General features: G+C 38.8%; 5 protein-coding genes across 17 annotated transcripts in view; 2 read left to right on the forward strand and 3 right to left on the reverse strand.

Annotated features, from left to right (window-relative positions):
• The first annotated feature begins 93,930 nt into the window (after positions 1-93,930).
• ADA (adenosine deaminase) lies at positions 93,931-123,957 on the forward strand. The gene is made up of 12 exons (XM_074288514.1): positions 93,931-94,084; positions 105,245-105,306; positions 111,427-111,549; positions 114,491-114,634; positions 115,758-115,873; positions 119,669-119,796; positions 120,587-120,658; positions 120,742-120,843; positions 121,351-121,415; positions 122,018-122,147; positions 123,054-123,148; positions 123,744-123,957. Exons 1-11 carry the CDS (start codon positions 94,052-94,054, stop codon positions 123,144-123,146), a joined length of 1,068 nt encoding a protein of 355 aa, XP_074144615.1. The 5' UTR covers positions 93,931-94,051; the 3' UTR covers positions 123,147-123,148; positions 123,744-123,957.
• A 1,216-nt stretch (positions 123,958-125,173) lies between these two features.
• On the reverse strand, positions 125,174-214,039 carry PKIG (cAMP-dependent protein kinase inhibitor gamma). Of its 4 annotated transcripts, XM_074288517.1 has the most exons (5): positions 213,763-214,039; positions 186,983-187,013; positions 154,042-154,107; positions 126,695-126,868; positions 125,174-126,275 (listed from the first exon to the last, which is right to left on the reverse strand). In XM_074288517.1, the coding sequence occupies exons 4-5, from the start codon at positions 126,843-126,845 to the stop codon at positions 126,196-126,198; spliced, it is 231 nt and encodes a 76-aa protein (XP_074144618.1). In that variant the 5' UTR covers positions 126,846-126,868; positions 154,042-154,107; positions 186,983-187,013; positions 213,763-214,039; the 3' UTR covers positions 125,174-126,195. The 4 variants fall into 4 exon arrangements, with proteins under 4 accessions (XP_074144618.1, XP_074144616.1, XP_074144619.1 ...); XM_074288515.1 differs by lacking the exon at positions 186,983-187,013 and having other exon boundaries at positions 213,763-214,038; XM_074288518.1 differs by lacking the exons at positions 186,983-187,013; positions 213,763-214,039 and adding an exon at positions 178,853-178,954.
• Positions 214,040-221,758: 7,719 nt separating this feature from the next.
• Positions 221,759-242,111, forward strand: SERINC3 (serine incorporator 3). Its single transcript, XM_074288519.1, has 10 exons — positions 221,759-222,435; positions 228,288-228,449; positions 229,558-229,748; positions 232,886-232,965; positions 233,392-233,529; positions 234,517-234,686; positions 237,567-237,657; positions 237,832-238,015; positions 238,807-239,034; positions 241,141-242,111. Exons 1-10 carry the CDS (start codon positions 222,397-222,399, stop codon positions 241,274-241,276), a joined length of 1,419 nt encoding a protein of 472 aa, XP_074144620.1. The 5' UTR covers positions 221,759-222,396; the 3' UTR covers positions 241,277-242,111.
• An 11,194-nt stretch (positions 242,112-253,305) lies between these two features.
• TTPAL (alpha tocopherol transfer protein like) lies at positions 253,306-268,026 on the reverse strand. Of its 8 annotated transcripts, none has more exons than XM_074288520.1 (6): positions 267,858-268,026; positions 262,309-262,350; positions 261,356-261,809; positions 258,074-258,267; positions 255,467-255,577; positions 253,306-253,761 (listed from the first exon to the last, which is right to left on the reverse strand). In XM_074288520.1, the coding sequence occupies exons 1-6, from the start codon at positions 267,951-267,953 to the stop codon at positions 253,483-253,485; spliced, it is 1,176 nt and encodes a 391-aa protein (XP_074144621.1). In that variant the 5' UTR covers positions 267,954-268,026; the 3' UTR covers positions 253,306-253,482. The 8 variants fall into 8 exon arrangements, with proteins under 8 accessions (XP_074144621.1, XP_074144625.1, XP_074144626.1 ...); XM_074288524.1 differs by lacking the exon at positions 267,858-268,026 and adding an exon at positions 264,080-264,220; XM_074288525.1 differs by lacking the exon at positions 267,858-268,026 and adding an exon at positions 264,080-264,220 and having other exon boundaries at positions 262,248-262,350.
• Positions 268,027-272,448: 4,422 nt separating this feature from the next.
• The window catches only part of HNF4A (hepatocyte nuclear factor 4 alpha), an 80,709-nt gene continuing 64,950 nt past the window's right edge, over positions 272,449-288,207 (reverse strand). For 2 of the 3 annotated variants that reach the window (XM_074288530.1, XM_074288528.1), the window contains exons 5-10: positions 286,650-286,805; positions 283,618-283,705; positions 282,558-282,713; positions 281,223-281,459; positions 279,955-280,107; positions 272,449-279,221 (exon numbers count right to left, since the gene is read on the reverse strand). In XM_074288530.1, coding sequence (XP_074144631.1) covers positions 279,079-279,221; positions 279,955-280,107; positions 281,223-281,459; positions 282,558-282,713; positions 283,618-283,705; positions 286,650-286,805 — 933 coding nt within the window. In that variant the 3' untranslated portion in view covers positions 272,449-279,078. The remainder of the gene's footprint in view (positions 279,222-279,954; positions 280,108-281,222; positions 281,460-282,557; positions 282,714-283,617; positions 283,706-286,649; positions 286,806-288,207) is intronic. The other variant, XM_074288529.1, reaches the window with a different exon arrangement.

The following is a 288,207-nucleotide window of genomic DNA, read 5'->3' on the forward strand; positions in this document are numbered from 1 at the left end:
CATTCACAAAACCATAATCATAGAACTTCAGAGCTTTAGAAGTGGGTCATCTAATTGCAACTCCTTATTTTATAGGGAAGAAAGACTAATAATCAAAAAAATCAGGGGAATGTCCTGAATGTTATACAGTGGAAGAACTAAATCCCTTAAATACAAGAAACAAAACCCTTTGTTCTCCAGGAGTTAATGTTACAAATAAGAATCACATCTTTAACTGTCCCAGAGAGTGCAGTAAAATGATAAAATCATGCAGGAAACTTTTGGGGAAGATAAGACATAAGAAAACTGGGCTAGAAATTATTGGACTGACAAAGGAAGAAAGTGGTGAAGCAGAAGGCCAGTCTCGTCTCTGACAGCTTGAAATGGGAGAACAGCAGGTCAGGCAGCAGGAGACAAAGGGATGACTTCTGTTCATGCCCAGGCTACACAGATTAAGCTGGAAAAGATAAATGTAAATTATACCAGGAATTTGATGAGTGAGTCCAGCCCAGGATTGTGCTCATGCCCAACTCCCCACCTTGGTCACCACCTGGTCACAACCTTCTTGTCCTGGGGAAAGTGGGGCACCATCCTTCCTATTCCTAGAAAAGGGACAGAACAACAACTTGGGGCAAGAGTTTCTCTGAGATGGAAGTCTGGAGAAGCAGACAGGACCTTTGGGGAGAAAGGCAAGAATAAGGAATTTGTGCCCAGATGGGCACTGAGAGCAGCTGTTGGAGGAGCCACATTGTTTGCCCAAAGGCTCAAAGACTCTCTTAGGGAAACAATAGTTTTCTAATAATTTGTACAGTTTTTATAAATAAAGATGAGACATGCTCACATGAAGTTCTATATTTAACAAAATCCCCAAGTTCCTAAAATCAGGCACCAACTTGTCTCTCTCCCTCCTATACCTTCCACTTTTGTTCCTATAACCAAAGGGAGACTTTTCGGATTGGGCTACATTGAAATCGTGGACTTTGCAGGCAGCTCCCAGAAGTAAGTCTAGATATGGGAAGGGACAGTTGTAGAGAAATACAAGCAAATAAAGACAGCCTCATTTGTTCACATTTTTAACTTTCATGATCATTTGCATCTGGGGGTAAGACTATAGTCCCCATCTAATAGTAGTTACACTTGTATCCTGTAATTACTATTAGATGGGGACTGTAGTTTTCTGTCCCTACAACAGAGAGTACATAGTTTCCACAATGGCCTAAGTTACAATGAACAAATTGCAAATTATCTTGGGAAAATCAGTGATCTCAGTACAGATCTGGCATATTAAATTCCAATCTCTCAGCATAACTAAGAAAGGAGTTTTCTTTCTGGTATCAAAGTCAATGGTGATTCCAAACATGACCCCAATCTTATCTGGAATGGCATAGCACTTCCCAAGGGAGTTGGAAGAGTCATCTACTTTGTGGCCTGCCCCATTCCTAGTCAAGGCTTCAAATAACTCCTTGACAAATGGCACAAACTCAATGGGAGGACAATATTGGAATGGAGTGACTATGACATCTCTCTCTCTCTCTCAAACACAAGATGTGTGCTGAAATCCCATTCAGACCAAAGGAGGATTCAGTGACATTTGGAACAACTTCTTCAACATGAAATGTCTTCTGGAATCTTTACATGCTGACTCTGTCCTTTGTCAACTGGAATGTTTTCTTTTCAGTTTCAACTGTGAATTTCTGATTCTCAATGAGCAGATTCTCTATCTTTCCAATAGCACCCATCACAGGCATCTGAGTAATCTATAGAAAATTGGATCAATTCGCTTTTCATCTCAGTTTTTTTTTCCACAATCATTTCTTATCAGACATTAATTTCTGCAAGTAAATTGTCAAGAGATACTCAGCATGAAAACATTCTTCACTTCTCACATTTTCACCATAAAGTCAGTAAATTTGTCAATATCACCAGATATCTGCACTCAGAGAAAGGACAGTGGGAATTGAATGTGGACCACAACATAGTATTTTTACTCTTTTTGTTGTTTGCTTGCATTTTGTTTTCTTTCTCTTTTTTTCCCTTTTTGATCTGATTTTTCTTAGGTAGCATGATATTTGTGGAAATATGTATAGAAGAATTGCACATGGGGCAGCTAGAGCACCAGTATATAGAGCACCAGCCCTGAAATCAGGAGGACCTGAGTTCAAATTTGGCCTCAGACACTTAACACTTCCTAGCTGTGTGACCCTGGCAAGTCACTTAACTCCAACTGCACATGCTTAACATATATTAGATCATTTGCCATCTAAGGGAAGGGGTGGGAGGAAAAAAATTAGAACACAAGGTTTTGTAAAGATGAATGTTGAAAATTATCCATGTATATATTTTGAAAGTAAAAAGCTTTAATTTAAAAAAATTCAACAGATGGCCTTGAAAACAGGTTCTGAGATGAGTATAATATAGTAAATCTGCAAGATCTGCTCTTGAATAAAGTACTACTTTCAAAGCTAAATGACATTATTCTTTAGGACATATCCCACAGGCCTCTGGTCATACAAACTCTACCATAAATTGCAAAGACTTGGCCATAAAAGAATCTCCATTCAAAGATGTCTTCCATTTTAACTCAGTCAACAATGTCATCTTTGGGCTTCAGGGACAATTTCTTGGCCTCCAAAATCTTCTGTGCCTTGACTTCATCTACAGCAGATAACTTTATCTTCTTTCACTTTCTCTCTAGAACCCCTATTGATGCATGGCCAGGTGGAGAGGGCTCAGTTTTACCTCAACCTGGGCCTGGGTTCCATCCATGCTGCATTCAGCATCAAAAGGCTGAGGAGGAGCAGGAGGAGCAAAGGCTGATGGGAGCAGATCCTGCAATTCAGGGACTGGGGGACAAGTCAGGGGATGTACCTGCATGTAAGTATGAAGCCAAAGGTCCATTGGGGTTCATAGAGTGGTGTAAGAAAGCATGTGTCAGCAGGTCTGGATGATTAATTAGGTATAGCATGTATGAACCTGCCTTGCCCCACCCCTGGATGCCTCATAGGTTATCTCTTAATGTCCATTCTAACCCTTAAGTCTTATGCACTTTTATATTGGTACATCTGAAAGTACCTATTCTGAACTGTTATACATATCCTGAAGATAAGAGTAAAGGACCTAATCCTTCACAAATGAGGAATTCCAGGAAACAGCCTCTCCCTTTCCCCAGCCCTTGGCAGGATAGAGTGGGCACTGAGTCACACTTCTCATCAGTGTGGGCCTGGTGCTCATGTGAACATCTTGTCTGGCCATTGGGAGAGAGTTAATTATAACCAGCTTCTTTGGTGGGGGGAATTGATTAGTGGGGCCGGCCCCTATGAGGCCCAAGGCATGCAATGGCAGGATGTGTTGTATGGAGCTGGGCCTTGGTAAACTGTTGGGTGGGTGTGAGGGGATGAATCACCAGACAGTCATCCACTGGTCCTGGGAGTCCCCATGGTCTGGAGAGAATGTATCTGGAGTAGTTCTCTTCAGGCAAAGCAAGGAATTGGGGAGGGGCAACATGGAGAGTGAGGATTGCCAAATTCACTGAAAGAAGCCTACTGTGGACCCACATTTCCTCCTTGCCTGCTGCCCAAAGCAGCTTCTCCCAGACTATTAATCTGTCTACCCTTTGGGATCTTTCCTAACCTTTAAATTGAGTTTAGTGTCTAAGAGATAGCAGAAAATGTAATACTTATTCTCCCCTACCAATGCATGCTGTAATAGAGGGATCACTGGATTAGGAGTCAAAAAGATTTTGATCTTTGTCCCAGTTTTTGTCACTAATTTTGTATGGCTTTGGAGGAATCACCTCTCTGCACCTTAGCTTATTTTACAAAATGGAGAGATTGGCCTGATATCTAAAGTTCCTTCACTATTTCCATTCTATGTTCTACTTCTTTAAGTCCCTTCCCTCTCTTGACATTCTATGTTCTAATTCCTCTCAGACTTTCACAGTCCATATTCTATAGATGGCTCCTATTCTAAAATTCAGCACCAGTCTCTGGAGAGAGATCTAGATGATTGACTTGACTCAACCTCCCTTTTCCCTGACTCCATAATACCCTCCAACCCAGCCAAAGCAAACCAGCTCCTTGGATGCCTGTCAGGAAGCTCACAACATTGCTGCTTTCCCCCTGGCTTCCATACCAGGATAAGAGGAAAGCCCTTAATCTTTTCTCCTTCCTTCTACTACCCCACCCATCGGATTGGGGTGGGTGCTGCCTAACTGGAGACTGAGGCATTCTCCCACAGCTTTCTGTTTGGTTTCAGGTCCCTTTTTTATTTTTGTAAAGGCCAGGGAGAGGGGAGGTCAGAGTCACTTTTAAGCCACTTTCACCGTGGGGTGAGTGGGTCTGGCTGTACATCCTGAGTGAACTGGAGAAAACACACCATTATTGGGAAGCCATCTGAGCCAGGGAAGGCATCAGGAAGCGGCTGTGTTAAAGCAAACAGCCCCAAGCACTGGGGCCAAAACCACAAGGCCACGTTCCACTAGCTACCCAGAGCTCAGCTTTTACTGGAGATGTTTACAAAAACCTATGCTAGGAAACCTAGCCAGCTACTCCTGGGACTTGGGATCAGAAGGGTCTACAGCTGCGGGGGCCCCTCCCCTCCTTCTCCACAGCCCTGAAGCCTCTGGAGGCCACTACTTTCAGGCTAATTTAGGACAGTTGGCAGTAATGGCAGCAGCAGCGAAATCTTTCATTCCCTCTCCTTGGCCACTGAGAACAGGTGGCTGGCATGTTTTAAGGAGACAGGGAGCTTAAGGCCAAGGGGCAAGTCCTATAGGGTCTCTGCAGCTATATGGGCCTGGGTTGGCTCCCAGATTCCTGCAGCAACTGACTGAATTTTGAAAGAGCCCAGGCTGAGCTCTATCTCAGTGTTCCCAGAATAAGCCAGGAACAAGGGTTCAAATTCACTTTCAACTGACAAAATTAAGACAAAGTCTGGTTGGCTTTTTGGGGAGATTGTTGGTTTTTTTAAGAGGGGGCAGGGATTTCATGTTTCTATGTTCCTTACTCCCTGAGGCAATGTAGTATAATGAGAATTCTGCAAAGACTAATATTTTAATTCCGGTTCTACCACAAGTTTGCTTTATGACTTTGACCAAGTTATTTCTCTTAACGTATTCTTCCAACTAAATAATAGTGTTGGATTAGCTTAGAGGTAATTAATCTAGTTTGTTTCGGGACTCCTTTTGTAATCTGGCATACTATTTTATGCATTACATGCATAAAATAAAATACACAGGATTACAAAGAAAACTAACTATATCAAAATATTTTTAAAAATAAGCTCATGTGATTCAGGCCAGTTCCAATGGTCTTGTGATAGAACCATCTGCCACAAAGAGACTATGGGGATTAGTATTTTCACTTCTTTTTGGTTTTTTTTCCCTTGCATTTTGTTTTCTTTCTCATTTTTTCCTTTTTGATCTGATTTTTCTTGTATAGCATGATAATTGTAGAAATATGTATAGAAGAATTGCACATGTCTAGGATATTAGATTACTTGTTGTCCAGGGGAGTGGTGGGAGAAAGTAAGAGAAAAAATTGGAACACAAATTTTGTAAGGTGAATGTTGAAAATTATCCATTCAGATGTTTTGAAAATAAAAAGCTTTAATAATAAAAAAAATAAAATAACCTCATGGACTCCAGATTAAGAAACCCTGGACTAGGTGGTCTCCATGCTTTAACAATATTTATCCTAAAGTGTTAAATTACTTTCTAGCTCTGACATTCTACATTCTTAGTTCCCTTTCAGCTCCAATGTTCTAAGTTCCAGATTTCCTTTCTGCTCAGACATTCTGTTTAAAGGTCCCTCCCAGCTCTGACATTCTGTATTCTAAGGTCGTTTTCTAACCACAATGTTCTGATTCTGATACTTATATTTTAAACAACTTATGCTCTAAATAATCTTCTTGTTCTAATATTTTGTGATAAAAATGTTTACTAGCTCCTCAAATTTTCCTAGAGCACTTTATCTTGGTGCAACTTTCCCTTCATCACATTCCCCTTTGTATTATTATACTTAGATAATACACCATTCAGTGCCCTCCCCTATACCTAGTAAAATATAAAATCTTGAGTGTCAAACACCATCAGTTTTCACTTTTTTTATTTCAAGAATCCAGTGCAGTATGTGAATAGCAGATACAAAATAAGAAACTATAAAATTTCTAATCCTAATGTTCTGTGATACAAATTTATGCTGATATATACATTATTACTATCCAATACTCAAGAGCAACATTTTGTTGCTCTTGTGTCTACAGCTAAAAAAACTGACCAATCACAGAGCAGTTATTAAATCCTTATTTAGAATGTGTCAGGCGCTGCGTTAAGTGCTGAGATTACAAAAACAAAAGTGAAACAAATTGATAGTACTGCTTTCATTTTAACATCATTGTATACATATTCTTAAGGCATATATACAGTAAGCATTCAGTATAGCTGTGCCTATTCTGTGTCCTTCCCTGGGCTCAGTGTTTTGACAGGAGCAAGAGGAAACAGTCCTGGCCTCCAGGATTTCAGTCTAGTTGTGGAAAAAATACTTGAAACTGCAAGAGTGCTACAAAGTGTTTAATAACTGTCTCTCAAAAAGAAATGTTGTCATGACACATTTTTACCATTATTATTTTCTCCATCATTTTCTTTAGTCTAGACCATCAACCAAACAATAAATTAAATCCTTATTTGTAGCATTGGCCAATTGCTGAATTATAAATGCTGACACTGAACATTTAACAACTGACTCTCCAGCTAGTTAGTTAGCCCAAACAGAGTCATGTTAAAAACAGTAAGAGAATGACACAAAATGAAATATAGTGCCAAATTATCTGCTGCTGACTCTTTTAGCTATGGAATTTTAAAGAAAGTGAGGAGCAAAGTAAACTGGGGAGGTTCTAATATTGGCTCAGTCACTGTCTAACTGAGTGATCTTCATCAGATCACATCCCTAACCTAACACTCAATTTCTTCCTTTGTAAAGTGGAGATTGGACCAGATCATCATTCAAGTCTCTCCCACCTATAGCATCCTGTGTCCTGTGTTCTAAGGCCCTTCCAGCTCTGATATTCTGTGTTCTATGCTTGAAGCTCTGACAGTCTGTGTTGAATAAGTTCTCCCAGAGTTGATTTTCTGTGTTTTATGTTCTAAAGCCTCAGCTAACAGCTTGAAGAGCAGTGACAGAATCTCTAGAGTCAGAAAGACAGGTTCGACCCAGGAGAACATTGTACACATTGATATAACAGCAAGATCATGTGATGATCAACTATGATAGACTTAGCTTTTATCAGCAATGCAGTAATCCAAGATAATTCCAGTAGACTAAGAGTACAAAATGCCAAGAAAAATTATGGAGATTGAATGTGGATTGAAGCATACTATTTTCACCTCTTTTGTTTGTTTTTCTTTCTTGTGTTTTTTTTTCCTTTTATTATGATTCTTCTTTCACAACATGACTCATATGGAAATGTTTAAAATTATATGCTCTGAGATACCACTTCACACCTCTCATATTGGTTAAAATGACAGGAAAATGTAATGAAAAATTTTGGAGGGGATGTGGGAAAACTGGGGCACAAATGCATTGTTGATAGAGTTGTGAAGTGATCCAACTTTCTGAAAACTAATTTGGAACTATGCCCAAAGGACTATAAAATTGTATATATCCTTCAATCCATCAATCTCACTATATTGTCTGTATTCCAAAGAAATCATAAAAGAGGGAAATGTTTGCAAAATGTATGCAAAAATGTTTGTAGTAGCTCTTTTTGTAGAGGTCAAGAACTGAAAATCTAGTGGATGCCCATCAATTGGGGAATGGCTGAATAAGTTATTAGTATATGAATGTAATGGAATATTGTTGTTCTATAAGAACTAATGAGCAAGCTGATTTCAGAAAAACCTGGAAAGGCTTACATGAACTGATACTGGGTGACATGAGCAGAACCAGGGGAACATTGTATATAGTAATAGAAAGATTAGGTGATGATCAGCAATGATAGGCTTAATTAACTCTTCTCAGCAATTCATTGATCTCCAACATAATTCCAATAGACTTGGGATGGAAAATGCCATCCACATTCAGAGAGAGAACTATGGAGACTGAATGTGGATAGAAACATAGTATTTTTACTCTTTTTTGTTTGTTTGTATGCTTTTTCTTTCTCAGGCTTTTTTCCCTTTTTGGTCTGATTTTTCTTACCCAACATAACAAACATGAAAATATGCTTAAAATAATTGCACATATTTAACCTATATTGGATTGCTTGTCTTGGGAAAAAAGAGAGAAAATTTTTGAACACAAGCACTAGAGATAGCATTTGAACACAGATCCTTTGTTCTTTCCACCACATTATACTACCTGCAAGACAGTGAAGAAACTTTCTAAGATTATAAATTGCAAAGAAGGTGTTGATATATCCATTTGTGGAGGCACTTTCCTCCCTAGAAGTTACCTTTACAATGAAATAATAATTCAGATCCAAAAATTAGTCATTTTAAATTTCTTTCCTCTAGAATATTCTGGAGTAAAAGGTCCTTTCCACAACTCTTGCATGCTATGTCTCTCAATTCCTTGGCCCTCTCAGATTCACTATTAGGTCAAGCCAGGACTTGCTTGTGTTCTTACTCTGACCAAATAGCATTGTGAGCACAGTGTACCTCTGATCCAGGATGTTCTGGGCATAAAACATAGTAGGCTCCTGGGAAATAGACCAGGATCTGAACCTGGACAGCGGTCTTTCCAGCAGCCAGAAGGAATGATTCATCTTCCCCTTGATCCTATGTCTTACTGCCTCTGATCCCACTGCCTCCCCTAACAGCTGTACCTGCCAAAGAATTAAGCTAAAGTGGGGAAATCAAGAGTGGTCATATCTAAGAATAAATGGATTGGAGTCAGAAGATGTGGATTTGAATCCTGACATGACTACTTATTATTCTATCTTTGTGACCTTAAGCAAATCATATAAGTTCTTTAAAATGGAAGCTCCTCATTTATAAAATAAGGGAAGTTACATTGAGTGATCTTGAAGGTCCTTTCCTGCTCTAAATTCAATGATTCAATAACTTGTGTATAGTATGGTATGATGGAAAGAGCACTGACTGGTTCTGGAGTCAAAAGACCTGGATTCAAATGATACTTTTGATCCTTGCTAACTGTGTGACCTAATGCATGTCATTTATGTCATTATGCATAAAATGAGATAGACAATATGGCTTCCAAAGTCCTTTCTAACTTTAAATCTATGACCTTCTAACCCACCATAATTTGAATCTTTTTTGTTTGTTTTTGCTTAGGCAATTGGGATTAGGTGACTTGCCCACGGTCACACAGCTAGTAAGTGTTAAGTGTCTGAGGTCAGATTTGAACTCAGGTCCTCCTGACTTCAGGGCTGGTGCTTTATCCATTGTACCACATAGCTGCCCCCATACTTTGAATCTTACCCCTGCAAGACAGATAAAACCTTCAATAAGGGAGTTCAATGAGGAATGTAGACAAAACTCCTCTTCCTGGTTCAATGACGGACAAAGAACTCATCTTGGGTAGTGAAGAATGATACTGTCCCATTGCCTTAGCTACTCCACTGTAGCAGCCTAATGATTGGCTTTTCTGCCTCAAGTCTCTCCCCACTTCAATCCATCTTCTACTTAGTTGTTAGTAACCTTTTTTTTTTTTTTTCTTAAGACAATCTGGGTTAAGTGACTTGCCCAGAGTTACTCAGCTAATAAATGTCTGAGGCCAGATCTGAACTCAGATCTTCCTGACTCCAAGGCAAGAATTCACTGTACCATAGCCGTCCCTCAAAGTGATCTTCTTAAAGCTCATCTGTCCATATCAACTCCTCTTCCCACTATATACACTCAATAAACTCTAATGGCTCCTATCACCTCCAAGATCAACTACAAAAACCAGCTGTTTGACATGCAAATCTCTTCATAACTTGTTCCTCCCTCCAGCCCCCACATATACTTTTCTAGTCTCCTTATACCTTATACCTTTTCACAGGGACTTTGTAATTCAATACTGACCTCCTGACTGCTCCTCTCACAGAACAATCCATCTCCTTTCTCCTGATGTTTTCCCTGGCTGTCCCCTGTGCCTGGAATGCTCTCTTTTCTCATCTCCACCTCCTGGCTTCCTTAATGTCCCAGCTACAATCCCATCTTCTACAGGAAGACTTTCCAGCCTCCCCCCCCCCCCCATTAGCTTTTGTGCTTTCCTTCTGGTAATTATTTCCAAATTATCCTATATTATTTGTCTGTATACAACTCTTCTCATATTGTCTCCCCCATTAAATTGTGAGCTTCTTAAAAGCAGAAACTGTTTTTTAGCTTTCTTTGTACCTCCAACACAAAACACAGTGCTTGGCACTTAGATGTTTAATAATGTAAATGCTTAATAAATGCTTATTGACTGACTGACTAGACACTAAATCCGTGACATATGATTTTTGGGGGCCATTCTCAGCCTACTTTAGAAAAGCTCCTGACTGGATCCCCCATAATCCTTTGTCTTCTGATGGAAAAGTTTTCTGGAAAAAAAGCTATGAGAGCTGCCTGGAATAACACTGTGATGGCAGGAATGCCCCTAGGGAGGGAGAGCCTGGGAACTCCTGCCTCAGGAGAAGGGGGGAACAGGGTGTGAGGGAGGAACAAGGCTAAAGCCTGAAGATTCCTCTCTACATTCCTGTGAGTTAAGGCCTGGAACCCAAGCTCCTAGCATCCAGCATCACGTCCCCCAGAAAGAATCTCTTCTCATAACAAATGAAGAAGGTCATCCCGTCTGGGAAAGTGTTCTGTCTCTTTGCATGGAACTGGAATGAGACAGAGGTTCATGGCCTTTGTTTAAAACCCCTTGGGCCATTATGTCCGGAGGTAACATACTTCTGCCATAACCTTGGGACCCCCTACCAGGTTCCAAAGAGGACAGTGCTCTGGAGCTAAGACTGGCTGGTTTCTAAACCTTTATCATAGGGATGAGTAGGTGAATTCTTGGTTCTACTTTCCAGCCTGCCTTGCACTCTGATGAATAATCTTCTGAAAAGAAGAAAGACTGAGGATGCAAAGGGTTCATAGAATGACAAAAAAATTTTTAAATGCATCATTATTATGTAAAAAGGTAAGACTTATTATGTGCTGGGCATTATGCTAAGTGTCGGGGATAGAAATACAAAAATGAGACAATCCCTGTCCTCAGGAAACTTATATTCCAGGGAATGGGGAGAGGAAACACAGATGGGGGAAGTGGTAGTTAGGAAAGAGTGCATCCCATGCATCCAATAGGATGATGAGTCAAGCTGTAGAATCATGAACTGATTTTCTCTTTTCAGGTAAATGGATTGATTTGATTACTATTGGTGGAAAACTCGTGCTGGGCATAAGGATAGTTTGGGTGGTTGGGATGGGTTAGATATACTACTAATAAAAACAACACATTTCTAACAGACTTTGATTTATAAAACACTTTCCTTACAATACTGAGGAAGATAAGGCAATTACTATCTCTCATTTTATGTAAAAGGAAAATAAGTATCAAAGACAAGTGAGTTGCCCAATATCATACAGCAATAACCTCAGATACTAGCTGTGTGACTCAGCTATCAGATTCAGTTTACTCAACTGCAAAATGAATTATCTCATAGAATTGTGAGGAGCAAATGAAATGATCTATATAATGGGCTTTGAAAACCTTGAAGTATCTTATAAATATGATTTTTATTATAACTATCAACTTAAGACCCCCAATTCAAGATCATTACATTAGAGTACATCATTCTGTAGCTACAATTTTCTCCAAGATCAGCCCTGTTATCACTCCTGAATCCCAGACTCTTAGGGAGTGAATCCTCTGTTCTCTAAGGCCAACAAAAGGCCCAACAAAGGTCAGTCTGTCTGGTACCCTGTCCTCAACTCCTCCTTAGTAAGATCCATGAGGAAACAATCAAAGTATTGTAATAGATGACTGAAAACACTCCAATTTTCTTGGGCCAGATTGAATGGACACTTGAAGCTGCCTGTGTCACCCAGAGCAGTTCCTGGTGAGGCAGCTCTGTGACTTCTCATCTACTTCAAGATTTAGCTTTCCTCATCCCAATCCCAATTAGGCCACTCTAAGTTGAAGCTTGGGTAGTTACAACTTCAAGCATTTTCCTTCAGCTCCCACTGTGGCCTGTACTTCCCCATCCTTTGAGCATCCAGTGTATGCAGAGGGTCTCATGCATACATACACTCCATTCCTGCACAAGAAATGAGGGATATATCTGTCATGTCAGGGAGGTAGTGAGGGTACTGACAAATGACTTCAATTAAGATGGATGGTTCAGTGCTTTCAGATATAGAGAGCTGTGTTTAACTGGTGTGGATGAATAGAAAAGACTATTGAACATCTAGTGGGTATAGAATCCTATACACACAATTCTTAGAGAAATAAAAAGTTTAGATAATATGTTCTATTGACTCAATGAAATCAAGTAGAGATGCTATGAAATGAAGAAATGAATTAAGCAGATGGTGTGTGCAAAACACTGAGAATACAAATAGGAAAAATAAGGGAATCTTTCCTCTCAAGGAGCTCATATTTGGGTGAGAAAGATAACAAACATAGAAGGTTTTAGTTGCAAATCAATTGAAAAAGTTCCTTGATTCTTAGAGTGTAGCATCAAAGCAGATAGTGTTGTACCTCCTTTAGCATCCTTTCCACATATAAATGATATCAGTTTTTGATGGTGAATCATCTGACAGAATCTAGAACTTTGATCAAGAATCAAGAACTTCATTTTCTAGGTCTGATGGCATTGTTATTCAGTCAGATCTGAGTCTATGTGATCCCACTGACTTCTGCCTATGGGTTTTTCTTGGCCCAAGATATTGGAATGGTTTGCCATTTCCTTAATACTGTATCCCCATATTATAGATGAGAGATTAAGACAAATAGTAAAGAGATGTGCCCAGGATCACACAGCCAGTAAGTGTCTCAAGTCAGATTTAACTCAGATCTTCTTCATTCCACAACTAGTGTTCTAATCCTGAGCCCCTTCGATGCCCTTGAATCTTCAGTAGGTCTGATTATGTCACCTTCTGGAGCAATTGCCATTTTACTTCTCCACAGGGTTGCTTTCTAGATTGATGGGCTGCAGTCATTGGCTGTAAGCACTATTTCTAAGCTTCTGGTTTCAGGGTCCTGGGCTATATCTATTAGGATCTGTGGAGAAATAGTGATCAAGGTACAGGTGGTGTGACTTGGCTGGCACATGCTGCCTCCTATCTCTGCAGGATACCTTGCTGATTCAACTAAGCTGAATTGCTTGCCCTGTGGGTGGCAGTTGGCTGACATTTGGTGGATTGAGTGCTGGGCTTATAGTAAGGAAGATCTAAATTAGAATTTGACTTCCTACACTTGCCACCAGCTGTATGGCCATGGTCAAGTAACTTGGCCTCTCTGAATCTCAGTTTCTTCTTCTGTAAAATGGGATGAAAATGATAGGAATTATACTTTAGGTAACTAAGGGAATCAAATAAGATCATGTATATAAAATGATTTACAAAACTTAAACATACTACACAAATGTCAATGATCAAAAGAGGAGCAGTAACAACACAAAGGACAAGCATAATCAAGAATATACAATGCACTTAAGTGAGCAGGTGTAGAAAAAAGTGGTTTGTGAAGTCTGAGAGAACAAGCAATCAAGAATCTATCTTTTAATAAATTATATGAATTTTAAAAGTTAAACTCTTGCAAATTTTCTTTCTTTGTTGAACTTTTACTATGAGCCAGGATCAGGGATAGAGGGCTTTCTGGAGGAGGGGACCTGTGAGTTGGGATTTAAAATATAAATAGGCCAAGAAGAGAAAGGAAGTGGGGGAGGAGGGTGGAGAAAGATTTTAAGTATGGGAAAGGTAGTGAGTAAAAATCATAGCATCACAGATTTAGAGCTATAAGGGATCCTTGGGGCCATCAATACCTTCATTTTATGGCTAAGGAAGCTTAGGCCCAGCAAAGTGACTGGGTCAGTCATTAAGTGAGAAAAGCAGTGCCTCTAATGCTGAAGCCAGTATTTTTTCCTGTACCACACTGCTTTCAAACATGGAGCCTGAAGACCACAGGATATACTCAGAGGGGCATAGAGAGGTGCTAGAGAATAAAATAATTAGGAGGTAAAAACATGATTGAGATTAGAAAGACCTGAGTTCAGGCCTAACTTTGCAACTAACTTTACAAGTACTTCCACCTTTGTAAAGGGCAACTAGGTGGCACAGTGAATAAAGTACTGACTCTATAGTCAAGAGGAACTATGTCCAAATCTGGCTTCAGGCACTTACTGGTTGTGAGTCCCTGGGCAAATTACCTAATCCTGCCTCAGTTTTCTCATCTGTAAATGAGCTAGAAAAGGAATGGCAAACCACTCCAGCATCTTTGCCAAGAAAATCCCAAATGACACCATGGAAAGATGGATATGAATAATTGACCACAAAAAAAAGACCTTAGTTTTTCCATCTGTCCAGTGGAGATAACAAGCACATCTATTGTAAGGATCAAAGGAAATTAAGCATATTGAAGGAAAAATATGGAGTTCTTCTGAACGATGGAAGCCTAGATTTCTTATAAGGGGGAAGAGGGCAAGACTACCATTACCTAATTGCTGTTGCTGATAAGTTTAAGCTATTGGGGTTTTCTCCATTGCATTTCCACTCATCTTGATCTACATGCAGAAGATTCCTCCAGGGGGCAAAAGACAGGAGGAGATAGAATGGGTGAAAGTACTCCCACCTAAAAATAATTATTCCCAGTGATGCATGACATTCCATCATTAATATTGAATTCCTGAAGTTAAGCATTGCCTTCTCTTTTAAACAGAAAATCCTCCATGAAGGAAAGGCATTCAGTCCCAAAATGTCAGAGCTAAGCTAGAAGAGACTTTGAACATAAGCTTTCAGAGCCAGAGGAGACTTTAGGAACTATCAAATCCAAACCTTGATTTCATAATTAAAAAAATTAAAACCCAGTATAGAAAACAAATTACACAAGAAGAAATGGCAAAACCAATACTAGGGGTTAGCTCATACCTCTTCCTACTGTACCTTACTGCCTTCTCTTTCAAAGTCCTATGATCTTGCAATGCTTGCCTTTTAGAAAAGGAAGATGAACTACATGGAAATTCTGGTACTGGAGAGAATGAAGGAAGGGAAAAGAGCTGAAACTAGAGATTTTCTGTCTCCCAAAGGCTGATTCTGGGAGCTGTAGGAGTATTGCTTTGGAATCTCTTTTCTCTGGGTGGATATTGAGGGATGTATGGAAATGGTTGGAAGGGTGAGTAAAGTTAATTATTGTTTATTCTTCATTCTCAAAGGAGAACATGACATCAGGGAGATGACATGACATGCAAGTGAACTGAATTTGAATGAGAGAAGGCTGTACAAGGTCACCAAATTCACTTTCTCTTCTGGAGCTATCTGGGTCCAGTGGCAAGATGTAAATCGGGATGACTAGAGATGGCCCTGGATGCAATGGGAAACCTTGGCCTTTTTTGACTGAGGCAACCACCCATTCAGTGATTAAAGATAGATAAGAAATGAAGCCAAGAATGGCCTTTCTTACTTAGTCAACTCAACCAATCAATCAAGGAATCAATCTGGGAGGGGGAGCTCCTCAGAATTTCTGACCAATACAACTATGGCTCCAAGGTGATCACTCGAAGGTAATCAGGACCAAAACAACTAGCAAATGGGTTTGACCTGGGACTTTTTGTTAGCCAGTCAATGAGAGCCAGAGTACTAGTAGAGGTCTACGACTCCAGGCAGTCTTCTCGACAACCTTTTCCAAGCCCTGTCTGATCTGCTTTGCTAGGAAGAAGTACTTCCCACTGGAAGTCAAGTATTGACAAGTCCCAAGTCAGGCCAAATTTATGCAAGAAGGGATATTGGAATGGCATAGAGAAACAAGTTCTGGTTTTTCAGGCAGAAGAACTGGTCAAATTCAAATCCCAGTTCTATTATTGTCCTGGACTTCAATTTTCTTATCTACCAAACAAGAAGGCTGCACTAGCTGATAATCCCAGTTCAGACATGTTGCAGTTTTGTATAACCTAGGCCTTCCTGGGTGGATTCTCAAAGACAGCCTTACCCTGCTATCATTAGGCACCTGACTGCCTCAGGAGCCTTCCTGCTCCACCCCCCTTCTCCCACAGGGAAAAGATTTTGCTGGCCAGTCTTGCGTCAGGCTTGGGGAATGGGTGGGAGTGGAGCCAATGGCAGCAGAGACAGTTGTCTCGAAACAGAAATAGTTTTCTTCCCAATAATCTGTTTTCAATCTCTCTGTCTTTTAAATCCCTTCTTGCCAAGGAACTAAGCACACACACACACACACACACACCAGCTTCTCTTCCTAGGCCAAGCTCCACAATCATGGGTTCATAGGATTTAAAACTGGAAGGGACCTTGAAGAACAGTTAGTTTAATTCCCTTGTTTTATAAAGGAAGAAACTGAGGTAGGGGAATGAACTTGCCTGAACATCACTGGCTGGGAATGTCTAGTCCTTGGGGCTTTTCTCTATTAAGCAATGAAAGCCTAAAGCAAATGCAATACTATAAAACAACAAATGTTTGCTAAATACCTACTATGTGCTGAGATCTTCGGGATGCTGAGACAGACACAACATTTATGATCTGTCAACTCTTCACAGAGTTCACAATCTAACAATGGGATGAGACACAGACACATAACAGCCATCATGAATGAATGCATGAAAGAAGGAATAAATGAACAAATTAATGAATGAAAAATATCAAGTACTTATTATGTGTGATACTGCTTACAAAAAGCTAACCTGCAAGAAACTTAGATTTTAATAGGGAAATGGTAGACAGAAAGGAGCATTTTGGTATGGAGAATTACAGGGATGGTGAATGGAATCAAATGAGAATTAATTAGCATGACTCTTTGAAAGACTGTATTTTCTGACTAAGAGAAGAAAAGGTCATGGGAAGGACAGGTATTTGCTAGAACATATGGTGGCAAGATAACCAGAGTGTAGTGAAGCTAGGGGGTCTGAGTCCAGTAACTCAGCAGTCACAAAACTGAAAGTGAAGTGTCCAGTGTTCTTATTTGACATGTGAGAAAACAGAGGCATGGAAAGTTGAAATTAATGTTCTATATCACAAAAATAGTGATAAATGATATCGGAATTCAACCCCTGGTCTTCTAACTTCAAATCTTCTGCTCTTAGGTCATACATAGGACCAAAGTTTGGGGACAGGAAAGAAACTTAGACTCATCTAATCCAGTCCCCTCATTTCATAGATGAAAAAAGTAAGACCCATTCAAGTTTCTTTTTCTTTTTTTTTTTTTTTTTAGCAGAATGAACTCTGAACTTTATTTTTTTTAAATAACATTATTCCTTGTATTCATTTTTCCAAATTTTCCCCTCCCTCCCTCTACTCCCTCCCCTAGATGACAGGCAATCCCATACATATTAAATGTGTTACAGTATAACCTAGATACAATATATGTGTGTAAATCCAATTTTCTTGTTGCACGTTAAGAATTGGATTACAATTATTGCTCTGTAAGAAATGACCAACAAGATGAATTCAGAAAGGCTTGGAGAGACTTACATCAACTGATGCTGAGTGAAATGAGCAGAACCAGGAGATCACTATACACTTCAACAACAATACTGTATGAAGATGTATTCTGATGGAAGTGGATATCTTCAACATAAAGAAGATCCAACTCACTTCCAGCTGAGAATGATGGACAGAAACAACTACACCCAGAGAAAGAACACTGGGAATTGAATGTAAAATATTAGCACTACTGTCTATCTACCCAGGTTACTTATACCTTCGGAATCCAATACTTAACTTGCAACAAGAAAATTGGATTTACACACATATATTATATCTAGGTTATATTGTAACACATGTAAAATGTATGGGATTGCCTGTCATCTAGGGGAGGGAGTAGAGGGAGGGAGGGGAAAATCTGGAAAAATGAATACAAGGGATAATGTTATTAAAAAATTACTCATGCATATATAGTCAAAAAAAACTTATAATTATAAAATTAAAAAAAAAAAAAGAATTGGACTCCGAAAGTATAAGTAACCTGGGTAGAAAGACAGTAGTGCAAACAGTTTACATTCAATTTCCAGGGTTCCTTCTCTAGGTGTAGCTGTTTCTATCCATCATTGACCAACTGGAAGTGAGTTGGATCTTCTTTATGCTGAAGATATCCACTTCCATCAGAATACATCTTCATACAACATTGAAATGTACAGCGATCTTCTGGTTCTGCTAATTTCACTCAGCATCAGTTCATGTAAGTCTCTCCAAACCTCTCTGTATTCATCCTGCTGGTCATTTATTACAGAGCAATAATATTCCATAACATTCATATACCATAATTTACCCAACCATTCTCCAACTGATGGACATCCATTCATTTCTCAGTTTCTAGCCACTACAAAAAGAGCTGCCACAAACATTTTGGCACATATAGGTCCCTTTCTGCTCTTTAGTATTTCTTTGGGATATAAGCCCAGAAGTAGCACTGCTGAATCAAAAGGTATGCACAGTTTGATAACTTTTGGGGCATAGTTCCAAATTGCTCTTCAGAATGGCTGGATTCTTTCACAACTCCACCAACAATGCATCAGTGTCCCAGTTTTCCCACATCCCCTCCAACATTCATCATTATTTGTTCCTGTCATCTTAGCCAATCTGACAGGTGTATAGTGGTATCTCAGAGTTGTCTTTAATTTGCATTTCTCTGATCAGTAGTGATCTGGAACACTCTTTCATATGAGTGGATATAATTTCAATTTCATCATCTGAGATTTGTCTATTCATATCCTTTGACCATTTATCAATTGGAGAATGGTTTGATTTCTTATAAATTAGGGTCAGTTCTTTATATATTTGGGAAATAAGGCCTTTATCAAAATCTTTAACTATAAAAAATTTTCCCAATTTGTTACTTCCCTTCTAATCTTGTTTGCATTAGTTTTGTTTGTACAAAAGCTTTTTACTTGATGTAATCAAAATCTTCTATTTTGTGATCAATAATGATCTCTAGTTCTCCTTTGGTTATAAATTCCTTCCTCCTCCACAGGTCTGAGAGGTAGACTATTCTCTGTTCCTCTCATCTATTTATGATCTCATTCTTTATGCCTAAATCATGGACCCATTTTGATCTTATCTTGGTATATGGTGTTAAGTGTGGGTCCATATTCAATTTCTTCCATACTAATTTCCAGTTTTCCTAACAGTTTTTTTTCAAATAATGAATTTTTATCCCAAATGTTGGTATCTTTGGGTTTGTCAAACACTAGATTGCTATAGTTGTACCCTATTTTGTCCTGTGTGCCTAATCTGTTCCACTGATCAACTAGTCTATTTCTTAGCCAATACCAAATGATTTTGGTGACTGCTGGTTTATAATATAGCTTTAGATCAGGTACAGCTAGACCACGTCATCTGACTTTTTTTTTTTTCATTAATTCCCTTGAAATTCTCGACCTTTTATTCTGCCATATGAATTTTGTTGTTATTTTTTCTAGGTCATTAAAATAGTTTCTTGGAGTCTGATTGGTATAGCACTAAATAAATAGATTAGTTTGGGGAGTATTGTCATCTTTATTATATTTGCTTGGCCTATCCATGAGCACTGAATGTCTTTCCAATTATTTAAATCTGACTTTATTTTTGTGGCAAGTGTTTTGTAATTTTGCTCATATAATTTCTGACTTTTCTTTGGTAGATGGATTCCCAAATATTTTATACTCTCAACATTTGTTTTGAATGGAATTTCTCTTTGTATCTCTTGCTGTTGTATTTTGTTGGTGATGTATAAAAATGCTGAGGATTTATGTGGATTTATTTTGTATCCAGCAACTTTGCTAAAGTTCTGAATTATTTCTAATAACTTTTTATTAGAATCTCTGGGGTTCTCTAAATATGTCATCATATCATCTGCAAAGAGTGCCATTCAAGTTTCAGTGACTTACTCAACATCACTCAGATACCAGGACTCAAATTTAGGTCTTCTCATACCAAACCTATTACTACTAGGTATTTTCACACTGCGTCCTACCAGGGAAGAAGATTGGTGATACCTTCAGCATCTCCATCCACCATGATCCAGCTACAACACCAAAGGAAAAAAATGGGAGAGCAACTAAAAGTAGTGGAGCAGAGTGACAATACTGGTTTTGGTTCACTATGTGTCTCATCTGAAGTTGCTTGTAGAGCTTTGAGCCCAGTCTGCCCCTCAGAAATCTGCCATACGCTATGGGCAAAACATCTAGGATGAACGCTAGAAAGAATCTTAGAATACAGAGCATAGAATGTCAAGCTGGAAAATAATAATCATTTAGTCCAACCATCTTATTTTTTTTTAATGTATTGAAGCCATCATAGTCATTTCTCAATATGCCTCTCTTCTAGGTTTACCTTCCAATAAATTTTCCCTTGTATCAAAGGAAAACAGTAGAAGAAAATTGATCAACACAGTAACATTTGCCAGTGTTTGCAACATTCTGCAATGTTTTTCCCAAAGTGAAAGGAGGAAGATCCATGTCCTCATTTCTTCTTCCCAGCCAAGATTGGTTATTAGAATGACAATGTTCAGGGTTGTCTTATTTTATTGTAATGATCATGTAGATTGTTTCCTGATTCACTTACTTCTTTCTGCAGCCATTCATACAAATATTCTTCATATTTATTGTTTCTTATGTTTGTTGTTCAGTAATTTTTCAGTCATGTCTGATCCAATTTGGTATTTGCTTGGCAAAGATATTAAAGTGTTTTCCCATTTCCTTCTCCAGTCCACTTGACAGATAAGGATACTGAGGCAAACTAGGTTGAGTGACTTGCCAGGAACATACAACTAGTAAGTGTCTGAGGTTAGACTTGAATTCAAAAAGATAAATCTTCCTGATTCCAGGCCCCGTACTCTATTCATCATGGTATTACCTCATTGCTCTAATGTTTTTTATAGCACAATAGTGTTCCAAGGCACATACATATATCAGTTTGTTCAGACTGCACCTGTTTTTGCTATTGTACAAAGTATTGCTCTGACAATTTTTGTATGATTAAGATCATTTTAAGAGTGTTTTTAGTCTTTGACTTCCTTGAAGTATATACATATAGCAATGCAATCCACTCTTTTTTAAAGAAAAGTGAAATTCAGGGAAGGAATATATGGATATATGGAGTAGTAGACTAGATGGAGGAAATTATTTCTAGTCATATGAAAAGGTGCTCTAAATCATTATTGATCAGAGAAATGCAAATTACTGAGATACCAGTGTACACCTCTCATATTAGCTAAGATGACAGGAAAAGATAATGACAAATGTTGGAGGGGATGTGGGAAAACTGGAACACTGATACATTGTTGGTGGAACTGTGAATGAATCCAACCATTCTGGAGAGCAATTTGGAACTATGCTCAAAAAGTTCTCAACCTGTCCATATCCTTTGACCCAGCAGTGCTACTACTGGGATTATACCCCAAAGAGATCTTAAAGGAGGGAACGGGACCCACATATGCAAAAATGTTTGTGGCAGCCCTCTTTGTAGTGGCAAGAAACTGGAAACTGAATGGATGGCCATCAATTGAAGAGTGGCTGAATAAATTGTGGTATACGAATGTTATGGAATACTATTGTTCTGTAAGAAACAACCAGCAGGATGATTTCAGAGAGACCTGGAGAGACTTACATGACCTGATGCTAAGTGAAATGAGCAGAACCAGGAGATCATTATACATGGCAACAAAACTATACTATGATCAATTCTGATGTACACGGCCCTCTTCAATGAGATGATTCAAACCAGTTCCAATTGTGATGAATCAGTGATGAAGAGAGCCATCCACACTCAGAGAGAGGACTGTGGGAACTGAGTGTGGACACAATATAGCATTTTCACTCTTTCTGTTGTTGTTTCCTTGCATTTTGTTTTCTTTCTCCAATTTTTTCCTTCTTGATCTGATTTTTCTAGTGCAGCAAGATAACCATATAGATATGTATACATATATCGGATTTAACATATATTTTAACATATTTAATATGTATTTGATTACCTGCCATCTAGGGTAGGGGATAGAAGAAGGAGGGGAAAATTTGGAACAGAAGGTTTTTATCATCCATGCACATGTTTTGTAAATAAAAACCTTTAATAAAATTTAAAAACAAAAAACAACAACAACAAAAAGGAAATCTGAATTTGAATCTTGCCTCAGATTAATTGTGTGACTCTTCTCAGTCTTGGTTTCTTCATCTGTAAAATGGAAACAATAATTTCACCTACAAATGAAATAATATATGTAAAGTGCTTTGCAAACCTAAAAATGCTATATGAATTCCAGTTATTAGCTGAGAATTAGAGAGGTACAAATAAACTTCTCTGTTAAATGATCATAAAGGATCATAGATTTAAAGTTAGAAAGGCTTTTGACATCATCTAGCCTAAAGAGGTAAGTCATTACTGACAGGAAGAATCATGGAAGTATGAGGCACTAATCTCCTACCATTGATTTATGGTAACACTGTTTAAGCCAGATAGGTTTCCTCATTCATTCTCACCCCAACATACAAGAACATTCTCACCTCTAGACTTTGTTCTCCTCCTTCTTCCACCTCCAATCTCCCATCTTTTTCCATTTAGTCAATCAGGCAGCAAGCGTTTATTAAGCATCTACTGCAAGCTTGACATAGTATTAAATGCTAGAGATATAAAGAAAGGAGAAAATGCTTCTGCCCTCAAGAAGTAGTCATTCCAATAAGGGCAATAATATTCAAACAACTGTGTTCAGGAAAGAGAACTACAGTCTAAATGGAAGATGATCTCAAAGGAAAGATAGGAAGGAAAGGTCTCTTGCTAAAAGTGAGATTTGTCCTGAATGTTAAAAAGGAAACCAAGGAATCTAAGAGGAGTATTCCAGATATAAGAGACAGTCAGTACAAAGATGCAGAGCTGGGAGTTGGAGAATTCTGCTTAAGGAATAGCAAGAAAGTCAATGGATTGAAGAACATGTGAAGAAAAGTAAAGTGTTGAAAAGACTTGAAAGATAGGAAAGGGTCACATTATAAAGGGTTCTAAAATCCAGAGGATTCTATATTTTAACTTGGAGGCAATATAAAGTCCCTAGAATTTCTTGAGTATGTGAGGTGACCTTGTCAGATTTTGAATCACTTTGGCAGCTGGGTAAAGGATGAATTGCAGTGGGGAGGGAACCGAGGAAGCTATTTCAATAGTCCATGTTTGAAGTGATGAGGGTCTGTGCCAGGTTGGCAGCAGTGTGACTGGAGAGAAAGGAATGTAGACAAGAGCTGAGAATCTGTAAAGATAGAAATGACAAGACTTGGCAAGAGATTGGATATATTGTTGTGTGCATGCAAGTATGGAATCAAAGATGCTGCTGAGATTGTGGTCCTGGGTAACTGGGACGATGATGCTACATATAGTAATAATAGGGAAGTTGAACAGAGGGGAGGCTTTGGGGGAATATGTAATGAGTTTATTTTTGGACATATTGAGTTTGAGATGTCTAAGAGGCAGTTGATGATATGAGACTGGAGATCAGGAGAGTATTTAGAACTGAATAAAAAAAAAAAAATCTAAGTATCATCCTCATAAAGATGATACTGATTCCATGGGAAGCATTGCTGTGACTAAGTAAAACTTTACGTAAAAGGAAAGAGTCAAGGAGGCCCTTGAGAGAAATCCATAATTAATGGACTGACCTGGAAGAAGGTTCCTCCAGGGGACAGTCAGATGGGTTGGGGAACTGAGAGAAAGTAGTGCTAGGAAAACCTAGAGAGAAGGAAATATCCAGGGAAAGAGGGTGAATGGCAGTGTTGAAGGCTGCAGAGATCAAGAAGTTTGAACTGAGGAAAGATGATTAGATGTAGTAGGTAAGCAATCAATGATAACTTTGGAGGGAACAGTTTCAGTTGAATGATGAAATCAAAAGCCAGACTCCAGAGGATTTAGACTAGATTGAGAAAGGAAATGGAGGTGCTAGTTGTAGGAAGCTTTTTCAGGGAGTTAAGGTTTTAAAGGGGGGGAGACATAGAACAATAGTTAGGGAGAATGAATAGATAGAATAGGACTTTATAAGAATGGAAGAGGCACAAGTATGTTTGTGGACAGCAGGGAAGCTGCCAGTAGACAGGAGGAGACTGAAAATCAGAGAATAAGGCTGTTAGAGGGAGATGACTGCTGGGTTTTTCTCAGCAGGGAAAGATATCTAAATGGTGTCAGATGGGAGGAGAAGAAAGACCTCTTACTGAATGACCTCAATTTTGGAGGGTGAAGTATAAGAAAAGATCTTCTGCTAAGAGAATAGAATGAAGGGAGTGTCACAAGAGGCTTGAGAAGGAACAAAAAGATTTGTAATAGCTGCTCCCTTAAGTGGAGATAGTGAATCAATTAAGGGGGTATAAAATGATTGCCTTATTGCTGTGAGAGCCCGGTTGAGATCAAGTAACAAATTTGGAATAGATCCAATCAGCAATTGTGCATTTTTCTATTGCTTCTTTCAACACCTTATGAATAAGAATGAAAGCCAGGAGAGCAGTAATTGAAGCCTGGGAATTGGCATGATAAGAGGCAAGAGACTCACAAGTGGATGATAGTGCAGAGTTGAACTAATTTTCCAACGGGTAGGAGAGGAGAATATAATGGATACCAAGGTGGGAAATGAAGCATGGAAGGGTTTGAGGTCACAATGAAAACAAAGAAAAGGTTAGGCAGAGGGAAAGATGGAATGATATAAGATTATGATTAGATAAAGGAATTTCATAGTTCATGAACATGGTAATAAGCAGGAACATTTGTGGGAAATAACAAAATCAAGATATGATCGTGCCTGTGTACAGCTGAGGAGGAGTGGAGGAATAAGCAAGTCATGGAAATTAAGTAGAATGAGAATTTGGAAAGTCAGGATGATTGAGGAAGTAGCAATATGTCTATTAAAATGCTCTCATATTGACTAGGAAAGACTGAGTCATCATGACTTCTCATAGAGATCATAGTCTAGAGTTGAATGTGACCATAGGCAAGGAAACTGAAGCACATCAAGAGAAAGTGACTTGTCCAAAATCACACAGGTAATATACAGCAAAGGTAGGCTATAAACCTAATTGTCCTACTTAGCCTCACTCAGGGCTCTTCCAGCTATACTGTGCTTCTAGCTCTTCCTCTCTGAGGTTCAACTCAAGTCCCATCTCCCTTCAAAAAAAGATTCTCTGAGCACTAGTCACTTCTCCTTCCCTAACCTGGTCTTTGGCAAAGACTGAACTTTTTCATGTACTTCTGATTTCTCTTCCCAACTAGACTCTGAACTCTGTCAGGACAAGGACCAAATCTGTCCTTCCTGTTTCCCTCACTATATCAAGGCTTGTATTTGCCCCAGTTAACACCCAGATTCAATTAATTTGAATTCAATGAAAAACACTTGACTACTATGTTCAGAGAGGCATTATAGACAAGGAAAAAAAATAAGAAGTTTATATAAATGAATTTATTTACTAATTTATTAATCACTTACTATGTTCTAGGCATCAGTTAAACAAGGATAACAACAAAAATCTTGGTTCTAAAGGAGTTTTTATTCTATAGGGTGAAATAATATGTGCACATATGCAAAGATTCAAAATATATACAGAGTAAGTACATATTAATGAGGGAAGGTACTATTACTACTACTGCTACTAATATATTTATATGTGTGTAATATATACTAATATATTTATATAATACCTACTATGTTCCAGGTGTTGTGCTAAGAACTTTATAAATACAATCTCATTTGGTCCTCATAACAACCCTGAGAGGTAGGTGCTATTATTATTCCTTTTGGTGCTATTATTTATACGTGAGGAAACTGAGGCAGAGAACAGTGGAGTGACTTATGTAGGATCACACAACTAGTGTCTGGAACTAGATTTAAATTCAATATCTATTCCTGACTCCAAGCCTAAGATTCTATCCTTTGGTCAATAACAGCAGAGAGAGGGGCACAGAAAAAGTTTCATGTGGGAAGTGGCATTTGAACTGAGCCCTAATAAACCTAGAGATCCCAAAAGGTGAGAAGGAAGAAAATTCCAGGTTCAGAGTACAGCCTTTGAAAAGGCAAAATGAGAGAAATTGAACTCCATGTGTGAAGAATAGCAGGAAGTCTAGTTTGGATAGCCTAGAAAGTGGGAAGAAGAGTACTGTGTAATAAATCTGCAAAGCTTGTGGAACCAGAATGCAGTGAATAGGCTTCTCTTGGCCCCTTGGAAGGGAGGGGATGAGGGCAGAAACATGAGTATAAGGTATCATAGGAAGAAGAAAGCTTCTTAGAGTCCAAAGACAGAGCTCTGAACATTGACAACACTGAGAAGCCCATGCCATTGACCAGCTTGAAGAATGAGAGCCAGCCTTAGGCACTGAATATACTATTTTCAATCTTTGAGAAGCAAGGGAGCTGGCCTGGGAAATCAGCAATATTGCTGAGAAAAAAATAGAGTCACAATCCCCTCAGGCAGCAAAAAAACTTGAGTGTTATCACCTTTAAAGAGAAACAGGCAAGAAGAAGACATGGTCCCTTCCATGGAGGCCTTAACTTTAGGGCTAAGTAGCATTTATCAGGACTGAACTATAGGGACTGGATCTTAAGGTTGGACACTTTCAATGGAAGGAAAGGCCCTCCTCCTGCTCCTGCTCCTGCTCCTGCTCCTTCCCCTCCTCCTCCTCTTTCTCTACTTCTCTTCCTCCTCTTCCTCCTCTTCTTCCTTCTCCTTCTTTTTCTTTTTAATAGCAAGCATTACTTATTATGTGCCAAGTACTATTCAAAGTGCTAGGGATATAATGAAAAAGCAAAAGCAATAGTTTTAGGAGGGAAGGCCCTAGCAACAGAAGGATCCTCTTGCAGGAAGTGGTACTTGAATGGAGTCTGAATAAATATATTTTTGTCAATGTTTTATTAACCAGCCTCATTGATAATAAGCAGAGAATGAACCAAGGGATAAAGTCCTTCAGAGAAATGCAGACCCCCATTCCTGATATTCCTCCTGGGTAGAGAGATAAACTATAAGGATTATGATGGGTTGCTATTGTTCAGTTAGTTGTTCACTCATTATCTGACTCTTTGTGACCCCATTTGGGGCTTTCTTGGCAAAGAAAGTGGTTGTCATTTCCTTCTCTAGCTCACTTATTTTTTTCAGATGAGAAAATTGAGACAAACAGTTAAATACCTTGCCATGCAACTGGTTAAGTGTCTGAACTTCAGATTGGAACTCAGGAAAATGTGTCTTTCTGACTCCAGATCTGGTGCTCTATTCATTATGATGCCACCCAGAGGCCATATTGGTGAGAGAAGCTCCTAAATTTAAGTTCAACCACGAGAGCTAAGGTCCTGAGCCACAGGTTAAATCTAAACAAATACAGACTTTGTTCACTGGAAATTCAGTAAGAGAAAAACACAAATGCAAACATTACAATACAGAATAATACCTGCGTCCAGTGGAAAAGTGCAACCAAAATTCCGTGTGAGCTCTGAGGGGGAAAGGTCCCTACTGACTTAAGTGGCTAAAAGAGGATAAGGAAAACCTCCTAGTGGCAACTGATTTGGAATTTAAATAAAGTCTTAAGAACACAGATTAAGGGATTTTAGATGTCCCCTAGTCCAATCCCCTCATTTTACAGATCAGTGGAATGATACCAAGAGAAGTCACAAAGTCAGAATCTGCATCTGGGTCCTCAGCCTCCAGTCACGCTCTTCTTTTCACATCCCGTAGAGTAACTGAGTGAAGGAGAGGCTTCAGCCTGTTGGCTCAGGACAGGAAACAGGTTAAGCCAATGCTGATTGCTTGATTGCATTGCTGAGAGACTAGTCAGAGGCCTTAATTAAAAGGAAGAAGGAAGCCTTAAGTAGGCTTTAATGGAGCACACCAGAAGAAGGATCAATTACCAATATCCTCAGCACTCTCTCCCCAACAATACTAAGTGTTGGGAGAAAGCCAAGCCAGCTTCAGTAACCTTTGAGCAAAGAGCGCCACCTACTGATTCATAATTCACCAACAATTCCTTTGTCTGACATGGTATTTTCAGCTTCCTCTTGCTTCTGGGCTTAAAGAGATCACAACAATAAATTATTTCCAAGTTTCTGACTCAAATATTCATAATTTAATTTATCGAATATTAAGCAACTGCAAATTGCAAAATTCTTTACTCGGTGCCAGGACATTCACATTAACCATCATTTGTGTTAAACCCCAACAGGATGACAGGCCCCGCTACTGCCAAGGATTTTGCAATCAAATGGAAGAGGGAGGATGACAAGTGTACTTATAGAAGTATAATGCAAGGGAAGGGAAATGAGTTCAAAGGAATGGTTTGGGCAAAATGGTGTAAGAAATCTGAGAAGGAATTGATCATTTACAAATGGGAAGGGGATGGGCAAAGACTTCATGGAGGCAGAAGCATCCCATTTGACCTTGAAGGACAGAAAAGACATCCACAAATGGAGATGGAGAAAGGCAACAACATGGAGATGTTAGAATCCTATGAGAAGGGCAAGAGAGTAGTTCTTTACCTTATCTGAGCTTCAAAATAATTATGTAAGGTAGGTATAGTGATGTTATTGTTGTTGTCATACTGATAGGTTATTTCATCAGTTTAGGGAGCTTCCAGTGAGGAATTCCTTTTACCAATGCAGATTGTCACTTTTTTCCCAATTTAGAGAATTGGAGTATTAGGGGCACTGAGAAATTAAGGGACTTGACTAGGGTCACTTAGTGAGGATGAGTCAGATATAAATCCAGCTCTTCTTGTTTCTGAGTTCAGCTTGCTGGCCAATGTATCACAATCAATTTTATTATAAATGGTGTGACCAGAGACCTTATGGGGAATATGGAATTGGGGGCACAATATTCAGAAATTTCATCAAGATAGAAACCTAATCAAAATGGTAGCCCAGTTTTATAAATGTTTCATTGTTAAGACCTACTGTACATAAATAAAATAAAAATGGTAACAGTATCTGAGGTCTTGGGTTATTACTCAGTCTTTGCCTCAGTTCCTACGATCCAGGATGTCAAAATCTTTCTGTTGGTAAGTAGACTGTGCAGCATTTGGGCCCTTCTACTTCTAACCACATCTCCTTTTATAGCAGAAAATATATAATATGATGCTTTACTTTGGAAAAGACCTGAAGTTTGCTTGTAGAAGTGGCAATTGGAAGAATTATAGTTTCTGAGGTATTATAAAAGGATGCAATTTTCTGTGTTCTCTTGTGGTTTCTGAAAGTGGAGGAAATCGAGCATTAGCAAACTTGAAATTTGGGCTATGCTCCAGCTGTTCTCTAATACATCAGTAGCCTTGGAACAAATTCCAGTTTTCAAAATAAACATTAGAGCAGAACTGTAGTATGAGATAAAGCTGGACAAATAATAATATTTCCTCCTATTTAGAGTTTTCAAAGTATTTGACATTTATTCTCACAAATCAGTGAGCTAGAAATCCTCACCTATTTTACAAATGAGGAAGCTCAGGCTAAGACTTATTAAGTGACATTTTTAAGTTCACACAAAAAGCAAGTTTCAGATCCATAATTCAAACTAAGGTCCTAATTAAGACTCTTAATTAAAGGCTTTGTGTTCATTCTCCTTAGGAAGGCAGGTAAGAAACTAACATTTGTGAAGAACTTAAAATGTGCCAGTGTACTAAACACTAGAGATACAAATACAAGCAGAAAAAGTAAAGTCCCTGTCTCAGGAAACTTACTTTCAAATAATGGAAGTCAACAAAAGGGAGTTGAGAAGATAGGAGGAAGTTACCTGTATGGGGTTACCTGTATGGTGGGGAGTTGGGGGGGGTTAAATCCAAAAAGTCAGAAGCAAAGGCAGGAGTGATATGAATATGGATGGCTTAGGCTGTCCTTTAGAGGGGACCAAAAGGAAGAAGGATGCCAATGTGGCAGAAATATATTCCAGGGTAAGAAGGCCCCAGATTCTGGGAGAAATCCCAGGATGAAAAAGTTAACTGATTCATGTTCAAATGAATTCTAGTGAGTCATAACTGATATTGGTACCTGGTTACCCAGGATTGTACTGAGCTCTGCAACTTAAAAAACCTTTCTTCTCTGAATAAGGGGACTGAATACAAAAGAGGATTCTTGAACTAAAGTGGAAATATTTCCCTGTCTATATGGATGCAGTTGGTGACTGTTCTTAGTACTTAGATAACTAATCCCATTTAGAAGCTATAACTCAATTTCAGAAACTTAAGATGTTACTTACAGTTTTGTTTTTTTTTTCCTGAAACACAATTGGGGCTAAGTGATTTGTCCAGGATCACATAGCTAGTAAGTAATAAGTGTCTGAGGCTAGATTTGAACTCTGATCCTCCTGACTCCAGGACCACTGCATCATCTAGCTGTTCCTTATATATTCCTACAAATTAATTGAGGAAAACTAGTTGGAACATTAGACTTAGACTCAAGAATATCTGGGATTAAGTCCTGCCTTAGATTATCATTACTAGCTGTGTTGGACTTTGCCTCAGCTTCCTCATCTGTAAAATAAGGAGATAAACAGTCAATGACCTCTAAGATTCCTTCTAACCCTAAATCCAAATGAAGGAGTATTTGGTTTTGAGGGAGAGAGTGACTTATATCAAAAGAATGAATTTTATGGTAACAATATTAGCCACTGAATGCAGAAATCCCTGTGAAGAGAGGAATACTTTCTTTATCACAAGCATTACCAATGATCATGGATGGATGGGTATATCCAAGAGCTCTAGAGATGTTGATACTCCCTAGATCAATGGTCCTGCTTCCAGCTCATCCTCTGAAATTCTTGGAAGTAGTCCCTATGTAGGTGTTTTACAAATGTATCTATAGGTGCTACATTAATAACTACTTAAAGACCCAGGAAAGTTCTCACCACCAAAGTTCTTGACAGACGAAACATTAGAGATGACAAATAGAATCTGCTTTGCCAATGTACCACGGGACTTTTCCACTTAACTTTCAACTGAAATTTTGAATGGTGTTCTCCTCCACTAGGATGTGAGCTTTATGAGACCAAGGATTGCCTTATTTTCCTATTTCTATCTTGAGACTTATATGAACTGATGCTAAGTTGAATGAACAGAACCAGGAGATCATTGCACATGACAACATCAATATTATATGACAATTAATTCTGATGAATGTGACTCTTTTCAACAATCAAATGCTTGATGCCAGTTCCAATGATCTCATGATGAAGAGAGCCATCTACACCCAGAGAGAGGACTGTGGTAACTGTGTGTGGATCACAACATAGCATTCTCACTCTTCTTGTTATTGTTCACTTGCATTTTGTTTTCTTACTCATTTAATTTCTTATTTTTGATCTGATTTCCCTTGTACAGCAAGAGAATTGTATAAATATATTTGTACATATTGGATTTAACATATATCTTAATATGTTTAACATATATTAAATTGCTTGCCATCTAGGGAGGAAGGAGGAGAAAATCTGGAACACAAGGCTATATAAGGGTCAATGTTGTCATTATCCATGCATATGTTTTGAAAATAAAAAGCTTTATAATTTTTTAAAATTTCATCAGTTCATGTAAGTTAAATGAGTGAATTTTTTTTGAAGCCTACTGAGTTCTCTGCAAGAGGTGACAAAGGGATGGGCCAAAAGGGGGATCTTCCCTGTGCCCCAGAGCAACAACTTTTATCTCTGCTAGGCAACTTCTCCTTCTTGCTACTAGCCTGCTCTATCATCTGGTACATCTGGAACCTCCAGGACAAGAAGAAGATCCTATCCTCTGAACCCAGACCTATGTTGTGCTACACTTGTGCCCTATGTCAAAAGGATGAAAAAAGTTGGTGGGGAATGAGACTTTTTTCTCCTGCTGTGAAAATTCAACTTCCATCTCCTTTATCTTTTCCTGCCTTTTTTCCAGCCTTCACAAGGCAAAATAGTTGTGAACCAAGATCTCTCAGCTAACTATTTGATTGTGTGCCTCATGCTGTATTTTTCTCCAGCCAGACCTCCATTGTCTGTTAGAAAGAGTGGTGCCCTCTACCAAGTGATTAAGATTCTCACACCTGACCATTTTACTTTTACATCCAAGTGATTTTGAACCCCTGTAAATCATCTTACAAAACCAATACCATGCTCTACCATCACATGATTCCTTATCTCCATCCCTTTTAACCACCTCCCCACTCCAAAGTTTCAACTAAACATGGCCCAGTCATTCCACTCTGTGTTCTGTATCCTGTTCCATAAAACAAACTTCCCTGCATCTTAAATCATTTCCTTTTCCACCTATTAGCTCTTTACTGACACCTGGTTCCTTCCTGATGACACAGCCTTCTCAGCCACCTTTTCCAGTATTGGCTGTAGCGTCACTCATTCTCTATGGTTAGTTGAAGTGGCGAAGTTGAAATACTCTTTGTTCTCCATTGACACTTCCAGGTTCTCCCACTACCTCCATCATTATCTTTTTTTTCCTTTGATTTTCATACTATTCCTAAGTATCACTCAATCAAAATTCTAGTAACTGTCACCTATAGATCCCCCAGGTCTATTCCCCTTTTTTCCTCAATATTTTCCATACCTAGTTAACAAATTTTGTCTCCTCCCCAATACCTACCCTTATACATATTGACTCTCCCTCCTATACCCTAACTAGTCAGTTCCTCCACCTACTCAAATCCCATGAACTATTCCTCCCCATCATCTTAACCACATACAAAGATGGCCATACCATTATTCTTGCCATAACTCATGAATATAACACCTCTATATTCAAGAATTCTGAAATCCTCCTATATGACCATTATCTATTGGCTTTTCATATCTCCCTCTGCCTTTCCTTACAAAACCTTACTCTTCATCTGCACCATGACCTGATTCAATTTGTTGAGCCTTCAATTCTTTCCCAAGTAATCTCCCCTGTACTAGCCATTCTTCCTTTTCTCTCTAGCTTGATTCCTTGATGAATCAATTCAACTCTACACTATTCTCCTCTCTTGAATCCCTTGCTCCCTTATCATGTCTTCAATTATTTCCAGGCAAGACTCAACCTTGGATGGCTCCCACGGTTTGACTACTTTGCTTCTGCACCTGTACTGGTGAACACACAGAAAAATCACAAAAATTATTCTAAATATATCCCCTACAAATTTATATTACACAACCTCAACTGAACCCTCACCAATATTAGAAAATTCTTTTATACCTCCCTTTTTAAGTCATTTTCCATTGCTCCACAGCATCTCTTCTTTTTTTTCCCTCCTCAAAATTCTCATGACTCCTTCTCCCCCACATTCTCTTGGCTGAAAATTTTGTTTCACTTTTAACAGGAAAAAAATGAGGCCATTTGAAATGAACTTTCTCTTCTTCCCTCTTCCTTGTGTCCTATCTACTCAGATGCCTTCTGTCACTATCTCCTCCTTCACCTGTTTGTTACATGATAAAGTAGCCCTACTCCTTACCAAGGCTGATCCCTCTACTTGTTGTGACCATCCCATTTCATTCCTTCTCCTCCAACAGATTGTCCATTCTATCACTTATTTTCCATCTTTCCCTGTCTATTGGCTGATTCAACTGTCTACACACGTCTATGCAAAAACTGCTCACTTACAATTTCTATATTAAAGGGTCAGAAGGCTTGCAATATGATATTCTGAAAGGCAAAGGAGCTAAAATTATAACCAATAATCACCTACCCCACAAAACTCAATATAATCTTTTGGGGGTGAGGGATGGGGAAGGTATATTTAATAAAATACAGTTCTGTCGAACATTCCTGATGTTTCAAATGTAAGACTCAAGAGAAGCATAAAAAGATACATGGGAAAGGTAAATTATAAGGGATTCAATAAAGTTACACTGTTGATATTTTTACATAGGAACATAATTTGAGCATTCCTAACAACTTTATCATTATTAAGCAATTAGGAGTACAAAGAGACAAAAGACTTGGTATGAGTTGTCTCAGATAGGATGATATCCAAAAAGAAAAAATAATTAAGAGAAAAAAAAGAGAAAAACACTGGGAAAAGGGGGAAGGAAGAGGTAGAATGGGATAAAAGTGAGGTGAAAGAGATTTTACAGTATCTGAGAGAGATAAGGAAGAAGGTTATGCTTGAACCTTACTTTTATTTAAATTGGTTGAAAAAAAAAGAAATAACATACTCAGGTATAGAAATCTATTGTACCATATAGGGAAGTAGAAGGGAGAGAAATAAGAGGATGGTAGAGCTAATAGAGGGAAGGGTGGATTGGAGGAAGCAGTAGTCAGAAGCAAAACACTTTTGAGGAAGGACAGCATAAAAGAAAGAAGAGAGAAGGATAAACTGGAAAAAACAGGTGGAGAGAAATATACAGTAATCAAAACTAGATATTTTTAATAAGTTTTTCCAAATAAGACTTCATTTCTCAAATATATAGAGAATTGAGTCAAATTTATAAGAATATAATTGATAAATGGCCAAAGAATATGAACCAGTAGTTTCCAGAAGAAATTAAAGTTATATAACATTAAAAAAAATTGTTCTTGTTCACTATTGATTCTAGAAATTCAAATTAAAACAGCTCTGTTAGCTTAGCTTATATGACAGGAAGGAAAAGTGACAAATGTTGGAGGAGATATGGGAAAACTTGAGCATTGAAGTACCATTCATTGGTGGAGTTGTAAACTGATTCAACCATTCTGGAGAGCAATTTGGAACTATACTTGAATGATGATAAAACCTTTGACCCAACAATACTGTTACTAGATCTGTATTTCAAAGAATTTTTTTTTTAAATAAGGAAAGGAAGGAAGGAAAGAAGGAAGGAAAGAAAGAAGAAACGAATGAATGGATGGGAGGGAGAGAGGGAGGAAAGGAAGGAAGAAGGGAAGAAGAGAGGCAGCATGAGAGGGAGGGAAGAAAAGGATATCTATGTACCAAAATATTTATAGCAATTATTTTTGTGATGACAAAAAAATCAGAAATTGAGGGAATGCCCTTCAATTGGAGAATGACTGAACAAGTGGTACATGATTGTGATGAAATACTATTGTGCTATAAAAAATAATGAGCAGGATGCTCTCAGAAAAAATGTGGAAAGAATTATATGAACTGATGCAAAATGAAGTGAACAGAATCAGGAGAAGAACATATACAATCTCAGCAATACTGTACAATGATCAGCTTTGAATGACTTAGCTAATCTCAGCAATATGGTGATTTAAGACAATTCCAAAGGACTGATGATGAAATATGTTATCCATATGCAGAAAAAGGACTAATTGAATCTAAATATAGATTGAAGCAATCTTTTTTTTAATTTATTTTTCTTGGTTTTTTTTTTATCTGTTTTCTTTTACAATATGACTAATATGAAAATATATTTTGCTTGATTCCAAGTGTATAACTTATATCAAATAGCTTGTCCCCTCAATGATGGGAAAGAAAGTAAGAAGGAAGAGAATTTGGAACCCCAAAAATTTTTTTTTATTATATATATATATATATTTTATAATATTATCCCTTGTATTCATTTTTCCAAATTACCCCCCCTCCCTCTATTCCCTCCCCCCGACAACAGGCAATACCATACATTTTACATGTGTTACAATATAGTCTAGGTACAACACATGTGTGCGAATATCATTTTCTTGCTGCACAACAAACATTAGAATCCGAAGGTACATGCAACCTGGGCAGACAGATATTAGTGCTAACAATTTTCATTCCCCTCCCAGTGTTTCTTCTCTGGGTGTAGCTACCTCTGTCCATCATTTATCAACTGGAAGTGAGTTGGATCTTCTTTATGTTGAAGATTTCCACTTCCATCAGAATACATCCTCATACAGTATTGTTGTTGAAGTGTACAGTGATCTTCTGGTTCTGCTCATTTCACTCAGCATCAGTTGATTTAAGTCTCTCCAGGCCTCTCTATATTCCTCCTGCTGGTCATTTCTTACCGAGCAATAATATTCCATAACCTTCATATACCACAATTTACCCAACCATTCTCCAACTGATGGACATCCATTCATCTTCCAGTTTCTAGCTACAACAAAAAGAGCTGCCACAAACATTTTGGCACATATATGTCTCTTTCCGCTCTTTAGTATTTCTTTGGGATATATTCCCAGTAGTAGCGCTGCTGGGTCAAAGGGTATGCACAGTTTGATAACTTTTTGGGCATAATTCCAGATTGCTCTCCAGAATGGCTGGATTCTTTCACAACTCCACCAGCAATGTATTAGTGTCCCAATTTCCCCACATCCCCTCCAACATTTGTCATTATTTGTTCCTGTCATCTTAGCCAATCTGACAGGTGTGTAGTGGTATCTCAGAGTGGTCTTAATTTGCATTTCTCTGATCAGTAGTGATTTGGAACACTCTTTCATGTGATTGGATATAGTTTCAATTTCTTCCTCTGAGAATTGTCTGTTCATATCCTTTGACCATTTATCAATTGGAGAATGGTTCGGTTTCTTATAAATTATGGTCAGTTCTCTATATATTTTGGAAATGAGACCTTTGTCAGAACCTTTGTTTTTAAAAATATTTTCCCAATTTGTTACTTCCCTTCTAATCTTGTTTGCATTAGTATTATTTGTACAGAAACTTTTTAGTTTGATGTAATCAAAATCTTCTATTTTGTGATCAATAATGATCTCTAGTTCTCCTCTGGTCATAAATTCCTTCCTCCTCCACAAGTCTGAGAGGTAGATTATCCTCTGTTCCTCTAATCTATTTATTATCTCCCTCTTTATGCCTAAATCATGGACCCATTTTGATCTTATCTTGGTATATGGTGTTAAGTGTGGATCCATATCTAATTTCTGCCATACTAATTTCCAGTTTTCCCAACAGTTTTTTCCGAATAATGAATTTTTATCCCTAATGTTGGAATCTTTGGGTTTGTCAAAGATTAGATTGCTATAGATGTACCCTTTTTTGTCCTTTGTATCTAATCTGTTCCACTGATCTACCGGTCTATTTCGTAGCCAATACCAAATGGTTTTGGTGACTGCTGCTATATAATATAGCTTTAGATCAGGTACACTTAGACCACCTTCCTCTGAGTTTTTTTTTCATTAGTTCCCTTGCAATTCTTGACCTTTTATTCTTCCATATGAATTTTGTTGTTATTTTTTCTAGGTCATTAAAATAGTTTCTTGGGAGTCTGATTGGTATAGCACTAAATAAATAGATTAGTTTGGGGAGTATTGTCATCTTTATTATATTCGCTCGGCCTATCCAAGAGCACTGAATGTCTTTCCAATTATTTAAATCTGATTTTATTTTTGTGGCAAGTGTTTTGTAATTTTTCTCATATAATTCCTGACTTTTCTTTGGTAGATGGATTCCCAAATATTTTATACTCTCAACATTTGTTTGGAATGGAATTTCTCTTTGTATCTCTTGCTGTTGCATTTTGTTAGTGATATATAAAAATGCCGAGGATTTATGTGGATTTATTTTGTATCCTGCCACTTTGCTGAAATTTTGAATTATTTCTAGTAGCTTTTTAGCAGAGTCTTTGGGGTTCTCTAAGTATACCATCATGTCATCTGCAAAAAGTGATAGTTTAATTTCCTCATTTCCTACTCTAATTCCTTGAATCTCTTTCTCGGCTCTTATTGCCGAGGCTAGCGTTTCTAGTACTATATTGAATAGTAATGGTGATAGTGGGCAACCTTGTTTCACTCCTGATCTTACAGGGAAAGGTTGCAGTTTATTTCTATTGCATATTATGCTTACTGACGGTCTTAAATATATACTCCTGATTATTCTAAGGAATAATCCATTTATTCCTATACTCTCAAGAGTTTTTAGTAGGAATGGATGTTGGATTTTGTCAAATGCTTTTTCTGCATCTATTGAGATGATCATATGGTTCTTATTAATTTGATTATTAATATGGTCAATTATATTAATAGTTTTCCTAATATTAAACCAGCCCTGCATTCCTGGAATAAATCCTACTTGATCATAGTGTATTATCTTGGAGATGATTTTCTGAAGTCTTTTTGCTAATATCTTATTTAAGATTTTAGCATCAATATTCATTAAGGAGATTGGTCTATAATTTTCTTTCTCAGTTTTCGATCTACCAGGTTTAGGTATCAGTACCATGTCTGTGTCATAAAAGGAGTTTGGTAGGACTCCTTCATCCCCTATTTTTTCAAATAATTTATATAACATTGGGGCTAATTGTTCTTTAAATGTTTGGTAGAATTCACATGTGAATCCATCTGGCCCTGGGGATTTTTTCCTGGGGAGTTGATTAATAGCTTGTTCTATTTCTTTTTATGAAATGGGACTATTTAAGCAATTTATCTCCTCCTCTGTTAATCTAGGGAGCCTATATTTTTGGAGAAAGTCATCCATTTCACTTAAGTTATCAAATTTATTGGCATAAAGTTGGGCAAAGTAACTCCTTATTATTTCTCTAATTTCCTCTTCATTGGTGGAAAGATCCCCCTTTTCATTTGTAAGACTATCAATTTGATTTTCCTCTTTCTTTTTTTTGATCAAATTTACCAAAGGTTTATCTATTTTATTGGCTTTTTCATAAAACCAACTCTTGGTTTTATTTATTAATTCAATAGTTTTTTTACTTTAATTTTATTGATTTCTCCTTTTAATTTTTGTATTTCGAGTTTAATTTTTGGTTGGGGGTTTATAATTTGGTCTTTTTCTAGCCTTTTAAGTTGTAAGCCCAATTCGTTAATCTTCTCTTTCTCAATTTTCTTCAAATAAGCCTCTAAAGATATAAAATTTCCCCTTATTACTGCTTTAGCTGCATCCCAAAGATTTTGATATGATGTCTCATCATTATCATTATCTTGGGTGAAATTGTTAATTGTTTCTATAATTTGCTCTTTCACCCAGTCATTCTTTAAGATGAGATTATTCAGTTTCCAATTACTTTTTGGTCTATTTACCCCTAACTTTTTACTGAATGTAGCTTTTATTGCATTGTGATCTGAGAAGAAGGCATTTATTATTTTTGCCTTCCTACATTTAATTTTGAGATCTTTATGTCCTAATATATGGTCAATTTTTGTATAGGATCCATGAACTGCTGAGAAGAAAGTATATTCCTTCCTATTGCCATTCAGTTTTCTCCAAAGGTCTATCATACCTAGTTTTTCTAATGTTCTATTTACTTTTTTAATTTCTTTCTTGTTTGTTTTGTGGTTTGATTTGTCTAAATCTGAGAGTGCAAGGTTGAGATCTCCCACTATTATAGTTTTACTGTCTATTTCTTCTTGCAGTTCTCTTAACTTTTCCTTTAGAAAGTTAGATGCTATACCACTTGGTGCATATATGTTTAGTATTGATATGGCTTCATTATTTATGCTACCTTTCAGCAGGATATAGTTTCCTTCCTTATCTTTTTTAACGAGATCTACTTCTGCTTTTGCTTGATCTGAGATAAGGATAGCTACCCCTGCTTTTTTGGCTTTACCTGAAGCATAATAGGCTCTGTTCCAACCTTTTACCTTTACTCTGTATGTATCTCCCTGCTTTAAGTGTGTTTCCTGTAGGCAACATATTGTAGGGTTCTGCTTTTTGATCCAATCTGCTATCCGTCTCCGTTTGATGGGATCGTTCATCCCATTTACATTTACAGTTAAAATTACTAATTCTGTATTTCCTGCCATCGTATTATCCCCAGATTATACTTTTTTCCCTTGACCCCCCTAATCCCCCTCCCCGATATTTAATTTACAGACCCCCCCTTGTGACGCGCAACCCTCCCTCTTTTTTTTTTTTTTTTAGGATCCCTCCCCCCTCCCTCCAAGTCCCTTCACTTATTCTCCTTTTCCTTTCCCCTTTTCCTCTCCCCCCTTTTAATGAGGTGAGAGAAAATTCTCTGAAAAACAAATATGTTAATTATTTACTCTTTGAGCCTCTTCTGATGAGAGTAAGATTCACACAATGATTCTCCCCCTCACTAAGTTCCCTCAGATATGGTGTATTTTCTATGTCTCTTCCTGGGATGTAGTTTCCCTCTTTTTATCACTCCTTCCCCTTTTTCTGAACCGAACTCCTTCCCTTTACTACACCCCCCTTTTTTTCTTTTATATCAGTAAAATCAAATTATCCTTGAGTATTTTTTATATACCCACAACAGAGTTACAGTTCTCAAGGGTTCTGTGTACCTTTTTCTGTTTCTCTTCAGTCTTGTGGATGTAGATCAAATTTTTTGTTTAAGTCTGGTTTTTTTCTTAGAAACATATAGAATTCCTCTGTTTCATTGAATGACCATCTTCTTCCATGGAAAAAGATGCTAAACTTAGCTGGGTAGTTCATTCTTGGTTGCAGTCCTTGATCTTTTGCCTTTCGGAATATCAGGTTCCAGGCCCTTCTATCTTTTAATGTGGAGGCAGCCAGATCTTGGGTGACCCTTATTGTGGCACCTTGGTATTTAAATTGTTTTTTTCTAGCTGCTTGCAGGATTTTCTCCTTTGTGTGGTAATTCTGCAGCTTAGCCACAATATTCCGTGGTGTTCTTTTTTTAGGGTCTATTTCAGAAGGAGTTCGATGAATTCTTTCCACATCTACTTTCCCTTCTGTTTCTATTATCTCTGGACAGTTCTCTTTGATAATTTCCTGTAAAATAGAATCTAGGCTCTTTTTTTGGTCATAGTTTTCGGGAAGTCCAATAATCCGCAGATTATCTCTCCTAGATCTATTTTCCAGGTCTATAGATTTTCCCAGTAAGTATTTGACGTTGTTCTCCAGCTTCTCATTTTTTTTGTTTTGTTTGACTGATTCTTGGGTTCTCTGTGAATCATTCATTTCTATTTGTTCCATCCTGACTTTTAAGGAGTTATTTTCTTCTTTCACAGTTTTTAGTTCTTTTTGTAAATGCCCAATTTCGTTTTTAAATGAATTATTTTGCTCTATTGAATTTTTTTCCATTTCCCTAATTTTTTTTTTTTGAGAATTATTTTCTTTTTCCAATTCAGAAATTCTATTTTCTTGAGACTTTTTTATCTTTTCCAATTCAGAAATCCTACTTTCCTGTGTTTTTTTAACCTTTTCTAATTCACTAATTTTGTTTCCCTGCATCTCCTGTGAATTCTTTATTTTTTCCAACTCCAATTTCAGGACGTTGTTATTCTCTATCATAACTTCCCTTTCCTTTCCCCATTTTTCTTCGATCTCCCTCAATTTTTTAAGAGCTTCTTCTAGGAGAGAGTTATGTGATGGGGGGCAGGAATCGTTCCCCTTTAGGTTGTTGTCTGCTGATTCTCTGCTGTCAACTTCCTCGGGGTTGGATACCCGCTCTTTCTCTGTATAGAAGGAATCTATGGTTTTTCTAGCTTTTTTGCTCATACTTAAAAAAATCTTTTGGGGTCTGTCCCTGGGGTAGGAAATTATTTACTTCTTTACCAGCTTCCTCCCAGACCGGATGGATGCAGCGGCCCCTGCGCCTGAGCTAAGAGAAAGCTCTGGGAGAGAGTTCCCCACCCCCTCCCTGGAAGTGCCTCAGAGGTGATTAGCACTACTGTGCTTCGAGGGCGTAGAATAGTGAAGACAGCACGAAGCCCAGCCTATGTGTCCGGGTGGGGAGTGGATGTCTGCAGCAGGTGACGTGAGAAGCCCCTGCGCTCAAACTGGAAGTGTCTGCCAGAAACCGCGGTCCCTAGTTCAAAGGTTCCGCTTCTCTGGGACTTCCTGGAGCTGAGTTCCACTCCCTCCAGCTAAGCTAGGCAGTGTGTGTTGCCTTGGGCCGTATCCACCCACTTGTCAGTCTCTTAACTATTCTCAGGTGGTAGCTGAGGCCACACCCCCTGGTGCCAAGAGTTCTGCTGAGTCACCCCCCGGATCGGGGAAAACCTAATTTGAGTTTTTAAAGTATTTTAGCTTTCTCTTCTGAACTGCTAAATAATTAGCAGAGAAGAGCTAACAGCCTGTGCCAGATTCCTTTACCTCAGTGGCTTCTCTGATCCCAGAGCCCTTCCCAGCGCAATGGGCGCAGTGTGCCCCTACCCCACTGTCTGTGCTGGTCTTTCTTATTCCTCCCCTGAGAACTGACCTTTCCTGTTGAAACTCCAGATTCTCTTCAGCTGGTAAGTCGTGCTTCCAGTCCTTGTGGTATCTATCAGTCCTGAGCTAATTTTGAGACTTAATTTATCTAATTGGTTGTGAGGGAGTGAGGACGTTCACTGAGTCGTGTGTTTCTTCTCCGCCATCTTGGCTCCGCCCCCTGAACCCCAAAATTTTTTAAAAATGAATGTTAAAAATTGTTTTACATATAATTTAAAAAACAAAATATGCTTTAAAATATGGGGTATGTTGTCAATAAAGAGGTATAATCTGGGGTGAAGATAATACATTGACATTTCTTTCATTGTAATTCTTTTAAACAGACATTGAAGTATATATGTAAATTTGAAACTGAAAGTAAATATTTTGCTGGTTAAAATCCAGTATTTGAATAAACCTTAATTTTAATCATGACACTAAGTAAATTTATTATTTTCCCACAAATCATAGACTGAAGATGTTTTTATTATAGTTTAAGGTCTTAAAAAGTTAAAAGAAACTTTGGTCACACTTTCCAATCTCCTGAGGTATCAAATTTGGTATTAGAAAATAAGCTCAATTTTAAAAGTTTGCAGTCTTTAATAATTTAAATCAGCTGCTGTAGACGAATCAGTATGCTGGCACTTTGTGGGACTTCTCATGACTTCAGAAATGATAAATGATGGGCTGAGCATTAAATGTCATTCATAAAAGCACTCTTATCTTCACAGCAAAAATGGAAAAGATGCTTTCCCCCCTTTCCTTTATGTGAATGATGTATTTTTTCCAGTCTTTTCCCTCTCCAAATTACACCATTAAAATGCATAATTTTTTTCCTTTGATCTCTCTTTAGACAGATGAAAAGAATATTCACAAACATGTTGGACTGTTCCTGGCTCCAAATAAAGATAAAAAAGGACAAATATTTTTGCAGACAATGTTACTTAAATTTAGTATAATCCAAAATAAATTAAATGAAAAAAAAATTTTTTTTTAAAAAGCAACAAACTCAGAGAAAAACCTCTACAAGAATTGTACACTGAGTCATGGGATAGGTTGCTGTTTATATTGGCTGATGACACATCTACACCTGAAAAATCATGAATCTCAGTTAAACTCTCTTCTTGGGAAGAAATGAGAAAGGAAATAGTTCCCATTCTCAAGCACCTACTCCTTTATGGATTTGTTCAGTTTAGGTCTGTGTAAGCTCAAAGAATTCTAAAAGAGACAAATGATCTGACCCTTACTAATGCTTATCATTCTCTGGCCACTTCTGTTGTCTTTCTTCCTAATGATGTTTTATCTCTTCTAAACTAATGTCTGTTTGTCTCTACGTGTTAAATGTTGCTTTGAAAATGACTTTACTTGATTTGGTTAGGAACTGTTTCCTGGTCTCTTTAAGACTGAGCTTTCATTCCATCTTTTTGATGAAAAACAGACTTAGGTTGAACCACAGATGGTCTCTGTGGAGATGAAGCATGAAGTGTTGTCTCCACAAATATGTGAAGTCTCATTTGCAATGAATCAGCTATAAAGGTTTAGTTCTTTTTATTTTAATTGCTTTTATGAGCCTTGAATAACCACTAAGTCTTGCATGACTAGAATTTCTATATGCTTGATAAGATCTCTACCTAAAGTTGCAGCTTTGGGAAAGAAGAGTCCTTGGATCTCCATATTTTCTAGAAGGATAGATCAAAATGCTCATATCCCTTCCCCAGATTATGTAGCGTTTCTTCTATTATTCATTATTTGTCTCAGCAGTAGAGTAGAAAATATACAAGATGTTGGTCCTGTTTTGATTACTTTCCACATTTCTCCCTCTCTCGTTAAAAATAAAAAGAGGCCTTCAAATTAAACTATTAAAAGGACCTTTGTGTACAAAAATATTCATAGAAGCTTTTTTTGTGGTGGCACAATTGGGAATTGAGGAGATGCCCATCAACTGAGGAATGACTAAACAAGTTGTGGTATATGATTGATAGGGAATTCTATTGTGCTACAAGAAATGACAAGCAGCATGCTTTCAGAAAAACCAGGAAAGACTTACCTAAACTGATACAAAGTGAAGTGAGCAGAACCAGAAGAACACTGTGCAAAATAACATCGATATTGTAAGGGTGATCAATTGTGAATGACTTAATTATTATCAGCAATACAATGATATGAAATAACTCTCAAGGACATACAATGAAAAATGCTACCCAAATCCACAGGGGAAAAAAAAAAAAAACTGATGGAATCTGAATGTATATTGAAACATAATTTTTTAAACTTTATTTTTAAGGGGGATTTTTTTGGATTGAGCTTTCTTTCAAATATAACTAATATGGAAATATATTTTGCATGACTTCAACATGTATAACCATTATCAAATTGCTTGCCTTTTTGTGAAGGCAGAAAAGGAAGAAAAGAAATAGGGAAAGAATTTAGAACTCAAAATTTTAAGAAATTATAGTTTAAAATGTTTTTAACTGTAATTGAGGGAAATAAAATATTAATTTTTTTAAAAGAAAAGAGATTAAATGGTTGAGTTGTAGCAGCTGTAACAGCTGTTTTCTGCAGTCCTTATTTAGAGAGTTATCTGAAAGAAAGAAAATGACATTAAACTGTTCAGTTCAGTAGGTAAAAGAGGCAGCTAGTCACCAAGATTGATTGGTAATCAATACTGAGAAGCAGGATTGAGTGAAATTATTTTTGGAGTCTTCGTAGTGTCATTGACCCATTTGTTCTACTTTATTAGAACTTGAGCACAGTATTAGTACCTGGAGTTCTTAATGAGAGTTTCTGATTGCCAAAACCCTCCTTTTCTGGGGCAGCCTAGATGGCTCAGTGGATAGAGCACTACCCCTGAAGTCAGGAGGACCTGAGTTCAAATTTGACCTCAGACACTTAACACTGCCTAGCTGTGTGACCCTGGGCAAGTCACTTAACCCCATTGCCTCAACAAAACACAACAACAATAAACCTTTCCCTTTTTAAAAAATAAAAGAATTTAGGAAAAATATGTCTTTATCTTGTCAATATTGATAATTCACATTTGTAAACCAAAAACACAATGCAGAAAATTTAGAATCAGATGAGCTGGCTTCCTACTCTGACCTTGTCATTGTTTCTTATTTTAGATAAATTACTTCCCTTCTGTGAACCTGTTTTTTCATCTATAAAATGAGGGAGTAGGATTAGATTGTCTCTAAGGTCCCTTGCATCCCGAAAGAACTTTCCCTAGGACAACCCAGTGAAGTAGGATAGATTTTGCAATCTCCATTTTCTATGATGAAGACATTCCTATGTCTGATCTCTGAACCAGTTTTGTATCAATAAAAGGATCCCATGTAAAATACTGTTACAACTCCATTGTGGCATCACAAAATCTACTATAGCCAATTGTCCTTGGCCAATCTACTATTTAAAATGTTCTTGGGGAATGCCTGCTCCTCCATTACAAAATTGTGCTCAAATAGTATGTTTTCTCAGAACTGATCATTAAGTGGGAATGTCCCATACTAGACAGTTGTAAGTTATAAGTTATATAAGACAGTTATAAGTAGACAGCCATTACCAGATTGGGTATCCACACATCTTAAAAGGATATTGTTAAGATTGACTTTCTGTGCCTTTTTAAGGCTTCTAGAACAAAATTCCTTTATCTATATATAAAACTCTTCTCAGCAAGGTTTTTAAAATATTGAAATTATTAAAAAAAAAAAAAAAACTTCCTAAGAGAATGTGACCAAATATACTAAAATATTTACATTTCTTAGTAACTCCCTTAGAAATAGTCATAGTATTTAATTGTCCACATATGATTGTAGTTGAATTGTTTTCAGTTGTCCCCAACTCATCAAGATCCCATTTGGGGTATTGTAAAAGGCTGAAACAGAGATGTACTTGAATAGCCAAGCACTTGAAGCTAATTGCCAACTGGACAATACTCTATTAACATATGCTTGGAGAATGACCCTGCCCAACTATTCTGTGCTGGCTGGATCTGTGGGTGTAGACTGAGAAGTGTAAGAGAGATCAGAGGGTAGAGTAGGACAAGGGGGATCATTCTTTGGTGGTGGAGAGAGAGAAAGGAGGTGTGGAGATCTCTATCTATTCCCCTGATGGTGACCCCAAAAGACTAAGAATAAAGAATTTTGCTTATCCTGACTCCAGCTGATTCTAATGTTCCAGGGTACTAACACAGTCATTACATTTGGCACCCAAGGTATGGGCCAAGGACCCTACTTTCACTGAAGAAGTCCTCAGTGACCAGGAAATTAGGTGAGTATTTTAATAGACAAACAGGGAACTTTGTTAAGAGCTAAACTAGTAACCTTTTCTAGCTGAAATGGGGCAGATGTTAGGAAAAGATTTCTCCCCCCCCCTCCCCGTTCCCAGCCCCACTCCCACTCTCCATCCCCTCCCAGAAGGGGCAGTATAGAAAGCATGCTTAAATTGATTGAGGGCCAAGGTTTAATTATAACCTCGGAACAGATTGCTAGACTCTTAGGAACATTAGAACACACATCCCCTTGGTTCTTAGAGGAAGAAGAAATAGGGCTAGATAATTAGAAGCTGGTAGGAGATCAACTGTGTGAATACTGCAATGATAAAGGTCCTCATTCAATTTCCACAGAAGCATTCTATATATACAACACAATACAATTAGCCTGAAAGAATCTTTCAAGTTATTGAAAAAGGAAAAGTTGTAGAAACAGTCAAAAGAGGAAGGGTGAGGGAAAAGAGTAAGACAAAGAACAGTTTAATGACCATATCGCCAGAGGGCATGGGGATTTAAATGAGGTTCAAGGTTATGGTGATTCTGGCTCTCCTGAGGCAGCTTCAACCCCACCTAGGGAGCAGATTATTGACCTGCCCCCATCAACTCCACCAACTTTCTCCATGGCATTGACATACCTCCATCTACTTCCAGGATGAAGGGAGGAGGAGGGGAGGGGCAGTGATACCACTAGCACCTCCCCCCCAGCAATCACCCCCTCCTAAGACTAGATTGCAAAAGGCAGTACTTAAAGCCATAGAAGAAGGCCAGGATTTAGCAGATTTGGAAAATCAATATGTATCTAGTGATTCAACAGTTTAACTCTTCAGGTCAAGAAAGTAGAAGATACACTCCTTTTGATATAGAAATCCTCAAAGACCTGAAAAAGGCTTGCTTTCTTTATGGGGCTACATCAGCTTATGTTAAGATGTTATTACAGAATTTAGCTTATGAAGTCTTTTTTTTATTATTAATTTTATAATTATAACATTTTTTTGACAGTACATATGCATGGGTAATTTTTTACAACATTATCCCTTGCATTCCCTTCTGTTCTGAATTTTCCCCTCCTTCCCTCTACTTCCTCCCCTAGATGGCAGGCATTCTCTTATATGTTAAATATGTTATAGTATATCCTAGATACAATATATGTGTGCAGAACCAAAAATTTTCCCCCCCACAGGAAGAATTGGATTCAGAAGTAAAAATAGCCTGGGAAGAAAAACAAAAATGCAAACAATTTACACTCGTTTCCCAATGTTCCTTCTCTGGGTGTAGCTGATTCTGTCCATCATTGATCAATTTGGATCTGAATTACATCTTCTCTTTGTTGAAGATAGCCACTTCCATCAGAATACATCCTCTACAGTATTGCTGTTGAAGTAAGTGTATAATGATTTCCTGGTTCTGCTCATTTCACTCAGCATCAGTTCATGTAAGCCTCTCTGTATTCATCCTGCTGATCATTTCTTACAGAACAATAATATTCCATAACATTCATATACCATAGTTTATCCAACCATTTTCTAATTGGTGGGCATCCATTCATTTTCCAGTTTCTAGACACTACAAAAAGGGCTGCCACAAACATTTTGGCATATATAGGTCCCTTTCTCAACTTTAGTATTTCCTTGGGATATAAGCCCAGTATTAGCATGCTGGATCAAAGAGTATGCACAGTTTGATAACTTTTTGGACATAATTCCAGATTGCTCTCCAGAATGGTTGGATTCTTTCACAACTCCACCAACAATGCATCAGTGTCCCAGTTTTCCCTCATCCCCTTCAACAGTCATCATTATTTGTTCCTGTCATCTTAGCCAATCTGACAGGTGTGTAGTGGTATCTCAGAGTTGTCTTAATTTGCATTTCTCTGATCAATAGTGATTTAGAACACTCATATAAATGGAAATAGTTTCAATTTCATCATCTGAAAATTGTCTGTTCATATCCTTTGACCATTTATCAATTGGCGAATGGCTTCATTTCTTATAGAGTCAGTTCTCTATATATTTTAGAGATGAGGCCTTTATCAGAACCTTTAACTGTAAAAATGTTTCCCCGGTTTGTTACTTCCCTTTTAATCTTGTTTGCATTAGTTTTGTTTGTACAAAAGCTTTTTAATTTGATGTAATCAAAATTTTCTATTTTGTGATCAATAATGATCTCTAGTTCTCCTTTGGTCACAAATTCCTTCCTTCTCCACAAGTCTGAGAGGCAAACTATCCTATGTTCCTCTAATTTATTTATGATCTCATTCTTTATGCCTAAATCATGGACCCATTTTGACTTTATCTTGGTATGTGGTATTAAGTGTCAGTCCATGCCTAGTTTCTGCCATACTAATTTCCAGTTTTCCCAGCAGTTTTTGTCCAATAATGAATTCTTATCCCAAAAGTTGGGATCTTTGGGTTTGTCAAACACTAGATTGCTATTTTTATTCGTCTTACCCTGTGAACCTAATCTATTCCACTGATCAACTAGTCTATTTCTTAGCCAATACCAAATGGTTTTGGTGACTGCTGCTTTATAATATAGTTTTAGATCAGGTACAACTAGGCCACCTTCATTTGATTTTTTTTTTCATTAATTCCCTTGAAATTCTCGACCCTTTGTTCTCCCATATGAATTTTGTTGTTATTTTTTCTAGGTCATTAAAATAGTTTCTTGGGAGTCTGATTGGTATATTACTAAATAAATAGATTAGTTTAGGGAGTATTGTCATCTTTATTATATTCCCTCATCCTATCCAAGAGCACTTAATATTTTTTCAATTATTTAAATCTGACTTTATTTTTGTGGCAAGTGTTTTGTAGTTTTGCTAATATAATTCCTAACTTTCCTTTGGTAGATAGATTCCCAAATATTTTATACTATTGACAGTTATTTTGAATGGAATTTCTCTTTGTATCTCTTGCTCTTGGATTGTGTTGGTAATGTATAAAAATGCTGAGGATTTATGTGGATTTATTTTATGTCCTGCAACTTTGCTAAAGTTATGAATTATTTCTAATAGCTTTTTAGCAGAATCTTTGGGGTTCTCTAAGTATACCATCATATCATCTTCAAAGAGTGATAGTTTGGTTTCTTCATTACCTCCTCTAATTCCTTTAATCTCGACTCTTTCTCAACTCTTATTGCCGAGTCTAGCATTTCTAGTACAATGGTGACAGTGGGCAACCTTGTTTCACTCCTGATCTTACAGGGAAAGGTTCCAGTTTATTGCTATTACATATAATGTTTACTGATGGTTTTAAATATACACTCCTGATTATTTTAAGGAATAATCCATTTATTCCTATACTCTCAATTGTTTTTAGTAGGAATGGATGTTGGATTTTGTCAAATGCTTTTTCTGCATCTATTGAGATGATCATATGGTTTTTGTTAATTTGGTTATTGATATAGTCGATTATGCTAATAGTTTTCCTAATATTGAACCAGCCCTGCATTCCTGATATAAATCCCACTTGGTCATAATGTATTATCCTGGGGATGATTTTCTGTGGTCTTTTTGCTAATATTTTATTTAAGATTTTAGCATCAATATTCATTAGGGAGGCTTATGAAGTCTTAACCCCTAGGGACTGGAAATCTATACCAAGGACATGTTTAGAACTGGACAAAACTTGTTGTGGCTTTCTGAATATAGTGAGCTCTGTAGGATACAAGCCCAATAAAATAATCATAGTGGAGTTAATCCTCCAATCACCTATGACCAACTGACTGCTATAGGTTCTTATGCAGACATTTCAGTACAGATTAATTACCCCTTAGCAGCATATGAGCAAATTGCTGCTGCTGCTATCAAAGCATGGGCTTTTCTCCCCAGTAAAAATGACAAAATTCACAAAAATTGCACAAGGGCCAAATGAACCCTTTGCTGACAACTGTTTCCAGACAACTGTCCTATGAACTAATGGTGAAAATGTAGTAACAGACATTATGATAAGGCAACTTACTAAAGAAAATGTTAATGAGGTTTGTAAAAGGATTATACTAGGACTACGCAAGGATGCTCCTTTAGAGCAGACCATAAGATGCTGTGCCACAGTAGGCACAAATACCTTTTATAGCCAGGCTATGATACAGACTTCCCAAGATCCCAACATGGGAAGACAGGGTCCCTTTTGGCAAAGGACTTCTAGAGAGACTCGTCAATGCTTTCAATGTGGTAAAGTAGGGCATCTGAAAGCTCAATGTTGGCATAGAGACAGAGTGAGAAAACAGGGTAGGAGAACAAGACCCAATACCCCATGTCCAAAATGCAACAGAGGCTTCCATTGGGCATCAGAATGTAGACTGATTCAGGAAAATGGGATGAGGGGCCCAGCCCCAGGGCCCAAGGCAGAAAATACTTGGGGCATGATGGCAGCTGATGCTACACCCCAGAGAATTCCTAGAAGTTCAGTACCCAGACATGATCAATCAGCCAGGAAGCAACCTGATAGGAGAAAGGGATTACAATTGGGGAGAATAGAGTTGTATACAGCTGGGATAACTGAGATACACCCTGGAGAGGTGAAATCTGTTCTTCTTCAGCCTATGGATCCCTTGCCTCCAGGCATAGTAGGCTTGACCATTTCACCTCCTGAGTGTACTTATAAAACACTATATACTGATGTGGGAAACTGAGGAATGTGTAGATAATATCCCAGTCACTAATACAGGTAAACAATGTGTGACTTATCAACCAGGAGAAGTAGTAGCATCAGGTGTATTGATACAGACTCCTAATAAGCAATCTGGTGATAATTGCCCAGATTCTGACTTCAAGCAACAAAATCCAGGAATATACTGGACAGTAGACATGACAGCTGACAGACCTATGCTCACTATCTATATAAATGGCATACCATTAGAAGGCCTAGTAGACACTGGTGCAGATCGCATAGTCATTAGAGGTGCCAACTGGCCCAGTCACTGGCCAAAGATTAAGACAGACACCTACATGTCTGGTGTAGGAAGATCAATAGCAGCTGTAGTTAGTGCTACCCCTTTGAGATGGATATTTGAAAGTGAAACAGGAGTTTTTACTCCTTTTATAGTTGAAAAAAATCCCCATCAATCTGCAGGGAAGAGACATTTTACAATAATTAGGATTTAAAATTAGTACTTCGGGTTTTTAGGCAAGGCTGCTGTTGAAGGCTTGCCAACACTTTCACATCTTCCTATCTAATGGAAAACTGATACACTAGTGTATAGAACAGTGGCCCTTAGGTAGTGATAAAATTCAGGCCTTATTAGATATAGTACAGGAGCAACTTGACCAAGGACACTTACAACCTTCCCTAAATCCTTGGAATTCCCCAGTATTTATTGTAAGAAAGAAATCTGGAAAATGGAGAATGTTGACTGCTTTTAAAAAGGTAAATGAACAGATGGAAACTATGGGAACTCTTCAACCTGGACTTCCATCTCCTACTCACTTGCCTAGAGAATGGCCTCTTTGGGTTATAGACATTAAGGATTGCTTCTATTCTATCCCTCTAGACAAGGAGAATATGAAAAGATTTGCCTTTTCAATGCCCACTGTTAACTTAGCTGAACCTTATAAAAGATATGAATGGACAATTTTATCACAGGGAATGAAAAACAGCCCTACTATGTGCCAAATGTATGTTGCTGCTGCTCTTACTCCAGTAAGAAAAGCATTTCCAAAAGTAATGTTATTACATTACATGGATGATACGTTGGGGTATGCACCTGAGGAGAAAATGTTAGAAGCATGTCTACAAAAGACCATGGAAACACTAAGGAATTATAAATTGCACATAACTCCAGAAAAAAAATTCAAAGACATGCTCCTTTTCAATATTTAGGATATGAAGAATACCCTAAGGTACTTATAGTACAAAAACTTTCCTTAAGAACAGAGAAGCTAAATTCCTTAAATGACTTTCAGAAATTGATAGGAGATATCCAACAGATGTGTCCAGTGTTAGGCTTGACTACCTATCAATTGCAACCATTATATGACATTTTAAGGGGAGACAGTGCTTTAAACTCACCATGTCAGCTTACAAAAGAAGCTTAAGAGGCTTTGAGAGAAGTTGAACTGTCTTTATCCAATGTGGTTCAAAGGTCACTCAAAAACTCTTGGAAATATCAGTTTTTGCTACACAAGAGGCACCCATAGAAGTCCTTCATCAAGGAAACAGTGTGATAGAGTGGGTGAACATCCCAACACAAAGCCTTACTCCTTAACCAGTGCTTGTGGCTAGAATTTTATTAAAGGCCACTAAGCAAGCAGTACAATCATCTGGGATAAGACCTGACAAGATATACACCTTTTATACTAATGCACAAGTTAATGTGTGCTGTGAAACCATCCCAGAGTGGGAAATTTTATTAGCCATGGCTCCAAATTTTACATTAAAGATAACCAGACTATTATATAATTGGCTATGGATTCTTGAAGAAAAGGTTTCTAAAGTTCCTCTTAAAGGACAATTATCTTTACAGATGCATCCAAACATAATATTTGTCTTGTGACTTAACTAATAAGAGAGTAGTCAGAACTCCTTTTCAGTCTACTCAGCAGAATGAATTGTATACAATCATTCTAGCTCTTACTTATTATCCAGGAGATATAATTATAATATCTGATTCTTCCTATTCAGTAGGTGTGGTACAAAGAATTTCCACAGCCCAAATAAAATTTGTAGCCTTTAATATATATCAGCTCTTTAAGGAACTTCAAGAGCAAGTGAGAAAGCATCCAGGTAAGATTAATATCTTGCATGTCCACTTTCATAGTGGACTTCTAGGTCCTATTTTTGATGGTAATTCAAAGGCAGATAGCCTTCTAACCATGTTGGCCAATATTCCTTTGTTTCAAGAAGCCCAAGAATCTCATTTTAAATATCATCAGGCTGCTGGAGCTTTACATTTACAATTTGGAATAACAAGAGAGGAAGCTAGAAGCATAGTAAAAGCCTGTCCAGCATGCCTTCCTTTCCATGCTCCTACACTCCCTCCAGAGAAGACCTCTCGTGGTTTGAGACCTACTGAAATTTGGCAAATGGATGTGACCCATTATACAACTTTTGGTTGTCTGACTTTTAGCCATCTTGTGGTAGACAACTTTTTCAGGATTCACTTTTGCAATACCAACAGCAAAAGAGACAGCCTGAGTGGTCACTGAATTGCATTTGCAATTTGTGTGCCACAAGCAATAAAAACAGAAAATTGACCTGCATATACTTCTAAACATTTTGCTCGCTTCTGTGCACAGTATAAGATTTTACACACTACTGGCATACCCTTTCATCCTCAAGGACAGGCAATAGTAGAGAGGAGAAACAGAGACACTAAGATGCTCCTCTAAAAACAAACGAAAGGGGGAGCCACAAGTAACCCTAGAGAACTTTATACTATAGAGAACTAGCCCTTTATACTATTAACTTCTTAATCTTTGATAAAGATGTACTGGCTCTGGCAGACAGGTTTTATAACTCACCAGAAGGGCAGTGTCCAGTGCCAGCAGCTCCACTCTCTTTAGATAATTGCCAGGTGATGTGGAGAGCCCCAGAAAGTGGTGAATGGAAGGTACCAGATAGGTTAACTGCTTGGGGGAGAGGGTTTGCTTGTATCTCCACAGATGGAGAAGGAATCAGATGGGTGCCAGAGAGCCATATTCACCTTCTTCATTGGAGAAAGATGGAGCAAACCCTTGAAATGCAGGAGAAGACCCAAGAAACATTGGGTGGTTCCATTGCTAACTGTGCCTACCACTGAAAGAGCATTGCAATTACAGCGTTTGACTCATGGACATCAAAAATTGTTGGACTTCAAAACCCACAGGAATCATTGGATTCTCTGAGACATGATAAACCTGTTTCAGGACTTCTAAATCCTCAGGTATCATTGGATTTTCTGAGAAATGATAAAACTGTTGCAAGACTTGAAAATCTGCGGGAATCATTGGATTCCCTAACACATAAAAAGACTGTTACAGGACTTCAAAAACTTATGGGATCATTGGATTCCTTGACATGTGAAGCAACAGACAATAGACTGGTTTTGGACAATCTCTTGGCTGCTGAAGAAGGTGTATGTGTGACTGTTGTTTACATACCTTCCTTCTAGAACTTCTGGAAATCTTTTACAACACCATGTTGATTTATATTGTTTGTTATATCACTACTTGCATCTACAATTCATGTTTGTTACACCACATTGAGCCTGCCCTGACTGGGGGCGAGTTATCACTAATAGCCTGTGCACTATTGCAATGTGCTTGTATAATACCTCCCATGCTGATGGGTTTGTGAATACTTGTTTCTAATAAGACCCTTCAGCCTAGAAACTCGCTAGCAATTCCTACTTTCCTTTGGTGCTTTTCATCTCCCTTCTTGAGATGTCAGGGAGAGCATGATCATCTCCTTTTTAGTGCTTTCCCCTCCTTTCCTGAGAAGTCAGGGGGGACATGATCACCTCCTTTTTGGTGTTTTCACCTCCTTTCCTGAGAAGTCAAGGAGGGCATGATCACCTTCATTTTGGGGTTCTCACCTCCCTGAGAAGTCAGGGATGGCGTGACCACCTGTGTTCTAAAACAAAAGAAAGTGGGAGATGTAAAGGGCTGAAACAGAGATGCACTTGAATAGCCATGCACTTGAGGTTAATTACCAATTGGACAATACTCTATCAACATATGCTTGGAGAATGACCCTGCCCAACTATTCTGTGCTGGCTGGATCTGTGGGTGTAGACAGAGAAGTGTGCGAGAGATCAGAAAGTGGAGTAGGGCAAGGGGAATCATTCTTTGGTGGTGGAGAGAGAGAAAGGAGGTGTGGAGATCCCTTTATCTATTCCCCTGACAGTGACCCCAAAAGACCAAGAATAAAGACTTTTGCTTATCTTGATTCTGGTTGATTCTAAGGTATCCAGGGTACTAATGTGGTCATTACAGGGTATTCTTGGCAAAGATATTAGAGAAGCATTTCCAGCTTATTTAATAGATGAAGAACTGAGGCAAGCAGAATGAAGTGACTTGCCTAATGTTACACAACTAGTAGGTGTCTGAGGTTGGCTTTGAACTCAAGAAGATGAGTCTTCCTGACTCTAAGCCCAGTACTCTGTCCATACTGAATAATAAAATTTGCAAAACTATGAGCCCTGCCCTCATATTTTAAATCTAGGAGTTTAGACAACAAATTAATTTGCTTAAATGATTTAGCAAGATTGCATAGTAAAGAAATATACCCTATTTAATTCTTTGTATTACTAGCTTTATTTCCATTTTTTTGTGTGTAGGGAGAACAACTGAAGAATTATTTTTCCCCCTTTTCTGAACCAATGGGTAGCTGTATATGATAAAATTTAATTTATACAAATTCTGGGTTGTATATGGATTTTATGATGGTATTTTTATTAAAGCTTTTCATTTTCAAAACATACATGGATAATTCTATGATCCTTGCAAAACCTTGGACTTCTGGCCAAGATGGCGGCGTGGAGGCAGACAGCTGCTTGAGCTCCACGTTTTCTCTCAGGACTTACTTCATGACAAGCCTCGGAGTTAATGCTTGACCATAAAAGAAACCCACAAATAATCACCAACAGAAGACATCCTTGAAATTCACCAGAAAAAGTTTGTGTTTGCTCGGGGGAGGGTGGAACACACTGGGCACAGACTAAGGGCAGGCAGCAAGAGCAAGACAGGCAGCTTACACAGTTCGGACCAGAGTGGGGAGGGGTGCCATCTCTGCCTTTTCTGCAAAAAGATTTTTACCGAAGTGTGGATGTTCCGTCTTGGCAGCAAGCCAGGAGTAGCAGAGAGAGTGTAAACACTGGAGGTGAAGAATAAAAGCCCGGAAAGCTAGCTTCTCTCCTCTCTCGGGACCAACCACCCCCACCCCCACCTGGAGTGACTCAGTGCATTCTCAGAGCCTCAGAGCGCAGATGCAGCGCAGCCATCGCTGTCCTGTTAGTGCCCCGCTGCTGTCTCCCTCAGTCTGTAGAATAAGCCCAGTAAAACCATCCAGCCCCATCCCCCCCAGAAACAGACCAATTGTCAATTTGTTTTCTTTGATTCCCGATCTGACAAAATGATTCAAAAGGGCTCTAACCATTGACAACTTCTGTATGGAGAGAGAGCAGACTTCAAAACCTGAGGAGACTAAAAGCAGATTATCTCCAGAGGAATGCCCTAAGGGGGATATGAGCTGCTCCTCAATACAAAAGAATCTCATAGAGAAAATCAAAAAGGCTCTCACAAGAGAGCTAGAAGAGAAATGGGAAACTTGGCAAGAGAGCCTGGAGAAGTCATTCCACACATTTAAAGACAGAGTGGATAAAGAAAACAAATCATTGAGAAATAAAATTAGTGAATTATAAAAGGTAAACAACTCCAAGGAAAACAGGATTAGTGAGCTGGAAAAAGAAAACAGCTCTCTAAAAAATAAAATGGATGAAATGGAAAAAAAATCCATAGAAGAAAAAAACTCACTTAAAAACTCAATTGGACAATTACAAAAAGATATAAAAAAAGTGAGTGAAGAAAATACATCATTGAAAATTAGACTCGAACAAGTAGAAATGAATGACTCAAGGAGTCAAGCAAAACCAGAAAAATGAAACAATTGAAAAGAATGTCAAGTACCTTATTGAAAAGACAACAGACTTGGAAAACAGATCCAGGAGAGACAATTTGAGAATAATCAGACTCCCTGAAAAATGTGAGGGGAAAAAAAGAGCCTGGACACTATTTTTCAGGAAATTATCAGAGAACTGCCCAGACGTTTTGGAAACAGAGGATAAAATAGACATTGAAAAAAATTCATCGATCACCTACTGAAAGGGACCCTAAAATCAAAACACCAAGAAATATAGTGGCCAAGTTCAAGAACCATCAGATGAAGGAAAAAATACTGGAAGCTACTAGAAAAAAGCAATTCAGATATGGAGGAGCCACAATAAGGATAACCCAGTATCTAGCAGCATCCACATTAAAAGAACAAAGGGCCTGGAACATGATATTCTGAAAGGCTAAGGAACTTGGTATGCAGCCAAGAATAACTTACCCAGCAAAAATGAGGATCATTTTCCAGGGAAGAAGATGTACATTTAACAAAATAAATGAATTTCATCTATTTTTGATGAAAAAACCAGGCCTACACAAAATATTTGATCTTCAAATACAGAATTCAAGAGATTTCTAAAAAGGTAAAAAGAAATCTTGAGAACTATATTTCTGCCATGAAGATATGTAAAGAACATATGTATAATTTGTCCTAGAAACTAGAGGTGGAAAGGAAATTATATCATTAAAAAAGGGTAAAGTGGTGATACTACATCTCATGAAGAGACAAAGGTAACCTATTATATCTGAGAGAAAGAAAGGAGGGAGATGAGCATAGTGTGTATCAATAGACATATTCGATTTATGGTGAAACTTCTTCCACTTCATTAAAAAGTGAGAGGGAAGGAGTAAGCTAAGGGGAAGGCAATACAGAAATTGTGAGAAAAAGGGGTAAAATAGGAAGAGGAATTTTAAGGTGGGGAAGGGATACTAAAAAGGGAGGCTGTGAAAAGCAAGTGGTGTTTACAAGTTTAATACTGGATAGGGGGGTAAGAGGGAAGGAAAGGAGAAAAGCATAAGCAGGGGTTGACAGGATGGCAAGCAATATAGAATTAGTCATTCTAACCATAAATGTGAAAGGGGTAAACTCCCTCATAAAGAGGAAGCAGTTAGCAGACTGGATTAAAAGTCCGAATCCTACTATATGTTGTTTACAGGAAACACACCTGAAACAAGGTGATACATTCAAACTAAAAGTAAAAGGGTGGAGCAGAATCTACTATGCTTCAGGTGAAGCCAAAAAAGCAGGGGTAGCCATCCTCATCTCAGATCAAGCAAAAACAAAAATTGATCTAATTAAAAGAGAAGGGCATTATATCCTGCTAAAGGGTAGCATAGATAATGAAGCAGGATCAATATTAAACATATACGCACCAAGTGGTGTACCATCTAAATTCTTAAAAGAGAAATTAAGAGAGCTGCAAAAAGAAATAGATAGCAAAACTATAATAGTAGGAAATCTCAACCTTGCACTCTCAGAATTAGATAAATCAAACTACAAGATAAATAAGAAAGAAGTCAAAGAGGTAAATAGAATACTAGAAAAGTTTGAGATGATAGATCTTTGGCGAAAGCTAAGTGGAGACAGAAAGGAGTATACTTTCTTCTCAGCAGTTCATAGAACCTATACAAAAATTGATCATATTCTAGGACGTAAAAACCTCAAAATCAAATGCAATAAGGCAGAAATAGTAAATGCATCCTTTTCAGACCATAATGCAATTTAAATTACATTAAATAAAATTGGAAGTAAAAAAACTATTGAATTAATAAAACTAAGAGGTGATTCTATGAAAAAAACCAACAAAATAGATAAACCCTTAGTAAATCTGATTAAAAGGAAAGAGAAAAAGCAAATTGTTAGTCTTGAAAATGAAAAGGGAGAACTCACCACTAATGAAGAGGAAATTAGAACAATAGTTAGGAGCTATTTTGCTCAACTTTATGCCAATAAATTCGATAACTTAAATGAAATGGAAGAATACCTTCAAAAATATAGCTTGCCCAGATTAACAGAGGAAGAAGTAAGTAGTCTAAATAGTCCCATTTCAGAAAAAGAAATAGAACAAGCTATTAACCAACTCCCTAAGAAAAAATCCCCAGGACCAGATGGATTTACATGTGAATTCTACCAAACATTTAAAGAACAACTAACTCCAATGCTATATAAACTATTTGGAAAAAACAGGGATTGAAGGAGTCCTACCAAATTCCTTTTATGACACAGACATGGTACTGATACCTAAACCAGGTAGATTGAAAACTGAGAAAGAAAACTATAGACCAATCTCCTTAATGAATATTGATGCTAAAATTTTAAATAAAATATTAGCAAAATGACTTCAGAAAATCATCCCCAGGATAATACACTATGATCAAGTAGGATTTATACCAGGAATGCAGTGCTGGTTTAATATTAGGAAAACTATTAGTATAGTTGACCATATTAATAATCAAATTAATAAAAACCATATGATCATCTCAATAGATGCAGAAAAAGCATTTGATAAAATCCAATATCCATTCCTACTAAAAACAATTGAGTATAGGAATAAATGGACTATTACTTAAAATAATCAGGAGCATATATTTAAAACCGTTAGTAAACATCATATGTAATGGCAATAAACTGGAACCTTTCCTAGTAAGATCAGGAGTGAAACAAGTTTGCCCACTATCCCAATTACTATTCAGTATAGTACTAGAAACGCTAGCCTCGGCAATCAGCCAAGAAAGAGATTCAAGGAATTAGAGTAGGAAATGAGGAAATCAAACTATCATTCTTTGCAGATGATATGATGGTATACTTAGAGAATCCCAAAGACTCTGCTAAAAAGCTATTAGAAATAATTCATAACTTTAGCAAAGTTGCAGGACACAAAATAAATCCACATAAATCCTCAGCATTTTTATACATTACCAACACAATCCAAGAGCAAGAGATGCAAAGAGAAATTCCATTCAAAATAACTGTCGATAGTCTAAAATATTTGGGAATCTGTCTACCAAAGGAAAGTCAGGAATTATATTAGCAAAACTACAAAACACTTGCCACAAAAATAAAGTCAGATTTAAATAATTGAAAAAATATTAAGTGCTCTTGTATAGGATGAGGGAATATAATAAAAATGACAATACTCCCTAAACTAATCTATTTATTTAGTGGTATACCAATCAGACTCCCAAGAAACTATTTTAATGACCTAGAAAAAATAACAACAAAATTCATATGGGAGAACAAAGGGTCGAGAATTTCAAGGGAATTAATGAAAAAAAAAAAATCAAATGAAGGTGGCCTAGCTGTACCTGATCTAGAACTATATTATAAAGCAGCAGTTACCAAAACCATTTGGTATTGGCCAAGAAATAGACTAGTTGATCAGTGGAATAGATTAGGTTCACAGGGCAAGACAGTGAATAAAAATAGCAATCTAGTATTTGACAAACCCAAAGATTCCAACTTTTGGGATAAGAATTCATTATTGGACAAAAACTGCTGGGAAAACTGGAAATTAGTATGGCAGAAAGTATGGACGCACATTTAACACCACATACTAAGATAAGATCAAAATGGGTCCAAGATTTAGGCATAAAGAACGAGATCATAAATAAATTAGAGAAACATAGGATAGTTTACCTCTCAGACTTGTGGAAGAGGAAGGAATTTGTGACCAAAGGAGAACTAGAGATCATTATTGATCACAAAATAGAAAATTTTGATTACATCAAATTAAAAAGTTTTTGCACAAACAAAACTAATGCAAACAAGATTAGAAGGGAAGTAGCAAATTGGGAAAACATTTTTACAGTTAAAGGTTCTGATAAAGGCCTTATTTCCAAAATATACAGAGAATTGACTTTAATTTATAAGAAATCAAGCCATTCTCCAAATGATAAATGGTCAAAGGATATGAACAGACAATTTTCAGATGATGAAATTAAAAACTATTTCCACTCATATGAAAGAGTGTTCCAGATCACTACTGATCAGAGAAACGCAAATTAAAGACAACTCTGAGATACCACTACACACCTGTCAGATTGGCTAAGATGACAGGAACAAATAATGATGAATGTTGAAGGGGATGTGGGAAAACTGGGACACTGATGCATTGTTGGTGGAGTTGTGAAAGAATCCAACCATTCTGGAGAGCAATCTGGAATTATGCCCAAAAAGTTATCAAAATGTGCATACCCTTTGACCCAGCAGTGCTACTACTGGGCTTATATCCCAAGGAAATACTAAAGAAGGGAAAGGGACCTTTATGTGCCAAAATATTTGTGGCAGCCCTTTTTGTAGTGGCTAGAAACTGGAAAATGAATGGATGTCCATCAATTGGAGAATCATGGTATATGAATGTTATGGAATATTATTGTTCTGTAAGAAATGATCAGCAGGATGAATACAGAGAGGCTTGGAGAGACATATCAACTGATGCTGAGTGAAACAAGCAGAACTAGGAGATCATTATACACTTCAACAATGATACTGTATGAGGATGTATTCTGATGGAAGTGGCTATCTTCAACAAAGAGAAGATGTAATTCAGATCCAAATGATCAATGATGGACAGAATCAGCTTCACCCAGAAAAGGAACACTGGGAAATGAGTGTAAACTGTGAGCATTTTTTTTTCTTCCCAGATTATTTTTACCTTCCGAATACAATTCTTCCTTTGCAACAACAGCAACAAAATTCAGTTCTGCACATATATATATTGTACTTAGGATATACTATAAGATATTTAATATGTATGGGAATGCTTGCCATCTAAGGGAGGGAGTGGAGGGAAGAAGGGGAAAAATTCGGAACAGAAGGGAGTACAAGGGATAATGTTGTAAAAAAAAAAAAATTACCTATGCGTATGTACTGTCAAAAAAATATTATAATTATAAAATTAATTTAAAAAAAAAAATTTGTATTCCGAATTTCCTCCCTCTTGCAATACAGGAGCTATCTGTCTGTCGCTGCTGGAGTCTAACTCAGACCTGTAGAATGGATTTTTTCATGTGACAGGATAATGATGATACAAGGAAACTGGCTTCAATCATCTCATTGTTGAAAAGAGCCACATCCATTAGAAATTATTTTCATATAATCTTGCTGTTGCCATATCCAATGATCTCCTGGTTCTGCTCATTTCACTTAGCATCAGTCCATGTAAATCTCTCCAGGACTCTCTGAAATCATCCTGCTGATGTTTTTTTAATAGAATAATAATATTCCATAACATTCATATACCATAATATATTCAGTCAGCCATTCTCCAATGGATGGGCATCCACTCAGTCTCCAGTTTCTTGCCACTACAAAAAAGGTCTGCCACAAACATTTTTGTACATGTGGGTCCCTTTCCCTCCTTTATAATCTCTTTGGTATATAAGCCCAGTAGAAATACTGCTGGATCAAAGGGGATGCACAATTTGATAGCCCTTTGGGCATAATTCCAAATTGTTCTCCAGAATAGTTGAATCAAGACTCCACCAACAATGTATTAGTGTTCCATTTTCCCCACATCCCCTCCAACATTCATCATTATTTTTTCCTGTCATGTTAGCCAATCTGAGAGGTATGTAGTGGTACCTCATAGTTGTCTTAATTTGCATTTCTCTGATCAAAAGTGATTTAGAACACTTTTTCATATGACTAGAAATGGTTTCCATTTCATCAGCTTGATGGTATTTTTTCTCAATAGTACTTTTTTATTTTTCCATGTATATGTAAAGATAGTTTTTAACATTTTTTTTATTATAGCTTAATTTTTAGCAGTAACCCATTGAATCCTTCTGTTCCAACTGTTCCCCTCCTTCCCCCCACCCCCTTCCCTAGATGGCAGATAGATCCATACATGTTAAATATGTTAAAGTATATTTAACATTTATTTTTATAACATTTTGAGTTCCAAATTTTTTTCTCCCTCCCTTTCCCATCTCCTCCTCCCAAGGCAGCAAACAATCTGATATGTTATATATGTACAATCATGTTAGACATTTCTATATTAGTCATGTTGTGAAAGAAATATCAAAACAGAAAATAAAAACCATGAGAAAGATAAAATAAGCAAAAAGGTGAAAATAGTATGCTTCTATCTGTATTTGGTCTTCATAGTTCTCTTTCTAGATGTGGAAGGCATTTTCCATATGATTATTGTTTTGATTATTTTAATTATTATTGATATTATGTTATTATATATACTGATATATATTATTGATAGGAAATATATCTTATTTTCACATCATTTGCTGGCTCAATATTCACTGTTGGTACATGTATAAATTGTCCATGAGTTATATATAAGGGAGTCTTGAAATATAGGTATAATCACTCTGTTGTCTAGATGCTGACAAAAGAAAACAATGGGTTATCAGAAATGCTAAAATCCTTATGATTAAGAATTTGTCTAAAGCTAGAGGATCTAATTTTTATTTGTGCAAACTCTTTTTAATTTAATACAATCAAAATTATCCATTTTACATCTTGTAATGCTCTGATTCATTTGGTTATAAATTCTTCCTTTTTCCAAATATTCTACAGGCAAACTATTCAATGCTCTCTTAATTTACTCATGATATCACCCTTTATATCTAAATCATAAACTCATTTTGACTCTATCTTGGTATAAGATATAAGATGTTAGTTTCTGTCATAATGTTTTCTAGTATTGAGAGTCTAGTTTTTAATAGCAATATGTGTTTGTATATTTTGGAACTGGAGCTGGTTACCAAATTATCTCCTGATAATCTCATTTAAAATATGAAAGGGTAAAAGAACATGAATTTTTTTTGGAGATAGGGGAAGGAGGATTTTCTTAATCTAGAAATATCAAAATCTGAGTAGTTTTGAGGTAGAAGAAATAAATCATAGATAGGGTTCCTCTTATCTTAAAAAATCCCCAATGAAATGGTACTCTAATTCTATTGGCAGAAGCAGGAAGCTCAAATTAGGGGGAAGAAGAGATACTTTAATCCTAGTATCTGTGTAAAGAACTATTTCTCTGTTTTCTTCATCTTTCTGCTTTGATTTTGCCTCCTTTACCTTTGCATAAATTTATTCCAAAAGTGACATCGTTCCGTTTTGCAGACATGACAAAAACAAATGATCAGTGCTTGAAAATGATATCCAGGCAATCCAAAGCCAATGGTGATGACCATGCTTTGCAGGGGGAAGGAGAAGACTTGTGGCAGCCTTTTCCAATGTAGGCCACAATCCAAGTTGAATGTGGACAAGTTACTATTGCTTTGTAACCTTTTACTACTTCCAAAAAGACAGTTCTCTTGTTTCAGACAGTGACCCATTTTGTAATGCATTTTCAAATGCTCCCTTTTGTTGAAAACAAATGTCTTTGTATACCATGTAGGGAATCAAGCTTGTTATCATCTAGATTATGTCCAGTTGGGCCCAAGTTTCCTCTGATTAAAGTAGTAGGAAGTGAAACTATTTGTATATACTGAGATTTATAAGGATTAAAGAACCCATGAAAAAAATAATAAATTACTATTTGTTATAATTTGATTTTAAAATTTTGTCCTTTCATATTTTTTAAACAAATATAAAGTATTTCACCCTTTGGTGCCTTCCAGGATGTTGCCTAAGTATTTGTTAATCATGAAGATGAAAAAGATGTAAATCTAAACACTATATTTATAGCATTATCTACCAAGATCCTATGATTTTGACTTTTTCATATTGCTTCTAGTGATGCTAATTGTAATATTTAACCATTTTTTATGTGAACTTGTTAATTAATTTGCTCCTCTTTTCCCCCTTCCTTTGATTCCTTTGATGACCCTTTTCCCTGCTTCCTCTCAATCCCCTTTCCTCCTTTTATTAAAACAAGAATGAGAGTAAGAACATTTTTTATGTGGGATAATTGATTATCATTCTGAACGAGATAAGGTGAGATCTCTCAAGACAGTTGTGAAAATCGAATAAGGCTTCATCTTCTTCAGAGTTGGAGTAGGGCTGAAGGTCCTTGAGCATTGACTCATTGACTTCCTGCTATCCTCCCATGACATCATTTTCTCCCTACTTCAGTCAAATATGGGCAACCATGTACTTATTGTCCAAGTTCAATTTCTTGGGTACTCCAGTGTTTAGAATGTAAGGCCTTCAACCAATGAGCATGATGGTCAGTGGTGGGAGGGGTGTTTGCATTAGGGACTATTTAAAAGTATAAAGCCTGTCCCAAACAGTGCCTCCTTTTGATTGCTTGGGAACGCCAGATCTAGAGAGAACATACAATAAACTTTTGTTTTGCTCCTAGAGATCTCTCCAGCCTTTTTTTTTTTTTTAAATGGTGACCTCTCACCATTTGAGAGCCACACACTACTTGGTGAGTAGGTGAACTCTTGGGTGCTAGCGGGGTGGTGCCCTGCCCTGATTTAGACAGCCCACCAGTATCCAGGGGTTTCTCCTTGTTCCTCAAGTTAAAGTGGGCCCAAAGTAGAGAAACTCAGGGCAAAGCAAAAGGGATAAACTCCATGGTAAAAATTCTGACCAGCTTGGTGTGAGGACAGATCAGTCAAGCAATTTGCTGTACAGTAACCAAGAGGTAAGCCTCCTGTGAGCCCCTTGAGTCGAGTTATAGACTCTAAAGAGGTACACGGGACAGGATAGGATAGGCTTGAATGAGATGAGGTGAGATCTTTCAAGACAGTTGTGAAAATCGAGTAAGGCTTCATCTACTTCAGAGTTTGAGTAGGCCTGAAGGACTGTGAACATTGATGGAGTCAAGGGCATAATTGCATTCCCCTCCCATGATATCATCTCCCTATTTCAGCCAAATATGGGCAACTATGTACTTATTGGTCAAGTTCAATTTCATGGACAGATCTCGCATTTAGAATGTAAGACTTTCAGCCAATGAGGATGAGAGTCAGTGGTGGGAGGGGGTGTTTTGCGTTAGGGATTAAAGGGGCTGTCCTGCCCACAGGAGATGCTTCCTCTCTTGGATTGTCTACTCGAAGGGTAGGACGCCCTTCTCACCAGAATGTACAATAAACTTTGCTTTTCTCTAGAGCTCTCTCCAACTTTTTTATTAAATGGTGACCCCTCACCATTTCCATACCACACAGGCTTTCTTGGATGATTGAAGGCAATTGGCAACAATTGACATGTTTGGGCATTTGGGGACTTAAATTCCATCCAAATTTAATGGGTGTGGCCCAGTCCCAACCATCTGTCATGGAGAAAAATGAGAAAAAAAATTGTCAGAAAATACTGGTAGATAGTCCCTTGGGAAATAAGTAATTGAAACAAACTGCCAAAAATATAAAGGAAAAAACATGAAAAAGATAAGGTATTATTGTTTTGTCTGGAGGCAGTCTTAGTTTCAGTTCAATTCAATAATCACCTCAAATTCAGCCAAGAGTTAAAGTCCAGATCCTTTATTGTCTCCTTCAAAACAGCCCAGTTAGCTTTTTTAGAGGTCTCTTTCTCTCCTTGGTTCTGAGAGCTCTTGCCGCTAGTCCTTTGTCTCTATCAGCTTCAGCCTCTAGCTGCTAGAATGTCTCCAGCCAGCACAAAGGTGGAAAATGGAATGAATCTGACTCTGCCTTTGAAAGTAGGATTGTGGGTTTCTGTGGGCTGGTGGTTGCTCCTCCTTATATATGCTCTCTGAAAGGTGTGAACTCTAATAAGTACTAAATACATAATCATTGTCTCTATCAATTCCAGTGACTTAGCACCTTGTAAGAATCATGACAAATAATGATATTGGTGGAGGCACTATTTGGCCTAAGTATGGCTCCCTAGAAGACTGGGTGTGCCAAAAACTAAATTTGTATATTAATAATAAAGAATCTGTTAATCCAGAGGAGGCTGTATATGCCAGAGTATGGCCTTCTAGTCCCATAATGTTGAATAAGAATCAAAGTGAAAAGGGTGTAAAGGAGGAGACTTTAAAGACACATCAATGGTATCCATTGTTATCTCTCCCTCCTCCATATTTAGCTCCGACTCTGGAAGCCGTGGCCTCCGGACCTGGAGGGAAGGAGAGGACTTACTTCAATCTGCCCCTCCCAGGGCCCTGAGGGCACAGGAGGATTTAATTCAATTAACCCCACTCTGGCCCAGCAAAGGACTTTTTGCTTCACTAAGGAAAGAATTAGAGCAAATTCAAAGGGTTATCCAAAATTACCTCTTCCAGAGTCCCAAACCTCAAGTCCTAAATTGTATCCCTTAAGAGAAGTTCCCTTGGCTCAGGGATATGTGAATGCTCCCCTGGGTGCCACAGAAGTCAGGACTTTTAAGAAAGAAGTGAGACCCTTAATAGAAAATCCCACTGGGCTAGCAGAACAATTTGATGAATTGCTGGGTTCTAATCTTTTTACTTGAGGAGAACATGTCTATTTTGAATTCTTTCTTCTCACAAGTGGAAAGGGGGCTAATTAGAGGAACAGCTATTAAGGAGTGGGACAGGAGACACCCTCCAGCAACAGGACTAGTCCCAAATGACCAGAAATACCCTTTAGTAGATCCGAATTGGAATCACAATAATCCCATACATTGGAGAAGTATGAGGGATCTTAGAGAACTGATAATTACAGGAATTCGAAATGTAATGCCAAAGGCATCAAAAACATCAAAAGGCCTTTGGAGTGATTCCAGGGAGGACAATTCACCAGCTGAATATCTGAATAGACTAAAAGATAGCATGAGGAAGTACTCTGGGTTTGACCCTGATGACCGAGGAGTAGAAGATACCTTGAAACTGTGCTTTGTGACCATGAATGGCCAGATATCAGTAGAAAATTACAGAAAGTAGAAAGATAGAATAATAAGAGCCTTTCCAATCTATTGGAGGAGGCCACCAAGGTGTGTATGTTAGGAGGGATGATGAGAAACAAAAGCACAAAGCCAAAATCTTAGTCCAGATGGTACAAGGAATTGCAAAGAATGCAGAAAAAAACCAACAAGACAAAGCCCCAAGAAAAGGAAACAGAAATATTCTGAAACTGGAGGCTTACATTTCCTGACAGTAGAAAGCCTTTGAGATGTTGTGGATATCAAAAAGTAGGGCATATACAAAAAGACTGCCCCTAGCAGAGGTTGGAACTGCAGACATGTTCCCTTGTTAAGCTTGATGAAGATTAGGGGAGTCAGGGGTTCTTGAAAGATTCCCTCCGGGAACCCTTGGTAAATTTAAAAGTGGGATCCCACCAGGAGACTCTTACACTCTTAGTAGACACCAGGGCATGGAGATCTTCAATGACCTGTTTGCTTGAGGATGTTAAATTATGTAAAGAGACCCTGGTGATTTCTGGGGTTAAAGGAGAAATTTTTCTTGTATGTGGGAAAAAGGGAAACATTGGGCATGTGTGGTACGGAAATGGTGAGGGGTCATCATTTAATAAAAAAAAAGCTGGAGAGAGCTCTAGAGAAAAGCAAAGTTTATTGTACATTCTGGTGAGAAGGCCGTCCCATCCTTAGAGCAGACAATCGAAGAGAGGAAGCACCTCCTGTGGGCAAGACAGCACCTTTAATCCCTAACGCAAAACGCCCCCTCCCACCACTGACCCTCATCCTCATTGGCTGAGAGTCTTACATTCTAAACGGTGATCTGCCCATGAAATTGAACTTGACCAATAAGTACATAGTTGCCCATATTTGGCTGAAATAGGGAGGAGATATCATGGGAGGGGAATGCAATTATGCCCTTGACTCGATGTTTAGAGTCCTTCAGGCCTACTCGAACTCTGAAGTAGATGAAGCCTTACTCAATTTTCACAACTGTCTTGAAAGATCTCACCTCATCTCATTCAGGCAGATTTCTGTTCATCTCAGAAACAGGAGTAAATTTGCTGGGGAGAGATTTAATAACTAAAGTAGAAATTGTGTTGATTCCACATGGACCCAGCATATACCCCAGTAGAATGGCACTAATGAATGAAGAGCAGATTAGGACAAACTTTGAGGTTTGGGCAGGACTTGACAATCCAGACGGAGCAGATATAGTCCCAATAAAAATATAAAAATCACATTGAAAGACCCTAGGGAGGTGGTAAAGTCAAACAATACCCAATTTTCATTAAAAGGAAGGAGAGGTTTATGAAACAAGGCTTGTTGAGAAATGGACTAATAGAATCCTGTATTTCACCCTTCAACACACCTACACCTCCTGTCAAGAAGAAGGATGGGAAATACAGGTTAATTCAGGATTTAAGGGAGATTATCAAAATTGTGTTAGCTTCCCACCCTGTGGTTCTGGACCCATATACCATTCTGGCCTGGATTCCTAGCTGAGCTAAGTATTTCAGTGTATAGGAACTGAAGGATGCATTGTGGAGCTGCCTTTTAGAGGAGAGTAGTAAAAATCTCTTTGCCTTCCAAGGGGAAGATTCAGAGACTGGAAGGAAGCAGCAAATGAGGTGATGCCTTTTGCCTCAACGCTATACTGAGTCCTGAATTTGGCTGAATACTTGAAAATTGTATGGGAGATTTTCAACCAGTAATGGGAACTTGAGTATTATAGTATGTATATGATCTACAAGTAATGGGGGATACAAGGGAACACACCAGTAGTTGTACCATAGATCTATTAAATTTTCTGGGAGGATTAGAGTTTAGGGTATCAAGAGAAATTGCAGTTTGTGGAAAGGGCATTGGTCAGCTCAAACTTATGAACTGTATGCCTTAAATCAAGCATTGAAGTTATTGAGAGACCAAGATGGGAATATATACACCAATTTAAAATATGTTTGAGGTGTGGTGCATGTATTTGGAAAATTGGGGAGGAAAGAGGGTTTGTAAATAGTAAGGGTAAATAAAGAACTGGTCCACCATACATTAGTCAGAGAGGTACTAGAAAACATTCTGGCTCCTAGCAATGTAGCAGTAATATACATAAAGGGACATGACATCAGATGGGAAATTATTTTGCAGCAAGGGAAAATAGATTAGCAGATGAGGAGGCCAAGAGAGCTGAAGACCAGGAGATTACGCCTATAATGGCCTCGATACCTGTACTTCCCCTAGTCTGTCCTCTCCCAGTTTTACTCAGAAGGAAAAAGAGAAGGCCTCAAATCTTGGAGCAGTTGAGAATTTGGAAGGACAATGGCTCTTACCTGATGGCAGAGAGGTACTGACCAAAGCAAGTATGAGGCTGGTCCTTCATCAACTGCACCAGGGCAGTCACTGGGATGTCCAAAACCTGTGTGATGCTGTACTGACAAAGTATGTTTCCCCTGGCCTATATAGTATGGGCCGACACCTGGTGGACAGCTGTCTCCTTTGTTGAAGGACTAACAAGGCTGCTCAAGGCCAGGTCCCAAAAGGGGGATGATTCCAGGTATCAGACCATTCCAAAGCATCCAGGTGGATTTCATTGACCTGCCACCAGGGAGTCACCTCAAATAGTTACTGGTCAGAGTGGACCATCTGACCTCATGGGTGGAGGCATTCCGCTCAGCCCAAGCAACTGCCTCGAAGTAAGGAAGGTCTTATTAGAACAAATTATTCCCAGATATGGAGTGGTGGAGAGGTTAGACTCAGATCAGGGAACACATTTTTCTGCCCAAGTATTGCAGAATTTGATTAGGGCCTTCAAAACACTTGGGATCTTTCTACCTCTTGGCATCCTCCCTCTTCTGGGAAAGTAAAAAGGATGGATCAAGAAATAAAACAGAATCAAAACCAAGCCACATAGAGATATTGGGCTTTCACCTTATGAATTATTGCACTATCATCCTTTCCAGGTTATCATATGGGAAACTGAGACTTTAATTTAGGGACAAAGAATTTATTGCTTAAGAGATATGTTAAATCATTGGCATAACATTTACAAGAACTACAACAAAAGGGTTAATAGCTCAGATCCTCCTCTAAATTTCCCTGTTCATAGAATTCAGGTTGGAAATTGAGTTTTGATCTGATCCTGAAAGGATGAGAAGTTGACTCTATGCTGGAATGGACCCTACCAGGTGATACTTTGCAATTTGGACCCAAGAACAAGGCTGGACACACCATTCTGGAACAAAAGGACCTGTATTCTTTATCAGAGTGACAGTGGAAGATAAAGAAGACCTCAAATTATATTTGAGGAGGGGCCTCCACTGGATGGGAATACAATCTCTGAACCCAGTACACTGTAATTGTCTAGTATCACTCTTATTACTTTTTAAAATTACCTTGGGCCTCTTTGCCTGTTTGGGAGCTGATATATTTTCCCCTAGGAATTTCACCTTGACTTTACTGTGTACTCATCTACCTCTTAATTGGACCGTGATCTGTATATTGGATTAATAAGACCAAATTTTTTTCTTTCTTCCTGAACAGGCAGACAAATCTTTAGGATTCAGTTGCAGGATGATTTGGGAAGAGAGATATAAAGTTTAGATACCTCCATTACTCAGACTGAAGATGCAATCATTGGGGTGACACCTGGCCCCCAGAAAGAATAATTAAAGAGTATGGGCCAGCCATCTGGGCTCCAGATGGAAGTTGGGGATATAGAACCTCAATATTTATGTTGAATAGAATAATTAGACTTCAAGAAGTTGTAGAGATATCGCCAATCAGACAGGTAAGGCACTAGATTTGTTTGATAACTAGAATAGTTATCAAAACTCATTATCCAGAATGATTAGGTTGGAAGGAAAAGTTGAAGGGTCTATTAGATTGATGTTAAAAGCATGGGAGCCAGTGCCCCAAGAAAACAGACAGGAGCCAGAAGGGGATGGGGAATTACATAGGGAATGTGAAGTTATGTTATAAAATTTGAAGAAATCTTAGTGTACAAGTAAGAGGGGAGACTGAATGAGATGAGGTGAACTCTTTCAAGACAGTTATGAAAATCGAGTAAGGCTTCATCTACTTCAGAGTTGGAGTAGGCTTGAAGGTCCTTGAGCATTGACTCAGAGAATGGACTTCCTGCTATCCTCCCATGACATTATTTTCTCCCTACTTCAATCAAATATGAGCAATTATGTACCTATTGGCCAAATTAAATTTCTTGGGTAGTTCCTGCTTTTAGAATGTAAGACCCTCAGCTAATGAGATTGATGGTCAGTGGTAGGAGGGGTATTTGTGTTAGGGACTATTTAAAAGTGTAAAATCTGTCCCAAAAGGTACTGCCTCCTTTTAATTGTTTGCTCAATTGTTCTCACAAGCAAGAGAACATACAAAAAACTTTTGCTTTGCTCCTAGAGATCTCTCCAGCTTTTTATTAAATGGTGACCACTCACCAATTTGAGCCACACAAATCTAATTCCATTAATTTTTTGGAACAATTTTAAAAACAGCACATAGTTATTCTCCCTAAATATGTGTTTATAAAAGGATAAAAGTTGATTTCAAAATCTAATCAAATCATCATATCTGTATTTTCTTGGGGATTAGAGCTCTCACCTAAGTCAAGTTAGAAAATATTGTTTGAACTACTTATTTTCCAGAGTCACTGACCCTTTTCATCTTCCAGTTCAGACATTTTCAGTTGTATCTGACTCTTTGTGACTCTGTTTGGGTTTTTTTTTTTGGCAAAGATGCTGGAGTTGTTTGCCACTTCCTTCTCTAGCTCATTTTACAGATGAGGAATTTGAGGTAAACAGGATTAAGGGACTTATCCAGAGTGGTTGCTATCCATCTTTCATTGTGAGACAACTCCATTGCATTTGGAAAGGATGGAGTTAAAAGTCTTTCATTACATAATTGCAGAGGTGGACATTCTATAAAATAAGAACACTTGGAAGCAATACTTGACCATTTTAATACCTGAAATGCAAGTCCCTCCCTGATTCTCTATTGACTGAGTACCAGAGGTCATAACCTAAATGGAGTGCCTAACCACCCCACACCTGATTATTTTTGATTATTGATTGTAATGTTTATCACTACTTCTCCCTTGGCATTTTCCTTATTTGGACTTAATTCAATCCTTTCCCTTATTCCCTATTGGCTAAATACTACAAAGGTTTTTGCCTATCTGGATCCTAACACCACCCCTTATTACATCATTACGTCTACACACACACACACACACACACACACACACACACACACACCCCTGAGTGTATGTCCTTAGTTACATTTCTCTTCCACATATAAGTCCAATGCAGATTATAGTTTACAATCTTTTTTTTTTATTCCAAATACCCATCTTTGATTACATTTTATTAGTTTTAGTTCCTTGTTCTATGTCCTAGCCTCTACAAGGATGAAGTTTTAACTGGAAAGTGACTTGGTCTTACTCTGTCCAAAGTCATCAAAGTCCAGTGGCTAGACAAAGGTCAAGACCCAGGATGCAGTGGGTGTGACTTTAGCCTTTCTAAAGTAAGTTCTTTCCAGATCTGTTTGTTTGAGGCCACACCTATTCCATAACTGGTCTGGGGAAGAGCTGAGACAAAAGGCGACTCAATTTACCATCACAAAGATATCAATCTTCTAAGAAAACATTTGGTGTTTATACTCTTTCTAAACCATCAAAACCTAAATAAAGAGCCACAGCCTCAGAGATTTCAGGTGTCTGGAAGGTGAGTCTTCCTAATTCTGGATCAGTATTGTATATACTGTACCACCCAGTTGGGCTATCTTCACTGCCTATATGAAGTGGCAAAATCATAGAATGTTAGATTTGAAGAATTATAGAGTCATCTAGTTTTTACTCCCTAATTTTACAAGGGAGAGAAACCAAGTCCTAGAGGACTGCTTTATGAGGTAAGGGAAAGAACAAGGCCTTCCTCATCTTGGAAGTAAATTCCCTATCCCTGGAAAGGGAAGATGAATGAGTACTTGTCAGGTGTATTTCAGTATAGGGATGTTTGCTTCAAGAAAGAATTGGTTCAGATGACCTTGAGGTCTCTTCCAAAACTCATGATTCAGTGAATCATGAATCTTGAAGTGAACTGCCCAATGTTACACAGCAAATTTGTAGCAAAATTGGAACTAAATCTAAGCTTCCTCCCTCCAAGTCTAACCCATTTTCTACTTTATCATAGTAGTTTTTTAAAAATTTCCAAAAAAACCACCAAAATACAATGTATGAATGACAGACATACTTTTATGTTGAACCTGCATAACTTTCTTAAACCTACAATCAATAAAACAACAAATCAAGGAAGAATTTGTGGTGTTTGCCAATTTCTGATGTGTAAATGCTCACAGTGAAAATTTAACAATCAGCTCTCTCTAAAAGTTAGAGCTTCTTTTTTTTTTAAATTTCTTTATAAAAGCTTTTATTTTTCAAAGCTATTTTCAAAATTATTTTCCAAAACATATGCATGGACAATTCTTTGACATTAGCCCCTGTAAAATCTTGTATTCCAATTTTCCCTACTTTCCACCATATCCTCTCCTAGATGGCAAGTATTCCAATATATGTTAAACATGGTAGAAATATATGTTAAATCCAATATATGCATACATATTTATACAATTATTATGCTGCACAAGAAAAATCAAGTCAAATCAGTAAAAAAAAAAAAAAAGCAGCAGAATAAAATGCAAGTAAGCAACAACAAAAATGCTATGTGGTGAACCACATTCAGTTCCCAGGGTCCTCTCTGGGTGTAGATGGCTTTCTTTATCACTGAACAAATGGAACTGGTTTGAATCTTTTGATTGTTGAAGAAAGAATCATCAGAATTGATCATCATATAATCTTGCTGTAAGTTAGATTTTCTAATACACTATTTGGTTTTCAAGATTTTTATATTGTTCTTTTTTTCACAAGCTGTTATTCAGAATTATATATGAACTGAACTACATACACATACTCACACATACATATACATACATACATGTATATATATATATATATATATATATATATGTATATGTATTGCATTGTATAAGAACTAGTCTATATTGGGTAATAACTGACAAAATTTTGCATATCGGTTTTTTCTTTGAAATTCACTGATTGAACAATAGTTGTCCAAAATAATAAACAAAAAATGATGCTACAGAGAAAACTATAAATATAAAATATGTAAGCAGATGCTAGGTTTTCTTCTAGACTCTCAGGAAGGGTGAGGGGGGAAAGGAGAGTATTCACTGCAGCTAGTTCTAATCAGAGTTGATTGTTAAATTTTCATTGTGAGCATTTACATATAAGAAATTGTTTTTTTTTTAATTTTTCAAAGAAACAGTAATTAAATATTTGCCAACACAACATTACACAGACCCCAATAATTTATGTTCTTTCCTTATTCCTCTCATTGGCCCAGTTGAAAATAGAATGGAACAAAGTGAGGGTCAATGGCCTTCAAGACCAAAAGGTGCCATTTGACCAATTCATCGTGGATGATGCATAAAGTCTCTTCTATTCTTTGTTTTCTGTTTTTACTACAATTATCAATCCCTCTGATGAGGTCCTGGGTAACTTGATGCCTGAAGTACTGATAAATTTATAACACTCCTTTAGTCAAGCACGGAAGAATGCTGATGGGGATGAGCTTAGCCTTATAGTCCCATCCTAGTGGAGGTCTTGAGAAACTTACTAAATCTAATGAGAAAGCCAAGTTATGATGTCAAACCATTGAGGTTTAAATTTCCCTTAGAAATTTGTCCATGGGCTACACCATCTTTGCTGAATCTCTTTTGGGGTTAACCCAAGTTCTGCCTCACAGTGTCTTTCTCCTTGTTATCATAACTAGCTCTTTTAGGGTGCTAAACTCCTGTATGGATTTAGCCTGCCAGTCAATGGTGTATCTTCACCTCTTGGTGTATTCCCTTTCTCCTGATTGTGAGTTCCACTAGGGACTTGTTTTTTCCCTTTTAATTGTGAAAAACCTCTTTCCTTGCTAACTATGTGCTCTCCCAAATTCAGTTTATATTATGAGAATAACTCCAATGGACTGGAAGAAGTGAGTTAAAAGTCTTTTGTTTTTTCTTTCTTTCTTTCTTTTTTCTTTTTTTTTCCTGAGGCAATTGGGGTTAAGTGACTTGCCTAGGGTCACACATCTAGGAAGTAGAAATTTTAAGTGTCTGATGTCAAATTTGAATTCAGGTCCTCCTAACTTCAGCTGATGCTCTATCCACTGCACCACCTAGCTGCCCTAGTTAAAAGTCTTTCACTGCACAACTGCAGAGGTGGGTATCCTATAGAATAGGAACACTTGGGATCAATACTTGTCCTTTATTATATCTGAAATACAAATCTCTCCCTTAATGTCCCATTGGCTGAATGCAGGAAGTTACAACCTATCAAAAGTGTAATGGGTATTACTTTCCTTGGCATTCACCTTATTTGGAGATAGTTCAATCTTTCCCCTAATTGGTGAGTACTATCATATCAAGTCCTCTATAGGTCCACAGTAATATTTTGAAGTATCTGAAAGAGAAGTAACAGAAGCAGCATTTTTAATCTTAGAAATATGAGTCCAGCTGGGGGACCCTTCCAGTTTGATTGACATTGGAGTAGTCAGAATGACCTTATATGGTCCTTTCCACTTTATGCCTTAGCACCTTGAGGCTTCCAAGATTTCAAATATATCATGTCCCTTAGATTTATAGGGGAGATTTATAGGTCTGAGTATGATCATTTTGTAGGTTTAGGGAGATGCTCATTTATGTATTTAGAAAGGGCTTTCTGGACTGTACTAAGCTGTGTGGCAAACTGAGTGAACGAATGCTGTTCTGGATCCACAGAATGTCAGTGGTTAGGAAAGATGGAAAGATCTTCCATACAGAAATTCAAAAGGGCTCAGCTTAATGTTTTCCCAAGGTGCAATGCGGGTTCTAAGAAGCCCTAATAGGAGATTCTTGACCCAATCCTTTCAATTCTCTAAGCACAATTTAATAAGGACTCACTTAAGAGTGTGATTCATTTTCTCCACCTTCCCAGAAGCCTGAGGATGCCAGACAGAATGGAGGTGGTAGGTAATTTTGAGTGCTTTGGCTACATTTTGGGTTACCTGAGAAGTGAAGGCTGGGTCATTGTTGCTCTGTAAGGAGCTAGGCAGGCCAAAGGGAGGTAAGCAAGCACTTTGATCTCTTTTAGCAAGCACTTTGATACCTCCTGAGCTTTTTCAGTCCAGCAGGGAAAGGTTTCTACCCAATTAGTAAAGAAATCAACAAAGACCAAAAGCAACTTGTAACCTCTGCAGTGGGGCACAGGTATAAAGTCTATTTGCCAATCTTCCCCTGGGTATGTGCCCCTTCTCTGAACAGGCTTCAGAAGAGGGGGAAGTCTAACAGCTCCTTCAAGATTCACTTGGGCACAAATTGGGCAGACCTGGCAGATCTGTCTGATTGTTTCTCCAAGCTTGTGACCAGTGCAAATGTGTTTCACAATGGATTGAAGAGCAGTTCTTCCCAGTTGCATGGCTTGGTGAAGACAAAAAATAAGCTTCCACTGACTCTGGGATTAAGCGTTGGTTTGAGGGTGTTTGAAACCATCCAGAAGGAGAAAGGGTATATCCTCTTTCTTCTGCAAGGGTTTTTTCCTTTGAGCTATAAGAAGGAGTAGCACCTCAACAATTACATTTTACAACAGTATTTCTTATTCTAAATCCCCCTTACATTCTACTTTTCTTTTCAAGTTTGAATCTCCTACCCCATTACATTTTCCTTTTTTATTTTTATTTTTATTTCCTTGTTCCACATTCTAACTTCCATTTTTTAGGTTTCAATTTCCTAATTTAAGTTTCATTTATCTGTATTTCTATAATTTAATTTTCATAACTCTGGGGAAACTAAGTCTAGTTTCCTGGTCTAATTCTCATAATATTTACTACTCTCAGTGTCTATTTTACCTCTTCATTTTTGTCCTTTTGGCAAAGAGAATTCCCTTGTGAATTCATCACATGTGCTTTGCATCTTGGGCCTTGTATTTCAAACTAGGAATTGCTATCCTCATGCCATCATTTGGTGCCCAATCTCATCACCTCCACTTCACAGAATGTGCCTTTCTCTGGCTCCATTCTTCTCCTTTCTCATTCTCAATCATTTGTTAAACTAATTCAAATCAACACAGTTCTTTGCTCTTAAATCTCTTGTTCAAAACACACCACACCAAATCCCCAAATTTGGATTAGTCTTACCATTTACCTGGGACGTGTGTGTGTGTGTGTGTGTGTGTGTATTATTCAGTCATTTCAGTGGTATCCAACTCTTCTAGATTTAATTTGAGATTTTCTTGAAAAAAATACTGAAGTGATTTGCCATTTTCTTGACAAAGATACAAAAGCATTTCCTTCTTCCCTTTAACAGATAAGGAAACTGAGGTAAATAGTATTAAGTAACTTGCCTAGGATCACATAGCTGGTAAGTATCTGAGTCTGGATTTGAACTCATAAAAATAAGTCTTCCTGATTCTCAGGCCCCTTATTGTGCCAATAGCTACCTCTTTTACTACTAGTCATATGCTGTTGAATGCAGCTCAAGGAAACTACAAAATAATACTGACTGGATTCACTATAAATTCATGTTATTTAAATCTCAACTGGACCCTCACTGGCAATCTTTCACTTCCTTAATTAAATCTCTATTGCACTTACCATAGTAGCTAAGATTTTCTAAGCCTCTCATAGTACTCCTCCCCTATCCACTTTGCTAAGAACATTTGCTAAGAGTTCCCCACTTTCTTCTTATTTCACATCCTTCTTTTCTCTTTTATTCTAGTCCATGGTGAAGAGAAACCCATTCTCCTTGTCAAGACCAATCCTTCTACATGCACCTTTGAGCTCATTCTCTTTTGCCTTCTCCAGAATAGTCTTTTCCTAATCTTCATTCACTCCCTACCTATTTAGTCATTCCTTCCTTTCTACAAATGCTCTTATGCCTCCACCATTTTTTAAAAACCATCTTTACTAGATCTTAGAATCTTTTCAACCTACCTTCCTACATCTCTTCTTCAGCTAAAACTCTTTTTAAAAAAATCTATCACTATTGGGCATCTTTAGCTCCTCTTCTCTGCATTCACATTCATCTAACCACTCAGTAATTTGACTTCTGATCTTTTCATTCATTTGCATTCTCCAAAGTTACCAATAATCTCTTAATTGCCAATTCTGGGGACCTTTTCTCTGCCCTCATATTTCTTGACCTTTCTGTTGCATTTGGCACTGCCAAAAACCTTCTTGTAAATACTGTTGGCTCTCTGGGTTTTTATAACAGTTCTTAATTGTTCCTTTCTATCTGACCAAACTTTTTGATTCTCCTTTGCTGGATTTTTATTCATGTCACAGCCACTAATTTTGGATGATTCCCCATGGACTTTTTTGCCTTTTTTCTTTATATTTTGTCCTTTGATGACCACATCAGTTCTCATGGGCTTAATAATCATCTCTATGGTGATGGTTCCCAGATCTATTCATTCCTTTCCAGACTGTACTCCTGACTTCCTATCCCATTATGTTCTAGAAACCTCTTTATCCTGTAAGTTTCATTCTACCATTAGACTTCTCACATTAGAAATATTTCTGCCTCTTTGACCTCTCCTTCTGATTTGCTGGTTCCTTCCAGAACCTTCATTTTAAAGAGGATCCTCAAACCAACCATGTCTAAATTTTTCTCTAGACTGTTCTGACTCTCCAGTCTTTCTCTATCACTCTCTTTCACTGAATGCCTTCATCTTCTAGACCCCACTCATTGCTTTTCAGCTTCCTATTATGGGTTAAATTCTTCTTATAATGTAAACTGCTTGAAGGGAGGAATTGTCTGTTTACATTTATATTTTTAGCACCTAACATAGTGCTTAATATTGAATTATCAATTTAACTCTATATATTCAGTTCTCATCTCTCTCCTGAGTTCCAGTTTTTCGAGTGAAACAAGGTTGCCCACTTTCACCATTACTTTTCAGTATAGTACTAGAAACTCTAGCCTCGGCAATCAGAGCCAAGAAAGAGATTCAAGGAATTAGAGTAGGAAATGAGGAAATCAAATTATCACTTTTCGCAGATGACATGATGGTATACTTAGAGAATCCCAAAGACTCTGCTAAAAAGCTATTAGAAATAACTCATAACTTTAGCAAAATTGCAGGATACAAAATAAATCCACATAAATCCTCAGCATTTTTATACATTACCAACACAATCCAATAGCAAGAGATACAAAGAGAAATTCCATTCAAAATAACTGTCGATAGTATAAAATATTTGGGAATATATCTACCAAAGGAAAGTCAGGAGTTATATGAGCAAAATTACAAAACACTTGCCACAAAAATAAAGTCAGATTTAAATAATGGGAAAGACATTGAATGCTGTTGGATAGGCAGAGCGAATATAATTAAGATGACAATATTCCCTAAACTAATCTATTTATTCAGTGCTATGCCAATCAAACTCCCAAAAAACTATTTTAATGACCTAGAAAAAATAACAACAAAATTCATATGGGAGAACAAAGGGTCGAGAATTTCAAGGGAAGTAATGAAAAAAAAATTAAGTGAAGGTGGTCTAGCTGTACCTGATCTAGAACTATATTATAAAGCAACAGTCACCAAAACCATTTGGTATTGGCTGAGTTCCAGTTTTTCACATCACTACTGGATTGTTTGAATAAGATATCCTTTTTGCATCTCAAACTCAACTTGTCCAAAACTGAATTCATTGCCTTCATTATCCCTAACTCCCCTCTCTTGACAGTCTCTATTTCTTTTGGGGGCACTATCCATGCTCCAATCATCCAGGCTCTTAATTAACATTTTCCTAGTCCTGATTCTCATTCCCAATAGCCAACCAATTGTCAGATCGTGTTTCTTTTTTCTCCACAGATATCTCCTCTTCTCCATTTATACAGTCATTACTCTAGTTGGCCCTCATCTTTTCTAGTCTGAACTATTGCAATAGATTCCTAAATGATCTTCCTTCTATATACCTCTCCCAACTCCAGTTTATCTTCCATTGATCTTCAAAAAAGATTTTCCTGAAGTTTGGGTCTTACCTCCCATCTATCCTTAAACTTCATTGGCTCCCTATTTCCTCCAAGATCAAATATAAAAATTCAAATTTGATGTTTAAAACACTTTACAACCTAGCTCTTTCCAGTGTCCTTATTCATTACTCCTCTGCACAGACTCCACAATCTACTTGGTATTGCTGTACATAGCACACTGTATCTTCCTTCTCCATGCTTTTTGCATAGGCTGTTGTCCATGCCTGGATTACTCTCCTTTCTCACTTTTTTACAGTCACTTCAGACTCAATTTAAATATTCATTTTTCTGGGAAACCTTTCTCTCTTATCATGCCTACTAGTGTCTTCCCTCTAAAGCTACCCTCTATATTCTTGGTATTTATTGAACACACTCTTTTTCTTGTAAGTTGTCTCCCCCAATAAAATATAAGCTCTTCTGAGATAGGAACACTTAATTTTTTTGGTTTGTATTCCCAGTGCCTAGCTCATAGTATTTAAAAAATGCTTACTGATTGATTCTAGCTCTGTGTTCTAAAATCTCTCTGACATTCTATGAACCTCTGAGATACTCATGGACCTATTAGGACTCCTACACCATAAGTAGTTACCTATCCATGGGATATCTAATTTGCTTTAGACTAATACCCAGGTCTGCTTCAGCTCTTTGTTATTTGGGATACAAGGAAGGGTATTCTGGTAAAATGTTTAACAACCAGCTCTCTGAAAAACACTCTTAATTTAAGAGTGCATTAATTTAATCTGCATTATTAATAGTTTTGTCTATTACTTTCTTTAGCATAGGCAGCCAAGAACAACAAATCAAGCTTTAACTTATGGTGTTTCTCTTTATGAGGTATAAATGTTCAGAATAAAAATTTAACAAATTAGCAAGATCTCAAAGGAGCTGACTATATACCAGGATACAAGCCTTATTATTTAATAATACTTCTTCAAGGCTGTAATTGCTAGTCCTTGTTGGTCTGAGGAACCCACAAGTTCTACTCTTTTTAGTCATTGGATGATGGCTCTTGCTCAGGAAAACAGATCTGAGACTATTCCTCTTAGTAATTTTGAAAACCATGGGACAGGTGTGTGGTGTGTATTTGTATGTATGTATGTATGTGTATGTGTGTATGTATGTGTGTGTGTGTGTTGGAGGGAAGGAGTACCTCTGAACAAGGAATCATGTCCCTGTTGCCACTTGGCTGCCATTCTGTTAGTGGTGACAAATTACTCCAGGTAGGCAGCTGGGCAGTAGCTAAGCTTTTTGAAGCTAAGAATTGTGGGATTTAGAGAAGGAAGAGAAAGTGACTTATATGTCCTCTTTAAGTCACAATGAGTAATCACCTGAGGTACTAAAATCAAGATCCTCTGACAATGCATGACATTGTTATTAAAGACTAAATGTTTGAAGTTGGAAGGATCAGCTCTATGTTCTAATAAGGAAAGCTTTGAAGCAAAGTGGTGCAGTGCATAGGACACCTTGTCTGGAGTCAGGAAGACCTGATCACAAATCTGATCACAGATACTTATTGTCTGTGACTCTTAGCAAGTCACCTAAGGCTATTTGCTTCAGTTCCCTCATCTGCAAAATGAGCTAGAGAAAGAAATGGCTAGCCATTCTGTTATCTTTGCCAAAAAGAAAAAAAAAAAAGAAAAAAGAAAAAAAGAAAATTAAAAAAACCCCAAAAAACAAAAAACAAAATCCCAAATGGGGTCAATGAAGAGTCAGACAGTTCTGAAAAGAGCTGAACAGCAATAGCAAAAGGAAATCAAATCCTATTAAGAAGTAAAAGACATTAAGTTGGTTCTCCCTGTGAACCTAAAAAGTACTCTGCTAAGCATTAGCTAGAGTAAAGAGAAGGCAACTAGAGACATTATACACCTTTCTGGGTCAGATGAGGCTTTCCCTAAAGAGGGACTCTTTCTAGGCCATTATAGATATATAACTATATAACTAATTTCTTGACCTCCTTGCCTCAGATTCCAAACCTCTGTTCTTAGAGTCTGCTGCTATTTGCCTTGAGAAATCCTCGTGCCCAAATTCCTATATATAGTATTCCCCACTCTAGAAATAATCCCTTCTTAATTCTAACCTTTCACGGACCTGACCTAGTCACTGAATGAGCAGAGATTCAGTGATGATCTGGTCCTTTGGTAGTGATGTGGAAAAAATATAATCTGATGTAACAAAGGCCATCTTCAGTGTTAAAAGAAAAAACAAAACACCTACCTTTAGACCCCTGCCTCTCCTCCTAGAACACCTTCCCCACTGATTTCTAGACTAGTCCCAAAACTCATTTCTTCCCCCAAAATTACAGTCAAAAAACCTTAGAAATCATCTAGACCACTCTCCTAATTTCATCAAAGAAGCAGCTAAGTGGGAGGGAAGTAACCTATCCCAAATCACAGTGTATTGATGGCAGAGTTAGGTCTAGACCATGGATCTCTTGAGTTTCTGCCTAAGATTCTTTATATTATGCTACTGGCAAGAGGTTTCATAAAGAAGGAGCTTAGACTGAAAGTCAAAATCCTGGAATCTGAGAAAAATTAGAAAAAAAATTAAAGCACATCATTTTAAAACAATGAGGAACCTTAGAACATAGGTTATCAGAGAAGAACTTTAGAATGCAGAACATTAGAGCTAGAAGGGAACTTGAGAACACAGAATATTAGAAAAGGACCTTAGAACATGGAATATTAAACTTCACAGAAACCTTAAAGAATGTGATAATAGCACCGAAAGGGACCTTAAAACATAGGATGTCAGAATTACAAGGGTCACTGGAAATTATATAACCCAAGGGCCCCTTTCTCCTTCCACCATTTTCAAGATAAGAAAATTGAATCCAGAATCTGTATCTCAACTCCCAACACAGTGCTTTCTACAATACTGATACAAATGTGATAGAAGGGAGGAGCAGGGCAGATGACTGAATGAAATGGGATCTTTTCCCTTGCATTCATTCTCTAGTGTGACCTGACAGTTTGTAGTTATGCCAGCAGAAAATATTTAGATGACTTATTAAGCTCAGTACAATATCCCCAGAGACTTTATAACCTTACCTGGAAGTTCTAGGTACTCTCATGGACAGTGTCCAAAGAATGACATTTAGACCTCAGGGGGCATTATGGAGAACCTCAAGGAAGAAACGGTGACAAGGCTAGCCAGCTCAGCTTGAAGGATGAGAGGCCCTCCTTTTTCTATCCCACAGCCTCCTTATCAGTCAGGGAGGTCCAGTTTGGTTCAGGTGGTTTGAGCTGATTGCCCTGGCCCTTATCTCTTCCTTCAGCTTTCTTTTGTCTTCTTACTGTCATCAAGAATCCAGGGGCCTCTTCTCCTAAAAAAGTCAAAGGGGCCTCAAGAGGACCCAGGACCTAGTCTGGACTCATGCTGACCAACTAATGAACAAGGACAAATGGGACTTTTATACTTCTTCAAGGTGGCATCTTATGTCTAGGCTATCTCAGAGATCTCCTGGTTCTTCTCTAGACCCCAGCCAGTGCCCACAGCACTGAGAAGTTAAACGATTTGCCCAGAATCACACACTCATGTATTAAAGCCTAGACTTGAATCCACATCTTTCTGATTCCAAGGTCATCTTTGTATACAATATTTTGATAATGCAGCCTTCAAATGAGATAATGTTTGTAAATTATTTCCCAGACTTTAAAGTGTCATATAAATGCCGTCTATTATTACTAGTAGAAAAGACTATATATTTGATATATAATTTATAATTTATTTGATATATAATGTTCCTGAGAGCCCATCTGTCCAATAACCTAATTTTACAAATAAGAACCATTGTCCAAGATCACACAGCTAATAAAGTGAAAGATAACAAGGGTGGGTGATAGGTGGTGGGTAGGTAGAGACCTTAACTACCAATTTTATCTTTATCTCTCTTTAGTTATTATACTATATCGTACTATATTATCAATGGGGTTCTAGTGGCAGTCAGAGATTTGTGGAAATTCCCTTTCGGTCAGAGGTGCAGGTTCTTCATGAAAGAATTCACAAACTTGAAAATTTTTTAGGTGGCAAAAATGGAAGGTTATTGTTGGATGAGAAGTCAGCTTTGCTAGAAAAACTGACTTCTTCAGTGGCAAAGTCCTATTAGGGAAATGGAGGTGGCACTGAGAAGAGAATGTCTGCTCAGTGGGCAGGGTCCTGACAGCAGCTTTACCAAGGGACAAGGCATAGTCTTACTTTGGATATTCTGCAAAGAAATGAGTAAACAGAAACCTATGATATGAGCAGATCTTGGGGAAGCTGGGGCAGTTTAAGCTGACCAGACCTGGATCTCCCAAATGAAACTGCTCTGAAGGCTTTTTTCTGCCTGAATTTGAATAGAGATCGGCTATCTGTGGAAGTGATTTGCCTTTGAAATGGCCCAGTGAGATGGCCACTTAAACACTTAATTGTTTGGGGAGATATGCTTCCCGGAGGGCCTGAGATTCAAATCTCCCTTCTTTACAGATCAAAGGTACACAATTTTAGAGTGTTAATTTTACAGATTAAAGGGAACACAATTTCACACTCCCACCATTCTTATGTTATGTTAAATCATATTTTATATTATGTTGTTACATTATATTGGGTTATATGTTACATTGTTATATCATATTATATTATATTATATATTATATCTTTACCTGAATTTAGATTTGAGCACAGATTATCTGGTGGTATTAATTTGTGGGATAAACATTCTGCCTCCCAACCTAGACTGTGTGACCTTAGAGAGAGCCAGCCTCCTCTCATATAGTTCTTTGTATCTCCATAAGTTGCTCAGTTTGTGAATGGCTAGAACTGGGTTAAGGCATTAGGTAGAACAAAGAAGAGATAGTCCAAATGCTACATATTGTTATTTCCAAGGTACAGAGAAGCAACAATTAGAGTGTAGCAGATGCAGAAAGGCATTAGTATCTATATGCCCTGTATTGGGAGCCAAGAAAGTTCTGAATTCAAATTCTTGCTCTGCTCCTAACTTCATGAATAACTTTGGGCAGAAATCCCCTAACTTCTGAGCCTTGGTTTCTGTCTCTTCCTCCTCCTTTCCCCACCCCTCAAGTTTTAACCTAGATTTGTTCACTTGGAATTTGTTTCCAAGAGTACTTGATATGAAGATAAGATCACCAGATGACTTTAGGAGATTCAATTGGCCATTGAGACAATGGTTTCCTTATTGGTAAAATAACTAGATGTAAATATAAATAGGTAAAAATCAACTAGATGGTTTTTAACCTTCTGTGGTTCTGTAATTAGGTAAAGACTCTCTTTACAACTTGTCTCCTGGGGATGGTCTAGCCTGGTGTGGAGAGGGTCTCCTAGTTTTTAAGTAGACCCTCAGAAAAACTGGGAAGGAAGAATGATGTTTTTAACTCTTACACTTTCCCCTACTCAAGTTTATTCCCCTACCGATGCATTCTGTTCTCCTGCCCAGTCTTAATACTTAAAGCCTAATCTCAGGTCCAGGGTCAGAAAGATTTTGAGAAATGCTGAATGGATAGATGGTCATGAGACCTGGGGTCAAGTGCCTGTTTTGCCACTTACTGTGTGGGCCACTAAGTGCTGGACCTGGGCCTTTCTGAAGAAGGAAATGGCAAATCATTCCAGTATCTCTGCAAAGAAAACTACAAATGGGGTCAGGGAGAGTTGAACACAATCATATAACAAGAATAACAACAACAGTATGGCATTGGGAAAATCACTTCCCTTCTCTGACTCAATTTCCTCATCTTTAAAATGAAAGGGGTTTGACTAGGGTTTCTTAACACTTTTCCCCATGTTATGGCCCCCTATGGCAGTCTGGCCAAATCTATGAACTCTTCTCAAAATAATAGTTTTAATAATCGAAAGAAATGCTAAATTTCAGTTAGAGATTAGGGAAAATAAAATTGGCTTTTTTTTTTTCCATATCTAAGTTCATGAACTCAATGAAATCTCTTCATAGGCCCTTTCCATATGCAGAATATTATATTCCCATATTCCTTCAAGTGCATGTTGGAATGTGATTTCTTGAGTTCAGATCAGGAAGGTCACAGGGTTCCCTAATGGAGGAAACTCATGAACTCCATTAATCTTGATTGCAGGTCAAGCCCACAGGTCCAACCTTGATGTGTCATTCTAAGAAATATGAACAAACAAAATTAGCAAAACCCAGGATCATTAATTTAATCCTATGAGGTAAAGGCTGTCAGTGAAGGCTTATATAGGTCTAATAGCAGAACAAAGGAAGGAATGGATAGAGCAGGTACAGTCATGGTAATTGGAAGGTGAGGATCTCTCTTCTCTGCAGTTCACAGAAGTGAAGAGAGCCCTTAGGAGATGTCTGTTGATGAAGGGATCTACCATGAGTATCTCTTGTGTTCATTCACAATATCGAATTAATGGTATGTGTCATCCAGTCTCTGCATCATCATCATCATCATCATCATCATCATCATCATCATCATCATCATCATCTAGGTAGTGCTTTAAGCCATTGCTTCCCTAAGAAATAGATCTCTTATTATCCTCATTTAATAGATTGAAACCGAGGCAGATAGAATCTCTGAGGCCACATGAATTCAGGTCTTCCTGATTCCAAGTCCAGTACAACTATACACCACATTACACCACCTGACTACTTGAACACTTTTGTGTTTTCATGAACTTACCACCTATCAGAGTGATCAAACAGCTCTGATTATGGGTAGGGTCTAAGGATTTTCTCTGTGGTTAGCAGGATCTCAATCACAAACTTTAGGTCATATAAATTTCTAACCAAATAAAGTCATTAAGATTAGGATTAATAAAATTTTAATATTATTTTCCCCACATACTCTAGTCCCCAGGATCTGTGCTGAAAGATGGGGGCCAACAAGCCCTCTAAAAATCACTCTTATGGAAGGCTTGCCTGGAGTATAGTAGAAATGGATCCTAGATCATAGCTAGAAGACATGTTAAAGACATTCTAGTCTAAACTCTTCATCTTACAATTGAGGAAATAGGCCCTGAGAAGTCTAGTCCAAGGGATCATCCAGTATGATGTGGCAGAACTGGGATCTGCTCATTAGAGAAGCAAAACAGTATAGTAGAAATATCTGTGAACTTAGAGACACAAGGGCCAAATTCAAATCCCAACTTTGTCAAGACTGACTGTGGAGGTAACATTGGCCAAGCTGCTTAGCCTTCTCTGGACCACATTTTCCAGCTCAAATCCCACCTTCTTCAAAAAGCAGATTCTTTTTCTATCTCTGTCTTTCTGCCTTTGTTTCTCTCTTATCCTTTCTGCCCCCCTCATCTCCCATGTCTCTGTTTCTGCCTCTCCCTTCTTCCCTTTTCTTCTTCTTCTTCTTTCTCTCTGTCTCTCTGTCTCTATATCTCTTTATGTCTTTGTGTGTCTCTTTGTCTCTGCCTGTCTCTCGCTCTCTTTCTACTCATTCCCCCCCCCCCCCAAGAATCTTTCTTTCCTCTGGGATCATCTTTTAACAGAGTTCTTTATATATTGTCTTTCCTGTTAGACTGTGAATTCCTTAAAAGCAAAGATGGAATTTACTTGTATCAATAGTTAGCACAGTGCCAGGCCCATAGAAGGTGCCAAATAAATGCTTATTGACTTGTGTTAATTGATTAGATTATTTCTGGGGTTCCTTCCAGCCCTGGATCTGTGTTTCTGTGATGCTATTTATGCCCATATAACTTCAAATCTAGCACTTATATTTAGACAGTGATGGAGTTAGTGTTCAATCCCAGCATCTTCCCATCCTCCCTTATTTCCCATTATCATTTTTCCTTTTGCATTCCTATTTATCCTTGAAAGCCTCATTCCAGTCCTGGAAATCACACATTGGATGTGTCCTCTGTCCTTTGAGCTACTCCCTCCGATTGGATGCCTTAGAACCTCCTTTTAAAGAGGGTTCCCAGGTTGAAGTCCTGAGTTCCTCTACTATACATACCTGGAGCTGAGACGAGTACCTTTTTTTTCTTCTCTCCTTGTTTTTAGGTTCCTTTTACAGCTAAGTCCTGAAAAAAATCTGTGAAATATTTGTATATTTTCAGATTTGCACTATTATGTAAAAATGATCATTGGTTTCAACCTAATGGAAACATGCAGAATGAATTAGAATAATACCACCATTTCATCTTCTGCTCTCTCCTACTGGAATAGAAGCTCTTTAAGGACTTGAACAGTCTTCCTGCTGCATCCCCAGCAATTAGCATAGTCTGCTGGTTGACTGTATTAAAAGCCATACTGAAATGCTAAAATCTCTATCTAGCAGTCCTTCATCTTAGTGACACTTGTTCCAAAGTCAGAGGACCAGGGCTCTCAAATCCTCCCTCTGACACTTTCAGGGGTAAAGATTTCAAGATGAAACTTGCAAGCACCAATCAGTCAGAGTCAGTCCTCCTTCAGAGGTAAGATCTGGGAGGCTTTGGGGCAGGAAGCTCTGGAATCTTTGTGGACTAAAAGTTGAAAAATAATAGATGAGTCACCTAATCTCCCTGGGCCTCAGTTTCCCTTCTGTGAAGGGATGGGGTTGGCCTAAATGGCCTCCAAGAGGGGTAAGAATAGATGGTCTCTGGGGTCCTTTACAACTCCCACTTTAGAGTTAGGACTCTTTGGAACTCAAGCTAGGACTTTAGATTCTTTCTTTCATTTATACTTTAATGTTGTGTATGACAGTAATGGGGTTTCTGCCTTATTCATTGATTTGCCTATGAGGTCCAGGAGGACAAAGGCCATGGCTTATGTGAACCTTATCTTTCTCCTACTGCGTAGTGCAACAGTCTTAAAACTGCTTAACAGCTGGCTTAATCAATGACTGTGGAATAAAAGAATGCTATTTCTACTACACCCTACTTCTTCCTCTTAGGGTTCTTTCCCCATATGATTGATATGACACTCTCAGCTGCCACTTGAGAGGAGAAAGAAACTTGTTCCTCCTCTAATTCATCAAAGCCTGTACTACCAACTGTCAAACCCAGCTAGACTGGGGAAGGGAGTGATGCAGAACAATGGCAATGAACCCCTCAGAACAGGGTGTGGGGTAGTCACTCATGTTAATATCAGGAAGAATTGGGGGAAATCCTCATTTCCTCTGCCTTCCTTTCCTCTGAACACTTGGCTCCCAGATTGCCCAAGGCCTATGCTAGTGAACTTCTCCCACCCTACCAAACTGGGGAAGTTGTTGGAAATTCTTGCTCAGCAGTGTTTCTACCAGGCCTATATCCTAAAGAGATCTTGAAGGAGGGAAAGGAACCCACATGTACAAAAATGTTTGTGGCAGCCCTTTTTGTAGTGGCTAGAAATTGGAAATTGAATGGATACCCATCAGTTGGAGAATGACTGAATAAATTATGATATATGAATGTTATGGAATATTATTGTTCTGTAAGAAACGACCAGCAGGATGATTTCAGAATGGCCTGGAGAGGCCTGGAGAGATTTACATGAACTGATGCTGAGTGAAATGAGCAGAATCAGAAGATCATTATATATGGCAACAACAAGACTATATAGTGATCAATTCTGATGGATGTGACTCTTTTGAATAATGAGGTGATTGAGGCCAGTTCCAATGAACTTTTGATGAAGAGAGACATCTGCACCCATAGAGAGGACTGTGGGGACTGAGTGTGGATCACAACATGAACATTCTCACTCTTTTTGTTGTTATTCATTTGCATTTTGTTTTCTTACTCATTTTCTTTCTTTTTTGATCCAATTTTTCTTGTGCATCAAGAAAACTGTATAAATATATTTACAAATATTAGATTTGACATATATTTTAACATGTATAACATATATTGGATTGCTTGTCTTCTAGGGGAGGAGTTAGGGGAAAGAGGAGGAAATTTGGAATATAAGGCTATGCAAGGGTCAATGTTGAAAAATTATCCATGCATATGTTTTGAAAATAAAAAGCTTTAATAAAAAAAAATTTTTTTTTTTGCTCAGTTTCTCAATGGTTGCTGTGGAAATATTTTGGCTGCCATAAAAGAGGGGAAAGAAACTGCAAAGCTACTCCTTTTCTTCTTAGGTTCTAGCTTTCTTCTATTTACAGCCAGACAAGCAGGACCTCAGGAGTGCAGAGGCCCTTCTTCTTCCAAAGTTACATCAATCCACCATACCTTGATCCAGAATGAGAAAAGCCCTGATGAATCCCTTGTCTAGAGAGGCAGTTAGTTAGGGTGCAGCATCCTAGGGCCAAGAATTTGGAGGTGTGAGTTCTAATGCAGCCTCTACTTATCAGCTGTGTGAACTTTGGGCAGAGAGCATGGGGGGGCTTAGAAATAATGAAGTCCAATCCCCCTCATTTTACAAAGGAAGACACTAATCCCTAGAGGGGTATTTATTTGCTCACTTTCCTTATTTCTGAAATGAAGAAAATAGAAGTTCTACTTTGGTCACAGGATTATTGAATGATTAGCTAACACCCAGAATTTGGAGTGAGAAGGGGCCTCAGCACTCATCTAGTCCATTCTATACCAATAGAGAAATCCCCATTATAACACATCTGACAAGTGGTCATTTAGCCTGTGCTTCAAGGTCTTGGTGATAGAACCCACCACATCTCAAGGTAGTCCATTCCACTTGGGGGAAATTCTCATTGTTAAGAAGAGAAGCAGCCTGGAATGTCCCACAGAGACAGGAAGATCCCAGCTCAAGTGCTGCCTCAGATACTTAGGGGTTGTATGACCCCGGGCAAATCCCTTAATCTTTCATGACCTCTCAGTGACTTCTAAGGATTTAATTTTCTTTTTTTCTTCCAATGGTATCTTGTTTTTCAAATACATGTAAATATGGTTTTCAATATTAATTTTTTTTTTATTTTGTGTTCTAAATTTTTCTCCCTCCTCCCCTTTCTCCCTTACCTCCTGCTTCCCTAAGACAGAAAGCAATCTGATATAGGTTAAATATATGCAATCTTTTTAAACATATTCTAGGATTTAATTTTCTTCAAGCAAGAATTGATCTCCATTGATAGAAATTCTCTCCACAGGGAATTTCTTCATTGTATGGAACAAGTCTATTTCTTTTTTTTTTTTTTTGAGGCTGGGGTTAAGTGACTTGCCCAGGGTCACACAGCTAGGAAGTGTTAAGTGTCTGAGATCAAATTTGAACTCGGGTCTTTCTGAATTCAAGGCTGGTGCTCTATCCACTGTGCCACCTAGCTGCCCCAGAACAAGTCTATTTCAAAAATAGTGTTAGTTATTTTTTTCTGACCTCAATCCTCAATTTGCCTTTTTGTATTTCCACTTATTGCTCCTGGTCTTGTCCTCTGGAGCCAAGTAAAAAACTCAAATCCTTCTTTCATATACCAGTCCTGCAAATATTTGAAGACAGCTATCAGGTCTTTAAATCTTGTCTTTGGGGTCATCTCTGGTTATCCTGATCTGTATTTTGTCACTGAACCCAAATGGTTCCAGAAGAATGAGTTTGACTTTACACAGACCTCTCTCCCTTAAATCCAATTCATTTGCATATCATGGCACCCTCCCTGATGTCTTGGTCCTCTTCAAGAATGAAGGACAAACTTTGAATAGGGTTATATACCTCCCTGGTTTTTTAACTGTGCTTGATGTGACTAGATCAAGGATCTTCTCCATCCTAATTGTGTCAGCTTCACCCACCCCTTTTCTTCCTCTCTCCAGCCCCTATTCCAAATTCCAACTTCTCAGAGTTCTAGAATTATGAAGCCATTAAGTGCTTTGCAATGATTTTCTAACTTTTAAAGCTACTGATAATGTGAATATTATCAAAATTGTGAATATCAAATCAATAATAATCAGGTCCAATGCTCTTTCCACCACCCATCTCTGTATTTGAATCAGATTTCAAAAAATACTGGAACGTCAGTCTAGAAAAGAGGACAGCCTTTGCAAAGGTCCAAAGATGAGGTTTGAATATTGCCAAGGTTCAGTCAAGTCTGTTTTAGGATCCCTAATCTTCTGAATCCCTGAGCAAAGGGTTATGCAAATTAATGCTCATAGAGCCTGGCTTTGACTGAACCTTGTCTGTAAAGGTAGGACTTTTGCCAACATTTTCTGTGTCTCAGTCACTAAATATGTTTTGTGGAGAACATTGTACACAGCAACAACATGATCAGTTCTGATGGGTGTGGCTCTTTTCAACAATTAGGTTATTCAAGCCAATAGACTTGTGATGGAGAGAGCCATCTGCATCCAGAAAAAGGATTGTGGGGATTTAATGTAAATCACAACATGTGTATTTTCACCTTTTTTGTTGTTGTTTGCTTGATTTCTTTCTTTCTCATTTTTTTCCTTTTTGATTTGATTTTTCTTATGCACCAGGATAAATGTAGAAATATGTATATAAGAATTGCTCATGTTTAACCTATATTGGATTACTTGCTCTCTAGGGGAGGAGGTGGAGGGAAGGGAGAAAAAATTTGGATCACAAGGGTTTGCAAGAAGGTATGTTGAAAACTATCTTTGCATATATTTTGAAAATAAAAAGCTATTATTTAAAAATATAAATAAAATAAATGTTTTGTGCCCACTATGGGCCAGCACAAACAAAACCAAGTAGAGAGCAAAGAGCATTAACTTTGGTGACAGAAGACCTGGGTTCGAATGTAATCCATATCTTAGTAAAACTAAGATGACTCAGTTTTACTCTGGTCATCCTGGGTAAGTCATGTTCCCAATATCTTCAACTGTAAAATTAGAGGACTTGGGGACCTTCTTAAACGTCTGATAATCGGTGGTTCTAATAATAGGATCTGGAACCAAAAAGGGCCTTTAGAGATGGTATTATTCAGCCACCTCATTTTAAAGAGGAAATAAGCGCAAGGATTTGTCAAAACATATCAATGGCAGGTCCAGGACCCGAACCCTAGTCTCCTAGCCTGCAGTCCGGCGCTTTTCAGTCTCACTGTCTTACTCTGTAAGTAGGGATGCCACTGTTTCCGTATAGGGGACCTCTTCTTCAGGAGTTTCTTCCGGAGACCCACGTGGCCCTAGCCCTGGCCTTGGTCCCGGGGCGCCTAACCAGAAGCTGGGTACATTTGGGTATCAATCAGACTGAGAGTCTCTAACTTCTTCCTCCAGACCCGAGATCCGGGAGGCTGCAGAGTAGGAACCCAGACTCACAGCTGGCTACCGCGGCTAGCTAGGGAAGGGGCAACTTGGGTTCTGGGCTGAGGCGGAGGAAGAGAGAGGGGGAAGGGAAAAGGGAGGGAGGAGCGGACGTATAGAGGGCGTGGAGAAGGAGGGGCCCAGGATGAACCGGGGGCGGGCCTGGAACCAAGAGCCCAGTTAAAACTGGGGTGGCGGCTTACTAGGCTGAGACTGGAAACCCCCGGCAGAGAGCGGGCCGAACCGAAGGACTGACGGACCGAAAGCAGACTGTCACCATGAGCCAGTCGCCAGTGTTTGACAAACCTAAAGTGAGCGCGGGAAGCCGGCCCCGGGTGGCTGGGTGAATGGGAGAGGGAAGGGAGCCGGGTCCCCACTGCCGGCCCCTGGAGCCGGGTAGATGCCACTGCTGGGGCTCCCTAGCTGCCACGATCTGAGGAAGAGACTGAGGAGGAACCTTCCACGGTCCCCTTCCCCTAGTCATGGCCCCCCATTTGCATCCAGGGCTAGGATGTAGCTGTTGTTTAACACACTGCTGGGGTGGAGAATAGGCACTCTGGCGGAGACCATTCAGAACCGTAAACATTAGTTCTGGACTCATTCCCTAGGATCCCCCAGAGACTTGCAGCGGGGAGAAATTTGGAACTGAGAACGTTAGAGCTGAGAGGGATTTAGCGAAGATACTGTCAGGGCTGGAGAAGGTTAGAACAGAGAACAATATGAGTGTTAACACTGGAAGGGACTTTAGAGCAGAAACTGTCCCAGTCAGAAGGCTAGAACAAAGAGCGTTGCATGTTAGAACCCGGTGGGACTTTAGAACAGAGAACGCAGCGGAGAGTGGAACAAGCATGGGTTTAGAGTTAGATTTAAAGACTTGGTGTGAATCCCGACTCTGCTTTTTTTTTGCCAATCATAGGGTGTATAAATCGCAACTTAATGAATGTATTTAGGCTGAAAGGAAACCTTTAGAAGCAGATAGTGCTATGAAGGATAGAGTATTAGGCCTAGAATTAGCAAGATCTGAATTCAAGTCTTTCAGACACTTATTAGCTGTGTGATCCTAGCCCCTTAATCACTGTCTCAATTGTAAAATGGGGCCATTAACAGTACTTATCTCTCAGAATCATTGTCAGGATCAAATGTCATGATATTTGTAAGAATGCTGAGTATAGTGCCTGAAGTAAGTGCTGTTTAAATGCTTATTTCCTTCCTTTTACCTTATAAGAATAAGGAGGCACAGACCTGTGCTTGTGTGCACCTTTCCCTATCCAGTCTGGAATGAGAATGAAAAGTAGCTGACTGAGTACAGAAGATCTCAGAGGTCCCCAATTTCAGCATTTCTCAGCAGTCAGTCCACTTTGTAGTAGAATTAGGAGATCTGAGTTTTAATTCTAGTGGCCTTAGGCAGGGATATTTCCCTCTCTGGGTCTCAGTTTCCTCAGCTGTAAAGTGAAAGGGTTGGACTAATTGGTCTAGAGTCTTCCCTTCATCTCCAGTTTTCTATATCTCCCTATGTAAAGTGTTGTATTGGGGAGTCCAAAGCTCTAGCTTTCTTTTCAAGGCCTAAACCTGCCATTGATTAACTTCATAACCTTGGTCAAATTATCTTATTTTCTGGGCCCCAGGTTCTTCAATGGTAAAATGAGGTATTGATCTTTATCCTTCCTATGCATTTCATAGGGTGGTTGTGATGGGAATCTGACAAGGGAAACAGGCTGGAAACCCCAAAAAGAGTCATTTCCCTCGTTATCTTGACCTAGAAGCCAGCCCAACCCCACCTCTGCTAAGTACCCCTACTTAACTATCAATAGAACTGAATTCACGTTAAGTACCTCCACTTAAGTTCTGTGCAATTTGAACTATCACTAATCTAACTTTCTATATCCTTACTGAAGCCTATTCAAACCCAATAGCTCTGTATTGTCTCAAATCTTATATACGAGGTGGGAAGAATGGGCTCATGAGCAGAATGGACAGAACTCTAATTCCATCAAAGAGTTCTGCTCCATTTGAGATGATTTATAATAAACTTAAACTTCTAATTTTACTTAAAATTTAGTAAATTCTTTTACTTCACCCGCGCCTTGTCTCATCAAAAGCCTGCACATCCCCAACAGTTGCAAAAAGAGCACTTTGAGTTATGGAATATCATCTATTATAATTGTTACTTGGCTTCTAAAATGGGGATAAAAATACCCAAAGATCATAGTTTTAGAGCCAGAAGGGATTATAAAGACTGTTTAGTACATTTTACAAATGAGGAAACTGAAGCCTAAGGAGATGATTTGGCAAAGGTCACACAAATTGACTAGTTAAGATGTGCTTTTTTCTTTGTATTATTCTGTCTTGAGAAAATCAAAACCAGATTGTGTTGGCGAAGAAAGTACTTGGAACAGTCAAATGTAGAATTAGAATAGCACGATCCAATAAATAAGGAAAATAGAGGTTATCTGGAGGGTGGAGCTTCCTAGTGGCGCTGGGCAGGGAGGGAGGAAGGGGTATTCTGTCCAGAGCAACTTGTACATTGCCTAAGCCCCGATCATAACAGGAAAGGTTTATATTTCCAAATTGTGTTCAGCATTTTCTGCCAAGGGTTGTGGCCTGCCTGGCCAGGGATTCTAGTATCTGGAGAAATGCTCTATATCATGGGCCAGATGTAGTGGAGTTAGTATGAGCCCAGGAAATTCTCAGCTCCAAATATGGAGGGAATCCAGATTTTAGCCAGATGGAGCCTGATTGACATAGTTACTGCCCTTGGGAAAATCTGGGTTGAGACTAAACTGGGCTAGTTCATCACCTTCCCAGGGTTGAGCAAGGAAAGATCCCGAGTATCCAAAGGATACCCAAACCTTTTTATCACTGGTATCAGTCACCTTTATGTAGTGAGAAGGAGTAGTCAGTATGAACAGCTAGCTGCTTATGGGGCATGATGGGGCGTGATGTGACTTGCCTTAACCTAATTGTCTGCCTTGGTGCTTATCTCATTTTCAACTCTTAAAAATTCACTTTTTTAGTTCCTGAATGCCTTTTAAACTTCAGGAGATCTTCTAAAAAGAATGCAATTATCTATTGAGCAATGAAGGTGATAGAAAAGTAAGATATCAATAAACATTTCCAAAAACATTTACCTCTGGGAGGGGCAATTTTTTTTTCACCAGCTTGTGAATCCCAGATTCCAAAAGGTGGCATTTATTAATTTCCTACTGTATTGTATATAGAGCTCTTTGCTTTCAGTGTAGTAGAAAGATAAGAGAAATACTGATATATAATAATGTGTATTAAAGCTAAGTGCATTAGAAAAGTACGAGCAAAACACTAAGTGAGGTCCTAGGGAGAAGTCATTATAGGAAGATCAAGGCAGGTTTCCTGAAGTAGGAGGAGTTATTTGTGCTGGTTTGGAAAGAATGGGAAAGAATTCTACAGGCAAAAAAGGAGAAGAATATTCCAGGAGAACTAGCTCCAGATCTAGAGACCAATTGGGAAAACAGAATGCAGGATATATGCAAAGAATAGAAAGTTATATACAATTTGGTTGGATTATAGAGCAAATTAAGGGGAATGTGAGATGAAACTGAGAAAGAAGCTTGGCACTGGATTGTGAATTCCAACTCTCAACTTTACTCATGAGCAACAGGGAGCCACTGATGATTTTTTTTTTTATTATAGTTACATTAACCCTTGCAAAACCTTGTCTTCCAATTTTCCCTTCTTTCCCCCACACCCTCCTATATGGCAAGTTTTCCAGTATATGTTAAACGTGGTAGAAATATATGTTAAATCCAATATATGCTTACATATTTTCAGCATTGACAATTAATTGCAAAACCTTTTGTTCCAATTTTTCCCCTTCTTCCCTCCACCCCCTCCCCAGATGGCAGGTTGACCAATGCATGTTAAAGTATAAGTTAAATACAATATATGTAATATATATATATATATGTGTGTGTGTGTGTGTGTGTGTGTGTGTGTGTGTGTTCATACAGTTATTTTGCTGCACAAAAAGAATTGGACTTTGAAATGTCACTAATGATTTTTGAGCAGAGTAATGACATGACAAGATCTATACATATTGTTAGTGGTTCAAAGGATATGAGGGTGAGGTTGGGTGTGCTTGTGAGTATGAGAGTATAAGTAAAAGAATAGCTTGGAGGCTATTGTGTTTCTGAATGTGTGTGTGTGTGTGTGTATATGTGATCATGATACCATAACAGTGAAGTGTGGATCATATTTGATGTTATTAGGCAGACCTGGTATATGTCATCAGCTTCCCTCCCAATGAGAGACAAAAGTACAGAAAGAGAAACTTGACTGCAGGAAAGGATAAAAAGGGTACAACCTTTGGCGAAGTTGTCCTGAATCACTTTGGTGGAAACCCTGTGTGTGTATGTTTTCAGGGTGAGTGGGGAGGGTGGTAACTGAATACTATCCAAGGCAATCAGAATGGGGGACTTTTAGTTTAGTTGATTATTGTGGTTATTATTACTATCCTGGTACTTGGCTATACTTTGCAGGATCTCTATAAATAGAAGACCAAGTCCCTGCCTTCAGGGAACAACCAGTGTAGTTGGAAGGACAAGACTGTAAAACGAGAAGGTTGGAGTAGATGTCTTTTCCAGCTCTGATCACTTTCTATATGCAATGGTTCTAATGTCCATTCCAGCTCTGACATTCTCTATTCCAAGGTTTTCCTAGCTTTGAAGCCTATTGAGGCAGCTAAGTGTCTCAGAAATAGAACATTGGGTCTGGAGTCAGGAAGACCTGAGTTCAAACCTAGTCCCCAAAACTTCCTAGTTGTGCAACCCTAGGCAAGTCATTTAACCTCTATTTTCCTCAATTTCCTCAACTATAGAATGAGGATCATACAGTAGGTACTACGTAAATTCTTATTCCCTTTCCTTTCTTCCCTATGACAACAAATGCAGTGATCAAGTGTAAAAGGACTATGAAGAAGTGTGACATAGTGTATCCTCAAAGCCAGGAAGAAATGGCTTTAATACTGACTGTAATCCTGGGCAGATATCTTAACTTCTCAAGGCCCAGACAGCTCCTAAGACAAACTTATTCTGATAAAGTTTCTTCATCCAGAAATTATCTGTATCAGTGAAATTGCATGTCCAACTCCTATGTCAGTGTCAATGTTGGCAGTGATGATCATGAAACTACTAGATGAGGAAATCTTATCAATGCAGATCAGCATGTCTTGTTTTTAGACAGTCACCCAGATCAATAACTTGCAAAAGATCATACAACCATTGTTAGCAATAGGATTTAAATCTAGATCTCAAGTTCGAGTCAAGTTCTCTATCCATTTTGTCACACTGCTTTGCTTTAAGATTTGTAAAGCCGTTAGCCACATTGTTATTTCATCATAGTCTACATATTGTAGTCTCCCAGTAGATCATAAGTTTCTTGAAAGCAAAAACTGATCATCTGAGCACATTAAATACATAGGTGAGCCTTAGTAAATATTTGGTGAGTTGAATTGGTCTTTTGAGAATAGAATTATGTGTGCTGCAGTAACTAGAGAAGACTTTTCCCAGGAGGTGGCCCTGAAGGTGGGCTCCTCCACAGCAATCATTCTTCCCTCTTAATTGTCTATACTCTCCTGCCTCATGCCCAGCTACTGAACCCTCAAGGGACCACCTGAGAGACCCTTAGTAAGCTCTGAACATCTTCCAGTTCTTGGCTCTAGTCCAATGTATTGTTTGCAGAAAATGAGATCAGGAAGACAAGCAGATATCCGGTCTGTGCAGAACAACTTCTTGGCATATTGGCAGTGATCCTGGACTTAGAGGTGATCTTAGAGGAAGGTTCATGAATCTTCAGGATTTATTTACCTTGTGACCTCCATTAGATATGTCTTAGTAGATAGTAGATAGACTTCCTGGCCCTAAGATTTGAAGCTGAGAGGGACTCTTGATTAACTGGAGTCCAGAGAAAGGGAGTGACATGGGCAGTGAGTGGTAGAACTGATATTTGAATCCCAGATTCCAAATCTCTTTTCCCCACAGGCTGCTACTTCTTGTGGTTTTATTTGCTGGTTTGGACTAATGGAGTTCTCATGATGAACCATTAAACACATCTTTTTTTTCAAACCCTAGGGTAGCAGATCAGTCTTCAGAAGAAATTTATTCCTCTTCCTAGGCTTAATGAGGTCTGACCAAAGAAAGATAGAGATAGAGAGACATAGAGACAGATGGAGATATACACACAGAGAGACACACACATACAGAGACAGAGAAAGGAAGGCACACAGGGAAAACGAGAGATACAGAGAGACACAGAGAGAAAGAGTCAAACAGAGATAGAGACAGACAGAAAGACACACACATAGAAATATAGAGACAGAGACCCACACAAAGAGAGAGTCAGACAGATAGAGACAGATATACATAATATACACACAGACAGAAAAAGATACAGACATACAGACACACACACAGAGAGACACAGAGACAAAAAGACAGAGGCAGATAGAGAGACACACAGAGACAGAGAGATACAAAGTCAGAGTCAAACAGACTCGCCTGCACACACACACACACACACACACACACACACACACACACACACCTGGAGATGAGTAGGGAGTTTAGTTCAGTGGAAAAAGCACTGGTCCAGAATTCAGAAACTTAGTTTCTTGGGTAAGACCTTTCCACTTTCTGAATCTGTTTTCTTTGAAAAAATGAGGGATAGAACTAGATAATTTATAAGATTCTTCCAGCTCTGTCTACAGCTCTATAAGGTTAGGGAAAACTTCATCTGCAATTGAGATTCAAAGAGAATAAGCTAAAAAGGAAAGAGAAAGAGATTCCCCTCCACATCCTAAGCACTTAAAACCATTCCCAGATCAGAGTATCTAGGAGTCCAAAGCTCTTCTGATTCTTCTTCTGGGTAAATGACTGATCTATTGCCTTTCCACCACCTCTGCTCTTCAGACACATCACATTGCCTTCTGTGATGCATCACCGAAGCACGGAAAGAACTTAGGATTTCGCATCTGAAAAGTCAGATTCTTGCCATATTGGACAATTCTTCCTACCTATGTGGTCTTGGTCAGATTACTCTCTTTCCTTATCTGTAAAAAGAGGGGGCTTGCCTAAGATCAAATTTCAAAATGGCATGTTGGAGGACCAACCAGCCAAACATGAATCTGAAATGATAGGATGTGTGAAAGGAAAGGCTTCAGGGAGGAGCAGGTGGCAGAAGAGGACCCCCATCTACCCCTGCCCTGTTGCTCCCTCCCTTGGAATTTCAGCTCCATAAAGGTCCAGAAGACCTTCCTGCAGATGGTGGCTGGAAGTGAACCAGGCCAGCTGCTCCTGAGTCCCTGCCAACTCAGATGCAACTGTACTACTAGCCTAGTTAAACAGTGCCCAGACTGAGAAGCCACGGAGATGGGGATCCCCAGCTCTAGCTGGGCATACACTCAATTGACTAGCTTTCCTACCAGCACATTCTCCCATCTCCTCTAGGGTCCAGCTTCTCTCTGATTATCTTTAAGGCTCTCAATGCCTTCAGACTTCCTTCCTCCTTTACATTCCCTGTCCTGGGACAGTGCCCAGTGGGCAGGGTGCCCCTTCTTTACTGAGGGAGCTTCTGTATTCAAGGTTCTCTGTAATCGTGTTTCCTGTCAGTCTCTGTCTGGCTCCTTGCCCTATCAAGGGCAGTGGGTTCTTTTGCCTTGATTCCTGGGGGAGGGGGGAGGGAAATCTTTTCTAAATAGTTATCACCTGCTCCTGGGGGTGATCTCATGAGAGCTCTCATAGGAGGCTGACTTGATGATGAAAGGTTTCCTCCTGTGACTGTAGTCACTGAATATCCTGACCCATTTTTCAGGCCCTATCAGGAAAAAAAAACAAATAGGTACAGTTATTCTCAACCTCCATTTTAGGTTTGGATAAAACCTTACTTTAGAACTCTATCCCTGAAATCGTTTATATTACTCAATTTTTGTAAATGGAGTTTTAAATAGAGTTATCTAGCTGGAAGGGACCTCAGAGATCATTTCTGACATATTTGACTAAAAAGAGAAATAAACCAAGAGGAAGGAAATAGTCATATAGCATTAGTGGCAGAGCTAGAATTTTGACACAGGCCTCCTGACTACCAACCACACACTAGAATCTTGCTATTAGAGGGATCATTTTGATGCAGCCCCTACCTTATTCTACCTTGGAGCTCTGTTTTTGCTTAGACCAGCCCCTGCTCTGAGATCTCAGTGGCTATTAGAGTCCAGGAAGTAGCTTGATTAAATTGTTCTATAAGGTGCTATTAACCACCTGCAGCTGTACTGCACTTCTTGCCCCAGTGAGGCTGCATTGTGAGAGAGGCAGTCTCTTAGGTGCATGAGGTGGGGGCAGGGGACAAAGATGGCAGGAAGGAGTTATGTCTTCCTTTTCCTGCTCCAAAAGGCTAGGAAGTATCTTTAAGAGCTACAATAGCTATTGTGTCATGGAACAGGTCTAACCAGCCACAGTCAAGCTGATGCTTCTTTAGTCCCAGTGATGAGGTTGGCTTTGTACTAGGCCATCTTTTCTCTTACATCCCATGGACCTTTGAAGTGGCTAGATTGAATTAGAGATTGGGAGAGAGGTGAGGCTCAGCCTGAGGGAAGGAGGTAATTGTAATTAACTCAGTTGGAGACTGACCCTGAAATACTGACCTTGAATTCAGAGAACCCACTGGGCCATATCAAAGTGAGAAATAATTAGGAAGTTCTATGGGTGTCTTTAAGTACATACATCTCAGTTAATTCAGAAACCTTTTAAGTCTTTTTAAGCCAAAATAAACTTGTTTCAACTTCCCTTCACCTAATATGGGGACTCAGATGACATTATAGAGAATCTGGCGAATTCATTGTTCTAATGCACTTTTGAGTCAAGGCTATTGGAAGGAACTCTCCAGGGTCCTTCTCATTCCTTGAGTATTCCACTGTTGGATCCTTCAACCCTCCTTTTCCCCTTCAGTTGCAACCATTCATTCATTTAACAAGCATTTATTAAGTACCCTTATATTCCAGGCAAAGTAAGCAACTATTTATTAAGTGCACCTCATATTCCAGGCACTGAAGAAATTAGAAAGACAGATAAAAATGAAACAATCTTTCCTTCCCCTCAAAGAGTTTATTGTGAAACAACACATTCATACAATTCTGTAAGTTAAAAATAAATTTCCTTGAACCATTATTTTAAGAAGGGTCAATATTATTTTGATAAGGCTTTACCAGAGGACTCCAAGACACAAAAGAGGTTAGGAACTGCTGGGGTAGCTAAATGAGCTCTAATTCCTTCTTATGGCGACCGCTTTAGAACCCTGGTTACCTTAGAATCAGCCGGAGTCAGGATAAGCAAAAGTCTTTATTCTTGGTCTTTAGTGGTGGAAGTGAAGGGGAAGATCTCTATGACCTCACCTCCTCCTCTCACCCCCAGAGTCCGTCTGTCTAGTCTCATTGTACCTTCTAGTACCTCCCACAATTCTCTGTATACACCAAATGACTGGGCCACCACAGGATAGTGGGAAGGGTCATTTTCCAAGCATGTTCTTATGGAGTATTGTCCAAACGTTCATTAGCCTCAAGTGCTCTATTGTCCAACCTCAGTGCATTGACTCAAAAGTCTCAGCCCCTCACACCTTCTAATCATTATTCTCCCATTCTGGAAAGGTTTCCCTGAGTCCTCTCCACCTGAAGTCTTGTCTCCTCAAATACTCCTAATACTTTGTTTGGACCTCTTCATTGTCCCCAAGTAATACAAAGTAGAGTAAATATTTATATTGTATTTCAAGATAGAGACTGAACCTGTGATTTCATTGGAATGAGAAACATCGGAGTATAAAAACTTTCTTTTCCAATGCAAGTCAACGCCTTCTAGACTTGAAATGTTGCACTATGAGTGTTAGGGATTTGGCCTGGGTAAACTAGTTAGTGCTATGTCTCTATTGGCTGGACTGCAGGGCTGGCTCTCTATTCATTATGGCACACAAATAAGTTAATGCAGAGTAATGAGGGAAGTGGGGGTGGAAAGTAAAGACTCTTGTAGGAAGTAATTCTTGACCTATGCTTTGAAGGAAATTAGGGATTCTTTTGTCATTATTCACAACAGTTGATGCATGTAAAGCAGTGTAATATTTATGGAACATTTCCCTCTGATATATCTTGACTGTGTGATCCTGGGCAAGTCACTTTATTTCCTCCAAGTTCATGGCAACTCTAATTCTTAAGTTAAAGATAATATGTCATACCCTTTGATCCAGCAGTATTACTACTGGGCTTATATCCCAAAGAGATCTTAACGAAGGGAAAGGGACCCACATGTGCAAAAATGTTTGTGGCAGCCCTTTTTGTAGTGGTTGGAAACTGGAAATTTAATGGATGCCCATCAATTGAAGAATGGTTGAATAAGTTATGATATATGAATGTTATGGAATACTATTGTTATATACGAAATGACCAGCAGGATGATTTCAGAGAGACCTGGAGAGACTTACATGAACTGATGCTGAGTGAAATGAGCAGAACCAGGAGATCATTATACAGAATATGCTAGATTGTATTAATAAAGGGAATTTCCTCACTCTGGTGTCCATATTAGTGAAATCAAATTCTCAGTCCCTATCCCAATGGTATTTTATTTTTTCAAATACATGTGAAGATAGTTTTCAACATTCATTTTTGTAAGATTTCGTGTTCCAAAATTTTTCCCCTTCTCTCCCTTCCCTCCTTCCTCCCCAAGACAGCAAGCAATCTGATAAAGGTCATACTTATACAGTTCTTTTAAATATATTTCCATATTTGTCATGTTGTACAAGCAACCTGATATAAATTATGCTTATTTGTCATGTCGGGCAAGAAAAATTAGACCAAAAGGGAAAAAAAAACACAAGAAAGAAAAATCAATCAAACAAACAAAAAAGGTGAAAATACTATTTGACCCCTATACTCAATCCTTTTTTTTTTTTTTTTTTTCCCCCACAAAAAATTCTGTAAGGTATGTAACATTAGTGTTTTCAACCCTATTTTCTAGTTAAGAAAATAACTTGGGGAGTGGGGCAGCTAGGTGGCGCAGTGGATAGAGCACCAGCCCTGAATTCAGGAGGACCCGAGTTCAAATCTGGTCTTAGACACTTAACACTTCCTAGCTGTGTAACCCTGGGCAAGTCACTTAACCCCAGCCTCACAAAAAAAGAAAAAAAGGAAAAAGAAAATAACTTGAAAGAAGTTGTGATTCCATTTACCCTACCTCTTATGCCTCAAGCTTTCAGGCTGACAGACTTTTCTCAGAACTAGAGTCAAATCCAGATATTGCTTTTTTTATAGAGATGATGAAAGAGACCAGGGATTCTTGCAGCCTTTTTTTTTTTCTAACTCTTAGTTTTGCCCTCTTAATATTCCTAGAAGGCCCCCTAGTATTGTGGGCTTCTAGACTTTTCATTATCATGGTTGCTTATATGTAGTTCTTTCTCTCTTGTAGGTAGAACTTCATGTCCATCTGGATGGAGCCATCAAGCCTGAGACCATCTTGTTCTATGGCAAGTGAGTATGCAAAGGGGATAGAAGAATAATTGTCTCTGTTGATGAGAGAGACTAAGATTAGAATTCATGCCTTGTCACCTCTGCTCCTCTGCTGGTTGTCTAGGGGCTGATGTTTTGATAATTAGTGTCTCCTCCCTGAAATTGCCTTGTATTTATCTCAGAAACGGATTGGTGATTCCATTGATTACAGGGAACTTGACAGATGTGGAAACATGCTGTTTAGCACTTTCCTTCAAAATTAAAACTCTCAGAGAGCTACCTAAAGGACTGTAAGTTAAGTGACCTTCCAAAGAATGAATAGCCAATGTCTCAGAGGTGAGACTTGAGCCTCTGACACATGATGTGATGCCACTTGGAATGAAGGATGAAAGTAAAAAATGTAAAATATAAGAAAAAATGTTAAAAATTGACTTTTATGGAAGAGTTTTGCATAACTGCACATATGGTTTCTTAATTTGGGTAGGGATAAAGGAGAGAACCTAAAACTAAAAAAAAAAAGGTTAACGTAAAATTTTGTTTTAAATGTAACTGGGGAAAACATTAAATACATCAAATATTAAAAATGTTAAAATTAATTTTTAAAAAGTCAATTTGGAGTGAGTTACAGGATATCTTGGGAGTGACTGCTGAAGTCTAAGAAATTAAAAGAAGTTGGGGAATGTGTTGCCTGGAATGTGTTAGACTGGGAGATGATACAAGGTATCCCAGGTTGCTACTGACTTTCTCTCCAGAGTCTCTGTTCCTTTGGGTCAGCTTTGATATTGACCCTTTACTCCCATGTGAATCTGGTCAAGGACTGACCATCAGGCACCTGAACCCATGGGACTCTATGACTTGTTAAGATAGCCTGGTAGAAAAGATTCAGGTATAGCTTTGGAACACTTCTCCATGCCAAGGTCACTGTATCAATGAATGAAGTGGGAACTGTCCAAAGTCCATCAGTAACTAGACCAGAGCCACCGAACCATGGCAATAATCCACCTTTCTTTGTAGTAGTATCTCTATTTTACAGCTAAAACATAGCAAATTAGTGGCTCAACTCAGACTACCATAAGGTTGTTGTGTTTGCTGTTCCTCAAAGGGGTGATGGGCTGTGACTTCAAGTGTCCTAAAAGTAGCCTAAAACCAGAGGAGTTTCAAAAGGCAGTGACTGGTAGCCGGCTGATTTACCCACCCAACTCAGATAGGAAAGTTGGGGGGGGTGGGGAACATGGGGGAAGGAAGGGCTGGGTTGTCATTGTTTGTCCTTAACTCATTTAGTCCAAGCAGCAACGTGGATTGGTCCTAATCAGGTCGTTAGCTGCTACTAAACAGAGTTGGGATCAAAAAGGACGGACTGCCTTTAAGAGGATAAGGAAGATGGAGAATTCTCAATAATAGGATTAAAAAAAAAAAAGCCTAGAATACTCTTTATGGAGATAAGAAAAGCTTGGAGACCTTGGGTCTGGAGGAAGGAAAGGGAGCTGTCTTAGAGTTTCCCTTAGAATAACTTAATTGATTGATTTCTTTTATAGCTTCCCTCCTCTGGTGGGGTGGAGAATCATCTGAGTTCTAAGCCATCCAGCCCTGGGCTAAAGAGTGATTGGTTATGTTGTTTTTCTGATTTCCCAAGAAGACAGGCAAAGCTAGAGAGCATTATCTCTTTTCTAAGGTCAAATATAGAGGAAATTTGGCCTCTAGGGAGCCAGGTGAGATTTGGAGAAGTCTTTGGCAGTCTGAAAGGCTAGAAACCAGGTAAGTCAGTGAGCTTTGAGAAAGCATTCAGGACATTGTTCAGATACCAAGAGAAAGAAAAATTCCTTACGTGTCAAAATATTCATAACAGCACTTTTTGTATATTCAATCGAGTGTGATATAGATTCTCTCCTATGGGTTTGGAATAGTCAAGCTACTTCTGCAATCTTTAAGAAGAAAAAATATTGGATAGTAGAAAGAATTCTGTACTTAGACTTTAGAAAAATCTGGATTTTAATATTACTTGTTGTACTGAGTGCTTACCCCGTGTGATCTTGGATTAGTGACTGTGTGTTTCTTTATCTGATAACTTGCATCAAGGTACCAGTAAGATATAGAAGGATATGTCTTTTCCTCTTATGGATAAGACTTCCATATCCTTTCCAAGGTTAGGATATGAGTCAAATCTTGGAGTTAAGGAAACTTAAATTTACATCCCTTCTCAAAAACTTTCTAGCTCTTTGACTATGAACAAATCCTTTAATCTGTCTGTGAAATAATGCCTACTAACTTCAAGTGCTGTATCCTATAATATGTAGCATATGCTTATGGGGGAGTTTTCTCTCTCAACAAACTACCCCTAGTCTATTTTTAAAGTTTTTCCACTAAAAAAGTACAACTTTACTAACTTTCCTTATTTGCTTAAAAAAAAAAAAAAAAAAAACAAACCACTATCAATTCTGATGGAAGTGACAATCTTCAGCAATGAGAATCCAAATCAGTTCCAATTGATCAGTAATGAACAGAACCAGCTACACCCAGCGAAAGTACACTGGGAAATGAATGTGGACTATAACATAGCATTTACACTATTTCTGTTATTGTTTACTTGCATTTTTGTTTTTCTTCCCAGGTTATTTTTACCTTTCTAAATCTGATTTTTCTGGTGTAGCAAAGCAACAATATAAATATGGATACATATATTGTATTTAAGATATGCTTTAACATATTTAACATGTATGGGACTACCTGTCATCTAGGGGAGGGGGTAAAGGGAAGGAGGGGAAAAGTTGGAACAGAAGTTTTTGCAAAGGTCAGTGTTGAAAAATTACCCATGCATATATTTTGTCAATAAAAAGTTATAATTAAAAAAAAAATCCACTATTTTAAAAAAATGACTTAATTATGCATAGGATGTGACCAGATTATCTTGAAAATATTCCTCTACTAGTAAGAAGGCTTTGTTTTTAATTCCTGGAATGATCAAAATTGAATATTAGTGCATTTAAACATGCTTTTGTGTTTTTGTAGTCATTATGGCATTTTTTGATATTTATGGTGCCATCCTATTTAAAGGATCATAATAATTTCCAAAAGTAAATATATTAGAGATTTCTTCAGTAAGATCATATATGGATGAACTTGAGGATCTCTGGGGTCCCTTTCATCTTTAGATTTGAGATCTGATAAATGCAGGCAGAGAAGGAACAGGTCATAGAATGGGAAAAGTGTTAAATTTTTGGTTAGAGCTTGGGTCTTGGTCTTGTTTCTTTATAATATGGGATAATTCTGTTACTGGGCCAAATAAGGGACTACATAAATCATCTCTCTGGTTCCTTCTAGTTCTGCTTCTTTTGAATCTACATCATTAAAGTTAAATATGAGTCCAAAAAGAGAAAGGGGAACATAGTACAAAAGGAGAAGAGGGGAAGAAAGATGCCAGTCTGGAGCTGGACTCAGAAAAATTGATTCTATACAGATGTTACCAGTGAGGAAGGGCAGTTGATGTTAAAGCAACTTGGAAAAGGAAAGTGAAAAGGACTCTTTTTCCCCTTGACTCTTTTTCCATCTTCAAGTAGGTGGTGGTGAAAGCCTAAGAGGGAGGCTGAGAAACTTTGTGGTACCTGCTCAGACCCCAGGAATCACTGAGCCAGCATCTAGTATCCTGATCTGGCTCTTCCTGGGATGAAACTAGAGGCAGAACCATGTTCTTTCCCAGAAGTTACATCCTTTTATACTGAGAAGGAAACTTGTAGACAGGATAAGTGCTTCATTGAGCCCTTGGAGAAAAAGTCCTAATCAGCAATGATTTAGTTCTGGTGGATGATAAATTCTCTTTCCATCAGGAGCCCCTTCCTTATAAGGGTTCCATGGGAGAAGTTTTGATGATCTCCCTCTCCCCCTCTCCTTCCTCACTGCCTCCCCTTCTTTCTATTTCTGTCTGTCTGTCTGTCTGTCTCTTTCTCTCTCTCTCTCTCTCTCTCTGTCTGTCTCTGTCTCTGTCTCTCTCTCTCTCTCTCTCTCACACACACACACCACACACACACACACACACACACACCCACACACACACACACACACACACACACACACACGTCCATTTCTGTCCTTTCCTTTTCCTGGCCAGCCCAAGCTTCTAATACAAACTAATATAAACATTTATAAAGAGTCTAGAAAATTGGCACAGTGACAAAAGATGGAAATAAGCATCATTGGAAACACATACATATTCACTTGATGTTCCAATTATATGGTAAAGCAATTTGAGGTTGTAGTAAGAAAGTGATTAAAATGTCTATTTCCTTTGCTCCAAATTTCTCATGTCTCAAGATAGCCAATAAAACACATGGACCCAAATAATTTTGTTTGTAGGAAAAAAAACCTATCACCGCAAAATGGAATTAGGAGGAGCTTATAAACTAGGGAACAACTGAACAAATGATACTACATGAATGTAGTGAAATATTACTATGCTATAAGAAACAACAAATATGAAGAAGTCAGAGAAGTATTAGAAGACATATGAATGGACACAGGCAAAAGCAAGCAGATCAGGAAAGCAGTATAATTGATGGCTACAATAAGGTCGATGGAAAGAACAACAACAAAACCCCCAAATCCACATGGAATTATAATGGCCAAGCTTGGCCTACAAAAGAGTTGAAAATCTATATCTCCCTTCCTTGCTGGAAGATAGAGGTGGACCATGGATGTGGAATGTTGTATATGCTCATTAGGCATGGCTGCCATATTGTCTAGTTTTGCTGAACTGCCTTTTTTCTGATTTTTTAAAAATCTTTGGCTGATTAAAGGAGGGAGATATTCAGAAATGCATCTGATGTGAAAACAGAAAGTGTCTGTAAAAATAAGAAAATTTAAAATTAATTTTTAAGGAGCCCTTTATGAAATGCAAAAATCTGATGAAGATGTTGTCCTTGTCCTCATGATCCATGACACACAGAGAATTAATTATAACATCGAGGGCCATCTCCAGTTGCCCTGATCTTGCCACTGGACCCGGGTGACTCCAGAGGAAAGAGTGAGGCTGGTCATTTTACACAACCATCTCTCTTTAAATTCAACTCACTTGCAATTCTAGACGTCACTTTCCCAATGTCATGGTTTTCTTTGAGAATAAAGGACAAACAATAATAATTGTGTAAGTGCTTTAAAAGATCAAATCATGTGTTCTGGAAAAACCAAGTGTGAAATGAAGAAAAGGATTAGAAAAAGCTTCCTAAAAGAAGTAGCAAGATTTCACAAAGTGGGAATAGAAAGAAGGGAGGGAACAAGCATTTTATTAAATGCTACATGTGCTGAGCACTTGACAAATATGATCTCATTTGATCCTTGCAACAACCCTGAGGAGATAGGTGCTGTTATTATCACCATTTTACAGATGAGAAAATTGAGGCAGCCAGAGGTTCCAGTGATTTGCCTCAGTCAGTTAAGTGTCTTGATTGAGGTCTCCTTTCTCCAGGCCCTGCATTCTATCTACTGTACCACCTACCTGCCCTCAAAGAAAGACCATTCTGGGCATAGTAGATATGCAAGTGCACCTGAATAGAGTCAGGAAGAAGCGGGCGTGAGGCTTAGTTCTATTGGCACTTAGTTTTTGAAGGAAAATCGTGTGAGAATGAAACTAAGAAGGTAGAATGGTGCCAGGCTGTGGAGGCCCTCAGATTTACAGCTTGAAAGTTTGTTCTTTTCTCATTAGAAAGTAGGGAGCCTTGGACAGTTATTGAGCAGAATAGGAAAATTATAGCCAGGACGGATTTATGGTGGGATGGAGGAAACAAAAGGGTAGCTGGAGTAATAGAACAGAAGGGGTGGATCTGGATCTGGATCTGGGAGAGACCTCAGACTACCTAATTCAACCCCTTTTCTTTACAGGTTTAAGACACTGTTGAAGGTGTGTTTTTTCCCAACAGGTAAAATAACTTGCCTTAAATCACACAATTAATAAATAGCTGAGACAGAATTTGAACCCAGGTCTTCTAACTCAATCTGGTCTCTTCCCATAGTACCACACTTGCCTCCATGGATTAAGGAGCATGTGCCTAGAAGGAAGGCAAGGATCCCAGCATTAGGCCCCATCCTCTATGCTTTGTGGTCCCAGGTCATCTGTGGCTGTTGGATGACCGTGTGCTTTGCTTTTGCTTCCAGGAAAAGAGGAATCCCACTTCCTGCTGACACAGTGGAGGAACTCCGAAACATCATTGGCATGGACCATCCCCTAAGCCTCCCTGAGTTCTTGAAGAAGTTTGAGTACTACATGCCAGCCATTGCGTGAGTTGCCTGGGCCCCCAGTCCCCCATGAGAATGAGGGGCTCATAAAATGCAGGAGGTGGCCAACAGTCTAATCTTGTCTTATGGCCAAGAAGAGTCCAATTTACAGTTTGGATTCATGCACGTCTTTAAAACTCACAAAATATTTTCAGAGTCATGCATTTAGGTCATCTTCTCAGCATTCCTGAGGGAGGGAGAATCAATGTAAGTATTCAGATTTTGTGGAAGATCAGAAAAGTCAGATGATTTGCCCAAACACTCAGTCACAGATTATTTCTACTTTATCTGTTGCCATCTTAATTAATTAATTGTTCATTAAAGCCTGCTATGTTGCAGGGCTTGTAAGGAGCACTTTGGGGGATAGAAAATGGGAAAAAACCCAATCCTCTGCAAACACATAGGAAATGAGTGACACAAGAATTAAGTAAATTGTGGGGGAAATATTCTAATTTAGAGAAAGGTTCTGTTGTTTTGGAGTAGCCAGGGAAGACATAAGGATTATTGAGCCCAATTATGGGGCTGTTTTGGGTTTGGAAAGGGAATGAGGTACAGAGGCCTCTAGGACTATCATTGGAGTCCAGCTCCTCATTTTATAGGTAGGGAAAGTGAGGTCCACTTGGAGGAAGTGACTTATCCACAATTGTACAAATGTACAAATCCAGAATTTGAACGTAGGTTCTTTGATTAAACCAAGGTTCTTTGTACCACACCAGTAAGAAAAGCAGAGTGGAGGAGCCTTGAATCCCACTGCCCAACAGCCACATCTACAGGCACCTTTTATTTTCTGGACAATTTAATCATTTTATTAACAAGTTCAGCAGGTCATTAATGAAAGTAGGGTCCTTTGTCCATCTCACTTAGGCCTAGAGCTCCCATGGTGGTGGGTTCATAGTTTGTATGCCCTTCAAAGAGGAGGTGTTCCTGAGAGATGCTTAATCACCTCTGATTGGTTAGTATATTGGGAGGTGGGCTACCTTGGGGTATGGGACTTAGATCACTCAAATCTTGGTCAAAGATATATTAATTTCCATATCAATGGTCTTGATAATAGAATCAACATTTCCCCCAGATCTGTCAGAGCAAACACAACAGCAGGAGGAATACATCCATTAGCCCAAACTTAGAATTTTTTTTTACTGATTAGATCTTGGCCTGGATAAATCTTAAAGATTTATCTTACAGAGATAAATGGTTTATTTCTGGATGGCCTGGACTTTATCCTTCCTGGAAACCTCTCAAGCTCTGTGTCCCCTCTGGTCTGTCCCTCTCCCTGTCCCTTCCTCTACCTTCACATAGGGGAATAAATAGGTTCCTGGTTTGCTTCAATTGTTGTCTGCCCCTGAGAGTTTTTCAGGAAGAAGATTGTGGGGTGTGTCCATGAAACTGCTGTCTGTCTCTCTCTGTCTCTTTCTGAATTTTTCTGTCTGTTTCTCCATCTTTGTTTCTCTCTGTCTCTGTTTCTCTGTGTCTGTCCTTTTCTGTCTGTCTGTCTCTTTGTCTCTCGTTTCTCTCTATTTCTGTGTCTCTGTCTCTAGCTCTCTGTCTTTTTGTTTTTCTATGTCTCTCTCTGTCTCTGTCTTTGTCTCTGCCTTTGGCTGTCTCCGTCTATATCTTTCTGTCTGTTTCTCCATCTTTGTTTCTCTGCCTCTGTTTCTGTGTCTGTGTCTGTCCTTTTCTGTCTCTGTCTCTTTGTCTTTCTTATTTCTCTCTGTTTCTGTGTCTCTGTCTCTCTCTTGCTGTCTCTCTGTGTCTTTTTGTCTCTGTGTGTGTCTCTGTGTCTCTGTCTCTCTCTTGCTGTCTCTCTGTGTCTTTTTGTCTCTGTGTGTGTCTCTGTGTCTCTGTCTCTCATCTCTGTATCTCTCTTTCTCTGTCTCTCTATCTGTGTCTCTCTGTCTCTATATCTTTCAGTCTGTATCTCCGTCATTGTTTCTCTCTGTGTCTGTCTGTCCTTTTCTGTCTCTCTGTCTGTTTTTTTGTCTGTCTTTCTCTGTGTCTCTCTCTTTGTATCTTTGTCTTTCTCTCTGTCTCTCTCTGTCTCTCTGTCTCTCTCTGTCTCTCTCTGTCTCTCTGTTTCTCTCTCTCTCTCTCTCTCTGTCTGTCTGTTTCTCTGTCTCTCTCTCTCTGTCTCTTTCTGTTTCTCTGTTTCTGTCTCTCTGCCTCTTTCTCTCTCTCTGTGTCTCTCTCTTTCTTTGTCTCTCTGCCTTTCTCTCTATCTCTCTCTCTCTCTCTCTCTCTCTCTCTCTCTCTCTCTCTCACACACACACACACACACACACACACACACACACACAAGGACACAAATATGTGCTCTCATATTCTTTTGCTTACTTATATACATGTGGGCAGTCAGAAGGCAGCACAGTGGATAGAATGCTGAACCTGGAATCAAGAAGATCATCTTCCTGTGTTTATATCTAGCATCAGACAATTACTAAGCTGTGTCCTGGGCAAGGCACTTAAGCCCTGTTTTCTTCAGTTTCCTGGTAATGTCCTGGAGTATCTCTGGACGAGCCTTGATCTTAGTGGAGAAGTGATGAAGGCAGGAGAGCCACCAGGAGGATCTCTGTTTCTGTCTCTTTCTGTGTCTCCTTTGAGTCAGAGTCTGAGATCAGGCTTGAGCTTGAGCTCTCAGCCCTTAAATACATCATTACATCACACTAAGTATATGTGAACTAGAGAACCATTATCTCATCAATCACACTGAGTAAATACCCTGCTGTAAGTATCCTTGCTTCAAGTATAACTTTCATAGAATTCCCCCATTATCTGTCCTCCTCTGCATTCCTCATCTGTAAAATAATCTGGAGAAGAACGAGCAAACTGCTTCAGTATCTTTACCAAGAAAACCCCGTGACTTCCTTCCCTGCCCTCTCCTCCCCTTCTTGCCTCCAGGGATGGAGTTGTTTTGAACCCTGCCTTTCTCTCATCTTCAACCTTACAGGGGTGACCGGGAGGCCATCAAACGCGTGGCCTATGAGTTTGTGGAGATGAAAGCCAAGGAAGGTGTTGTGTACGTGGAGGTGAGGTATAGCCCCCACCTGCTGGCCAACTCCAAGGTGGAACCCATTCCCTGGAATCAGGCTGAGTAAGTGCATGGGGAGGGACCAGGGTTATGTGTGGGGCCTGAGGCCTGGGCCTGGTCAAGCTAGAGTTCTGAATGATCTGGAAGATAAACTCTTAGAGTGGGGAAAGAACTCAGATATGATCTAGTTTGGGCCCCTGACTTTACAGAGGAGAAAACTGAGAAAGTGACTTATCTAAAGGTCACATTGGTTGGTGGTCTCCCTCCGTTCTCAAAGAGGACCAGAAAGGACCAGACTTTAACCATGTAGTTAAAGTCAAGCTACAATCTGATTGTGGCTGATGAGTGCTCTGCCACAGGTTGGACACCAATAGTCCATAAAAACGTTTTGGGTAGCCTCTTTAATTTTGCACATCTTACATTTCTTCTGAGCTATTCTGTTTTGCTCATAGAGCACAGCACCTTCTCTGATGAGGGCACTCCATGCTGGCTGGTCCTATGCTAGGATCTCCCATGTCTTATAACCGATTCTAAAGTTCTTAGGAGAGACCTTGAGAGAATCCTTATATTGCTTTTTCTGACTACCTTGTGTGCCTTGTCCTGTGTGAGTTTTCCATAAAATCATTCTTTTGGAAAGCATACATTTGGTATTTGAACAATGTGGCCAACTCAATGGAGTTTTGAGGTCACAGTGAGCAGAGTCAGGACTTGAACTTGGGCTTCCTGATCCTAGGCTGGGACTCTTTCCCCAAACCAGCGTCACCTGCCCTGATCTACTAATATTATTTTTTAAAACGAATTTTCGTTCATATCTTTTGTTGTTCTTATACCATCTAAATTTCTCCCTGTCCCATTCCCTCCCCAGAAATATCTCAAGTCCCTTAGTTTCCCATGTGGTATCAATTTAGCTACTTTTCTCCAAAAACAAGAGATGGGAGGAGGGGATATAGACCCAGTTGGAGGCAGAAATCTTGTTCCTTAATCTCTGTCTTCTAATGCCAAGAAAAATACCAGTGACCCCCATTAGCCTAGCAAAAACCAAACAAACTCCCTCTCTCCTGTGCTTAGCTTTGGCCCAGCCATTAGCTGGATTTTCTATCTTAGTGGGACCTCCAGGCTGAGGGGCTGGCTTCTTTTCCTGCCTGGTAAACTCACTTCCATTTTTGGAATCTCTCTTTCCATATAGGGGCGACCTCACCCCTGATGAAGTCGTGTCTCTCGTCAACCAGGGCTTGCAGGAGGGCGAGCGAGACTTTCACGTCAAAGTCAGGTCTATTCTATGCTGCATGCGCCACATGCCAAGTAATGTATTATGGTCCCTCTCTTTACCTCCTCTGGCTTGCCCCTATCTAATTCATCCCTTCCTCCTTCCCTCCCTTCCTTCCTTCCTCTCTCCCTTCTTATCCCCTCTAACTCATTTACCTCTTCTTCCCTTCTTTCTTCTCCATCCTTTTTTCTCTCTAAGGACCACTGGACCTTTGCAGCTGAGACTGCCAACAAGTGTTGTCTCCCGTATAAGAACATGAGTAACTTGAGAACACATCCACCTTTTCTATTTGTATCCTTAGCATTTAGCACAGTTCTTGGCACAGAGTATGTGTTGAGAAAATACTTTTTAATTCGTCCATCCCCTCCATCTATCTACCCTGCTCATTTCTCCCTCCCTCACTTCCTTCCATTCTTCATCCCTCTGCTTCCCTTCCCACTTGTGTTCTCACTCCCTCTTCCTCTCTTTCTCCCCCTTTTGGTAGTTCCCATTCTATTCACCTTTCCTTACTTCCTAGGAGCACTAGCCTTAACACAGGGAACAGGGACTAGGAAGAGAGTTTGTGCCTGTGCTCTTTTCTGCACTGGCTTGTCTCCTTCACTTATACACCTATCCTTGTGCTGTTAGCTAGTGCCTTTCATCTTCTGTGCCTTACCTCTGTCTCCCTCAAACCAGGAAGGGCTTCTCACATTTGGAAGAAGAGCAGGAGATGGGAAACTGGCTGGGTGGTTCCCTCCTTTGTCTTTTTAGGGTCTAAGGTTGCCAGCGCTAGAGTTAAGCTGGGTGGCAGCTTGCAGGCTTGACATAGATGAGCCAGGAAAAGGAAGGGAGGGGGCTTCTGCCAATCTCACCATCTGTCAGAAAGATTTTCAAATTCTAATCTTTTTTTTTCATATTAAAATGTTTTTCTTTAACTAGTTCTTTTTCTTCTCCAAAAAAGCCTCTTCTGGAGCTGCCACAAAGGGCAGATGTCTATTTGGATTATAAGTTAAAGAGAGATTTAGGAAAATCCAGGAATCCATATGGCTTAGTGAGGACGCAACATGATATAGGGAATAACATATCTTTGGTATCAAAAGACCCAAGTTCAGATCCCTAGCTTTGCTGTAGACTTTATATATATATATATGTGTGTGTGTGTGTGTGTATGTATGTATGTATCTGTGAGCACATCTCTAAGCACATCTCTACCTGAATGTCACATGGTCTCTAAAGGTCTTGGGGTTCAGCCGGAGAGGGGGTGTTGCTTCACCCTAAGGTAGCTACCCGTCTGGGGTAATTCTCATTTATAATAGCTCAGCTGCCAGTCCTGCCAACTGCTGATGGCCAGCAGAGATAGCAGCACTTAGGGATGTCGTGACAGCGAAGCTTGATGCCTTCTGAGACTAGTCTATTGAGCCCCAAGTCTCCTTGAAAAAAGGGTTCAGGGCTTTTCCTGGCTGCCCCTTTCAGAGAGGATGGGTCTATTGCAAAGAGTCAGGAAGTTCTTGCTGCCTTGCTCTGAGCAGTGTTGGATGTGGATATAGGTTTCCAAAGCCCTCAAGCTCCCTGGCCAGAAGCTTCCAAGTATGGTGGGGATTCCTTGTTCTAGGTCTTACTAGCACTGCTTTACTGAAGTTAAGGTCAGGGCCCCTCTCAGGAATCTCTGATACTCTGGTTTTGGGCTACATGCTCCAACAGGGTTTAATTTGTCCGGCCTCGTGGTCATAATTACTATTTTTTTTTTTTTTTTTGGAGAGTAGGAGAACGGTTGTGAGGCAATCAGGATTAAGTGACTTGCCCAAGATTTTATAAATAGTAAGATTCCGAGACTGGATTCAAACTTGGTCCTCATGACTCCAGAACAGGTGCTCTACCCACTGTACCACCTAGCTGCCCCTCAGAATCAGATTATGAGTTATATATAAATTAGAAGGGACCTTAGAGATCATCCAGTCCTGCTCCCATTTTATAGATGAGGAGACTGAGTCTCAGTCTCAGTGAGAAAATGACCCACTCAGGTCTTTGAGTTCCAACCATGAACTATTGTTTTCTACCATCCCACAAACTGGTAATGGGCTTTTGTTTCCTCAATTCTGCTGAAAGCAAAAAATGTACCCACAGATTACAGAGCTGTCCTGGTTCTTTAAATGTAAATTCATAGACCTCTGAATTTGGTGCTGTCAGCACCATGTAGGATCAAGCTGGGGTGAATTAGAGGAAGTGGGCACATTTGACCTAGAGAAAACCTAGGGAACTAATTGATAGTCATCTCCAAAATGGGTGAGGGACTGGAAGGGAGATCAGACTTGTTTTGCTTAGGTCAAAAAAGCAGAATAAAGAGAAGTAACTGCAAGTTGCAGAAAGGCATGTTTTCACTCAATATAAGGGGGAAAAAACCCCAATAATGAAATCTGTTCCAAAGTGGAATGGGATATCCTGGAAGGAAGTGAATTCTCTTTTCTTTTTTTTTTTTTTTTTTTTTTTTTTAAATTTTTTTTTATTATATATATATATATATATATATATATATATATATATATATATATATATATATATATATATATATTTATAATATTATCCCTTGTATTCATTTTTCCAAATTACCCCCCCTCCCTCTATTCCCTCCCCCCGACGACAGGCAATACCATACATTTTACATGTGTTACAATATAGTCTAGGTACAATACATGTGTGCGAATATCATTTTCTTGTTGCACAATAAACATTAGAATCCGAAGGTACATGCAACCTGGGCAGACAGATATTAGTGCTAACAATTTTCATTCCCCTCCCAGTGTTCCTTCTCTGGGTGTAGTTGTTTCTGTCCATCATTGATCAACTGGAAGTGAGTTGGATCTTCTTTATGTTGAAGATTTCCACTTCCATCAGAATACATCCTCATACAGTATTGTTGTTGAAGTGTACAGTGATCTTCTGGTTCTGCTCATTTCACTCAGCATCAGTTGATTTAAGTCTCTCCAACCCTCTCTGTATTCCTCCTGCTGGTCATTTCTTACCGAGCAATAATATTCCATAACCTTCATATACCACAATTTACCCAAGTGAATTCTCTTTTCTTTTTGGGGTGGGGGGAGGCAATCAAGGGTTAAATAACTTGACCAGATATAAGTGACTAAGGCAAGATTTGAACTCGGGTTCTTCTGACTCTCCACTGTGCCTCTGGCTGCCTCTGGGTTCTCTATTGCAGACAGTTGAGGAGAGGCCAGATGGGTACATTCCTGTGACCTCAGAGATCCTGCAGTGCTAAGAGGGTGTGGTTTGGGGATATTCTTTCCTGCTCTGTGCTGCTTATGGACAGAAATGGGAGTGGGCAGCATGAAATGTCTGATTACAGGCCTATCATGATTGTTTTATGTCCTGTGGTTGGGACTAATTTTATACTCCACTGACCACTACATTCTGGTACTCTGCAGACAGAGACCTCATTAACCTTGGAAGATGTGTTTCTCAGACCCTGAGGTATGTCTCTAATCAAGCCGATGGGAGATGGACACAAACGGTGGTTTCTTCTTATATACTAGTATTATATCAGTATAATATGTAATATTATACTACTATATATACTATTAATATTATAATTAATTATTATCAATAATTAATATATTTATTAATGGTTACATATATAATTAATTACAATATGTAATTAATATAATAATATATATTATAGTAGTATGTATACTAGTATACTATAGTATATAGTATTGTATACTATATACTATATATAAGTATGCACGTATATACTAGTGTTAACTGCCTGTCTTGCCTACAGCCCAATTCCTTTCAAGTTCACCGGCCCCCATGACACATGGTTTGGGTCTTGCCTACAGATTGGTCCCCTGAGGTGGTAGAGCTCTGTAAGAAGTATCGCCATCAGACCGTGGTGGCCATGGACCTGGCTGGAGATGAGACCATCGAGGACAGTAGCCTCTTTCCTGGGCATGTTGAAGCCTACAAAGTAAGTGCTGATGGGTAGTGGGGGAGGATGGCAATGGTTTACACATAATGAACCAGTCTTGCTTCTCAGCCAAGAGACACCTAAGCAGTTAAGAGCTTAGCTTCTTAGGAGCCATTTACTCCTAGCTTCTTAAACTGTGGCTTGCAACCCCATATGGGATCGTGTAACTGAATATAGGAGTCATGAAATTAGAATATATTATCAGCAAATGTTTAATGTGCATACCTGTTTTATATACCTGTAAAAGTTTCTCAGGCAAAAACGGGTCACCAGTGGAAAAAGTTAAAGCAGCCTTGATTTAGAGAATATGAATATATGTAGGTTGGGAAGGTGGGATTTAATGTTATGGTAGAATAAATCCTGCTCCCTCTTGAGAGACCCTGGGGTGCCATCCTGGCTCTACCAGTGAATTACTTTGTGACCTGGAAGTCAATTTTGCTTGCTGGACTTCAGATCACTCCTCTTGAGAGTGAAGGTGGCCTCTAAGGTCCCTTCCATCTCTCCTGTTCTATCCTAATTTCTCCATTCCCTCATTTTCCCAAGGATTCTGGCTCTCCACGTTCTCTCTTCCTCACTCCAAGCAGATCAGTTCCTCCTGTATTAGGAATTATTGCAGGAGAAAGAATCTGCTGTCATGCAGTGGAAGACTGGTTACAGGTCATTGTGGCTCTCTGGAGGTCTCCATCACATGTAACTCCTTGGAGCTGAGAGGCCCTTGGAGAAGGGTACGATAGTTTCTCTTAGTCCCTTACAGACTGAACTCTCTCCTTCTCTTGCTGTGCCTTTACAGGAGGCTGTGAAAAGTGGCATTCATCGGACTGTTCATGCTGGAGAAGTGGGGCCTCCCAGCGTTGTTCAGCAGGTGAGGCTAGGAGTCGGGCAGAGAGGCTGGGGGTGTGTCCGTGTCTGGGCCCTGCTCTCACTGCTGCCCTCCCTCCCCTGCAGGCAGTGGATGTTCTCCATGCTGAGAGGATAGGCCATGGCTACCACACTTTGGAAGATGCCACCCTGTATAATAATCTGCTGGGAAAGAACATGCACTTTGAGGTGAGTCGGTTGGCTAGGTGAAGCCTTCTAGTATACATTTGGGGATGCTCTTGGTGCACTGCATCCTCATTTCTCCCATCATGGGGCAAAGGAAACCTAAGGAGGGCTCCCCCCCGCCAGTCCTGGGACAAATGACAAGCTGTGGAGCATCCACAGAAAAAGACACCAGATTTGGAGACAGAAACTGTGTTTGAATTCTGACTTTGCTACTTCCTCACTGGCTGAGGAAGTCATTTTATTGGTTCTAGATATTTAGAACTAAAAGACGTTAAGAGATCATTTGGGCTAACTATCTCCTTTTACAGATGGGCAAATATTAGTTCTATGTTGTACTCATACAAAAAGCAGAGGAATCAGGATTTGAACTCACGCCTTTGGGCTCTGAAGTCCATTTTATTCTACTACACTGTCTCCTTGGACTTCATTTCCTTTGCCTGTAAAATGAAGGGGTTGGATTAAATGACGTCTTGTTCTCTCTCACTCTTCAAGTTATCTTTTCCCACCCAGGTATGCCCCTGGTCGAGCTATCTCACAGGAGCCTGGAAAGAAGGCACTGAGCACGCAGTCATACGGTGAGCTGGCCTTCTTCCCGCCCTGCCGGGACCCTTGGGGAAGCATGGAATGTCTGGTCTAGGACGGCTACGCTGAGGTCGGGACCAGCTTAGCCCCTAGCTGACGCTTACCTGCTGGCAGTCTGCAGGCCAGTGGCACCTCACCAGCCGTGGAAGGCTCACCTCTCAATCCATGGGGTCAATAGGATATGTCTGCCTTGCCTATAGCCTGATTCCTCTCAGGTTCGATGGGTTCCATTGACACGTGCAGCCTCCTTCCCACACCATGTGTCCATCAACCATCCTGGAGGCGCCCTAAGAACTGGGCGTGGCAGGGGACACTGACCCGCTCACTTGTAATACACATTATATGGTAGCTCGGGATTTGCTCGGCACTAGATGTCATATTCTACAGAATATATGTTTGGGACATGTTTGTAGTCATGCATGGGATGGCCTCAGAAATGCCTTCAGGTGCCAGGGTGGAAGTGGCAGGTGGATGGGTGAGTGCTACGTCCCTCAGGGCATGTTCCTCAGGGCTAGGGAAGAGGTAGCCATTGCAAAGGCCCGTTTTCTAGCAGGGATTCACCCGGGGTGTCCTTTTCCTCATCTCTCCTCTCCAGGTTTAAAAATGATAAGGCTAACTATTCGCTCAACACAGATGACCCCCTCATCTTCAAGTCTACCATTGACACAGATTACCGCATGGTAAAAATGCAAATGAACTTCACTGAGGAGGAGTTTATAAGACTGGTGAGTATGGGGAGAATCACTGAGAAAGGTGGTGAACCAGGTCCTCCCTCAACCCCAGGAGGTCTAAGGGCCGCTATTTGCTTCTTCACATTAGAAAAGGGTCTTTCTTACCCAGTTCTCTCTTAGGGAAAGCCCACCTCTGTAGAGAGCCAGAAGTCTGGAGAAGAATACTTGAAGCAAGGTGTTAACTCAGTGGAATTGATGAGATGATGGTTCTCTAGTTCACATATATACTTAGTACTTAGTATGGTGATGTAATGGTTCTCTAATTCACACAAACTCACTATGCTGTAATGATGTAATTGTAATAAAGTATGTAAGGCCTGAGAAGGCCTGGAAACGATTCATTCCATTTTTGACCATCCTCCTGGTGGCTCTCCTGCCTCCGGCATTCCTCCACTAAGATCAAGGCTGGGCCAGAATAAAGACTCTAGGCTCTATTCCTGACCTGACCATCCTCGTGGTGTCTATCTTGCTGAGACCACGGCCCATCCAAAGGACCTCCAGACCCAGTAGCCCAGATCTCCAATAGCCCAAACATTACACACCTCGAGCAACTCCTCTAGGTTGGACTAGTGTCCCATCTATAGATAACATTTGGTATACCAAAGACAGAGGGATTCAGAGACCCTGCCATCATCAACCTATCTGATATACAAGCCCCTTACCCTCTTCTTGGCTCGCACCAAGCTTCTCTATATATTTCTGGAGCAGAACGTGATGAAAATACCCTGGACCAGGAAGTGACATGCAAGCTAGTTCCCCATTGATATTGCTAACTGTGCAACTTTATACTCATCACTCTGCTACTTAGTTAGCCCTTCCCTACATAAAATGAGGGCACTTGGACTGTTTGGTGTTTAAAAGTGTTAATTCTGACCCTATTGGCCACATTGGTTCTTCCAGAATATCAATGCAGCCAAGTCCAGTTTCCTTCCAAACAATGAGAAAGAGGAACTCCTTGCCCAACTGCGCGAGGCCTATCAGATAGAAGTCTAAAGGTAGGTGTGTTCCCTGGCTTTCAGGCCACTGTGTCTGCTTTGAGAATACTCAGAAACTCCCCTAGAGTCCCATGTTCTTTCCCTAAGAAAAGCTCTGTCAGGGAAAACCATGTGTTCTGTGAGCATGATTCCCTCCCCTGGGAAAGTACAGTATCTCTAGGTGAGCTAAAGTGAATACTCTAGGTGAAGCTAAAGAAATTCAGAAATAGATTCAGGGCCTCATAACCTTAGCGTGTCCCCTAAAGGGGAAAGAGAGTCTGCTCTGAGCCCAATATAGGTCCGGGATTCCAGCGTATGTGGGGGTATAATTGGGACTCAAAGAGCATGGTTATCTCTGTTAAATTTGGGAGAAAATTTGAGATGTAATTCAAGTTCCCCCCCTCCCAGTTTTATAGATGAGGAAGCCAAGGCCTAAAGAGAAATGGCTTTTAACCAAGCAATACCCATTGAAGTGCCTATCACGTGCCAGGCTCTGTGCCAAGCACTAGTCTGTGTAAGACCACCTAGGTGGTATGCAGCAGGTATAGGCTACAAATCCAGGTCCTGGGTTAGTGACAAAGACTCCTAATTCTGGCTTCTTTGGATCCATTCACAGCGCTGGAGCGATGATGCATCCAACAGGACAGAACAAGAAAAACCCCAGAAGGCCTCAGTAATCACCATGTACTCAGGAACCAGATTCAAACTCCTTAGGGTGGGGGCACTACACCTTTTCTGTTTTCTTTCATAGAACAATCAAATTAACATGATCAACTCTTTTCCTGCTGTACACACAGCCAGCTGTACATTAAAATACCTCAATGCAGAAACACCGATCTCAATGACTGCTCACTATCTGTTAGACTCAGGGATTCTGCACATATATCATTTTAAAATCACTTTGCTCACATGACCAACTGTCAGAGGCCACTTCTGAGGCACCTCTGAAGGAGAGATCCTGTAGGGCTGCTGGGCACCGTGGGGGGGGGGGGATGACACAGAGGGAGGTGCTCCATCAATAAATTAACAAATTCATTTTTTGTACTGCAAAGTTCACCCCAGATTGAAATGCGTCAATAGTTACTTTGGGGAGGGAGGACACGGCTGTGCTGACACAACCTGGATTATCCCCTGAAAGGCCTCAGGGGAGGCTGGTGCTGGCCCAATGGGCCTCAACTCCACCAACCTGGGCCACACCATCAGCTAGTCTTCAGTGGGCGGCTGCGGTGCTGGGGGCCAGCAGCATCACCCTCCCTCAGTGACCCCTTGGCTTTCTGAGGGGTTGAGGAGTGTGGGAGGGGTGAGGGAGGAGAGTCTGGGTCTGGGTTTCCTTTGCTTGGAAGCAGGCAAGGAAAGGAGGGCAAGGAAGAAGTCTGCCCAATCTCGTGTTTGACAGTGGCCAAGCACTTTCCCATCTGCTGTCTATAAGACAGCTCTGATTTGTGAGAGAGGGAGAAAAGGGAGGGAATAAGCATTTATATAGCGCTTCCTAAGTGCCAGGTACTAGGCCAAGAGCTTCCCAAATAATTATTCCATCCTCACAACTCTGGGAGATGGTGATTTATGATCCCCCTTTTACAGATGATCTAATTGAAACAGGCGGAGGTCACACAGCTAGCTAAATGTCTGAGGCCAGATTTCAACTCAAGAATTCTTAACTTCAGGCCTAGCACTCCATCTGCTGGGCCACCAGCTGCCACCTGTGCTGTGAGAAAGGGCTCAACTGGGAATCAAGTGACCTGGGCTTGAACTAACCTCTGAGTGGCACATCAGGACTGAAACCCAGAGCTCTTCGGATCCAGGACTCTGCAAGCTCAATGTCCCTCCCACTATTCCAAGCTCATTGTCCCTCCCGCTACTCCAAGCTTAGTGTCCTTCCCACTAAGGGGGGACTTCTAACAATGGGACTTTTCACATATTCTCAGCCATTCTAAATTCCACTGGAGTTCAAGGGGTCAGAGCTAAAGATTCTGTGAGGAATGGATCTCAGGGCAATTCAACATAGAAGTAATATTTAATATTTCAGGAAAAAAAAGAAAAATCAACCACACAAAAGGTATGAATTTATTTTCCAAGTGGTAAGCATCAAGTATCTTTATAGAAAGGAGACACAATTTAGTAAAATTGGGAAACAAAATGATTCCCTTAAGAATGGGTTTGGAAGAGTTTGGGAATCATTGTCTCTGAGCAACACAGGTCAAAGAGTTAAAAAATTAAAATATTCCCCTGTTTCCTTACCCCTCCCCCCCATGGGAAAAAAGGCAGATCTCCACTGGTTTTTTTCCCCCTTCTTAGTTGTTCCCACCTCCCCTCCCCTCCAAAAAACAAAAACAAAACGTGGATAATATTTAAAGTCAAAGTTTAAAAAGAATAAAAAGGAACTAATCCAGATGGGTTGGGAAGAATCTCTCCCTTGATCCTGAGGGTCAGAGATGAAGCAATCAACAGCCCTGAGGACAGGGTACTCCTTAAGGTCAGTAACCAGGTTTCATTCATCTTTTTGCTTCCTTCAGAGCCCTGCACAGAGTAGGCACTCAGGAAATTTAATGAAGTGAATTGAGAGGTTCAATGTAAGGGTTGATGATGTTTCCTCTAAGAGGAACTAGGAAGACACCTGGCTTCTAGCTGTCCTCAGAGGAAGGGAGCAGGTGGTACCCTCCCCAATCCTACCCCACAGGTATAAACCAAATAAATAATGTTTGTAATTGACAAAGACAATAAGACAAATGGGCTTGGAAGAAGTAAAGGTTCATGGTAAGCAAAACCACAAGGTTTCCCTAGGCTGGGGTAGAGCTCTTAAGGCACCTCTGGAGGCTAGCCTCAGTCTGAGGTCCCCATAGAAGGGCAAACCTGCCTTGAGCACAGACTTCCTCTGGGGAAGGGAGAGAGGATGAGAGAAAAAGTAGTGTTTGGGGAGGTCCACATGGCTTCATTGTGCTCAGAAGGGTTACTGTAGGGGAGGGAAGTGGTCCTCAGGGAGGATGCTGTCAAGTTTGTCTCTTGGGAAGCATGGGCTGGTTGCTTCTTCCTTCATCCACTGAACAAAGGGAATGGGATGGGAGTAGCTCTCAGGATGTGGTAGTCCCCTCATTCCCCTCAGGCGTGTTACCAGCTTCCTTGTCTGATGTGTTTCTCTCTTCCTGCCCTTCTGAAAAAAAGAGAAAGAAAAGGATGCACAATATTCCTAAGTTAATCCAATCAGCAAGTCATTTCCCCCCTTTACAAACCTCCATTTCCTACTCTAAAATGAGAAGGCTGGTCTAGAATAGGACTCCTTTCACTTTTTCCACTTGCTATTTTTCATGGGAGAAACTTAAGAAGTTAGGGTCTAGATAACTTCTTAAGATTTCTTCTCCTATCAATACTATGTGCTATAAAGTGACATTTACGGTCTAAAGTTAGCTTCCAGTTCTAGTGTTTATATTCTTTATTCAAAGGTTCCACGTAAATCTAGCCTTCTATGTTTTGAGGCGCCTTCCAGTTCTAATGCACTGTGTTCTAAGGTCGCTTCTGGGTGTCCAATTTAATGCCTCAAAGGTTCTCTTCTGTCATCCAGATAGTACTTGCCTGCTCCTTCAAGTGCCAGCTCCCCCATGTTCCCTGTCAGTTTCCTCACACTCACTGCCGCAGAATCATCCTGGATGTCAGGGACAGCATTCCTACGACCCGTTCTGTCACAGGAGATGAAGTCTGTATATGAGGACTCAACCTCCATCATGCCTCTTGCATTGCTGAGCAAGGCTGTGAAGAGGGGAAAGTAGGCAAGAAGCATTCTTAGTCTGCTGATGACAACTCTTCAGGGGAGCACACAAGTTAGTTTTCTTGAGTTTAGGTCCTTTGGACTATGAACAATTATTCAAATAGCATGTAATAAAATAACCACTGCTTGGTTTCAGAAGGAATAATTAGAACTATTAGGAAGGAAGTTAAAAGGAGAGATATTTCAGCTGAATATCATGACCTTCCCAATAGCTAAAGCTTTTGGAGTGAAGTGCCGAGTTGTCAGGAGATAAGAAGTCCACCATAATATGCAAAAGCTTGAAGGGAGTGTCATGGAGATAGATTCATAATTCAGGTGGATGTTGGCACTGCAGCCCATAGAAGTCCCAGCTCTGCAGATCCTATGGTTTGACTGTATATAAGTGCTATATATGAAAAAAAAAACTTTAAATTAAAGATGCAGTCTGTTCACACCCATTAAATGGATGTTCCCCAACAGCCTATTCTCAACCTTTTTCTCCATGTGCTGTTAGCACACAGTTTCAACTATTACCTCTAGAAAGCTATATCTCTACCCCTGATTTATTTTCTAAAATGAATAATCAAGGAGAGTGATCTCATTCCTTACCCAGGCAAATGCCTCCACCTGCACAAAGGAGTATATTTGAGAAACGTTGAATGGGTAAAATCAACAGACCTTGGCAACACCTCGGATAGGGAGTATGAGAAGGTGAGAGCTAGTGAGGAGTCCAGGAAGATTCCTAGATTGTGAGCCCGAGGTATTGGAGGATGGTGTTGTCCCTGCCAGTACTACAGAAGGCAGGAGAAAATTTGAAGGAAAAAAGACTAAGTTTACTTTGGGATGTACATCTATAGGACATCTGATTTGAGATGTCTAAAATGTAGATCAGCAGAGACGTTAAGTCAGAACAGGTAGATTTGGGAATCATTAGCACAGAGATAATTAAATCCCTGGGGCTGATGATATATCATATAGAGGGCCAAACAGAAGCCTGCCTATGAGACACAGTTAAGAGAGCCCAGTTAAGAGACTGAGGAGTGATCCGACAGATAAGAGGAAAACCAGGAGAGAGTGGTGACAGGAAAACCGAGAGAAAAGAGAGTATCACAGAGGAATGTGATCACTAATGTCAAAGGCTGCAGAAAGGTCAAGAAGGACGAAGACTCAGAAAAGACCATTAGATTTGACAATCAAGAGAATATTAATACAATTGAAGAGAGCCTTTTCAGTTGAATGATGAGTCTAGATGTTAGGTTAAGAAGACAATGTAATATCTACCTATGGTAGATGGCCTGAAGCACCATCTTCCCTCCATAACACTCCCTAGTTCACTATGTTGGAAAGCTCAGCTCTCCACTAAATTAATGTGGATTCCACCTCCACAGCATCTGTTGCCTCTGTCCTGTCTCGTGCTACCACTCCAGTGCTTCCTCAGCTACTCACCTAAGCTATTGGAATATCCCATCCATCTCCTCAACTCATCCCTTTTTCATGCTCAATAAATTTGTGATGAATATCTGTTGAATTGAGAAATTGCTAAATATTCTTCCCACAGATCTTGTCAACAGATGTAATGGGAAGAAGACTGGACTTTGAGTCAAGAGACCTGAATTTGAGTCCTGGCTCAAATCTGAGGCAAGCCACTTTAGTTTTCTCATTTATGAAATGAGAACAGTAATTGTGTTCTCTGTCAATCTCTGTCAATCCATTATTAAACATTTGTTGAGCATCTAATATGTTTCAGTAATTGTGCTAAATGTTGGCAATACAAAGAAAGGCAAAATGCCCCTGCTCTCAAATGAACTCACAGTGTATGCAGAAGATATAAACAACTATGAACCAACAGCTCAGACAGGATAAACTGAAAATAACCAATAGGAAAGGTCCTAGAATTAAAAGGAGCTGGAAAAGGGTTTCTATAGAAGGTGGGGATTTTAGCTGAGACCTAAAGGGAGCCAGGAGTGAGAACATCCCAGGCCAGGGGAGATAGCCATTAACAAATAGAAGAGATGGAACAAATAGGGAGATGGAAGGTCTTGTTTGAGGACCAGCAAGGAAGCCAGGGAGAAGAGTAAGAATATTGAAAAGGGAGGAGGAGCCAGGCTCTATAGAGCTTTTTATATCAAACTGAGGATTTTGTGTTTGAATTCTAGAGTTATAAGTAGCCACTAGATTTTACTGCATAGAGAGTGACATGGTCAGATCTGTATTTTGAGAAGATTGCTGTAACAGTTGAGTAGATGAAAGACTGTAGTGAGGAAAGACAGACATGGAGATCACCAGCTGCTGCTAGTCCAGCTAGTGGGGCTGGTCCAGGCTGGTGGCATTGTCAGAGAAGGGAAGATATACTTGCGATGTTATGAGGCTAGAAATAATAGGACTTAGCAATTGATAAGGGAGGGGAGGAAGAGTGAGGGATCAAGGATGACCCCTAGGTTGGGAGCCTAGAGAATGGTGGTAAGAAAAGGTAAGATAGCTAGAAAAAACATGAATTCTATTTTGAACATGCTGAGTTTAAGATGTCCTACATCTTAATGTTCTATAGAATATCCAGTTCAAGATGTCCAATAGGCTTGGTCAAACTTGGCTTTAGAGAGATCAATATGAGGAGCAGCTGGGTGGTGCAGTGGATAAAGAACTGGCTCTGCAGTCAGGAGATCCTGAGTTCACTTGAATTCAGACGCTTGATGCTAACCCTAACCTCTACTGTCATGCCAACCCCCCCCAAAAAAAAAACAAAGAAACAAAAAACCTAACATTTCACTTTTGATTGTATGTGTATAATCTATATCAGATTGCTTGCTCTCTTGGGAAAGGAAAGGGGAGAAAGAAAAGGAGAGGGAAAAAAATTAGGAACTCATTTTCTAAAAATGAATGTTTAAAACTATATATGTAATCGAAAAAAACATACTGCTCCATTAGATTTGGTAATTAAGAGATTAATGGTAACCTTGGAGTTTCAGGTGAATGATAAACTCAGAAGTCAGGCTGTAGAAAGTTAAGAGAGGAGTAGAAATGAAGGAGAGGTATCAATTGTAGACAGTCTTTTCAAGGAATTTATTTACTAAAGGGAGAAGATATATGGAATTATAGCTGGGGAGAGAAAATGGATACATCAAGTGAGGAGCTTTTGAGGATGAGGAAATCCTGGACATATTTGTATTCAATAGAGATTAAAAATAAGTGAGAAAGTGGGAATGATTTGAGATTGAAATCTACTAAAGAATATGAAATGGGATGTGATCACTATATAGATTTGTGTTTATCTTGGCAAGGAAAAGGGCTGTCTCTTTGCAGGAGTGGAGGTGGAAAAAGTGGCAAATGGAATCTGGAAGATTTGAGCATGAGGTAGAGGGGAGAAAAGATTACTCTTGGCAAATAAGTCTTTTTTTTTTTTTCCAGTAAAATATGAGGCAAGATTCTCAGCTGAGAGGGTGGGGGAAAGGGATAGTTTTGGAAGGTTTGAAGAGGAATGAAAAGGTTTGGAATAGCCACTCTGAAATGTAAGACTTCAGTTTGGGAAGTAGAAAAAGATTGCTTTGTTGCACTGAAGACCCAGTTGGGATTATATAACATAAATCCAATAGACTAAATTAGCATGGTTTCATGATTTACTCCAGCTTTGTTAAGCAACATGTATAGGAGCAAAGGCAGCAGACTGGTGGGAGGGATCCAAAGCTGAATCTTGGCAGAACAAAATCAATGATATAAAGGATCAAGGAACTCAAGAGAAGAAGAAGAGGTAGAATTGAACTGGTTCATCAAGGGGATCAAGATATGAAAGGGAAGAAGAGTGCAGCCAGCATAGGAGTGATTGCCTGTGAAAGAAAGAAATAAGAGGCTGAGTGACTGGACGTTATAATGAGGAAGAACAACAGAATTTGAAGTTAAAAGACCAAAGGTAGAATGAACAGATTGTAAAATTTCTGAGTTCATGACCATAGAGGCTCATGTGGGCAATGACAACTTCAGGGATATGATGATTTTGGTTAATAGCTGCAGTGAGGTGAAGTAGGTCATGAAGAAATAAATAAATGAATTAGAAGGATAGAGTGCCTGAGGAGCATCAATATATACAAAGCCCCCTAGTATAAAGACAAGATTTGGAGAAGAATTCTGTCTGTGATTCAGACATTGAACTCATTAAGACAATAGCTACAAGAATTTTGATTTAGGGCAGATACAGTGAGTGAAGGGAGAGCAGTTGCTGAATGGCAGTGGTAGAAGGTGAGCCTGGAAGCAGCAACAAAGATCCTACTTCTTTTACCTGGCTCATGTCTGTGAATAAGCTTGTTATTATAAAGCAAATGTACAAAAATATAATGTTAGCTATTTATTCGGTCCTCAATTTGTGGTTCAGACAGCAAGGAAATTCCTATAGGAACGTGGAAGAAGGAGAGCCTGGACAATTAGCTGAACAATTCAAGGAAAGCTCATAAAGGGAAAACAATTTGCCGAAGATCACTAAGATGAAAACTCAAAATTTTCAGGCTCGTTCCTGCTTCATTGTCTAAAGATTTGCTCCTAGTTGTAGCAATGTCATTAGGAGTTTTTCTGGAGGACCTAAAACTCCATCAGAGGCAATGCTCACAATGTACCAGCAGATGGTGCTCTTTATATAATTTCCCATACAATTAAGATGCCACAACCCGTTTCACTGTCAGTTTCACTGATATATTTTAAATATAAAATAATTTTTATTATATATATTATTAAATATATATTTATATAAATAAAATATATTAAATATTTTTTAAACAAACAAATAAAAAAATAAATCACAAAACAAGGACAAATGAGCTGCAGCTTTAGGAGCTTTAAGGATCACAGGTCATAAGATCTCAGACTACATGAATCCAAACTCCTCCTTTTACAGATAAGGAAACTGAAGTACAGAAAGGTTGAATCTTCTGGGGTGGATCACATTGCAAAGCAAGTGTCTGAAGTTGGATTAGAATTCTGATCTTCCCAAATCCAAATGTAGCTTAGCTGCTTCTTAGAATCACAGCAGCCTGCATTTAGAAAGCACTCTCTTTTTCTTTTTCTTTTACTGAGGCAATTGGGGTTAAGTGACTTGCCCAGGCTCACACAGCTAGGAAGTGTTAAGTGTCTGAGACCAAATTTGAACTCTGGTCTTCCTGACTTTCAGGGCTGGTTCTCTATCCACTGAGCCACCTAGCTGCTCCGCATTTTATTTTTTATAAAGTTTTTCATAGAGGATGTCCCCAAAATCTGAGTGCAATAATAAGCTTTAATAGCCTTAAAACTGCACCAAAATTTTGGGCACATCTTATATGTAGTTTGAGCTCAACAATAGCAGCTATATGCTTGCTGGAGAGAATATGATTGTCCCCATTTTGTAGAAAGTTAAACTAAAATTCAAAGATTAAGATGACTTTCAAAGTCCAGGTAAGTGACAAATCCAGGGCCCCTAGGTTTTTTATAGAGAGCTAGGTTTAGGAGAACAGGCACAAAGGACACAGAAAATATTTTATTTTCAAGAAAATCAAGGCTTCATGATAACGTCTAAGTAATTCTGCGATCTTAAAAGTTGCCAACCCAAGAAACTGTAAACTGAGTGTTTGCCCATCAATGGGAGAGTGGTTGAATAAGTTATGGTATATGAATATTATGGAATATTATTGTTCTGTAAGAACAGTGATCAATTCTGATATGGATCTCTTCAGCTATGAGATGATTCAAACCAGTTCCACTTGTTAAGTGATGAAGAGAGTCAGCTACACCCAGAGAGAACTATGGGAACTGAGGGTGGACCACAACACAGCATTCTCACTCATTCTGTTGTTTGTTTGCATTTTGTTTTCTTTCTCAATTTTTTTTCCTTCTTTATCCGATTTTTCTTGTACAGCAAGTTAACTGTATAAATATGTATATATGATTTAACATATATTTTAACATGTATTGGACTACTTGCCCTCTTGGAGGGGGGTGAGGGGAATGAGGGGTTAATTTGGAACAGAAGATTTTGCAAGAGTCAATGCTGAAAAATTACACAGGCATACGTTTTGTAAATAAAAAGCTTTAATAAAAAAAAATTAAGTTGCCAACTTTTAAGAGTGGCTGATAAGCTCTGGAAGTTTATCAATTCATTTCATTTGAGTAAATATTTACAAAATACCCGTTCTATGCAAGGCACTCTGCTACAAGCCTAATTTACTTCAGTAAGCCTAGTTTCCTTTAGTAGTAAGATAGAAAGGCTAGTATAAAAATGTTAAAAGTAAATTTTAAATTAAAATTTAAGACAAATACAGTCTTGATGATGTTCTGCATTTATCATTCAAGGACCAGTCAGGTTCCCTCTGATGAGGCTCATCAACAGAAATTTGGGAAGTCGATGATAAATGCTTTGGCCACAGCAGCACTGAAGGGCATCTGCCTCAGTGGGAAGTGCTGGGCACACTGTATTGGAGGAAAGAACACTCCTATTTAGGAAACCATAGCTTTACTGTAATGAGTAGTGTATGTGATAGGGGGCAGCACTTTCCCAGGATGGCAAAGGATCCAACACAGAGGAGATCCTGCAGAAGTACTTTTAGATTGATTTCTAGACAAATTCCAGTAAAGAAAGAGCACTAAAATAGAAATTATGACCCCTTGCCTTTTCCTAAGTTTTAGATGAGACACACTTTTCTCCAAGTCCCAATTTCTCAAGTTATAAAATAAGGGAGTTGAAGTAGATGATCTCCAAAGTCCCCTTTCACCTATCTTTCAGAGTTATTATGAGGACCAACTGCAGTAAGAATTCTAAAATGCCACATAAGTGCCATATAAATGCCAGCTATTATTCCCTATGTGAAAGAGGCATTTCCTGTTTCACACTTTCAGCATTAATTTATGAATGCTCAATTTCTATAGGTGTAATCTTGCAAAGTGGATATGCTCTTTAGGATTACCATTCAATAACAAACAAACACCTAGTTTTTCTAGTTTTTCTAATATTTTGTTCAGAACTTCAAATCCTTTGTTATATTTTGTCTAAATTTGAAACAGACACAATGAAGTTATAAAAATTGCACATCTTGTTATCTGGATCTTTTTAAATTCAACTAGCTTTTCCTTTAATACTTTAGAGCCTATGAAACTGGGTGCATATGTTCAATGTTGTTAATTATTAATTATCTTTGGTTCCTATAAGCACAACATGGGTTCTCTGTCTCTCTTTATTGATCCTATTTATTTTACTGATACCTTGTAGTCTAAGACTACAAAGGCCAGTCTAGCTCATTTGAATCTAGACAAAATATCATAAATTTTATCTCAAACCACCATTTCTGTTTTATAAGAATCTGTTTCAAGTGTGCATTATATTATTTATTTATTCTATACTCCTCCTGTTTTAGGAGCACATCTAATTCATATTCAATTTTGATTGTTATTATTTCCCTTTTGTGAAATTCTATTATGAGAAAATCCTGTACCAATCTTCACCATTCAGATCTAAATTATATAATTTCTCCTTGTATTTAACTGATAACCAACCTTAGTTTGTTTTGTTTGAGGTAATTTCCTACCAGTTTCCTTTCATTGGCTCAGAGCTATTGGAATTTGTTTACTTAAGTTTCTTTCATCTGCTGCATTTATATCTCATATGTCCATTTTTTGGAGTTATTTAAGCATTTCCTAAGTGAATACTTGGTTTCTTCTCAAATTCCTAGACTATCCTGTTGACATTGACTGTGAGGATGGAATTCTATTGTGTCTCTCTCAAAACTCTGTGCGCATCTTTAAAAAACAACCTTTGAGATATTGATTAGCATTATCTTTATTCAGATCTGGGACCTGGTCTGCCAAATGCATTCCATCTGGCTCTTTGATCCTCCCTCTTGATTTTGAGCCTTTATGCCTGGGGAACTCCATAAGCTATAATTTCCCCTATACAATATCTGGTTATTGTGAAGATCTTTACTAAGTTCTTTTCAGGAGTATGCCCATTATGAATGAGGTTACTTTCTTTTTTTCTCATAGTGCCTTCCCTTTAATGGCACCTTTCTCCTTACTCTAGCTAATTCTGAGTAGACAAACCTGATGATCGATGGCTTTCTTCCACCTCGTGGAGTATTTCCTTTCTCCTGGTTAATTGTGAGTTCCCCTGGGGAACTTGTTTTTTCCTTGCTAACTATATGCTCTACCAACTTTATTTCATATTTTCCACTCCTGTAGCCTCTTTCCCTAAATAAAGCTTTTTTTTTCCTTCTTTTTGCCAAAGAGAATGGCCACTGTGAATTTGCACGTTTGTATCAAACTAGGATTTGTTACCCCAACCCCATCACTAAGCAACTCTATTTGCATTTTTCTTGACAAAGATACTGAAATGGCTTGCCATTTCCTTCTCTAGCTTATTTTGTGACAAGGAAACTGAGACAAACCGGGTTATGTAACATCCTAGTAAGCATCTGATTCCAAGCCCAGAGCTTTATCCACTGTCCCTTGGGTCCATATCCTCCCATTAACTGATGACTGATCTAAGCAACACCCCCTAGTAGGTATATCCACTGAAAGACCTCTATCTCCCTTTATATCTTCATGAAAGCATTCATCAGTGGTATCCTGTCACCCCTAAAACAATTTCCCCTAATTCACTCCTTTCCTTTGCCTTCTTATCTATTCTTTTGTAGGCTTTCTTTTCCCTGAGAGACTTACAAGAATTACTCATTATTGCTGTTGACTTGTGACTTGATTTAGAGTACAATATATAGCATTCCTTCTATCTTCTGCCTCTCTTCTCTCATCCTAATAGCAGGTGGCTAGCATCTGTATAATGTGTACACTGAGCTAAGCATTTTACAATTATTACGTCATTTGATCCTCTCCAAAAAACTGGGAGGTAGGTAATATTATTATCCTCATTTACAAGTTGAAGAAACTGAGGCAAAGACTAAGTGATATGGCCAGAGTCACACAACTAGTGTCTGAGTCCAAATTTGAATTTAGTTCTTCCTGACTCCATGCCCAGTTGTCCCTCTATAATTTAGTCTCAGAAAAACACTGATTCATCTGTTGTGAGATTTAGTTTATAATGTTCAAGCCTATTTCTCTACCACCACTTCTATTTAACATCTGCTTTAACTTTGTCTCTTTGTGTACTTTTAGAAAGAAATCTCTTAATGAGTTCTCTCTCTCTATTTTTGTCTTGTTCTTTCTTAATGAGTTCTCTCTCTCTCTCTTTTTTTTTTTTTGTCTTGCTCTTGGTTGTAGTTTTTATCTTTTTTTTTTCTTCTTTATATTCTGTTGTTTCGCTTATTTACAAAGAAAATAGTCTATCCAGGTCTGATTTTCTTTCTAGGAATGCTTCAAATGCCTCACTTACTTTTTTTAATCAAAGTTTAGGGCCAGGTTTGCAGAATATGTTGCCTTAGTTTGCATCTTGAGTCTTTTGCTTTTTTCTTGGGGGTACAGAATTATCTTATGCTACTTAAATTTCTTTGTATTTGAAAATATTTCTCTTGGTCACTTAAAAGAATGATTTGTTAATTACCCATGCATATATCTTGTAAATAAAAAGCTATAATTTAAAAAAAAGACTTACTTGATACTGGAATTGTTCAATTTAACTACTATGTCTTTGAATTTGCAACATAAGAATTTTTTTCCTAGGGGCAACCTGTGGAATTTTTTTTTTTCAACTGGCACTTATTTACTGTGTTTAGAAGTTCTGGGTAGTTTTCTTATATTATTATTTTATCTTTATTTATTTTTTTGCTGAGGCAATTGGGGTTAAGTGACTTGCCCAGGTCACACAGCTAGGAAGTATTAAATGTCTGAAGCCAGATTTGAACTCAGGTGCTACCTAGCTGCCCCCTTATATTATTTCTTGCATTATGGTATGCTTAAAGTTTTTGACTTGTGTTTTTCCAAAAAGACCTATAATATCTCTATGTATCCTGTCTTTGAGATGAATAAAACTTTATATAAACATATTTTTTTTCTTTGAACATTATTGATTTTTACTTCTTTTCTTCCAGATAGTCTTTTACTTCTCTGTATTTGAATTTCCAATAACTTATTCTCTCTTTTGTTTATAGATTTAGGTTCTTCTCTTTTGTCAATTATTTTTGCTGATCAGGTCATAAATTCTGTTTTCATAATTCTTATTTCTCTTTCAAAACATTTAGGAAAATCCTGTTGTGGTTCCATACTTTCTTGGCAATCCACAAAATCCCCTGCCTCATAAGCTGTTGTTTCATTTGTCTTTGTCCTTGAATATTTTTATTTGAATATTTATTCATAGATATCTATAATTTTTGGAGTATCGATGATTTGGACTGATTTGGAGGCCATATTCTCTTCTGTTATAACTGCCTTCACTGTTATTTTATCTGCTTATGCTCATGTTCTTTGGCTAAGTTTTCTTTTTTCTGAGATCATCTGGCAGTTTAAGTCTTTTCTCCTTATATTTCCCAATTGCTTACTTTCTAAATTCTTTCCCTTTGATGGAGTTTCCCTAGAGGCTAGGCCTTAAGAGCTGGGTCAGCTTCCTCCCAGGTTGGGCAATTCATGTTCAGTTGCCCAGTCTCTGCTCTCAAGCAACTTCTTAGGGGCTTGAACTGGATGCTGAAGGCAAAACTGGGTGCTGAGCTTGCTTCTTCAGGCTTGGGGTAACACTACAGGGACATAGGTGCGTTCTGCCCTGGTTTCTTCTATCACTTGGTTCTCTGAGCTTTTTGCTAGCTACACCACAAAGCACTCACTGAACTACAGAGCTATCCCAGCCAGGTCAGACTTCTGCTTTTTGGTTTCTACTGCCCTGAGAGGAAGGGGGATTAGAAGTGAGTTCTGTTGCAAGCCTTTATTGGGCCATTGGGGGATGAGGGTACTGAGTGAGTACAGTCATTCATTGTTGTTGCCTCCTTGATATTTTTGGAGCCCTAGACGTCTGTAGAGGCAGCTGAAATTGTTTTATCTCTTGTGCATAATTCCTTTTTTGGAGAGGTCATGAGGATGAGGGAAAAAAAATGTCTAAAACGCCATCTTATGAATCTGGAAATTCATACTTCAACTATGACTCCCAACCCTAAATTTTCCCAAGAGAAATGATCAGAAGGCATTGATTCTGTACTAAGTCCTTTCTGCCTACTTCAGCAGGATAAATTATTCTTGGGTATATGCCATTTTTCTTTGCTTTTCAGAATCTCATATTCTAGTTTTTCTTTTTTTTCTTATTGATAATAAATAAATCTGCATTGTAATGGGCCAGAACTCTGTACTTGAAACAAGAATTCTTACAAGGTGATAACTGAGTGGAATTGATGAAACAATGGTTATCTAGTTGAGCATGGTGATTAATAGTAATCTAGTTCAGTATGATTGAATTAATCTTACAACAAATAATGGTTCCCTAGTGATATAATGATTGGCTTATACCCAGTATGATGAATGGATTTAATTGTAATAGAGTTTTTAAGAGGCCAAAGTCAGACCTACAGAGGGACTGAAATAGACTCGGGGAAGATAGAGGACTGGAGGCTGGAGCACAAACTCCAGGACTCAGGAAGACTTCAAGACAGACACTGTGGTGGTGGTCCTCCTGCTTCCTCCACAGAAACCAAAACACACACATTCCAGAGGATCCGGAAATGCTGGCCTGGACCCCAGGCAAGAAAAAAGACTGTGAAGAAGATAATAAAGAATTTGGACTTTATCTCTAGCTATTCTCGTGGTGATTACTCTGCTGAAATGAAGGCTGGTCCAGAGACCTCCAGAAAACTAACCAGAACTTTACACTGCATGATGATAACTGGAGTTTCCTAGTATTGATCTGTTTCTGATTATATTATATTTTCTCTGTCTTATGTATTTTGTAAACTTGACAGTAGTTTTTCTGGGTGAGTTAAGATGAGGTTCTTTTCTGGTGGCATTCTGTGGATTTCTTCAAAGTGTACTTTGTCCTCTGGCTCTTATATTTCTAGACAATTTCCTTTGACGACTTCTTAAAACCATTAATTCTGAAATAATGACCTAAATATACGTGTGTTCAAATTTTTTGTTAGTTTCATTATGTTTTTCTAGGAGGCCAATGAATCTTGTGTGGCAGGTATTATCTGGCTTCATTCTCACAGAGTGAATGAAGCCTGCTATATCTTCTCTTCTCAGGGAAATTCTTTGCTGTATCTCTTCATTACTGCCTTTAGTTTGGGCCTCCACTTATATTTCCCTATCACCAGTTACTGACATATCCTATTCTATTTTAGTAGTTATTTAATATCAATTAGCTTTTGGAAAAGTATATTGTTTTTAAGATATAGCAAAAAAAAAAAAAAGTATAAAGATTTTCTTCCAACACTTCAATGGTACACCCCATTCTATAATATCTTATTCTTTGATGAGAATAAGATGTGACATGACTTCCCCATGAATCCTTATCTTGGCTATTGTTGGGCTAAGCCCCTGAATTTACTCCATAATGATCTTTGGGGCACTGATTGTAAGCTAGCTACAAAACCTAGCATGGACTTAGCTCTCAGACTCCAGGATTCTCAGAAGCTTTTATTCTACATCATTTGTTTTCTGTTTTTATTGTAGATCTCAGGTATTTTTTCAATTTTGCCAACCTTTTATCTTTAATATTTATTTTGTTATTTTCTTAATGTTATTGTTAATTTTCTTGTGTTATTGTGTTATACTCCATTTTTTTTGGAGAGAGGGGAGGAATTGCTCAGTTTCTGGGATAGGTCACAAATTCTCAGTTTTCATCAAGTGTGATAATTTCACTCCTTACTACTTTTCTCCAATTCTTAAATATTATATCTTTCATTCTTGGGATTCTCAGGTTACACATTTTCTTTTCTGGTGTTCTAGCTATAGTTTTTATAGAACACTTTTTCAGAGTTCTTTTGGAGCTTTTTGTCTTTGCATTTCTAACATTTGGCATACAGTTAGCTTAGTATATATTAATTGAATTGAAATGAACTGAGTGTGATCTCTTCATTGGAAGTTTTTGAAAATCAAGAAAGCATCAGACCCACAGAACTAGACTTACAAACAGCACTAGGGTACTTCCCCAGCTATAATTATTTGTTCACCATTCTAAGTCCCTTCAGATTCTATCATTCTGTGATCTTTTCAATTATTATTATTATTTTTTTCCATCTTCTATGTCAATTTTTCAGTCCTGTCACAGTGGGTGCTTAAAAATAGTCTCCCTTCTCCAGCCCTAGGAATTTTCTGTTGCTTCCAAGCATAGAATTTTGCAGGGTTTACATAGATCCCTCATCTGTCCCAAGTTCCCAGATCACATATGTGACTTTGTCAGGGTAAGAAATGAAAAAGACTGTTCATTCTTGCTCCATGGGACACTTCATATCATTGGGTCAAGGATACTATTAAGCTTCAGAAAGTAGGGGTTCTGTAAAGCTTCCCATCAAACTGCTTCCCACTTCTGTTTTTAATATTCTATCCCACTCATCAAGGGATGCAAAAGCTTGTAAACTGAAGAACCCCTCGTGTTTGCCAAGAACTACACTGCTCTTTTTCCAGATTCTGTGGTTTATTAATCCTCACCCCTAGACCAGAAATTCCATTACATATTAAAACTGTTTTCCAAATGCATCAGGAAAGGTCATTTCCTGTTTCTTTAAGGAAAAAAAATCGTATTTGCCAAAATCCACAAAGAGAAAAGAATCCATTTTCTAAAGGACAAGGAGAACAGAAATGAGGCTTATCCCATTGGAAAAAACTTCTCTTAGCAGGGAAGTTCTCAAAGTCATCCCCCTGTAGTAGAATGGATAGTAAATATAGTTCACATTTCTATGACATATGATTGACAAACTAAGGCCCACGGGCCAAACCTACCTGCCTATGTTTGCAAAGCCTGTAGACTGAGGATGTTTTTTTTTACATTTTAAAATATAATTTTATTGTATTTTTAAAATGTAACCATCATTATTAGCTCAGGCTGTACAAAAATGGGCAGAAGGCCAAATTTGACCCATGGGCCATAGTTTGTCCACCTTAATTCTTAAAGCACTTTTATCATAAAAATTCTGCAAAGTAGGAAATATGAGTTATTATCATCCCCCTCTTAGACAAATGTAGAAAACTGAGGTTCAAAAGGGGGAAATTGTCTGAGTCATACAGTTAGTAAATGGCAAAATAAAGACTCAAAATCGTGGCTATTAAGTCTAAGACTAGTGCTATTTGTATTACACTCTACTGCTTCTCAGAATATTGAAGTGATCACTTGATGTAAACATGATAAAGCCAACATGATAAATCTCCCAGAATCTTGTGCCCTAAAGTTCAATTCTTTTCAAATCAATAAAAATTCATTAAGTACTTATGTACCAGTTATGTACCAAATTATGCTTGACCTAATTAGATACATCTACATTCTACAGAGGAAAAACATGTAAACCAAAATGCATATTCAAAATATACATAAAATAAAGACCAAGTAATTTTGGTGGAAATGTGGAAAGTAAGAAATCATTTCACAAATGGGTGAATCAGGAAAAAGGATCTTAAGCTTAGCCATGAAGGTAACAAGTAATTCTAAGAAATGATGGTGAAAAGGAAGAGAATTCCAGGCCTGAGGACAGCCTGTGGAAAGGAATGGTGACAAACACAACAGCAAAAAAAAAAAAAAAGTCTAGCAATGAGACCAATTTGTTGAAACACAAAAGTGTATCAAAGTAATATGAAATCAGTATAGAAAAATAAGTCAACCAGACTGTGAAGGGCTATAAATACCAAGCTGAGGAGTGTGGTTTTTAATCCATGAAACAATCAGCAGATGCTTAAGTGAGGGGAAAACATGGCTGGAATTGTATTTTAGGAATATTAATTTAGCAACTGTGTGGGGAATAGATTGGAGCAAGGAGAACCTAGAAGCTGAGAGACCAATGAGGAGGTGAGAGGAGATGAGGTGATTGTGTGAATAGAGGGAAGGGAGAAAATAAAGGAAGTATGTGAAGGCAGAATTAACAAGATCTGAAAACTGACTGGGTATGGGCAGTGACAGAGGCAGACAGAAGAGTCAGGGATGTCAAAGTATATGAACTGGCAGAAACAGGGAAATTAGGAAGAGGGTTGGATTGGTGGGATAAGAAAAGAAGTTCTGTCTTGGTAATATATCTGTGAGACAGAGATGTAGGAGGTACAGTGGATAGAGTGCTGTAAGTAAATTGTATTTGGAGTCAGCAAAATCTAAATTCAAATCTTGTCTGGTATCTGGCCGTATGATTCTAGGCAGATCTCCTGACATCAAGCCTCAGTTTCCTTACTTATAAAACAGAGTAACAACAGAGTTATCGTGAAGACTTCAGAAGTAAAATGTTTTGCAAACCTTAAAGTTCCATATAAATGGTAGTTATTATTGCTATTATTTTTATATTCCATTCATTTTGAGATGTAAGGGGAAAGCCAGTTGGCAACTGGCAAAATATGATCAGAGTTCAGATATGAGTATAGTCTATGTAGATAGGGTATATAGAGTAGAGATGATAGCTAAACTCACACAAGTTGATAGAATCACCAAGACAGAAGAGAGTAAAGAGAAGGAGAGAGAAATAAACAAGAGAAAGAGCAAAGAGTGAGAAGGGTCCAGTACAGAGCTCTGGAGAATACACACAGATTGATAGTAGTACATGGAAGATGACCCTGTAAAGAAGACTAAGAAAAAATAATCAAACACGAGAAAGATCCGCTATAAAAATAAAGGAAGATAAAAGCATCCAGACGGAAAGAGGGGATAACAAGATTAAATGTTGCTAAGAAACAGGATGGAGATTGAGAGGTCATTGGATTTAGCTATTAAATAATTACTGGTGATTTTGGAGAGCAATTTTAGGTGAATGGTAGGGTTAGAGGCCAGGAAAGAGAGGTGAAAAAGTAGAGGCAGTAAATAAGGACAGATTTTTAAAATGTGTTTTGTTGTGATAATGATACAGGACAATAATAGTTTTGAGGGAATGGTAGCTATAGGGTAGTTGTAGATTTAGTTGGGCTAATGGACTAGAAACCACTATTTAATCTGTAGCAGGGAGAAAGAAATGAAAATGAGCACCCAGAAATATAGAGCAAGGTTCCTGTTGTTTGTTGTTTGAGCACAGGGATTAAGCAGGGAAGGGGGCAGGAGATAAGGAATTTGAAAATTAGAGAAAGAGAAAAGGGGAATTAAAGGGTCAGCTTCTATAGATAAAGGGAGCTTGAGAGGGGGTGGGATCCAGTTCATAAGTGATCTCAGCAAAATAAAGAACCATATATTCTTCAAATACTAAGGCTGATGATGGCAGATATAGTTGAGGCTTAGAATTGAGAAGAGGAAACAGTTAACTTGTCTATTCCCAAACCTCTTCCTGAAGCTTTTCCAGCATGAGAGAATCTGCTCTTTATAATGTAATGACACAGGCTTCAAGAATGCAAGGTCTTCCACACTAAAATGAGGCAGTGAATGGAGCACAGGAAATAGGGAGTCAAGAAGACTAGAGTTCAAATCTTATCTCAGATAGTTATTGGTTATATAAGCCATTTAACCCCTGGGCACATTATTTAACCCCAATCTGACTCAAGTTCCTCAACTGTAAAATGGGACAATAATAACATATATGCCCTAGAGTTGCTGTCAAGATTATATAATATTTCAAAAGTGTTTAGCATAGTACTTAGCACACATAGGCACTTAGTAAAGGCTTGTTTCCTTTTCTCTTTTCCCTATGCTTTCCCCAGATTCAGCCAGGGATTTCTTGGCAAAGATACAAGGGGAGTTTCCAGATCATTTTACAGATGAGGAAACTGAGGCAAATAGGGTGAAGAAACTTGCCCAGAGTTACACAATTTGTGTTTGAGACCAAATTTAAATACTCAAATCTTCCTAACTCCAGGCCCAGAAATCCATCCATACACCATCTAGCTGCCTAAGGATAACAATACTACACAATTACTGAGAAGTATAGAATATAAGGAAGTGATTGGTCAATGTGATGAAATATAAGCTAGTAGTAATAACTCACCTCTATACTTCACATCTGAGAAGTCTAAGGCTCAAAAGAGAGAAGGAAATGGCTTACTCAATATCATGTAAATCTAAGTGACAGAGTTAAAACTCAAAACTAGGCCTTCTAATTCTAAGTCCTTTCCACTACACAAAAAGCATAGTTTTACTTGGGGAAAAGCGAAATAACAATAACAGCTAGGATTTATATATCATTTTAAGATTTGCCAATTGTTTTATAAAGATCTTATCTTTACAACAACCCTGGGAGATAGGCACTATTGTTATCCTCATTTTATGGATATGGAAACTGAGGTAGAGGTTAAGTGATTTGCTCAGGGTCCCATAGCTAGGAAGATCTAAAGCTGGATGTGAATTTAGGTCTTCCTGATTCCAGATGTAGCTCTCCAGTCAATTAGTTGCTCCAAACTATTAATCCATGTTTATATAGTGTTTATTATTTGCCAGACAATGCTAAATGCTAGGGATCCAAAAAGAGGCAAAAGATATCTTTTGTCCTCTAGGAGTCTGATATCTAATGGGAGATTCAACATGCAAACAAATATAGTCAAGGCAAGTTATATTTGGAATAAATAGGAAATAATTCACAGAAAGAAGACACTAAAATTAAGAGGAATTGGAAAAAGCTTCCAGTAAAAGATGGGATTCTAGTTTGGACTCAAAGGAAGGCAGGGAAGTCAGTAGGTGGGGCTAAGGAAGGAAAGGATTCCTTGTAAGGGGCCAGCCTGAGATTGACATCATTGGACTGGGCTACATGTGGAGAATAAGATATAAGAAAACTGGAAAGGGGGTGGGGTTAGATCATGAAAGGCTTTGAATGCCAAATGTGCTTTTTTATTTGCTATAGGAGTTGACGGAGAGCCACTGTAGTTCCTTGAGTGGGGAGGTGAAGAGGAGCTAGGGAAGTAACATGAATGGATGCCTTGTATTTTCTGAAAATCACAGTAGTGTCTGAAAGGAAAATGAATTAAAGAGTGAGGAGAGGCTTAAGGCAGGGAGCTCAACCTGCTGGCTATTGTTATGGGAGGTGATAGGGCCTGCTAGCAGTGACAGAGAAGATAAAGAGCCATATTTGGTAGAGGATGTAAAGGTGAGATCGACAGGCCTTGGCCACAGTTTGATGATGGGGAGTCAGAAGTAATGAGGAGTCAAGGATGACTCCCAGCTAGGAGAGTGATGTCCTCTGGAGTAGCAGGGAAGTTTAGGGAGAGGGAGATAATGAGTGTGGTTTGGGCTGTGTTTAGCTTAAGATGTCTAGTAGACATCTAACTTGAGATGTCTGAAAGACAGAGTTGAGAATGGGAGTGAGCAGAGTGTCTGGGGCAAAATAAGATAGATTTGAGAATCATCAACATGGAGATGGTAAATAAGTCCATGGGAACTGATGAGATAATGATCTATTTTAGGTTTTTTATTTGGTACCTGGGCCTGGCTTACCAGGGGAAGTCTAATGGACAAGGGAGGCAATCATCTGGAGTAACCTTTCTGATTCCCCACAATGTCAGGGCTAGCAAACACATGTTACAGTTCTGCTGGAGCCAAGCCCACAGAATGAGATTACAAAGGAAAACATGTGGCTAGGGAGGGCAAGAAAGAAAGGGAGGCTAAAGCCAGGAGGTTGGGTTCAAAAGCAGCCACAGAGAAGGGGAACTCTAGTAAAGAGAGATGAACCAGGAGTCAAGAGACCTGGTCCTTACCCAGTCTTACTCCCAATCCCTGTTCGACCTTGCCCAAACCACTTCCTTTCCCAAGGCCTCTGTTTCCTCCTATGTAATGAGAGGGTAAAGAAGGGCAATCTCTGTTATCCCTTTTAGCTTTAATGACATATTCTAAGACTCCTGTCTCTGATATTATTTATTATATTTTATGATGCCAATTCCCGCTCTAACATTCTGCCCTAAGGTCTCTCAAAGGTCACACATTAACTGACACAAACCAGGCTTTGAACCTAAATCTCCTGGTTCTCCTCATGAGAACCACTGAAAATTTGACAGCTATGATATACGAAGACTTAACCTTTCCAATGAGTACTTCTTTGGAGTGTGACACTAAGGAAACAGAACCCAATCGCAGGGCTTTATATGATGGCAAGATGATCCTGTGCTGAGTTCCTGATCATTCTAACACCAAAGGAAAATCATCCTCCTCCATCCTCTTAAAACAAGAATTCTCAACAAGAATCACAGGATAAAATTTTTTTGTAAGACTTGGCAGCTAAGAAGCTCCCAAATAAAGAGGAATTCCTCAGAAAAATCCTGACTTTAACCTTGGAGAAACCAGAATTCTAAAATTCATAATGATTTCATACTTTACCAATTAAAAAGTCCTGAACTTATAAAGTTATAAAAAACAGGTTCAAATCCTAGCTGTGCCATTCATTTGCTATTCGGTTTTAGGCAAATCACTTCTCATTTCTTCACCTTGGGTATCTATAAAGGATAATAATTCCCTCTGAGCTTTCCACATGGAATTGTAATAACCAAATAAAGTAATAGATGGCATCCCAGCAATTCTTTCTTTCTAGATACTTTTTCAGTTCTTTATCCCCATTGCACATAGAATAATGGTTTGTTGTCCATTGCCCCTATTAAGTCTATAGACTGTTAAAAAAAAACAAAACTTCTCTAAAGAGAAAAACACTGTTCTATGTGGAATATTAATGGATGTAGCTTTCTGTTGGGAAACATCTGTGTTCAGAAAACTCAAAGAATCTAACCAAACTGTCTTGAAAACAGAGCAAGCAGAACAGTACAGTAGTAGACAGTTCTAGTCTCTGACATTAATTCACTATAGGACCTTGGGTGAATCACTTTATTTCTCTGGGCCTCAGTTTCCTCATATGAGGAAAATCCTCAAATGAGAGAACTAGATAAGATAACCCCTCTACAATCTCTTAGAGTTCTAAAATTCTGGGTTCTAAGAATCCTTTTCTGTTGGACACTGCATGCTGTATTTTCTAAAGTCCCTTTGGGCTTTAAATAACTTTCTGTATTCCATGTTTTAAGGTACCTTCTAGCAGTGATATTCTGTGCTCTATGTTCCAGGAATTTTTCCAGCTTTAAACATCCTATGAAAATCTAATTCTATGTAACTATAAAGCTCTTTATAAATATAAGCTATTGTAATAATTCACCATTTGGTGAAATTCTGCTGGACAAATAGTTTTCTTGGGCTTATCAGAAAACTGATCTCTTTTGGAGGTAGTGGGGGGAAGGGTCTGACCAAAAATTAACTTACATTTTTTTAATGCTTAGGTGAATCTTTAGTTTTGTTTGTCTCATACCAGGGCCTTGCTGATCCTAGAATATCAAAGTTGCGAAGGTCCTTGGAAATGCACAATGTTATTAGCTTTTTTTTTTTTTATTGAAAACAAAGTCACTTTATTATAAATTTTTTTTGACAGTATATATGCATGAGTAATTTTTTTTTATAATATTATCCCTTGTAATCATTTTTCCAAATTACCACTTCTCTCCCTCTACTCCCTCCCCTAGATGACAGGCAATCCCATACATTTTACATGTGTTACAGTATAACCTAGATACAATATATGTGTGTAAATCCAATTTTCTTGTTGCACGTTAAGTATTAGATTCCGAAGGTATAAGTAACCTGGGTAGATAGATAGTAGTGCTAACAATGTTATTAGCTTGAAGGAATATGTCTTAAAGCATATGACCACCTATTTTAATCTCCTATCGATGAAGAAATTGAGCTTCAAAGAAGGAATGATCAATAACCAAGTAATGATCAATCATGTAGCACCATAGCAAGTCTCTAAGCAAGCAATTATCTGCCCCCAAGGCTCCACCAGTCTGTCTCCTCATTAAGCCTCATGAGGAGAGGCTCAAGAAGATTCATGTCTTGCCCAACTCATCCACATCAGAAAGGGCTGGGGCAAGATTGGAACCTAAGGCTCTTATTTCTGAGTTCAGCATGCTTTCTAATACAATTTGCAGCCCTTTCTTCAAACATGGTCCACCTAAAGGCCAACATTCCTTTGGTCAACGGCCTTATATTATTATTTTCCCCTCTTATTTGATGGGAGGTCCCAGGCCCTTCTCCCACTCTCCGCCTAATCAATCTCAAAGCTGATGAGGTCATTCTCATGTGGGGTTAGCCTAAACACACTCTGTCCTCATTCCTTTCTCTTTCAGCTGTAAGATGGAGAGGAGGCTCAAAAGTCAGGCAAAAACACTCTCTGCCTCTTATTAAGTCTGCCAGCACTGGGGGAGGCAAGATCCTGGCTTGTATCATTATAGAAAGGGGCTTGCAGAGGCCACTCTCTTCATATACCTGGATGGCTTCCCAGATTATACTTTAGTTTTTTAATGGCTCTACATAGAACATCTATATCCAAGATGAACCTCCACAATTCATAGGAAAGAAAGTAATCTACCTACTTTAATAATATTCATTCAGTCAACAAATATTCATTAAACAATTGCCACATCAGGGTCTTTTGCTAGGTGCTAGGGAGACATAGATAAATAAGTAGTCCTCTTCCTTCAAAGAACCAATGGTAGAGTATTAGTAATACTCAGCATTTCTAGAGTACTTTATACCTCAAAATAAGGAACATGAAGGAATACTAGGCCTGGAATCATTATACCTGAGTTACTCTGCTGCCTATCACTCCTGTGACTTTGAACACATTTTTACATTCAAAGATCATGAAGAATGAGAAAGGTGCCATAATATTGGGGAAGGGAAAGTGTCCTAGTTTTCAAGAAAAGAGAAACAAGATCTTAAAATTGCAAGCCAGTGAGCTTGTCTTTGATTTTGGATTAGATCATTAAAGAGAGAGCTGCAAATATCTAGAAAGGGAAGCAAGATAATTACAGTCAGGACTTTACTAAAAACAGGTTATGCCTACTAACCTCATTTCCTTTTTTAATAAGATTACTAAATCATGAGTGAAGGCAACAAGATACAGTTTTTCTATACTTGTGAAAAACTTTTCATAAAATATCTCATACTATGCTTGTGGAAAAGATGAGATACCAACTAAATGACTAAACAAGTAGATAGATTGAGATTGGCTGGATGCTCAAACTTAAAGAGCAGCTGGTTAAAGGTTCAATATCAATATATCATTCATCCCTACTGAAATTCCTTCATTTAATTTCATTCCTATTTGGCCCAACATTTCAGCTTGTCAAGCCTCTTGGATCTTGACTCTCTTATCCAATGTGTTAGCTATCTCTCTCAATTTTGTGTCACCTGTAAACTTAATAAGTGCATTTTCTGTGTTTAGCCTGACACTAATTTTTAAAAGAACAAAACATCAGAGGGACAACTACAGATCCCTGGAACTCTTCTCTAAAGACCTTTTTTAGGTCTAACATTCAATGAGTTCAATGATTCCACCTAACTGTAATCTCATCTAATCTATATCATGCCATCTATTCCTCCTGCCCCAACTTCCACAAAAATAGCATGAGAGAGTTTCTCTAGATTTACATCTCGGTGAACTATGTCTCCTCTTTCCCCCAGTCTTTCAAAGATTACTGACAGTGCCCCAGCAGTCATACTGTTAGTTCTTTAGGTACCTGAAGATAGCATTCATCTTTGCCAAGTGATTTGAATTCTTCAAGGACAGCTGGGTACTCTTCCACCATTTTTTGACTCAGGTATCAACTGCCTAGGAGGCATGCTTTTTCTCAGGATCATTCTCTTTGTCAGAGAAAGCAGAAGCCAAGGAAGGATGGAGATCCACATTCTGTCTTTGGGGACTATCGCCACAACCCTATCCTTTATGGATTATCTTTTGTTGTTAAAACATAAGTTCCTATAGGACAGGGGCTAGCAACTGCTTTGCATTTGTGTTCTCAGTACTAAACATAGGGCCTGGCACACTAAATATTTAATCAATGCCCTTTTCTTCATTTAACAACCTCTTAATTTGTCTCTTTTCTCAAGTCTCTTTTGTTTCCAACTTTTATTCATATGTGTGTGTGTGTGTGTGTATACATATATATATATATACTTTTTTATTTATAAGACATATGCATGGGTAATTTTTCAGCATTGAGAATTGCAAAACCTTTTGTTCTAGTTTTTCCCCTCCTTCCCCTCCCTGCCCCAGATGGCAGGTCGATTAATACATGTTAAATATGTTAAAGTATAAATTAAATACAATATATGTATACATGTCCAAACAGTTGTTTTGCTATAAAAAAAGAGTCGGACTTTGAAATAGTGTACAATTAGCCTGTGAAGGAAATCAAAAATGCAGGTGGACAAAAATAGAGGGACTGGGAATTCTATGTAGTGGTTCATAGTAATCTCCCAGAGTTCTTTCACTGGATGTAGCTGGTTCAATTCATTACTGCTCTATTGGAACTGATTTGGTTCATCTCATTGTTGAAGAGGGCCACGTTCATCAGAATTGATCATCATATAGTACTCCAACTTGTATTCTGAAAACACAAATCTGACCATCTCATTTCCTATGGTCAATTAACAACAGTGATATCTTACAATCTCTGGGATCAAGTACAAAACTTTTGCTACATGGCATCTAAAATCTTTTACTGCCTAGTTACAATCTATCTTTCCAGTCTTATTAATATGCATTATACCCCTTTATATCCTCCTATGGGTCCAACCAAAATGGCCTTATTTAAACATATATCACTTTATCTTCAGTTTCTGCACCTTTGCAAAGATCTTTCCCCAGGCCTAGAGTGCTCTCCCTCTTAACTTTTGCTTCTTACACTACCAAGCTCAGCTCTAGTACCACCTCCCCCATGAGGCTTTTCCTTATCCCCCCAGCTGCTCATGCTTTCCCCCTGACCAATTACTTTATGAGATACATGTGTGTTTCTGTACATGTATGTGTCTATATATGTCAAGTTACTTTTTGATGGATGGGTGTGTATATGTACACACATATATATGTACAGTTATCTTTTCATTTTTTTGTCTTTCTATTCCCAATGTCTATTAAAGTGCCTGGTATATAGCAGGCACTTAATGTTTATTAAATCACTGATCACCAGGTCTCATAATATTTCCATTTATTTATTACTGTAAAATAGTCTTGCAAAAAAAGGTGCACCAAAATTTATGAAAGAAATGCTGTATGGCTTATAATGAGATGTTCTGATCATCTTAATTTATTAGCTCATTCAAAGAAAAAGTTTAGAAGTAACAATTATGATGAATATATTAATAAGTATGATCACCAGAGAAATGCAAATTAAGACAACTCTGAGATACCACTATACACCTGTCAGATTGGCTAAGATGACAGGAACAAATAATGATGAATGTTGGAGGGGATGTGGGAAAACTGGGACACTGATACATTGTTGGTGGAGTTGTGAAAGAATCCAACCATTCTGGAGAGCAATTTGGAACTATGCCCAAAAAGTTATCAAACTGTGCATACCCTTTGATCCAGCATTGCTGTTATTGGGATTATATCCCAAAGAAATACTGAGAAGGGGAAAGGGACCTGTATGTGCCAAAATGTTTGTGGCAGCTCTTTTCGTAGTGGCTAGAAACTGGAAGATGAATGGATGTCCATCAACTGGAGAATGGTTGGGTAAATTATGGTATATGAAGGTTATGGAATATTATTGCTCTATAAGAAATGACCAGCAGGAGGAATAGAGAGAGGTTTGGAGAGACTTACATCAACTGATGCTGAGTCAAATGAACAGAACCAGAAGATCGCTATACACTTCAATGTTGTATGAAGAGGTATTCTGATGGAAGTGGATATCTTCAACATAAAGAAGATCCAACTCACTTCCAGTTGATCAATGATGGACAGAAATAACTACACCCAGAAAAGGAACACTGGGAAGTGAATGTAAATTGTTAGCACTACTGTCTATCTACCCAGGTTACTTACATCTTCGGAATCTAAAACTTAATGTGCAACAAGAAAATGGTATTTACACACATATATTGTATCTAGGTTATATTGTAACACATGTAAAATGTATGGGATTGCCTGTCATCGGGGGGAGGGAGTGGAGGGAGGGGGGGGATAATTTGGAAAAATGAATACAAGGGATAATGTTATAAAAAAAATAACTCATGCATATATACTGTCAAAAATTTTTATAATTAAAAATAAATAAATAAATAAATTTTTAAAAAGGAAATGAAAGACAGCAACCACCAACCCCCCCACCAAAAAAAATAAGTATGATCACTACAATGATGGAATGGCATTATGAATAATGTAAAAATTAACCTCAAAGTAATCTGCAAGGCATCTGAAGCACTTCTAGAGTTAGAAGATTGAGAACTTGAGAACTGTTGCATCTACCCATGCCCACATATATGGGGCTTTAGCATAGATACTTGGAGAGTGTCTATTATATAAGGTGGCTCTTGTCTGTTTTAGCTTCACCACCATGCATCAATTTTTACCCACTGTTTCAGTATTTGTTTAAATGACTTTAATGCAAACATTTGGTATGCAGGAAAAACTGGTATCATACCCAGTTTTATTAGCAAATTTTCTCCTTATTAAATTTTCTTAACAGTCCCATATAAATCTTGTAAGAAACTGTTCACATCTAATTAAAATTAAGTAACACGTTCTGTCTTAAGTATGACATACAGTGTATGAAATATTAAATTTTAAGGCACCATGGCATAGAGAAGGGGCCTCAAATATTAGTGTGTAATTTTAGGTAAAGCACTTCACCTCTCCAGGCCTCAGTTTACTCATCTATTAAATGGGGATAGTAATTTTTGTAAACTCTAAAGTATTATATGAAGAGGTTTTTTTAATTAAATTTTCAAATTTTTAGTTCTAAATCCCATCTCCCTCTAGCTCTTCCTCCATTGAGAAGATAAGAAATTATACTCATTATATACATGAAGTCATGCAAAACATATTTCCATATTAGCCATATTGTAAAAAATATAAGCAAGAAAAAATAAAGTAGTAAAAATACAAATTCATTAATTTATTCTCTGCGTGTGCATACATTTTTCATCATAAAACCTTTGGATCACTGTACAGATGAGAATAGTTAATTCTTTTACAGTTGGCCATAGTGTAATATTTCTGTCACAGCTACAATCTTCTTCTCATTCTTATCTTCTTTATTTTGCATCAGTTCATGTAAATCTTAACTGGTTTTTCTGAAACCATTCTATTTGTCATTTTTAGATTTTTTTTTTTTTTTGAGGCTGGGATTAAGTGACTTGCCCAGGGTCACACAGCTAGGAAGTATTAGTGTCTGAGACCAGATTTGAACTCAGATCCTCCTGAATTAAGGGTTGGTGCTCTATCCACTGTGCCACCTAGCTGCCCCCTATTTGTCATTTTTTACAGCATAAAAGCATTTCATCATAATCGGATATCACACTTATTCAGCCATTCCCTAAATGATGGTTATTCCTTCAGTTTCCAGTTCTTTGCCATCACAAAAAGCACTTTTATAATTTGTTTTTACATATATAGATCCTTTTCCTTTTTCTTTGATCTCTTTGGGGTATAAATTAGTAATGGTATTTCAGAGTCAAAGGACATACAGAGTTTCATAGCAAAAAATAGTTCCAAATTGTTCTCCAGAATGGCTGAACTAGTTTACAATGCCACCATCAGTGCGTTAGTGTCCGTTTTTCCACATCCCCTCCAGCATTTGTCATTGTCCTTTTCTGTAATGTCAGTCAATCGATCTGAAAAGTTCCAAGTGATATCTCAGAGTTGGTTTAATGTGCATTTTTCTAATTATTAGTGATTTAGAGTATTTTTTTCATATGACTATAGATAGCTTTGAATTCTTTTTCTGAAAAATGTTCATATCCTTTGATCATTTATCATTTGGGGAATGACTTTTAGGTTTGATAAATTGGCTTAGTTCTCTATATATTTAAGAAATGAGATCTTTTTCATAGAAATTTGCTGTAAATTTTTTTTCAGTTTCCTAGTTTTCTTCTAATTTTGGCTACATTGGTTCTATTTGTACAAAACCCTTTTAATTTAATATACTTAAAAGTATCCACTTTACTTTGCATATTTCTTGTTTGGTCATGAACTGAGTGAGTTTACTTTTTATTAAATATTGAAATATTATTAATAATTCTAGAGTCATATTTGTCTTTTGTGTAAGATAAGTAAAAAAATCTCTTTTCTAATAATATATAACAATTCATTTTTTCCTACAACAAAAACACAAGTACTTAAGAAAATACTTGTAAGATTAGAAGGTATATATAAGCTCCCACCTGCTTTAGTTCTCTTCTCTTCCCATCGTGTCTTCAGATTTTCAGCTCTTGACTACTATAGACAGTCTGAAGAACAAAAGGGTAAAAAAAAAAGTTAAGGTCAGAGAAAAGAGGTTATTTATTAAATAAGTGCTTACTATGTGGTCAGCATAGTGCATTTTGAAGAATGGATAAAATGCCAACATGTTGTGAAGTAGGAAAGGCACAGAGAATGGTAAAAACAAAGATCTGGAGGTGGAAAATCTTGATGGTGTAGAAGAACATGTGTTGAAAAGACTATATACTCTAGAAGGGGAGCAACAGAAAACAAGGCTATAAAGAGGCTGCTTGGAGCTAGATCATAGAAGACCTTGAATGTTGAAATGAGGAGCTGGGACAGATAACAAATCATTAAGTGCTAAGTTCTAAGATTTTTCCATTGAAGATGCCTGTTCTTCAAGACAACCTGAAAATTTTAGGCAGGATTGCTTTAACATTCCCTTAGGTATCTATGCTCATTCAGTGTAAATAGGATTGAGACAGAGGTCAGAAAGTTATGTTATCTAAGAAGTTTATCCTATTGAGAGGGTAAGCTTTGCTTATTTCACTTAAGTCTAACCCTTTTATTTTTCTGTTAAATTCTTAAAATTTTGCTTAAAAAAAAAAAAGGTTGCCTAAGATCTTGTTTTAGGGCTATAGTCATAGAAATGTCAGAATTGGAAGGCCTCTAGATTACAGAACATCAGAACTGGAACAGATGCTATAACAGAAGAGCTAAAAGGTGCCCTAAAGGATCATCTGGTACAATCTTTTCATTTTAAAAATGAGTCATGAAAAACATTGAGAGGGAAAGTGAATTATGTAATTATTCTTACATTTATGTACTCTCAATTCACAAACATTAAGTTAGTTCTTTGTAAAAGCCCATTTAGGATGGAGTTCATCTTTCATGTTGTAATTTTATTTTCATAATTCTCAGAAGCAGTAGGGTATCTACCTGAAACCCAGTTAAATGCATTTTCTCATATGCTTATAAGGCTCTGCTGTTGAGTTACAAGCCAGTAGTAACTCTCAGTGACCAAGACCCTAGATGCCTCAGGAAGATATTCTGGCCTTCAAATCAAGTGAGCCTTTCTTAGTGGTTAGAAGGTCAGAAACAGTAAAATAAGATGATTCAATGAAAAAAGGGCACAATACAGTTTATCTCAGGAAGTAAAAATAAGAAAAACAAAACCAAACAAAGGGAAGGTTTAGCCCCTCCTAGAAAGAAAAAACATAAAGATAGGAAGTACTTTAGTACTTGTCAGAACTGGGAGGGACCTTAGAACTGAATGAGAATTGGGAGAAAATTACTTTAGAGGTCATTTAGGCCAATCCATTTTACAGGAGAAACTGAAAACATGTGGAGTTGCCTTAAAAGTCAAATGTAGTATATTCTATTTCATTTCTGGACAGCTCTTTTACTTTAAATTTATATGTTCCAAATTTACAAGAAAAAAATATAGATTTAGAGCTTAGAGATCATCTTGTCTAGTCTAGTCATAGATAGGAAAGCTAAGGCCCAAAGACAGGGAAGGGTCTAAGCTCACTGAGTCAGTTAAGAAGTGTAGTCTGGACAAGAGCTTAATTAAGTTCAGTATATTTTTCACTACAACATGTATCAAATGGGACAAAATACAAGTAGGTTTGAGCAACTGCCAACATGTAGCCTGAACCAGGATGAAATTCAAGCCATGGTTAGATAAAAGATCCAGTGATAGTATTGTACCAAGTTTTCATTCCATTTACCCAAATTGTCTCGAATTTCATATATTTCTAGAACAGAGCTCCCTGGTCTTTTTGAGGAAAACTTCTTTTATTTCCTCATAGTCCATGATCAGATGATCAGGGCCTAGAGCTAAGAGTTCTTCACCTTGTCTGTATCATAGACCCTTTTTGAGGTCTGACAAGGTCTTTCTTTAAAAACAATGTTTTTAAATGCATAAAATAAAATATATAGGATTACAAAGGAAACCAATTAAATTAAAATACAATTCACTCACCACACACACACATTTAAGTTCACATTCCCTAGGTTAAGAATCCCTATATTTTACAGATGAAGAAAGCTCAAGAACTATATGACTTGCCCAAAGGCTACATAGTTAATAAATTTCAGAATAATAATATTCGGAACCTAAATTCCCTGACTAAATCTAACACAATATCACATAGGTAAGGTGTGATAAGTTTTGCAGATGGAAGAGCGAATGAATTACTGGGATCAGAGAGCATGATCCCCTTCTTGCTAGAAATCCTTCTGAGCTGCCTTGAGAGACTGCCCAGTAAACCTTCACTACCCAGTGACTACTACTAGCTTGTGTCTTATCTGGCGGTGGGACTTTTAGGACCTTCCACCACCTGGTGCTCCCTAACCGTTCCAACTGTGTGTCATGTTCCTTTCCTTCAGTACTCTAGGCTTGGTATTCATGGGTCTGCGAGAATGTCCCTCTCCTCATATTCTAGGCTTTACTTGCTCATGCTATTATACATCCCTAGAAGCTCTGGCTTCAAAAAATATCCTACCTATCTTTAAGATGCATCTCAGACACCAGATCCTTCATGAAGGTTTCCTGAGCCACACTGCTGTCTCCTACTCCACCCCATCACTATTCCATGTCAGAATTTTTTCATTCCCTTATTTCAAAAGCACTTTGTTCCTGTTATGCTTTTATGATGTTATTTTTCTGCTGTTGTATACACAAGAGGTTGATCAGAGGTATTCTCAAGGGTAATGAGTCTTTGGCACCTTTTGCTCATTAACAGGGATAAACTTATTGCCTCAGAGGTCTCCTCTTTGCGCTGACACAAGAGGGGATGTCAGCAGCAGAGCTCGGTCTCCTTTGCCTTTTTTTCTCTTCAGAGGACAGGTCAGAGAGCAGCCCAACTAAGATTAGAGCCGTGGGTCCCATTCCTAATTGAAGCCTTGAGCCAGAGGCTTGGGGACAGGATAGGAAGAAGGCTGCATTTGCTCTCATCCATGCAGTCCATTAGAGGAGTTCCTGTTGAATCTTAAATCCTTGCCTCCAGCTTTGAGTGGCAGTGCCATGAGCTGAGAGAGGCAGCAGGCCTGCAGCCATGAAAGGGGAGCCACACAACCAAATGGTGCAATTTTCTGCATCTCAGCTACCTGGACAGAGGCTAGGGGATGTCCTTGTCACCTCTGGCTTGGCTGTCTTGTTTCTCTAGCAACTCCCAAGTTTTAGAGTTCCAGAATCCAGCTTTCCAATGCTTTCCTGGCAAAACTAGCCTCTTGAGGAAAAAAGTCTAACACTCTGGTCTCCAGAACTAGAGGAGCAAACAGTCTAAGTCACAATATGAAGGTATAACAAGCCCATTCTTTGCCCTTCACTATTACCATGACTTATTTGGACATTTCAGGGATATGGAGGAGGGGTCTGTAAAAACATGTAAGCTCATTGAGAGTAAGGATTATTAAAGCATGGTGTCTGATATTTGTTAGGTTTTTAGTAAGTGCTTATTGCTGCTTGCTTCTCTAACAACCCCAAATAAGTACAAAAGGTTCCTAAGTCTTTAAGCTATAGTATCATAAAGTATGTGACTATATGGATTTCTGGGGTCAAACTGGAGCATATCAGAATACTGGATGTTGCTCTTTCCTAGCAACTTCCAGTTCATTTCATTCATTTTTCAGGAAAAACAAACCACTGGCCACTATGATTTTGAGCAGGGCTTCTTAAACTTTTTCCACTCATGACCCATTTTCACCTAAGAAATTTGTATATGACCTTGGGTATAATGGCATATGAAATATGTATACAAATCAAACATTTACTGACAATAAATCATAATTTCATGACTCCCACAACTATATGGGGTCAGGACCCACAGTTTAAAAAGCTTTGATTTAGAGGACTACATATACTCTGTAGGAAGAGGCAGAAGTGAAACTCATCAGAGAAAGAAGGATAATGTTATCTACTATTTATGGTCTAGTACAAATATTTATGTTTTTCTATATTCTCTGTCACGTGGAATAAAGGTTATATCTCACATGGCCTTGTTACCTTGAGTGTTTAAATGGGATCTTGGTACATTTTTACTTAAGAGCTGTGCATAAGCTACACAAACTGTAGTTGGGAGAATTCCCATAGGAAGCTCTAGGTAGTAACAGCATGAAAAAAAAAAAAAAAAAAAAAAAAGGAAGAGTAATTTGGGGAAGCTGCCCCTCAAGACTAAACCCAATTCACACAAACCCAAAAGCTGGGCTTCTTGGCCAGGTTATATATAACTCCCAGGTTCGCAGGATCATAGATTTATAGCTGGAAGGATCTTCAAGGCTGAGATCAATACATGTATTCTCATTTTATGGGAGTGCAAGTTCCGTGACTTGAATTGCATCTCACAACTAATAACAGTTTCTGAAATGGATTTGAATATAGCTCTTCCTGATTCTAAATCTAATTCTCTACTACTCTAGGCTGCTCCTACAACTTTACTATGATTAAATTTTTTTTTAATTTTATGAAAAAAGTAATAAACTCACATTTCTATGGCATATTAACGTTTACAAAATACTTCCCTCAAACAACTCTGTAAGGAAGGAGGAATGAGGCCAGTGATTTCTTGGGAAAATAAACAAGCTTCTGCTGGGCAAGAGGAATCTACTTTCTGATTAAGGGCCAATGCTGGCTCCTTCCTATATTATAGCATCAGTCTTTCTGGCCTTTAGTATTATTACTTTCTTAAGTGGTTACTGAGGGTAATGACCAAAACACTATTCTTCTCCTTAGATGAAACAATGTTCAAAAGCTTTCCCAAGGCTTTTCTGAAAGGCCTGTAGAACAGTGATCTCAGATCCACACTCAGATTCCATGTTTTTTTGCAATTTGAATCCTAGACTGTCCAGATCAGTTTTCAGCTTGGTATCACTTCTGACCTCTCATTCAGACACAAACAGCAGAGAGCTTAGGGGTCAAAGAACTGATTTCTTCAAAGTATGCAGGAAGTAACACCTGCTAGCAGCTTCTTTAAATAATTCCAGCAAAGTTTCTCTTGCTTCTGGGGTAGGATCCACTTCTGCTTTAGGTCCAGTTTTACAACTGTGACTTTAGCCTCCAATTACTATAGTACCAACAGTCTCTAAATCCTACTTGTAATGGGAAATCAGTAGCATTTCTAGGTCTCATCCATCACAGGTCAGTAGTGATATTATTGAATTAAGAAATGACTTTATTTTACTCAGAATAAACACCTTCCTGAAGTTGACCTCTGCTTATAGTGGTACAGCACTGGCTGAAGACTGGGAATCTCTTTGGAGTTAAACATATGCTATACGCCTGTTATGTGTTCCTGCACCAATGTCTAAAAAGCCTGTAACAAACCCAATGAATGGGGGATGGGGTAGAGAATGGTTTAAAGTGAAAAGCCTAATGCAAGGAGAGATAGTGATAAGTGGAGTGTGCTAAAACACTGCTGGAATGGAAAGACTAATATTTATGTTATTTGTCTCACTGAGTTATGAAAAAATACTTTGTCAACAATAAAGAATCAAAAAAATATGAGTTACTATTAATGCTATTTTATCAGATACAACAATATACATATGTATATATTCTGGCTAGTATTTCTATAGTTCTTTATTAGTAGCAATTTATTTTTCATTCAGAGCAGCAATAAAAATTAAGAATTATAAGATTTAATCATTTACTAGTGAAATAAAGACAATTTCCCCCAATCAATAAACAAAATATATCCCAGTCTTTATAAGGATCCAAAATGCTGTGAAATCCCCTAAATTTCCAGTGATTTAAGCCTTAGGTCTCTGCCTTTTCTCAAATCCAGCACTGCTCAATTTAATCCCATGCAGAAAAATATAAATGATCCATGGAAAAGAGGAACAGTCATTTTTTTAGAATAGTAACTTCCCTGATAGTCCTAGAACTTAGAGATATTAGAACTCAGAACAGAGAATATTAGAGCTAGAAGGGACTTGGAGGTCCTCTGGTCTAGTTCTTCCTTTGACAGAATAAAAAATTGAAGTTAGAGGCTCTTACTTCAGGGTAAGCTTTGAGAGGTTAACTTTTATTTTTTATTATATCTTGAATTGGGATAATTTCCCCCTCTTCTCTTCACATTAGAAACTGGAACGCCAATATAATGGAAAATTTACTGGGCACAGAGTTGAAGGACCTAGGTTTGAATTCTTCTCATTGGGCTACTTGCTAGCAAAAGGAATGTGGGCACAATCACTTACCCCTCTGGAACCCTATTTCCTTGACTACAAAATTAGGAGGTTGGTTAGGTAAATTCTAAAGTCCCTCCCAACTTAAAGTCCTAAAATCTTATTTGATCCTTGTTTTCTCCCTCACTTGCCTCTATGAAATATGAAAAACGGCTAGAAACTTGTTCCCAGCATCTGTGTCAGTTCAAACAGTGTTGACTCCCCTCAGGGACCAGAAATATTTTCTTCCCTACGGCCAGATTTCTTTCAAGTTCTGACCTAAGTTTGTGTGAATCTTGGCTTATAGTTTCAGTGGTAAAACTTTTGAAATATATTTAAACTACTTTTCAGGGATGGTGAATGGGAGACAACATCCTAAGATAACTATCCAATCTCACATATTTTCAACCCACTGTGATTGTGCCCATGCTTTATAGCAACAATAATTTCATGCCTCCCTTTTAGTACTAAAGTGGTTCCTTATATTTATATACCTGAAAGCAGGTAACCACCCAAGAACTTACATGCTCTATTTGCCAAAAATAAATAGCAAATTACAAAAACAAAGAAAACACCATGTGGCAAAGTAAATGAGAACGGAACGTGTTTGGGGATTTAAAATGCCATCTATCTCAACATTTGTTCTTAGAACCATAAAATGTCTGATAAAGAAAGAGTCTTAGAAGAGAAAAATGTTGACACTGGAAGAATCCTCAGAATACAGACTATCAGAGTTGAGAGGAGTCTTAACATACTTACAGCTTTTAAAAACAACATATATCTGCATTCTCTCAATTCTACAGTTGAAGAAACAGAAGTCCTGAAAAATTAAAGTGGCTTCTTTAATGTCACTAATCTATCAATCTAGTTGGTGGCAGAGCCAGAATTAAGAATCCAGATTCCTTATATCTCAGACCAATATTCTTTCTACCATACCAAGATAATATAGTCTATATAATTAAAACATGATCATCTAACTTTATAAAACTTACTGATATTCTTAACCCCCAATTAAATATCCACTTTTTCTAGACAAAACCTAACAGGAACATATCTGGATAACACAACTGTCTTAAGAAGTTTCAAGTAAGGCATCATTTTCAGGGCAAATATCTATTTCTATACATATCACATGTGTAAGTCAGCTGTTCAGTTACCAATGTGCCATCAATGTCTCTTTCTAGAAAGCTCATCTCTATTCTTGGCCTCTGCTTTTCCCTGGAAGGGATTTGAGATTCTACTTACAGAGACTCTCTGGGCTCTGGGAATTTCCACTTGAGAACTAGGCATGTAAAGCAAGGAATCCTGGTTACCACCCTGGCTGTCAGCACAAGAGAAAGGATGGCTTGGCTGCCGTAGAGGGAACTGTGAGGAGAGCTGCTCCTCTCTATCTCCTAAATGAAATGTGTTTCTAGGCTTTAGTGGGAGTTTCCCACATAGCTTGCCAAGCAAGTCCCCATTTGCTGTAATGCAATGCTCAGCCTGATGATGTCAACCAGTCATTTGCCTAGCTTCCACCTCCAAGCCCACAGCAGAGATCCGCTTCCTCAGGACAATGAACTTGGTGCCGTAACTTCATCCTAGGCTGGCCACATATGTCTGACATCCTTCCTTCCATTTTCAGCACTGCTCTCAGTGACAAAAGGTTTCCTATGCTCACTTCATTAGCCCTGGGATCCAGGCATCCTTACCCTTTGTTTCTTACTGCCTGATGACTAATTTATAATGTTTGCTTTGCAGCATTTCAATGATTTTCTTTGGACCAGGGTGTTTTCCCCATTACCTTCTTCCTGTCAAGTTGATGAAATTGTTTGGTTTCCCACAGAATTTCATTAAAGAATATGCAGTAAGCCCACAGGCTAGGCCCAGCACTGTACTGGGGGCTTAAAGCCAGCAGCTCAGGTTTCATTCCAGCTTCCCTGACAGTGATAAGAAGGAGGTGCTGTAACCATTGGCCTCACTTTAGAATGAGGGAATTGGGATTCAGGAGGCTCTTGCCCCGGGGGGGTCACACAGTGGAGTTTTGAAACAAATGACTCCTAGACCAATGTTCTTTAACTACAAGGCCTCCTACAAAGCATGACACAGGCTGAAGACAATTCTAGAAATGAAAATATAAATGGATTCCAAAATGATTGGACATTTATGGATGACAGCTACTTTTCAAGTTCACATCCGAAAGGGGGTCTTTCCTTTTTCACAGGCTCCTGCAGGTCCTCTGATGGTCACAGAACACTGGACTGGGAGACTTTGTCCCACTTAACACACTCATTTACTACTTCCTAGGGCACAGTTTTCAAATCTGTAAAGTGAAGGGATTAGATTATTTCTATATTCTGTTATAAAGAGGAACTTTCAGCTCTAGCAAAATGGAGAACTCTTATGATTTAATTCTCTTTCTGAACCAGTTTTACCATGCCTAAAATAATACCAGAACTGCCTTCCTATGTCTTTTTTTTTTTTTTTTTTCTTTTGCTGAGGCAACTGGGATTAAGTGACTTGCCGAGGTCACAAAGCTAGGAAGTGTTAAATGTCTGAGGTCATGTTTGAACTAAGGTCCTCCTGACTTCAGGGCTGGAGCTCTAACCACTGCACCATCTAATTGCCCCTTTCCTGTGTCTTAAAGATGTTGTAAGAATGAACAATATCCATGAAGTCAAAAGTTCTGATGTCTGGGAAAAGGCATTAAATACACTGAAGACATTATTATTAGTGATGGAGCAAAATTCTCCTAAGTATCAAAGGAAGTATTCTCCTAAGCATATTCAATGTAAGGGGCTTGCACTTACTTTGTAATCAGGAAAGTATGTCTTCATTCCAACAATTTGAATGGGCTTCAGGAAATGGAAACAATTTCCAAACAGCTCAGTTGATGGAATTATTCTCTTTATTCTGAATCATGCACCAATACTTAACCAAAATTAAGAAACAACAAAAACAAAGCCATCATTTTCTTCTTTTATAACCCTTAATTTATAAAACTTCCCCTGAAGAGAAAACTGTTCTTCATATATCAACTAATTTATAAAAGAAAACCTTAACATTAAATTGACTTCATTTCAAAGGAATTGACTTTCTGCAATTCCTCCAACATTGACTACTGCCATTTTGGGGTTATTTTTGTTAATTGGCAGATAAAAACTCAACTGTTCTTTCCTCAATAGTATTTTATTTTTCCAAATACATGAAGATAATTTTCAACATTCATTGTTATAATATTTTGTGTTCCAAATTTTTTCTCCCTCCTTCCTTTACTTCCCTATCTCTAAGACTGCAAGCAATCTGATATGGGTTTTACATATATAATCCTTTTAAATATATTTTCATATTTGCCATATTGTGTAAGAAAAATCAGACCAAAAGAGAAAAAGCCATGAGAATAAAAAAAAAAAAAGGTGAAAATACTATGCCTTGAATTACAGTGAGTCTCCATAGTTCTCTCTCTTTGATACTGATGTCATTTTCTATCTCAAGTTTTTTGGAATTGTCTTGGATCACAGCATTGCTAAGAAGAGCTAAGTCTATCATCAAATAATCTTGCTGTTACTGTTTTGGTGGGGTTTTGTTTTGCTTTTGCAAGGCAATCGGGGTTAAGTAACTTGCTCAGAGTCACCCAGATAGTAAGTATCAAGTATCTGAAGCCAGGAATACTTTTTCATGTGGTTATGAATATAGTTTTAATTTTGTAATTCTTTTGAAAACTGTTTCTTCATATCCTTTGACCATGTATTGGGAAAACTACTATTAGCCATAAACATATACACATATATGTACATGTAAATATTTTTTGTTAATTGTTTCTGTATATTGAATATTAAACCCTTATCAGAGAAATCTGAAACAAAGATTTTTACCGTTTAAAAACTTTCAAATAGTTTTAAGGGTCAAATGAGTTAATATAGATGAACATTTTTTTATAATCTTAATAATGCTTTATTTATGAGATTCCAGGAGCTCAACTTGGAAGAGTCTTCCTTTTACAAATGAGTGAAGCGTGGCCTCAACATATTAATGCACTCTTTTGCCTAAGGTCACAGAGATACTAAGTAGTCAGAGCAAGGACTTAAAACTCAGGTCTTCTGACTTCAAATTCAGTGATTTTTAAAATGTATCACAATGACTATTATCCTATTTATACTTTATAGTGAAAAAATCTGAGGCCTAGCATTCACTGTATAAATGGAAGAAAAGAATCAGAGGCTTATTAACGTTAAGATTTGGACAGGATTATCAAAAGCAAATTTGGGAAGCAAGGGAATAGTTTACGTATAAGATCTTTGGAGAAGAGAGGAATTTATGACCAAAGAAGAACTAAAGAACATAATGAAATGCAAAATAGACAACTTTGATTACATTAAATTCAAAAAGGTTTTGCACAAACAAGACCAACATCAACAAAATTAAAAGGAAAGCATAAAGCTGGAAAAAAAAATTTTTTTACAGCTAGTGTTTCTGACAAAGACCTCATTTCTAAAATATAAAAAGAATTATATATAAAATGTATAAAGATATTTATGATAATACAAGTCATTCCCCAACTGATAAATAATCAAAGATATGAGCAATTTTCAGATGATGAAATTAAAGCACTCTACAATCATATGATTTCAATCACTGTTGATTAAAGAAATGCAAATTAAAACAACTCTGAGGTACCAGTTCACACCTCTCAGATTGGCTAAGATGACAGGAAAAGATAATAATAAATATTGGAAGGAATGTAGGAAAACTGAGACACTGATGCATTGTTGGTGGAGTTGTAAAACGATCCAATCATTCTGGAAAGCAATTTGGAACTATCCAGCAATACCACTACTGGATCTATATCCCAAGGAAACATAAAGGAGGGAAAAGGATCCACATTTGCAAAAATGTTTGTAGCAAATCTTTTCGTGGTAACAAAGAATTAGAAAATGAATAGATGCTTATCAGTTGGGGACTGGCTGAATAAATGATGGCATATTAATATTCCATTAAAATTATGAACAAGTTGATTTTAGAAAGGCCTGGAAAGAGTTACATGAATTGATACTGAGAGAAACAAGCAAAACCAGAAAGACATTACACACAGTAACAGTAAGAATGTGAAATGATCAACTGTGAAAGAACTATTGAGGCTTTGGCTTATTCTCATCTATCTTTCTAATTTCAAGAGACACATTACTCTCTCTGCTTCTAGCCATGCCTTTTCCTTAACCCTCCCAATAGCTCCCTATAGCTCATGCCACATAGACATCACCAACACAGAATAATGATAGACTGAGGATATTTAGGTGTGGACAGCTATAATAAAGGAGAGCCTAGAGGAGCAACACCCAAGGAATGGATAGGTTGGGGAAATAATGCTTTGTCTTGCTATCTTTCTTGAGTCAGTCGGTTTCCTGACAGGGCCAAAGAAACAACATTTTAGCACAAACTTGGGCTGCGTATATAGGAAACATGTTCCTTCCCTAAAAGAGAAGTGTTCCACAGAGTCACAAAAATTTAATTCAATTAAACTCAATTCCACAAAAATTTATTAGATATTAACTATGCACAGGCATGGTGCAAGTAAGGAAGAGATCATCTAGTCCAATCCCATTTTCTTAAATAAGAGAAAGGGAGTAACCTAGAGAAATAGTCATTTGTCCAAGGTCACATAAGCAATAAGGAGCAGAGTAAAGATTCGAACCAGATCCTCTAAGTAAAAATCCAACACTCTTTTCACTATGCCACTGCTTCTTCATAACCTACTTATGACTGGCTCAATATAATAGGCTCTTGCAAATGAATGCAACAGAAGTGGAAAATATGTAGGAGGGTCTGATTTTTTCCAAAAGGAAAAATTTAAAAATAAACTATGGAATGTCCAAAACTGTTCTCAGGGCAACATTTTGCTTGGCTTATTCAAGAGGCTTTTGAAATGTCTACAGCTTGCAGAAAATTTAGCTAGTTAGGCTGGAGTATGCTCAGTGATCCACTAAGGGCAACTCTGAAAGCAAATGACTCCCTACTCAGGGAGCGGCCATGTGCATGTTGGCCTTGAAAAGAGGGAGTGTGTGGCAATGGAATCTGCTTCTCAGTAATTAGCCATGTGTTCCTGTCTTTTTATAGTATCTATAAAATTTGTGATCTAAACAGCTCTGTAACAGGCAAGAGCTGGCAATGGTGTTCAAGAAGGAAGAAAAAGCTGGTCAAAGACAAATTTCATTCCAGGTCACAAATGCCACATTACAACTTTGCAAAATCCTTGACATTCTCCCAATCCAGGAAAAGAGCTTGATTTCTACAGATAGAAGAGAGCCCAAGTTTGGGCTAAAATGCTGTTTCTTTGGCTTGGTTACCCAGGCTCCTGAACAATGGGCCAGCAACAGCAAAGGGGGAAAGAAACTGTTTACTTGCAGCTACAACTATTTATAGCCTTGGCAATCTGCTCAGATTTGGATGATAAATCTCTGTGTTTCAAGTGAGCAGTTGTTTTGCTTCTGGAAAGTTTCTTCAAACAAATTTGTTCCCCTTATTGTCCCTTCCCAAGACCACTCCTCATATGTTCTCAGGAAATTTTATTTGAACTTCTGTTAAAACACACACACACACACACACACACACACACACACACACACACAAACTGAAAAGATTTAAAACACAGAAAGTCAGAATTAGAGAAGCCCATAGAACTGAGAATATAGAAACTGGAAAGGATCTTTATACACAGGTCATTAGCACTGGAAAGTATCTTATTGATCAAATAATCCAACTGCCTTATTTAATGCAGGAGACAGGTCCATTCTTCTTTTCAATTTGCCACAAAGCCTCTTTTATAAAATGTAAATCTCATTCCCTTTATCAGTGTAGGCCTCCATTGCTTAATGTAGTATTATTTTAAACCATGTAAAACTAATAAAATTAAATGATGAAACATTTGTATTACACTTAAGTTGCTCAAAACATAAACTACTCCAAACATAAACATTCCTGTAACAATAAAGTTCATATCTGAATGTCCCAATCACTATAATGAAATTAGGATTCCACTGGTAAATTGAAAGCTCCTGGTTTTTTGAAACAATGAGATTACCTAGACACTTGTTTTTCCAGGAATGATAACAATCAGTATACTTTCACAAACAATAAGAAATGATAGATATACTCACATATAAACACAAGGGAGAAGCACATCATTCACCCTGTCAAGGATGAAATGCAACAGCTGTTTCCCCAGGTGCAGAGAATATCTCTCAGTCTCTTCCAACCCCCAAAACATGCAAATACTTTCAGTGGAAAGGTTTGGTTATTTAAAAAAAAATCCAGAGCCTTCTGCACAGTTTCAACTCACAGAAGAGGTTATACACTCGCCTACTGGTTTGAAAAAAAAAAAAAAAATCAGTTGACTTCACTTTATGCCTAGCTCTTGCAACAGAAATAATGCAAATTAGCCTCTCCCCTGAGTCCTGTTTTGCCTAATTCGGAAGGGATGGAAATGGTTGATAACCACCATTTATATTGACTAAAGTGCTGCAGCTTCTAGGCCTATCACATAACCTGAACACCGAGAGTCCCAGAGAAACTTGCAAGGAATAATTAAGAGTACCAGTGTGTACTCTCTGACAATTAATTTAGAGAAAGAAAACAGTAACATTTCTCAAAGGGATTAACTTGTTTTCCTATCTCTTCACAGTACTAATGAAGCTTGTTAAAAGACAAACAATAATGCTTATAAATTTTTAATGTGCTCACATTTTAAATCCAAGAGAATCATAGGTTTAAAGCTTTAAAGACATTCCCCATATCTAATCTATTGCCAAGGTAACCAATTTACCTTCACGACATCTCTTATACTCCTTTCTTTTTCTGTCCAACACCCTGGTCCAAGCCCTTGTGATTTCACACATTGGACTACTGGATCACTTCTGAGTGGACTCTGTCTCAAGTCTCTTCCCACTCTGGTCCATCTTTTCTGGTCAGTTGTTAAAGTGATTTTCCTAAAGTATAAATGTGACTATATCACACCTCCCCCCACCCCAATTCAATAAATTCCAGGGGCTCTATAACTTCAAATTACTGCAAATAAAATCTAGCATTCAGCGCCTTCATAATCTGTTTCCCTTGTATCTTTCCTGCCACCTTACACATCACCCTTCCTTTCCAATTCTACAGTCCAATACCACTGGCTTCCTTGAGATCCCTTGAATAAAACACTTCAACTTCCAACTCCTGGCATTTTCTCTCCCTCCACATCTCTGCTTCCTGGCCTTCCTGTCTTTCTTTAGTTTCAGCTAAAATCTTAACTTTCTATAGAAAACCTTTCCTGATATCTTCTCTCTGTTGATTATTTCCAATTTCTCTTGCATATATCTTATTTGTCTTCTATTTGTCTGTGAGCACATTTAGAGCAGGGGTTTATTATTATTATTATTATATTTTGAATAGATATACATTTAAATTTGAATTCTAAATTCTCTTCCTCCCTCTAGGTCCTCTCCTACCCACTGACAAAGCAAGCCATATGATATCTATTATACGTGTGAAAATCAGATAAAACATATTTCTATATTAGCCATATTGCAAAAAAAAAAAAATGAAGCAAGAAAAATAAAGTGAAGAGAGTTATACTTCAATTTGCACTCAAAATTCATCAGTTCTTTCTTGGGAGGTAGACTATATTTTTTCATCATTGAGTCCTTTGAAACTGTCTTGGATCATTGTGTGTTTATTAAAGTAGCTAAATCTTTCAGAGTTAATCATCCTTACAATATTGCTGATACTATGTATAATGTCCTCCTGGTCTTGTTCCCTGAACTTTGCATCAATTCATATAGGCCTTCCCAAATTTTTTTTTTTTTAAATCACCACCCTCATAATCTTTTAAAGCTAAATAGTATTCCATAACAATCATAAACCCAACTTGTGTAGCTGTCCCTCAATGGATGGATATCTCTTCAATTTCCCATTCTTAGCCATCATAAAAAGAGGTGTAGGTCCTCTTCTTCCTCTTTCTTTGATCCCTTCAGGATAAAAATTTAGTATTATTGTGGACTCAAAGGATATGTGTAGTTTCCTAGTCTTTTGGGAATAGTTCCAAATTGTTCTCTAGAACCATTCCACCAACAATGCATCAGTATCCTATTTTTTCACATTCCCTACAGCATTTTGTCATTTTTCTTTCCTTATTATAATTTCCCCACACACATTTTCTTGCTTTCCTTCTAATTTTAGTTGCATTGTTTATGATTGTGCAAAATTTCATGTTATTAAAATTCATCCACTATTCTTCCTATGATCTTCTGTCTTTTGTTTGATCACAAACTCTTTCCTTCTCATGCTCCCCTACTTTCTGCCAAACAATCTTCTAGTTTTCCCAGCAATTTTTCAAACATTGAATTTTTACCCCCAAAGCTTGGCTCTTTGGATTTATCAAATACTAGATTTACTATGATTATCTACTATTGTGTATTATGTATCTAATCTATTCCACTGATCCATCATCCTATTTCTTAGATAGTACTAGATTGTTTTGATGATTATCATTTTACAATAAAGTTTGAAATCTGGTTCTGCTAGGTTACCTTCCTTCATATTTTTGAAAATTGATTCCCTTGATATTCTTGAATTTTTATTATTCTAGATAAATTTTGTTATTATTTTTCTATAAAATAATTCTTTGCTTATTTGATATGGCACTAAATAAGTAAATCATTTTAAGCAAAATTGTCATTTTTATTACATTAGTTCAGCCTACCCATGAGCAATTATTTCTCTATCTGGATCTGACTTTGTGTGAACAGGGTTTTGTGATTGAGTTCACAGAGTTTCTGAGTTTGTCTTGATCGGTTTATCTTGGGGCAGACTTCCAAATATTCTATACCATATGCAGTTATTTTAAATAGAATTTCTTTTATTATTTATTATTTTTTAAATAGTTTTTATTTACCAGATATATGCATGGGTAATTTTACAGCATTGACAATTGCCAAACCTTTTGTTCTAATTTTTCCCCTCCTTCCCCCCCACCAGATGGCAGGTTGACCAATACAGGTTAATTATGCTAAAGTATAAGTTAAATGCAATATATGTATACATGTCCAAATAGTTGTTTTGCTGTACAAAAAGAATCGGACTTTGAAATAGCATATAATTAGCCTGTGAAGGAAATAAAAAATGCAGGCAGACAAAAATAGATGGATTGGGAATTCTATGTAGTGGTTCATACTCATCTCCCAGAGTTCTTTCGCTGGGTGTAGCTGGTTCAAGTCATTACTGCTCTATTGGAATTGATTTAGTTCATCTCATTGTTGAAGAGGGCCACATCCATCAGAATGGATCATCATATAGTATTGTTGAAGTATATAATGCTCTCCTAGTCATGCTCATTTCACTCAGCATCAGTTTATGTAAGTCCCTCCAGGCCTTTCTGAAATCATCCTGTTGGTCATTTCTTACAGAACAATAATATTCCATAATATTCATATATCACAATTTATTCAGCCATTCTCCAATTGATGGGCATCCACTTAGTTTCCACTTTCTGGCCACTACAAAGAGGGCTGCCACAAACATTCTTGCACATACAGGTCCCTTTCCCTTCTTTAAGATTTCTTTGGGATATAAGCCCAGTAGTAACACTGCTGGGTCAAAGGGTATGCACAGTTTGATAACTTTTTGAGCATAGTTCCAAATTGCTCTCCAGAATGGCTGGATGTATTCACAGTTCCACCAACAATGTATCAGTTCCCTCCTTTTCCACATCCCCTCCAAAATTGTGCATTATCTTTCCCTGTTAGTCTAGCCAATCTGACAGGTGTGTAGTGGTTAAATAGAATTTCTCTCTTCCTGCTGGGTTTGGTTTTGTTGTTGTTGTTGTTGTTGTTTGTTTTTTGGTCGTTTTTTTTTTGGGTAAGTGCAGGAGAGAAAAGATGCTAAGCTACCTACCAAACAAAGTCTACAGAACCATTGTGTTGACCTCATTGTTGTAGACCTGTGAAACTCAGACAGCATACCAGTGTCATACCAGAAAACTGAACCACAAAGAGGCCAGGAGTTAACTAGAGATAAATATAAATGTAATTAAGGCAGAGAGCTAAACTTTTGCCCAAAATGTTAGGAATCATCTTAACTGGATGCTCACCACTTCCTCAGCAGCAAACTAATTTGCCTGGAGATGTTTTCCTCACCCAATTTTGCCCTCATCATTGGTGCGTTCCTGGCCCAGATCTCTACCCTGATGGGAGCCCACAATTGTTCATTTCATTCCTAGCTCTCCTCAATTTTTGTATTACTCCACCTCTTCACCAACTAGCCCTTCCTACCACCCTTTTATGTCTGACCTTTCCCTATTTATAATGTAAGCTTTTTGAGAGCAGGGAGCACCTTATCTTCCTGTATTTGTATTCTCAGCACTTAGCACAGACTGGCAGTGGTGAACACTAAATAAATCTTCTATCTGAACAACTGTGGTTGTACTCCTTTTGGTTTGATATAAATTCCTTAAAGAAGCAAAGGCAGGAATAAAGTGAGCCAGAAAGGCCATTATATTTCCCCTGGGCTAAAAATTACTCAATTACAGTAACAGGGTGAGGCTGATAAAAGTTCTGAGGCTCCAGAGACAAAAAGAGGTAGGGAGGAAAGGATGATGAAGATCTATCCCCTCGCTAGCAATACTTTTATCCACCATAGTTACATTTACATGTTGTCATCCTTCTTTAGAAGGTAAGCTCAGGGACTGTTTTTGCTTCTGCCTTTGTATCCCCAGGGCTTAGCACATTATCCTTAATAAATGTGTTGATCAGTTGATTGCCTGGTACCCATTCAGGGCTGTTCTAGCTCTCTCTCCTTGGAAATCAATTTTTTTTCACCCACACCTGCTGTATCCTTGGCAATCCAAAAATGATTCTCTTTGGCTGAGAAAACACAAGCAAAATAAAAACAGAGTCCTTCTGCCTTGTCTCCTTTGTACATTATTGTCACCTTGAAGAAGGGACCCCAAAACTCTAAAAGTCCTTAAAGGAGAAAATCTCCTTCAATTCTGCCTCAGTGAGGGACTCCACCCCAAGGGACAAACAGTTTCATCCTTGTTATCTGCGTGGGGTCAACTCAGTACTGAAATTCATTGAATTTATTTCAAATTCCAGCTCAAGCTGAAACCCAGCAATAAGCCAACTTGGTACTCCATCCATGAGCCCCCTTCAGCTTGTAGCCAAAGCTTCCATTATAAAAGAGCCAAATTAAAACCCTCTCTTTGCAGAGGTTCCAAACATGCCAATTCCATGCTTGGGATACCAAGGCTCTGTCCACTGGAATACTCTTTCCAGTGCCACCCTCGCTTTATCCTCACCTCTTTCCTAACCAGACTTTATGTCTCTCTGTCAGGATTTCTAACCTTACTTCCAATCCCCATAATAAACCTCTTTTAACAATCTAAGTTTTTGGGTCTTTTTCAGAGAATCCCTGTGACACCAGAAGGGAGTCCCTAAAACTCCCTATATGTGCCACAAATTCCAAGGGGTTGCAGAGGAAACAAACCCCTCCATTTGGTTCCCTGAACCCTGAACCTGCCAGTAGACCTCATTTAACTCCCTGACCACCAGAAACCCTAATCTCATTTTGGTTCCCTAAATCTAAACCTCATCAACCTCTTGTTATTTCCCCTATTGGACTGTGAGCTGGAGAGCAACAATTAGTTTTTGCTTTTCTTTGTATGCCCCTCTGCTTAGCACAGTAGGTAGAAGACATTTGATAGATGCTTGTTGAACTGACTTGAACATTGAATTTATCCTTTCTTTAAATATCCCTGTTTCCCTCAGGTTATGTTGCTGCCCTCAGCTTTGCTCATCAACCTCAGCTTAGTTTGAATCCTCTTGCTACTCTTACAGAACTGTCCCAATTTTCTGTTTTCATTCTATCACCTGTCCCTTATTCCTATCTTTGGGCATAAGTCTTTAAAAATCTCATTTTGCTGTTGAATTCCCTGTGCATCTACACTGATGTATTTAGACAATCCTTCCTTTTCTAGTTCACTGGATATGTCTCTTTTGTGACCAGAATTTCATTATGAAAAGCTGACTGAGCTGACTTCTAATACTTAATATGATTTATATATGGTCACAGTGATGTCTGAGGATATGGCCAATGTTCAAGAGGTCAAGTGCACAAGCCAATGCATTTTCCTCTGCACCAAATTGTCTTTTAGGAGCTTATTTACCACGTGATGTAAAATTGGCTTGCTTGTATTAAGTATGTTTATACCCTTAATATAATCTAGCCATAGTGATTATTAAAAGAGTTTAAAACTTGCCAGAAAATAAATTATTTCAGGTCTAACTTTTATTGTTAACTGATTGATTTCTTTCAGGCAGTCGGGGATATATGACTTGCCCAATCTGAGGCTAAATCTGAATTCAGATCCTTTTGACACCAGGATCAGTGCTCTACCCACTTAGCTGCCTCATTAATTGAGTTGTCTTAATTCAATTAAAATTTATTGTTATTAATGTTAATTACAGCTAACATTTGCATTATACCTTAAAGTTTACAGTGAGTTTTAGACATAGTTATCTCACTTGGTACTTACAATAACTCTTTAAATTAGGGGCTACTGTTTTTCCCATTTTACAAATTAGAGCACTTGAGATGGAGACAGGTTAAGTGATTTTAATTGCACAGTGCACTATCAGAAATGTTTTGTCAGATAAGTTTTACTTAATTATTTTTCCTTATTACAGGCAGAGTCAATGAGGAAATATATTATGAAACTGTGATATAAAAAAGCAATTAAGCTCAAACATCAACAAATGAAATTTAAACAACTCTCCATTAAGTCCTGCTTTAGTTGAATTCTATGTCTAGATCTATCACAAACAAATATAGTACCATATAAACATTATTGCAAAACAAATTAAACTATGTTGAATGTCAACATCAGCCAACTGATAATTTTAGCCACCTTAACTCATATTCAATTTAGAAATAAGTGTATGGAGACTGAATGTAAATCAATACATGCTATGTTCACTTTTTTTTCTTTTTCTTCTGTTTTTTTCTCTCATGGTTTTTCCCTTTTGTTCTGATTTTTCTTTCCCAACATGATTTACAAAGAAATGTGTACTAAAAAAAATATATATATAAAGAGCTAATTTTTAAAATTAATGTGCATGTACAACTAGAAAAAGAAAAACAATAAAAAAGGAAAGAAAAAAAAGAAATAAAAGTTGTACTCCCTAAAACATAAAAACTTCTAATTATTTGAAAAAAGAAAAGCAAGGTTTTGCCTACTAGCCAGGCCAAACCAATGTTAAAAATGTTAAAAAATTAACCATGTTAAAATTAATTGGTTTATTAAAAGTCAGAATTTATAGTTAATGTTTAAATTTAAAGGATTAAATATGAATTTTAGAATTTGAAATCAACATTGTGAGCACCATTGGAGACCCTCAAATATCATCCCCTAAAGTGTCTTAGTCATTCTATTAATTGGCTAGCAAGTAGACCTTCTGCTTGTTTGCCTAAATAAATAAATAAATAAATAAATAAATAAATAGATAGATAAATAAATAAATGAAAGAGTAAAAAAGACTTCTTAACTAAGTGGAACTAGAATATATAAATGTATATACTTGTCTGTGTGTATGTGCATGTGCATGTGCGTGCGTGTGTATGTGCGTGTGTGCATGTGTGTGTGTATCCTGGCTAATATTGATATTATCCAAAGTGAGTTCTAGTTATAATTTACATAAGTACTACTGTATCTGACTAATAAGGTTTATGAAACATTCAGATATTAAAAGGACCAACTCTATGAGGACTGAAGGAGAATATTTTATACAACATGAATCTTAATAATGAATGTTTCTTTAGTTGAATTGACTTAGTAATCAACAGTGATACATTAATAACCAAAGTTAATGTAATGCACCTCTTTGAGCCTTTTTCTTCTTAAGTGCTTTGATTCTATGGCTCATTATTGCAGGAAATAAAACAAACAAACTCTCAAAACATGAAGTCCAGCAACCAATACAGTTTATTCAAAAGAGGAAAAGTACAAATAAAATATAAATACCCCAAATCTGTCTCTGCTGAAATGCCTCCTTCTTTTCCAATTCTGGCACATGGATTTAAATTCAAATTCAGTGAAAGTTTTCTTTTAAACTTACTCAAGGCCAACAGGGAATGTTGCTTATAATCTAAATACATTTAGATATATAAACTTTATTTGGATACTTGACAAAATAAAAGTATTTTAGGTCAATGTATACAAAAATATTTATACATTTTATATCATATTATTGGCCAAATTTAAAGAAAACAATTCTAGAGTAGAAATACTTCTACTGAAGTATATTTTAGATTATCTTGAGAATAAAAGATTTCTAGGAAGTTGGAAGGGGTTGTAATTTTTTAAAAAAAGAAATACAGAGGGCTTAGAAAAAAACAATAAAATAAATATGGACCCCTATATTTAACATATTTTACAAATTAGAGGGTAGGGGATAATGTTTTTGTTTTTGAAAGAACATCTTATAATGAAAAATATTGGAAAGGATGTGGGAAAACTGAGACACTAATGCATTGTTGGTGGAATTGTGAACTGATCCAGCCATTCTGGAGAGCAATTTGGAACTATGCCCAAAGGGCTATGAAACTATGCATACCCTTTGATCCAGCAGTGTCTCTACTGGGTCTATATTCCAAAGAAATCATAAAAGAAGGAAAAGGATCCACATGTGCAAAAATGTTTGTAGATGTTCTTTTAGTAGTGGCAAGGTGTAATGGGCCAGAACTGTGGAGAAATATACTTAGGACACAGTATGATTGATTTAATCCTACAACATGGTGCTAACTCAGTGGAATTGATGAGACAATGGTGATTTAGTTTACATATACTTAGTATTTAGAATGATAATGTAATAGTTCTATAATTGATGTAATTGTAATAGGGTATTTAAACTGGGGACAAACTCAGCCACCATCATTCCATCTTTGATTAGCCTCATGAAGGCTCTCCTGCCTCCTGCACTTTGGGAGACATTGGTTCAGACTGGGAGACTGAAGGAGACAATAAAGACCTAGGACTCTATCCCTGACCATTCTTATGGTTGTTATTCTGCTGAGACTAAGGCTGGTCCCCAGACCTCCAGAAAACCAGCTGTAACATTACATTTTGGCACCCAACATAGGATAAGGACCTACATCCAACTGACAAGATCATGAGTTCAGTGGAGAAGTCCCCATGATGTGGAAATAGGGTGAGTATAAAAATAGACACGCAAGAAACTTTGGTAAGGGCTAAACTAGTATTTCAGCCAAATTGGACAATGCTTAGAAAAGGGCCTTCCCCACCACAAAGGAAGTGTTTAGAGTGCATGGTTAAGCTAGTGTAAAAAAAAAAAAAAAAACAAGCTTTGATTGTAACTTGGAAGCAGATCAACAAACTCTTAGAAACTTTACAGTACATGTCTCCTTGGTTCTCTAAGGAAGAAAAATTAGAAACTAGTGGAAACTAGTAGGAGGGCAATTAATTGAATATTACAATGATAATGATCCTAATTCAATTCCTAAGGAAACACCATTCATGAAGCAGCTTTGTCCACCCCTTATGACAAGATTCCAAAAGACACTAGTTAAAGCTAAAAATGACAGGATATATCTGATTTAAGAATAAAAGCCTACTCTGTGATTGAAGAATTTGATTCTTCAGGTCAAGCCAGGAGAAGATACACTCCTTTGATCTGGAAATTATCAAAGATCTGAAAAAGGGTTGCATTCTTTATGGAACTTCATTGTCTTATGTTAAGATGTTAGAGAATTTGGCTTTTGAAATTTTAACCCCTAGTGATTGGAAATCCATAACAAGGACATGTTTAGAACCTGGACAAAACTTGTTGTGACTTTCAGAATATAGTGAACTCTGTAGAATACAAGACCAACAAAATAGGCAAACTGGAATTAATATACCAATCACCTTTGATCAACTAGCAGGTATAAGTTATTATGCAGGCAGATTAATTACCCTTTGACAGCAAATCAGCAAATTGCTGCTGCTGCTATAAAAGCATGAGGCACCTCCCCAGGAAAATAAGATAGAGGGGAAGCCTTCACAAAAATAGCACATGGTCCAAATGAACCCTTTGTTGATTTCAAGGGATGTCTGCAGACAGCTGTTATATGAACTATTGGTGAAAATGTAGCAACAGGAATAATGATAAAACAACTTGCTAGAGAAAATGCTAATGAGGTTTTAGAAGAATTATACTAGGACTACACAAAGATGCTCCTTTAGAGGAGATCATAAGACGCTGTACCACAGTGGGCACAAATACCTTTTATATCCAGGCTATGATGCAGAACATGGGAAGACAGAGTCCCTTTCAGCAAGGGACTTCCAGAGACACTCATCAATGCTTTCAATGTGGTAAAGTAAGGCATCTGAAAGCTCAATGTTGGCATAGAGATAGAGCAAGAAAATAGAGATACAGAACAAGACTCAAAACTCCATGTCCAAAAGGCAACAGAGGCTTCCATTGGGCATCAGAATGTAGATTGACTCAGGGAAATGAGAGGTGGGGCCCACCTCCAGGGCCCCAGGCAAAAAACAGGTAGGGTATGATGGCAGCCTAGGTTACACCCAGAGAGTCTTTAGAAGTTCATGATCAATCTGCCCAAAAGCAATCTGATGGGAAAAAGGGATTACAATTGGGGAGAATAAAGGTTTTATAACCCGACAGAAGGGCAGTGGCCAGTGCAAGCAGCTCCAATATAATTGCCAGGTGATGTGGAGAGATCCATAAAGTGGTGAATGGAAGGGACCAGATAGGTTAACTGCTTGGGGAAGAGGGTTTGCTTATATCTCTCTAGATAGAGAAGGAATTGCATGGATGCCAACAAACCATATTCACCTTTTCCACTGGAGAGAGATAGAAAAAAGAGAAAAACCTTGAAACAAAGGAGAAAACTCAAGAAATATTGGATGATTCCATCTCTGATTACTGAAAAAACATGACTGTTTAACTCAATGTGTATGGCAATTGACTCATGAACATCAAAAATTATTGATAAGACTGTTACAGAACTTCAAAACCCACAGGAATCATTGAATTCCCTAAGATGAAAAATTGTTGATAAAACTGTTGTAATTATTGATAAGACTGTTACAGAACTTCAAAACCCTCAGAATCATTGGATTCCCTAACACATGATGAGACTATTGCAGGACTCCAAAACTTTTAGGAATCATTGGATTTCCTGACACATGAAGTAATGGACAATAGATTGGTTTTGGATTATCTCTCGGCTGCTGAAGGAAGTGTATATATGATTGTTATTTATATACCCTCCTTCTAGGACTTATGGAAATCAATTATAATACCATATTGAATCATATTGTTTGTTATATCACTACTTGTATGAATTGTATAATTCATGTTTGTTACACCACATTGAGCCTGTTGAGACTGTGGGGAGAGCCATCACTAGTAGCCTATGTTATATTACTATGTGCTTGTGTAATACCTCCCATGCTGATAGACTTGTGTAAACCTGTTTCAAGTGAGAAACTCGCTAACAAAATCTGGTTTGACTCCCCATTTCCCTTTGGTGTTTTCATCTCCATTCCTGAGATGTCAGGGAGGGCATGATCACCTTGTTTTTTGGTGTTTTCACCCCCTTTTCTGAGAAGTCAGGGAGGGCACGATTATGTCCTTTTTGGAGTTCTCATCTCCCTGAGAAGTCAGGAAGAGCATGACGACCTATGTTCAAAAAACAAAAGAAAGGGAGAGATGTAATGGGCCAGAATTCTGGAGAAAGGTGTTAACTCAGTGGAATTGATAAGACAATGGTTATATAGTTTAGCATGGTGATTAGTAATTCTCTAGTTCAGTATGATTGATTTAATCTTACAATAAATAATGGTCCCCTAGTGATATAATTATTGGTTTATACTCAATATACTGTAATGATGTAATTGTAATAGAATATATAAACTGGGGACAAACTCAGCCATAGACAGAGAAGACTTGATCACCATCCTGGTGGCTCCCCTGCCTCCTGCATTCCTCCACTGAAACCAAGACCCATTCCAAAGGACCTCCCAGCCCCAGGTGAAGGAGACAGACTGCCAAGGAAATAATAAAGACTTTGGACTTTATCCCTGACTATATGGGAATTATTTTGCCGAATCCAAGACCTATTCAAGGACCTTCAGAAAGCTAGCCAGAATTTTACAGCAAGGAATTTGAAAATGAGTGGATGCCCATCTACTAAGGAATGGCTGAATATGTTATGGTATATAGATGTAATGGAAATGATGAACAGGCTAATTTCAAAAAAGCCTGGGAAGACTTACTTGAACTGATGTTGAATTGAGCAAAACCAGAAAAACTGTATACACAGAAACAGTAAGACAGAACAACTATGATAGACTTAGTTTTTCTCAGAAATTCAGTGATTCAAGGCAATCCCAATAAAGTTTGGATAGAAAAATGCCATCTGCATCCAGAGAGGGAACTATGGAAACTGAATGTGGATCAAAGCATACTATTTTTCCCATTTTTAAAATTTCTCATGGTTTTTCCCTTTTGTTCTGATCCCCCCCCAACATAATTCATATGAAAATGTGTCAAAAATGAATGTACATGTCTAACTTATATTAGATTGTTTGTTAATGTGGGGGAGAGAAGAAATAAGGGAGGGAGAGAGGGGAAAAATGTAACTCAAAATTAGAAAAATGAAAGATGTAATCCATTTTTACATATAATTGGAAAAATAATATAATTTAACCAAAATTCTTAAAAAGAAAGAATATCTTAATCTGAACTATGATCTGCCCATTCCCACCAACTCTCATGTGGATATCTCTTCCCTATTTCTTCTCCTTTCTGTGGCTGACATCTTTGAGCAAATTGTTTACAATAAATGTACAATATACTTTCCTTCTCACTTTCTTTTTAAATATTTACAGTCTGGCTTCTGACCTCACTATTCAAACAAAGATGTTTTCTTGCAAATTTGATGGCTTTCTTTCAATCCTAATCTCTCTCAACCTCTCTGTAGCTCTTGACCCTATTAATTACCAAGTTCTCTTTAAAAGTCTCATCTAGATTTCCATGACATGCTATCTCTTGGTTCTCTTCCTATCTGTCTGACCACTTTTTCAGTCTCCTTTACTGCATTTTCTTCTACGTAAGGCAAATTAACAATTGATGTCCACCCAGGCTCTGTGCTAACTTCCTCTATACCCTCATAGCTCTCCTTGTTACAATTATCATCTGTATGCTGATGACTCTCAAAACCAATCAACTCTAACCTCTCTTCTAGATCTCCATCTATCTATTAAACAGCCAGAAATGGATGTCTTAGTGACATCTTTTTTTTTTTTTTTTAATTTATTTTATTTGGAAAAAAAAGGGTAAGAAAAAAAAACAGAAAAGAATACAAAGCAAAATAAAACAAAAGAGAACATTGTCATATGCTCAGCATATGACATCAGGGAGAATTCAAAATATATAACAAATTATCAGATCAAGAAAATATATACAATAGTAGAAGAAATTATATTTATGAATGTCCATTTTTTTCTTTACTTCCTTATAAATTATTCTTTGGTTCTCTGTTCATTTTATTGACTTTATTCTTTATTCCCTTTTCATCCTTTCCCCCCAAGCAAGTTACAGTTAAAAAAAAAAGAGATATTTATGTATACATATGTAGATATGTATAATATATATATATATATATATATATATATATATATATATATGCACACACATCCCATAAACACAGTCTTTCCTATTCTTGTTGACCCTTTAATTAAATTCTGCTCTATAATTTGTCTTGCTATTACTTCATCTTCCCTCATCCAAGGATCCTTCCCTTGTCTCTTCCCTCACCCTTTGCTTATCCATCTGCCCATCCATCCCTCCTTATTTTTTAATATATTTTGAAGGGTGCTTTATGGTATATGTAGTGATGTCTATTGAACCCATTTCCCAATGTGAGTAGGCATTTAGAATTATGAATCCTTGTCCTCACTCTAATGCCTCTGTGTCTATTCTTTGCATCTCATTTGTATAATATGATTACTACTTCTACCTTAACTCTGCCAATCTTTCTTTTGAGGCACCCTATAGTTGAGGCAAATCTTAAACATAATAATATACATTTCCTATGTAAGAAAAAAATTTGTCTGGGTTTAAACAGTTTGTCCGTGTTGAGTTCCTCAAAATTTATCTTTGATATTGGCTCTTATGTGTTAAATTTTCTGTTAAGTTCAGGTTTGGCTGATAGAAAGTCCTCAAAATCTGCAAGTTCATTGAGTGTCCATTTTTTCTCATTCAAAATTATAATTTTTACTGCATGTGATATTTTTGGCTGTAGGCCTAGTTCTTTTGTTGGTAGATATGACTCTAGGATATGACTCTAGGTTCTGCTTTCTTCTTGCCCAGCAACACAACTGAGTCTGGGGTTCCTAATCAGCTGAGGTTCACTCAGTCCTCCCAGACTCAGACCCCAAACCAACAAACAGTCTGGGAGGTGAAAGTCTCTGCAGTTCCAGCAGAGGCTCCAGCCACACCCAACTAGCACGAGGGGTCCCCACTAGATGTTTCTTTGAAGCTAATTTGAAGCTTCAAACATGTTAATACATAGCGCCTGGGTCTTTCTTCAGATCTCAGGTAGTAAAAGAAGGACCTCCTGCTCTGCCCCAAGTCATGTAGATTTTTCAACAATCCATGTTCACCCTGAGATGCAAATTTATTCTATTTGTGGGAGAAATTGGGAGAGCTTGAATTTACCAACCTATTCTACCATCTTTCTAGAATCTTCCTCCACTTATCATATCCAAAAGAAAAAACTCTTTATCTTTCCCTCCAAATCCTTCCCCTCCATCTTCTGGACTTTCCGATTACTGTTAAGGTTAGTCATCCAGGCTCACAATCTAGATATCATCTTTGATTCCACTCTCTCTCTTTCTCTCTGGCTGCTAAGTCCTGTTGTTTTGAACTTTGTAACATCTCTCAAAAGTTCTTCCTTTTCTTCACTGACATTGCTATCTCTCTGGTCTAAGCCATCATCACTTAAAACCTGGACTATTCCAACAGTTTGTTGATTGGTCTCCCCACTTCTGTCTACTCTCAAACCTTCAAATTAATCTGGCCATTTCATCTCCATATTCAATAAAGGTGGCTCTAAATCACTTCCAAGACCAAATTTAAAACTCTCAGTTTGTCATTCAAAGATCTTTACAAGCTGGTCCCTTTCTTCCTTTCCATTCTTCTTATATAGTCCACACATTCGGTAATCCAATAGCTCTTTGCTGTTTGACACAGCAAAGACACAGCAAGACACTCCAATTCCAGACGCTAGTGGCTCTTCTCCATACCTAGAATGCTTACCCTTCTAACCTCCTGGCTTCCCTATCTTTCTATTAGTCCCAGTGAAAATTGTACCTTTCATAAGAAACCTTTCCTGATCTCTCTTAATGCTAGTGCCAACCCTCCATTGATTATCTCCAATTTGACCTGTATACATCTTATTTGTACATAGTTATTTTCATTTTATCTTCCCAATTAGCTCAAGTGAGCTCCTTGAGAGTAAGGATAAGATTGTTTTGGTTTGGGTTTTTGTTTTTTTTTTGTATTCTCAGTGGTTATGGGCACACAGCAGATATTTAATAAAAGTTTAATGACTAAACAGATACAAAGTAACCTCAGAGAGGAAAGCATTAGCATCTGGGGGCAGACAGGAGAGGGAAGATCTCTTGCAGAAGAAGATGCCTTTGTTCAAAGAAATCAGGTTTGCAGGAAGTATATAGAATGCAAACCTTCCAAATGAGAATAGTCAATGCAAAGGCAAAGAGATGGGAGATAGAATGTTTTGTATGAAAAACCACAAATAGCCCAGCATAGCAGATAGAAAACAGGGAGGGAAGTAACATCTAAGGATAAGATGAAGAGGCCAGCTTATGAAGACTATTCATAAGACCCCAAAGAGTTTATATTTGACCCTAGAGATATCTGGTATCGTAAGCTAAAAATATTAGTTAAAGTAAGAGTCTGGCATTCTCAAAGGTCTATTTGTCATCTCATACATTTTAGGTTTCTTCTTTCTTTAGCCTTTTTGCAGATCTTATAGCATGGACTGAATTCTGTCTTTGTCCTGCCATGGTTACAAGCTTTTTTTTTTTTTTTTCCTTTTTAAACTTTTAAGCATTAATTTTAAAAGCTTTTGAGTTCCAAATTCTCTCCCTCTCTCCTATTTCTCTTCCACCCATTGGGAAGACAAGCAATATGATACTTATTACACATATAAAATCATTTAGAACAAATTTCCATATTAGCCATGTTGCAAAAAAAAAAAAAAAAAAAAGGCAAGAAAAATAAATAATAATGTATTTCAATCTTCATTCAGAAGTCATAAATTCTCCCTCTGGAAGTGGGTAGCATATTTTCATTATGAATCTTTTTGAATGATTGTAGATCAGAGTAGCTAAGTCTTTCAATGTTGATTATTATTACAATATCATTGTTACTCTGTACAACATTCATCTCATCTTGCTCATTTCACTTTGCATCAGTTCATATGTATTTTCCCAGATTTTTTGAAACTATCCTGTTCATCATTTCTTGCAACATAATAATATTCCATCACAATCATATATTATAACTTGTTGAGTCATTCCCCAATTGATGGGCATCCACTCACTTTTAATTCTTTACCAATACAAGATAAGTTGCTAGACATATTTTTGTACATATAGGATTCTTCTTCTTTTTTCTTTTACCTGTTTGGGGCATAGATCTAGTTAGTGTTATTGCTGGATCAAAGCATATAAAATGCACAGTTTGACAGTACTTTTGGCATATTTCCAAATTGTTCTGTAGAATGATTATATCACTTCACAGCTACATCAATGGAGTATTTTTTCTTTTTTTTTTTATTAATATAGCTTTTTATTTACAAAATATATGCATGAGTAATTTTTCAACACTGACCCTTGCAAAACCTTCTGTTCCAACATTTCCCCTCCTTCCCTTCACTCCCTCCCCTAGATAGCAGGAAGTCCAATACATGTTAAATATGTTAAAGTATAAATTAAATACAACATATGTATACATATTTATACAGTTATTTTGCTGCACAAGAAAAATTGGATCTAGAAAGAGAAAAAAAAAAAAAACCTGAGAAGGAAAACAAAAAATGCAAGCAAACAATAACAAAAAGAGTGGAAATGTTATGTTGTGATCCATACTTATTTCCCATAGTTCTTTCTCTGGGTGTAGCTGACTTTCTTCATTACTAAACAATTGGAACTGGTTTGAATCATCTCATTGTTGAAGATAGCCACTTCCATCAGAATTGATCATCATATAATTTTGTTGTTGTCATGTATAAATTATCTTCTGGTCCTGCTCATTTCACTCAGCATCAGTTCATGCAAGTCTCTCCAGATCTCTCTGAAATCATCCTGTTAGTCATTTCTTACAGATCAATAATATTACATAGCATTCATATACCACAATTTATTCAGCCATTGTCCAAGTGATGGCATCCATTCAGTTTCCACTTTCTAGCCACTACAAAGGGCTGCTACAAACATTTTTGTACATGTGGGTCCCTTTCCCTTCTTTCAGATCTGTTTGGGATATAAGCCCAGTAGTAACACTGCTGGATCAAAGGGTATGTACAGTTTGATAATTTTTTGAATATAGTTCCAAATTGCTCTCCAGAATGGTTTGATTCATTCACAATTCCACCAACAATGTATTAGTATCCTAATTTTCCCACATCCCCTCCAACATTTGTCATTATCTCTTCCTGTCATCTTAGCCAATCTGAGAGGTGTGTAGTGGTATCTCAGAGTTGTCTTAATTTGCATTTCTCTGATCAATAGGGATTTGGAGCCCCTTTTCATATATCAACAGAGTATTTCCCCTCCAGCATTTGTCATTCTTCTTGTCTGTCATATTAGTTAACCAGTTAAGTTTGAACTGTGCATGGTTAATTCCTAAGGAAACATTTCTAACACAAATTGGAACTTCACAACATCCTGATGACAGGGTGTATTTGCTGTCTATAGACCAACCCAGCCAATTCCATTGGAACTCCACTGGAAGATTGGCTATTAAGTGATAGATTTGTTTTTTAGCCACAATAGGACATGAAACAAATAAATACAAAATGGTAATCTTATAAACCATAATGAAAGTGATAGAATGACTGAAAAAGGAGCAGTTTTTTGATTAGTTATAAATTAGTCTTTGAGGTAGTGCAAATTATTCTATCCATTTCACAAAAGAGGTAAGTGAAGTTCAGAGAATAAAAGTGACATCTAAGAATGTTGGGGGCCGTAGCCCCCTTTGATATTCCTTGTTTAATCTCCAACTTCCTTTGGGCTAGTTTTGGTTTTCAGCCCCCATTCTAATGATCTAAAATTCCTTTCTGGGGAGAGACTGAAGGAGATAACAATAGATAATTTTTGTCTTATTTACAATAATAAGAAAATTCCTGTCTTATTTACAACAATAGAGAATTCTTGTATTATTGACAAATATCTCCCGGAACCTCTTGTTAACATTTCTGTGCAAACATTGTTTTCATGACTCTAGTCATCCCGTATGTATATAAAGAAGGCCGAAAAATGAAATCTTTGCATTTGGTATATACCAGCCAATGCCCGTCAACTGACGTCCCCCTTTTAGGCAGTTTGGGTCTTCCTGAAGGCCAAATGCCTGTCTATCCCTTTACTATCAATAAAGACTTTGTTTCCAAACAGCATTAAATAGAAAATTCATTTGCTGCCGAACCCGCTCAGTTGGTTATTTTGGGGAAGGAGAGAGAGAGAGACCTAGGAGAAAAGGAACTGACCCATCTTGGTTTAGAACCTCAGTTTACTCCTCATCAAGACTACAAAGTTTTTACATCAAAGAACTAATATTTCAGCCCAGGCTGTTTGGCTAAATCCCAGTTTTCTTTCCACTGCTCAATACGTCTCTTAATAGAATCAGAGTGAAGCAAATGACTTTCATAATTTCTAAAAGCCAGAGCTTTTTTTTTTTTTGAAGGAGACTTCTGTCAGTTTGCTCAAAGTAAAAATTTGCCAAAATTCTATATGCGGTTGAGGTTAACATCTTTAAATCATAATTTCTTGAATGTCATCTTATTCATGGTTCATTCTGATTCCTTTGAAGTGGTAAGAGAAAAGCTAACTAATAAAATACACCATAATCCCACTCTTTTTCATGAAAAAGCAAAAATAGAAAGTGGTAAGTAATAAAGTACTTAAATAATCTGTATTAGAGAAAAGAACATTTTAAATTATATGTGATCAGAACCAAACAAAGAGTAGCATCTGTATGTTGGCATATAGAGACAATGAACTTCAATTGAAATCGCAATAGACTAGGAATGGAGACCAGACTTTATCTCACTTAAGAGCTTCATAGTCTCAGGCAAGTAATTACCCTTTTCTTACCTATTAAATGAGGATAGCAATTTTATATACACACTTCTTGCTTAAAGGGTTTTTCAGTAAGGATCAAATGGGATATTAATTTAGCAAGTGTTTAATAACAATAAAACAGTATAAAATGTACACAGTCATTATAATAGGATTTTGGAATTAGAAGGGAATTTAGAATTAACTACCTCAAAATCTATCTGAAGTATAAATCACCACACTGCCACTGTTTGTTTGTTTTTTGTTTTTTAAGAAATTAAACATATGGAAACAAAAGGAAAAAAAAATGAAACAGTCCTTGCCCTCAAGGAACTTACCACCTATCCAGGGCAGGCAGCAGATACATATCTAGGTATAAACAAAACAGATACAAAGTAGAGATTGTTGTTTTTTTCAATAGGTCCTATTAAGTTCAGGACAAAAGAACATATATATAAAGAAGATACTATAAACAAACTATTATATATAGTCTGTTTTAAGTTATGTAAATTCAACATAACATTTTCAAAACCTTTTAGCTTGTTTGTGATTTTTTCTGGCTTTCTGATCTTTTCCATATTTTAAAAACATGTTTCAATGACATTTTCCTTTTTGCTTCCTTACTTTTTTGGGAGCAACCTTATTCCTAACTCCTCTCTCCCTCTTTATGCCATCTCCCTACCCCCTCAAAAGAAAAGTAAATCTTATATTAAATATGCATGGTAAAGCAACCCCCCCTCCCAATTGGCCATAGATGTCTTATTCTGCAACTTGAGTCCATTTCTGTGAGAAGATAGGTATCACATTTCACCATCAGTCCTCTGGATCATATAATAACCAGAGTTCTTCAAGTCTTTCAAAACTGTCTTCACTATGTTGATGTAAGTAAGCATTCTCTTGATTCTTCTCACTTACCTCTGTATCAGTTCATATACATTCCTATATTTCTCTGAAACCATTCCTTTCATAGCACAAAAATATTCCACTATAAATCCACAGTTTATTCAGGTCATCTTTAGCCCCTAATCCCCCAATTCTAGTTTTTTGTTATAACAAGAACTACTATATAATATTTTTGTACATAAGGGTCCTTTCTCTTCTTTTATCTCTTTAGAATACATCCTAGTAGTGGTATTATTAGGTCAAAGAGTGACCATAATCTAGCAACTCTGATAATATAATCCCAAATTGTTTTACAGAATGGCTGGACCAATTCATTGTTCCAACAATATAAAAGTGTGACTTTTTCTACTGTCCTCCCTCCCCATTAATAGGTGTCATTTTCCTTTCTTTGTCATTTTTGTCAGATTGATGGATGTGAGTTGGAATCACAGTTATTTTAATTCTAATTATTTACAATATATCTTGGGGGGAACAATAGTAGCTAAGGAGATCTGGAGAAAATGTCATGGAAAAGGTAGCACCTGAATGGATTTTTAAAGATAAGGATTTTTAAGAGACAAACCTGAAAAGGAAGTCCATGTTACAAAATGGAGATAGGAGATGAAATGTCATGTGTGAGAAACACTAAAGCAGCCAGTTAGACTGGACCACAGTGTGAAGGACAGTAATGTGTAATAAGGCTAGAAAAAATAAATTGGGACCAATTTATGAAGGGTTTTTTAAAATGCCAAATAAGAGCATTTAAATTTGATCCCACAGTTAATAGTTAATGAGAAGAGAAATAACATGTCAAGAGCTGTCCTCCATGAAAACCACTTTGCTAGTTGTATGGAAAATGAATTGCAGTGAGGATGGATAAAGCAAAGGAACCAATTAAGAGACTATCAAAATATCCCAGACTAGAAGTTATTTGGGCCTAAACTAGAGTAATGGACATGTGAAGAGAGAGAAGGAGACTAATGTGAAAGATGTTATAAAGTTAGAAATGACAGATTTGAGCATTGATTGGAAATGTGGGGTAAATGAAAGCTAAGAAGATGAAGATGAAGGTTTTAAATTTAGGTCACTGGAAATATGGTGGTCTTGACAGGAGAGAAGTTGACAAAAGAAATAAGTTTGGGGAAGGGAAAGCTAATCCATTCTGGTTTGGACCCGTTAAACTCGAGATGCCTATGGAACATCTATTTCAAAATGTCCACTAGGTAGTTGGTGATGTGAGATTAGATATCACAGGAAAGAGAAGAGCCTTGAATATAAAATCTGGGAGTCATCTGCATATCTGAATTTAGCTAAGTTCATGAAATCACTATGTGAGAGAGAGAATATTTGGAAAAAGAAGAGGAGGTAGCACAGGGCAATAAATATTTAGGGTACATGCACAATTGGAGATAGGATATAGATAAAATTCAATAAAAGAGACCTAGAAGGAATAGTCATAAAGGAAAACAAAGAAGAATGTAATGAAAACCCAGAGGAGAGATTCTGCAGATGAAGAGTAGTCAACAGTTTCAAATGCTTCAGAGAGGTCAAGGATAAAGATTGGGAAAAGGTCATCATCTATTTGGCAGTTAGGAGATCACTGGTGACTTTAGAGAGAATAGTTTCACTTGAATGATCAAGACTTAAGCCAGAATGCCAGAGCATTTTCTTAATTTGAGCTTTAGTTTTCAAATTTGTAAAGTGAAGTATTCAGACTGGATCAGTTTCTAAGGTCTCTTCCAAACTTAAATTCCACAGTCAAATGAATTAAATGCTGCTGAAGTTCAATGTAAAATAGCTGCCATTTTAGTGAAAAAAACAAATATGTTCTAAAATCTTGGGACAAAGTTGATATAAGCCAGTCCCTAAATTCCCTGAGATTGAAAGCTGAGGAATTCACTTTTAGTCTCTTGTTTGCACAACTCCCACACACCCAAGGCATACCAGTAGATTGCTCTATCTAAACAAATATTGCAGAAGTTTATTATAATCACCAGAGTCCTCAGCTGCTATTCCCAGAGTGTCCATAAACTAAGATCTCCAAGCTTTCTGTGTGTGGGGGGTTACAATGCCACTCTGCATAACTAGAATTCTTTCTAACACTGGGGAAAGCAAAAACTTCCCTTTTACTTAAAGAAAAAGCAAGATGCAGTTCTAGAGAAATTTTGCCTTTTTGAGACCACTAAAGGAAATGAGGAATTAAAGTTGCTAGGTATTGAAAGAGCAAAATATAAAATATCCCATTAAATGAAGGTACTTTTTCTATGTTGGAGTTGGCTCAACATATTCTGCTACAAAGTTTCTACTCTACTAATTCCTCCATGGAAAAGGACAACCAAGCAAAAGAATAGAATTTAGACAGCCAAAAACTAGTAACAACCAGCTAGTAAAGGAGTTTTTGGTAGGAAAAGAACTAGTTATTTCTAAGCTCCTTGAAATTACACAACATAGGTCAATCATTATTTACTCTGCCTATTCACATGACCCCAACTCTCCTAAAGAGCACTGTCTTCAGGAAAGCAATGTTCCTAAATCAATGTTGATGATAGGAAACTTTTACCTAGGAAGGCTGCCTGGTTACAAAGTAAGAGCGTGGAATAAGATGTTATATTAAGTACAGAGGCAGAATTGCTGTATGGAATACTCACTCCTATGATCTTACTTGTTCTAGGATGTTTCCCAGACCAAATGGGGAGTCTCCAGGGTGTCCTGACGGTTCATTTAATCCCATATAGTCAAAAGATGCTGCTTCATGGAGCATGATTAAGGTTAGGAATCAAGAGATAAGGCCTACAGATTAGAGAAAATACAAGGCAAAGGAACTTGGGCTTTTATGAAGAAGGGAAATGCATAAAAATTTCTGCCCCTGGGGGCCTTCCCTCTGTGATTGGCAAGTAGAAGGCTTTCCTCCTAGAATCTTCATTTTATGGAGGATAACCAAGGCTCTCTCTTTTTCTTTTCCAATAGGTTGTACTTATTTTGAATTTTCCCATACCAAGGGACCTTTTCCTCATATCCTTTTCAACTTCCTTTTATGTCTTATTTTCCACATTAAGATATAAGGTCCTCTGTATGTGCCAAAATGTTTGTGGCAGCTCTTTTCGTAGTGGCTAGAAACTGGAAGATGAATGGATGTCCATCAATTGGAGAATGGTTGGGTAAATTATGATATATGAATGTTATGGAATATTATTGTTCTGTAAGAAATGACCAGCAGGAGGAATACAGAGAGGCTTGGAAAGACTTACATCAACTAATGTTGAGTGAAATGAATAGAACCAGAAGATCGCTGTGCACTTCAATGTTGTATGAAGATGTATTCTGATGGAAGTGGATATCTTCAACATAAAGAAGATCCAACTCACTTCCAGTTGATCAATGATGGACAGAAATAACTACACCTAGAGAAGGAACACTGGGAAATGAATGTAAATTGTTAGCATGACTGTCTATCTACCCAGATTACTTATACCTTCGGAATCTAATACTTAATGTGCAACAAGAAAATGGTATTTACACACATATATTGTATCTATGGGATTGCCTGTCATCAAGGGAAGGGAGTAGAGGGAGGGAGGGGATAATGTGGAAAAATGAATACAAGGGATAATGTTATTTAAAAAAAATTACTCATGCATATATACTGTCAAAAAATTATAAATAAAATTAAAAAAAAAAAAGATATAAGGTCCTCCATGGCTCTTCAACAATGAGACGATTCAAACGAATTCCAATTGTTCAGTGATAAAGAGAGCCATCTAAACCCAGAGAGAGGATGGTGAGAACTTAGTGTGGACCACAACATAGCATACTCACTCTTTCTATTGTTGTTTGCTTGCCTTTTATTTACTTTCTCAGTTTTTTTTTTTCCCTTCTTGATCGGATTTTTCTTGTGCAGCAAGATAACTGTATAAATATGTATACATATATAGGACTTAACATATATTTTAACATATGTTACATGTATCAAACTACCTGCCATCTGGGGAGGAGGTGGGGGGAAGGAGAGGATAATTTGAAACAGAAGGCTTTGCAAGGGTCGATGTTGAAAAATTACCCATGCATATGTTTTGTAAATAAAAAGCTTTAATTTAAAAAAAAAAAAAATAAAAAAAAAAAAAGATATAAGCTCCTCAAAAGGCAAGGACTTACCTTTTTTTTTTTTTTTTTTTTTTTTGGGGGGGGGGTGCTGAATTTGTATTTCCAGTGCAGTATATAATCCCCATGCAGCTTGACATTTATCACTCATTCTTTCCTTCTTCACCCCAGTTTCTGATGGAGATGCCCTTTCTCATCACTCCAGTCAAACCCATGACTAGTTAGTTCTCTTAATCATATTTACCTATGTTCTCCAACAGATTGCACCATATGTTGTTCTCTTCTCATTTTTAATCTCATCTATTGGTTCATTCCTTATTGACTACAAATATGCCCAGGGCTCTCCTATCCTTAAAAAATTCTCACTTGATCCTAAGATTCCTTCATGATATTGTTTTATATATCTCTTCCCTTTAAAAATTACAATCCTAGAAAAAGTTATCTATATTTGTTGTTTCTCACTTTCTCTCCTATCACTTCTCAACCCCTTGCAATCTTACTTCTGGTTTCAATTCTCAACTGAAATTCCTTTCTCCAAAGTAACCACTAATTACCTTAATTACTAAATTGATCACTTAATTGACTTTTTCTCAATTCTCATTCTTGTAAATCTTTTCTTGCACCATTAGTCATTGTTCACCATCCTCCATTCGTGAATAGTATTCTCCTCTTTAAGTTCTCATTACACCATTCTTTCTTGGCTCTCCTACTACTATTCTGACTACTCTCTTTTGCTAGATCAACCATAAACCTACCCTAATCTCCTAATTGTGGGTGTATCCCCAAGGATCTATCCTGGTGGTTCTCTCTTTTTTCTTCTCCTCTCTTCTTCATCCTTCCCCTCCCCCTCTTCTCCCCTTCTCTCTATCTCTTCTGTGTCTCATCAATAATTCATTACTCTCACCTATCTCCTTCTACCTCCATAATATTTCTCATATCTATCCCCTTTTTTCTGCTCACATGGACACTGTCCTATCACCTATCACGTGCCCATCACCTCTTGCTTAGCATATTAATAACCTGTTTTAAATTCAGTTTTATTTTATTAAAGTCTGAGTTCTCTTCCTTCCATATCCCTTAACCACCAATTAAGCAAGCAAGAAAAACAAAATCTGTTACAAAATGTATATATATAATAAAACAAATTCACACATTGGTCATGTCCAAACAAAGAAAATAAAAATTAAAAACTTTAATTTGTACTCTTAACTAATTATCTATCTAGTGGTAAATAGAATGTTTCATCATGCCTTCTCTGGAATTGTGATTACCAATGTCAATCACAGTTTCTAAGTTTTTCAAAACTATTTATCTTTAAGATGATGATGTTATATAAACTGTTCTCCGGTTTCTGATCACTTTAAATTGCACCAGTTCATATAAGACCCGTCATATTTTTCTGAAACCATCTCCTGTTTCTTATAGCAAAATTTCTTACAAATGCCATTATATATACGATTATATATGTATACATACAAACCATATTTATGATATACATATACCATAATTTGTTCAACCATTCTTTAATTGATGGGCCTTCCCTCAATTTCCAATTCTTTGTTGTGAGTTTTATACATATGAGTCTCTTTCCTCTTTTCTTTAATCTGTTTGGGATATAGACAGAGTAATGATAATGCTATATAAAAGAGTATACACAATTTAATGGTTTTGGGGGCATAATTTAAAATTGATTTCCAGAAGAGCTGGAACAGTTATTCACAGTTCTTCCTAGAGTGTCCTTTTCTTCCCACAGATCCTCCAGCATTTGCAATTTTCCTTTTTTTAAAATTCTGTGCCAATCTGATAAAAAAAGGTAGAAACTAAAATCTATTTTAATTTGCATTTCTCAGGTTATTAATGAAAACTTTTTTCATACGTGAAATAGATTTCTTCCTTTGAAAATTATTCATTTACATTTTGACCAGTTATCAAGTGGGCAATGGCATGATCTTGTCTTATTTTTTAAGATATATTTATTTTTCCTCCAGTTACTTGTCAAGAAAATTTTAGCAATCATTTTTATAGGCTTTTGAGTTCCAATTTTTCTTTTTCGTTTGTCTCTTCTAAACATAATAGGGTAGTCTAATATAGGTTATACATGTGCTATGATTTAAAATATATTTCCATATTAGTCATGGTTGTTTAAGAAGCAAATCAAAAGGAAAAAATCCCTACAAGAAAGAATATAGTAAGTGAAAAAAGTATGCTTCAAGGAGCAGCTAGACAGATGATGCAGTAGATACAGTACCAGTTCTGAAGTCAGGAAGACCTGAATTCAAATATGACTCAGATACTTAACACTTTCTAGATGTATGATTCTGGGCAGGTCACTTAATCCCAAATGCCTCACCAAATGTGTATGTGGGGGGGGGGGGGAAGGGGTGCACGCTTCAATGTGCATTCAGAGTCCATCAGTTATTTATCTGGATTTTGATAGCATTTTCCTTAGTGAGTTCTTTGTACTTGTCTTAGATCATTGAGATGCTGGGAAGAACATATATCATTCATAGTTGATCATTAAACAATGTTGCTGACATTACATACAATGTTTTCCTTGTTTTGCTCATTTTCCTTTGCATAAGTTCATACAAGTCTTTCTAGGTTTTTTCTGAAATCTGCCTGTTCTCCATTTCATATTATATAATAGTATTCTATTATATTCATATACCATAGTTTGTTCAACCATTCTCCAATTGATTCTATTTCAAATATTTTGTCACCATGAAAAAAGCTGCTATAAATATTTTTGCAGATGTAGGTCCTTTTCCCTTTTTTATGGTTTCTTTGGGACACAGACCTAATAATGGTATTGCTAGATCAAAGAGTATGCACAAGCAAAATAACTGTATGGACAGGTATACATATATTGTATTTAACATATATTTTAACATATTTAACATATATTGGTCTACCTGCCATCTGAGGGAGGGGGTGGGGGAAAGGAGGAAAAAAATGGAACAAAAGGTTTTGCAATTGTCAATGCTGAAAAATTACCCATGCATATATCTTGTAAATAAAAAGCTATAATTTAAAAAAAAAAAAAGAGAGTATACAGAGTTTGGTTGCTCTTTGGGCATAGTTCCAAATTGTTTTTCAGCATGGTTGGATCAGTTCACAACTCTACTAATAATGTATTAGTTCCTCTCCCTTTCCATCATTTATCACTTTCCTTTTTTGGCATATTAGCCAAAGTGATTATTTAAATGTGCATTTCTCTAATAAAAATGATTTAGAGCATTTCTTTGTATGCCTATAAATAGCTTTTATTTCTTCATCTGAAAACTGCCTGTTCATATCCTTTGACTGTTATCAGTCAAATTTGATATCAGGATATCAACTAGGGAATAACTTGTACTCTTAATAAAGTTGACTCAGTTCTCTACATATTTAAAAAACAGGACTTTTATCAAAGAAAGTTGCTATAAAGATAATACTTGGTTGCATTGGTTTTGTTTATACAAAACTTTAATTTATATAATTAAATTTATTTATATTGCATTTTACAATACTATCTATCTCTTATTTGGTCATGAATTCTCCCCCTCCTTATAGATTTGACAATTAAGAATATTCTTTGCTCTTTTTAATTTACTATAGTGTCACCCTTCGTGGTATATAGTATGAGATGTTGGCCTATACCTAGTTTGTGTTCTATTTTCCTAGTTTTCCCAGCAGAGTTTGTCAAATAGTGAATTCTTATCCCAAAATCTCGGGTCTTTGAGTTTATTAAACACTAGGTATGGTTATTGACTGCTATGTCTTGTATACCAAATCTATTCCACTGACCTACCACTTTACTTCTTAGCCTCACAAATGAAACCTTTATCAGAAAAACTTTACTGCAAAGACCTTTTTCTTCCCAAAGTCCTACTTTTCTCTTCTACTTTTAATAGACTGGGTTTGCTTGTTCACAAATTTTCAAAATTGTATGTCATGAAAACTTCCCATTTTACCTCCTGATAACCTCCCTACCTTTTATGTGGTCGTAAGTTCTTCCCCTGTCCACAGATCTAACAGGTAATTTCTTCCAAAATCTTTTAATCTGTGTATGATACCACCCTTAATATCTAAATCATTTAATCATTTGGAGCTTGTCTTAGTATATAGTCTGAGATGTTGATCCAAATCTAACTTGTTAGACTTTTTTTCCAGTTTTCTCAACAGTTTTTATATTTTTATTTATTTTTGTTTTTTATTTTTCAAAATACATAAAAAGATAGTGTTAACATTTACCCTTGCAAAACTTTGTTCCATATTTTCTCTCTCTCTCCCCACTTCCCCCTCAGACAGCAAGTAATCCAATATAGATTAAACATATGTAATTCTTCTAAACATATTTCCACAATTACGTTGCACAAAAAAAAAAAAAAAAAAGAAAGGGAAAAAACCAAGCAAGCAAACAACAACAAAGGTGAAAATACTGTTTTATGATTCCCATTCAGTCCCCACAGTCCTCTCTCTGAATGCACATGGCTCTCTCTATCACAAGTGTATTGGAATTGGCCTGAACCACCACATTGTTGAAAAGAGCCAAGTTTATCACAGTTGAACATCACATAATCTTGCTGTTGCTGTATAAAATATTCTTTTGGTTCTTCTACATATTTCATTTAGCATCATTTCATGTAAGTCTCTCCAGGCTTCTCTAAAATCATCCTGCTGATCATTTCTTATAGAACAATAATATTCCATTACATTCATATACCATGACTTATTCATCCATTCCCCAACTGAAGAGTATCCACTCAGTTTCTAGTTCCTTGCTACTATAAAAAAGGGATGCTATAAACATTTTTGCACATGTAGGTCCTTTTTTTCTTTTTTATGATCTCTTTGGGGTACAGACCCAGTAGAGACACTGGTCTAAACAGCTTTTTTTTTTTTTTTTTTTAGGAAAAAGCAAATTCTTGCCCCAAGCAATATAATCTTTGAGCTTATCAACCATTAAATTGCTAGGCTTGTTTGTTTCTGTATAGTGTGTATCTAATCTATTCTATTAACAAATCTCTCTATTTCTTACATAGTACCTAACTGTTTTGATGATTATGGTTCTAAAGTATAGTCTGAGATCTGGTATTGCTAGGTTCCCTTCCTTCCCACTTTTTACATGAAGTCCCATGACAGTCTTGACCTTTTGTTCCTCCAATGGATATTATTAGGGTTTTTTCTAGCTTTATAAAGTAATACTTTGGTGGTTTGATTGTTATAATATTGAATAAGCCAATTATTTTAGGCAGTATTGTTATTTTTATTATTTTGGTTCAGCCTACCCATAAGCAATAAGTATTTCTCCAGAAAAGGGGGAGTTAGCAATTTAGTTACTCTAAACTTTCAGAACCTCCTAGCAAGCTCCTAGTGGTTGTTTCAAGCAGGAGTCTACTATAACTCACAACCAAAAATAATAGATGGATCCAAACATATGGTCAATAACTTGCAGAAGTTTGACCAGGAGAGAACAGATGAGACAGCCCCTGGATCATACAACTTTTAGGGGAAAAGCTCCTCGCCTAGAACTGTGAAAACAACAGAACATAAAAGGACAGAAGCTCAGACCAGACGTACACCCAAAATCATGCTGAGTCTAGCACTAACATAAAAATCCAAAGTCAAGAAGTAGGCTGGAAGAATGAATAAACAAACAAACAAACAAACAAAAAATCAAACCATAAAGGGCTGTTATGGAGACGGGCAACTGAAGACATAAACAAAGAAAAGAATGACTTAAAAAAAAATCTATGAGCCAAACAAATATAATAAAGATAACAATACTCCCTAAACTAATTTATTGATTTAATGCTATACCAATCAAACTCCCAAGAAACTATTTTACTGACCTAGAAAAAATAACAACAAAATTCATCTGGAAGAACAAAAGGGCAAGAATTTCAAAGGAATTAATGAAGAGAAAAGCAAATGAAGGTGACCTAGCTGTACCAGATATAAAACTGTATTATAAAGTAGTGGTCATCAAAACCATTTGGTACTGGCTAATAGAGAAATTGATCAGTGAAATAGGTTAGGTTCACAGAATAAAACAGCTAATGACTATAAAAGTCTAGCATTTGACATATTCAAAGACCCCAGCTTTTGGGATAAGAATTCACTATTTGACAAAAACTGCTGGGAAAATTGGCAACTAGTATGGCATAAAATAGGCCTAGACCCACCATATACCAAGATAAGGTCAAAATGAGTTCATGATATAGATATAAAGAATGATATTATAAACAAATTAGAAGAACCTCTCAGATTTGTGGAGAAGGAAGGAATTTGTGACCAAAGAAGAACTAGAGATCATTATTTCTCATAAAATAGAGAATTTTGATTATATTAAGTTAAAAAGTTTTTGTACAAACAAAACTAATGGAGTCAAGATTAGAAGGGAAAACATTTTTACATCCAAAGGATCTGATAAAGACCTCATTTCTAAAGTATTAGAGAATTGTCTCAAATATATAAGAAATTAAGCCATTCTCCAATTGATAAATGGTCAAAGGATACAAACAGACAATTTTCAGATGAAGAAATTGAAATTATTTCTAGTCATATGAAAAAGTGCTCCAAATCTATATTGGTCAGAGAAATGTAAATTATGACAACTATGAGACACTACTACACATCTCTAAGATTGGCTAGAATGACAGGGGAAAATAATGCGGAATGTTGGAGGGGATGTGGGAAAACTGGGATACTGCTACATTGTTGGTGGAACTGTGAATGGATCCAACCATTCTGGAGAGCAATTCGAAACTATGCTCAAAAAGTTATCAAACTGTACATACCCTTTGACTCAGCAGTGTTTCTACTGGGCTTGTATCCCAAAGAGATCTTAAAGGAGGGAAAGGGACCCACAAGTACAAAAATGTTTGTGGCATCCCTCTTTGTAGTGGCCAGAAACTGGAAACTGAGTGGATGCGCATCAACTGGAGAATGGCTGAATAAGTGGTAGTATATGAATGTTATGGAATACTATTGTTCTGTAAGAAACAACCAGCAGGATGATTTCAGAAAGGCTTAGAGAGACTTGCATGAACTGATGCTAAGTGAAATGAGCAGAACCAGGAGATAATTATGTAAGGCAACAACAAAACTATATGATGACCAATTCTGATGGATGTGGCTCTCTTCAACAATGAGATGATTCAAACCAATTCCACTTGTTCAGTGACGAAGAAAGCTATCTACACCCAGAGAGAAGACTATGGGAACTGAGTGTGGAACACAACATAGCATTCTCACTCTTTCTGTTATTTGCTTGCATTTTGTTTTCTTTCTCAGTTTTTTTCCCTTCTTGATCTGATTTTTCTTATGCAACAAGATAACTATATAAATATGAATACATATATTGGATCTAACATGTATTTCAACATATTTCACATGTATTGGACTATCTACCAGCTAGGGGAGGGGGTGGAGGGGAAAATTTAAAAGAAGACATTTTGCAAGGGTCAATGTTGGAAAAATTACTCATGTATATGCTTTGTAAATAAAAAGCTTTAATAAAAAAAAAAGAAAGAAAAGAAAAAATCTATAAGCAAAACTTTGAAGAAAAAAAAAAGCAACTTGGACAGAAATCCAAAAAGAATTCCTAGAAGAGCTAAAAAGGGAATTTCTAGGGTTAGGGTTTTCTTGGCAAAGATACTCAACTAGTTTACCATTTCCTTCTCCAGGGCTCATTTGTACAGATAAGGAAACTGAGGCAAATAGGATTTAAGTGATTTGCCCAGGGTCACAGAAATAGTAAATATATGAAGCCAGATTTAAACTCAAGAAGATGAGTCTTCCTGATGCCTGGGTCTCTCTCCACTATGCTACTTAGGCTAAATTAAAAAAAAAAAAAAAATAAAGAAGAGACAAACAAGTTTACATGAAGGAAAGAGCCAGTGGGTAAAAAGAGATTAAAAATAAAGCAGAGAGGATGACCAAAGAACCCTAGGAGAAATGAGTGGGAAACAAACATCTTGTAAGAATAGTGTCAAGAATGATAAAACTCAAAATGAACTGAGGCTGACAATTACACTGATCTGAAGCTGAAGGGGGAGTTTGGGAAGAGCTTACAAAGCTGTGAAAAAGAGTGGAAGGGGGTAGTATTGGTTGATAAAGGGTACAAGAAAGGTATGGTTGTGTTGGAGATAAGCCCTGCAATTGATTATCACAAAGCAGTAAAGGTGGATTGTGATAGCCCACTTTTCTATCTTCTCATTGATCACACACATATTAAGGCCATGTCATGGGCCCCTAGAAACTATCTGACTTCTACTTTAGAGAACACTAGTCTGTAGAGAATTCCCAGAAATAAATCTTTCTCAAATTTCCCAGAAATAATATCATGCAGATAAACAATTGCTCTACAACTAATAACCTTAACCACTTGTTTGGAGAATTAAAAGATTAAGTGACTTACCCAGAGCCAAAATGGCTGAGTCTGTCTTTAACACATGTTCTTTACTCTGAAGTGAGCTCCTTATACACTATGCCATACAACATCTTTCCCTAGTTCTTTCCAAAAAACTATGAACTTTTTCTCTATATTTTATTGCATAGTTTTTTGTTTTTGTTTTGAATCAATGTATTCTCATTGTGAAAAGAAGTATATCTCTTCTGTATTTTTAAAATGATTACTTAATACATTAGCAGGCAATAATTTTTTTACTCATATTATTACCAGCATTAATACAAACTTAACAAAACTATTCCAATAAAAATTCAGAACCCAGGGATATTAATAGTTGTGAAGGAAAGGACAAAGTGTTGCACATCACACATGGACAAACAGCCTAAGCCAACCCATAGGTAATTAAAAATAAAAACAGAAGATCAAGAGGATCCAAGGCATCTATTGTGGTTTGAGGCAACAGAAAATTCACAAAAGGAAGTCTCATGGAAGACCAGACAACCCAAGGGTGAAGTCTTGACTTGCAAGAGAGCTGGATTGCAGGGAGGCAGAACAACTAGAGAGGACCCAAGATGCCAAGACTTTGGCCTTTTATAGCTAAGGTCTTTCCCAGGTCTCAAGTTTGTCTGAGGGCAATGTCCATTCAGTGATTTAAGGCTACAAAAGGAATGAGGCAAAAGATGACCTAATTTACCTTCAGAAAAGAATCAGTGTGGGAGGTGAGGTCCTTCAGTATTTCTGGATAGAACAGAAACTGGAAAGGGAAACTGCAGCCAGACTATAGAAATTCCTGACAGGATAAGAATTTTATACTTTGACTTTTTTTTTTTTTTTTTTTTTTTTAAAGGAGGTGGAGACAGTTCACTTCTGAAGCTTTTTTGAATAAAAAAGTGCCATAATTTTATTTCCTTGAGCACCATTCACCATCTCAATAAAAGAGGAAACAGGATGAATTGGCAAGAGATCAACTATGTGGGTTTTATAGCAAAACAGTTAAGGTGAGAGGTGGTTGCAATGGAAAGAAGGGCTCAGATACAAGAAATAATGGAGAAATTAACAAGAGGATTTGGCAAATGACTAGATATTTGCTGAGAGCCTTATGATTCAAATCGAGTTTTAAACTGAAAAGGAATGAGGAGGTAAAAAATTGGGCACATAGATCTGCCAAGTCTACTAGGTTCAACATAGGAAGACTAGCACCAATAAAGATGACAGTGAAAGGCTATAACCAAACACTAATACTAACACTAACACTAACACTAACACTAACACTAACAAACACTAACACTAACACTCTAAGAAATTGCCCCAGAACAGATGAAGCAATGAACCAAATGAAAAAGAAACACAAGAAACACTTCTGCACAAAAAGACTATCTGAAACCAACAAGAGAGCTCTGTACCTGCCTTAATGGGGCCTAAACTCAGAGTCAGCTTTGTCAGAGCCATAACAAGAGAAAAATTTGTGTCCTGTTAAATTACTGCACAAGGAGACTAAAATGAAGAAGGATGATAGGAGGAAGCTCTCCAAGAAAGCCGAAATCTGTGTGACCAATAATATTTGAAGAGAACAAGGAGGAAAGACTTCCTAAGGCCTGATATCAGCATACTCTCCCAGAGACAGCTGGAGTCTATCAAGATCTCAGCATGAGGACTGGTAAATGTTTGAAGAGAATGAGAGAAAGTTGATGCCAGCAAGAAATGGAGGCAGAAGTCAGGGTCTGCTCCTAGTCCCCACCTCAGCACCCTGTCCCAAGCCCAGGCCACCAAAAAAGAATAGGTAAAGGGATCAAGAACCAGCAGTTTCATCCAGAACTAAAGCAAGACAGAAATAAAAGCATTTAGACTGCAGCAGTTATAGGACCCCATCTCATAGGACAGAAGAGTAATGAGGTACAACAAAGTCATGAAGGTAGGGAGCCATGCTGAAAGAATTCACAGACTAAAGTCATCTTCAAGGGGCAAAAGCTTTATGATGATACTATAAGATGGGGGGCAAAGTTCCCTAGTGACCTTTTATGGGAAAACACTGTAAGCAAGAAAGTTAAACCCTGATGAGTAAGGAATGTTTATACAAAATAAACTCATGGATAGACATCCTGCATGTATATTGTAAAAGTGGGGTCAGTTCAGAGTAGCTCAATTTGTATAAAATAATCCTGATAATGTAAGAAATTCAACAAGGGCCCCATTTATGAACAAGATAATGTGGTCAGTATCCCTTCCTGAGGCCTACCTAGATATACCAGGGATATGGTTTTGCTGGGGTTTATTTACCTAGCAAGAGGGCAGAGCTTGGTCTCAGATATAGTGTCTCAATATAAGAAGTGAAATTGAAGATTCAGACTAAGCAGAAGAAAACTCTAAATAAATAAATAAATAATAAACAAACAAACAAACAAACAAACAAACAAATAAATAAATAAATAAATATTATAGGTTAAGTGCAGCCCAAGAATTAAACCCAGAAGAGAATAATTCTACAGTATGTACAAATAGAGGACAGCTAGCTGGCAAAGTAGGTAGAGCGTCAGTAGATGAATCAGGAAGATTCATCTTTCTGAGTTTAAATCTGGCTTCAGATACTTCCTAGTTATGTGACCTGGGCAAATCATTTAATCCTGCTTGTCTCAGTTTCCTCATTTGTAAAATAAGCTGAAGAAGAAAATGGCAAACCACTCCCGTTTCTTTACCAAGAAAAATCCCAAATGGAGTTACAAGTAAGTAGTATGCTAAGCATTTTATGAGTATAATCTCATTTAATCTTTATAATAAGCTTGAGAAAACTAAGGAAACATTATAAATGACCTGGCCAGGTCCACAGCCAGCAGGTATCTGTGGCTGGATTTCAAATCAGGATTTCTTGACCCTACCAGCTGCCTAGATTTCAAGAGAAATCCTGAAAGGTACATTTGAATAATTGGAAGGAGATAAAACAATTATCTATTTGCCATGAGTTCCCTTTTTCTCCTACAATTGTTAACTCAAAATCCTTTGATCCCATCACTTACTCTCTTTTCCTTCCCTCTGATGAGATGGCCCTTCTTGACAAGGCCAAATCCTGCCTTACATGATTTTGATCCCATGCTCCTCTCCAATAGAATGTCCCTTTAAGCTTTACCTATTTCCACTAAACTTTTAGCCACTCTTTATTTACTGACTCCTTTCTAACTGCCTTCAAACATGTCCAGATCTCCCCTGTCCTTATAAAAACCCATGGTCTCTTCTTGATCTTCATTCTTTGCAATCCCCAACTGTATTAGACATGGAAACTTCTCTCCTAGAAACTCACTCTCAAGTCTGGGTTTTTCTATTTTTCTTCTACTAATCTAACTGCTACTTTTCAGTCTCCTTTGCTGATTCATCATCTACATCAAATCCCTAATGGTCTGTGGGTATTTCCAAGATTTTGTCCAGGGCCATCATCATCTCTGTCTCTTCAGTTCTCCTTCTCAGTGACTCCAGCTACTTGGAGATGCTAGATTATCATCTCTATGAAGATGACTAACACAACTGCATATTAACACCTCAAACTCAAAACATCAAAATCTTTATCTTTAACTATCAAACTTCTTTTTCTATCAAAGACAACCAATTTTTTCAACTCTCCCCAGTTCAGAATCTCAGGACTATCTCTGACCTCCTTTTTTTTTTTTTTTTTTTTTTCTTTTTTTTTACCCCAGTTAGTTGCTAATCTTGCAACTTTATAAATCTTGCAAACTTGTAAATTTTACAGCTACATTATCTCTCACATCTAACTTACTCTCTCCACTTGAACTGCCACATCTTAACTCAGGCTCTTATCACCTCTTGTCTAGATCATTAGACTGGCCTCAGAATTAGCCTTGCCAACTTCAAATCTCTTCCTACTCTCAGTCTATCCTTCACACAGAGAGGCCAGAGTGATTTTCTTAGCATGAATCTGACCCTGACACTCTCTTATTCAATAAATTCCAGCAGTGTCTTATTGCTTCTAGAATAAAATATTAACTCCTCTGGTTGACTTTTAAAGACCTTCATAAAGTGTCCCAATCTACTTATCCAGCTTCACTGTACATCACTCCCCTCCCAAATTCTAAGATCCAGCCAAATTTGTCTTCACTCTGTTCTTCAGATATGGTATTCCAACTTCTATTTGCCTTGCATGCTGTATTCATTTCTCATGTCTATGTCACAGAATGTCTCTCTTCTCAGCTCAAGTACCATTTTTAAATACACTTTTGATCACTATAAAATGTCCTCGTACCAAAAGTATCTTGTATTTATCTTACATTTACTTGTATTTATTTTCTTTATGCTTATTTCATATTCTTACATATGCACAAATTGTTACCCCATTTTAAAATTTCTGTGGATTGTTTAATTTTACATATTTGTATCCGTTGAATATAGCACAGTGCTTGACATCAGGAAATTGACAAATACTTATTGGTTGGTTGAATGGTGATCAAATGCTTGTATTCTAATGGGAGAGATGGTATAAATATCTTTTTGGAATTCCACTGTTTTCAAGGGCCAGAAGGGAAGAAAAGACAAATATTGGCCCTCTATGTGCCCCTTCTGAACCTAGAAATATCTAAGAATAAAAAAGAATTAAGTAGTTGAATTATAAATTAGATAAGATTGATTGATGCCAGCTCAAAATGAAAATTAAAATTATTCATATTTCTCAGGTTTGCAAGACACATTTACAAAATTGATCACGAGCTAAGGAATAAAAAATTCAAACACAAATGCAGAAAAATGAAAATTTTAAACATCCTTTAATTTCTATAACACAATTAAAGCAAGAAATAAATAGCATTTAAATTAAGTATTCCAACCTAAACAGACTAAATAATTTGATCTTAAACAATGTTCAGGTCAAAGAACAAATCATAAATGATAAATAATTTCACCAAAGAGACAAGGAAACAACATGCTACAATTTTAGGCATAGATCCAAGTCAATCCTTAATAGAAAATAGAAATATTTCTATGTTTTCATCACAGAAAAGGAAAAAAAAAACAGAATAATGAATTAGACTGCTATTTTTAAAAAGGGAGGAAAGCAACAAATCAAAAAACCCAATGAAAAACTAAAACGGAAATTTGGAAAATCAAAGAAATAAGTAAAACAATACAGAAAACCAAAAAATGACATCTTTATAATGTTATAAAATGTTAAAGCAAGGAATTAAAAAAAAAAAAAACTAATAAAGCATACAAATTTCTTTTTTTTAATTTTATTTATTTATAATTTTTTTCACAGTATATATGCATGAGTAATTTTTTAAAAATATTATCCCTTGTATTCATTTTTCCAAATTATCCCCTCCCTCCCTCTACTCCCTCCCCTTGATGACAGGCAATCCCATACATTTTACATATGTTACAGTATAACCTAGATACAATATATGTGTGTAAATACCATTTTCTTGTTGCACATTAAGTATTAGATTACGAAGGTATAAGTAACCTGGGTAGATAAACAGTAGTGCTAACAGTTTACATTCAATTCCCAGTGTTCCTTCTCTGGGTGTAGTTGTTTCTATCATTGATCAACTGGAAGTGAGTTGGATCTTCTTTATGTTGAAGATATCCACTTCCATCAGAATACATCTTCATACAACACTGAAGTGTACAGCGATCTTCTGGTTCTATTCATTTGACTCAGCATCGGATGTAAGTCTCTCCAAGCCTCTCTGTATTCCTTCAAGCATACAAATTTCTATCTCATTTGGTCAAAATCAAATTATTGATGGGGGTGTGAAACTGTGTTTCTTTTTGATCTGTAAAATTAACACCCTGAAGTTCTGTCCCCTTTGATTTCCTGACTCTCTCCCCTCAGACTCCAGAGAGTCTATGAGAGCATATCTTCCTGGCTGGGCCTTTTCTAAGGCACATTACCTCATAGATGCAGACCCTTTTCAGGAAATTCCAAATTCCAGAAGCCTTCAAAAACTGATTTCCATTCTATTGGAGATCTAGGCCTGGGAACTTTGGCTTTCTTTTCAACCTGAAGCCTGAGGCTCAGATTTTCCTATTAAAGGATATTTCTAAACTCCTGTTCCTTGAAGAAATCTGGAGTAGGGTATAGCTGCCTGCCAGCACTCCTGTCCACTGAGAAGACATTCCCTTCTCAGTGCCGGCCTCCATTTCCCTAACAGGACTTTGCCATTGAAGAAGTCAGTTTTTCTAGCAAAGCTGACTTCTCATCCAACAATAAACTTCCATTTTTGCCATTTAAAACTCTTAGGGTTCATGAATTCTTTCATGAAGGACCTGCACCAACCAAAAGAGGATTTCTACAACTCTATCACTAGAACCCCATCATTATCAAAATAAAAATTAAAGCATTCATTAAAAATTAAATAAAATTATTACAAATTATATGCTTTGACTAATTATGTCAACAAAACATAAATGAAATGATATTTGTAAAATTATAAAATATGTGAAGAGAACAAAATTCAAATAATCCAATCTTAACAAAGAAAATGACTAGCTCATAAATTAATTCTCAAAAATAAATTTTCAAGCCAAGATTGAAATAACTGAATTCTATCAAACATTCAGAGTGTTATGTATTTAATTTAACTTTGATGTTTAACTTAAATTAACTTTAAATGAATTTAACTTTACATAAAATTTGCTGAAATAAAGAAGCACACTACCAAAATCTTTCTATGAGAAATAAATCTTGTCTTAATACCTCAAATTAGGGAAGAGATAAAGCAGAGGGGGAAAAAAACACTGCAGACCAATATCTCTAATATCAATAAAAAATATGGAATAAAATATTAGGCAAGAGCTCATAAAAATATATTGAAGAGATACTATACCATGACAAAATTAGATTTATATCAGGAATTCAAAATTAGGAAAGCTTTAAACTTAAGAAACTTAAGAAAAAAGATAATAAAAACAATGAAAATCACATATCAATGTAGAAAAGGCATTTAATAAAATACCATATCATTTTATGTCTAAAAATTTAAAAAGCATAGTATTAATGTACTTTTCCTTAATATGGTAAGTAGTTACCTTCTGAATCCAATTCTTCCTGTGCAACAAAAAATTCGGTTCTACACACATATACTGTAATATATTTAACATATATAAAACTGCTTGCCATCTGGGGGAGGGGGTTGGGGGAGGAAGGGAAAAAATCTGAATAGAAGTAAGTGCAAGGGATAATGTTGTAAAAAATTACCTATGCATATGTACTGTCCAAAAAATGTTATAATTATAAAATAAAATAAAAATTTAGAAAAAAAAATGTTAAGTAGTACTCATCTAAAAACAAGAGCTAGTATCATCTCAAAAAGAGAACCATTACAGATAAGGGACAAATCAAAGATGTATTGTTACCACTTACTTGATTTAGTTCTAGAAATACTTTTTATAGCAATAAAACAAAAAATTAAATGATGGAATTCATTCAGGCAAAAAAGAAAATTATTGATTCTTACTGATAACAAGAGGGTCATAATGAAACTAGATTCATTCAATACAAAAGTTAATAGGAAGACTTAATAAAGTAGAAGATAAAATAAACTCATAAAAATTAACGGCCTTTGGAGAGATTTACATAACTGATGCTAAATGAAGTGAATAGAACCAAGAGAACATTATATACAACAATAACAAGATTATGTGAAGATCAATTGTGATGGACTTGGCTCTTTTCAACAATAGGTGATTTAGACCAATTCCAGTAGACTTATAATGAAGAGAGCCATCTACATTCAGAGAGAGGACTATGGGCACTGAATATGGATTGCAACATATTTTCATCTTTGTTGTTGCTGTTTGCTTGCTTGTTTTTTTTTTTTTTTTCTTTCTCATCTTCCCCCCTTTTGATCTGATTTTTCTTGTGCAGCATGATAAATGTGAAAATATGTTTAGAAGAACTGCATATATTTAACCTATATTGTATCACTTGCTGAAGAGATAGGGAGAGAGGGAGAAAAATATGGAACACAAGGTTTTTGCAAGAGTGAATGATGAAAACTATCTTTGCATGTATTTTGAAAAATAAAGAGCTGTTATTAAAAAGAAAGAAAAAAAATTAATGGCCTTTTTATGTTACCCACAAAAAAGCAGAAAGTGAGAGAAAAAGAAATTCATGCAAAATTGCTACTGGTAGTACCAAATATCAAAGTAGTGGTTATCAAAAATTTAGTATTTGTTAAAAAAAAAAAAAAGTAAATTGGATCAATTGAACAAGACATACAAAATTCAGACGCAAATGAACATAGTAAAATAGTGCTTAATAAATTCAAGGACATAAACTACTAGAATAAGGATTAAATTACTGGATTAAAAATTGCTGGGGAAATTGGTAGACAGACTTAAATCAGCATTTTCATATACTACATAGCATAATCAGATCCAAATGGGTATATGACCTGGATGAAAGAGGTCATATTATAAATTGGAAAAGAATTGAAGGAGATAACTTTCATAACTACGGACAGAAGAGTTCTTAAGCAAACAAAAGATAGAAAGGATTATGTACATTTTCAAATATAACCAACACCCAGGACTACTTATATGAAGTGATACACACCTAAGTGAGCAGAAAAAGAACAATCTTCTATGACAATTTAAAGAAAGATAAATTCTTGAAAAGATAACTCTGATCAATGAGATGACTAATCACAAATCTCTTGCTTTTACACCTAAAAATAATAATTGTGATACCTAACATGGATTTAGCACTTAAAGGTTTACAGCTTATTTTATCTTTTACTTTATTGAGTCTTCCTATTAACTTTGTAACAGGAAAGTTTACTATCTTCATTTGATTCCAAACCCATCCTTAGTTTGTTGTTACTATTTAGTCATTTCAGTTCTGTCCAAATCTCAGTGACCCTATTCTGGGGTTTTCTTGATTAAAGATACTGAAGTAGTTTGCCATTTCCTTCTCCAACCCATTTTTACAGATGAGCAAAAAAAGCTGGGTTACCTGTACAAGGTCACACAATTTGTCCCTGCCTGAGGCCAGATTTGAACTCTGAGACATGCCAAGTCCAGTACTCTATCCACTGGGCCACCTAGCTGCCCCCATAGAGAAGTAGGTGTTATTACAGTCCCCATTTTACAAACGAGGAAACAGCCTGACCAAGTTCACATACTAGGAAGCATCTGAGGCAAGATCTGAACTCAGATCTCCCTGACCTTATAGAGTCTGTGATGTTACCCACTAAGTTTATCTAGCGTCATTTCATTTCTGTATGTCATTGGGCAAGCCACTTAACCTTTCTGGTTCTCAGTTTCTTCAACTCTTATAATTTATAGAATGTAAAATGGTGAAAATACTATGCTTTATAATACACATCAGTCTTCATGGTGGTTCTCTCTCTTTGGACTCTCCAAGTCTATTGGAATTGCCTTGGATCACCTCATTGCTGAGAAGAACTAAGTCTATTATGATTGACCATTACATAATCTTGCTATTACTATGTACAATTTGTACATGGTTTCTTCATTTATATAATATGTAAATTTGTATTTTGTATACTTCTTATCACTGAGACATACATGAGAAATACATTTTCAGACAGGATCCATGTATGAATTTGATTTATTTGACTGTACTTATTTGTTGTAAGAGAAATTTCTAACTGGGAGGGGATACTTATGGGGAGGAAATTGTTGGATAATGATAAGTGTTGAAATAAATAACAAAAGAATGAAAAAGATAAATGAAACATTTTTTAAAATATCCATAAGAGAGCAAAGAGAAGTTCAGAAGGGAACACAAAACAAGCAAGACAATTTTGCTATTATTTTATTACATTTAATCTTTTTTTAGGGAATAGAAGCTTACCACAGCTTTACACATCCTTTTTCCATTCTTTAGATATTGAAATGTTCATTTTTGTCAAATTTATAATAAAAATCTTTTAGAACAAATTAATAATAATTTTTAAGAATGAATAACAGAAAAGAATTCCAAAAATTCATGGGAGGTAATGTTTAAGAGACTACACTGAAATAAAACCCACAGTCCCAGACTTCTCTATATAAAAGTACAGAAATGTACAAAACATGGATATTAAATAGGGTAAACTAATACAAATTAATTCTAGTGCAAAGAGGCATTGTGCTCAGCTTTAGGTGACAGACTTTTTTTTTTTTTTTTTTTTTTTTTTTTTTTTTTTTTTCCTGAGGCAATTGGGGTTAAGTGACTTGCCCAGAGTCACACAGCTAGGAAGTGCTAAGTGTCTGAGTCACATTTGAACTCAGGTCCTCCTGACTTCAGGGCTGGTGTTCTATCTACTGAACAACCTAGCTGCCCCAGGTGACAGATTTTAAAGAAAAATTAAAGTTAAAAACAAAAACTATTCATGGGAGAACAAATTGGATGGTGATGGGCTCTGACACACTGCTATATATAGACTGATTTAAGGAACTGAAGATGTTTTAAAAAGAGAAGAAAAAACTTAAGAAATGTAACAGCTGCCTTGTCCTCCTTGATCCAAAAGGAAAGAATTAGAAGCAATAGGTATTAGTTGCAAAGGGATAACTTCAGGCTTTATATGAGGAAATGCTTCCTAATACTCCCTCTCTTTCCCCCCTTCTTCATCAGGTTAGCACTAAGACTTGGCAGGACAGTGTGTATGGCTAGAATATGGCTTTTCAAAGAGAATATGGCTTCCCCCCCCAATAGTATTTTATTTTTCCTAATACTATAAAGACAGTGTTCAATATTTACTTTTGTAAGATTTTGAGTTCTGAATTTTTTCTCCTTTCCTTACCAAGACAAACAAGCAATCTGATACGTTATGCAATACAATCCTTTTAAACATATGTCCATATTTGTCATATTGTGAAAGAAAAATCAGAACAAAAAGTAAAAAATCAGACCAATGAAAAAGCAAACAACAACAACAACAACAAAAAGATGAAAATAGTATGCTTCAGCCCTGCAATTCATCCTTTGGATGCAGGTAACATTTTCCATCTCAAGTCTATTGGAATTGGATTACCGAATTGCTGAGAAGAGCTAAGTCTATCATGATTGATCATCATAAAATCTTGATACTACTATGTACAATATTCTCCTGAGGGAGAATATTTTTTAAAATATTTTTGTTCCCATTAAGGAACAAAAAAGATAAAAAAGAATTAAAGAAAGAGAAAAATGTTTTACAGACAAACCTACAATATAAAGGGCAAGATGAGAAAAAGAAAAGCAATTGTCAGTTAAAAGAACCAGGAATGTTTAAATTGTGGAATCCAGAGAGGAAGAGATTTAACAGTTTTAATGATGTGGTGTCTCTATCCCTACAACTTAGGGGGTAGTTTGCCCATAATAAATGTTTAATGTTTGTCTATTAAGTTGACAGAAAATAAATAGGCCACAGTTGAAGAGAGATCAAAGATTTCCTAAGGAAACTAACAGGGAAAATAAGGTCAGTTGCCTCTCATCATTTGAAAGATTAATACTATCAATGCTTTCATGTCTCAGCTTGACAATTTAAAGATGTTTGTAATAACTTCCAATAAAGCTTTTAAAACACTGAACTTTCAAAGATCACTTTTAGCAAAATTAGCTGCATTTTCTAATCTTATTACTCTTCTTGGTTTGTTTCAAATACACTTTTAAAATATTTTTTCAGTTGATGAAACCTAATCATTACTAAAATACTGGGATCAATTGCTATCGTCAAAAAAAAAATCCCCCAGCAACAATTTAATTATGGTTCAAAAACTACATTGGCCAAAGGTCATTTTGAAGAAATTACTTATTTATGTAAGTACCTGGATACAGAGAAAAATAAATTTATAAAAGTGATATAAAAGACCATTGTCACTGGAGTCAAAGAACCTGTGTTCAAATTCCCATCTAATATTTGCTATCTGTGTAACAGGGAAAATTCCACTTTCCATCCTTAGGACTATTTCATCATCTGTAAAATGAGGGAAGATAGGTTTCTTCCAAAGTTCAAAAAATTAGAAACTAATTAAAAAAGAAAAGATCACTGAGCTATAGCTAACTGCTGATTCACCAAAAACTAAATTAAATCCAACCAATTCAACAAAGATTTATCAAACACTCAAGAGCATCCATTTGGGCCCCAGGAAAGGCAAAATATGAGTGAAAGACTAAAATGGACACAAAAATCACATGGTAATTCATATTTCTCTAACACTTTAGAGTTTATAAAATGCCTTGTTCATAACAATCCTATGAGATAGGAAAGACAAACTTTTATTTCCATTTTAAAGATGAGAAGATGGAAACTGGGGAAAGAGACTAGCCCCCCAAAATCCCATTGCTACTAAACTGCTACTCAATGTCACGGTTAAAACTCCAGCCAGATAGCTCTGATTGCAACTCCAGTGCCCTTTCCAGGAAACCACAAGAACTGGGCAATTCCACTCCAGCAAGTGTCACTGCTTTTCCATTCACACTAGGGAATACTTCTAGGGATCCCATAACGTAAAAACCCAACATTGTCCTATTACTACTATTATGTCCTAGATGCAAAGGAAGGGGATTTATGTGAGACCAGCGCTTTCAGAGCTCCCGGCGCTTCTCCCCAGAGCGCTTCTCCGAAGATGACTAACTTTCCTAGTTACCTCCGGGAGAGACTTCAGTGAGGCACTAACCTCTCTTTGACACTTTCAACAGTCCAAATCTGCTTCTCTAGTTATTTTAAGCTGTTGGAATTTTGTTTGCTGGTTTCACATGGAGTTTCCCTTCTTCGGTTCCCAACTCTTCGAGTAAGGAAAAAAAAATTGTCTGGGCGAGGCCCCGTTGGGGTCCACCACATGTCTGCATCCGGGACATGGCAAGTTGTAGTCGGGACATGCAAAGCTCTTCGTTTGGAAACCGACAGTGTTTATTCCAGAATAAGCTTCAATTAATAGGAACATTCCAGGAATACACAAGGCATTTTGCTTCACCTCGCCATCTAAGGAGGTAATTATGCAAACCGGGAAACTTTTTTCCCCAACTGCCAAAAAATGTATCCGAACGTTTTCCTTCCTTAAAGGGTGCACCGGACGCGTTAGTGGGAGGTATTCCTGGGCCGAAGCGGAGCGGATCGAAAGCGCCGAACGCAGTCCGCTAGCGCCCGACCCTGGATCTGTCTAAGCACACTAACTTGGAACCTCGAGGTTTCCTAAGGTAATAATGGGAGTAAATGCCCCGTACTCCCCCGTTCACGGCACCACCGTAAGGGAAGAGCTTCGTGAACCTCGGGGCCCGATAACAAGGAGATTGGTTGGCTACCCACCTGTACAAATATATTTTTAAATAAAAGGATAGACATTCCAAGCACGGAGCGCCTCCCCCCCCTCCGCTACGATCCCGGGGCTGCTCCTAACTCCCTCCCCCATCTGTGGCTCAGCCTCTGGGAGGTCCCCCTCCCTCCGGGCGTCAGTTTCCCCGCCGGGAAGAGACGGATCCTTCGACGTCATTCACACTGGGAGGAGGGTTGGGTTTTGCCCATCTCTGTGTCCCGGCGCCTGACACATGGTAGGCGCTTAATAAACGACTGGCTGAAGGCCCCTTCTATGATCCTTCACTGTGCCCTCTCATCCCCCCCACCCTCGGCCAGTCACCTTCTGCTGGGCACCCCCAAGAGCGATAGAAGATCAAAGGGCAGTAGGGAAACTGAGCCCAGACAGCCCCATCCTCCGTTTCTATCCGGTTTTCCAGAGAGTCTCCCGAGAGCCCTCCCCATTCCCGGCCCACCCTCCCCCTCCCCCTCCGCCCCAGGCTCCCCTCCAAGTACCTCTTACCTAAAGAAGGTGCTTTGGGATCTCTCTTAATCAGCTCAGCCTAAGCCCCTCCTCCAATCAGACTCGGTCTGACTGCAGGGAGAAAGCGCTCGGGGCTCTGGAGATCCCTCTCTGGCAGAGCCTCGCACCGACTCCTGCCCTTGTGCTTCCCAGGCGCCGGGCCGCAATGGGGCCTCCTCCGACTCCGTCTCACAGCGCCGCCCGGGGGCCAGGGAACCGTCAGCCGAGTGGCACCGACCGCGGCGGCGGCAAAGTCCGTTGCCCGGGCAACTGGGCGGGGAGAGTGATTCCTCAGGCTCGGAGGCGCTAGCGTTACGGTGGCCGGGATGAGACATGGCAAGCGCGTCCGCCCCCTTCAGCGCCTTCTTTGCACCTTGGGAGAGTGGGACTAAAGTGAGAAGAGTCTGCCTTCCACGGGCTTCCGGACGTGGGTGGATTTAAGAGGGGATTAAGGAAAAGCTGGAGCTGTGAAGTAAAAATGAGAAAGAGCGATGAATAATAATACAATGCCATCAATAATTAATAGCCTTAATATTGATGAGGGATGAGAGTTCGAAGGAAGAGGCGAGGCAGGAATGGGTGGGGCTTCTCCCCAATCATCAATAGTGTCATTGGCATTAATATATACATTAGTTATTAAGAAACCTCTTTATATTTATCAATTATTAATAATTAACTTATAATGGTAATAACTTTTAAAAAGACTTCTTTAGGGACGTCTTCTTTGTGTTTAGGGATGGGGGGAGGTTGAAAAGAGTGAAAATCTCAACCTTTGGCCACAGGCGGGCTGTGGAACTTTAGAAGTCTGCTAGTCCAATGTCCTTATTTCAAAGACGAAAACAGGCTCAGCGAGGAAATTGGGTCATGTGGGTGGCGACTCTGGCGTAGAACTTGCAATGGTCAAGATCTGAATGTGAATCCTGCTTCAGATATTTGTCAAGTGTGTGACTCATGGCAAGCCACGGAAACTCTCCGCCTCCAGAAAACAGTTTTAAGCAGCTGCTATGTGCCGGTCCCTGTGCTAAGAGACACGAAACAGAGAGACTTCCGTCCCCTGGGAGCTTAAAATCTAATGGGAGGAGACGGAGAGACAACACACAAACAAATATATACAAAGCGAGCTATGTGTACCATATAGAAAATGCCCTGGAATCAAGAGGGACTGGGAGAAGCTTCCTATGAGAGAAAAGAAACCAGGGATATCAGAAGACAAGGAATAATCACGGGGCTTTTCCCAAAAAGTTTTGAGAATCAGAGGAAACAATACCTAACAATTCTAGAGCATTTTTTACTGGTGAGGTATTTGGCCTCATGTCAGGAAGACCTGAATCTCCTCCAACCCTGCCTCAGTGAGAGCTGGCCCAGGGGACTCAGATAAAGTGGTTTATCTAGGCTGGACTTGTTGAGTCCTGAGCTAAAGAATCCAACCCTATTCAAATGAAGATCTTCTATTTAATTCAGCCCCATCAAGAACAACCAAAAGCTTATGGAAAAGAGGCAACTTGGAACAACTCCTTGCAGAGGTCCTAATGTGCCGAGCCATGCTAGACTATGCCATGCTATGCCAACAAAACCTCTGCCCACTGGAATAATATTCTCTTCCAGTGCTACCCTGTCCCGTCCCGCGAGACTCAGTCATTCATGGGGAATCGAGGAGGATCCAGCCTGGGGGAGAATGGGCGAGAAAGAAGAGGGAGACCAAGCAGATCTTGTCAAGGTCTCATTTATTGATGGAAACAGCTCAAGTTATATAGGGTAGAGCTAGGTGCAATACATGAGGACAAAGTTGGGAGGGGAAAAGGGGGCAGGGGAGAGTAAAGGTATGTGCTACCTGCGAGAAAGGGTATGGGGGGACTGCAGGAAGGAGCAGACATTCCAGGAGGAGGAGGGGAAAGAGCATCCTGTGGTTACAATTCTTATCTGAGTCTCTAGGGTTGTTAAGCCCTGGACATCTCTGGGGTTAATACAATACCATGGCTATGTGTTTACAAGTGTGGGGGTCGTTGGCTTCTCTAGCCACCTGGTCGCCATCTAATGCTAGATGCAAAGTTTATGGTCTGGTAATATTCCATGACTATAGTTCCCGTCACCGACACTACCCTCTCTTTATCTCCCTCATCTATCTCCCTAATGAGACTTTATGCCTCTCTGTCTGTCAGGATTTCTCTGCCAATAATAAACCTCTTTTTTTAGTCTAGCTTTTTCAGGTTCATAAATTCCTTTATGAAGAATCTCTGCACTTCCAGAAGGGGAGTTCCCAAAACTCCCTACCCATGCACTGAATCCCAAAGGGGGTGGAGGAGAGGCAAACCTCTCCATTTGGTTCTCTGAACCCCAAACCTGCCACTAGATCTCATCATTTAACTCCCTGACCACCAGGAACCCTAATCTCATCATTTGGTTCCCCAACAACCCTAGACCTCATCATATTTTGGTTTCTTGACCAAAGGGATTTCCAAAACTTAAACCTCATCAAATTTATAATAGGAAACAGTTAAGAGAGACCAGGTGCTTCGTGCCACTAATAATGCTATTTTTATGACTTAGAGATGAATTTGAGGATTGGTCTGGTGTGCACCTCATTATTGTTTCAGAAACTTTGTTATCTATAGAAGGCCAGGAGGTAAGAATCCATCCCTGGTCTTAAATCTTAATGTAATTTGGCTTACCAACATCTGTTTTCTTTTTTAATAGCAGAGACATGTTTGGTAATACTATAAATTTGGATTCTAGTGAGTGGAGCAAAACGCAAACACTACTCAATAGACTAAAGATAAATCTTTGAATTTAGGATAGGAAAGAATGTTCACAAGGAGATGAAAACTATTTGGGAGAAAGATACCTGAGATAATGGCATAAAAAATTTAACACTCTATTTACATCTCTGTCTAAGTAACTAAGATTCAGGGCTTAAGGAGTTTAATCATTTGCATCTAGTAGATTTTGTTAGGCTGAAAGAATTTTAATAGAGGTACTTTGTATCAAATCTATAAGCATGTAAGGTATCTATATTTGTGGTTCTGATCAATAAAAAATAACTGAATTTTTTTGCCTGCCCTCCTGATTATCACATTCTTCATCTCACTACAGAGCTAGATTCCAACAGATGTCACTAACCAAGAGATGGTTATCTGACAACCAGCAATGTTTATGGAACTACAGCAGTCCCAAGGCCAGAATCTCTCCTGGAAGCTATATACCTTCAATAGACCTATCTCCTAGGATGGTGAGGGCAAAATGAGGTAATATATTTAAAACACTTTAAATTTTAAAGCCACATAGAAATACTATTAGGTATAATTCTCAGGTAGAATTCAAATTCAGATCTTTCTAGGAATCCAGTTAGCTGCCCATATATTAATATGTAGAGACTATTTCATGTTAGGCCTTGGATAATAGGCCATAAGGGTCCCCCTCACCATTTTTCTTGAAATTAGGTCTGGGAAAACTGAGTTTCAAAAAACCCTAAACCTTGAGGCTCCCCCTTCACATACCATTCAGACACAATGAAAGATAGCAAAGAAAAACAGTATCCAGGTGCCTGTGTTATGCCACCGTCTCCTTGAGCTGTTCTACCTCAGTTTCCCTGCACTAGTTTCCCTTTTTGTCCTGAGTTTCCCTAAATTGTTCTACCTCAGTTTCCTTAACTGTTCTGCCTCAATCCCCTTAGTTGTGACCCCCCCCTCTGGTTCATTAAGACCAGGACCATTTGCTCTAAGGTGGTAAATTTGAGGCTCAAGAGGGAGATCAGACTTCCTGCTCCTAACTCCTTCTGCCCTCAAGAATTTATGGCACTACCCTCCTCTAAATATTCCAAAAGATAAGATTATCTGGGATACCTCCTTGACATCTTTATTTCTGTTTATTCAGACATCCTGACTCTGGCTTCCAGTTTCTCCCATACTGCTAGGATCAAATTTATGGTCCTGAAACTTCCCAGTCTCAATGTTCTGACCCCGCCCCTGCCTTGGTTTACCCCTGTAGCTGAGCCATGTGTGTATATGTGTCACTGAGAATTCACATTCACCACTGGATACTTTGAGACGAGAGTCCTGTCCTGTCAATTATACTCTCCAAGTAATAAAATATTAAAAACTCTCTAATCTCTATCTTGCCTCAGTTTCTCTGGCATTATACCTGCCTCTTTGACTTCATCCTTGTCCAAGGTTATCCTAGAACTTGTCATTGCATCCTCCTCCCTGTCTCCTGTCCTTGACAAGACATCGTTATGCTTTCATATCTTAACAAGATTGTCCTTCCCTAAAATTATGACTCCTATCATACTGACAAGGGGAGCCCAGAAACCCTTTCTCTTTCTCTCTCTCTGACTTCTGAGTAAGCCATGAGGTAAAGCACCTGAGAAGCTCCTTTGAAAGATTCTCCTTGAACTCCTCCTCTAAGAAAGACCACCCCAGGAAATCAAGCATTCTGCTGTCTAGGGGACTGATTGAGTACCACTCCTACTAGCCAAGTTGGAGATTTTAACCCCATTGAATTAGAGATTAGTCCAGAGACACACATTCAATTCCAGGATTTTCTATTCTGATTCCAGCCCAGGCTGCACCCAGCCCCTATCAAGAGCTGCCCCCAGCTTCTAGCCATAAAATGAGCCAACTTGGGGCTCAGTCCTTGCAGAGCACCTAATATGCCATGCCAAAGAACCTCTCTTCCTGGTTTAGCAGCAACTTCTGCCCACTGAAATTGATGAGGTATGAACCTGAGCTTGGAGAAGGAGGAAAAGAAAGAAAGGCAGAGCTAGGCAAGTTCACATGACAAGAATTCACAAACCGAGTTATCTGTGGCACAGAATAGGGAAGTTTATTTCTGGATATCACTAAGAAGAGACTCTCTTAGTGGACAAAAGCCCCTAGTACAATCAGGAGATTTTGTAAAGAGATTTGTTGGTGGTACTTAGTTTTATGGGCAGATCCTAGAGCTTGGGACAATTGAAATAATTGGAGAATTTTAGAATTGAATGGGTAGACTAATCTTTTTTTTTTCCCCCTGAGGCTGGGGTTAAGTGACTTGCCCAGGGTCACACAGCTAGGAAGTGTTAAGTGTCTGAGACCAGATTTGAACTCAGGTCCTCCTGAATTCAAGGCTGGTGCTCTATCCACTGCGCCACCTAGCTGCCCCTGTAGACTTATCTTTACCTCTAAAGAGAACTTAAAGAGTGTTAATAATGGGGGTGGTCTTTCAGGATAACAGAATGAAACAGATGTCTCCAGGAAGAGAAAGTGAAGCTGGTGATTTTGCACAGGTCTGTGTAAAACCTCCTCTCACTTAAATCCACTTGTCTGTCATGGCATCACCTCTCTGATGTTTGCTTCCCTCGGGGTACAGAGGCAAGGTTCAAGGAGGCTTTCTCCTTGAGAAAGTTTCCAGGTCTCTCTTCAGTTTCAGGCTCCCCTCTCAAAATGATATTCTCTTTCAGCATTACCCTCTCTATCTTTTTCATCTATTTCCCTAACAAGACTTTATACCTCTCTGTTGGGATTTCTCTGCTAGAAACTTTATTTCTCTCTGTAGGGACCTTGCCACCAAGGAATTCAGTCTTTCTATTCATGCATAGCAAAGGCTAACTTCCCAATGCCAATAATAACTTTCTTTTACCAGTCTAGCTTTTCGGGTTCGTAAATTCCTTTATGAAGGACCTCTGTGCTGCCAGAAGGGGGTTCTCTGTGCCAAATCCTAAGGGAATCTAAGGGAGCCAAACCTCTTCATTTGGTTCCCTGAACCCCAAACCTGCCACTTATCTCATCATTTAACTCCCTTCCCCCCAGGAACGCTAACCTCTTCAATACCACATAAGTGACCTTGCCTCCCTTATCTCTCAGTTTGAGGATTCCCATCTGGTCAGTACCTCAGTCAAATTGAGATGTATTAAAGAGCTTAGCTTAAAAAGGCCAAGGTTTCCTCCTTCATTCAGGGGCATTCTCTAGGAGTCCTGATCTATATCTATCCATTGGATCCAGATGTCTCTAGGAAGAGAAAGTGAAGCTGGTGATTTTGCACAGGTGTGTGTAAAACTTTCTCTCACTTAAATCCACTTGTCTGTCATGGCATCACCTCTCTGTTATAAACCTCTTTGAGAATGAAGGACAAACAACAACCATCTTTTCTCTATTCCTTTCTAGTTCTGGAATGATCATCAAATGTTCAACTTTACCATTACTTCTAAAATAGGGGAATCAATTTATTCTCTAAAGATTCTACTCATCAACCAAAATACCTTTCACTGGGGACCACACCACTATTATTGTCCAGACTTGCTTTTGTTTTTATAGCCCAATTTGTTTATAGTACTTGGCATTTAGTAAACATTTAATATGTTTTTCATTCATTGCCAGTCTCATTCATTCATTCAGTCTCTCCCCAGCCCACTTGCCTGTTCTTACAAAACCAGTCTTAATGTCACGTCATATATGAATGCTTTTGCTCATTCCTACCATCCCTTTCTTATATCTTATCTACTAGCTCTTTAGCCTTCTTATCCTACTCTAGTTAACATCACATTTCTTCAAATAATCCCCTGAAGTGGTCACATTATTCAAATTCAAAGTTGTACTTTAAATTTCCATTAGGCTGAACCTATTATTATATTTTATATAATTATAAATTTGAATAGTATGAATTTGCATACCCATGAATCACTTCTGGAGATTTATTATTTGCACTCTCACCTGTGACTTCAAGAAATTGTAGTGTGTGCAGCAGACACACCCTGGTAAAAAAATCATCTCAACAGGCTAAATCAGGTTGAGGGTAACGAAAAAGCCAAAAAACTTGTTAGTGAGCTAGGGGAATGCTCTTCCCAAGCCTGTGAAGTCTTCCTCACAGCAGAATGGGTGGATGAGAAGGATTTGTTTCAATGGCAATGAAGGTTGCTACAGCAGGTTCTATGAACCGATTAAGACTTAGAGCTTAATCAGACATAAAAAGATGGCAAGGCCATCTGATGCATACCAGACCATTCGGTTGTACTAAATTTTGTCCTGCAGTGAGACTATGAATTTTGTGTAACTCTGCATGACTTAAACCCAATTCATGAACAAGGAAAGACATCACTTGGTGATGTCATTGGTCTTCTTTGAAAAAAAAAAGGACAAATGTGGGGGAGCTGGATGGCACAATGGATAGAGGGCTTGGCCTGTAGTTAGGAGGTCCTGAGTTCAAATTTGACTTCAGACGTCTAACAGTTGTGTGACCCTGGGCAAGTCATTTCACCACAATTGCCATACCAAAAAATAAAATAACATAAAATAACTTTACAAAAACAAAGGACAAATAGCAATTTGCCTTCACAGTATGTATTTATATTCCCTTCTAGATTGTAACTTCTTAGAGAACTTGGGAGCAGAGAAAGAGCCTTGAATTTGTAGTTAAAAGAACTAGGCTTGAATTTTTAGCTGCATCCCTCCCAGTTTCAAAAATCTGTATGTCTCAGATTTTTTTTGGGGGGGGTATCTGTAAAATCAGGGGCTTGGAACCAGATTTTTAAATTTCATTTTATTTTTTTGCTGAGGCTGGGGTTAAGCGACTTGCCTAGGGTCACACAGCTAGGAAGTATTAAGTGTCAGACAAGATTTGAACTCGGGTCCTCCTGAATTCAGGGCTGGTGCTCTATCCACTGCGCCCCCTAGCTTTAGCCCGGAGCCACATTTTTAAGACCTGTTCCAGCTCTAACTCCTGTGACTATGAAGAGTGGGGGATAAAGTCAACAGCTACTTTTGGAGGAAGAGGTGGGAGCACCGAACGCAGCAAACTATTACTTGCAGAAAGTCACCCTCTGCTAGACTAAGTTTCGAAGGCGACATTTCGATCCAGAGCCTCAGATTGATCCAGAACTCTCTCCTCAACTCGGGCCACTAAAAAACGCAGGCTGAAACACAATGAATTCCCCCAGCTTCCTCCCCACAAGGAGGGTGAAAGGGATATTGCTCAGTCCGCATTATGTCGACACTCGTCTCGGTTTGGGGATCCTACGTCTAGCTCCGGGCAGATACCAAGTAGTTCAGTGGGAGTGGGGTGTTGGGGGGGGGGCGGTGTGCATGTTGGTGGGGGGAGGGCTGTCCAGCATGTCTATATAAAAAGCTACCCCGGAGCAATTCTGCAGTAACAAGCAGGCAGAGAGGGGCCAGGAGGGTCACGAACAAGTGTGAGCCCTCCCCCGATGGCTAATCACCACCTGCCCTTAGCATCCTCGGGTTAACTGGCCCTCTCGGGCCGCAGAGCAGAGGCCGCGATCCCGGAACTGCAGCTCACTCCAACACAATCAACCAACAAGCCCTCCCCCGACAGCTCCGACCCTCTACGCTCCACCTCCACACAGCTCCCTTCCCAGACTGCTGGCGCCCCCGCAGTCCCTCTAGTCCCGCCTCCCTCCTCATCCAATGGGCGGCCCTCCGGTTCTGACATTTGGGAGGGGGCAGAGGTAGGCGGTGCGACGCGGTGACGTATAATGCGCGTCGGGAGAGAGGCGGATCGCGGTTTCCGTCCCGCGGAACTGTTGCCCCCAGCCTCTGAGGAGGAGGAGATAGCCGCCGAGGCAACGTCGCCGGAGCCGGAGCCGGAGCCGGAGCCTACACCACCCCGTAGCCATCACCGCGGTCCGGCCCGGCCGCCGCCGCCGCCATGGGGGCCGTGCTGGGCGCCTTTTCCGTAGCCAGCTGGGTGAGTGGGGGGGACCTGTTCGGCGGCGGGAAAGAGGGCGGACAACCGCTGACCCGAGGCTGCGGACCTCGGGGGGGCGGCCCGGGCCGAGTCCGGCCGGTGAGGTCGCCTTCTCGTGGCCCGGATACCCCCTGTCGCGGCTTCGCGGTCCGGGAGCAGAGTCTTTTTGTAATGTTTATTTACTCGGCCTTTCGCCCCACCCACCCGCCGCGCCGAGTGCTGGGGCCTGGGAGGGAGGGGGCGGGGGGACACCGGGAGGTGGGCTATTTGTTTCTTGTCCGCTGGCACCTGGGGGAGAGCTCCCGGAGTTTGGGCGCCGGCTTCCCGCTCCCCCTGACATCTGTCTGGGAAAAGGTCGGAGGGGAGAGCTGCAAGCCTTTTTAAACGCCTGCTGTTCGTGCCTTTTGGATCGCATCTTCAATGGGGGGCAGGGGACGGGGGAAGCAGCGTTTATGGATCCCTTCCCGCGGGTCCCTTTGGATTTCCTCTTGACATTATGGGAGGAAAAGGAGCAAGAATGTGTTAAGCTCGCCCAGTGCCCCAGATGTGCGAAGCGAATTAAACATTATTGCATTGGGTGCCATTTGATATCTGCCGTATTGATCTTAGTTAAAAGAAGAAAGTGGAAAGGTTGAGAAACAGGAATGAGTTAGGAAAAAATAAGAATAAAGCGCACTTATGTGGTGCCTTAAAAGAACTTAGTAGGACACGTGCCAGCAGTGTTATTAAAGCCGCGTTAAGGACGAACTTTGTGACCTGCTTTTGGTCCCGGAGCGGCGTGACCACTGCCTCTGGTTCTGGGCCGCTGGGTGGTGCTTCCGGCTTGTGTTCGGCCGCGATTCGGGCGGCGGTGATGGAGCCCCGACCTGGGGGAGTCGCGGGCAGCCGCTAGCTGCCACTTACCTGACGTTTACCCCATTTTCCTCCTCTGTAAAAGGGGTGGAAGGCGGTAATCGCACCCACTTCCCAGGGCGGTTGTGAGAATCCAGTGAGATGATAATTACGAAGCCCTTAGCACCGGTGCCCGACTAAAGTAATCGGCTAACGATGTTGTTGTTGTTGGCAACTTGTCTGGCGCCGAGCTTCCTCTGTGTGAAATATAGGTAAGTAATGTTTAACGCTGGGGAATTTTTGTGTGGAGAGCGCTCTGTCAGTGCTGATGCCGAGTCTGAGAGGAATCTAGCCCAGGGCTTTATCCCAACGGAGGATTTTTTGATTGAGTTGAGTTGGTTTGGCTGATATGTGTATGTATCTGATAAGTAGGTTATCCTGTGGTGAGTCTTCCTTTCCCAATCCCAAAGCCACGGTGCTACTGATGCTGCTCCCACCCAAACCTCTCCATCCTGGTCTGGTTTGAGCTGGCTATTTTGTTTAGAGTGCTGATGACGGCACTATACTTACATTGCAGTTTAATTCAATCCAACAACACTGTTAAGCCCTTGGAGGCTAGGAGCTTGCCGTCTAGCTGGAGTAGGGAAATAACCAACAGGTGCCAGATGATAAGGTAGCGGGGCTACCGGCAAGGTTCTCCGGTAGAAGGGGGTGCTTACGATGAGTGTTGAAGAAAACTAGGGATTCTGAGAGAGAAAGATGAAGGGAATCGGGGACGGGAGGGGACTTGCCTGGAGGATGGCCCATGTGAAGGCACCGGCAGCAGATGGAATGTTATGCATATGTATGGGTAAGAGGAGGCATCATGACTAGACTTGCCCACAAATCGGGAACATTAGATTTTAGCTACCAGCTTAATAATTTTGAGCAAGTTTGTTTCCCTCTCCTGGATCTGTTACTTTATAAGGTCCCTTCTCTCCCCCAAAAAGGTAGTTGGATGAAATGACCTTAAAGATTCCTTAACCCATCGGTTTGTTTCCCCCCCCCCCCTTAAACATAGAAGTGTAGTATCTTTAAGGGCAATAAGATAATATCTTTGAGAAACATTGCTGGTTTAGGGAAAAAAGAGGTACTTTAATTGGGAGATGAGAATCAGATTGTACTTTACCATTTCTGACGACTTTTCTCATCAAAGCTAAATCTTGGACTATTTGGAAATTATTCTTGTCTTCCTACTTTTCACCAGAGCAATTCTGTCTCCAGATGACCAGGTTTGAGACTTTTAAAATCACAGGTGAATGACTGGTTTAATTTCATCTTCTTTCTTTGCCAAGCAATTTGAATACTATATAACCGATTTCTGAAGGTGGAAGATAGTGACTTGCTTTTATAACTTCATGCTGCTTTAAGCTCTAGTATTGAACCTCTAATTTGAGGAATTCTTAGTACAATGCAGAGAATTTTGGATTAAATGTCAATACATTTTATTTTCTTGTCCTTCAGCTACTAATTTGCTGTGCAGTTTTGGATAATCTTCCTATCCCTAGGTAGATTTGATGATAGATTAAATGCTCTTTACTGTCCTGCCAATTCTAAAATTCTGTGATTCTTTAATTCTAAATCTAAATCCTATGTTAGCTGCTAGAATCCTATTAGTCAAAACTAATAATATCAGATTAAACTAACATATTTGAAGATCTAGTTAGTTAAATAATTTCATTTGTCAATTAAAATTATTTATTGAAAGTAATGGTAGTTTTTGCTTTAGAATGTCAAGTTTGATGGTTTATTTGTTTTAGTTATTGTAAAAATTAGATACAAAATTATTTATTGAGAGATCTATAAACTTAAGTCATTAAGCATTTATTGGGAGTATTTATTTTTCCTTAGACATGACCTCAAACTTTTTTTTTAGCTTTGTAATTGGGAGATTTGTAAAGTGCTTCTGCAAATTTTTTTTTTTTTTTTTTGCAAATCTTAAAGTACTATGTAAATGTTGGATATTGTTATTATTCCTACTTTATGATTTGAGATCATCTGGAAAGTGCCAAAGACAGCAAGTCATAATTTACAGATCAGTTTTGAGGGCCTTATATCTGTCATCATCATTTGTTGTTTTAAAGTAACCACATATTCAAATGTAAGGGAGGCAGGGAGGCAGTAATGCCAACTTGGAGGGGCAGTCATTCCTTTTTGGTTGTCATTAGAATAAAATTATAGACTTTGCACTGTAGGCTAAAATTATAGACTATTCCTTTATGGGAATGCATCAGAATATCAGGTTACTGTAGGAGTGTATGAATCAGAGAGAGATCTTTTATTCATCAAAGACATATACCACAAAGTGGAAAGTTATTGTAAGAATTGTGCAGAATAAGTAAACAACAAAGAATTAGGGAATTTTAGAAACTTCATTTGACTGAGAGGAAATTGAGGCCTAGATTGAGTACACATACTTGAGGTGATGGTAATTGATAGACAGACCCTGGGTCCCTTCAAAACTATTCTTTCTAATAAATATGAAATTGCATATGGAATGAACTAAGTATTGCTATTTCCTTAATCTGCAAAATGCAAGAATTTATATTTTCTGTGACCAATTATTAGGATCAAGACTAAGGTTAGGTAATATAGTTTGGTTCCCACAGTGACATTTTTAATACTATATTTTATAAATAACTACATAAGTTGCTATGGCCAAAAATATTTTTATGCAGAGAAAATTACTTTTTCAATGCAATGTAGGTATTTGTTTTGGGATAATTCAAATTATATATGCTACAATGATGAGTTAAAGTCTCTGACTGTCACACAGCTTCCTAAGTGTACAATAATGAAAGAAAATAAGTTTTATTGATAATTTTCCTCAATTTAGAAAAGGAAAGGGGGCAGCTAGGTGGCACAGTGGATAGAGCACCAGCCTTGAATTCAGGAGGACCGGAGTTCAAATCTGGTCTCAGACACTTGTGTGACCCTAGGCAAGTCACTTAGCCTCAGCCTCAGAAAAGAAAAAAAAATTTTTTAGAAAAGGAAAGAGACATTTCCAGACTTTTGTTAGGGTATGTAAAAAGATCAAATTGATTTCATTTTGTCATTGATTCTATTTTGTGTTGCTACTGAAAAATACAATTTAATTCTACTTTATTATTGAATTTATATTCTATTTTAATTCATTCTGTAACTACCTGAACCATATTTCATTGTCTCTGAGTTAACTTCAGAAATTTGAGTCAAAAAATTCAATTTTCCCTCGCTGAGTTACTTTAAAATTCATTTGTCTGATAAATTAACACAAATAAATGCATTATATCTCTACAACCTTGCATACCTAGGTACAAATAAGGAAAATTTTATCTTATTAACAAACTTTACAGAATGCAAAAGGGTGCCAAAAGGGTCTGTTATCTCTATTCAATTTACTGAGCAGATTAGGACTCTTATCAATAAATCTACAGTTGGAAGAAGGGGTTGTTGCTAGTCCCTAAGTCCAGCTAATGATATTGCTTTAGTCACCTATGATACTGCAGACTTTGTAACTAATCATATTTGTTTTCCAATGTGTGGTATTTCCTGTTCTTTGTTCTCTTATACTTTACAAAACTATATGAAGACTGGTAAGCCCTACCTCATAGTCTTTGGTTATTCAGAGAGGCCATTAGCCTAATTTATTGGTTATTGTTAGCCAAGTAAATTGATCATACTTGAAATTTTGTTTCTCGGCTCATTTTAATTTTCAAATTAAATTTTTGCTGATATTTTTGCTTAAGTCACATTTTCTCTTTGACTTAAAATTTAGAAGTTCAGCTCTTTTTGTAAATTATGCATTGTCAAAATTAAATTTAGAAGTTCAGTTTTTCTTTGAAATCAATGGTTTTGTTCTTATGTCAAGGAAACTGATTATCTCTTGTCCTTTAAGAACGTCTGGCCAGTTATCTCTTGTCCTTCTAGGAAAGTATAGTTTGTTATCCATGTACCACTGACTAACTTTGCAGGTGAATGCAATCAATCACCTTTTACAATGGATAGTCTTCCTTTTGTCTATAAAAACGATCTGTAAGCCCAACTTTGGGATCTTAGCTATTGAAGAGAAGTTTGAGATCCTATTTATGTATGCTTTGCTAAGAAGTCGAAAATTCTTACAATCATGACACATGCTAATATATATATATATTTTTTTTTAGTTCTGCCAACTATTAGTTTGAGTGGTGGTTGAGATGTGGTTACAGATAACAGCCCAGGGCAGATATAATCTATAAGCAATGAAGGTTATTTAGCATCTGTCATAACCTGAGAGTTCCTGAGAGCTATGGGTAAAGGAGACCAGGGATCCATGCATCTCTGTTTAGTCATCTAATGAATATGATCTTGGAATGCTGTTTGATAACTTCATGCTTTGAAACAAGTCAGCCTACATTTTTGAGATAAACATATGTGATTCATGTTACATCATCTTTCTGGAACTCTCATTGTTAGTTTTGGGCTGAAGACTGGTAAGGTACTGAGTTCTGATAGCTTTTGGATGAATTGAAATCAAAACCGCTCTTCCTTGTAAAGCAAAACATTTGACAGCTCTAGGTAACTAGGTCTATCAAAAAACAAGTAAAAAATCTTTACAAAGTGCTTTCCTTACATCGTTATCCCCGTTATTTATTTATTTTTGTTGTTGTTGTTTGTTTGTTTTTAAATAAATAAACTATGGTCACACAACTAGCTAGTAAATGGGAGAGTCTTGTGGCTCTAGGTTTAGAGCTTTTTTTACTTGATATCACATTATCTTCTAAACAAATCTTTTTAAACTAACAAAAATATACCTGTGACATTCTCCCAATACATTATAATCCTGTTATTACACAGATTTGTATTCTCTGAGTTATATAGAAATGGAATTTATATAACAAAAATGTAATAAAATATAGGTTTCATATGTAATATAAAGGAGTTACACTGTATTTGACATATTATTTATATATACATATAGTGTGTGTGTTTTTACATTTTGTTTTCTTATATTTTCTTTGTAGATTCCATGCTTGTGCAGCAGTGCATCATGTTTGCTGTGCAGTTGCTGTCCTAATGCCAAGAATTCAACTTTGACTCGTATTATCTATGCCATAATTCTTCTCTTGGGCACAGCTGTTTCTTTTATTATGTTGACAGAACCATTGGATGTACAGCTGAAGAAGGTATTTGGAATTAAAATTGGCCTGTAATTTAATAATTTATTATCATTTTAAATTTTGGAATAGCTACTCATTGGGAAAAAATTTAATATATAATGTCTAGCGAGTTTTAGTTGGCGTTCTAATTCAGTATTGTCAAAATTATATTCCTAACTTGCTATTCTATTTGATAATATTGATGTTAATAGAATTTTTTCCAAAATATTAAATAGAAAATGATGCCAAATTAGTGAGATGTCTTGGGGTGAGAGATAAAAAAAAGTTATTTCCTTTATTTTGCTCTCATAGTTCCCTGCTCTCCTTTCCCTTCCAAGATATATTTAGTGTTTTCAGTAGACCCTTTGAATCATGGTATCCACTAATTTATTTCAAACTTCAAAAAATGTTCTCTGGTCAAATGAGTTTGGGAAATGTAGGTCTAATTGTGTGTGTGTGTGTGTGTGTGTGTGTGTGTGTGTGTGTGTGTGTGTGTGTGTGTGTGTATATATATATATATATATTCACTTTGGGATGTGTTTCAGGGGCATCATGAAGCTCTCAAGTTTTACTTCAGAGGTGAGAAAAGATTGGGATTATAAACATATTCACACTTTTGACCTGACCCTGTTAGGAAAGAGAAACAAAATGAGAGATAGTCACCCAAGTACTCTGTTTTAATGTGTGTAAATTTAAAATGAGGTAGTCATCTAAGCACTCTGTTTCATTAAGTATTTAAATTTATTCTTCTAAGCAAGGCTAGTACTTCCAGTGTTAGAAGCAATGGTATATAGCTGAGAGAGAACTACACTAGACAGAAAAGAACTAATTTGCCAAAAACAAAGACTTCACATATGATTCAGAAAATTCAAGTTATTAGAATATTTAGTAATAAGAGTGCCATAATGATGCTAAAAAAAAAAAAAGAAATTTATGTAAATCTCTGTATTGAAATAGAAACAGGATACTTCTATCATCACAATTAAAGGACTTTGAGCCCATTTTTGTCTGAAATACCCAGAACTCAGGTAATGGGATTATTTTATTATTTCTAGAGATTAATTGATAAGATGATGCTTTCTTAAAATGGAGTACACAATAACATTGGAATATCCTTTTTTTTTTCCCCCCCCAGATTCCTGGATTTTGTAAAGGGGGATTTAAAATCAAAAATGATGATGACACAACTGATATTTGTGATGCCCTGGTTGGTTATAAAGCTGTCTATCGGGTCAACTTTGCCTTAGCTATCTTTTTCTTTCTATTCTTTCTACTGATGTTAAAAGTGAAAAGTAGTAAAGATCCAAGAGCTGCAGTGCACAATGGGTATGTGTCATACCATAATGGTTTTTATCAAATATTCTTTGTCTTTCTGCCCATATTTTCCATACTACCCCAGTTTCTATTAGAATTTTATAGGGTTATAATGTAATATATAGTGTTACATTATTGTAATAGTAATATTGTTATATTAGTGTAATATATAATAATGTGTTTATAGTGTTAGTCAATGGTAAATATAGCTATTTGGCCTAGATAACTTTGGTATAATGTATGTGAGATCATTTGATCATCATTTTCTTTTTTTTTTCCCTGAGGCTGGGGTTAAGTGACTTGCCCAGGGTCACACAGCTAGGAAGTGTTAAGTGTCTGAGACCAGATTTGAACTCTGGTTCTCCTGAATTCAGGGCTGGTGCTCTATCCATTGTGCCACCTAGCTGTCCCCTGATCATCATTTTCAAAGTCAGGGAATAGTTAACCTGAAAGGTATTTCCCAGGTCACACCTTTCTTTCTTGGATTTTATATCATAACTACTTTTGCACCTGAAGGAAAATAACCTTGACTACCAAGACCATTAGAATGAAATAAATCCAGAAATATCATAGTAGGGCATAGATAATCAAAAGCATATTTAAAAGTCAATGACCAGGACAGGAACAGATTAACTGATTAACTGAGTTTTGTCAAATCTGTGTATATATGTGTGTGTATATCCTTCAGAGCCATAGGGGTTTGGTTTTACTTTTGCCTTGTAAGTGTTGGCTATGTCACCTATAGAAACCAGAGTTCCAGCCAGCCATGCATTTCTGTTTTAGCTTATTCCCCAACCTAGAAATGATTTATCATATTCCTCTAGTCACAATATTGTTGTACATAATGTTAAATCCACTCAACTTCTGGTTGCCTGGGTTGATCTAATTTGCAAATTACCAACCTGGATTTGGTGTGCATAGTTTCTGCCCACATTTTCCCTTATGAGCCCTAGCTATGACATTACCTACTCCCTCTTCACCTTTTTTAAGGGATCATATGACCCAAAGTATATCTTTTTGTAAGCCCAATATTTTAAATTCAGAAAAATACCTATAAAAGATCCAGTACTTTTATAGATGTTACCTATTGCTATTCCAATCACATTTGCTACCATAGAAAAATAGGAAATAGACCTTAATCTCTGTTCATTGTGTGTGCTGTAAGAGTGTAACAACATGGAAACTATTAAAACAGTAACTAAAACTGTTGTGAGAGATATAACAAAAAATACTGAAGCTTTTGTTTAAAAATTACACCTTTTAAGATTCAGTGCTTCTTCAAGACTTGGAGTTAGGCATTGACTCCATGAATTTATGTGCTAGGTTTCATTTTTGAGTTTACTTCCATAAGAAAACTGTCTTTCCTTATCTGTAGTATTATACATGTAGGAACCATAAATATCTGTTCATATATATCTGCTTGAATCTTGTCTTTTTCTCGTTTATTGGTAACTCACCTTGCAGCTACATATAAATGAATAGTGAATTCTAAAATCCTTTTAAAAATCTTTTTCTTTTTTTTTTAAACACATGTTATTTCTTTAATACTAGTATTTCTAGGATCATAAACTTTTTTTAGCTGGAAGGGACTTTAGCAGTAATTTCCAACCCCTTCATTTTGTAGACGAGGAGAATGAAATTTAGCAATGAAAAAGGACTTGCCTAAAATGATATAAGTAGCAGATTCAGTATTAAGACCCAAGCTTACTTGACTTGACTCATAGCCCTAAAGGAGTGTTAGACTGAGAATCATTTCTTTTTCTTTTTCTCTCTTTTTTTTTTAGCTTTTTATTTACAAGACATATTCATGGATTTTTTTCAGCATTGACCCTTGCAAAATCTTCTGTTCCAACATTTCCCCTCCTTCCCTTCACCTCCTCCCCTAGATGGCTGGTAGACTAATACATGTTAAATACAATATATGTATACATAGTTGTAGAATTATCTTGCTGCACAAGAAAAATTGGCTTTAGAAATAAGGTAAAAATAATCTGAGAAGGAAAAGAAAAATGCAAGTGGACAATAGCAAGGAGTGGAAATACTGTGTTGTGGTCCATACTCATTTCCCATAGTTCTTTTGCTGGGTGTAGCTGGTTCTTTTTATTACTGGACCATTGGAGCCGATTTGGTTCATCTCATTGTGGAAGAGAGCCACATCCATCAGAATTGATCATCATTGTTATTGAAGTATAATGATCTCTTGCTTCTGCTCATTTCATTCTGCTTCAGTTCTTCTAAGTCTCCAGGTCTTTCTGAAATAATCCTGCTGGTCATTTCTTACAGGACAATAATATCCCATAACATTCATATACCACAATTTACTCAGCCATTCTCCAATTGATAGGCATCCATTCAATTTCCAGCTTCTAGCCACCACAAAAAGGGCTGCCAACAAACATTTTTGCACATATGGGTCCCTTTCCCTGCTGTAAGGTCTCTTTGGGATATAAGCCCAGTGGTAACACTGCTGGATCAAAGGGTATGTACAGTTTGATAACTTTTTCATAGTTCCAAATCGCTCTCCAGAATGGTTGGATCCATTCACAGTTCCACCAACAATGTATCAGTGTCCCAGTTTTCTCACATCCCCTCCAATATTCATCATTATCTTTTCCTATCATCCTAGCCAATCTGAGAGGTGTGTAGTAGTACCTCAGAGTTGTCTTAATTTGCATTTCTCTGATAATCATTATTATCATTATTTGGAGCATCTTTTCATATGGCTAGAAATATTTGAGAATCATTTCTTAATCTGTAAGAATCCTTCTACCTGTGTTTCAATAGGTCATTAACATCTTCCAGATTTTTTGTTTTATGAGCTAGTCTTATGACCAGAAGTTTGCTATGAAATGGTGTGACTAATACTACAGTAAGGTTTGTAAGAGGCTCTAATTGCATTAGTCCAAAGTGTATCCACACTGAAAATCTCAGATCCCTGAAATATTGGAGAATTATGATTAAGTACAAAATTGGTAAAAATTGAAAACTTCATTTATCAAATAATGGAAAATAATGACATGTTATTTATTGTCTTTAGACACCAGTCCTTTTGTCAATGCTTTATTTAACTAGGCACTGTGTTTCTGCTTTTTAGCTGTTTTTACATGAGGACAAGAACATTTCAGAGAAACATTTTTATATTTTAATAGGTTCTGGTTCTTCAAAATTGTTGCCATTGTTGGTCTAATGGTTGGATCTTTTTACATTCCCGAGGGTCCATTTAGCACAGGTATGATTTCCAAATTATAAAATACCATAGTAATAAGTTTATAACATTTGTGAAATAAATGGAGACTAGGTTTTTATGGATATTTATAGCAAATGGCCTGGAAACAGTCTAGTTTGCTCTTTTTCCTTGCCATGGTTTAAATACTATATTTATTAGAAGTACTTTGTAATATGGATGAGTTAATAATATAACTCATAGCATAAGAACTCCAATACCTTTATTTTTAGGTTTTTTTTGTTGTTGTAATTTGATATCGTTAACATACCTTGAGTGATATGTATGGATTTCTGGTATAGGTTAAGTAATAGCCAAAACACCCAAAGAACTCCCTGATTTTCTTTGTCATGTATATTGGATTTGAAATCATTTTGATTGTCATGTCTTACCCTATAATGTGAACTAAGGAATTCTCCTTTTTATTTGTAGTGTGGTATTATACTGGAATGTGTGGAGCCTTCTTGTACATCCTCATACAGTTGATACTGTTAGTGGACTTCGCCCACTCTTGTAATGAGAATTGGGTTAATCGAATGGAAGAAGGAAATGCTAGATGCTGGTATGCAGGTAGGTGTCTGAACTGTCATTATTAGAGTATGTGCAAACCATCAAGTTTGTAAAATCTCATTAGTTGTTTTTTTTTTTTTTTTTTTTTTTTTTTGAGGCTGGGGTTAAGTGACTTGTCCAGAGTCACACAGCTAGGAAGTGTTAAGTGTCTGAGACCAGATTTGAACTCGGGTCCTCCTGAATTCAAGGCTGGTGCTCTATCCACTGCACTACCTAGCTGCCCCCCCCCCTCATTAGTTTCAAATGTGTAAAAACCATTGATGAAAAGTTTGGATTTCTTAAAACTATTATTTATTTCCTAGTTCAACCAAATCTCAATTGAATTTTCAGAATGTTAAGCTAGAAGGGACTTTGGAACATAGAAGGTTAAAACTGAAAGAGACCATCCTAACTCATTTTATAGATTTCCCTGAAATATGGCTATCATGGAAATAGGTTTCACATGATTTAATACATATAATTGACTTATTGTTTACATTTTAATTTGGAGGTAAGGGAGAGGAAGGCAGAGAATTTGGAATTCAAAATCTAAAAAGAAAATACTACTATTTTTTTTTTTTTTTTTTTAAAGAAAGTAATGAACTAAGTTCAATAGATAAAAAAGGGAACAGAAAAACACCAATTTTGGCAGAGGAGATTCAAACTCAAGCCATTAGGGGAGATTGCAATGCCTTAAACTATTTATCTCAAATACAGGTCTTCTTACAGGTAATAATTCAACTGGATTGCTAAATGTCTGCTTTTCCAGCCCAAGAAATCAGAATGACAGAATGATGTAGTGTATAGTTTTAGGTGCTTGATGAATTCGAGCAAAGTAACATGTTCTTATAACCTTGGGCCTTCTTATGTTTCAGTTTGTGATCACTGATTATATAAAAAAATGAAAGCATGCATCAGTTTATGCACAGGGGAAAAAGATCCTTTCCTAAATCCTAGTTGGTTTCTGCTGCAAATTGTGGAAGTTAACATTAATTTTCTGTTTTGTAGTTTTACTGTCATGTACAAGCTTCTGCTATATCCTGTCCTTCATCGGTGTGGTACTCTTGTTTGTATTTTACACCAAAGCTGATGCCTGCACTGAAAACAAGTTATTCATCAGTTTAAATTTGATTTTTTGCATTGTGGTATCCATTGTCTCAATCCTTCCCAAAATTCAGGTATTGACATATTTTTTCTTAAAATTTCCTGCTGAAGTGCTTTTTTGTTAATAGTTCGTTTAAAAAAAAAAAATCTATGACTTAAATACCTTGAATTTTTCTAAAAGTTTCAAAAAGCCTAAATCCCTGCTGGGATCCACTGACTTTATTTCACCTTGGATAAGCCATTTCTCTTTAGCTAACTGCTCTCTGAATTAGGGTTGTATTTAAATATTTAAGATCTCTTTTAGCTCTAAAAATCTGTTTAATCTCTTATGGGAAAAATAAAAGGGAATTATTTGTAGGTTTGTATAAATATTTTTATTCATATGATTTTAAATAACCTGCTTTGGAAATGAATTCCCAATCCCTGGATGATTTAGGCAGACTAAATCTCGTATGAGAAATGTTGTAGAAGGGATACCTCCATTGCATGTTGCATTAGATCAAGAGTTCTTAACCTGGACCTCCACAATCTTGTTTTAATTTTTTTTTAATAGTCATTAAATCACTATTAACTTTTTTTTTTTTTAATGCAGTCTTATACATTAACATTGTAGGAAAAATTTTGCTGATAGGTACTACTGATAGACGGAATCATCAGTATGCAAACATCTAGAAAGCAAACCCAAGATTTTTATTATATTCTTAAGCTCAGACCTGAAATCCTTGATAAACTGTATCCTGTTTGGGCACCAAAACATAGTGTCCTGACTAGCTCTCTGGAGAATCTTGGGACCAGTCTTGATCTTAGTGAAATAGTGAAGGAGGCAAGAGAACCACCACCATGGATGGTCTAAGCTGGAATCTTGTCATTTCCAGTCCTTAGGCCTTAGAGGGTAGGCAGGTTCTTAACATATAGCTTAAGGAAAGTAGAAATATATTAAAGATAATTACATTTCAAAGCTAGGTTTGTTGAGATTTATATTTCAAAGTTATTTTTGGAGAGTTAACAGTAGACTAATTGAAAGAAGGAAAATGTATATGCTATAAAAGATAACCAAGAGCCAGAGCTTGGTTATGGACATATTAGTAATTTAGATTAGTAATTAGAATTTCTCGGGGAATTGGGGACCATAAATCAAGTATCATAAATTCATTTTGGTTAGGCTTGGTTCACTCTCCGTTCTTGCTCTCCTTTCTTGTTCTCCTCTCTCATAGATTCTTTATTTGTAAAACTGGAGATTTGGACTTGTCCTCTAAGGTTTTTTTCCTTAAAGATCTATAAATTTTTTGGATGGTCCTTTATGAATCATTAAAATCCCAAAGGTTTAAAATTATTACAGCTTTTTAGGGGAAAAAAACTGCTGATTTTTCTTACCTCATAAGTTGGTGTTCTTTAAAGAACACATTATTATTTTGAATTTTGTCTTTATGACATTTTAATAGGTTTGTTTGAGTCATAACAGCTGGAAAGAACTTTAAATATCTAAACCAGTTTAATATTACTGAACTGGAAACTAAAACTAAAAATGGTGAAATGATGTAAACCAAGGTCATACAGCAAGTTAGTAGCAGAGTCCAGGCTAGAATCCATGTCTTCCAACTCCTGTTCAAATAACTTATTATTTGTTAGAAATTCAAAATGTTAATTTAATAATGTACTAATGTGCCATAAATAATCATATAGTCCTAACATAATCAGAGTCCTACCTTTCTTAAGTAGAAGTCATATTACAATATTGCAAACTTCTAATAATTGAAACTTTACAATCTAAGACCGGTTTAAGATACCTAATATATAGTTCACATTTATGTAATAATTATAGTTCTTCTTATATAATAAGATCATGCCTTTTACAGTTCTGTGAGAGGTACATAAGTTGTACTGTAGTACCAGAGAAACTGAGGCAAGTGGAGACTGGTTTAATTTTAAAGTGGAGAGTTTAATAAGCCAGCTGACCACATGGGAATATGTTTCCAAAGCATATGGTACCAGAGAAACTGAGGCACAGAGCTTATAAGGTTTTAGCTAACTAGAGTTTATAAGCAAAATACAGAAGCTGAGTATGCAATTAGCTTAACATCTTGCAGCTGTTGCTATCTTTTGGGAAACACTTCAGAGACAGAACAGAGAAACAAAGGCAGGTGAGGGGAGGCAAGGACATTAGGAGGATGGGAGATATAATTCCAGGGAAGGACAAGCCTATTAAGATAAGAACATAACTTAAACCTTGACGGGATAGGAGACAAAATAAGAAAGCATAACTCATTGTCTTGTCAAGGACAGTGAAGTGTGTGGGCCAATACTCAAACTCCTGAGGGGAGGGAGGGATCATCCTGGCGAGGATAGAAATAGGGAATCGGGCATCTGTGTGATGTTTTTCTTTGCTATCCTTCATTGTGACACAATGGAATATAAAAAAAGGGGGAGGTAGGTTTGGAGTTTCAAGGTTCTAAACTCAATTTTCCCAGACCTAATTGCAAGGAGGGAGGGGGAGCTATGGCCTCTTTTCCAGGGCTCAACAGTATCAGCGGAATCTGTGTGGTTGGGGCAGTCACTAAGAGCTAAGATTTACTCTTTCCTTTACTTACTAGTTTGTGTTTTCATTTGAAGTGAAAAATTCTTATTTTTAAAGCTCTCAAGCAGAATACAAAACCACTTAACTGATATTTAAGTCAAGAAATTGATAAGTTTGTAAAAGTTAAGCAGTCTTTAAAATGTAATGAGATTTTGTTTTGGAAAGAGAGCCTAATATAGTGGAAAAAACATTGAACATAAGAGTCAAGAGACTTGGGTTCAAATCCCAGTTTCTCTGTTAAGTTTCTTTTCCTCTCTGATCCTTAGTTTTATCACCTATAAACATTTGTAAAGTACTACATAAATGTTAGCAATTTTAATACATATATGGTGTGTGTATACACATATGTATATATATTTCTCCCCTCTCTATTAAACAGGAATTTCAGCCTCGCTCTGGCCTTCTCCAGTCCTCAATTATTACACTTTATACCATGTATCTCACATGGTCAGCCATGTCCAATGAACCTGGTAAGAGTCAGTTAATAATATCTATGCTTATTGAAATGAAAATTTAGAGTTTTATCATATTGGTTTTGGATGAAAATTAGAAATAAAACACATGCAAAAATAAACTATTCCTGGATGATATTTGAAGGTATGGTACAGCTCTATATTTGCATACATGTTATCTCCTACTTTCAGATCGAACCTGTAACCCAAGCTTATTGAGCATCGTCACACAAAAAACCATACCGACCTTGACTCCTTCGAACACAACTGTTTCAGTGTCTACCATTGGTCCTCCATTGTCACAGAACAGGCGGTGGCTAGATTCAGAGAATTTCTTTGGACTTATGATCTTTGTCCTTTGCCTTCTATATTCCACGTGAGTTTATGAACCCAGCACGCTTAAATAGTGCCTCCACAGAGTATTTGATTTGATCTTCACAGAAAACTTGGAGCAGTTTTCTCTATTGTTAAAGTGAGAAACCTTGATGCCTCAAAGCCTGAAATGATTCATATCAGATGCCAGTAATGGCAAAGGCTTAAAGAGAACCCAGGTGGTCCATATTCTTTCTAAGCTTTCTAAGCTACAGCTTTCTAAGTTAGCTTCACACTCAGAATGAGAGAGAGAGAGAGAGACAGAGAGAGAGAGACAGACAGACAGACAGACATCATCTACAATAATGGGATCTCTACATGTAGTAGCATCTCCAAAATAACACAGTGAAAACCCTCAACTGTCCTTTCTAAAGGGAAGTATAAGGCTAGTATCTTTAAGAATACCTGGGTTCTTTACTTGTAATACTGACCCAACTTCATAAGCCTGTTGTTATAATAATAAATAAGCTTTGTCAATAGAGAATGTTAACTATTCATTTGAACATTCCCAGTTTGAATGAATCAGGAGGAATAAATTCCCTAGCTTCTCTGGACCAGTTAGAGAGATAGTTTAGGAGCTAGATTGCATTTTCCTTGCTTCTCTAATATATTATGGATAGCAGTAGTTGTATATATTAACGCATATGCTACCTGAATCAAGTGGTCTTATGGCAATCGACAACAACTGTAAAAAAAAAACAAAGTAGGCAAGAGTTAAGAAATTCCAAACCATCAGATAATGACAATTAAGTCATATCTCTTTTCTGATTTTTCTTTGTGGGAATTCATTTGCAGCATCCGTTCTTCTAACAACAGTCAAGTAAACAAACTGACTTTGTCTGGGAGTGACAGTGTGATATTGGATGATACTTCCTCAAATAGCCCCAAAGATATTGAGGATGGACAGCCACGGCGAGCTGTGGACAATGAGAAAGATGGGGTGCAATACAGTTACTCTGCCTTCCACCTAATGATGTTCCTGGCCTCTTTGTATATCATGATGACCTTGACCAACTGGCAAAGGTATAAGCCAAAAAATCAATTTTAGATCTCACAAATATTATAATTGCCAACAATATATAGTGACTGGTGGTTTTATAATGTCATTTAATCTTCATATTCATATGAAGAAATAGGTAGCATGTATCCTCACTTTATTATTCTTTTTGTATCACCCCTGTGATTTTATTATTATATCAAAGCTACCTTGTTTTGGGACCCTGAGATATCTAGGCCAGGATTACACAGCTAGCTTGCAGCAGAGGTAGGACTGAGGGAAGCTGGAGAGCACAGTGGATAGAGTACCAGCCCTGAAGTTAGGAGGACCAGAGTTCAAAGCTGGCTTGAGACATTTAACAATTCCCACCTGTGTGACTCTGGGCAAGTCACTTAACCCCAATTTCTCAACCCCCCCAAAAAAAGTTATAAAAAAGAATCAGGACTGGCACTTAGATCTTCTGGACTTCAAGGGCAATTATTAATCTACTGTGCAGTGTCACGTCTTCAGTCCTACTTAGTGAATTAACAAATGATGGCAAAAATTAAGTGACTTGTCTAAAGTCATACAGTTAGTAATGGTTGGGTCTAAAGATTCAAATGCTATGACTATCTCTGACATTGATGCTAAAACATTGGTCTTAGTTGATTGCTTTTATAGCTTCTGGAGACTTATTACTGGCAACATTAGTGATACTGCATGGAGTCTTTTCGTTAAGACAAAATCTTGGGAATTGAAAGTTATCAAATTAGCACTGCTAAATTTTGCCTAGATGCATCTGAGGAGGGAAAAATCAGAACAGACACCAAGACACCAAGCAGATTTCAGAATGCTAGCTTACCAAAATACCTTTACTCATTTGTGCATGCTGTATCAAAAATACTTCCATATCACTAGCTGGCTACCATTGGGGTGGCTGGTCCCTGACAAAGAGACCTCTGTATGAGGCTATTCTGTGTTCCAGCATTCTGATTAAGCATAACTCAGGCAAGCATACTCTAATAAAACATTTTCTTAATGGTTATGCCTCAACCATTTCCCCATGCATGGTTGCTATATAACTACCAGTCTCCTCCTAATTTATCTGGTTGCATTCTTGTCTTATCCATGTATATCTGTTAATGTCAATCTTATTTCTAATCAGTATAGTCTTGGCTATGTTGTTCCACAGAAAGCACTTTAGAGATCATCTAGTTGAAAATTGCTGTCAAATTGACGAATCCCTTATACTGTGTTATGTATTTGATTTTGAGTCAAATAATATTTGACTTATAGGTAGTTATAGTTACAAAGGATTGTGATTTCTCTGGAATAGGGAACTCTCTAGCCTGTTTCTTCTTGCCTCTGAGGCCAGATTTTTATCTACTGCACCAGAGAGGTCAAACTCACTCCAAGTGCAGTCTAAACCAAATTAAAATGTACTAGGAAAATGTTTAACTAATCAGTAAAGATAGAACACTACATAATGTTCATTTATTAAGTTAGTATGTGGAGTGCAGGGATCAGTTTCTATTTGTGTTTGACATGACTGCACAACACACCACACCACAGCTACCTCTCTTTGTAATACAAAAGTGAAATTTAGATTCATAAAAGTTGTGCAAACCTAAGATCTGTGCATAGTCTGTGAAAAGAAGGATCGTTATTTTCCTGACCAGAACAATGGCATATGGCATTTGAGCTGGAATTTAGAAAAAACTAGGAAGTAAAGATAGTAGGAATTGTTCCAAGCAAAGGCAGAAACAAAGCAAGCCAGGGACACTTTGTAGTTTGTCCCTAATTTTGTTTGATTCATAAAGTTCATGGTAGGGGGATTTGGGTATCTGAAAAACTTCTCCCAGGGACAACAGTTATGAAGAAATGGCTAAACTTCCCCAGGAAGATGTCCACTTCTTCATGAAGAGAAACAAAGGGAACAGCTCCCCTCCAAGCCCAAGAGCACAAATAGCAGCCTGTCTTGGCTCCTTAAGACTGAACTTATTTTGAGTTTGCTTTCAACCAGAATCTCTTGTTTAAGTGATAACTAATCAGTTGATGATATTCACTTCCTAAATATGCCAGGGATTTGGGCAACAGTCAAGAGTCCTGGGAAGTAAGGTGAATATTGCCTTAATACCCTCTTCTCTTTATAGACCTGATGTAGAGTTCCAGGCAGTGATCCACAAGTGGCCTGTGTGGGTAAAAATCGTCTCCAGCTGGTTTTGCCTCATCCTTTATCTCTGGACCCTTATGGCACCCCTTATCCTCACCAACAGAGACTTCAGTTGAACCTTCAGGAGTCATCACACAATTTTTGTGCCAAGAGTCAACATCCATGTATTTCGCTTCAACTAAAATATTAAGTGAACACTTCCCAAAAGTTTGGCTTTATCCAGGTATACCCAAGGTTACTAGATGATGCTTTGAAGCAGGATCTAAACTTTTCCTTTTGATATATTATGTTTATTTGTAACACATAAAGTACAAGGTGAATATTATTGCATTTTTAAAAAGGAACTACAGCTGTGCTGTGAAGAGAATTCTGAAAAAAAATATGTAGGTTCCTGCAGCTTAAATTTAAATTGTTTAATAGAAAAACATGAAGGGTTAGATACCTTTCTCAGTATATTCAGCTTGAAATACCTTTAGAAAACAAAGAAGAATATCCTACTTCACAATTGCTTTGGTCAATAGAAACCTTTTCTCTTGTATTTTTCCGACATTCCAGTATGCAGGTTTAAGGGGTGCACTTGCTCTTTCCTGAGGGAAGCCCTGCACACCCTTGCCCAGGCCAGGGCTCTCAGAACAGTACATCTCTTGCTTTTGTCACTTAGAAGTTCTTTTCAGATTCATACATTTTTACACTATAATATGATGCTGCTTGATCTCAGTCTGTGGCTTTGCCAAATATAATGATTTAAGTGAATGCTTTCAAGATTTAATATAAGTGGAAAATTAACCTGGAAAACTGTTCCTTATGTCCAGTGTAATTTCCACATCAGAAGAAAAATGTGTAAAGCAAAAATGCACGTGAACTTTTCTGTCAGCGCTTTAGCCATTTGCACTGTAACATTTGATTAAAAATATCAAGATTTTAAATAAATTCTACAGAGTCTTCCTTAAACAGTTTGCCATTTCCTTATCAGCAAGTTTGGCATAGTTTGGAGTCATATTGATGATTATATACTAAACACACATGAGAAAGGTGTTCATAGAAGGAATGAGAGATAACAGATGAGCCTCTTGAACTGTACTCTGGTACCTGTAAGATATTAAGCAAAAAGGAAATTCACCTTTTCTTGTGGAAGATTTGTGGGAAATAGGTGCCAAATTCATAGGATTAGAAGATGCAATGGATTTAATTGCATCTGGGAAAAGTCTAATTATGCCAATGAAATAACTCAAAATAACACATAGGAACCCTGAGCCTGTATGTAGCACTGTGTTTGAGAAAGTGAGGTTGTTCAGTGAATAGAGCGCCAGACCTGAAATCAAGAAGATTGATCTTCCTCAGTTCAAATCTGCCTTAGTCATTTAACTGGCAGCATGACCCCCCTCAGCAAATCACTTAACCCTGTTTGTCTAAGTTTCCTCATCTGTATTAATGAGCTAGAAAAGGAAATGGCAAAACTACTCCAGTATCTTTGCCAAAAAGATCCCCAGTGGGGTCATAAATAGACAAGATTGAAAATGACTGAAAGCACACTGCTGTTAAAGATGATAACAGAGAAATATACTGCGCTATAGTTCAGCGTCAGGGAATTATAATTGAATAGTAGAATACATAACATTGAGTGCTTGCCATGTGCAGAATAACATGACCCTTGCTCTGGAGGATGAGTGGCCCAAACAGTGTTTGCTATGGGAATTCAGACAGAAACATATTGGCTAAAGCAATTATAGACCTATGGATGTTGAGTGTAAGCTGGACCTTGAATTAATTATTTATTAATGTGCCTTCGCATTCAAAATACAAAACCAAAAATGAAACCATACCTGCCTTTGAGTACTTTACATTCATTTGGGAGAGATGACATGTACCTATATAAATACATAATTACTGTGAGGTGTCTGGAGGAAGAATATTGACAACGAGGTGGGGCCCTCAAGAAGTGGCATGTGAGCTGAGTTTTGAAGAGATATGGGGATTCTAAGAGATAGTATTGAGAATATATATTCCAGCTATAAAGCCTGGTCTTTGCAAAAGCACCAGCATAGGATATGGAATGTTGTTTGTGGTGAACAGCAAGATGATCAGTTTGCCTAGATTGGAGAGAGCATGACTGGGGCAGAATTAATAACACTGGAAGAGAGATTGAGGGCAAGTGATAAAGAGCTATAAATGCTAAACACAGGAATTCTGTATTTGTCCCTAGAGGTAACAAGGTACTATTGCTGCAGTTTAAGAGGAGGAATGACATAGTCAGAACTCTGTTTTAGAAAAGTCACTTTGGTATTGGTATGGAGGATGGTTTGAAAACGGGAGACTAGAACTAGGGAGACCAATTGGGAAGTTATCATATAGCCTGGGTGTGAAGTGATGAGGGTTCTAAGAGTGCAAAGAGGTATTGTGTGAAAGCCTTGGCACGAAAACCTGGTTATGTTTTATGAGGAAAAGTGAGGTGTTAAGGATGCCTAAGTTGTGAACCTGGGAAAATGTTAAGACCTACAAAGGAGAATATGGACCTAGGATTTAGACTGATGGGACTAAAAGTTATTCAAGGTAGGAAAAACATGACAAAAAAAAATTAGAGTTGTGAATACCCTTACAGGAAATTTTACCTGTTGGAATAAAGGCTTTTGGTGGGGCATGGAATTGTAATGAGCAGTGAAAGAAAAGGTTTGGGAGAGAGAATATGAGGATATCAAAAATCAGGAGAAGTATATATGTGCTGTATAGAGAGCTACAGAAATATAGTAAGACTTAGGTCAATAGATAGATGAAACACCTTGCCTCATTTTGTCCCTTCTATATAGAACTGGAGACAGTAAAGCTTATAGTATCTGAAGGTTTCCTTAAACACAGCCATTAGCTTTGTTTAGGTATAAATAAAATCAGGTGACATTACTTTAAACCATGAAAACATTTAAACCATAAAACATTCTGAATCATCAGCTGTTATGATGGCATCATCTCATTGGTTACTACTCAGCTGTCAATTCACCCTTTGCTTTGTAATGAAGACATTCTCCTATTACAAATAGGAAAATGACCAAGAATTAGTTCAGATGGCACAGACATGTTTGGTATCTACATTATAATGTGCTTCATAAAGCTTTTAGGAAACTCATGAACTTTCAGGAAACTTAGTAATGTTCACATTTTTTTAAGATTTATGAAGTACTTTGTATCTAGTATGTAGTATATGATTTGATCTCACAGCAACCAAGTGAGATTGCTAGGTCAGGTTTTCTTCCCATTTTACATGGAAACTAAGATTCAAGATGAGTGGCTTTTCTAAATTTACATACGGCTAATAAGTAGTCAAACCTGAACTCTCAATCATGATAATTCCGACTTTAAATCCTGGACTCTCTTCCCTATTCCATGTTATCTCTCAATTTTGCCTCATCCCTACTACTGAGTAAGCTGATATGAGGTAATGAAAGAGGCACTGAATGTCACTGTGGACAAATGACATTGGTAAGCTGTCCCTTTTGACTCACAATAAACTAATGAAACAAAGCTTTTTCAGAATACATATATCACATAATCACATACACATAATACACATAATCAGAATAAGCCAGTGACAACCAGAGAAGAAGACATAGCTAACCATGAGTTCTCCTCAAACCCTTAGCTTGCTAAATCCTGGAGAAAGTAGTAGATATTACCTACTGTAGCTTTTTTAGACAAATGGGGGGATAAAGACATTATATACAAGGACCAGAAAATAAAGTGCTGTGGGAGGTTTAAGAGGAGAGATTGCTGTTAAATGGAAGATTTCAGGCAAGGCCTTTTGGAGGAGGGGCTTGAATTGGGCTTTAAAAAATGGGTAGAAATTAATTGGGCAGAGAAAGATCGAATTCTCTGTAAATGACATTCCATCTGTGGCCTTTGTATAAACGGTCCTCTTGCTGTCCCTAGCTCCTTTTGGAACTCAGCTCAGGGGTGCTCTTATACAGAGCCTTTCTGATCTTGAAGTTTGTTGATGTGCTCTATGTCAACCTCTTCACCCCCCACCCCAGTCTAAAATTTGGATTTAGATACTTACATGTATGCTTTATTCCCTAAATAAATAGTTGGGTAGGAACTATTCTATTATTGCTTTTGTATCCCTAGCATTTGGCATGGTGTCTTGCACATAATACTTATGGAATACAGTGACTAAATTATATAAGCATAGGGAATGTTATGAGCAAAGGTATGAATGATTAGTCCAAATTAGCTAGAAAATGTCTCATCTCTGGATAACTAACTATTCCTAATCTTTTCTGTAGATCTGCATCAGTGACCTCCATCAGCATGTCTCATAGACATCATAAATTCATGTTCAAAACAATTTTCCCTCTTAAATCTGCCCTTTTACAAAGTTCCTCTGGTTCCATCAAAGAGACCACCACCCTAATCACCCAGCTTCAGGAACTTGCCTCTTCCTCATTCCCCATTATCCAATCATTTACCATGTCAAAATTGTCAGTTCTTTTACCATAACCTTTCTCAGTCATTCCCTGTTATTCACATATCCACCATCCCACTTCAGGCCATCATCACTACTTCCCTGGATGATTATAATAGCCTGCTATTTGGTTTTATTGCTTCTAATCTCACTCTGATCCATTCTTTACACAGCTGTCAATTTTTTTTTTTTTATTAAAGCTTTTTATTTTCAAAACGTGGGCAGATATTTTTTAAACACTGGACCCTTGTATAGCCTTGTTTCAAGTTTTCCCTTCCTTCCCCCCATTCCCTCCTTAGATGGCAAGCAATCCAATATATGTTATACATGTTAAAATGTTAAATCCAACATATGTAAACACATTTATACAATTATCTTGCTGCATAAAAAAAAATCAGATCAAAAAGGAAAGAAAATGAGTAAGAAAATAAAATGTAAGCGAACAACAAAAAAAGAATGTTATGTTGTGATTCTCAGTTCCCACAGTCCTCTCTCTGAATGTATTTGGCTTTATCACTAAACATTTGGAACTGGTTTGAATCATTTCATTGTTGAAGAGAGCCGTCCATCAGAATTGATCATCATATAGTCTTGTTGCCATGTATAATGATCTTCTGGTTCTGCTCATTACACTTAACATCAGTTCATGTAAGTCCATGCCTCTCAAAAATCATCCTGCTGATCGTTTAGTATAGAACAATAATTATTCCATAACATAGAATAATATTCCTAAAGCCCACCCCACCTCCCCTTCAAAACCTTTTTTAGCTCCCTATGGCTTTTCAGATAAAAAAGCCTAGCATTTGAGCCTTATTCCATATTACTCTCCTCTTATGTTCTGGCTAAACTGGGCTACTAGCTACTCCTCCATTTCCCTCCCACCCCAAAAAATGTTGTTTCTTCAGTCTTTTCAATCATATCTGACTTTGTAACCCCATTTTGGGCTTTCTTGGTAAAAATACTGGAGTGATCTGCCATTTCCTTCTCCAGCTCATTTTACAGATGAGAAAACTGAGGCAAACGGGATTGACAACAAATGAGTTGTCTAGTGTCACACAGCTAATAGGAGACTCTAGATCTAACAATTTATACTCTGTGCCACTTAAGTGCCCCAAATATTAGTATTCCTATTTTACAAGGAAGGGAACTGAGCTTCACAGAAATCATAAGATGATTGGACTTATAAGCAGATGATTTGGTGCTGGTCTCATGGCTAACAAATGTCATAATTCAAATGTACATCTCCTGACTCTCTTACACACATCTTTGATAGGAAGATATATAGAAGAGGAACTAGAAAATGCTGATCCAATTATAGAGATGACAAGTTCACTTTGGATTTAGTCTAAAGGAGCCTTAGAGACCATGTTGTTTAATACTTTCATTTTACAGTAAGAGGGAAACTGGGGCTCAGAGATGACACAGACTTATTCAAAATCATTTGGGCTGATAAGGAGTAGTTAGGGATTTAAATCTGTGCCTCCTGCCTTCAGATCTAGAATTCTTCCCACCATGATCTTCTGTACTGCACTTAACCTGGTTAGAGTATAAAAGAAAAAGTGGGACTTGTTGATTACTGTATAGTCAGGCATCTATGTATTATGAAAAGAATGCTAGATTTAAAGAATTTAGATACCTGGTTTTATATTCTGCCTCAGATTAGTCACTGAACCTCTCAAAGTCTCATTCTTCATCTGCAAAATGAAGCTATTCCTTCCACTGTCCATTTCATAGTTGTAACAAAAGTACTGTACAAACCTTTAGTGTTAGAAAAATAGGATTCTTTTAGCAGCTGGGACATAAAGGTGAGGAACATAAATGTGATAACATAGACATTGGCACTTTCATTTTTTTCTGAGAAAACAGCAATTGAGAACAATACTATTTCTTGCCATCACCATCCCACCCCAGTATGTCACATGGGGGGACAGTGAAAGCTGCAGTTTGGTGCCCCTGTTACAAAGCCTGCCAAGTTTCATCACTGGAACAGTTGGTAGAGCACCAGTCATGCTACAAAAGTGAGCTGGTAGCAGTAATAGAACCCAAGTTTTGTCTCCTCAGTCCCAGACCATTTAGCTTATGCAATTATAAAATCTATAAGAGCTTTAAGAAATTTGTGACCTTCCTCAGATATGATTGCCAGTATCAGGCTAAGATTCAGGAATCACCTTGCATCACTATGTAACCATTTTTTAACCCAAGATTTGTTTGGTTTATATTCTACTTTTTTTCCTCTCTCCCTCAAAATGCAAAACTACATATGTACTTGGGGTGTATATAGTCATTTAGATTTGTAAGAGGTGGTGTGGTATGGTAAAAAAAAAATAATAACCTTACAGTTGGAAAAAAACTGGCTTCCAGTTCTGGCTCTACCCCTTCCTGTCTGTGGGACTGAGTCTGGGTTTTTTCATCTCTAAAGATAGTTGAATTAGACTGGATGATCCCTAAAATTACTTCCAGCAAAACTGAAGCTGCATGATGATGGACTCTTTAAAAATTTTGACTTTGTATCAAACATACATAGAAAGCACTTAATAAAATCTTATTTCATTTAACTGAATCAATGAGTTCATTCGTTAGGAAATAGAATATTAGAGCCATTTAAATTTCAACTCATGTCACTAAATTAATGCCTCCACACACACTCAACCCAAGATAGATTTTTATTGTGTAAGATCCAGTCATGCATAACAAAACAACACATTTTCACCATACCATGTTATAAAATGCATTATAAAAATAAATATCTTGTCAAAATAAACACAGAATTAGATTCAATCCACCTCCAGGTGCACACTTATCCCCAGAGTCTCAGTTTCAAAGAAAGAATGACAAATGACTGAACTTATGCCCAAAACTGGTTAAAGGATATAAACAAGAACTCTGGCCACATCAAAAGCCATGGCATAGATTCAAATACTCCAACTGAAGAACTGGTCTGCTTTTCCTCCTTCCTCCTCCCGCCTCCCCCCAGCCTCATTTTTATCCTACGTGCCAAGAGAAACAGGCTTAACTCCAAGCAGCCACTGACTTTGTGCCCAAGGAAACAATTCTGCTTGCTTATGTTTAAAAAAAGAAAAGAAAAATAACACAAACTAAATGCTTATTTAACAAACAAACAAGCAAGCAACAGTTACTGAGTTATTGCCCTCATATTAATGAAACGTCCTTCCTTCAAGAAATATTTGTGTGACTCAGAACCATTTTGGTCTTTTTTCTAAAACCATGTGACAAGGTAGTGACATGATTAATATCTCTGTTGCAGCACACACTCCCTTTGGATCACACGTTTGAAGAGAAACCTTTGGTTTACCAATTCAGTATAAATCTCTTCAATCCTGGCTTCCCTCATAATAAGCAATCGTGAATGGAGAAGGGACTCACAAAACCTCAGAGCCTAAAGGAGCCTAATACAACAAGGATATTAGGACAAAAAGGAAAGCTAGCATGGAGATTATCCAAAGTAGAAGAGACCTTCAAGACCAACCAGTCCAGCTTTATTCTGTAGCTAAAGAAACTAAGCACAGACAGGAGAATGAAGTACCATAAATCACACAGCTAGTCACAAGAACTAGAACTCGGGTCTTCTACTGTAGGGTTCCTTCTACTGTAGTAGTAGTAATAGGGTTCCTTCTACTGTAGTAGTAATAATAGGGTTCCTTCTATTGTAATAGACTCAGGATTTCACTTTTCCTACTCAGAATGATCCTTGTTCCTTTATTTCATGTTAGCATACCACTCAATGACCAAAGGAGCAACCACACTACTATCAGTAGTTTAACTGCTAAAAGGTCATTCACTCTTTAAGCAAGAAATTAAAAAATGATACAAGTTTGAAACACAGACAAGAGAAGGTACTAGATAATGTTTTCTTCTGGCTTCCAGGGGCAGAAAGATGATGAGCTACCCACAATTCAACTGAAAATAAAACAGGGCAATTCAGAAACCCCTAAAAGGCTTAGAATTATATGGGAGTACACACAGCTCTCCTAGCCTATCAACATTGTCACTGACAAGGGACCTGACACTAGTCTGAGAGGTTTTACATGTCTGCCTCCCAGGACAACTGACTTCTGATGAAAGCTGGATAATCTACCAGGGATCTTAAGTTTTCTTGGAGTTATTAAGGAACAAGTTTTTGTCTCTCCTAAGCTGATTTGCCAACAGGTGTCAAGGAGGAAATGTTCATCAACAATTGATATTTGTTAAAAAACAAAAACAAAACTACATAATTTTTAGCTAAGAAAGGTTGATATTAGAGCATCTAGTCCAATCCCTTCATTTTACAAAGGAAGAAACTCTGGCTTAAAGAAGAGAAAATGTTTCAGTTAAGTCATAGGATTCAAGTCCAAGTCTTCTAATTATAAACCCAGAGCTTTTTTCCTATTAAAACAAAGCTCTCTCTTACTTTCACTTTCTTTTAAAGCTCTTAGTTTGTCCCTAACAAAGGCCCAAGATGAACTCAGGAGGGGACTGCATTATTCTAGAATTCTAATCTAGGAGAAAAAAAAATCTAATTTGAATAAGCCAATAAAGGGCATATTATCTAAATATAACTGCTGATCATAAAGTCACAGAATTTAGAGATTAAAAAAGCCTTGGGAGATATTTTCTTTTTACAAATGGAGCAACTGAGACCCAAACTGGGGAGTGGCATCAAGAGCGGGGTTCTAATAATCAAGCCAAAGAAGTGGTACAATATAGGGATAAAATGGCTTCAGAAATTTATAAAGTTGGCTAGGACTTTACAAAGCAAATACTCCTATGCAGCTGTGACAGTTGGAATTCTCACTTTTACAAGTCATAAGTCTGGTTTTCGGCACAATCTGCTTCGAATACTAACATCACTTCTTGTTGATACAGGTCACTTCACATCAAAGCCAGTGAAAAAAAAAAACCTGACCCATAATTGCCTTTTTGCTATTCCTATTCACTGCCAGGAAAGAATTCTTTCAATTGCCCCAATAAGATAGTGTATAGGGACTACCTGGGCTCTCATCCAAGCGAGTTCTCCACTCATCATCCTTGCACAAACCTTCTGAAATGTCTAGTGATCAGATATCCTCCTATAATCACAACCTTCCAAAAAAGGATATTACAAGCTTGGTCCCATCATATTAAGGGCACTCATGGAGAAGATTTGGAACATGACCTGATCTTTGTGTAGATTTTCTAGATTTACTAGGTCATTTATATTTAGGTTATGAATAAACAATGCTGGATAATTCAAAAGCCACTAATACTCAGGAATTTTGGCTCATGGGAATTTTTTTCTATTTTTCTACTTAACTCTTCTGTTTCTTTCCAGTGACCAGAAAATCAAATTTCCTCTGATTTTTGTCAGATTTTCAACTTAGTCCTCTGCTAATCCTACTTTTTATTGCTGTTCTATGTGTCTTAATCTTTACCCTGTTCCAAACCTAGATCCAACAGGCCCTGATGGAAACTTGTCCCTCTCTTCAGAAACAGTTTTTCACTTCTGAGGCTTCTCAAGGATGAAAACCTTTGTTTTTCCAGGCCATTTTTGGTCATTTGAGAGACACTGTCATTATCATTTTGGCACTTAAAACATGTAATTTCTTAGCTCTTTCCTAGACAACATGATGTTAATCTATAAGGAGATAAGGTTTCCCTAATTAAGAATTGGCACCAAGAAGGTAAAATAAATGGAATTTCACCAGAAAAACCAAAAAACCCTGTCAAATGCTTTTAAGAAAGAGCTATATAGATGAACTACCTGGTAGTAAAGGTATAATGACTTCTGAATGTCTTAATTGCTCTGCTTTTAGAGGATTAAATGTACGCCTTGTTCTTGGTTTTGCAGCACGTTAAAATGTGGAGAAGAGGCACATAAAGAATAAAACTGCAATTTAAAAGCATCTTGTATATGCAATAAACCAAAAATAAAACCAAATAAACCAAATCTTTTTAGATATCAAACCTCATTTTGACTAGAGTGTAGGGCAAAGTCGAATCTTGACAGTGAAGATGTAAAGTGCTGAAACTCCTAGTCCATGTTTAGAAATGGCTGACCTGACTGTAGCTGACACATTATATGGGCTCAACCTGGGACAGAGGAGTGGAATGGCCAAGCAGCTCAGGAATGCTAACGAACAGATATAAATCATAATTACAGACAGAAAGCTTGCAGGACATCTCAAGATAAGCACTTTTTAAACATCCTATCTCCATTTGTTTCCCAAAACTCTGAATTTTTACTCAGAAAAACTCACTGTGTTCACAAAATATAGGTCACTAAAACTGATCTTTAGCAAAGATTTCAGTGAATAAAAGGCTGGCATACAGGCAGTGTGGGAGTTCTCCCTAGTGATGCCTGCCTACAAACAAAGATGACAAGATCTCCCTAGTCTGGTGTAGCTGTGCATCTCAGTAGGTGGAAAGGGATAAGAACTAGGCCTGGAATTTCACAGGGAACTCCAAGATGAGCAAACTTCCTCTACAACTACAAGTTGCACCTTCTCTATAACCTATAGTTTTAGAGCTGACTAGAGCACTGACAGGTTAAATGGTCTGCTGTCAAACAGCCAGGATGTGTCAGAATCCAGGTGGTATTGCCTCTGAGTCCAACTCTGTCCACTATACCGTAGCATCCATCTGCAAGTAGAAAACTGATATATGACACTGTCCAATAATTCCAGAATTTTACAGTTGAAAAGAATCTTGGAAGCCATAGAGATTAAGCTCCACAATGAATTAGTGACAGAAATGGGACCAGATGGCAGGGTAAGCTGTGGGAATTGCTGACTGGTGCTCTTTCTATTATACTACACTGAAATCTGGTGATTTTGTATCTATTAAAACAGTATCCTTCCACAGCCATGCCATATTGGTTATCTTCCTGGAATGATAAAGAATGAGAGATGAGACCTTTAGGACTACTAGAAAAATGGGATCACTGTCAGCAGGAATCTCCAAGGGACCACAACATCTTTAGCTTCTGAATTCTGAAAGGAATCTCTGACAGTGCCCTGAGGCCTTTAGATTACAACAAGAACTGTTAAAAGCTTAAAAAAGGGAACAGGTGATGAATTAGCAGCTCCTGACCATACTGAGGACAGAAGTAGAAGTGCAGGGAAAATGATCTTTAAGCATAGATTGTTGTGAAGCCAGATATGAGGATCCCCACCATGATCTTCATAATCTTCCTAGCAATCTTCACTGCAACAGAATGAGCTCGCCTGTCACAGGCTGATTTCTCCAAGACCTCTCTTATTCTTGGACTGCCCCCTACTGGATTTCTTTTTGCAAGGCTCTGAGATTCCCTAAGTCCTCAGAGTGGCCTGGGTTCTCAAAATCAATGTTGGATGCACAGACGTGAGCTGGTCCCATCAAGATGGAAGGATTTTAAAGACAGCCCAAGCAATAGATTAGGCTTGCTACCCAATGACCAGAACAACTAAATACAAGAGAGGTTCATCATCACTGAGAGATTGCTTTTGCCTCAGAAGCTCCTGAAATTTTCTATCAAAGCATGGGAGAGTTGAAATCTGTTTTGGGGGAGGAAATACCCAAACTAATAGAAATTACAGATATATCTTGAAAGCATAGTTATCAGATGAATGATTTGAAAGTGGGGTTCATGAAACTCGATCACTGGCAAGGTTTTCAAGGAGCTTAAAGGTACTACAAAGGTCCGTCTTAAGACATTCTCAAGGAACTTACCTACATGTTCCCTTCTTGTATTACATCTTTATTTTAAAGCTAATCATAACTTCACCAGGCTTAAATTCTGTCCTGTTCAATTATATGGAAAGGTTTTCTCATGGAACTTATTTTCCTTTTATGCTTTAGGAGGGAGAAAGAAATTACTTAATGGCTGCAATATATGTAGAAAACTATGTGACTTCTTGGTTAATAGCAGGAGTACAGCTGTGACTTTACTCCCCGAATGGAGTCATCTCCTTGAACCTCAGAAGTTATTCTCTCCACCAGTGGGGTCTCCTGGAGGAGACTATTGCTGGGAGAGAGAGGCCTACAGAACTCCTTTACAAAGTCTTCCTCTGAAGCCAGAAGCACCTCCTTCCAGGCATTTGCATCCAGCTCCCCAGCAGTGCCTCCATACTCCTTAGGAAGGATACTTTTTGGAAGGTTCAGGTGTAGAGAATTCAAGTCAGATCCATGAAGGAAAAACTGAAGGGAAACAAATAGGGAACAGTCCATATGTAAAGATGTTAGGACATGACTTTTTACCTGCTGCTACAAAATTGCACACAATGAGTGACAGTGAATAAGAGTAGTTCACATTTCATAGCCTTTTATCTGTTATATACTTTATATACATTATCCTATATATTACATATATACATCCTATACACATATCCTCTACATCCTATACATACAAAAACCTTCCCATCCTGGAAGGTAAGCAGGACAGGGGTTATCATAATCATTTTACAAATAAGGAAACTGAGTCTCAAGGAGTAGAAGTAACCATATAGCTAGCAAGTGATAGAGTAAAGAATTTAAGACCTAGGTTTCCTGATTTTAGGTCTAGTTCATTTCTGACAATACCATGTAAAAACACTTGGGTAACTGGCCCCAAAGTTGGCCTTAGCAATAGCAGAGCCCTAGATTGGCTATTTCCTGTGGAAACACACAATATAAAAGCTAACTTTTTCCTAGAGAAACAAAATAAAATGAAAAAAGGCAAATGGAGAAGAAATCTTCAGTTCTATATTTCTAGTTTCTGAAACAAAGTCCACACAACTATAATAGCCATTAATAACTGGGTAAATAACTTTTTTGAAAATCATTCATAGAGCATATTTATGACTAAAAGTTCTATTTAATAAGAAATCAAAATTATTTTAAGTCATTTTTCTAATTACTGTGGGCCCCTCTAATCTAACATTTTAGATAGAAATCAAGATATTTAAAAGTAAATAAGACCAGAAGTAGTGGCAGCTTTCAAGGTAAATTCTTAGACTTTCTGAAACCAAGATTCACTAAAGGTCAGAGATGGAAGGGGTCTTAAACTCAGAATATAAGAGCTGAGTAAGACCTTATAGATTATGTTGGCCAGTCCCTTTGTATAACAAAGGAGGAAATTAAAATTGAAGAAATCTATGGTTGGAAGGGATTAGAGATCATTGAGTTCTACTCTCTAACTGAAGCTGAAGCAGAAATACAAGCTCATAGGGCCAAAAGGGAATAGAAAGTGGGCTAGCCATTGTCTCCATAATGTTAATATTTATGAATTTCCTTTTATTCCCATAAGATTGATTCATTTGTTGGATTTAAAGGACAGAGCTAAAATGGGATCCTAGAACTTTAGATTTGGGAAGAGCCTCAGAATCACAGAATGACAGAGAAGAAGGATTCTTGAAGAGCATGAAGGCTAAACTCCTCATTTTAAGGAGCAAGTTCTCAATTTGCACCTCCACAATTAGTCTGCTCTGATATACAAACAAACTAAACATTTACTCATCTTTTCAAAAATAAGACATTGGGGGGAAAATAGGGGACTCTGTAAGATAAAAGCAAACTTTTAACAGTTTATATTAAAAATTGATAATAGCATATTATCACTACACAAAATATAATGTATTATAATAAAACTTATATTAAGCTTTATTTTAAAAATAAGTTTGTATTCATGTATTTTTTACATCACCTATATTTCCCAGTGCATTCCCTCTTCCTCCCCCTCCCAAAGAGCCATCTCCTATAGAAAAGGAAACAAAAAAGAGGAAAAAGTTAAACAAAACTAACAAACTGGAAAAAGTCTGATATTATCTATAGTGCTCCAAACCTGTAGTCCTGAACTTCTTCAAAGAGGAAAAGGAAAAGGAGGACATTTAAAGCTGCCATTGACAGGAAGAAGTAAGTCACTTACTCTGTTTGCTATTTTCTCCTTCAGAAATGGTTTTATGATAGCAAAAATGCCTTTGAATATTCGAGGTTCATTTACAATATTGACAGCTTTTATTCTAATGGGAAACCCATCCTGTGGTAAGAAAATAAAAGGTATTTTAGAACATCTGGGAAACTTCAATAGAAAACAAAAATATGTATATCCCTACTTTGGAAACATCTCCTATAATATTTACTATATACGGGCATAACAATTATTAATTGAATTCAATAGTCATGGTATTTTTACAAATTATGAAGCAATTTCATATTGAATTTGATAATCACAACCACCATATAAAGCAGGCAGGCCAGGGCTCATTTATCCATTTCTACAAATGAAGAATTTGAGTTTTTTAGAAGTTATACAACTTGTCTAACTAAGAAGCCATGATTCAAATCCAAGTCTCCACACCCCCTGGCTCCTGTTCTTTTCCCTGTACCAAAATGCCAATACCACCCAGATTAGATCCATCACTGCATCTGCTTCTCATGTGCAAACCAAAGCTGGGACCTAAATCAGGAACTTAACTTCTAAATCAGGTGGTTTTTCTGGAGTAAGCCAGAACTATAAATATGGACTTGTTCTTTGTAATGTTAAACATTATTTCTAGAAAAACCCAGCAAATGCCAGCCAAATCCAGTCACTTAAACAGCTATAAGTTCACATGTGTTCAAAGAGCTGGCAGATCAGTCAGTCTTAATGTCAAAGAAAAGCTAAGTTCTGAGACAGAAGTGTGTCCCAAACAAATTAGAACAGAAACTGAGTATCAGCTGAGTTGATAGAGAGCCTAGAACATAGACTGTCTGTGTTGGTGAGAGTGAAAATGTTTTCTTTGCTCTTAACTACTCCCCATTACCAGGAATCCTCCGTGGAAGGTATTGCAGAGCAACAGGAAAAACTATTTTTGCTTGGCCATCAACTCACAGTATAACTTTGGGAAATGAGTTCTCTTCTGGACTTCATCTATAAAATGAGAGATAGGCTAAGTGTCTCTAAGGTCTCTTCTATCTCTGACATTCTGTGTTCTAACAATCCACTTCTCAGTCCTGAATAAATTCCAAGATATCTGACCACTCATTTTGTTCTGTGCTCCACCACATTGGCATAAAGCTTTCTAGCTCAGATCTGTCATGGTCCAGGTCTGTTCCAAATCTGATATCCGGTATCCTCAGCCCCTGAATGAACACCATCCCATTAACCTGTCCCTCAGCATTTGCATCTCCCACCTTCCCCTGTTTAAGCAACTGGAAGAGGAAGGAGTGGGGGGCCAAGAGAAGAAGGAAGGTGTCCGAGGTGCCGGATGGGACACCAGAGAACTCTTAAAGGCACAGAAAACAAGGGCTTCTGCTGCTTATTTACTCATCAAAGCTGTCTTTTGCAGTAAACAGTTAATTCTATGATAGGAAGGGGAGAACACTCACTTCTGCCTCTGAGATGAAAATATGCTGCAAGCATCCTCTGACCCTTAGAGATCTCCCACAATACTTCAAAAAAGCCACTTTCCAAAGTGTGTCATACCTCTCCATGTCTCAATAAGTGCTTAGCTGAGTAACTCTGTCCAAAAAAATGTCTTTTAGTGTCTTCAAGCCAATCATCTGATTATCAAATTGTCAAATGCCTTTAGCTGCCATCAGATGAAAGGCACAGAGTCTGTTGCCAGGCTTGTTCCCCAAACTTTTCTATCTTGAGGGGCCATGTCAGAACCTGGATCCTGCTAGAACAATTGTGTAGTATGCAAGGAGGAACATGGAAAGAGCACTAGGCCTCATGTCTCATACGTTAAAAAGAACTTTGAAAATGTTATTATATGAAAAATACTGTCATCCCTAGAAAAAGAAATGATAGTGTCTGAATGAACATTTAAGCATACTATTTTTCACTCTTTATTTTTCTTGGTGGTGGTTTTTTGTTTTTTTTTTTTTTTTTTTGTGTGTGTGTGTGTGTGTGGTCTCATTTTCTTTTCACAACATAGCAATATAGAAATATGTTTTACATGACTGTACATGTATAATCTTATTAAATTGCTTATCTTTTCAAGAAGGGAAAAAAGAGTAGAAGGGAGGGAAACTCAAAAAATTGGAACTCAAAATTTAAGAACTATTTTTACATGTAATTGGAAAAAATCTACAAAAAAAAGAAAAAAATCTTATAATTAACTTCAATAATCTGAGGTACAGAAATACTCAAATTTTTCTATAGAGGGTTTAATTTTGAAAAATTTCATCAAAAAAAAAAAAGAAGAAAAATTTCATCCATACAAATTTCACATAAGTGATTGTAAAAGTGAGATTATATATTCTGGAAAAAGAAAAGCCAATTTTTGAGGAGTTGGCCTTCTTTGTTTTCTTTACTTCAGATTTTCAGAATTGATCTTGTCCAAACAACAGGAGCTCAAAAACCAACTAGCAAACCCACAATATGAGGTAAAACTTTCAATCATTAATAGCATGGGGGAAAAATAGGCAATCTGGATTCTGGGAGAAAAGTCTAATCATTTCCCAACCTAGCAACACTAAGAATAAAGGATAAAATGTCCATTGACTAATGTAAATATGTATTCTTCCCTGACCCAAATGGGGCTCTTACCTGGAGAATTCCAATCACTTTTTTGGCTATAAAAGGACCAAAATGAGAAGCCTTGGCTAAGCCAACTCCTTTGTAATCTGCAAGGATAACAATTCCATTCACCTGGGTCTCCTCGGACTGAATCAGCTTTTCTAATGTTAAATATATGGCACGAATGTTCTCAGTAATTGGGTAGTTACTTGGAATCCATCTATCTAAGGTTGCAAGATAAAGAAGGGAGAAATGAACAATAATAAGAATGCATAACTCATACTTCTGTAGCATTTACAGTTTATAAAGCAGTTTCTTTAATAGGCCTGTGAAGAAGAAGGGGACAAGGCCTGGGCCTGGATTTCATTGGTACTGTAGAGGAGGATTCTCAGAGGAGGGGACTTTGTAGCTCAGAGGGCCACCTCTAGCATCATGGAGCTCAGTGACTGGCCTATGTGGGTTGGAGGGAAATGAGATAAGGCCAATGGCCAGCCCTTCAATCTCTTCAGCAGAAGTGATCCTCTGTGTGTTACAGCAGCAGCTAGATGGCAAAGGGGTTGAGGTACCTGTCCTGAAATTAGGGAGATCTGAGTTCAGGGATTCTTAACCTGGGATCTGTGAACCTGTTTGTTGTTTTAAATACTTGATAACTACATTTCAACATAATTTGTTTTTTTAATAGTGTTTTCCTTATTTTATCTTACTTAAAAGCACTACAATTATCCCTTCCACATCATGAGTTTCCCCTTTGTGACTTCAGTATACCTCAGGTTGGCATAAGATATTAAATAGAAGTTTGGGGGGAGTTGTATGGAAGCCACAAATGATACAGAAAAAATTCAGAAATGCTTAAATATATACATAGTATATATTATCAACATTTTGTCTTTCAATATCATAATAATTTAGACTTCTTCTCTGGTACAAAGGAAGGGCCAGAAAAATTTTATGCAGATTTTCCAGATCAAGGAGGCACTGTGACCCTAAGGCTTAAAATGTAGAAGGGATAATAACTGTATTCTGAGAAGGGGTTCATAGGCTTTCCCAGACTGCCAAGGGGGTTCCAGGAAACAGACAAACAAAAAGTTAAGAATCCTGTTCAAACCTTTTCTCAGTCATACATTAGCTGTGTGACCTTGGGCATTTACCTTTTCAAGTCTCTGTTTCTTCATCTGTAAAATGGAAATAATAGTACCTACTTCCCAAGGGGTAAGGATCAAATAAGATAATGTATAAAGTGCTTTGGAAACCTTTAAGGACTAGGCTGATGCTAATTATTATTATTATTACAATTACATATATTGTTATCCCTCCTTTGCATATGAGGAAATTAAGGCTTAGAGAGACCAAGGGATTTGCTCACTATTCACAAGATTGTGACAATAGTTCAGATTCCCATAATCCCTGCTTTACAATTCACAGATTACAAAAAGTTTGCCTCCTTTCTTTGATCATAAACTAACAGACCTGGAATTCTATCCCTCTCATTTTACAAATGGAGAAACTGAAGCCCAGAGAAATTTGTTCAAAACTAGGAATATAGCCCAGTTCTCCTGAAAAGGGCAGGGACACATTGGTTAATGAGTAATATTAACAAATTGATCCATTCAGACAAAAAAAAAAATTTGTGAACTATGTTAATCAATCATCAATTAATAAACATTTACTAATTGATTACTTTTTGCCAGTATTGTGTTAGGCACTGGGTATACAAAGAAAAGCAAAAAATACAGTTCCTGTCACTAAGGAGCTAAACCAGACTCAACCATCCTAACCAGAAACAAAGGCTCTCGTGAGCTGTAAAGCCTTCAAGGATAGGCCCAGTGAGGTTGTGTATGCATGCTATCCAAGCTTAAGCTCCGACTAGTGGGCAGGCTTGGGACAGCTAGGTAATGCCATAGAGCACAGAGTGCTGGGCCTGAAGTCAGCAAGAGTCATCTTTCTCAATTCAGATCTGGCTTTGGACACTTACTAGCAGTGTGACTGAGCAAGTCACTGTTTGCCTCAGTTTCCTCATCTGTAAAATGAGCTGGAGAAAGGAATAGAAAACCACTCCAATATGTTGGCCAAGAAAATCCCAAAGGGGACCATGAAAAGTCAGACAGGACCAAAAAAACAACTGACTACTCACTTTATTTGCTTCCAGTTTCACAGCCTTTCCTGGGCTGGAAATCATCCTAAGCCATGGCACTTGAAAAAGAATGTGTGGAATCTTCTGTCAGATTATGTTCTCCTATTTGTATAGTGCAATTTAAGGTCTATAAAGTGCTTTTCTCACAAGCCTGAGCTTGATGATCCTAAAGCTCAGATGCTGAGGTGATTTAGGTCCCAGAGTTGATTAGATAACAGAACTTCTATGGGAAGCCAGGTCTCCTGACTTCTACCCAGCCTATGGTTCTTGTCTCCATGCAAGCTGCTGACCTTCAGTTTTACCCATCTGGGTCATTCTCAGTGAAAGGGAAGCCTGTGGTTGCATGGTAGTGTAGTGCTGCTCTACTCATACATACATATGGTCTCACTGGTGAACAAGTTCCTTCTGCTGGCACAGATTTTGCCTCCTATGTGGTAGCTCTTTAAATACTTAGGGGTAGCTGACATGTCCCCTATTCTCTGCTAAAACCTCCACTGACAAGAGTGCAACTCACCTAAACAGATATTTCCATGAGTTTGGGTGGTTAACCTTCTGGCAATGAGTGCTCAGCTAAGCCAGGCCTCAGACATTAGTCACACTGTCCACTGACAGTCCCACACTTCAAGGTTTCCCAGCTCTATAGAATCTACCAAGGCTTCAGGATAGGGTTTGATCACCACATGATCAAATAAATATCACTGAGCCAAGACAAGACACTCAAAGGGCTTGAGAAGACACAAAGAATTGCTGTCTACCACCAGAAGAGAGCACTAGGACCATCCAGAGTCAGAGGATCTGGGTTTAAAGCCCAGTTCTAAATCTTTTGATGGAACCCTAAATCACTTTCTTCCTCTGGGTATTAGTTTCCTGTGTAGGGATTGGTTAGAGCAGGGCTTCTTAAAATTTTTCCACTAATGATCCTTTTTTGTCCAAGAAACTTTTACGTGATCCCAGGTATATAAAAAAGGTACACAAATCAAACATTTGCTGATAATCATAATTTCACAACTCCCACATTCAGTTGAGACCCCACACAGAATTGCAAACCAGTTTAAGAAGCTGAATGTTAGAGGACCTTTCAGCTCCCTTCTTGCTTGAAATTCTACGAAGTATTATTCCATCATCACAAGAACCAAATATAACCCAAGCTCACAGAAACAAGCAACATTCAAGAGACATACCTGGACGAAGGCAAAGTACCTGGCAGCCTCTAGGGTCCGAGTGAGGCAGCACAGTGAGAAAACCTGAACTCAGAACCTCCTTCAGGGCAGAGGGCTTTAAGTTATCAAACACTTCAGGCCAGCTCCTCCGACAGCTGTGATAGTTGACCAGAAGCTGCAAGGCTCGGTCATAGTCGAACTTTCGGGCTCTGAGGAAGCGCAGAAGAAAAGCATCATCCAGGGACGTACTTAAGTTAGGATAGTCTTTACAGACCATGTCTCGAAGGGCCTGAACATCCCGCAGCCGCCATTCTGGTTTCTCCTGCAACTCCTCCCGGGCTTTGGTGACTAGCTCCTCTGTCAGGGAGCACACATAGCCAGGCTGTTTGGGGAGCTCGTTATTTTCAGACAAGGGTGCCACAAATGGGCTTGGCCTCAGAGAGTCACTTTCTTCGGACATTAGATTATCAGGAAGCTGTCCAAAAAATTTAAACAACCCATTTTAAGCCCACTTAATAGCATGCTGCACTGCCCATAAAACCCACCTGCTGCAGAATTCAAGAAAGTAATTTTGAAAGAAAAGCCGAATTGCCATAAGGGAATGTGTACTTAGCTCTCTTTGAGGCCCAGCTCAAGTACAGCCTAGAAAACCCTCTTAATTCCCCCACTGTTAGTAACCTTTCCCCCAACCTTTTTTTAAATTTATCTTGTGTGCATCCTGTATTTACTTCTCTGTAAAGGCGTATACCCCTAGTAGAATGTAGATTCCTCAAAGGCAAGCGCTGTCTCAGTTTTGTCTTTGTATGCCAGAACCTAGCACAATGCCTGTGTACCAGTGCCTGAGACACAGCAGGCACCTGCTAAATGCTTGTTGGCTGACTGACTGAAACTAGAAATATCCAACTTTGCTCACGAGCCCTCAGTAACCTCCTCCTCGGCCGAAAACAAAGTTGGGGCAACTTGTGGTAGATGACCTTGGAAAAGTCCCCTTCCTTTCCTGGAGTCCATTTTCTCCTCTGTAAAATAAAAGAGTTGGAATAAATGATGTCTAGGGGGCCCTTCAGTTCATATTGTCTATGCGCTACAGAAAACTACCACATGACAGACATTGGTGCCTGGGTGAGGGGCTGGGACTTGGACTTTCTATTTAGACAAGTTTGCACAACCCTTTTCAACACATATAATCCCCACTCCTAGCTCTCACCATTGTTGCCCCTTCCCTAAGAGCTCTCCTTTCAGAAGTTATTCCCTATCTCTTATTCTCCTGTCCCTCAATAAACCTTTTCCCTTAGTGTCCCAGGTCTACTCTTCCTCTGATTCTCCCTTTTCCAAATATCCCCTTTTTTAAGTTTCCCCTTCCCCAGGTTCTCCCCCCCACACTGCCTCATTATCTCCTGTCTTCCCTTCTCAGGTTCCCCTTTCCAGGTCTCCACACTCTGAGTTTATCCCTTCTCCTTCCCAAGATGCTTTGACTTCCCACTCCCCCCTTAATTCAGCCATTACCATTATTTCTTCTTGCCCAGCATCCCCAGCCCATTTCCTGATTCTCCTCATTCATTCCACAAGCGTTTGTGAGACTCCCTTTATATGTACAGCACTGTGTGCGAGGGATACAAACGAAAAATGAAAACCATCCCTAGTTCTCAAAGAGTCTGCATTCTGTAAGGGGGTATAACATGTGCACAAACAGCATATACAATGTAATTTGAGGAGGAAAAAACCCAATAACCTCCAGTGGGAGAACTTTTCATTATGACAACTGCGTTTCAACGTAATTGATTTCCTTTGCAACCCTCTATATACTTTTTTCATTAAAAAAAACCCATTATTTTTCACCAGATTGCCAGAGTTTTATACCGCTCTAGAAGGGTCAGAAAGCTTCCTTCTGGGAGTGGGCAGCTAGGCTAGGCTGTGCGGGAAGTGAAGGACTCTGAGAGACTGATGAGAGGCAGGGATGCAGTTTCCGGTACGTGGCTGGCCCGTGGCCAGGGCACGGGAAGAGGAGATGCAACGGAGCGGCTGCCCAGCAGCTACAGTCCCCTTGGGTTAGAACGGGCTGTGCACGCAGGGGTGACGTGAAATCGTCTGGAGAGGCGCGCTGAAGCCAGTCTGAAAGGATGTAAATGCCGGGAGACATCCGGAGACTAACGAGGCCGCTTAGATCACGGCAATGACCCGATCAGACCTGGGCTTTAGGACTATCCCACCGGCAGCTCTGCCGGGGCTGGGGGTGGGGCTGGATGGGAGAGAAAAGGGACTGGAAGTAGAGAGCCAATGAGGAGGCGGCTGCGACTGGCTAGGTGTGAGGGAGGAGGCAGGTGCTAGAGATGTGACAGAGAAAGACCGGTACGGCCTGCTTACTAATGGGTTGTGGGGGCGAAGAGGAGGGTAGAGTACGGGGTAAGCTTCGGTTGCAAAACTGGGTGCAAAGCAGGAGAGGGGAGCCTGTCTTCTGAGGGTTTAGGAGGGCAAAAGGAGATGAGTTCCGCTTCGAACTTGTTGCGTTTGAAATGATTGAAGGATATCCAAAGAGAGACGTCCGGCAAACAGCTTCAGATGGGAGGCAGGAGGTCGCGAAAGGCCGCATCCCCCCCCATCAGTTTCTTCTTCTCTCCCGCCTTTCCCAGCCCCGCCCCAGGCACGCGCACGCGCACATACTCTGGCCCTCACCGGCCGCAGCCCCGCCCCCCTCCCCGAGAACGCGCGGACCCTCGCCAGCCCCGCCCCGGGCGCGCGGATACTCACCAACCCCCCGGGCCAGAACGGAAGGGAGGGTGGGCCGAGTCTCAGGCGACTTGGAGTCTTCGCCAGCACCGCGGACAGGTCCGACCCACCGTCCGCTCCACCCGCCCCTCTACACCAGAAGTGACGCAACGCCGGCCATAGGCGCCTTGCACAGGCGCAGTGGAAATATCGACGTCGCGCGTTGTGGTCCTAGACTTCTGGCACAAACTTGTCCAAATGACACTTTACCTTCCCACCTCGCCCAGCCTCTGCGCTAGAGGCAGACACAGAGCTTTTCAACTCGCTGTGCAACTTGGGAAAAGTCACATGCCCTCTCTGGGCCTCAATCGCTTCAATACTGCAAGGGAATTGCATTGATCTACATGTTAACCTGTTTAGCCTTTGTGTGTGTGTGTGTGTGTGTGTGTGTGTGTGTGTGTGTGTGTGTTTTGGAATCCTCTGACACTCTGGTGAAACCTAGGGCCCCTTCTTAGAATATTTTTAAATTCCTAAAATAAAACAGTATTACAAAGGAAATCAATGCTCTTAAAGGGCCCAATCCCGGTTAAAAACCCCTAAAACACTTTATTCTAAGCATAAAACAATGCCCTTCATTAAGTAAGTGGTTTAGGGTTGTGTCAGCATCTCCATGATACGTTTAGGTTTGCAGAGAATTTGATATTGGTAGCAATCTTGGAGGTAGAGGCTAGTATATCCCCTTTCTATAGATGAGGACACTGAGGCGGGGAGGGGGACGGTGATTTCCCAGAGCCAGCCGGCCAGCCTGGATCGTTTTCTATGGACGGATGAGCTGACCCTCTCCTGCCCACTCCCAGGGGTACAAGGCACCCCTTCCAGGACATCTGGGTGTCTTCTAGAAAATGTGGGTGTCAGCTATCCAAAGCTCCTCCGGAGTCTGATACTCCTCTTCCTTGGAATCTCACTCGGACATCCTAACTTACAGCGCTAGAACCAGGTCTTTTTTTTTCCTTAAAACTTTTTGTGTTATTGACTGTGATGAACTTTTCAGAAAAATGGGTTTTAATGCAAAAATTAAAATATTCAGAATTACAAAGGAAATCTATTTGTCTATCTGTCTATTGATCTATCTGTCCATTTAACTACCTACCTACCTGGCTGTCTGTCTGTCTTCTAGAAAGGTGTGCAGATCATGCTAAGAACCACTGCCCAGAGGGCTCCTTCCCCAGTTCTTTCCTTGTTTCCCATCCCCCACGCCCTTCCGTTTGCTCTGTGCATCCCCGTTCCCCTCGAGAGAAGCCATGCAGCAGTAGGCCGCGTGTGGGGAGGCTTGAGATGGTGCGAAATCCCTTAGCGCTTTCCTCACACGCACAGTCCGCTCCGCCTTCTTTTTGAGGGCTCAGGGTATTTACTGTGACCTGACGTCACTAGAATAAGTGGGAAGTTATAAAGGCAGAAAAGCTATGGCTAAAAAGATGCCCCTCTCCCCAGAGCCACTTCCCGGTCTCCCGGGCCGAGCTGCCCAGGACCAGGGTCCCCACTGCCGCGGGTGAATCGGGCTCAAGTGTGTTTCCCACTAACGCCGGCAGGGGGAGCCTAAGTCAGGGACAAGAGCAGAGAATTCAGGAAGCCTGAAGTGGACACTGGGAGTCTTGCTCCCTAGAAATGCCTTCAGTTTGGTTTTGACTCTTTCCCATGCTAGAAAACATCAATCAAGATTGAACTCAAGTCTTTTAACTCCAAATTCGGAACTGGGACTCAGCCCCAAAGCTAACACTCCATTACGCCGCGCCCTGAAGCCGTGTCTAAGGGCCGGGACCTGACAGCGCTCGGAGGCGAGAAGGCTAACGGGCAACGCTGCCGAGGCGGCCGGCCGCCGCTCCAGCCCGCCAGTGATCCCCGCAAGCTGGGAATGCCAGAGAGGGAGGGCTCGGTCACTGGTCCCCGGGGCGGAGCGTGGTCGCGGCGGTGTTTTCTAACTGTTAAAAGCATCTTCTAAAGCATTGTTTAGAAGGGCCCCGGAATATAATCGTTTTGTTTCCATTAATTCCTTCCTCCCAGTTAACTGTACAGAAGAGCTCCTCATCAAGTCTTTCTGAAGAACAAAGGGCTGTCTCCACGGGCAGTAACCTTCTCACTGGAGACATCCGCACTAGATCTGGAGGGCGCTCGTCCGAGACGGAGGGAGGGAGAAAGGCGCCTGACCTGCCAGCTCAGCCCGGCTCCGGGCTGTGGAGGTGTGAGAACTTGTTTCCGCGGCGGGCGGCTCCCCACGCCGCACGCACTTGGTCGGGGCCCGGCGTGGTTTTCCCGCCACGTGAATTACCCAACCGCAGGTTGCCGATGCCCGAGGCGACTCTCATGTGACGCAAACATAAAGATGTATAATAACTATACAAAAAGATTCTTATATATGTGAGCTAGAAGAGGCCCTACTTGAACCAAAGTCTCCTGGCCCCTCCTGGGATTCCAGTGAAAAGAAGCCTGGTCTGGAAATCAAGAGATGGCCCCTGGTAGCTCCCGCGGTAACCGAATGAACCCCCCACGCCCCTCTTCTCCTTACATCATTTGAGACCAGGGCTGCAAGGACTACTTCCAGGTGACGAAGTTTTTGAGTCCGGAACCCAGGAATCCTTTGCCTGAGACCCCCTAACCAGCGTAGAAAGCGCCTGGGAAGGTGCCTCTTTACACTTTCTCGGGCCACTGATGTTGCCCTAGGCTCCTGCTCTGTCCCGTCTGAATAGACTTTTTTCTTGAGTATCAGTGCATCATCAGGCTTAAAACTAGGACGGGCCTTGAAGCGCCGGGTAAGCTCATCATTTCTTTCAGGGAGCCGCGGCCCAGGAAGTGAAAGCTAGTTTTTTCAAGATCGCATCAATTTGGAACATTATCACAATTGGACTCAGGTCCTGTGACCCAAACGCCTGGTTTCTCTCTATTACCGTACACCGGCCTCGATTCATTTCAGCCAACCTAGATTAAGGGTCTGCTCCTTCCGGGCCTAGCCTCGGTGTGGAGAACACAAGTGTAGACACGGCCCATCCCTCGCAGACAGCAGAGGGCAGAGTAAGCGGGCGCCACGCCCGGACGGAGGAGCGTTTGTAGGAGAGAAGATTTGAAAAGTAGATTAGAACCTGGAGTGCCAGGCTAAGAAGGCCATGATTCATTCAGCAGAAAAGGGGAATATTTGAAGGACTGTCCGGGGGAAGCAGGGGCATGGTCATTCTGCTTTGACCTAGAGGGAAGAACTAATAACAAGGGGTAGAAGAAGCTTAAGAACCCGGGTCTTGTTCCTCTTAAACCGAGCTGGTCTTCCTATTAAAGACTCGTCCCTGTGGAGGACTCTGATATCTGTAGTAGCTTGACATTTAAAAAAGATTTCTACATGTTCTCACAACAGATAGGGACTGCACCACTTTACAATGGAGATACCGAAGCACGGGGTTACCCAGTTAAGTGCTGAGGTCCCCAAATGACGCTCTCTCCTCACGGATACTCTTCTACTATTACTGACTGGTGTGACGCAGCTCGGGCCGTGGGCCTCGGTAACGGAGAGCACGTCCGGCCCGCGAGGCTCGGCCCCAACTGGACCTCGCTCTTCCGGTTGTTTACGTTGCCGGAGCGCGCTCCATGGAGTAAACCTTAGTCACCCTCTGTACCCCTTTATAACGAGGCCTCATCTAAACAGATTGCCCCAGGATCCGCGTCTCTTTGTGAGGTCTGGAGAAGCGCCACTAGGGGGAAGACAGCCACGGAGGAGTTTCTAAACAGAGATGAGGGCAGGGACTGTGTTTTTCCAGTGACTGATTGATTTGCTAACCTTCTGAGTCAGCATAGCACAGCACGGGTCTCCTGGGAAGGACAGGGAGTACTCACTGTTCCCAGGTGCCCTGGAGGACGGGCAGGCCCAAAGCATTTACGGAACAGGGCCCTGGGGGTGGAGTGGAAGGGGCGGAGACTTGCCAGTGGCCCCAGTAAAGATTCAAGCAATACTGAAGCTATCCCTCTCGGGCATCCAGCGGCAGAAGGGAACTTAGAATATAGAGTATTTAGAACAAACAGGAAAAGAGCTCTAAGGGGCCTCAAAATCTAGAACACAAACTGTTAGAACGAAGGAGCCTGAGAACCGAAAGGGGAGGGACCAACATCTCAGCATGGAATGCCCAAACTGGCAATTCCCAATTGCCCCCATGCTCTTCACCTTTCTCATTGCAGTTATTAAAATGCCTCTCTGGGTTCTGATAAACATATAAACTGATTTGCAGTGTGGTTAATGAAGGTTTCCTTTGTCACCTCTACTGGGAGACCCGCTTTTAAATAAGTGTGAATGAGCGTGTGCATATGCCATCCATAATCGACAGAGAATTCCCGGGCATAGATCAAACAAGTGGCCATCGTGGCCCTCTAAGTCTCGTCTCTGACATAACCTGCTGGTGTGATGTTGGGCAAAAAATTTAATCTCTTGGTGCCACAGGAAAGTTGCAGATGTCAACCTACAGTGGTGGAGGGATTTCCTTATTCGAACCTCTTACTATCAATGAAAGCAGAGATCTGGCTCCCAGAAAGGAAAGAACTCAGGACTAAGAGTCAAGAAACCCACCTCCTGGTTCTAGCTCTAGCACGAACTTGCTGTATTATCTTGGATGAGTCATTTCCCTTTCCTCCAGGCCTTCTCTGTTTTCATCTGTAAAATGAAGGGATTGAGCTCAGTGGTCTCCAAGATCCTTTCTTTAGCTTTGACATTCTTCTGTTTTAAGATCCCTTCCCTTTCTAACAGAATTCTCCATTCTCTGTCCTCTGTTGTTGTAAGACCCTGTGAATGCTGATATTTGGGGCTCTCAAGGCCTTCCCTAGTCTCACCTTCTCTGATCTGAATTCCCAAGATTCTTAGGTCTGTAGGCTTAGAAATGGAAGGGACATTTGTGTCCATCTACTACAACGCCCATTTTTCAGCTGAGGGAACGAAAACTTCAGCATGATTTTCTAGGTAGTAAGTGATAGAGCAGGGATGTGAATCCCAGGTCTTCCATCGCCCCGTGCGGCACTTCCCACCAGAGAAGGAACCGTTGCCAGAGCTCCACCCCCTGCTACTCTGAAGAAGGGATTGCTGGGAACTTTCTGTGCACATGTCCTAGTTTATGACCCTAGCTCCTATCTGGTGCTCAGAAACAAGTGGGGCCAGCCAAGGCCATAAATTCCTGCTATCTTTGGTCAGTATCTCCATAGCACTAGTTGTTTACTAAGCTCCTCATGATTGTTCTTTATCACTCCTTACTCACAAAGAGCAGGGGAGCACATTGTCCCCTTCCTCCTGACAGTGGAGAGAACTGGGGCCTCATGGGGTTTCAGCTTTGCTCAGAGGCCCACAGTGGGCCATGGTGGGACTCACAGATTCTGCCATGATCCAGTTGAGATCTTAGCCCACTGAAGTGCAATGCAAACACAATGGAAAGAGGGCCAGATTCAAAGTAAAATGAGATGGGCTTCAGTTCTGGCATACCACATGCCTCATGACACTATAAAATACACAGATATCAAGTGAACTCAAGTTGTCAGAACCCCCTAACTTGGCCGTAGAGGCCAGCCCCCATCCCCACTTGATACCCCACCATGTTCTTTTCAGTGTTCCACCAACAAGACACTCCATTTCACGTCTCTTCACCATCTTCTTGGGCTATCCGAAGTGTTCTCCCTTCTCATCTCCACCTCCTGGCTTTCCTGGCTTCCTTAAAGTCCCAATTAAAATAAGCTCTCCTGCAGAAAGTTTTTCCTAATCCTTCTTAATTCTAGTGCTTTCCCTCTGTTGATTATTTCCAATTTGCCCTGTGTATAGCTTGTTTGTACACAGTGGTTAGCGTTTTGTCTGCCTCATTAGATTGTGAGCTCCCAGAGAACAAGATTGTTCTTGACCTCCAGGGCTTAGCACAGTACCTAAGCACATAGTAGGCACTTAGTAAATGCTTATTGCCTCGCTGACACGGCTAGTGATAACCATAGCATGGATGGAGTCTGGGTGCCTTTACCTGCTTCTGTGGTCACAGACTATACTCTCCTTCTGGCCAAATGCCACTAAAATGTATCTATGGCAGAACAGTAGAGAAATGCCAATAGTCCCATGAAAACCAACTTCTTATGCTTAAAATCAACTGCCCTTGTCTTTGAGGAGATTAACTGGGGAACACCCATAGGAAGGCAACCAGAATGGTTAGGGGACTCCGACACTGACATGCAGTGACGGTGGAAAGGACTGAGAATATATCTCCTGGAGTCGATGGTGGGGGAAAAGGGTATGTAGAAAACATGGTGTTTGCTTTCAAGTATTTCTAGGTCTGTTATGTAGAAGAAGAATTATACTTGTTCTGTTTATTGCCAGAGGAGAGAACGAGGGGCAATAGATAGATGTTCCAAAGAGATCAATTGAAGTTTGACATTTCTAATAATTAAGGATAGTTAAAATGGAATGTGCTGCTTTGGGGAGATGGAATTTTTTTAGCCAAGGTTGGATGCCACTTGTTTGATACATGTCCAGGAAATTCCTTTTCAGTTTTGGGTTGGATAGAGGGATGCTGAACTCCTGTGATTCTGGGAGTTCATAGTCTAGTGGGAGACACGGGTCACATATAAATGGTACAACTAGAGAACAGGACAGCATGATAAATGGCCGAGTGAAGGAGAGGAACATGATCTCCCAATTCTTTGGCTTCAGATTCAAGGACTGGTTTCTTTTCCCTGAAGTACCTATTCTGAAGAAAGAAAGAGATAGAACAAGACTTCAAAGGGCCCAACCCAAGGTGGGTAAGGAAAACGTTGCTACCCTGGGCAAACAGCCTTCTGGTAATAAAGATAATGCTTTCTTGGGGAGGGCTTGGAGGAGAGGAAGGTCAGAGGAGATTCTCTGAACTTGTGTGAAGGAACATCAGGCCTCAGATCTGCCTTTGGGCCCTATAAGATAGATGGACCTGGGAGGAAAGAGCCTGGGATTCTTGCCACTGCCAGGCTCAGAGTTAGGGTTGTGAAGCTTCTCCCACAGAATTTGGTGTGACTTTTCTCCTCAGCTGCTATGGAACAGGGATGCTTGGGTGAGGAATCTGACTAAAAATGAGAAAATCAGATGATGTCATTTTTAGTGTTTCCTCCATTGCTAAGGTTCCTTCCAAATCTGTCACCCTTTTTGTTCTGAAGTCCCTTGTGGTCTTGGTATCCACCAGCCTTTGTCCTAAAAATAAATGTGGGCTCTAACATTCTGGATTTTAATATCCTACTCTGAAATTTCCTTCTCACTCTGAAGGCTATATAATCCTTGCATTCTTTGCTATAAGACCTCTATAAAAGACAGAATATTAATCTTAATCTTGAAAAGCAGGGTTGTCTTTCTTTAGCCTTCTCTCCTCTAGATTCAGGAATCCTCATTTTCTTCCCCAGGTTCTCTCCTCTGCCCTCTAAGACCTCTTCCAGCTAAACTGTGCCTGCCTTTCAGCCCTGAAGCATCAGTCTCCAGGCTTCCTGTAGGGCAGTGCCCTGGCGAACAGGCTTGTGGTTTATGGCCCCAATCATTGCCTCTGCCAGACATCATCTAAGAGCCATAAAGCCCATTTACAGTTTTCTTTTCCCCAAAGATAAGGTTAGCAGTGCTTCCCAAGGCCGAGGGGCTATGCTCTGGGCCTGGAAATGGGGTGGGGACTTTTCAGAAATGAAACAGATTAAGTTTTATGGTACAGACTTATCTGAAAATGTCCCATTCCCATATCCTCAGCTTGAACCTGCCAGGTGAAATCTCAGAGCCTACACAAAGGTGGTGTTGCTTCATTTACTTATTAATTCAGACATTCAATAAAGATTTGCTGGGGTACTAATAATAATAGCTCACAATTCTTTGGCCCTTTATAGTTTACGAAATACTTTCCTTACGCTGACCTTCTGAAGTAGGTAGTATAAGTGAGTAAACTAAAGTTTACCTAACTAAACTAAGTGAATGATGTATCCAGCGTCAAACAGTAAGTGGTAGAACTGGAATTTGAAACCAGGCCTTCTGACTCCAACTGCTAGGTTCTTTTCACTCTGGGTCTATGTATTGATTGAGAATTTACTGTGGGACTGTACCTTTGCTATAGGGAAGAGAAAAGAGGCATGGCATAGGCTCCAACTTCAAAGAGTTATAGTTGGAGAAACAGGAAAATATGGTAGAAAGAATGTCAGTGTCATACAGGGAATCCTGGTTTTAGAGTGAGAAGACTTGAGTCTGACTCCCTCCTTTAACACTTAGCTGTATGACCTGGACATATTGAAGCTATTTTTTCCTCTGTATAATGGGGACAGTCTGACAATGGGAGCATTGTGAGTATAGTGTTTGATAAAGTTGAAAGCTCCATAAAAATGTGAACTTTTGCTATTTATAATTGTCAACATAATCATTTTAGCAGGACAGCATCATAAGTGCATCTTTATTTTCTCTTTAGAGACCCTCTATTGTCCAGGTAGGAAGTGCAGTGGTCACCATTCACAAGTTGATTGCTGTGGGAGTTTTGACCTACTTCATTTCTGAACCTGACCCTCCCTAGCTAGTCTTGGGGTGCCTTCTCTACTTCCAGGAGCTCCTAATGCATTGCATCTTGACTCAACAAAGTATTGAGATTATACATGTCACAGCTCATTATGCCACATATTGCTTTGTATTATTGACTCTCCTCCTATGTGAATACTCCCTTTGAGGGCAGGAATCTGACAGGTTAGTTTTATGATCCCAGGCAAATAATTTAACTCCATTGCCTTAGTATTCTTACCTGTAAAATGGGAATAATTATAGAATTTAGAGCTTGGAGATGAAAGAGCTCAAGCTACTTATTTTGCAGATATGGAAACTAAAGCACAGGGTAGGGAAGAAATTAATCCTGGATAACAGAAAATGGCAGAATCAGGATTAAACTCCATCCCATCTGACTGCCAAACTAGGGTCCTTTCTACCACTACCATTTTTATCATCATTTTTGTCATTATGACTTTACCTCTTTATATCTCCTAATAGACACCATATGATAAAATATGATAAAAACTAGATAACTACAAGATTTAAAACATTTACAAAGTACCTTCTTAATAAGAATCCTGGGCAGGACTCAATGATATTAGCATCCCCATTTTACAGAACAGAAGATGAAGTCCAGGGGGGAGAGGTGATTTGCCAAGATCACATATGTCTTTTGATACCCATTTCAATGCTTGGTTCCTTGACACCAAAAATGATTCCTACCCTAAATCCAAAGTTCAAGGTCTAAGCAACTAAAGGAAGGAAGAAGGTCTTTGATTCTGGAGTGGTGGGTTCAGAGCAGTAGGATCCTGAAGAAAGAGAACTGACTGCAGAATAAGAGGATCTGGGATCAAATGCTGCCTCTAATACTTCCTGTACAATCTTAGATAACTCACCCTCCTTGGATCTCTCTTTCCTTTTCTGTTAAATGAGGGAATAAGGATTATACATGATTTCTGAGTCCTCTTTGTGACCCCCTATGTGATAGATCAGCTTCCTGAGTTGTTAAAAACACAACCAACCTGAAAGAGTTATCACTGGGCTTAAGAGTGATTTGTGATTAACTGGGTAAAGGGCTAATGGGATAGAGCAATTGGTAGGGTGAAGGCAGAGGAATTTATGGCTCCCAAGGTTTTATAATCTTCTGCATGGATTTATTAAGCCTATTTCAATTCCAAATAGCCTCCCCCATGTAGTCAACTCTGTGATACATGACTTTAGGCCTAATTACACGTTGTTAGAAGTATTTCCTGGTAGTGACTGAGGTAGGGCATTTGCCAGGAAGAGTCACAGGCCAAAAAAAAAAAAAAAAAAAGTCTAGGAGCTGTCCAGAGGATGTTGGGTGAGGTACCTTAAGGTAATGGGAAGGCTTGGAGAGAGGCTCACTGCTTTGCCCAAGTTGGCTCACATCACCAGAGGCAGAATGGAATCAGAATTCAATTCTCCTGGCTTCTAGCAAAGTGCACCATCACTCTTTCCTAGAGTACCACCTACACCTCTTCTGGATAGGATTCTTGTCTCAGCAAAGAGGGGTATCAAAGACAAAGTGAAATAGCCTTCCCTGAACAGTAGGAACACAGACAGATTAGAGCGATCTCCTCTGAGCAGAATTAGCATACCTCCATCCAAGAACCCAAGAGGAAGCTTGTGTTCTTTTCCCAAACTTTGGATTTTAATAGATGGTTTCAAAAGATAAAAAAATCCAACAGCATGAAGACTTAATGTTGGCATCCAACTGGCTGGAGATCTGGGCAGGACAGGCAGAACTTCCCGGCACCTCTCAAACTGCCTTATTTTTAGGAAGCACCTTGGAGTCCTTTCCCTAGGACTCATGGCTCTTCAAGATTCTTGAAGGGTCATCCTGGGAGGAAGATGCCGCCCCATGAAGGCAGAGGAACCTGAAAATTTCAGAGCTGAGCTGTGGCTACCTCTGCTTGCAATCTTGGCTATTGCAAGGATTTGTTGTCTTTGAAGCAGGGGGTTCTGTCACTGACTCCCTGTGTGGTCTTGAACAAGCCACTTGTCGTGTCTGGGGCCCTTGCTCCTCTCTAAGAGGAAAGGGCTGGGCCTGATGATCCATCATCCCTAAGGTCTCTCCCAGCTCTGACATTCTGAGATCCTTTGAAAGGCTGTTCCTTAAAGAAGGGGGAGCCACTTTAGAATTATCTTTCTACTCATCTCTAGCTTTGGACTTACTTCTCTGTAGTTCTGACTAGTCAGTCCCTTCTTCCTGGGGGCTCAATTTCCTTGTATAAGGAGGTAATGAGGCCTAATGTTCTTAAGACTCTAAATCCTGCCACTCCCTACCTTGGGAGAAAGGCTAAAGTACCTTAGAAGCAATGCCCTAGTAACTTCTGAAAGATTTCCATCTCCAGTGGCCCAGGCAAGTTAGTTTCCCAAGCCTTGTGTCTGGCTTCCTTTTATTTTACTAACAAGGCCTTCCATAACCTATCTTGACTCAGTGGTTCCCTGAATATTTTCTTGTTACTCTTTAACTCTACCTGGGACCCAAACGAAAATTTTCCTCTATTAGTTTTTCTCACAAATATTGCTTTTGTAAAATGTATCCGTGCTACCTTTGCCATTTTCCCCCCATGCATTTTGGATGGTGTGTTCAATAGTTGAGGCAAGAATCCTGTACTGCCTTAAAGAGTCTTTAAACAGTTAACCCCACCTTCACTTCAATCCTCCCTAGACCCCCTTTCACTGAATTCTCCCCCACCACACAGACATAAACACACACATATATTTATATGCACATACATACACATATTTCCCACCAGAAAAAAAATTAAATTTACTTTCACTGGCACAGGGTGAAATAAGATTCTTCCAGTACTAAAATAGAAAATTCTAAATAATGCTGTCATTAAAAAAAAACAAAAAACAAAATTTTCAACTAAATGATTGGAAAATGGCATTCCCTGCCATCAAGAATGGTCTACATAACCATATGTAACTTTTTTTTTGGTCTGAATTCCACAGACTTATTATCTAGCCAAAGTGCATTAAGCTTGAAGAAGATCTAGGTTACTGGAGATGAGCCCACTATCTTCAAATTACTGAAGGGTTATTAAAGGGAAGAGAAGGAAAATTTGTTCCAAATGATGCCCAGAGTTTAGATCAATGAGTGGAAGCTACAGGGAGGCAAATTCCATCTCATTTTCAGGAAGAACTAACACTAATAGTTGACCCATGATAGAACAAAACAGTGCAATAGGTAGTAAGCTTCCCATCATTCAGTGTTTGAGCAGAATTTTCCTTAGTGGAAAAGCTAATAGTCCTGAATCGAGTAAGAGATTAAACCGGATGACCTAAGAAGTATCTTCTGACTACAACACTGTATGATTTATTTCCAGTTTTGCTTCTAATTTGTCGTACAACTCTGGGCAAACCACAGTTCCTTCATTTGTAAAATAAAGGGATTGAATTAGATGTATAAGATACCTTCTGACTCTTAATAATTTCTATTCTGAGATTCCTCCCACTCTGCCATTCTGTGATATTTGTTCTATTTATTCTATGTTCTAAGGTATCTTCCAAATCTAATGTTTTATGAGTTTATAAGAAAGAAGGGAAAACCGTTCATCTAGGACAAGTTAGAAAATATCCTTAGTATTTATTTTGAAGGTTAAAAAACTTTTTTTTTTTTTTTTTTTTTTTTTTTTTTTTTTTTTTTTTTTTTTTAGAAATACAAACTAGGGCTAAGAAATGTTCTTTCCCTACTGGTTGGCAATGATGACAGTGGGAAAGGTTTGGAAGGTTTGGTACTAGCCCATCAGTGTTTCTCAAACCCCCATTCTCCTCTCCCCTATACATTTTTTGAGGGAAGAAAGGAAAATGCCCTAATGACTGGAACATTGCAGAGACCTTGGGGTTTGGAATTATTTGAAATTATACAATTACAGCCGATCAAGGCAAATTACAGAATAATTTAGCAAACATGATTGGTTTTGCCATTACAATGTTGCCAACTTTCACACTGCCTCTCACTCCCTTGACTTTCAGAAGTACCTTTCTGAGAGGGCCACTAAGATCATACCAGGAAAGCGAGGAATGGTAGAAACCCTGATGTGCAACCCCGCTTGGGAAGTGCCAAAGAGTTTGCCATCCACCTCCTAAGAATCCTGAGATTAGGACGCCACAGGAGACGCAATGTCCTCTTCTCCTAGACCCACAATTGCCAGAAAGCCCATTGATCAGGTTTGAGGGGAATGGTGGCAGCTTGGATTCTACCTTATCTCCACTCCCGAGATGACTGCAGTTGTTATTGAATCTTCTTTCCCTACATATATAGAAAGATATTCACTTCCAAATTCAGAGACACATCAGACCATACCCAGGAATATTTGTCCAAATTTGGTCTTAGAGAGAACATAATCAAGGGGATTATAAACCAAGGCAATCATCTACCTTTCCTTGACGTTTCCTTTCCCAGTGTGGCCTTAGTGGAACTCTGGAAGCTTGGGGGAGGGAAAAAGTGTAAAGACTGGGGATAATGAGGGGTTAATCTTTACCAGGAACTTCTACCCAACCTGGGACTTTTCCATATGCAGCAAATTATTAAGTTTGTCAGAACTGGTGTTTGATACTCTCCCTCCTCTCTTTCCAAGCCTTGGATTTTAAGAGGTGGCTCTGGAAGATACAAAAAACCCAAATGCATGAAGATGTAATGTTGGCATTTATGGACCAACTGGTAGATAGAACTTCCCTCGAACTGCCTTATCTATAGAAAGCACTTTGGAGTCCATTCCCTAAAGAGCAGAAAGCAGCAGAACACATGGCTTTCAAAATTCCCGAAGTGTCGACCTGAAAGGAGGATGCCACTCCAAGAAGGCAGAGGGACCTGAAAATTTCAGAGCTGAGCTGTGGCTGCCTCTGCTTAAAATCCTGGCTACTGCAAGGATTTGTTGTCTTTGAAGCAGGGGGTTCTGTCACTGACTCCCTGTGTGGTCTTGAACAAGCCACTTGTCATGTCTGGGGCCCTTGCTCCTCTCTAAGAGGAAAGGGCTGGGCTTGATGATCCATCATCCCTAAGGTCTCTCCCAGCTCTGACATTCTGAGATCCTTTGAAAAGCTGTTCCTTAAAGAAGGGGGAGCCACTTTAGAAGTTACCTTTCTACTCAACTCTGGCTTTGGACTTACTTCTCTATAGTTCCCTAGTCAGCATCCTCTTCCTGGGGGCTTGATCCCCTAAATGTCCCTCCTATTACAGCACTTCCCCTCCCACCTCTGAGAGTGGAAGCCCCAGGAGACTTCTTAGGACAAGCCTGCTGATTTGCCATCCCAGAATTCTCTGAGAAGGGAATGAGTTGGCAGAAAAGAACTATGGATTTCAGCCTGGATTTGAGGCTAATTTAGTCCTAGGATGGGCCAGAATTCAAGAGGGAAACCAATTTTTGTTCTCTATGATGAGGGAAGAAATCACTGACTTTATTGCCCTGAGAACTCCTTTGAATTGAGAGTAACCCTTTCCCCCTCCCTGGCTGAAGAGCCCGCAGTATGAACAAATCAAATCTAAATTGACTTTGAAGGCTTTCCATCAATAGCCTCATCTTACCTAAAACCATGACTTACTGTATCTGAACACACTTGGGCTCACCACAAATGGGACTGATTCCCAGCTCTGGACCATTGTTCAGGCCCCCCCCCAACTGAAACATCTCCCCTATTGTCTCCACAAATCCCAGATCTTGTTGTCTGCGAAGCCCTGATGAGCTACCCCCCAATCCAGTGAATCTTTTCCTTCTCTTGGATTCCTACTACATCTTTATTGTCTTGAATTGTTCTCTACTTTTATGTCTTTGTTTCTTGTCTTCTCAGCTAGCCCCCCACTCCTTAAGGATGGGGCTGAGTCTTCTTCATCTATGCTCCACACAGTGCTTGGCACAGAGCTTGGTCCAGCAGATGCTTCATAAAGTTTGTCAAATGATTGAACTATCATAAATTCAGTCTCTGAGACTTTTTCAGCCTGGAGGGAAATTTTCTTTTGAATAAAAGTTCTTGGGGATGTCGGCACTGGGATGGCAGTGGGAGTAGGCAGAGAGAGTCCTGGCCTGGCCCATGCTCTCCCCAAAGGGCTCTGAGTCTCAGGGTGTTTAGTCTCCAGAGGGGAAGGTAGGGTGGATTCCTAACTGGTGGTTCTAGAAAGATCCCAAGAGGAAGAGCTGGCAGCTGATCGGGGGCAATCAGGAGAGGAGGAAACTGGTCAGGTGGGGAGAAAGTGTTGAGAAACAACTAGTCTCACCCAAAGGTGACTTCCTAAACTCCCTCAATGTCCCCCAAAATAGGAGGAGAAAGATTGCATGAAGGCACGCAAGTCGGCAGCTGGAGCCCTCAGTCTTGAGCCCTGGCTCCGCATTGTGCCTTTATAGTCCCAGGACCGATGTTGTCCTATTTCACCAAGAGTGCTAGGAGTTCGGAGGGGAGCTGGACCCTCTGGAGGCCGGGGAAGGACGGAGCCAGGCTGGGGAGGGGCAGTATCTGGCTGACCTCCCCCAACCCCTCCAGCCCCATGTTAGATGACCTCCTGCTTGGTGATGGTGGGCTGAGGGATGGCTGAGGGAGGCTTGACCACTGTGGCGATGGCTCCTGGCAGCAGCTTGTAGGGCTCAGGCCCCGAGCTGGCTGGTGGAGAAGGCTGGGGGGTCTCAGGAGTGGCTGGAAGGACAAGGAGACAAATACCGTCCAGTTAGTCAGAGTGCGGCCACTTTTGGGCCCTGAGAGACAAAGAAAGCCCCCACAGGCAGACGCCAGAGGCCGTGAGTTGTAAAACATGCTTGGGAGTCAGGAGGCCGGGACCCAGTCCCCCGCCCCTGATCCTGGGTCTCCGCTTCCACGCTATATGCTAAGGGTAAGGGACTGAGACGGTCTCCGTGGTTCTTTCTACTTCTAATATTCCATGTTCTATGGTCCAAAGACTTGCCAGCTCTAAAATCTGAGACTCTATCAGGACTCATGGAAGCTCCTGACTGGAATACTTTCCCTATATTCTAGGACATCCCCTCTTTACTCCCCAAATCACTGTCTGTTCTTTCAGCCTGAGCACGAGGGCCAGACTTCCCATCCCAACCAAAGCATATGTCAGCTATGGTCTGCATACGGCACATGGAGAAACCTGCCTTTGGGGGAAAAGCAGCGAGGTCTCAGCCACCATCTTGTGGCCCGGAATGCTAGGGAGGGTGTGCACCCTCCTTGTCCGAGAGGTCAGGAGCTGCCATCCTATTCCAGTCTTGGTTTTGAGAAATGGACCCCATGAGTGCGGACCACTTTTCTCCTTTCCCACAAATCCCAAATTTGCAGGGCCCTGCCTCTGACCCCCAACCCAGGACCAAGCTTCTCGAGACCCCCCTCCCCTCCCCCCCCTTCCCCCAAAGAGCCCCGGGCTGCCCACCTGTCCGCCACCCAGGACGGGGCCACTCACACATCTGTCCATTGCTGATCTGGGCAGGCATGGTATTGGCGACTATCACATTGGTGCCCATGTTTTCTGGCACCAAGTGAGGGTGCAAGGGGTGGTGAGTGTGGGGGGCTTCACTGGAAGACCCTGAGGATGGAAACGGTAAAATTAAGAAGAGCAGGTCACGAGATCTGGGTTACTGAGATGGAGCTTAATATCTGCCCTAATTGTCTTATAGTAGGACTCTAGAAATACAATGAGACCATTTCTAGCATAGCTAAAGAAGCTTCAAGAGTACTTCCATTCTCTGGCCTTCTTTTCCCTCAGTTAAATGAGAGATTTGAATGAAATAATCCCTAAGATTCCTTCCAAACATAATATTCCATGTTCTAAACTCCCCCCAGCTCTGACATCCTGTGTTCTAAGGGCCCTCCCAGCTCTGACATCCTGTGTTCTAAGGGCCCTCCCAGCTCTGACATCCTGTGTTCTAAGGGCCCTCCCAGCTCTGACATCCTGTGTTCTAAGGGCCCTCCCAGCTCTGACATCCTGTGTTCTAAGGGCCCTCCCAGCTCTGACATCCTGTGTTCTAAGGGCCCTCCCAGCTCTGACATCCTGTGTTCTAAGGGCCCTCCCAGCTCTGACATCCTGTGTTCTAAGGGCCCTCCCAGCTCTGACATCCTGTGTTCTAAACTCCCTCCCAGCTCTGACATCCTGTGTTCTAAGGGCCCTCCCAGCTCTGACATCCTGTGTTCTAAACTCCCTCCCAGCTCTGACATCCTGTGTTCTAAGGGCCCTCCCAGCTCTGACATCCTGTGTTCTAAGGGCCCTCCCAGCTCTGACATCCTGTGTTCTAAGGGCCCTCCCAGCTCTGACATCCTGTGTTCTAAGCTCCCTCCCAGCTCTGACATCCTGTGTTCTAAGGGCCCTCCCAGCTCTGACATCCTGTGTTCTAAACTCCCTCCCAGCTCTGACATCCTGTGTTCTAAGGGCCCTCCCAGCTCTGACATCCTGTGTTCTAAGGGCCCTCCCAGCTCTGACATCCTGTGTTCTAAGGGCCCTCCCAGCTCTGACATCCTGTGTTCTAAACTCCCTCCCAGCTCAGACTCCTGTGTTCTAAGATCTGAATTCTAGGTCCACGGGGCCTCCAATCCCACTCTGGAGTGGGGCCAGTGCCCCTTGCTGACGGCTCGCGTGGGGACCTCAAGAGCTAAGCCCGCCCCGCCCCAGGTGGTGGGTGAAGTCGGGAGACGACTGGCACAGACCCCCCAGCAGCATCTCCTGCAGCAAGTTGTCGATCTTGGTCACACCAAAGAGTTTGATGAACTGTATCTGCTCGATCATCTGCCAGGTGATGCTCTGCAGGGTGGGCAGCAGCAGCAGCAGCTCCCCAAAGCGACCCCGGGAGTCGTACTGCCGGTCATTGATGTAGTCCTCCAGGCTCACCTGCACCTGCGACCGCATCCGCTTGATTTTACCAGGGTCGCTCAGCCCCTTGGCATCTGTGTGGGCGAGGGAGGAAAGGCAGGAAAGGTTTGGGGAGGAAAGAAGCCCGCAGACAGGGGAAGTCCACTGAGAGCGGGCCGCAGGACAGAGGCTGCCCTGGAACGGGGCCGAGAAATCGCCCACTTTAACCCCCTCGGTTTCCAAAGGGGGAAACTGAGGCCGGTCCAACAGCCCTATGTGGCAGAGGCCCCTGGCGCTTTCCCTCGTGCTCCCACCATTTTACAGGTGAGGTGCTAGAGATCCAGGAAGAAGAGGGGCTTTCCCCAAGCTGTGCACGGAGGTGAAAGTGGGCCTTGGTCAGAGCCAGGTCAGGGACGCGCCCTTTCCTCTCCTACAGCGCGATCTCAGCCCGGCTCGGCCCTCCCGGCCGGGGCACCAGAGCGGCGTGTCTCGGTCTGCGCCCGCGGGTCCCTGGCCCTGCCCGGGCTGGCAGAAGCAGGAAGGGAGGAGCTCCCTCCCTCCGAGACGGGTCCCCAAGTACTGACCGTGCCGGGCACTGCACTGTGACACCGTGCGGGAAAGGGAGAGGGCGGCCCAAGCCTTAGTGATGGAGACAACATGGGAACCACAAGCTCGAGGCCCTGGGGATGCTGGGAGGCTCAAGAATTAGCATGCTAAGGCCCAGAGGCCGCTCTGAGCCTGCCGGCACTGTGGTTATCTTTGAAAAAGTGTAGCAGGGGGGCAGCTAGGGGGCGCAGTGGACAGAGCACCAGCCCTGATGTCAGGAGGACAAATCTGGTCTCAGACACTTAACACTTCCTATGTGTGTGACCCTGGGCAAGTCATTAACCCCAGCCTCGGGGGAAAAAGAGAGTACAGCACGCTGGAAAGACCTTTGGAGTCTGAGGACCTCAATTTTATCCCGTTTCCTCCGCTGTGAGAGTTAGCCCGGCCGGAGCCAGCCCCCGCCCAGTGGGGAGCCCATGAAGCAGTCATGTGACTGCCCCGTGGCCCGCGGGTGACCAGCCTGCGGCAGCGGCCTCTGGGGGCGGCTTCCCTGGGCCCACCCGCTGCTTCCCAGGGGGCGGTCCGGGGCTGAGCGGCGGGGAATGGGGCCGGGGCTGCGCTGAGGAGACGCCCGCCTGACTTCGCACCTGGGTCAAAGAAGATGATGGCCTTCAGACAGGCGTATTCGTTGTCATCGATCTGGAGCTCCTGGAAGGGCTGCACCAGCTCGTCCAGAATCCGGACTGCCACGCGGCTCATCTCCACCAGTTCCGGGCAGTGTCGCGGGACGATGTAATCATTGCCTGGACGCGCGGGGAGAGCCACAGGAGCCCGCTCAGTTCCGTGAGCATCGGGGCGGGAACGTGCTCACACACGTGCACACGGGGCACGGAACATGCACACACATCACTCGTGTCCCACGCACATTTGTGCGCATAACTAGGCCGATATACCCACGTGTGCACCCCACAATCACATCCACAGCGCACTGCACACAAGGTACATGCAGTACGTACACGTGTGAGTGCATGCATGAGTGTTACACACGTGCATTATCACACACGGATGCTTGTACATGGCAGGCACTGAAAATAACACGGCCCCATTCCGATAACAACGGCCGGTGCGCGCGCGCACACACACACACACACACACACACACACACACACACACAGTCTCTGCAGCTGCGAAATCATTTTCTCCACATGACCTTTCAGGATCCTCCCAGTAGCCCATGAGGCCGCAGGGCAGGAAGCACGTGGTCGGTCGTCCATCCATTAGAGTCTTTAGAAAGAACCTAAGAGATCAGTCACCTTGTCCAGTTACTTTGCAGATGCGGAAACTAGCAGTCAGAAAGGCAAGAGGAGCGACGGCAGCCTGGGAAATCGGACCTCCGACACCAAGCCCCGCCCTTTGCGCGCCAGAACAGACTCACTCACTTCCGTTTTGCAAAAGGAAGCTGAGGTGGACACTGAGTCCGGGGCTCTGTCAGACCACGCCCTAAAAAGTCACATCCAAAGGAAGCCTGGGATGTGACACGCCGGAGGAAGCAAGACTGCTGAGAGAGCGATTCTCCACTTTTCAGTCCTCAGCCACTCTTCCCCACTCAGGGAGAAAGGCACAGGCGCCCCCTTTCCCCGTGGCCCCAGGGTGGGAAGTGCCCTCCAGCTCAGTGGGTCAGGCAGGATGAAAAGCCAGAGCACTCACCTAACAGCAGCACGTCTTTGAACACCATGGACCGCTTGGTGGCCCCCAGCAGCAAGTGCTCCCCAGCATGAGCCCTGAGCAGGGCCACCTGCAAGTGGAGAGAAAGAAGGCTTAGCACCCCCGAACTCAAGGAACAAGGACAGACTCGGAGCTCGGAGCGACCCGGAGAGCTCTTATTGTTTTACAGACGAGGTAACTGGGGCCCAAAGAGACCGAGCAACCCGGCTGGCCGGGCCCTCCTCTGACGGACGGCTCCGGCAGCACTGTGGCTGCTCCTGTCGGAGATAAAGCCGAGCATGCTGGGAAGGCTGGCAAGCATGCCGGGCAGCTGGTAACCTGGTGCTCCCATCTGCAAGGCCGTACTGGAAATCAGGTTTACTGCACAGAGACCAAGTGATGTTCTCCCACCCGTCAGGCTGCTCTTTAGGACGGGGAGGCAGCGAACCGCAGCTTCCCACGAGACAATCCTAGGCCCGCCACCCCACTTCCTGCCCAGGTGGAAAGGAGAAGATCCCTGTCTGAAAACCGATTTCTTCCCTGCTCTCCTTCCTCCACTTCGGGAAGTCCCATATAGGGAAGCGTGTGCCCAAGGAGGCTGCCGAGGCACCACAATTAGGAAGCTGCTTCTCCCACAGCTGCTGACTGGTCCCGGGAGCGTTCCAGACTCCCACAGCTGCTCTCTGCCCGTAACACTGTATCCCTCCTGCAGGACTCTACTGTTTACAAAGCACTTTTCTATCTATTGTGTCACTGAATCATCCCAGCATCCCTACGGAGTTCAGTCGGGCAGGAATTAAAGTTACCATTTTATAGAAGAAGAAATTGAGTCTTGGCGAGATCATCCGCCCGACCACGATGGAACAGCAAATTAATGGTAAAGCTTGGGCTTGAACCCAGTCTTCTAACTCTGATTCCAAGAGACCAGAGACAAGTTCTCTGTGTCTGAGAATCAGAACGAGCCTTAGGACATAGAACACTGAGTGTTAGGTCCCGATGGGACGGACCTTGGAGATTTTTAGTCCAATTGTCTTTGTAGAGATGGAAAAACTAAGGGCCAGTGCACAAAAGAGATTTGATCAAAATCAGATACAGCGGTTCATGGAAGCTTGTGGTGGGTATCCAGGGCACCTCTCCTTTTTATCTGCCCAACCAGCAAGGTTCCCCTTCACCTGTTTCTCATACCAAGGGCAGCCCAATGTAGCTGTTTCCCAAGGCCATCTTGGCCCTTGGGGTGGCCACCATTTTGGCATGAGAAGGAAGCCATCCCTGGGGGCTGGGGGTTAATTATTCCCCTTGTTATCTGCCACCCATCACTGCCCCTGGAGAATGTTCTGAGCCCCTGCCCAGGAGTAGTTCCAAGGTTTAGGTGAGAAATGGAGGTTAACAATTGGTTGGTTGAGTAGTGTCTCTAAACCCACTGAGACCCCTGGGGAGGAACAGCAGTGATTAAACATTAATGCATGGACCCAGGCTGGCATGGGGGGTGGAGGGAGGAACAGCTCAAGCAGTTGGAGAAGAATGAGTTCCTCTCTGGGTAGGAGGGCAAAGAACTGGTGCCCTGCCAGAATCCCAGCTCAGTTCAATCTGTGAAGAATGAGTTCACAGGTGCCGAGAATCTTAATGTTCATCGAGTCTACCAGACCCTCACGCTCTATAGATGGGAAAACTGAGTCCTGGAAAAGAAGTCCCTTCCTTATGCCTTTCAGATAATAAATCAAACTGCAGTGCTTGGGCTGCAAACTCGTGCTCTTTCCACTATTTCCTGGAACTATTTGCTATATGGGAGGCAGGACAAAGTACCTCTTCACCTGGTCCAGCTCTAGAGTGGCTTAGCCTCACACGCTGTTATTATTTGTGGTAGCCAGGCCAAGGCTTCCCGTGTCCCCCAAACCAATCTGACACTGGAATTCTACCATTTTTCACTCCTTCAGAATGTCATGGCGAGATAATGCCAGTGACACCGGGAGGGAGAACAAGTAAGCGTTATCAGTTAGTGACACTTTCAGTGTTAACAAGAAATTTGCCAGTGCCTTTTAAAGTAGAGGGACATCTGAGTAGGAATGAGAGGGAAAGAGGTTCCTAGGCTCAAGTGGGAAACTGTTACACAGGCCTGAATAGCTAAGAGGAAGCACAAGCAGAATAGCGAGGTAATAGGGAGGTAAGGAGACCTGGATTCTTGACTGTGATTAATTTGATGTATGATCTTTGGCAAATCACTTCAACCTTAATTTCCCTTATATAAACTGAAGGAATTGAGACCAGATGGTTCCTAACATTTCTTCTTGCTGGTAATAAGCAACTGACTCAATGTATACAATACATACTTTAAATATATAATATTTCATATAATAATTATAATAATATATGTATTGTCAGCATTTTCTCTCTGACTTTCTCAAAGTCTAGACAATCAACAAAACAATAAATCAAGCCTTAATCAGTAATTTTTGCTGATTTCTAAGATAAATGCTCACACTGAAAATTTAACAATTAGCTCCAGCACACCCCTCCTTCTAGTTCTGACCCTTGATAGAGAAGGATCCTTATTAACTCTGACATTCTGTTTGAAGGTTTGACCTCATGTGATTCCAGGAGTCCCAAAGGCTCTAGCACTTACTCACTGCATAGTCTCAGTCATCTCATAGGGTTAGAGCTGAAAGAGACCTTAAGATCATTTAGTTCAACTTCTCATTTGATTGAGGACAAAACTGAGGTCATGAAAGGAAAAATTACTTGGCCAAAGCCACAAAGTACTAAGAGGCAGAGCTGCGATCATACCTAGGACCTCTGACACCAATGTAGTGCTCTTGCCATCATTATCCTGCTGCCTCATCACCATTACCAGGAGTAGGCTCCATGACATTTCTAGCAGGCAAACTCCACGTGGTCACCATGCATCCACAGAGTATGGCTGGGCTCCCCAAGCTCCTTGGGTGGCAGTGATACCTCCTCCAACCCAAAGATGTTCTGATGCACCCCATGCTACTTTCTGGGATACCTGAACACAGACAGTATCATTCTAAGGACTCTACCTGATCGTCCAGGGGCAGCTCACAGAAGGCAGGGATGTACTTGGCCCATTCCACCAGCACCAAAAGCTGTTCCTTCATGGACTCACATACATCAGCAATGTTAGCAATTTTCTTGGCCCGGATGTCCCCATTGATTCCTGAGATGGGAGATGTGATCTGCCAGGAAGGGAAAAGGTTTATATATAATGAGGAGAGGGAAATTATTACAGGCAGAAGAAATAGGTTCCTCATCACAGGCTTGGCAGTTGGATTTGAGTCTTATTTTCATAGAGTTTAGAGCAGAAAGGGACCTTAGAATAAGGGTATCTAATCCTTTTGTGTGTGTATCATGGACCCCTGGGCTGTCCAGAAAAGTCTATGGACCCCTTCCCAGAATTATATCTACATATCTATCTGTATGGTTGGGTTTTGTTTTTTTTTTTAGATTTCAACCAATTTTTATATGGGGGGTTTTATTTTCTTTTCTTTTAATATTTTTCTTTTTCTTATCTTTTAATAGTATTTTATTTTTATAATACATGCAAAGATAGTTTTCAACATTCACCTCTACAAAACCCTATGTTTCAAATTTTTCTCCCCAAGACAGAAAGGTCTTGATAGAGGTTAAACTTATGTAACCAGAATAATATTTTTAAATGAACAAAATAAAATACAAAGGATTATAAAGGAGATCAATTATATTGAAATATAGTTATCAAAATATTTAGCCCCTTCTTTGAAGGTTATTTAGTTCATCTGTATGGTTTTATAGATAAGGAATCCAAGACACAAAGAAGGGGAGTGATTCATCCAGCACCACACTGAAATTAATTGACAGAGCCAAGACCAAAAAGGAGAAATGTCTTGCCCAATGTCATAGAGATATTATCAATCCATCACAAGTATTGATGAAGATACTAGGTAGCAGAATCTCATCATAGAATGTCAAAGCTGGAAGAAGGCTACCAAGACCCCTTCACCAAACCTGTTTGTTTTTGTTTTTTTCCTGAGGCAATTAGGGTTAAGTGACTTGCCCAGGGTCCCACAGCCAGGACATGTTAAGTGTCTGAGATAAGTTTTGAACTCGGGTCCTCCTGACTTCAGGGCTGGTGCTCTATCCACTGCACCACCTAGCTGCTCCAAACCTGTTCATTTTTCAAGGAAGAAAAAGGCTGCTCAGAAAGAAATGACTTGTCGAGATCACTAAGATAACATGGAAGAACTGATTAAAGAACCCAGGTCCTCCCAATTTCAAGCCCATTGTTCATCCTTTCTATTAAGCTACATTAATTTGGGGTAAGAATTTTTCTAATGTGAAAAGATGTATTTATATACTACAAAAGGTATACTTCTATACTATAAGAAATATCACCATGCTGCAATAAGAAAATGAGAGGCAAGGCCAAACATGTGGTCCTTATCCCTATCCAGACAGTCCTGCCTCTTTCCCAAATGATTCTTCTGAATGATTATTGGAGGCAAATACAGAGTTCCAGAGTCAATGGGACTGATGCAGAAGCTATTACCCATTATTATAATGAGCCCTCCGAAGAGGGGAAGAAGAGGAAGAAGAGAAGTT

Source organism: Sminthopsis crassicaudata, chromosome 2 (genome assembly GCF_048593235.1).
Source record: "Sminthopsis crassicaudata isolate SCR6 chromosome 2, ASM4859323v1, whole genome shotgun sequence".
Classification (NCBI taxonomy): domain Eukaryota; kingdom Metazoa; phylum Chordata; class Mammalia; order Dasyuromorphia; family Dasyuridae; genus Sminthopsis; species Sminthopsis crassicaudata.

Excerpts from the sequence above, each read along its gene's own strand:
- PKIG (XM_074288517.1), bottom strand. The coding sequence starts at position 126,845 with ATGATGGAGGTTGAGTCCTCATATACAGACTTCATCTCCTGTGACAGA. Across the intron at positions 126,276-126,694 it reads GCTGGCACTTGAAGGAGCAG|AAGGGCAGGAAGAGAGAAAC; the intron begins GCAAGTACTATC and ends TCTTTTTTTCAG.
- ADA (XM_074288514.1), top strand. The coding sequence starts at position 94,052 with ATGAGCCAGTCGCCAGTGTTTGACAAACCTAAA. Across the intron at positions 105,307-111,426 it reads ACCATCTTGTTCTATGGCAA|GAAAAGAGGAATCCCACTTC; the intron begins GTGAGTATGCAA and ends TTTTGCTTCCAG. Across the intron at positions 120,659-120,741 it reads CTCCCAGCGTTGTTCAGCAG|GCAGTGGATGTTCTCCATGC; the intron begins GTGAGGCTAGGA and ends CCTCCCCTGCAG.
- SERINC3 (XM_074288519.1), top strand. The coding sequence starts at position 222,397 with ATGGGGGCCGTGCTGGGCGCCTTTTCCGTAGCCAGCTGG. Across the intron at positions 232,966-233,391 it reads CGAGGGTCCATTTAGCACAG|TGTGGTATTATACTGGAATG; the intron begins GTATGATTTCCA and ends TTTTATTTGTAG. Across the intron at positions 238,016-238,806 it reads CTTTGCCTTCTATATTCCAC|CATCCGTTCTTCTAACAACA; the intron begins GTGAGTTTATGA and ends ATTCATTTGCAG.
- TTPAL (XM_074288520.1), bottom strand. The coding sequence starts at position 267,953 with ATGCTTTGGGCCTGCCCGTCCTCCAGGGCACCTGGGAACAGTGAGTAC. Across the intron at positions 261,810-262,308 it reads AGGAAGGGGACTTTTCCAAG|CTTCCTGATAATCTAATGTC; the intron begins GTCATCTACCAC and ends TTTTTTGGACAG. Across the intron at positions 258,268-261,355 it reads GGTACTTTGCCTTCGTCCAG|ATAGATGGATTCCAAGTAAC; the intron begins GTATGTCTCTTG and ends TTGCAACCTTAG.